At 46.1% G+C, this 284,922-nt stretch overlaps 9 protein-coding genes and 2 non-coding genes across 51 annotated transcripts; 4 read left to right on the top strand and 7 right to left on the bottom strand.

The window, feature by feature from the left end:
* Positions 1-53,509: 53,509 nt before the first annotated feature.
* Positions 53,510-126,858, bottom strand: KTN1 (kinectin 1). 17 transcript variants are annotated; one of them, XM_072339103.1, is made up of 45 exons: positions 126,749-126,858; positions 114,549-114,649; positions 107,138-107,599; positions 105,131-105,268; positions 98,706-98,873; positions 96,260-96,390; positions 94,657-94,773; positions 92,315-92,455; positions 89,966-90,072; positions 88,344-88,476; positions 87,318-87,405; positions 86,852-87,018; positions 86,386-86,454; positions 85,522-85,559; positions 84,865-84,955; positions 84,490-84,558; positions 83,730-83,767; positions 83,536-83,626; positions 81,726-81,812; positions 80,372-80,406; positions 80,145-80,235; positions 79,290-79,358; positions 78,402-78,439; positions 77,660-77,750; positions 77,423-77,491; positions 75,985-76,022; positions 75,217-75,307; positions 75,030-75,107; positions 74,389-74,426; positions 73,196-73,286; positions 73,027-73,095; positions 72,577-72,614; positions 71,547-71,637; positions 69,593-69,679; positions 67,584-67,673; positions 66,603-66,683; positions 65,803-65,892; positions 65,623-65,715; positions 64,521-64,592; positions 63,931-64,014; positions 63,649-63,732; positions 61,119-61,202; positions 59,610-59,702; positions 54,803-54,926; positions 53,510-54,061 (listed from the first exon to the last, which is right to left on the bottom strand). In XM_072339103.1, exons 3-45 carry the CDS (start codon positions 107,553-107,555, stop codon positions 54,057-54,059), a joined length of 4,005 nt encoding a protein of 1,334 aa, XP_072195204.1. In that variant the 5' UTR covers positions 107,556-107,599; positions 114,549-114,649; positions 126,749-126,858; the 3' UTR covers positions 53,510-54,056. The 17 variants fall into 17 exon arrangements, with proteins under 17 accessions (XP_072195204.1, XP_072195198.1, XP_072195202.1 ...); XM_072339097.1 differs by having other exon boundaries at positions 107,039-107,599; positions 126,749-126,857; XM_072339101.1 differs by lacking the exon at positions 114,549-114,649 and having other exon boundaries at positions 126,749-126,831.
* Positions 126,859-132,570: 5,712 nt separating this feature from the next.
* TBPL2 (TATA-box binding protein like 2) lies at positions 132,571-141,351 on the top strand. Of its 2 annotated transcripts, none has more exons than XM_072338377.1 (7): positions 132,571-132,794; positions 135,614-136,020; positions 136,481-136,568; positions 137,117-137,208; positions 138,059-138,226; positions 139,003-139,097; positions 139,868-141,351. In XM_072338377.1, exons 1-7 carry the CDS (start codon positions 132,678-132,680, stop codon positions 139,945-139,947), a joined length of 1,047 nt encoding a protein of 348 aa, XP_072194478.1. In that variant the 5' UTR covers positions 132,571-132,677; the 3' UTR covers positions 139,948-141,351. The 2 variants fall into 2 exon arrangements, with proteins under 2 accessions (XP_072194478.1, XP_072194480.1); XM_072338379.1 differs by having other exon boundaries at positions 132,637-132,802.
* Positions 132,838-132,909, bottom strand: TRNAG-UCC (transfer RNA glycine (anticodon UCC)). The gene has a single exon. It is a non-coding gene; the product is annotated as a tRNA-Gly (tRNA).
* A 224-nt stretch (positions 141,352-141,575) lies between the features above and the next one.
* ATG14 (autophagy related 14) lies at positions 141,576-156,319 on the top strand. Its single transcript, XM_072338634.1, has 10 exons — positions 141,576-141,968; positions 145,482-145,544; positions 145,669-145,711; positions 146,087-146,168; positions 148,901-149,138; positions 149,339-149,568; positions 150,019-150,136; positions 151,186-151,276; positions 151,388-151,473; positions 153,727-156,319. Exons 1-10 carry the CDS (start codon positions 141,694-141,696, stop codon positions 154,031-154,033), a joined length of 1,533 nt encoding a protein of 510 aa, XP_072194735.1. The 5' UTR covers positions 141,576-141,693; the 3' UTR covers positions 154,034-156,319.
* A 1,621-nt stretch (positions 156,320-157,940) lies between these two features.
* Positions 157,941-191,777, bottom strand: FBXO34 (F-box protein 34). 19 transcript variants are annotated; one of them, XM_072338624.1, is made up of 9 exons: positions 190,982-191,095; positions 181,066-181,144; positions 170,813-170,906; positions 168,475-168,674; positions 166,482-166,745; positions 163,709-163,994; positions 163,271-163,342; positions 162,893-163,036; positions 157,941-160,727 (listed from the first exon to the last, which is right to left on the bottom strand). In XM_072338624.1, exon 9 carries the CDS (start codon positions 160,715-160,717, stop codon positions 158,570-158,572), a length of 2,148 nt encoding a protein of 715 aa, XP_072194725.1. In that variant the 5' UTR covers positions 160,718-160,727; positions 162,893-163,036; positions 163,271-163,342; positions 163,709-163,994; positions 166,482-166,745; positions 168,475-168,674; positions 170,813-170,906; positions 181,066-181,144; positions 190,982-191,095; the 3' UTR covers positions 157,941-158,569. The 19 variants fall into 19 exon arrangements, with proteins under 19 accessions (XP_072194725.1, XP_072194723.1, XP_072194722.1 ...); XM_072338622.1 differs by having other exon boundaries at positions 163,278-163,342; XM_072338621.1 differs by having other exon boundaries at positions 163,271-163,994.
* A 5,539-nt stretch (positions 191,778-197,316) lies between these two features.
* DLGAP5 (DLG associated protein 5) lies at positions 197,317-217,710 on the top strand. The gene is made up of 19 exons (XM_072338357.1): positions 197,317-197,433; positions 199,626-199,876; positions 201,093-201,301; positions 201,446-201,538; positions 202,722-202,806; positions 204,920-205,018; positions 206,138-206,208; positions 207,371-207,636; positions 208,111-208,223; positions 208,306-208,435; positions 208,818-208,903; positions 209,333-209,493; positions 210,008-210,097; positions 211,570-211,789; positions 212,780-213,002; positions 213,361-213,418; positions 214,961-215,072; positions 215,506-215,555; positions 216,429-217,710. Exons 2-19 carry the CDS (start codon positions 199,636-199,638, stop codon positions 216,549-216,551), a joined length of 2,430 nt encoding a protein of 809 aa, XP_072194458.1. The 5' UTR covers positions 197,317-197,433; positions 199,626-199,635; the 3' UTR covers positions 216,552-217,710.
* A 1,475-nt stretch (positions 217,711-219,185) lies between these two features.
* Positions 219,186-222,183, bottom strand: LGALS3 (galectin 3). Of its 3 annotated transcripts, none has more exons than XM_072337577.1 (6): positions 222,021-222,111; positions 220,948-220,969; positions 220,395-220,685; positions 220,098-220,186; positions 219,765-219,933; positions 219,186-219,449 (listed from the first exon to the last, which is right to left on the bottom strand). In XM_072337577.1, exons 2-6 carry the CDS (start codon positions 220,963-220,965, stop codon positions 219,294-219,296), a joined length of 723 nt encoding a protein of 240 aa, XP_072193678.1. In that variant the 5' UTR covers positions 220,966-220,969; positions 222,021-222,111; the 3' UTR covers positions 219,186-219,293. The 3 variants fall into 3 exon arrangements, with proteins under 3 accessions (XP_072193678.1, XP_072193679.1, XP_072193677.1); XM_072337578.1 differs by having other exon boundaries at positions 219,187-219,449; positions 220,948-221,225; positions 222,021-222,183; XM_072337576.1 differs by lacking the exons at positions 220,948-220,969; positions 222,021-222,111 and having other exon boundaries at positions 219,191-219,449; positions 220,395-220,858.
* A 2,009-nt stretch (positions 222,184-224,192) lies between these two features.
* On the bottom strand, positions 224,193-234,841 carry MAPK1IP1L (mitogen-activated protein kinase 1 interacting protein 1 like). Its single transcript, XM_072337575.1, has 4 exons — positions 234,718-234,841; positions 228,782-228,809; positions 227,545-228,258; positions 224,193-226,984 (listed from the first exon to the last, which is right to left on the bottom strand). The coding sequence occupies exons 2-4, from the start codon at positions 228,803-228,805 to the stop codon at positions 226,973-226,975; spliced, it is 750 nt and encodes a 249-aa protein (XP_072193676.1). The 5' UTR covers positions 228,806-228,809; positions 234,718-234,841; the 3' UTR covers positions 224,193-226,972.
* A 10,890-nt stretch (positions 234,842-245,731) lies between these two features.
* Positions 245,732-253,838, bottom strand: SOCS4 (suppressor of cytokine signaling 4). 3 transcript variants are annotated; one of them, XM_072338890.1, is made up of 3 exons: positions 253,700-253,804; positions 247,993-248,075; positions 245,732-247,549 (listed from the first exon to the last, which is right to left on the bottom strand). In XM_072338890.1, the coding sequence occupies exon 3, from the start codon at positions 247,449-247,451 to the stop codon at positions 246,147-246,149; it is 1,305 nt and encodes a 434-aa protein (XP_072194991.1). In that variant the 5' UTR covers positions 247,452-247,549; positions 247,993-248,075; positions 253,700-253,804; the 3' UTR covers positions 245,732-246,146. The 3 variants fall into 3 exon arrangements, with proteins under 3 accessions (XP_072194991.1, XP_072194992.1, XP_072194990.1); XM_072338891.1 differs by lacking the exon at positions 253,700-253,804 and adding an exon at positions 250,280-250,309; XM_072338889.1 differs by lacking the exon at positions 247,993-248,075 and having other exon boundaries at positions 253,700-253,838.
* Positions 253,752-282,867, top strand: WDHD1 (WD repeat and HMG-box DNA binding protein 1). 2 transcript variants are annotated; one of them, XM_072338888.1, is made up of 26 exons: positions 253,752-253,944; positions 254,286-254,374; positions 255,174-255,285; positions 257,884-258,035; positions 259,201-259,312; positions 259,642-259,692; positions 261,866-261,961; positions 263,678-263,770; positions 264,625-264,731; positions 267,106-267,241; positions 267,749-267,944; positions 268,151-268,347; positions 268,946-269,130; positions 270,281-270,522; positions 271,005-271,142; positions 271,418-271,574; positions 273,118-273,232; positions 274,080-274,211; positions 274,571-274,788; positions 276,264-276,394; positions 278,050-278,103; positions 278,969-279,012; positions 279,152-279,304; positions 279,746-279,879; positions 280,959-281,094; positions 281,822-282,867. In XM_072338888.1, the coding sequence occupies exons 2-26, from the start codon at positions 254,298-254,300 to the stop codon at positions 282,020-282,022; spliced, it is 3,369 nt and encodes a 1,122-aa protein (XP_072194989.1). In that variant the 5' UTR covers positions 253,752-253,944; positions 254,286-254,297; the 3' UTR covers positions 282,023-282,867. The 2 variants fall into 2 exon arrangements, with proteins under 2 accessions (XP_072194989.1, XP_072194988.1); XM_072338887.1 differs by having other exon boundaries at positions 253,899-253,949.
* Positions 265,905-265,976, bottom strand: TRNAG-UCC (transfer RNA glycine (anticodon UCC)). Its single transcript has one exon. It is a non-coding gene; the product is annotated as a tRNA-Gly (tRNA).
* Positions 282,868-284,922: the final 2,055 nt, after the last annotated feature.

Below are 284,922 nucleotides of genomic sequence, written 5' to 3'. Positions count from 1 at the left end.
ACATCCAGACAGATGCACTTCTTGAGGATCTTCTTCCCCCTCCCAGTTTCACCTCCATGCTAACTACAAGGATGCTTCATCTCCATCCTGGGCTCTGCTAACGAAGCACACAGCTGAGCTTGGATACAGAGCTGTAACAGTGCCTGCAACTCGTTAAAGGTTATCACGGCTGAATTACTCATCCCGGGGGGCAGGCGGGGGGGGGGGAAGCAGCTGACTCACATTGTGAGACCGGAGCCCTGATTTTCCCCCTTGCACGAGGTTGCTATGTGAGCACAGGCTGTGCTTTTCTTCCAAAACTGTTGTGTTTTTTTCAGGACTAGTCTCACCCAGTGAAGTTCTGCTCCTGGGTAAAGGGTTGCGGGGAACTACCAGGATAACAGCAAATTAAAACAAAGCAAAGAGTCCAGATTTCCCCTTCTGACACACTCTGCGTGGCTTTGATCTGCAAGCAGAGCAGCTGAAGACAGCACGATACCTGCACAGTGGGTAAGGAAGCTTGGACCTAGCCCTGAATTTTAAAGGTTTGGTTTGAGTTTTTGCAAGAGGCCCCTTGCAGATATTTGCAAGATGCTCATCCCTCGCTCTTCACAGCGAGGGGCAGAGATGCTCTTGCAGAGATGGCAAGGATGGGAAAAGAGGGGCCTTGCCCAAATGCTAAACCCCCTGAAGCCTAAACTGCTTGGAGAGGACTCCTCTGGTTCCTCCCCATGAGAGTACACAGCACTTCCAGCAGCTCCTTTTGCTTTGTGTACCCTGAGGGTGCCTGTTGCAAACCCCTTCCCAAAATCCCCCTACTCACCACACATTCCATCCTGACCTCTGCTCACATCTTGCTCTGTGCTAAGGGAAACACCAGCTGACACATATGTGCTTCAGTTTAAAAATCCACTAAGGCTTTTAACACAACCATAAACCCGTCAGACCCCTCCATGTGCTTGAGTGGGCTCAACACCCAAACCTCGGGACACAAATGGTGTTTGGGCAGCACAGGAGAGCAGGCTCATAGGGACTGCTTTTACTCAAGCCTGACCTTGCGACCTCAACAGCTTCACAGCAGCCCTTTGGAAACATCCTCCATGGTCATGTAAGCTCCACAGGCAGCATCTCTACGGGATGGCATGGCAATGAGACAGTGCCATCAGCTGCTGAACTCCTCCTGAAGATCAGCTTCTGCAAAACCCATCAACACTGTGCCAGGTCTCTGTTCCTGGGGAGATGGTCATGGCTGGATGTCACCAGTACAAGCAGACAAGAACATAAAAGCCCATCTGATCTACAGTTTGGGGGGAGATCGCATAGATCCCACACATCACAGTTTGGGGATTTGAATGGGTTTTCCTGCAAGTGCATCCCTGGCTGCAGGAAAAAGCAGGGGAAAGCTCATAGTGGACACAGGGAGGAAGCAGCACAGCCCGTGTCCCAAGCATAGAACTATGGAACCATGAAGGCTGGAAAAGAGCACAGAGACAGTGACTCCACCACCTCTCCCTGGGCAGACTGTGCCACTGCATCACCACTCTTTCGAAGAAGAAATTGTCCTTGCCATTGGCACACAAGGAGGGAGACTGTGCCCTGAAAGCACCAAGTCCCCCCGATTCCTGCAAGCAACCAAAACCACTCAGCACTTCAAGAAGGATGGTGCCAAAAATACACCATCTGGAGCCCCACCGACTGACCCCCGCTGTGCAGTGATTCCTCCTTGCTTTTATTTACTACGGGACATTTTAAGACCCAAAAACATTCCTGGGGAAACTGTAACACCCTGTTTGCAGCCACGGCCAGCCCTCATCAATGAATCAGGCCTTTCTTCTCACCCTTTGCAGCATTACTTCTTTTTTTTTGCTTTTTTAACAGGTTAAAGTAATCACATAGTAAAAGTCTGGAATCCGACCACAGGGAGCACAGAAATATTTGAGCAAGCTGTTTCAAATCAGGGCTCTGACTTGCTCGAGCAACGGCCTCCTTGGTGGAGGCTGTGTCTGCTGCTTGCGGGTTGGACCCTCAGTCCTCCAAATTCTTGAATCCTCCTTTTTTCTCCTTATCTTGCACCAACTTGAGGTATTGCACCCAACCATCACTACTGCGTGTCAATGGAAGGAGCCACACTGCCCTGAGGTGACACCAAGTCCTTCCCAACAGCCTCCATTGCCTCCCATTGTGCCCCTGCCTCCATGCAGCCGGAGGGGCCAAGCCAAGCCCTGTGCCCATTGAGAACCTCAGCTCTCTGCTTTCCAAAGTAAATAATGACTTTAATTAGCAACTATGCATAATTAACTATGCCGAGCTGATGACTCAGCTGGCTGCTAAAAGACCCCACAGCCCACTTTTTTTTTGCTCTTTATTTATGTTTCTCAACTCAACTCTCTGCTCCGTGGATGTTGGTACAGCAGGATGACACCGAGTCCTTGGGTCCCTGAGCCATGATGGAGAGACGAGGGCAAAGCACCTCGCACAGAGGACGGCCAGCTCCTGGAAATGAGATTATTGCTGTCCTCATTTGAATTTTAAAAAGCAAACAGGCTCTGTTGGTTCAGACATTACATTTAGGCTGGGGGTTGTAAATAATGCAAGCGTTGCTCTTTTTATCAGCTTGCTCGGCAAATCAATTGGAGGACTCAAAAAAAGGATTGTCATCATAAACGAACGAATTCATTAGCGCCCCTTGTTTGCCTTCGTGTTTTAATCGAATGCAAAGCAAATACAACAGGCAGTGCGCACCGAGACAGGTGGGACACGTAACTCCTATGGGTTTAAATCCTGGGGGAGGAAAAGGGAGCAGGACCTTGGTGCTTGGGGAGCTGCATCTCCTCTCCCATGTGTATTACAAGGGAAGAGAATTCATCTCTTCATGTATTCAAGGCCAGGCTGGAGGCGGCGCAGGGCAGCCTGGGCTGGTGGTTGGCGACCCTGCATATAGCAGGGGTGTTGAAACTGGATGATCATTGTGGTCCTTTTCAACCCAGGCCATTCTATGACTATGATTCTACGATACCTTATTCAATGCCCCAGTTCCTGTAGGGAGGGTCAGCATCTGGCTGCTCCCTTTATCTGTCTGGAGGAAGAGATGTCATTGAAAGCACACACACAAAGCACTGAATGCAAGAACTACATTTCTTTAAGCATTTGTGTGCCCTCCAACAGTCTTTCCTTTCTATGAATCACTCCAGCCCCACCAGGACGGCTGTGCTGGCGCTGACATGAACACAGTAATATGCTATTTGGCAGCCAAATGGGAGGTTCCTTCATAGCACTTAGGATGTGCAGAAGGGGAAAGATGCAGAGCATCACCCCCCTTTTCTGTCACAGAATCATAGAATCACTAAGGTTGGAAAAGACCTCTAAGATCATCCAGTCCAACCGTCTACCTACTGCCAGTAAGGCAGTACTACTCCACTAAGCAACATCCCTCAGTACATCTGCACATTTTTTTAACACCTCCAGACACAGTGACTCAGCCACCTCCCCAGGCAGCCCATTCCAGTCCTCTACCACTATTTCAGATAAGAAAGAATCTTAGAAAGAAATAAGACATTTTTCCAAACATCCATGGTTTTGAGTGGTTTCGTGAGCAATAATCCACGGGGCATCCAGCTGGGACACACCAAGAGCTCTGCATCCCCCCCTCACACAGACCCTGATGCCTCCAGGTCCAACATGAGCTGTGCTTATTGCAAGGGTGCTTCTCACTGGGAGTTCTGACATAAGCCCCAAAACAGCAGCCATAGAATCATGAAAGCATAGAATGGTTTGGGTTGGCAGGGACCTTAGAGCCAACCCAAACCATTCTAACTCCCTGCCAAGGTCTGTTTTCCCCCACCAGCTTGGGACACCCAGAGCTCCATCCATGGCATTGGCACCTCCAGGGAGGGGGCATCCATCATTGCACTTCTTCAGTAGAACTCCTTAGTGTTCACCCTACCATGTCTCTGGTACAGCATCATAATTACACAATTTCACAGCAAGTTATCCAGGTGTCTGCAACCATGGCTGGCTGGGGGGCATTGATGGACTTAACGTGTTAAAAGTGGTGTTTTCACTCCACTTTCTCAGCATCAGAAGTGACCCTTGGGCTCCTTCACTAAGTCCCCCTGGTACAGCTGTTCCATGGGACTAATCCAGCCCCAAATAATGCCTGCCTCAAACCAAGCCAAAACTGAGCTCATTTGCACGTATTTATCACAAGGAAAAAGCAAAACTAGCCTCTCACTGATCCAGAACATTCATCTCTAAATATTTACCAAGCATTATTTATCCGAACGAAAAGAGACATTTTTCCACTCAACAAACCAGGCATATGGTGGCAGCGGGCAATAGGAGATGAATTGTGCAGCGTAATTCTAAACACTTGTAATGCCAGCAATAATTATTTTTAATCAGACAGCAAGTTCCCCGGGTGATAACCGAGCATCTCGCATTCGATGCAAACAATTGCATTGGCCACACATTGTTTGATGCTATTTGTTCCAATGTGCTTGTTGTGCCTTTTGATATTACAGTGCAACTTTGCTCTCCCCCCCCACCCTTCCATTTCCCTTGGGAAACAAACAAAAACAAGAAATTGAAAAGGAAAAAAATAAACCAAGCCCTCCGTCATTTATTTCAAGCATGCCTTTTAATTACAGCTCTGTGTTGAGATAGTGTACAAAATATTCCGGGCTGGATGCCTGTTTTGCAGACTCCCCGGCTGCTGCTGCTTGGAGATGCTGGGCAGAACAGAGTGAATCATTCCCAAATCTCCCACTTCAGCCCATACTGGGGAAAAAAAGAGGACAACATGTACCAACAGCAAGTGTTTAACAAAAGAAAGGCATGGGAAGGGGGATTTCGCCAGGCTTGGGGTTTTGGTGGATGCAACTTGCTGCTCTTACCTGGAATTTGCAGCGCAGGTTGTGCTTTAGTACAAGAGCTTAATGAAATGTTGATTGGGATGTAACCAGCACGAAGACCTCACTGCCTAAACCTGCACCGACACACTGCATGGGACGGTCCTGGAACCTAAGCTAAAGATCAAAACTGCAAGGAGATGAGGAGCAGCAGCGTGGGGAGCTCACAGGGCAGTTCTGGGGCCCAAAAGGAAATAGGTTTGAAGTCCAAAAGGAAAAAGATTTGGAATCCAAAAGGAAAAATGTTTGGGGGTCCAAGAAGCATTGGGACCCAAAAGGAAAATGTTTGGGATGTAAATGTCCACCCAGGACAAACATCTTCACAGAAATCTATTCCCTGCATGAGAGAAATCTCCAACCTGCCTCTAAACGTGACGGACATTCTGGTTGGTTTCATATCCCTTCCAACCACTGGCATTCAGGAAAGATAAATGAGATTTTGCTTACATTCACAGAGCCTTGGTGCTTTGGCTGGACTTGAGCTGCTGGTATGCATGGGCTGAGCTGGAACACAACCTGTTCTGACCAGAAGAAAACTCAAGGACGACCATCTTCTGCCTCTAGAGTGATATCATCAGGCCCAGGGACTGGTGCTTTTTATTGGAGAGATTATTCAGGGCTGGGGTTGGGCTTGGAAAGACCTTTTCCAACCTGAATGATTCTATGACCTCAGACAGCACTCAGCCTCCAGAACCACATGGTGGATTTTACAGCACTAAACGTTGCAATTATGTCCAAATGTACCAGCACTGAGCACAGGGGCTGAACAGTGATTCCTCATGGCTACTATCAAAGCAGTGGTACGCAGAGCGCAGCACTACCAGCAGTTCATTATCCCTCCCCTGCCCTAATAGGACAAGCGGCTGAAGAGAAAGGCCCGTTCTGGGGAAGGCTCTCAGGATCTGTTCATCAGATTTGCCCTTTTCTAATGAGAGCCATCTCATTTACATGCTCATTTAGCACTGCATGCAGCCACGCGTCTTGCAGCACCTTCCAGGTACATTATTCCTGTATCTGAAATCCAACCCATTTACAAAAAATGCTTCCCTTAAACCGTAATTAGGTCACAGTGACCCCACATAATCTTTATCAAAACCCTTTGTGACTGAACAGCACAACCTCAGAAATGCTTTATCCCAGCACCCCCATCACGAGGGTTGGGCGTGTTCCAATCCAATGCATTAACAGATCTGCAAGCTTCGTCTGATTAGCAAAACTGAAAAGCCTGGGGGGGAAAAGAATGGAAAATCATTTCTTGTTCTGTTCCTGCTGCAGAACAAGCTCTCTTTTCACCTGGGAAAGCCTTCCCTTGCATGACCCTTTCCAAAATCCTACACGTAGGCCTTTGGGATAGAATCGGAGAATCATAGAAACATTCAGGTTGGAGAAGACCTCAAAGATCCCCAACCACAGCTCACCCCCACCGTGCCCACATCCCTCAGTGCCACATCTCCATGGTTCTGTAACACCTCCACGGACAGTGATCTCCCCAACTCCCTGCACAGATGTGTCACTGCATCACCACCCTTTCAAAGAATAAGTTTTCCATAATACCCAACCAGAGCCCCCCCTGGGTAGGTCCTGAGGATAAGTCTTACACTAAGACCGATCCCAAAACACAGCAAGAGGGCTCTGTGAACCATCAGTCTGGAGTCCCTCAGCCTACAGGAGATATCCAGTCTGACTAGGAGGGAAAAAGTCATTTCTTCTCATCTCTGAGCTACCCTATAGCCCAGCTCCAGGACCATGAGCTCAGCTCCTCCTGGTTCTGTCCCTGCCCTGGAGCTGTAGGTTTTTCTGCTGGCATCGCCCTTCTCCTTCACTCTATTTGCTCCCCACCCTGATGTTTACATTCCTGCTGTATTTATAGACAGGCATCGCGTCCTCTCCCAGCCTCCTTGGCCAAACACAGTGATTTTTGCTTCCTCTCCTAAAATAGCCCCTTTTCCCCCAGCTGCCCGCAGTGCTGCACCTGCTGAGATGTCAGCCCCTCTCTGGGGATCACAGAGCAGACCTCGGGAACACACTCCCAAAGGGGCTCCTGAGCAGGGAGCACCTCCAGCGCTACCATTTCCCTATGGGACGCTCAGGTCAGGGCTCTAATTCCCCTCTAGCTCATTAAGTCACCCAGCAACCCACACTTTACATCTCCAATTACTCCCTCCTACCCCTTTTCATCCCAGCCTTGTGAGCTCAAGAGGAGAAAAAAACACAAAAAGACATCCTAATGATTAGCTCTTTCCTCCCCCCCCCCCCCCTTTTCAAGCCTTTGCCATTCTCTAGGCAGACGATGCTCCCTCCACCTCCTCTGTCCACAAAGGGCTGCCCTGAGTGTTGGCTGCAAACACCGCGGGGAGGAACGCTCTCTCCGTTCCGGGTTATTATCTCAGCAGAATGCCATACATAATCCAGCAATCTCCAGCTGAGCGGGGGGGGGGGGGGGGGAGGCTGCGGTATCACCGTATCAGCCTGTATGGAGCTCACAGATTGCTCGTCTCGAGTTTCTGCTCTCAAAACCAACAGGAAAGCACCCTCTTGGGCTGCTGAGAGAATCCTGGTAGAAAAAAAAGCCCAAGCGAAGCGAGAGCTGATGGTGCAGGATTTGTCACAAGCACGAGTGGAGGCTCAGAAAGGCTCAAAAAGCACTGGGAGAGGGGTTGTAACCGGGGAGAAAATCCTCGCAGCCCTTAGAGGATGCCACGTGCTGCTCTGCTCTGCATGACCGCAGCGCTTTGTGAGCGGGACTCTATGGGACGTTGTTCGCACGCGCGGCAGCAGAAGCAGAGTTCAATGGGGCATGGTGCCTCTTGGTGTTCTTTGGGAGGCAGAAAGCCCCAGCGTTCCTCCTGGAGCTCCAAAATATTGCATGCCTTTAAAATACATCCTATGAAAACCCCAACACCACGGACTTTTTGCCCCTACTGAAAGTGTTTCCTCGCTGTGAGCAACTCTGGGACACCCTGGGCAGCACAGGGATATCCCAGCTAACCCAGTGTGAGTTGTTTATGGGGTTAAAGAGAGAAGCAATTTGACACGCCTGTGGTAATCAATTCCTCTGCTCGATTAGCCTTGCAGATTAAAGGAAAACATGGAACTTGCCTCTGGAGCAAAAATCATCAGCATCACAGGTGTGGATGCTCATGGAGGGCCATCCTGAAGGTCCCAGCTCTGTCCTCTGCTCTGACTCTTTATCAGACTGAGGGGTCTGCAGGACAAGGGGCACCACGGTGTCCCCAGCTGCCCAGGGCTCAGAGCAACCTGAGACATCAGTCACTGGTGCAATGCTTCTTGCTGGTTGCAAAAATGATGCATCACTGCCACAAAAACAGTGGTTCATGAGCGTCTGCAGGAATGCAGCAACTGCCCTTGCTCCATCCTCTGCGGCCACAGAGCTCCCATCTTTATTGCACAGCTCCGTGTTGAGCTCTTAATGCAAAGCAGCAAACCCCCCTGGACTAAGCTTATTTGACTTTGATTGCTGTGCTCCTTCCACTTGGAGAAGTGGTGGGAACCCCAAATCCCTCCCTAGGAAATTTGCTTCCCCCATGTTCATCGGTGTTACCACAGCCTCAGATTAAATCAGAGTTAGATCTCACGTCCACAGAGGGAGGAGGTGGCTGAAGATGCTGAAGGTTTGAGGTAGAGAATGAGAACTGTGGGGCTGTGTCCTGAAGAAGCCCAAGTGTTCTGCTCCATGGCCAAAGCCAATTTGCAAATCTCTCTTTTTTTTCCCCTCTTAGGAGAGTCTCAGAGGGAAACAATGGTCTGTATGCACACATATACCAACCGTTACCATCTGGGAACAGCACCTTACTACAGGAGATTTATCACACAGAGAAGTAAGCGCAGTTGTCAGCCTCTGTAATACAGATGAGAGCTGCGGTGCAGATCTAAGCACGGAACGCTGCCCCAGATCCCCCTCGTAAGCTGAATACTGTCAGATTTCTCATGTGCATATCTTTCTGTTCTCTTTTCTAAGCCGTAATGAAAAAGAAACTGCAAGGCTGAAGGAAAAGGAGCAGTGCTGCTCCGTCTGGAAAGAAAACAGATTTTTCTTAGCAAGGAAAGTCACGCTGTGAGTTCAGAGACGGTCACAATCAGGGAGCTGCTCATACCAGAGCTCAGCCTACATGGGGCTGTATAAGATCTTCTCCACCACCGGAATTATACAGAATTTGGGGTACAGAAGAGCATTTCCCAGGGCTCCAGATTCACACCTGTACTTCAATTTAATAATTCATTCTCTCTCTTCAAATTAGGATCATAAAATACCCCAAGAGCCCCCATAAGGATCATCAAGTCCAACTCCTGGCTTTTCTGGACTCCCTGATGCTTTTGTTGCACAGTGAGCCGCGTGCTGTCCTGGCGTCTCCAAACACTGCACGGCTCAATGGGAGATGACACATCTCTGCACAGAGCTCCTGCACATGACCAGAGGCCCAGCTATTTAATGTATTTATGTTAAAGACCTTTTCACTGGTCCATTAGTCACAAGCACGTACACCAGACACGTTTCTTGTGGCTGTTGGGCAGCACGGACAGCCAACTATCTGCCCTTGGCTAGAAGCAGCAGCTCTTTCTGCCTAAATTTATGCCAGCTTGGCAAATAATCCCATGATTATTTCATTTGTTGAGTGGCTGTGGCTGAAAACACAAATAATTTTGCAAAATAGAGACTTTGGAGCATGACACAGATCTGCTAGGTGGGCCGGCAGGATTGGCTGCTGTTGGGTTGTGTCTTGGATTCCCTTCGCATCAACCTCGGAGACCACTTCAGAAGCCCCAGAAGAAATCCCAGCACAAGGAACACGGCCACCAACCCCTCTTTGTCCTCAGTAGGGCTGGGATGTCATCCCATACCCCTTAAAAATGCTTCCTGAATGTTAAACCCAGGGATTCCCGTAATAGAACCACAGTATGGCTTGGGTTGAAAGGGATCTTAAAGATCATCCAGTTCCAACCCCCTGCTGTGGACAGGATTGCCAGCCACTAGGATTAGGTACCAGAACAGTCTGCCCAGAGCCCATCCAACCCAGCCTTTATCACCTTCAAAGCTGAACCATACAGCCTGCTATGAAAATACACTGGGAGACTTTCCAAGGATGAAGAATTCTTTTTGGCATGAGTCCTCCAAAGATTTTGGGCACCCATAGAAGTGTCACTTCCCAAGAGGGCTCAGCAGCACTGGAGATGAACCCAGCCCTCAGTTATCTGGGGTGGCTGCAAATCTGAAGCATGGGAGAGACCATCCCAGGCAGAAATCAGTCTGCTGGGTGCATCTAGAGAGCAGCAGAGTGCTGCTGGTGCATGCAGTCAGCTTGCCAGCCGAGCTCATCAGTAGCAGCAAGGTGATGGAGATTTGCAGTAATTGAACAGGATAAAATACTGTGTGCTGATATTAAGTATTTTTTCATTCAGGGATAAATTAGGCCTTAATTAAATGGTGTCATTTAAGGCACTGCCCAATAGATATGATAATTGCTTTCTTTTTTAAGAGGCAGCGTGGTCGTGGTTATAACTACTCATTTGTAAAGTGCTAGCGACTCTAATCCAACCCAGCAGACATACAGGTACAGCCATGCTATACATCATGCCCTGGCAAGGCCAAACTGCTCACAACAACACCCACAGCTCATGCATCCTCTCACCCCCTCCTGCTTCTACCCAGGACTGAGCCCAAATCTCACATGTAGAGATGTGGCTCTTGGCTCCTTCTTTGTACCAAAAGCAGAACATACTGGGGATACCCTCCTCAAGGGATATGCCCTGGAGGATGAAGAGTGGAAAAGGGGATGCGTCACCCCTTAGCTGTGTGAAAACACCAGTTACACCAAGGGCAAGTAGCCCTTTGAGTCTGTGCTTTAAGCACTGCACAGGGTGCACCGTGCTTACCCCAAACTGCTCACGGCCATCTCCCTCTTTGGAAAACCCATAGATAGAAAAGCATTACTCGGAATTTTAAGGGTTGCCCAAAATACCCCTACCCTCCTGATTCTGGATGCCACATCTCCCTCCCTCTGCATCCTGGCTCTGCTCCCTGCTGGGTTAATTCCCCTCACTCCAAGCTGCCCTCCCTTTCATCCCTGATTTAATGAGCTAAGTCGTGGTTAATGATGCTCCTCTTTTAAAGCAACAAAAGAAAGCGGGTTAATATTCAGGGCTGCTCTCTCAGGCTCCCCGCAAACTCCGTCTGGAGCAGATCTGCCACATGATGCAGCAGGTGAAGTGATGTATGGCACAGCCGTGACGTCCACACCACAACCATTCTGATGGTGCAGCCATATAATATATATATATATATATATATATATATATATATTTGTGAACAGAGTAGCTAGACACTTGTGAATACACGGATGCAAACACACATGCTACAGCAGATAATGGGGTGTTTTTAAAGCTAGCAAACCTCCAACATGAGGCTCGGGGCAGCAGTACCAAAGCTTGCATGAGGTGCACCCAAAACAAGCTCCTGCTAGGCAAGGAGCTGTGGAGTGCACTGTACTGGCAGTGGGGGAAGGATGGAGCAGCCCTCATCGTTAGCTTCAACAAAGCACACATTTTTCTGGCTCTCCGATGCACTTGCATATTTTAACTCCTATCTTCTGTTCAGTAGCTAAAAAGAGACTTTCATTCCCATTCTGGCTGCCGTGTTGCCGTTCCCATTCATGGGCTGTCACACAGGCACTGATCCTGCAGCCCCATAATGGGGGAAGTCGGGGTGCAGGGATGCCCTGAGCCCCTCTGCAGGCAGGTGGGATTCTACAGGCTCCAGGTTTTGCAATCCTGTCACCACAATGCTGGCAGCAAGGAGGGAATGTCAATCAGCACCACGGCTAAATTAGCTTTCTGCCCACAGCTCGTCCCAGGAATTCTCACAAACAGAGATATATTTGTATTCGGCAAAAGAAAGACTGTAGGAAACTATAAATGCAACCCGTCACCCACAATTAGAAAGAAGAGAGAGCAGGATCATGAGAAACTTTCTATTTTCATGTCCTTTCGCATAACATGCTTACGTATATGTATGCATATTCCTATATTCAAGGACTGCTTTAAAGCTAGAGTATATATCTACATATTCAGTGTGTATGCATACATATTTATCTATCTTTATCTACACAGAAATAGAGACAGATAAGTGCAGATATAGAGACACAGATGTAGATACAGAGAAGACAGAGGTAAAGATGAGACAGAGATAGAAAGACAGATGTAGATTACGAGATACAGAATGATAGATGAAATCATAGAATCACTAAGGTTGGAAAAGACCACTAGGAACATCTATTCCAACCACCAGCGTATCATAGAAAGGATAGATACACAAAAGTAATGCAAAGAAACAGAGACCCTGCTGGCTCTGCCCAAGCCCCAGCACACTAACACCCAGACATAATTTAATCCCAGTAGTTCACCTGGTTTTGGACTTGTTTTTGTATATTTTTCCTTAAAAACCCAGCTCTGGGAGTCTGATGAGCCTTTCACTATCATGGAATGGTCTGGGTTGAAAAGGACAACAATGATCATGTAGTTCCAACCCACTGCTGTGTGCAGGGTCACCAACCAGCAGCCCAGGCTGCCCAGAGCCACATCCAGCCTGGCCTTGAATGCCTGCAGGGATGTGGCATCCACAGCCTCCTTGGGCAACCTGTTCCAATGAATCACAGCTTTCTTCAACAAGGCTACCAGAAAAGGCCGTCCAAACAAGAAACACACATCCCATCTGCTCTCCACCAAAGCACAAGGCCTTCAGAGCCCCAAACATTGCTCAGGGCACCAACCAGAGCAAAACCAAAAAGAACTCTTAATCAGTGATAGATCCCAGGAACAGGTCCATGCAAAACCCAAAGGGCCAACACATGGCCCCAGGGCCCTTCTTGCTATCTTCTCCCACCCTTTCTGCAGAAGGTAAAATACCAGCACCAAACTTACCAAAAACCCCATTAAAAAACAAAACAAAACAGACCCTTATTTGTTTGGAAAATGTGGGAGGTGAAAGTTTTCTTTAAGTAGATTTAAAGCAAAAACCATTAGCGGTGCATTGTTCATTCAGTTCCTTTACACGTGACAACAGAACAAAATGATCTGATCTAAGCAAAACTTCTGGTTTCATAGCAACTATGAATATATATATATATATATATATATATGTATTTTTTGGTGGGGAAATACAATGCAAATCAGTGCTTATGTGCATAAATTGTGGCTGCCTTATTTCCTGTACTCACATCTGTTGAAACAATATTGAAATATAATTTAACTAAATGGCTTCCTGGAAAATAATAATAATAGTAATAATAAAGCCACTCTAGTTTAAGAGTCCAAAAATATATTATTAAAAAAAAAAAAGCATCTATGATTAAGTTGTTAAAAATAATAACAGTGTTTAGCTCTTATGTAACACTTTGCATGAGAGCTCAGATAACTTCTGAAGACAATCGGGTGCATTTTCCCTCCTCCAGCTCTGAGAAGCAAGAGCTGTTTCCCTTTGGAAATAAAAAATAAGGTTCCAAAGCATCTTCTACACTGAAGAGTAGACATCTGCACTAAGATCTCCATCCCCAGGCTATGATGCCAAAGATGAATGGTGGCAGGTCCCTCTGGCCTCTAAATTTGAGTGAGAGTCACAGAATGGGTTGGGTTGAAAGGGACATTGAAGCCCATCCAGTTACATTCCCTGCTGTGGGTTGGTTGCCCACCACCAGCTCAGGCTGCCCAGGGCTCCATCTATGGTCTTGGGCACCTCCAGGGATGGGATATCCACAAGTTCTTTGGGCAGCCAGAGAAAAGTATCGACACCTCCCATGCTGTGCTGTAGCTTGATGCTCTGGCACCCAGCAGACCCAAGGAACAAATAACAGTTTTAGAAACAAAAATGTAAGTAACAGGTTGCCCAAGGAGGCTGTGGATGCCCCATCCCTGCAGGCATTCAAGGCCAGGCTGGATGTGGCTCTGGGCAGCCTGGTCTGCTGGTTGGTGACCCTGCACATAGCAGTGGGTTGGAACTGGATGAGCACTGTGGGCCTTTGCAACCCAGGCCATTCTATGATCCTCTGATAAATGTATCACACAGAGGCTTTTAGCCTCCATCTTCAGACAGTACCATCAACCAGCTCTGAACATGTGATCTTCAAGCTAGGGAGGTAATGGTTAAAATATAGGTAAGGGGGAGCAAGGTGAGATGGATCATGATTTCTGGGCAGCTACTTAACCAACCCAACATCCCAATCAATGCAGAATTTGGCCAGTCTAGGTTTTGCCTTTAATCTTCTTCATTTTCTTCAGAATATAGGAAACCTTTCCTTTGAGATAATCAACTCTTTGAGTTTCCAGGGCTGTTTTATCAGCAATTCCTCCTGCAATGCTTCTACTTCTGGAGTTTCCTTTGCCCAAGTGGAAAGTTGGAAGAAAAAAGGAGTTTCACTGCTTTTCCCATAAGGAAAACGCTCCTGGAATTTAATTTAAGCTCCCTCGCTGCACCTTAAACCCTTTATTTCTTTTCCTGCCCCTGATGAACAATGACAGAGAAATATTATCACGCAATATAAAATATTAAACGCCTGTTGTAAATATTGAATTACATACAAATAGAGCCTGGCAAAGATAATACTCAATACATTGTTTACATTGCTACTGATTAATATTGGAGATTAAAATTAATACTCACATAATATAAACATCAACATGCTTTTAGTGCGCAATTAAGCTGAACGATTTCATCAGCACAAAATGTTCTCATCCTTGCAAAACAAGGCAAACTAAAACCCAAGTCGGCCTGAAAATATCAACGAAGTCAAATTCCCTGCTGCAAGAGATCTGGATCATGAAAGGCTTGTTTTCCACTTTGGAAAGCCATTTTCCTAACCTGGAAGGAGATTGTTGAGAACATGAGCAAAGTTTCAGCATCCTCTGATCTTCACCACCACAATATCTATGCTCACTGATACAACATGGCCATGAGAGACAGCAAAATGTTCTTTCCCTTTAGATGGGATGAGTTAACACAGAGGTTGGATGTGAAGCACGTTGAGTTGCCCTTTGGCATTGTTCACCCCTGTTGAGATCTCAGCTGGTGTACCATGGGAAGATCCATAGCAGGCAGAACCCCATAGGTTGAAGATAACAAAAACACAACCCAATGAGGAAGAACTGAAGGAAACTGGCAAAAAAGAGAGAGGGGAGTCTTCCCAACAGTCCTCAAGGGCAGAATGTCCCCTTGGAGAAAGGAGCGCATGGTTCTCCTTGTCTATGATGGGTAGGATGTGGCATGATGGATCAAAGTGCAGCACGCTTGGGTGGCACTTCAGGAAACCTCCTTCATGACAAGGTTAATTAAGGACAGGTATGAATTAGCTTGGGAAGCAAAGGAGTGAAGCACTGGAAACATTTAAGAGCAAGCTAGGCCAAATTGTAGGAACAATGTAGAAAAACATCAATCATTTCTAGCCAACAGTAAACATGATGACACATTTAATGACATTGATTTTCCCCAATTACCCTTATCCTTGGCTTTTCCCCTCCCTAGGAGTCAATCCTGATGCATTTTAGCACCTGGGAGCTAAGAGATGCATTGACTCCCCTGCAAGCTCCCAGAGGCCAACCTGCATGAGTGCAGACCAAGGCCAGGAGATCCCATAACACAAGGACAGTATCGCTCCACCCTGAGGACCCACACCCGATGCCTCTGCAGTAAATGAGTGAGGTGTAAAGCTAAGAAGAAGAAATGTGGGCATGTAATCAGGTGGCAACACGCATCCTGGTAGATGACTGCGGTGATAAAGCACACCATATGTCCCAGCTCCAGTGTAAATCATCTTCAGATGACATCGTTATGGAGCATCTGAGAACATACGCCGGTCCCTTATGCTTTCTCCCTCCCTCCTACTCACTGCCAGGCTCTAAATAGCTAAACATGGCTAACCTCTGACACTGCATCCCCAAAGCTCAGAGACTGCTTATCCCACATCTCTTGGTCACCCTCAAGAGCCAGACAATGCAGAAGGTACACGATGCACAGGAGACATCTCATGCTCAGTATGTGGCTTTGGATACTCTCTGCCAGACTGCAAGGGGTCTGGTGCCCAGGCACACAAAATTTGCATTAGCAACCCAGATGATCGACTGAAGAATGCATTACAGTAGCTCTGGGCTGGGAGGGCTGCAAGGCGTCTGGAAGGCAGACGACTAGCAACGATTTGAATAAATTCACAGTGATAATTTGGAAGGAGCTAGACCAAACTTGGAGAAGTAAAGAGCTGCGTTTGGGATGGATAACTGCACCAGCCAAACTGGAGAACAGCTTTTGGGGAGGTGGGTAATCCCAAATAGAGCCCGAGGCTGTGGCAGCCCAGGGTGGATGCTGACGAGCAACCAGATGCAGTCAGCCCACATGGGGAGGATTAAAGACTCTTTCACCATCCACTATTAAGGAAAAAAAATAACAAAGCAAAGGTTTTATCTACATTACCCAGAGACAGCGATAACTGGATACGTCCTGCTACAGGCTTTGCCATAAGCAGCTTCACATCAGTGATCAGACACCAAAAAGGGGCTCCTGGGACTGGTCACAGCTCTGTGACTTCTTGCCCTCAGGTACCTCTGACCTCCTGCATCTTTCCAGAGATGAGATTCTTTTATTTTTATCCATTTCATGGAACTTCTGCTGTAAACACATCTTTTTGCTGCACCTTTCCTGAAACAGCAGCATGGCCTCATTCTTCATTCTATCACTGCTCTCCATGAATTTTTGCAATGTTCTTTTCCAACCCATTCCTCTGGAGCTGACGTTTCCCTTGGGTGGGTCTCTCTATCCCCAGCTGAAGGCTGGGCATGGCACAGGGGATCAATTGTCCCCTGAGCAGACACCGTACCTATTGTTCTCTGCATCCTCTGCTGCCACCAGGGGAGGAAATCAACTTTATCTGAAGCAAAGAAAGACATCAATTGCAAAAGTTATCAGGGAAAATTTCTTGGCAATAGGGTTGCAATGCATGGAAACATGCAGCTGTGGAAACAGCCTTATTTTTAGGAAAATAGATATATGGGAATGTTCTCCATGTGCCATCTCCTCCAATGTTGGCACTTCGTCCAACCAATCCCCCCCCACCCTTCTTACAGAGATCCTCCCCTCTGACTCCAGTGCATCACTGAACCCTCCTGGCCTTACCCTTACCCTGTAAGGTGCAGGAGATTTGGGTGAGGGTGGGCACCTTGCCATCCTTTGGGAGCAGATCTCAGATGGGGAAGGTGCGTAGTGACAACCACTGCAAGTCCACCCCATGGGCCTGCTTCTTTACCACCATGCTCTGGAGCCCACCCAAGCACCATCCACACAGGGAGCCCTTGCTAATGGGAAAACCACCTGCTCCTCCTTTGCAAGGAGAGAAAAAGAAGAAAAGTGTTTTTCTTCTGATAGCCCCAGCAAAGCAAACAAACCGACCACCCAAAAAGTCCCTTGTAACCAAATTACTCCTTTGGAATAGAATGTAGAAGGAGAAGAGAAAGGAGGTTGCCACGTGCTGCAGTTTGGTACAGAGCAGAGCAGCTCCCTTGGTTATCCACATCCATCTCTCTCCACTTCAACTTCATGAATGTACATTGCTGCTTGTTTCCAGCTGGCAAAATAAAAATGCCCAGTGCCAGGCTGAGGCTCCCTGAGGCCTTGCAGGGCTGCTTGGGAGGCTCACGCTAGGGAAAAGCACTGGCAAATAGACATATTTTGGTTACTGTGCTTGTGTTTGAAGTTTCTATAGCTACCAAGAGTGAGGGAAATGCTCCCATGCACCACTTTTGAGTGGAAAGGGGGGGAAACAGCACGCATCAGATAGGGGGTTTTGATTTGCCTTATTTAAGCAGTTCTCACCCTCTTCATGCCCCTTTCCAGGTGGGACATTTGGCAGCGTTAGTGACACTTCACTGAGCTCAGGGATCAGATTGCAGGGGCAGATGCCACACAGATTCCCTGCAGAGCTGTGGGCAATGGTGGCCAAGGAGCCCAAAATCAGCTGGGGAGCAAACAGGCTTGTGGTCCTGGGCACCAACATCCTTGTTTGGATCCTTCAGAAATGCTTGGAAATGCAAGCCCATCATTTTTCCTCCCTTTTCCTTTTTACATCAGTTCTTCTTCATGTACACACACAGCACGCAATGGATATCCATCAAGTCAATTGTATTTTTGCTTTCAGATACCGAGTAATCCAGCCCTGGGAGCAGGAAGAAAAGGACCAGAGGATGGATAAAAGAGAAAAAGCCTTCCAAAAGCCCCAAGCACCCCTCTGAGCCCTGAGACCACCTTTGCATTCAGCTCCCTGCATCCACAGCTCTCTGCAAAATGGTCAAATCTGCTTTCCTTCTCAAAACAACGAGCCAGTCTTTTCCTCACATTAAGGAATAATGCACGCTCTGTTATACGCAGTGCTGAAATTGCTCCAGGGGGACAGAAGGGTACTCAGGCCTGAGATGATGGATTGGGTGTGAGGACAATTTCCTCAATGGGGTTCAGGTATTTGAGTCCTAGCAGTAATAGGACCCATTTTGTCTCAGGATTGAGGTGTTCCTGGAGGTGTTATCTAGATCCAAGGCATTTCTTCTCCTTTTGCCAACAGCTGGGAGATAGCAATCCAGAATGATGAGCTCACATCCTTCTTTCTTTCACATTCTTGAAACAAAGCAGTTGTTTTTCCACCATGCACACACATGCACGCACTGACGGCGTTGTCCCTCAGTACTTATGAATTAAGAAAATGAGAGGCTCAGGAAATCAAAGGTTGGGTTCACACAAACATCCAGAAGTTCAAATATTTTCCCAAAGCTGCTCTGAACTTTGCACGACCTTCCTTGGAGCAGAAATGTTCCCCTGGAGATTACCAACACGTCATGAATCTTGCAACGCCTGCAGCATCACCAGCAGAAAATGCTTTTCCTGCTGCATCCAAGTGACCTTGGCTTCAGCTTCTCACCAAGACCAGGAGGGCTGGGCCTGAGTCAAATGGCAGAACTGCTCTGGTTTCCAGGTGGATGTCATCAGAGAGGTATGGCCAGCAGGGCAAGGGAGGGGATCTGCACCCCTCTGCTCTGTGCTGTGAGACCTCACCTGGGGCACTGCATCCAGATGGGGAGTCCTTAGTATAGGAAAAACATGGAGCTGTTTAGAGAATCCAGAGAAGGGCCACAAAAATGGTCCCAGGGATGGAAAAGCTCCCTATAAGGACAGGCCTTCAGGCTTTTTTCCACCCATCTTCAAGAGCCAGGACATTGAAAGCAAGGAGAAATTGTCAGAGCCACCTGCCCTGAGCACCAATTTGCCAACATGGTTGGCCATCACCAGGACACTGGAGGGAGGCTTGGAGGTGACAAATGCAAGTACAGTAACACTGCTATTCTGCAGTTCCTGCCCTGATTTATGCCCAGCCTGCATAATGCTGTGCACACATCCAGCAATGGCACATCTTTATCTTTGTTACAGAATCGGTCTCTTCCTGCAGGAGAGAGAAGAGTCAGTCCTGCAGATATCCACAGGGTAACAAATCACCCCGAAGCAGTAATGAACACACGTATCCTGGTGGACATTTCCTATCTGCTCATTGAGATCCCCTATGATTCTATGATTACATGATATTCCATGACATAAAGATCACTCTCACCAACCAAACACAGCTACCTCAGGGCCAGTGTTTTAGTCGTAAATTGCTTAACAACATGCAAATATTTCTGCTGTTGCCCCTAACGAGCAGTTCACTACTTTTGCTGTTGCCCGAAATACCAGAAGATTAACAATCTCTCCCCTGGGTCCACAAAATCTCCTTTTACCACTGAAACTAATTATGCTGTTAAACCACTGATGCTGCTGGAGGAGAGCTAATGAGTTGCGAGACGGTGGGTGTTTTTATCACCCATGCACAAAGAGCTACAGCAGCGCAACGTGCAGCACCAACAGCAAACTTCTGCAGTGGTCACAAACTGCTTTGCCAAAGAGAAAACCAAAAGGGAGGGAAAGCCACTGCAATGAAGCACCTTCCCCTGCCCCCATCACCTGCAGCGCTGTGGAAATGGGATTGATGGGATGCCCCATTGCTTTAACAGCCCCAGTGTGCTGCCATCCTTAGTTGTTGTTAAATCCTTCTGAAATCAAGTAGGAAATGGTGTAGGAGAGGCACTTTTGAAGACCTGGAACTGAATAGCATCACCAAGGCACTCAGCATGAGCATTTCCAGTGATGGACATCTAAAACTCTGCAGTTCTCTTTGTGTTCACTGTAGCTGTAGGATGTTAATAGCTATTCTCAGTTATGCCAGAGTTCGTGTTCATTAAATCTTGTGGAAACATCTCCATCCTCAGAGACACCCAAGGTCAGGCTGGACAGGGCTCTGAGCACCTGATGAACCTCATTAGGGTCTCCCTGTTCACTGCAGGCTGTTGGACCAAATGGCCTTTACAGATCCCTTCCAATTCAAATGAGCATGGCACAAGCAGGGAGCAGGACAGACCCCAGAATGAGCCCTAGTAGACACACAGACACAGAGCTTTTCAGCTCCCTGTCCATCATGGTAGAGGATCAGTTTGCATTCCCATCCACATTTCACCAAGCATCTCGCTTCTCCCTCAGCAGGTGATTTCCCTGCACATCAACAGTTTTCAACCTATGAATTCACAGCGTTCATTATGCTCACAGCAAAAGCAGCAGCTTCACCATCACAAAGCAGCCACCACAGCTGCCAGCCTTCCTTTCCGGCTCACATAACTCCCCAAATCCTCTGCAACCAACTTTCTACACCTTTCCCAGCTCCACTACTTGGAACATTTCTACATTGTGTTCTTTGATGGATCATTCAAAGGCTTCGATAACTACATTTCAGGTTTTGTAACCTTTCCCATGTACTGCCCACCATTCTTGTTTTCATCTGGGACTTTCTGTTGCTCAAAAATTCCTGCATAAAAGCATTAGTTCCTGGCACCTGGGTTGAACTCGTGGCTGGAAATCGTATCTTTCTATGCATTTGTAAGCTTTTTCTGCATCTGGCATAGGCAGACAGCAGTTTTCTGCATCCTGGGGAGAAATCGCCTCTTCAAGAACATCCTTTCCATTGTTATGTCGGATTCTGAAGGAAGAGAACAAAGCATACGGTGCAGGCAGGTAGGGAAAAGGAGGTCAGCACACATCAGAGACTCACCCAGCTCTATCAGACTTCTGGATGTGGAGCAAGGAGCATTTGCAAAGGAGATGCTGCTGATGGAAAGCTGTTTTTTCCCTAATTTTCCCTTCTTTATTGCCTTTCTCTTGTCTGCAGCAGAACCGCAGGCCTCTTCTCCTTTTGAAAGCACACCGGTCCCATCCCAGGTCAACTGGGGAATAGGAGGCGAGAGCCCAGAGAAGAGCCCAGCTGTACCTTCAGGTGCTTCCAAGATGGGCTCAGGAATCAGCACCACCTCCACCACCGCAGATACATACTTGGTATTTCACAATGACATTGGTTTGTCATCTACCACTGCAAATGTCTCCTGGGGATCCTCAGCTTCCAAGGATGTGTATGTGATCCAGGCAAAGAACACAGATCTCATGGTGGAGGTTTTAGTCTGGGCCTGAGCCTCGCTCCCTATGGTGATGGGAAGAAGGAGGAGAAGAGGAAGAGCACGAGTTAAACATTCAAACACTTCATCCCCAACATCAAATCCCTTCCAGGATGAGGAGCCAAAAAACTCATCTCAAACCAGCAGCTGTAAAGTTTGCAAGGGAAGTGACAGATGCTCCAAGTGGGACCTGCATCTTGCAAGGCCTTCTTAGGCATAGTGGGCTCCACATTGTGTTCAAGGAATGCAAGCTAGACACAAAAAAAGGACTGTTTCTGGAACAATTCTGGAGCAGTGGAACACAATGAGTCTGTATGCTGTTTATTCTGTTTTACAGCGGCAGCAGATTTACAGCGATGGAGATGCTTGACCACATAGTGAGAGTTTTTAGAGCACATGATGGTGAGCAAACCCTGCAGGCAGCTGGAGCTGAGCAAGCCCTGGATGAACAAAGATGAAGCAAAAAAACAAAAGAATCAAAGCAAAACTGATTAATTTTGCCTGGAGAGGTTTGTTTTTGCTTGTGTCTTCTCTGAAAAGAAAGAAAAAACAACATATTTCAGGGGTGAGGAGGGGAGAAATACTGAAAAGCAATCTTTTCCTCTTTCTGGCTAGAACCAAGACAGCTCAGCCCAGGAGCAATGCTAGTGGGCATCCTCAGACCTGCAGGTGAGACATCCCATCCCTAACCAGCTCGAGCTTTTAAGCCAAAGCTCCCACAAGGCAGTGTCACTTGCTAAAGGGAAGCAGAGCAGAGACCTGTGGGACCACACTGATGCCCACACATCTCAGCCCCTGTGCCCACCTCCACCCAGACCATTTCCCCACCACAACGCAGCCTCTCCTCGTGCCTCTTTTCTTTCTTTCCCAAGCCCTATGGCCCAATTCTGGACCTTGGTCCAGAAAGTTCTTCCTTGTTTTCTTTGCTCTCCCATTGTGCTTCCCCTTCAGCATACATATCCTTCAGCTCAGATGCTTGTTTGCAAGGTGCCACATATCTGATTGCTGTCATAAATCCTTAAATCCTTTGGGCTGTCTGGCCTGGTGTCCTTGCCCATGGCAGTGTTTGGGACTGGATGAGCTTTAATAATAGAATTATGGAATCATTCTGGTTGGAAAAAAAAAAAACACCTTGTCTTCATGGGGGCATTTGTTGGGTACAGTGCATGGGTGGGCTCTGCAGGCAATGGGCCATTTGGCCACCATAGGCACAAGTTGTGCATCCCCTCTGGGAGCAAATAAGACATTGCAAATGTCCCACCTGCAAGGAGAGACTGGTGACACCTCCATGCTGTCTGACACCAGGACTACACAGCTGTTCCATAGATGTTCTTAGAGCAATTGGTTTGTCTATGCACTGGAGAATTGAGATGGGGGAAAGGCAATTACAGAGGAGCTTGGTATCATGTTATGAACTGCTGTTGCTGCTGTTAGTGTTATTGCCCTCTTCTTCCCTTTGAACCTAATTATATGAGAGCCAAACTCTCCTGAAATGTCAGCAGCCATCACACACTTGAAAGTCCAGCCCTGCAGTGCCCTGGAAATCTTGTTGATTGCTGCAAACATTATACAAATACAGGAAACCACAGCGAGCCTGCCCTCAGGCAACTCCCAGCCCTAAACAGCAGCAGACAAGAGGCAGCAAGGGCATACTTCCATGTAACACAGCCTAGTCAGTGTCATAGAATCGTAGTTCTATGGCATCATCAGAGTTGGAAAAGACCATTACGATCATCTGGTCCAACCACCAAATGTCACAGGAACATGCATTGGCTTGGATTTAGAAGTGACCTCAAGGATCATGAAGCTCCAGCCCCCCACCACAGGCAGGGCCACCAACCTCCACATTGAATACCAGCCCAGGCTGCCCAGGGCCCCATCCAACCTGGCCTTGAACACCTCCAGGGATGGACGGGGCATCCACAGCCTCTCTGGGCAGCTGTTCCAGCACCTCACCACTCTCAGAGTAAAGAACTTCCCCTGACATCCAACCTCAATCTTCCCTCTTTCAACTTCAAACCATTTCCCCTTGTCCTGCTGTCATCTGCACTTGTTATCCAAATGGTCCTTCCATTATCCTTGTTCCATGGTCTCTGTGTTCTCTCCCATTTTCCTGTATTCTCAAAGCAAGCTCCCACGTTCTTCATTTGGGACAGAGGAAGGTACCTCCTTGCACTCCCATCCACATCTGGAGCTTGCCACCTACCTTATTAGAGATAAACATTGTCTCTAATAACTCTAGAGAGAGTTATTATCTCTCTCCAAAGAGACCTATGCAGGCTTGAGCAGTGGGCCCAGAAGAACCTTGTGAAATTCAGTCATAGTAGTCTTTCCCCGCTCCTCCCCCTCCATAGGACTACAAGAGGTGAGATTTAAAGTGCATAGAATGAAAAAGTTCTTTACAATAAGGTTGGTGAGGCACTGGCACAGGTTGCCCAGAGAAGCAGTAGGTGCCTCATCCCTGCAGACATCCAAGGTCAGGCTGGATGGGCTCTGAGCTCCTGATAGAACTGTGAGTGACCCTGTTCATTGCAGGGGAGTGGGGCCAGATGGCCTTTAAGGGTCCCTTCAGCTCTAACAATTCTGTAATTCCACCAGATTTCTTCTGTTTTTCCACCAAAACCAACTAGAGGATACTTCAGGGTTTTGCTGGAGGCAACTCACACAGCAGAAATGGCAGATCTAGTTTTCATATCTAATTGCGTGGAGATACATAGAGAGCCAGTGCCAGCCCAGGAGAGCTCTACTTTCAAGTACCCAAACTTCAGGAGGATCAGAAGTGCTGGGCTTCCTCCAAGCCACCCCATGGCCAAGATGGGGCAAGTGGAGCCACATCTGCTGCTTGCCAGCCCATAGACCTGCTCATGGTTAATGCTTCCTCTGAACCTTCCCTCTCTGTCGGCTGCATAGCACAGATAATTGTTGATTTCACCCCTCTGCAGGGCGTGGGAGGTTTGAGTTTTACAGCCTCAGAAGACAGAGCTCTGCTTGCAGCAGCTCTTGCTGCCTCCTAAGGAGTTATATTTGCTCTTCCTTTCCTCACTGTTTTCCTTAAGCTAAAATAAAACATCCCAGACTGGAGGGGAAAAAAAAAAAAAGAGAGAGAGAAAGAAATAGGGGAGCATGTTTTGCTCCCAATGTCTGGACAAACATATCACATCCCAAGCCTTAAATAGAGCTAATGGGATGAGTCAGTGCAAGCTTGCTGGGATGCTGCAGCTGCAGAAGCTAACAAGAGAACGAGGCAAAGGAGCCTCCATGGGGACAGCTGCTGCCTTCAGACTTCTATTTTTTTCCCCACCAAAACACAGCAATCGCGTGCAAAGAAGCCACCCGCTGCACGCTCCTCCTGGGAAGGTGTGCTCTGCATCAGATCAGCAGCAATGGTTTGGCCTTCTGGCCATGAGGAGTTTATGAGGTTTTTCTTAAATGCTTGACTGGGTTTTTTTTTTGCAACCTCAAACCACCTCTCCCCTGATTTAACAAAATGCTCAATTGGTATCAAGTGCAGGAGCTACATCCTCTGTTAGCTGCGCTAAGGGCTGGCTGGTTAACCTGTTGTTTTTTGCATCAGTTTAAGAACTGAGGATGCTGAGAGCATGGGTCCTTCCTCAGGATGGGCACCTCAGCATTCTCAGTGGAGAAAGGAGGATGGGTTGCATCCATGGCAGAAGTCGGGGTAGCTTGTTTCTACAGCAGGTTCTTCACCTTGCTTTCTTCTATACCTCCCCACATCAGTTTGGTTAGATTAAGAGCCAGCCAAAAATATAACTCCATTCAACACCAAAAAGGTGTATTTTCTACTACCAAACTAAGAAAGCAATACCTGGCTGTGCTTAGCACCAACCACAACTTTCAATACAGCTTTACTTCTACAATCAAAGTTACCTGTGCAGCAACCACAGCCTCAGGAGACAGGGAAACAAGCAGGAATCACTTCTCTGTAGTTCATCCCATCATCCACTCTCTAAACCAATCCTGAAACACCTTACCCTGTGACTGTGGTTGCCCTTTTATACTTCTGGGGGGCTTTAATTATCTTCCAAGCTGGCCTTGCAAAAATTACCACTCCCCAGAAGGAAATTGGCTGCTTCTAATTTACTGTTCATCTACCACTGGGATTTAAATCACCTGCTCATGGCTGAGTGTGAAGGATGCCCTAATGGCACTGACTCAGCTCCATCCAGGGGGAAAAGCCTGGAAAGGACAAGCATAGCTTCCATCTATCCCAGGATGAAGCTATTTAAGGTCAAGGACTTACCCAAGGAGAGTCCACGGTGATCCCCAAAGTGTTCTGGCAGTCTGCTGGCTGGGTAATACGTGTCCACTGTGATAGTAAGGAATAGGAGCCTTCAGCCCGTGGTCCACTCCTACTCCTTGTATTTGGTGCAGCCTCACAACGCTGTCTCTAAATAAAGTGATCATTTATCAGACATTTCCTTCGTGCAGCTGTCACTGCACACTTTGAAGGCCAGGCTGTAAACACGGAGCAACACATCCCTGATCACTAATGCATTTCCAAACAGCGTTCTCACTTCTCTGCTTTGCTTTTCACAGCTCAGATGACAAAATGCTGATGTGAGCAAATCTAAAATTAATCATCTGAGTGTCTCACAGGCTGCCAGGTAACGAGGGCAGCTGAGAGTTGTTGTCTCTGCAGGATGCACAGACCCACAAGGACTGCTCATGTTCTTGTTCCTCCTGTCCTTGCTGTGGGTTTGGATTGGAGCAAACCTTGCATCCTCATTCAGCTCTTTGAAAGGGTAGATAGCAGCAGTTGAAGTTGAAGGAGGGAAGATTTAGGTTGGATATCAGGGGAAGTTCTTTACTCTGAGAGTGGTGAGGTGCTGGAACAGCTGCCCAGAGAGGCTGTGGATGCCCCATCCATCCCTGGAGGTGTTGAAGGCCAGGTTGGATGGGGCCCTGGGCAGCCTGGGCTGGTATTCAATGTGGAGGTTGGTGGCCCTGTCTGTGGCAGGGGAGAGAGGGGGGAGTGGATCTTGATGATCTTTGAGATCCCTTCCAACCCAAGCCATTCTATGATGTGATTATATGATCCTTACATGTGGACATAAATGGCAGAAAGTGGGCAGCTTCTCTGCCACACATGGGTGGGGAGAAGCTGGCAGTTTTAACACAATTCTTCCTCTGAAACAGGTTTTGCTCCACCATGCCCCATCCCTATTCCTCCTATTCAAGCAGCCATGATGCTCCAGAGGGATTAAAGGGTTTTGTGTGGGCATGAGCACTGGGGCAGATACAGTTCAAATCTGCAGGAGCTCACTTTACACTGACTCAAAGCAGAACCCAGGCCAGTTACACTCTAGGAATCCTTTCCTTTGCAAAGTCCTTTGGGCTATGGGGAATGTTTGAGCTGATAGGAAAGGTTTTGCAAGCAGGGATTAATTTGCCTGAACTGAGAGCTGGAGCTGTAAGCCAGGGCCCTGGCCCAGCATGGCAGGATTCTTTCATTGCTACAGTTCAATAATTATTTGAACTACGGCTGTGCTTTCCCAGACACTGCTCTGAAAACCCATGGAGAGTTTGATCTACAGCTTGGCAGAGGGTGTGCTGCTGCCTACCTGCAGAATAACTGCATCTGCCTGCCAACAACATGGTCTGAATTCACTGGAGTTTGGGCTGGAATTCACAATATCCTGGCTGCTGAACACACATTCAGCTTAGTGGGCTCTTTGCTAAAAGAAGAAAGAGATGCTATTCCACAGCTGCTGTGTTTTGTTATTCTGAGAGCACCTTTACTGGAGGTTCTTCTCCCATTTCATCCAGCCCTTTTGCTCTGGCAATGTCTTCAATCCAGTCAAATGAGTGCCCCATCCCTGCAGACACCCAAGGTCAGGTTGGATGGGTTCTGAGCACCTGATGGAGCTGTGGGTGTACCTGCTCATTGCAGGGGAGTGGGACCAGATAGCCTTTAAGGGTCCCTTCCAACCCAAACAATTATACAGTTATGTGACTGTATGACAATATAGTTCCATGATACAAATTGGATCCCCAACAATGGAGCTGCTGGTGGGGTTATAAGCAAATGGGGAATGTGATTTGTAACAAACAGTGAACATTTGCCAAAGCCCACCCATCCCCAGCCTCTCAGTCCTGTGTAGCCACTTGTAACCCTGTGTAGGCACCGTGAGAGTCTGAACAAGGGGCCTCTGCAACGTGGTCAACTGCAAACTTGTGATCACACGGTGGGATGTTTCTTCCACTTTTGCCTTTCATGGGATACTGTGCCAAGACAACTCCCCTCCAGCCATGCTACTCATCCACCTGCTGAGAGCACTTCCTCCAGCTATGAGATACATCAACATCCAGCATCCTGCTTTTCTATCACACCTATTCCCAACATCTCCCCTTTTCCCATCTCCATCCCCTTTTATAGGATCTTAAAACCATTCAGGTTGGAAAAGACCTCCAAGATCCCCATGCCCAACCCACCCCCACCACAGCCCTCAGTGCCTCATCTCATGGTCCTTGAACACCTCCAGCAACAGTGACCCCACCACTCCCTGGGCAGCTGGTGCCACTGCATCACCACTCATTCTGAGGAGAAATCGTTCCTAATACTCAACCTGAAATGGATATTAGAAATGGCTGTCGCATCCTTCCTAAGCAAAAGCTGCCGCAGATGGCATCCACCCATGGCATCCATTGCACAGGCAGTGTCCCCTTGCCTTTGGCAACCCCATTTTTCTGGTGCTGAGCTGAGGCTGACTTTCAATCAGTGCCTCAAGTGTCTTCATTAGAGGCTCCTCTTTGGTCAGAAAAAGTACTGCAGATTGGATTTGTTTTGTCTGAAACGATAAATCCAAGAGCAGGGAGATCAGCTTGAAGCCTTCCAGTTTGGAGGCCCATATCTCATAAATTCCTAAAACCCTCTTTTCTTCAGCCCAGCTCCATCCAACACATTTGTTACTAGGCTAAGATCCAGCAAAGAGTTTTATTTTGAGTGCCAACAGCAAATTTTTATAACCACAGAGTAAACCTTGAAATATGATATGTTTAGATAAGCGATGGGAATGCTAAGAGACTCTCAGCAAATTGAATCAAGAGGTGTGAACAGTTCTGCTTAAAGGACATTCAAAAATAATAGCACCAGGGCTGTGCTGCAAGTTCCAGGAGGAAATATGATAGAGGCAACAGTCAGCAGACCATAATAATGCAGGTTGAATTATAGCTCTGCAAAGATGAGCTGCAAAGGAGCAAGAGGAGATGCATAGTGATCAGTCCTGAGGCAAAGGCAAGCTCCTGGGGAGTTCATACCCCAGAGAAATGCCCCAAGCCTTCCTAAGTAGGGCTGCTTCCGCTGTATGAAAGAAGTCTCCTTCCCCTGCACATCCATGTCAAAGTAGCCCTATGTATCTCAGTGCATTTTCTTCTTGCGCTGCACGGGAGCAAGTCCTGTGCTTCCAGATGAAATGCTCAGCCCACGCCAGCACCGAGCTGCTCACAATTCTACAGCTCTGTGCTGAGTGTGCAACCTCCATGCCCAGGCAGACAATGACCTTCTTGCCAGCTCAGGACTGAACCACAGCTGCAGCACAGACCCAAGCCCAAACCCTTGGCAATCTGAGTGCCCCAGGGAGCTGTTGCAGCCCATGTCCTCAATCCCAGCCTGTCCTCTTCTCTCTCCTCTGGGGATTCAGAGTCACCACCTTTATCTTTGAAGCACCCCATGGTCAGGCTTTGGGCCAGATGAGCAAACCTGTAACAAACTCCATTGGCGGCCATTGCTTTGTGCATGGGGCAGAGCTCAGCTGTGCATTAGCAGGGCATTCTCAGGGGGGTCGTTGGCGATGGGGATGAACTCCTCTAGGAGCCATCGCAGACCTCCCTATTGCGTGCAAAGGGCACTTTGCTCACCTCGGGAAGGCGAAATAACACATTCTCAAATTAACAGGGACAAAACAACACAAGCGGCTGCTCAGGCTGCCCCAGAGGAGAGGATAATGTGACAAACCCTGAGCAGATGCCGGCCACCTGGCTCCAGGCACGGCCCGCAGCAAGCAGCTCCGTGCTGTAAAATAAAGGCTGGGCTTTGAGAAAACCCAATGCTTTCCCATTACACTGATGTGACCAAAGGGAATGTGATTCGGTGTCACTTCACCTCAAATTCAGGTGTACCTCTCATCACAGCTAATATTTCAATGGAAGCCCCACATTCCAGTGTCAGTGTGATGATGGAGAGGGCTCCGCTCTTTCTTTTACAACCAATTCCAGCCCCCAAAGCCTAAACTGAGGCTGAAACAGCATTTCTTAATTCTTTCAGTAAGTCCATATCCCGCATTCAGACACAAAGGTGAAGTGAAAACCACCCAAAATCACCCCATGCTTGGCTCCAAGATGTAATGGGGACCCTCTCCTGATACTGAGACCCTGCATCTGTGTCTCAAGCCTTGACTTCCACTGTGAATTTTGCAAAGGAGTGAACCCAAGCCTGGGTCTCCTCTCTATTTTTATCCTGTTCCATCACTCCCAGCAAGAACCAGACAAACAGCCCCAAGAATTGCCTCAGAAAGTCTAGAGGACTAAAATAAATGCCCAGACTGTGGTTAGAGGGGCTGAACTTGGCCGAGCCATCTTGGGCTGGAAAACAAGCAGGCTGTTTTCTTTTAAAATAACTCCAGTGCCCAGAGATGCATAAATGCCATCCCATGGCTCAGAGCTGAGGAGGAGGGAGCAGTGTTGGACAGCCCCAGCTTCAACACACATGAGAGTAAAGCTCCTGTAATCTACATTGAACTTCTTCTCCCTTTCCACATCTTCCCTGCCCTCCTCCTCTCTTTAAGTCTGTATCTGGAAGTGCCAAAAATAAGCTCAGAATTCCTGCTTTCGCTGAACTCCAGCTGCCCACAGAGAGGGCTGGGGAGCAGATGTGGGACGCAGTGGCTTTGTAGTAATGCAGCCCAGAAGAGTTGGCTTTTCCTTATGCTTTACTGCAGACTTTCTTGCTGACCTTATCTCTGCAGCTGATGAAATTTTGGAGGTAGAAATAAATCAAATGGATATGAAAAATAAAAAAGAAAGACAAGACAGCAAACTGTGTGGTTTTTGCAGACCAGTGGAGGCAGAGAATCACCCCACTGATGCCCTCCAAGCCAAAACTGAATTAAAAGACTCGTGGCAGAGCTGGGCTCAACTTAAGAGACACACAGGCCTATGCAGGGTAGATCCTTTGCTGAACCTAGGACCAGTGAGCGTGGAAATCGCCTTGAGCAGCAGCAGGTATAGCTGTACCACTCATGTCCCTGCCTACCTCTAAGCGTGCTCTTGCTTAGTACCCTGGATCTCTGGGATACCCTCATAAGGGATTCAGGATGCTGGCTGTGAGTCCAGGCTGCACGTCTTGCTAGCCTTGCTGGCAAAGCAAACCCCTCCTGCTCTTTGTCTGCTCTAAATGAAGCCACAGCTGTCTAAACTCTTCCGTATTCTTGGCGGCTCTTAAGAAATTCATACAATCCTTAGTAGTCAAAATAATGAGATTGTCTCCTAATGTGAGATTTCCTTTGCGGGATAAAGTACACCTAAGGGCTGCTGATGTAATTCTCTCATACTAAGCTGATTAAGTGCCGAGGAGTTAGAGCCTTTTATAATTTTATTACATTAGATTCCAGAGATGAAATGAATAGAAATGACCAGACACCGAAGGAGGCAGAAATCTGTGTCCGCAGATTGTAGAGACTATCAATTACATTCGGCCAATATAGCTAGGTGTCTGCTAGAACAAATCTAATAATAGAGTGTCCGTCTGTTTGACAACATGGATAAACTCAGGCTGTTGGTATTGTACAGCTCTAAAAGGAGAATTACAAGCAGGAGCACAGAGAACAAGTAAAGGTCGTCAGATCCCAAGGATTCATGCCGTCCATCCAAGGGACATCAGCAGCCATAAGTACTACTCAGCAACTGACTGCAGGCTCTTATTGCCTTTATTAATTATCTGTGGTGAAAGATGAAGGTTTGTCCCGGGTTGGACAGGGGACACACCATAATAAATCCACCATCCCTGCACGAAAGGTCTGAGCTGGATCTGGTTGGACCATAGTTGTATATAAAGGTAGTTATTTGGCTGAGACTGGGGAGAAAGCCCAGATAACTCCCCAAATCAACATGAAAACAGCAATATCCTTCTAGGCTCAGATGTAGATGTGGATTTGACCTTGTGTGATTTGACTCATTGCAGATATCCCAATCATTTCAATGGTTACACAAGTCACCTGAGGATGGCAATTATGACTAAGGCTTCTGCTTCTTAAGCTCCTTCCCATCTTCTTTCCAAAGGCTCAGCTTTGGCCACATTGGCTGCAGGATCTGGTCTGTAGTCACTCGACAGGGTGATTTATGCAACTTCCCAACAAAGCAGACAGTGTGAGTCATGCGACCCAACGTACAATGTGAAATTCAAGGGATATTCATGCACCGATGCTTTACATTTTTCTCTGGGCACCGCTGTCAGCAAAATGCTCCTCTATTCAGATGAGGGTCCTAGGAAAGGTCAAATTGAAATTTGCTTGCAGATCTCAACAAATATTTGTGAACAATTTCCCCCGTTATTCCCCAAGCTTTAAATGGGGCCCATTCAGCAGGGTGGTCCTTCTCAGAATACGAGGAGGGATTGCAGCGACTTAAAAACAGGCTGACATCAATTAAGGAGCTGACTATTCAAACACATTTTCTGCAAACAGAAGTTTATTTGCTATATATAGATAAATGCTACCAGTGGGCTAATTTGGAAGCATTCTTGATTACCCATTGTAATGAGGCCTATTACATAATTAAAAGAGTTTTCTCCTAACTGCATTTTCCTGCTAATTAACATTTTATGCCATCTACAATGGACACTTTGGGCTGCATCAAAGACATTATTATGCAATTTCAGCCTAAGAGCAGTCTATGAATTATTAATTAATATTAAATCTGTTGATTAAAGGGTAATTTGTAAGCAAGCCAGTCATAACTATGAACAAGCTTGGCCCATAAGTATTCCCCTGAAATAAGCTCCAAAATAACATGTACTAAAGAAAAGGTTAAACAAAAAACAAACAGAATCCGAAGGATTTGAGAGTGTGAAACATGGGAGAATGGGGCAATTTGTTTATGAGAACCTGTGATGTTTTTCCAGACGTTCCATTTGTTGGTGTTTCAGTTAAATAGAGTCTTCTAAGATGCTTTGTCATGTCCCAGCAGGATGCACAATGCAGTCCTTGTTCTTTTTGCACTGACCACAACCTGGAAGTCTGGGTCAGAAAGCACCCATGAGAGGAGCATGACTGGAGGCAGTGGATGTTGGCTGAGATCAGAGAGCATCTAAAGACATGACTGTGCTCGTGCATCACCTTGAAACTTGAAACGTGGGGCAAACTGCCTTCCTGATGGTCACAAATACAGGTGCATTTATCTACACGAAGTTTCAGATGACTACTGAATCATAGAATCATTAAGGTTTGGAAAGGTCTCCAATGATCCCCAAGGTCAACCCCAGCCCACCCCACCATGCCCACTGCCCACATCCCTCAGTGCCATATCTCCATGGTTCTGGAGCACCTCCATGGGCAGTGACTCCACAACTCCCTGGGCAGCTGTGCCAATAACTCACTTTCTGGCCTGACCAAGCCACCAAAATGAGATACGGGGAAACTTCTTGTCTTGCTGAGGTCAGGAGCAGACTTTCTTCAACGTCAGCCAATATGTGATCTGAGCTGCCCACCAGGGGTGACAATCACTGCACACCAAGCCCCATAAATGTGTTTCCACACCAGCTGCTCCCCTGCACATCAGCTGTGAGGAAATGGGAGGGCTGGAGGAAAACTTGCATTTGGCCTTATATTATAAGTGAGGAAACAGGCACACGAGGCTGGTAGGACAGGGTTATGGTCCCCCTCAAGAGGCCAAAACAGGACAATGGAGCAAGTCACCCAGAAAAGTCACTCTGAGGGCAGCAATGAAGGCCAGAACCCTGCAACCAGAGCTCATCCATCACCTGCTGTCCCAGGGCTCAAAGACAAATGCACAGCCCTAACCTCAGCATCTGCTCAGTGCTGCTGCAGCCCCTTTGTGCTCTGCACTCAGGCTTGCATCAGCTGCGTCCTATCTCGAGGTTGGGAACACTATAATTACAATAGTAGCAATACTAATAATAATGACAATAATCAAAATAATAATAATCAAAATAATAGTCATCATCAACATCATCATCTAACAGCCTGCTGATGTGTGTGCTGTAGCACAGGGAGAGGCAGCCGGGCTGCTTTTTCTGCAACCTGTCAGCCTTGCTTGCCAACACGAACAGGCTGTGGGAGTACTGGGGGTTACCAGGATGTAATCAAGCCCTTGTGCTTTAATTATAATGGGGGAAGCAAGGAGGGAGCACATGGGGGGGGGGGGGTTGCAGCCCCGACTGTGCAGCAGATTGTGTTGTGTTTCACACGCAATGTGATCAGAGTAGTGAGCAACTCGGGAGAGAAAAGTAGCAAAATAGGTCAAAAAATAGAAAAAACAGGTCAAGCAGATGCTCCAGATCTTGGACCTGCATGGATATCTTGGATGGAAAGGGCATTTTTGGAGACAAAATCAAATCCAGCATAATCCCAGACTCCCCAAAAAAGGCAAAAATGTCCCAGATTTCTGGTTCAGACAAATCCTCAGCCCCAAAGGTTACTGTCCCATCCACCCTCACTGCAAGAGCTGCTCATATGGATCCATCCAACCCCTGTAAGCCTGTGTCTGCACGCAGCCAGGCCGGAGGCGCGTCATTAAGTCCTCACAGGAAAGCTAACGAAGCCCAGCGTCAATTAGTTGCATTCTTCCTCCCAAGAAAAGTACACAGGAAAAAATAACTGTTGGAAGCCCTTGGATACAGAGATATTTAATGAGAGCATCTAACTAGGGAGACGTGTAGCTAGAAACAGCTCTGTTTACATCAGCCTTTCTCATTATGTTTCCCTCATTTTGACTTTTCCCATTATTCTGGGAGACCTGATGCAGAGCTCCTTTTGGTCCTGCCATTTTCTTTCGCTTCTGCCCATCAGAGCAAGCATAGGATCACAGAAGCCTTCAGGTTGGAAAAGGCCTCCAAGATCCCCCAACTCAACCCCATCCCACCCCACCGTGCCCACTGCCCACATCCCCCAGTGCCACATCTCCTTGGCTGTGTAACGCCTCCAGGGATGGTGACATCCACATTAACTGGATGCACTGAAGGCTCAAACCAACCCGTTTGTTTTTAATGCCATGCAAAACACAGAGGGCAAACTCGTCTCCCATCCCAGCAGCTAACGCTGTGCCGTATTTCCTCCTCCTGCCAGACAACGCCGTGCACTTTCTGACCCGGGCTGTTGGCAGAAAGCCACACCACCCTCTGCCTTGTAGCATATATATTTTATTATTATTATTATCATTTTTTAAATGAACATATTGCATGTGAGAGCCTATAAATATCCTGGCGATTTACCGCAGATTTACCGCTCTCCACTTTTCTGATCTCAGCACCAGAGCTTCAAGTTCAGCCCCCAGCCAAATTAATGCACCGGGGTAGCTTTGCATGTCAATTAGAGCGAGAGGGTTATTCTCCGGCCTGACCTCTGATAGCGAGTGCTAATGCACTACAGAAAAACACGGTGATTTATCATCCAAACTCCAGCAAGGAGCACTTTTTCCTATGAGAAGGGCTGGCAATAACTTACATGATGCTATCCGTCATTTCTTGGCCTTCCTCGCGGGGGCATTTGCAGAGTAAAGTCCAAGTGCTGCAGGACCAGCAGTAATCAGCCCCAGATGATGACTGAACTCAGCATGTTATTATTCATTTTATGGTCGTAGTTTCATGCTCTGGTCATGGAGCAAGACCCAGCCATGGAGAATCAAAGAATCATAGAATGGCTTAGGTAGGAAGGGACATTAAACTTGTCAATTTCCAACTCAACTGCTGGAAAGAACATTGGTCAAGGAAAAAAAATGTGAACTGGTGAGTAGATATGGCTGGAAGCATTCAAAACACGGCTTTTAAGCAATCTCACTGCCATGTGTGCACGTGAGAAATCAAAAGGCAAGTACAGCATGGCACAGAGAAGAGATGCTTCCATCAGCAAGTGATGTGGTTTGAGTGACATGGTTTAGTAGGCATGGTGGTTATGGGTTTATGATGTCAGTGGTCTTTTCCAACCTTAATGATTCTATGATACTATGATCAGACTCCCCTGAGCTACAAAACCTCTCCCATTTGGGGCTTTGTCATGCCTTTACATACCAACATCCACCTGGATGAGCTTATGGAAGGGCAGGACAAGCAGGATGGGCTCATGCCCTGTATTTCCCAATCCCTGCTGTACAGCACATCCCCATAGTGAAGCACTCAGCAGAGACGTTCCTCCTGAAACAGCAGTAGGAGAAGACTCACAAGCAGGAAAGGCTCCATGTCCATGCATTGCTTTGTTTTCAGGAGCACAACACCATCCCAGGTGCCCTCCAGAGTGGCTCATTTGCCTTTTTTTCCCCAATTGCATATTCATCTGCTTACCCTGTGAATCCCCAGAGCCTCGTTTGTCCAATTAGTGTTCACTGAGTCTCTCAATACTGGCCAATAATAGGCTCTTCCATGTGCTATTGCATTACCCGAAGGAGAATTACTTGGTGGCTGAGAGCTGAGCATCTCAGTGCCACGAGGGATGGAGAGGCAGCTCCTGCCCTTTCACTGCCCTGACACCAGCCCTTGCGGGGACACGGGGGTTATTTAAGGAGATCCCTGCATGGTTAGTGGGAAAAAATAGATGCAAAAAAAAAAGCTGTATCCAGATAGAGGAACGAGGAGAGCATATCACTAAAGAAATCACCCATGGTGGGACGTAGCAGAATCACAAAGCTCAGGTTTTCTTCCCTTTAGGCTGACATTCAGGCTTGGCTTATATATATTCCTTGACAGAGGTTTGTGAGCAATTTGACCTGTGTTAATTCTTCACTCCAGCTGGGAGTGTGCGGCACGCCAGAAATCAATCTGCTCGCTCGATTCCTTGTCCAGCGCTCTGCAGTTCCTCAGGAAGAAGCAAGCGTGTCCTTCCCTGATTTATCATACAACTGCAGTAAGTGCGTTTTATGGTTTAGGGCATATCCTTTCACGACTCTCATTATTTTAGGCTGGTTTTAAAGCAAAAAAAAAAGCACCATAAAAGTGTCCTTCTCCAGTGGAGTCAATTAGCCCTTCAGTTTAAGCCCCCCTCGTGAGTTGGAAAGAAGGAACTTTGTTTGTCAGTGTAGAGTAAGACACCAAGATGAGAATGTAAGTAAGTGCCTACAAAAGGTGTCTAACATAACTGGGACTCCAGATGGAGTCTGTTGTACATTGGTTGCTCCCCAGGATGGAATGGATGTCCTGCCTTTACCAGATTACCAATTCACATCCCTAGAGAAGACTCCTCCCTTGGCTCTATTTTGGCTTTACATGGGGCTAAGGGAGAGCAGAGTTGGGTCTGCACCTGCTGGAATACCATCCATCCATGAGCTGGCTTGGTATTGAGCAAATACAAAGTTGCACCAAAGATTTCAATGGGCACCAGGCTGAACCCTTTGCTCTTCTATCAAACTGGGATTAGCCAAAAACAGAAATATTCGCCCAAATTTTAGAATAAGCTGACCTAAAACAGGGAGTTTTGTTTAAAGTAGAGATTGATCCAACCATAAACTCCAACATCTCTCCATCCCCATGGGTCCTCTACATGCATGAACCATCCTTGTAAGTACAGTATGCTCTGCTGCCTAACCTCAACTTGGGTGAATCTGGGCTTCCACTTGTGGAGGTTTTCATTAAAAGAGATTTTTATTTAATCATCGTGGGGGATATCAATATCTGGATATGTTCCCCATCACTTTTTTCCCTCCCCAAGGCAGGGGATCAGCCCTGAGTGCTGCCGATCCTGAGGATCATTGCTGTGTTCCAAGTGATGCAGCCAAGGAGAGCGAGGACTGGGAACAAACCCATCCTCTGGCTTTTAAAACCTTATTTCCAATTGGTACAGACAGGGAAGAAACAGCTCTAAACCTAAAAAGACATCTCCAATTAACAAACATGAGACGAGCCAGACTGAGGGATTAAATAAAATAAGACAAAGGCTGCCGGTGCCTGTTAACCTGCTCAGGGCAGGGTAAATGTTTGCACACCAGGTCTATTCTACTCTTCCAGCAAACACCCCTCTGTCAGCTCACGAACCTGGAGATTTCATTGCCCAAATGTGCTCAGAGTTCTGCCTTCACCATGAGTTGGAAGGGACCATTAAAGGCCATCTGGTCCCACTCCCCCACAGCGAACTGGGACACCCGCAGACCCATCAGGTGCTCAGAGCCCATCCAGCCTGACCTTGGTTGTTTCCAGAGATGGGGCATCTGCCAAATGGGCTCAATCTCACTCCTCCAGAGGCAAAAGGAAGAGCAACCAGCATCCATGTGTCTAAAGGCTTATGAAAGAACTGGCTGTTTTAATTCAGGATCCTGCCGTGTTAGCTGGGAGGAACAGCAGGACAACAGCAATCCCCCCACCCCCAGGCAGCCGGAGATACCCCACTGCTGCTTTTGGAGGCAGAAAGGAGCTGCTCTGCTCGATTTCTGCTGTATCATAGCAGGGAAAAAGAGACCATAAAAAATTCCTGTACAACCTAATGGGGCATGCATGCATCCACTCCCAAATACTCTTCCTTCAGCAAAAAGCAAGACATCTGCCTTTGAACTGCACACTCAGCATCAAACAGCAATTATTCCTCATGAGCCCAAATGGGCTCTGAGTGAGTCACGACTCCGTTGTGGAGCCCTTTTTGCTCTATCTTACAAATATTTGCTCTCAAGAAAAAAAAAACACGTTCCGTTTGTCACAGCAGCAGACTGCATCCTTTGTGAAAGGAGTCCCATTGTGCACGGGGAAACATCTGCTAAATGCAGAGACACAAAAGATCTCGACAAGGAAAGGCACGCATATGGAGCGGGGTCCAGGCAACACAAGTTGTGTCCCGACCCACAGATCCCGAGAGTCGACAGTCTCCCTCCAGGCTGCTCCCAGCTAAAGCTGTTAATTAAGTGGGTTAAATGCTGTCATCATTAGTGTCAGCCTCAGTTCTGGCAGTGGAGGAGGAGATGCTGAGTCTGCCTGGGTTGGATCTAATTGTTGGTTGGTGTCATGAGCCCACAATAAATTGTAGACACAGATACTGAGATGCCATGCACTGTTTGTAGGCTGTGTGAAGCAAAATGCTTGGGGAGGTACCAGCTCCGTGATCCCTGTGCTTTCAGGGTACCAGCATGTACCCCACTAATGAAAACTGCTTGAAGGACCAAGTAAACAATGCTGTCCTTGCGATGGGAGCAACACTGAGTCCAACAGGAAAAGCTTTTCAGGCAGCCAAGCCTAGAATTCAACATAATGCCACAGAGGCCTACAGCCAATACTTTTTGTTTCCCAAGCAATTTCAGCATGGACCAAAGCAAGCAGGTTCCCGTTCCCAAAAGCTCCTTATTAATCAGCTCTCCATTAGGACAGCTCTCTCCAGCAGACAGCTGAAGCAGACGGCAGCGGTGCTGGTTGGGATGGGCGGCTCACCAGTGGGAAGCGGGATTGCATTTGCAGGATATTCCCTGTGGGACACATTTGTATTTACATCCCAGAGTGGACAGGAAGAAGGCCAGTTCCTGGAGCAAAGGATTTTCCATTCCAAGATAGACAGAAGTGGGCAGAGCCTGGGGCTGCGTTTTTCCTGTTATGTGACCAAAGCCATAGGTGGGTTTCTTTGTTGTTTTTTTCCATCTCTCTCTGACAATTCAGGCTCATCAGAGAGCAACACACCAATTCAATGGGGTTCTTCACCCTAACTTTGATATGTGCGATGGGCATCCATTTGCTTGTGCACGTGCTTCAGACCAGGAGGAGTTGCACGCTGCTCATAAAGAGCTCACTGGCTGGAAGGGGCTGCACCAAAGAGCCCCAGGAGCAGGAGGAAATGGTACCAAATAGGAAACAGTCAGCTAAAATCCCAGCTCATATACACAAGCACAGAATTCCAGCTTGTACGCACAACCACACACCCACACCTCTTTTTGCTCCATATCATTTTTCTATGCCATTACTCAGGGCTTCATTCGTGGTGCATAAGAAGCAACAAGTAGCTCTTTGAAAACCCATTCACTCGGCGCCTTCATCCATATTTTAAACTGCTGCCCAAGGTGAAAGCTTGGTACAAGCAAGGAGCACTGCTAGTATGGTCCACTCACCCCATCATCAGCTCTAGAGGTGACCAAGGCAGATGGCACCAATCCTGATCACCATGGGGTTGCAGGACATAAGCCAGGAGAGTCCAGGTCCACCACCAGGCCTTCTGCAGGAGGCTGAAGCATTTTAGTCGTATCCCATAATCAGGAGACCGTGCAGGGTGGTATTAAGCTGTGTTCAATAAGGATAGCATGCTCACTAGCAGATGATGGCACTCCCAGGATATTGCAGGGCCACCCTAGGGGACCCAAAGCCCTGCAAAGGTGATTAGCAGCTGCTAAGTATGATGGTTGTGATTTACCTCTTTTGCAGGTAAGGAACTGAGCAAGAGGACACGGGGAGGGAGATATGGGGGAGTGGGCCAGTAGGATTCAGTGTTTGCTGCCTCCATTGGCAGTGCTTGATGTGTTTGGAATGTCTCCTGGTGCAACCAGACACAGTGAGATCTGGGTCAAGCACTGCCTTTCTATTTTTTCTTCTTTTTTTCTTCTTTTAATTGAAAGCAGGAACATTCCATGATGGATTATAGGGCTTTTATGAACGTGTGCCCTGCAGCCAGCAGAAAGGCATGGAGAAATCTCTTTGCTAGAGGATGGTAAAGCTTTGAAGCAGGGCTTAGGGTGGTATCTCCATCCCTGGAGAATGTCAATGGTCAGCCAGACCAGAGGAAGCAGCAAAATCCCATACATCATGTTGGAGACCCCTCAGCATCCCACCTCACCAGCACTGCTGTGGCCCATGGCCAGGTGTGCACAGTTCGCTTTTAAAGGACACAACATTCTATGAATTTCCCCAGGATCTGAGTGCTGCCTCTGTCAAGTCCCTTTCCAAGCCTCACTCCAGCAGGAGCAGGGTTATGGGAACTGGAACAGCACATGTACACCTCATACACAGGGCTATGAACACCAAAATATTCTGTGTCCCAAAAGACACTGCTGCCAGGACAGCCAGCTCCATGGGACAGACAGACACCATGGGTGTGGACACACAGATCGTTGACTTGCTGCCACTAATTACTTTTGATATTGATGCTGTTAAGAGATCATAACCCTGTAATTAGAAGCAAGAGGAGGAGATGGATGGGTGGTGAGGGAAAGACTAGAAAGCACAAGATGCAGTGGATCAGCTGGGCAGGCTGGAAGAACATTTGCAGCAAGAGACCTCTATGAACATCTTTAAACTGGACCCTCTAATTGGGAGCTTGGAAGAAGCCTTTTCCATCTGTTCTCAAGGAGGGAGGCCTGGGGTACCTAAGCTGGCCAGAGCGACATGAGAGGGATGATGGCCAGCCCTGACATCAGATCCTCTGCAAGAATTAAGGACAGTGAGGCACTGGTCCAGGTTGTCCAGAGAGGTGGTGGATGCCCCATCCCTGCAGACACCCAGTGTCAGGCTGGATGGGGCTATGAGCACCTCATGAAGCTGTGGGTGTCCCTGTTCACTGCAGAGGTGCAGGTCCAGAGGGCCTTTAAGGGTCCCTTCCAACTCAGAAGATTCTGTGATTTCCACCATCCTTCACTGCCAGCAGCTCCTGGTATCATGGCACATCCCTGCCCACTCCATCTCCTGTGCTTGCTCAGCCCAGTAGCCCCAGGGGAGGATGGATTTCCATCACCGCTTTCAACTCTTGCTGCTGATTATTGGTTAATGTCGTATCAGCCATCAAAGTTCCCATGAAACCAGTGAATAAGGACACAAATTGCAAATTAGTCTTTAATTAGAAGCTGGCACCTGCTTTCTGACCAAGAAATACAATGAAGATGTCTATATGTTGCTATGGCAGTCCAGCAACATAGATTTCTCTTTCAGGACCCTTTGAAGACAAATTTACTCAGCACTATAAACTTGTATGCCAAAGTGATTAACACTTTAATGCTAATATCAAGCCGGACCAGTTACACACATTTTATTCATTAGAAGGCATCATTTTTCAACTGTGTCTTATCAGTATGTAAATGAGATTTTGACTCGGTCGTTGTCTGCTCCCAAAAGCACAGCCAAAATGAATTCAATTAATGCGATTTACATCCCAATGTGACACACGAGGCTGTGCAGGGCTTGATAAGGCAGCCCAGATGGGAGCCGGGCCCTCAGCCCCGCCACGCCGTCATTTCCATCTCACCAGCTTCACTCCATGGAGCTGAGGGTGTAAGGGAGGAAGAAAGAGGCTCAGCTTGGCCAGCTTGAGCCCAAAGCTGATGTCCACCTTCATGTTCCTATCAGAATCATAGAACTGTATGAGTTGGAAGGGAACTCTGAAGATCACCCTGCCCAACCCCTATCAGCATCCTAATTGTGAACAACTGATGCCTCCTAATATATCAATAATCACGAATAACTGGTTATGAAGCCTCCGGTTCTGAACATTCATGGGCAGAGGGTCCAAAGATGAGCCATGAAGGTGATCAAAAGGAAGGAGAATCCATCCAGTGAAGACAAGCTGAAGGAGTGAGGTCGTTTCACTCTGGAGGGACCTTGTCCCAGCGTTCCAGTGCTTACAGGGCAGCTATAAAGGGGATGGAGGCTCTCTCTTCATGAGCTGCTATATGAAAAAACACAGAGCAATGGGTACAAGGTGGCTACAGGCTGCCCCAGGAGGAGTTCCATCTTGATATAAGACAATTTTTTCTGACATGAGACCTTTTTTTTTCCAACCATTGCAACAATCTCCCCAAGGACATGGTAGGATCGCCATCACTGGAGGCTTTCAAGATGTGATTGGACAGGATGAAGGATAAGCTCATCCAAAGCTCCCTTTTCTCCAAGAAAGTTGGACCTGACACAGTTCTGAGGTCATTCCCAGCCTGGGCTGTTTCATGGTTCTATGACTTCCAACTACATCCCGCCACTCAACCACCACCCTGCTGCCAAAGCCCTGAAACCAGCACAGGATCACACCGGGGTAACTGAGGACAAGTTCAACCTTTCTCCCCAGCTCCTGAAGAGGTGGAATGCGGATGGACAAGCAGTTGGCACAGCAAGGTCTTGGCTTTCCTTGCTCGCCTGTGGCACAGCAGGCAGTTGGCTCCAGCAGGGATGATGGCAAACAATGCTGCTCCACCAGCATCCACCCCGAGACCGCTAAATAGGGTTCAGTGACTCTCCTAATGCAAAATGCAGCAATTTGCCCAAAAGAGCTACTGATGCGTTCAAGAACACGCACCCCTGGGAGAAAGACGGAGCCATTTCATGAAGTGGCTGAGCTTCATCTACAAATTAAATCGTATTCTGTGCCTCTGCCCTCGCTGGGAAACTGCCCAGATGCCATGTGGCAGCAGCCCCTCCACTCAGCAGGGGAACGGGGCTGACTTCTGCACCACACTGAATTTCCTTGTGAGGGAACAAGCCCTTGCTAATATCTCTGAAGCAGGCAGTATTTATAGCTTTGTTTGTTCAGTGCTGCTTGTGGCCAGGTAAATCACCGGCATCTCCCCCGACCTTCGGAATAAATACAAGGGAAAGGTCTGTGTGCCAGCAGAGCCTGATTTACACTGGGCAGTGGCAGGAGCATCTCACACACCAGCAGTGCTTGCAGAGGCACCGTGTGCTGCTTTCCCAAGTGCTGACCCATACCTGGGGGCAAACCAAGGGCACAGCGTGGCCCCAAAGTATTCCCCTGCCCCATCCACACCTTGCCCACCCCATCTGTGGATGCTTGTGTCTGAGCATGCCCCTCTCCGCTTTGTGTTGTGAGGAATGGGAAAGCTTTTCCATGTCCAGTTGCCAACGAGCTGTTTGTTATCATACCTGTGAGCTGGCTCCACATTTTTCCACAAAGAGAAACTTTCCATGATAATGATTGGTCATAACAGTTTGATTGTGGAGAGAAGGGAAGAGCAATACGTGTTCCTGCAGAACAGAAGTGCAGGACGGGCTGGAGCAGCCCCTGGGACCCCAAACCCAACATCAATTCATGCTAAAAATCCTCCTGGGTAGGGTCCAGAGGACAGGCAATAGGCAGACTCGCATTATTGCTGTGCCTTAATGAAGCTGCAGAATTACCTGCTTATTCATGTGAATTCTCTGTGACTGGCTTAAGTGCATTATCGGATGTGGGGATGTGAAAACAAACAAACTGGGTGCCTGGGGGAGATTAGCAGAGGGAACTCAGGACCCTGTATCAGCGCGAGCAGCTGAGGTGCTTCCAAATATCCCGATTAACTGCAGGATTGACCCAGTATTAAGACAATACAATAGGCCCCTATTGTCTGAGCACAGACAATAACAGCCTCGTGCTTGGCTGGGGACAGCCCTGGGGTGGAGGAAAGCCAGTGCTGGGAGGGAGGGACCAGCTGATGGCCAGGAGATGCCAAAGGATGCTTATGTACCACCTTCTCCTTGTAAGCGACCCAGTGGCATCAGCAAAGTGTATGAACACATAGAGCCCAGCTTCATTTGTGCTATCTCTAAAAGCCCCCACTTGCCGCAGCACTCAAGACCACGTTTTACACCAACCAAACAGGCTCCAAGTGTTTGCTTCAGAGAAATCTGGGTACTCAGAACCTACGATCCACAACCAAGTAACTTTCTGAGCATGGTATGGTTCCAGCTCTGCCTTTGGGAAGAAACCTGCAGGGATCTGGGCAGCCCGGTGGCAGTGAGACCAAAGACCCAACTGGACAGACTTAATCCAAGATCCAACAGTGGCCATCAAGGCCATGTCAGCCTTGGAGCAAACAGGCACACAGCTCATCTTGTCCTGCGATAAGTGTGCAAAATGGGTATGTGCACCATCCAGGATCCATCTATCACTGAAGCAATGAGCTGAACAGAGGGATCTGTGTGAGGGCACCCTGGGGTTTCCTCCTCTGGTTGTTGGTGACCTCAAGTCCAAAGAGATGAGCAAGAGGAAAGGGATTTCCAGAGACAAGAGCCATTCAACTGAGCAGAGTGGGCTGTGAATGACATTAAGAGCCCAATAAATCTCATTAAACTTGACATCTTCTACCAAAAAGAAAAAGAAAACAACTATATATATATAAGGAGATGTAGGTGTGCTCGGCTTGAGGCCAGAGTCTGAAGGGCAGGGAGAAATAGGGCAAAGGAAGTTTGGCACAGCACAAGGGGCAGTGCCATCATACAGCATTTGCTCCCCATTCAGAACCGACATTTTAGGGCAGATGGTGTTGGTCTGAAAGCAGAGCTGGGGCACTCCCAGAGAACATGGTGTGGATGGGCTCATGCAAAACAGACGAGCAACCTCAGCTCCTGTGTACAAAGCAATTCTGGTTGTTCAGCTTCAGGGAAGAGGGGCACCGTTGGAAACGTGATTTTTCCATGTGTTATTTTCCTATGTGACGAGGCTGTTGCAGGAACACAAATATGAGCTTCCTTTTCCCTTATCAGCTGGGGGCAAAGAAGCCAGCAGGCCTCTCACCCCAGCTAACCCCTGCCCACAGCAACAGAAATGCTGTTCCCCGTGCAAATAAATACATTAAAACCATCAGATGCCAGGAAGCCAAGAGCAGCTTTGTAGCCCTCATAACCTAGAGCAGGTTCAGGGCTGGGTTGTTCCAAGTCTTGGTGCCATGGTGGATGGAGTCTTTGAGCTCACACAGACTGGGGGGAAGAGAGGGGAGGAGGGGGAAAGGAGGGGACAAACAGACAATGAATTTCAGAATAACTGTAAACCTACCTTATTTTAGGTGACCCCCGTGTCTGTCCCAGAGCTGACTTTGCACACATCAGCAAAATAAGGAGACGATGACAGCAGTTCCTTTTTGCAGTTCCTTCTCCAAATAATCAGAACTTGCCTTAATTACGGGCAGCACTAAACTGGAGAGGGAAGTGCTTTTCCAACAAGGCCAGCCCTGTTCGCTAAGGAAACCCACTGCTGCAGAGCAATCTGCTATTTCAAGCTCATGGTGGTTTTATCGTAGGCAACATATGAAGGCAGATCCAACAGTAAACCCAACGGCAGATCCAATGGCAAATCCAATGGCAGACCCAATGGCAAATCCAATGTCAGACTGAGTGGCAGATCCAATGGTAGATCCAATGGCAGATCCAACAGCAAATTGAGGCAGAGACATGAGGGCTGGGTCACCTCCAAGCCTGTTCCCATGGGCAGCTGCTGGCCCAGTCCCTTGACAGTGCTGGTTCCCTTGCCCACTGTGATGTCATCCGGCACATTGCCACCAGCCTGTCCCCAGCATGGGGCTTACCAAGTGCTCTCCCATCCGAAGCACCTGCTGCAGAGAGGTTCTTCAGGCTTTTTTCTTTTCTTTTTCAATTTCTCCGATTTCTTTCTCTGCTTTCCATTCAAAAATAAAAGCAACAGCAGCTCTCTTTAGGAGCCAGCGAACAAAAGAGCTGTAAAATCAGGCAGTTTCATCTGAAAAGCAGCTGTCTGTGCCATTCGGGATGTCGCTGTGCCCCTGCTTCCCTTTTGAAGCCTGTTTGTAAAACCCCATTATTCTTCACTCAAACACACAAAACAACCGCAGTCAGGCCTCTGCTGGAGGAATAATATCTTTGCCTTCATACCAGCACACTGACGTTAATGTTTTATTGCTCTTAAAGCACTTCACATTCTCCCTTTCCCCTTTCCCCAGCTCAGAGATATGGGATACGCTTACACCAAGCTGTCCTGTAGCCCTTCATTCTCCTTGTCTGAGAGTCAACAGCAATTGGGGATGCTCAGCCCAGCTGAGGGTAAGGATTTAGTGCATTAAAGTCTGGAAGCTCCTAGGACAACAGCCTCCAGACTTCTGTGGTGTCCTGGGCTGAATTCAGCTCTGTCCAGCTGAGTCGTTAATATGAACCTTAATATGGGGAATGTGATAAGGATAAGTATGTCCTGGGATGGGTGAGCACCATCTTCCCTTCTCTTCTTATTAGCAGCAAGAATAAGCACCCAGCAACAATACTGATACAACAGCGCCAGCCAGCTCCATCCTCCCTCTTCCCACCACTCCAGAGGAGGCAGAGCAACTCCACCTTGTATGTATTCCACATCTGTTTCCTGAGCCTTTCCAAAGGTAAGGAAATCCTACACTCTTCTATCCTACCTCCTATCTCTACACTCTTCTATCATATCTACACAATCCTCTACACTCTTCTATCATACCTCCGCATCTCCCACTGCAGCCCTGACCAGCACTGATGCAGTTATGCAACCTGGTGAGCAGTGGCATATGAGAGCAACAGTGGTGTCACCAGCCTGCTGTGGCTTTGGTGAGGGGGATGGCAATGTCCTGTCCAAGCACAACATGATGGTGCTTTTTGAAGCCTGTTTCTCTCTAGAGTTTCATTTCATAGAATTCTAGAATCACAGAATCATCAGTGTTGGAAAAGACCTCCAAGATCATCCAGTCCAATTATCCACCTACCAGGACTCATAGAATTGTTAAGGTTGGAAAAGACCTCCAAGATCCCCCAGCCCAACCCCAGGCCCCACCATGCCCACATCCCTCAGTGCCACATCTCCATGGCTCTGGATCCCACCACTCCCTGGGCAGCACCTCCACTCTGTTGGAGAAGCTTTTCCTCCTACCCAACCTCTCATTGCCCGGTCTCACACCGGTTGGGCACCTTCCATTTTAATGCCCCATTAAATGGCTTTTCTTTCAGGAAGGACATGTGGCAGGCACAGAAATTGCAAATGAGGTTACGGCCCTCAGCTCCCACACAATGCAAATCATTTTAATGCAGGGTGAGGGGGGCACCAGCTGCCGCCCTGCTGTCAGCCTGAGGCAATAGGGCCAGAGCAGCACGGCTCTGATGCTCCAGACAAACGCTGTGCCCAAGACTGATCATGATTCCCCCCTTAGTGCTGGCCCCATAGGATGCAGAGTGCCTGTGACCTCACCTGGGTCAGACACTGGGATATAAGAAAGTCATCAGCAAGAAAACCCCCAACCACCGAGATATATATACCTCAATGGTATCGCTAGCAGCATCATGTCCTGTATCCCTGGACCACGCCGGTCACGTGCAGGGCAGAAAAATGCAAAGCACAGTAATTATCTGTTGCAGAGCCCTGGTAATGATTAAGTTTGGGAGCCACTAACAATCAAGCCTATTGAAAGCACTACAAGGGTTTCAAAGTGTTTCCTCCGAACCATGTGACGGCAAATTGTTCTGAGTAGACGGCTCTTAATTCAAATGCTGGTTGTCATGGGGATGGGATAACACCCCTCCTATTCAAGGATGCCACACAAGAAGCCTACTATTCGCTACAATAGGCTTTTAGTTCAGGCTACACTTCATACACAGCCAAAAATATATATATCCAGAGAGTGATATTGGCACTGACCTTAATGCAGCAGAAGCCAAAGGGCCAGCAACTCCCAGGGCTGGAGGAAGAGAGGTGAGGGCATGGGCAGCTGGATGGGCAGAGGGCTCGTGGTAGGAGAGGGAGGAGGGGCCACAAGTCCATCCCATCCCATCCCTGGCCCCATAAGACACCAGGAGATGCACCAGCACCCACCATACATGAGGTCCCATGGTCCCATACAATGGGGCAATGAGAGCAGCACCACTGCCTTCACACCTGGGGAAACTCCTGCTGAACTTACTTGCTACGTAACTGGGGTTCCACCAAGGAAACACCTGAGGAAAACATGGAGAACAACAGCCAGGAGCATTGCTTACTTTATCCTGAGCAATGACATCTGGCTCACTGGCTCCATCAGAGCCACCTATCAGCCCTCATCCCCTCCGCAGTGCTCCATGTCCCACACCAACACAGCTCTGCTACGGATCACCTGCATCAACACAAAAGAGGAGACTTCATGTAGCTCACCTGCTTCTGGAGAGCACCAATGTGACTCTGCCCTTCCTGGGGCTTTTCCCTGCACTGGCAGCTATAGGAGATGCAGGAACGGCAAGACAAGCTGTATTGTTTCCCCTGACAAGAAAAGAAAACCACCTTCCTGCGTGGGAGCAGCACTGAAGGGTGAGAAGCGACCTGCTAGACAGATGACTCATTCCATCGCCTCCTCCTCCAGAGCCTGGCACTCTCCAAAGAAGAGCACTGGAGGCAATCCCTCCCCTGCTGGATCCTGCTTTGTCTGTAGGAGAAGACGGAGCTGCAGCCCCAAGACTATTTAGTCCCCAAATCTCAGACCCCAGGGCAGCACCCACAGACGATGCCTGCTGCTCCATCACCATGGGGCGAAAGCATTGTGCAGCAGCATCACCTGCACCCAGTGTTCCAGCTGCATGAGGCACTTTGCTGCGTGTCCACACTGCAGCTCTGAGAGGTGGAGGCGTGAGGGGCTGGAAATCATAGAATCATCATAGAATCACAGCATGGCCTGGGTTGCAAAGGCCCACAGTGCTCATCCAGCCCCAACCCCCTACTGTGTGCAGAGTCACCAACCAGCAGCCCAGGCTGCCCAGAGCCACATCCAGCCTGGCCTTGAATGCCTGCAGGGATGGGGCATCCACAGCCTCCTTGGGCAACCTGTTCAGTGCGTCACCACTCTCAGAGTGAAAAACTTCCTCCTAATATGGGGGAAAATGATGAAAAGTGGGAGAAAATAAATGAATGGGAAACACTGCATATCATCGGGAAGCAGAGGTTCAAAGCCTCTGTGGCTGTTGGTTTATGTAAGCTCAGTGCTTTAATCAGACCCATGGCAGCTCCGTGCGATGCCCATTGCCCTACTCACAAGGTACACAGTGTGTTCATTACGCAGCCAGGGAGCGAATGGTGACGGAGGTCAGGTGGGGGAAGCAGCAATTCTTTAGAAAAATAGGAACAAATTCATCATATGAGCACGACAGGAGATGGGCTGGATGGGAGCTGCTGGCTGGGAGCTGCTGGCCATCGTGGCTCCTGGTGGTCACAGCCAGGGTGAGTGATTCCAGCAGTGCCCAGCCCCCTTTCTCCAGCTTTTATCCCCACCTGGTTTGGGAACATGGAGACACGGAGGATGAGCCCCCATTTCTGGTTACAGAAAGGTTCATCATCTCCTAGGTTAGAGCTCTCCGTTATTCCTAATGGACGCAGCACTCCTCCATCCTCCAAACTTGAAGGCTGACGATAATTATCACAGCGAGTCCTTATTGATCCAGACCTCCCTCCCCTTCAGGAGGCACAGATCTAACGCCATAGCAGTGAACACGAAGAGCAGCTCTACAAGGAAGGCGTCGTCGAACCTGCGGTCCTGTAATGAGCAGATTAGCACAGGATGCATATGTGTCCCTTTCAAAGCGAGTATTTATTGAAAACACATCAATAGATCACTGCTGTGGCACACATGTCGCTTATTAGCAAGAGCCCCCCTCCTGAGCCGGCTTTTGTCAGCAGCAAACAAAGCCATAGAGATGAACAGTGGCTCCTGGAACCAGAAGACCTGGCTCCATCAGGTTGCTCGGTGCCCTTACTGCTATAATGGGGACATACTATATAGGAGAAGGCCCCATTTGAACACTGAGACTGGATGATCTATGCGGCCCCTTCCAACCCAAACCCTTCTATCATTCAGCCTTGCTGAACGGCCATTAAAACCCCTGTTTTCCCCAAACTCCTTTATCTGGACACACAAAGCTCCTCTGCAGAACATCCCAGTGAGGCTGCAGGGAAGCATCATCATTTCAACTGTCCTGTAACTTCAGTCAATCTGTAATTGCAGCCATTGAATTAATAATGATGAGCCAGGGCTGACACTGCTGATACGGACCTGCTCACCCTGCTCCTGAAATATTCATTGACTTTAAAGAACAATATCCCCGTGCCTGACGTGGCTCAGGTTGTTCTCAGCACTGTTGGATTAGGACAAGCCAATTGGTTGAAGCAAGAGGCCAGGCTGCCATGGATGTCATAAGCACAGAACCAAAGAATCATTCCGGTTGGAGAAGACTGAGATCACCAAGTCCAACCAATTGCCAATGGCAGCAAAGCAGCTGGTTCTTAGTGCAGGCCTAGAAACCATAGAATGGCTTGGAAGGGACCTTAAAGATCATCCCCTTCCAACATATGGACTTGGCTGTTCCTTCACCAAGCTTTAAGCAGAGCTTTATCCATACGCACCCTACAAGAACACAATGAGAGCTGAGCCCCTGGACGTCCCCAGATGGACCCCATCCATCTCATGGCTTTGGTCCCACAGAGTCATAAATGGACCCGTGGTTGTGTTTGGAGGAGAGGTTGTCAACACAAATAGTCACTGAGGAGCCTGGAAAGCAAAAAGCCTCACGAGCCCTCGGCGTATCTGAGCTGGATGTTAACTCCAGATCACTATAAGTTAGTAGGATGCCGTTTATCATCCAAAACCATTTGACAGAACCACAAAATAATTCAGGTTGGAAAAGATTATGTGGATCTCTGGGTCCAGCCCCAACCCACCCCCCAAATGCCCACCAACCATGCTCCCATTTTTGCCCTGTCCCATCCCACACCCCACTGAGCACTGAAAGCAGCCAATGCTGCTTGTGGGACTGGGGTTGAAGATTCAATGGGAAGAGCTGGGAAGAAAAACTAACAGTAGGGAACAAAAGCCTGCATTTCCCACCAGCTCAATTAGCTCTTTACCAACACAAAGGCAGAATCTGCTTCCCCGAGAGCCCCCAAAAAACATATTTTTAGGTGCAACGGCTCCAAAAATAGCAGCAGGAAGCTGAGCAAAGCCTCCAAGGAGCCACGTGTGGGTCGTGCTGCGGATGCAGGAGCCAACAGCTCATCCGTCAGCATGGGGGGTGGGGGGATGGAGGCACACAGGGAGCATCCCAAACACGGCCAGGGCAAGAGAATGGAAGTAAAGGACGTGTAAGAGAAGCCTTTTGTATGGAATCAGGCAGCACAGGGCTGCAGGACATCTGTCATCCATGGAACGGACAGGGATGGCTCAAGAAAGAGAAATGCGGCAGACGGGCTTGGGGTGTTGGGCAGAACTGGTCCCAGTTTGCTACAGATCACCACCGTGGATGGGAGATGCTCTGAGTTCTTGCCTAGGATGAGCATCGGATGGGAAAGAGGAGAACAAAAACAAAAGAACGATGAGTTTTTTTCATCCTCTTCCAACCAAAACACAGGCATTGCATTCTTTGGAAGGGCTGGGCTGGCTCGGCCCTTCTGGCAGAGCCATTTTCCATTTACTATTGCTCTCAGCTGGCTTCTCCTTTAAAAACAAAGCCCGATGCAGTAAAAAAGCACTGAGCAAAAGGGAGACATGGGACCGGGGTGGCCCAGAGCACCAACAGCCCTGGGGAGAAAACACAGCAGCACCAAGCCCCAAACTGCTTGAACGGCAAAAATCATTTGAGGGCGAATGAAAGCTACATGAAATGTCTTTATTTTTAATCACAGTAACAAATAGCTGAGTGAGTCATGGGCCAAGAAAAGCCAGCAGCAGCTCCAGGAAGATGAGCAGAGGAAGGGGGGGGGGGTCACATTGGGGGACTATGAGGATGCGCGGCTCCCGGAGCTGCATTGGGGACACACTGAGGGCCTTTCCCTGCCTTTCTCCTTCCTGCTTTGCAGAGGTCGATTAAGAAACCCTCCTTGAAGTTGGGAAGCTCACAGCACCGTGATGCACGCGGCTTCTCCGGGAGCAAATTGCAATTAAAAACCCATCGCTGGCATCCCAGCATCCCAGGGCTGGCCCTTCTCCAGCTCAGCATCCATCAGCCATTGTCTCCCTCTAGCGCGGGCTGAGGGCTCGGGGCTGCAGCTGGGAGACTTGGCAGTGATGGCAGAGCTCCCCCCAATTGATTTTTAAGCCCTTGTGTTTTATTATAGCAGATGCCCAGGGCACGGCTTTCCTAGTGACCAAATCACCTCCCAGATTGGAGAGACAGCTGCCAGCAGCTGCAGCACTCAAGGACTGGGGAGGACACCGAGATGAAAGCATCCCCAGGGCTACCCCAGTACTCTGGGAATTGGGGTTTGCTCAGCCAGCCTATTGCAGCTGCCTTTAACACCCTGGAACATCTCCTGAAGCAAAGCAGAAAACCCGAGCTGAAATTTATTACAATAAATAAATGGCACGTCCTTTCCAGGGAGGATTTTGTGCCAAGAGGAAAGGGAATGACGCTGCAGTTCTCACCCCTTTGAAACCGAGCTGTGCAGCTTAACCCAGCAGAGAAGTTCAAGGGCCTGAAGAATGTGCTCCCACATCGCCCTCACTCTTTTGGATGCTGCATCTGGGCAGCCTAGTCTGCTGGGTGGCATCCAGCCCACGGCAGGAGTTGGGATGGGCTGGGCTTTAAGGGCCCTTCCAACCCAAACCATCGTGTGGTTCTGTCATTCAGCTGCTGCCTACCCATAAAACCAGGCCTCCAGCTGCCTGCTGAAGGATCAGCACCTGACCAGAACCTGGAGACCTTCCAGGGCTTGTGTTTCCCTCAGATCCAGGCATAAGGAATGACCCTGGCAATAGAATGGTTCAGTGCTTCAAAGAACCTACAAACAGCCCAAGTCGCACTCGGTGACATAACACATCTAAGCAACGCTGGTTTACTTAACTGCGGTGAAAGGCAACCTTTGCACAGAAGCACAGGTTTAACTTTTCTTGCCTTTCTCTGAGCTATTTCACAGCTCTGTCAGGACTCGTTAGAGACTCCCCTGGTTTCCTGGGTGGTGCAGCAGTGGAGCTTCTTGTTCTCCCATCTGGTCATCTAAGTCCCAAAAAGAACAAAACATTAGAACCAAAACCCATGAAGGTAACAGCGTGGAAAGCTCAAAGGGAACAGTTTAAACCATAATAACTCTACAGTTCTTTGACTTTGCCCCCATTCTGTTTTACTGCCTTGCTTCCAATATCCGACCCACGCAGAGTCCCGTGTGGAAGGAAACAGAGGCAGCAACCTCACCTGAGCCCACTGAATCCAACAGCGAGGACAGAAACAGCACAGATAATAGCATCCCTTTATTCGCTGACACCATTACAAAAACTGATTACATTAGCAACAAAAAAATAATAATAAAGAACAAAAAAAATATATAACCATAATAAAGGAGTGTTTACTTGAGGTTGAAGTCAGAGGCAGCTAATCCCAAAACTGTACTGAAGTAAAACAGTGTACAACATCAGTATTAAAACGTTATATCCCATTGGTGACTTTGCCACAATCGGAGGTTTCTGAACAAGTTTTTACTGAGCGAAAGAAGACGGAAGGTTACGTGTTTATACTGTCTCTCCAGGAATGTAAAGCTCTAATTATCCAAACAGCTTTTCTTGTTATTATAAAACTAAACTCTGGAGGTGTCTACAGAGTCGGGTTGGTTGGTTTTTTTTCTCCTTTAAATCAGTAGTCTAACAAGGATTAGAAAAGACAAAACTCTGTTCAGTGTCTCTGACGAAGTAGAAAGGGTGAAAACATAAATAAGGCTTTAATTTGGCAAAATATAATACAATGCCTTCTGCTATCCTCAGATCAGTGATTCCCCCGTCACTTCATTCTGCAAAGAGAAAGACACGACACTACGTGAGCCCAGCAGTTCCCAACACGTTGGCCTCAGCCCTGTTGGTATGTCTGTAACTGGACCAAGAGTTCATAGCAGGCTGATGCTTTAGGTATTCATATCCCTGTGACAACAGCACACCACTGCTGCTAACTCAGGGAAGGCCAGAGTACATCCCCAAGCCCAAAGCAATCAGAGCTTATAAGTACAGATACTTCAAGTGCAGACACTTGGCTCTCGTAACAGGGAAGAAGGAAATAAGGCACAGTGAGAACAAAACACTGCAAGGGATAAAGAGCTCTGTGACCAAACTGAGAGGGTCATGGATGTGAGCTTAGTCCCAGCTGAGTGAAATCTGGCCCCAGAGAGGGAGAAACCTGGTACCTACCAACAGTTTTTAATGCAGTGCAGAATGTAGAATATCTCAAGTTGGAAGAGATCCATAAGGATCAAGCCCAACTCCCGGCCTCACACAGGGCTACCAAAACTCAGACCATATGTCTGAGAGCACAGGAAGAGAGATCACAGAATGGCCTGTGTTGCAAAGGCCCACAGTGCTCATCCAGTTCCAACCCCCTGCTGTGTGCAGGGTCACCAACCAGCAGCCCAGGCTGCCCAGAGCCACATCCAGCTGTGATGCATCCAGATGGGAAGCTTCAGGTTTTAACAGCTGCCTCATCAGACCCAAACCAAGTCCCACCACCACCACAGGGCAGCACCCCAGCCCTGCACACGCACCTACTAGCTGGTAATGTTCTCGTCCCTTTGACAGCATTTGGCTTACTGACACGAGCAGCTTCTTGAGATGACCTACATCCTGGTTAAGATTCACTGCCACATTTAGCCTTTTATCAGTCAATTCCTGGAAGAAGAAAGAAGGAAAAAAAAAAAAAAGAAAGAAAATCATTAAAAACTCATTTACAATCTAATTACCAAGAAAGTCTAGAATTAGCTCCCCTGTATAAAATTACAGCTCCTCGCACAGATGGGAACAATTTCTGTAAGTCAGAGGGTTACAGCCACATTTAAAGGGAACATTGTTCAAAGTCAAGAAGCCATTTCCCAGTCCAAGGAATCACCTGCACACAGCATCGCTGCCCCCTGGCTCCAGAGGGTTCACATGTGCTTCCAGCTTCCAGGAGCTGTGCTGCTAAGCCAGACCCAGACAGCCCTGCCAAGCTGCTGCCATCACCCTGTAAGCCTCACTATGAACCACAGTCATTCTGTAGGATGGTTTCTGAGCCTGCTGCTGGAGGAACGAGGCTGCAGGACCATCAAGGGTTTGTCTGACGGGGTGGGAGAGGGATGGTGGCTCGTTGGTGATTTCCGTGCACCACGAGCTGAGGTCAGCAGAAGAGAACAGCTGAATGGCACCCTCGGGTTGTGGCCTTTTGTCCTGTGGCTTTTTTCAAGGAACTCAAAGCCTTAAAAGCCACTGAAGCCTTTCATTTTCTGGTCTGCTGCCCTCCATGGGATCATGTCCTCAGCACTATTTAGTAACTGAGCTCCAGCCAGCAGCCCAGAGAAATCTTTTGGGGACATCTGGACGGACATCCAACCCTTCATCCCCTGCACCAGCACTGCTGGGCACACTGTGACACAGCTGCCCTGCAATGAAAACACCCAGTTTGCTCTTTTTTCCCCACTTTTCTTTTTTAAAAGGAGTTCAACAGCTCAATATTAACAGGGAACTACCGCAGCTCCAAAGTGGACTCTTCCCCTCCTGCCTGCCCTCCTCCCCAAGTCAGGTGTGCTGCGCTAACGGCGATATAATCCCTGTTTGATTACCTTTATTGATTGCCTCCTTCAGAGAGGCACAAAGAACTCCGCATCCAAACTGCTCCTTATGCAGCTCCCGACACAGACCTGCAGACAGACCTGCAGGAGAGCTTCCCTTTGCAATTCATCAGCTAAAAATAAGCAAACCTGCCTCGGTGCCAGCGCTACAACGGCACCCAATTCCCAACATGAACACAGGAGCGTCCACGAGCGCTCAGCATCAGCCAACTCAGCTCCAGCTGAAAGCAGCTCCACTAACAGAACGAGACCGATGCATAATGCTGCTGCAAATCTCTCCCTGGGGTTTAAGGGAAATTAGAGCAAGTTCAGAGAGGGCCACTTTCCCAGCTCCCATTTGGCTCGCAACGTGGCTAGACTTGCTGTAAGGCAGAGAGGGCAGTAAATCAAACTCAACCACCTGCACCATTACAGAAACTACTCTGGGCTCAGGCAAGAGAACAAAGCAATATATTGCAGAGCTCTTTGCTTGCGTGCAACCGGTAAACATTTTTCTACACTAAAACCCACTGGCAATCGGTTGTACAGTAGCTTTAACCCATTTTACCCTTACTAAAGTAGAAATGCAGCTCCGTCAAGGCCGAGAATTCACACAGCAATCTCTTAAGGATTGATTAAAGAGGAGAGGCAAGTGCAATTAGCATATCAGCTAATGAATTAACCATGGCACTGACCAGCAGCACTGGGAATGGGAATGCACACACGTCAGCGTAGGAACCACCACAAGCAGAAGCAATGCAGGAGCCTTTTGTTTCCCCCTAGCTCACCTCATTGCTCCTCTCACCTACATTTGCCTTCTCCTCCCTTCTATTCTGTAGCTTTGCTAAGCATAGAATCACAGAATTTTGGGGTCAGAAGAGAAGCTAAAGCACCCTTCCCACCCCCAGCCCTTACCACCATGGGCCATTGTCCCCCATCAAATCAAGCTGCCCAGGGCCCCATCCAGCCCAGCCTTCCTTACCAATGAATTGCAGACATACCCTCACAGCTTTCATGTAGTCAAATCCTGACCAGCTTCCAATGGGTTTGGACTCAACACAGGCACACACAGCACCATGGGGCTGGTGCTGCACCTTGGCCCTATGACTTGGGGTAGAGCACCTTTGGGGATGTGGGGAAGTAGGGAGACAGAGGGATGGCCAGAGGAGCCTTAATGATTCTATGCCCTCTTGGGTACGTCCACAATCAGATGCCCCTTCTGACAGGCACTGAGCTGACAGATTCATGCCTGTTGTGCTCCATGTGTACGGCATTCTCCCTTTTCAAGGATGAAGTGTTTCACACAGATTCAGGGAAGAAAGCCCATTAGATTGCATATAATCCTCAAAATAAGTTTACTGCCTAAGAGAGCTGCTGAATATAAACGACTTCCTTAAAGCATACTGAAAGGCAGCCTTTAGTCATCATCTAGTCCCATAAGTGACAAGGAAGCAAGCTAATTAGAAAACCCAAATGGTCTATTTTTAAATAGAAAGAAAAGGAGTCTAACGAAAACACACAGAATGTGTCTGAGGGTTCGTGCAAGCAGCACTACTCAATTTTGTGGGTTGGTTCCAGTACCCAGAAGGAACAAATATGCTCATTTGTGAGCGTGTGTTTTCAGGTCCTTCCTTACAAAAAAAAGTCCCTGTTGCTAGGTGGAAGTGGCTGGAAGACTTTCCTTTTTAATCTAACAGCTATTTTAAGCTGGGGTTTGAGGCTTCTGGGGAGACAGCTTTGGTTTTTTGTTCTGCAAAAAAGAAAAGGCAGCAGCAAAAATAGGCACAAGGAAGGAGATAATGCTCTAATTTCAGCCTCCACCAATGGCTACCTGTTCACAGCGCTGTTCACACAATTAACTTTTCTTTGTTATATACTAACGAAGGCTTAATTACAGGTTTATTAGGACTGTTTTTTCCACGCTCTTAAGAATAAAGCAACAGATATTCTACAGGAAAACTGGAAAGGGCCCCACAAGGCTCCCACACAGCCACAGTAGAGCAATACATAAAGCAGAGGGGTTCTGCAGGGATGAAGTGATATAAGCCCAAACAAACAGAGCTTGGCCATAGCAGGGAACATCTAAAGACCAGCTAAAGGCCAGCATTACCAGCCATGAAACACCACGGCTGACAGCATCAACACTCTGAGCTCTGCTAGAGGGGGAACAGGCAGGACAAGGGATGGTCCTGGTGGTCAGCTTGTATAGTTAGCCCTGCACCAAGCCCTGCACTTGTCTCTTCAGCAAATTGGGCAACCCTTGGTATTAAGCCCAAAGGAAGGTCAGAATGGCGTAGCAGAAAGCAAGCAGTTTGTCACCGACTTGAGGGCTGCTGTTCTCCATCCTGCTGCAGACAGGGGTATGGAACACCCAGTTGTCACCATCCAGCCTTCTGCTGTCAGCACAGGAGAAAGCTCAGCAGACCTAACATCCCTTCCAGGAAAGCAGCTCATAAGGCTGGGACATCAGTGGTTTCCCAAGCCCAGCTGCAGCTCTGACCCTGAGGTGGGAAGCCCACAACACGTGGGTCGATCGCCATCCATGAACGACCACTCAGAAAAAAGCCATCTCTTTCCTGCTAATGACTGCAAAGGCTTTAATATGGTACTCCCTAGAGGACTCCTAGCTTCCTGTCTCGACTGAGAGACAGTGGCTAAAAGGAGTCGATATAAATTATTTGTCCTACCAGAAAGTGCTCCTCTCCTCCTCAAATGACAGCATTTCCTACCACTCTATGGGTAATGAGCTTCACCCAACACCATTTAGCTGTGTAAAACGTGCTGGGAAGACATCTGCTTTACTCATCCCAGCTGCCTATTGGGAAAGCTCTTCTGAAGCCATTTTGAAGCTGATGGGAAAGCTTTTGTTTCCAGAGATGGGGAAGCCTTGTTATGACAACAGGCACCTGTACTAGTGGTGAGGTCCAGCTCTCTGGAGTACCAGCTGCAGAAACAGTTCAGCAATCTTCCATGCAAACAGTACCTACCCCACAGGCCCAGGCAATTACCCATGAACATAAAGAAAAGCCACTTTAGAGTCTTTCAATTCCAGATCTTGCAACTGCAATCCAATTACCAGAGGACCTAAAGACATCTTCAGTCTGGAGAGTTCCATACTCACAGCACAAAGTAGCACTTGAGTTGGTTGCTTACTGACAAAGACTAGCTCAATCTTGCTGCAGGACCACGCCAAGGTTGGCATGAATTCTCAGGAGCCTGGGCCAGCTGGAGTTGCATTTAGGCACTTACCTGTGGCTAATAGCAGGCTCCTGCCCAGAGCTGCAGAGAACCAAAAGGCTCAAGGTTCTGGCAAGAGATTTTCCCTGGACACTCAAGACCGCCCTCTTCCTTTGGTATTACCTCAAGCCAATCCAACAGCCAATATTTTAAGCTTATTCAGTAATCAGCAGATACACTTATGGTGTCTCTTCCTGAAGGGACAAGTTTGGGGAACTTCTCTTTCCATTTTTGCTCACACCAACAGCCCTTGGAAGCCCAGACCTCATGTCCAGAATCTTTCCCCTTCATCTTTGCAAAGTGAGGTCACAACCCAGACAACAGTGCAACACCCAATGCTTAGAAAGGAAGACATCAGTATCCCTTGCAAACAGCTCTGTGAGGCTACTGTGACAAGCTGCAAGAAAGGAAGTTTCATCAAGCCTTAATTTCCCCATCAAAATCATGCCAAAAGCTGCACCTAACTTCCCAAATCTGACACTGTGCACGAGATTTGTGCTGCTCTGGGCATGGTCTCAAGAGAAACACTCACCGACTCTGTGCGACCGTCGCTGTTCTCAATAACGTTGGCATCCCCAACAACTTTTCCAATTTCTCTCTCAAGAGATGCCAAGGACTCCTGGGCCTGCAGGGTGGGGGGAAACAGAACAGAATAAAGGAGGCAACAATGAGCAAAGGCTGAGAACTAAAACACCACCCCCCCTCCCCTCCAATCTCTCCAGGAGCAGCATTAGAGACACAGGAAATCACTGTTGAGCAGGAAATGTGTTTTATGCCAGATTTGCTCAGGGGACCAACACATTTGCCAAGATTGACATGTCTCCTTACAATCAGTACGTCGCGTGTCAGCTTGCCTGCATTTTAAAGCAATTCTATGGGGGAAACTCTAATAGTCTTACATCAAGTTACTATGTTAAAAAAAAAACCTGCATATATTTTTGTTCATTTCATGCAAGAATAGCTGCACAGGAAGGTCTCCAGAAGCCTGGCTGCTGATCTGTATTTATACTGAGTACACCACAAACCACAGGCATCAGCAGAGCTCCCTTCATGTGCTCACATCCAGCGTAACTGTCCCAAGCAAAATGCTCTAAGCACTTTATCATAGCACATCTCCTTAGTCTTCCCATCTCCTGACAGTGCTTTAGTGACTCTGTCAACCCCATTGGTCCAGCACTAACAGGTCTTGGGGTACCTCAAGAGGCAGGAAAGCTGTAGAAGATGCCTGTAAGCACTGCTGTTATCCCCACAGTACTAAAAACCTTCATTTAAAGCTTGTGCACTCCTTCCCAGTTTCATCTTGTACTTGTGGCTGAGAAGACAGTATCACAGAAGGAACAAAGTGTTGTAGAGCCTAGAGCTTGACCTCAGCTACTGCACAGGCTATTCCTGTCTCTCTCCATTTATCAGTTCTCCCATGAGAGGTTCCTTCCTGGGGTGACAGACAGCACTGAGACCTCACATGCTTAAAGATTTTCCACTCCAATCCATCTTGTAAGAGCAACCAACACAGAAAAGCAGAGGTAACCCACCTGCTTGTCTCATCGAGCTTGTGTTGAACTCACTTGAAAGATTTGCAGTCTCCTGGGCTACAGCCAATCTGTAACCACGTGCAAATGGGCAGATGGCTTGTGAGCCAACTTGTAACCACCACCATTTGAGCCTGGATTTAAGAGCTTCAGGCTGTGATGTGGGTGTAGGGCTGTGAGATGGGGTTTTATTAGGCTGCGTTTCTTAAAGTAAAGAATTACTTGTCAGCCTCAAATCACCTGTTGGCATAAAACTATCATGGACAAGAGACACTTTCAAGTCAGGTAACGAAACAAAGCAGCTTGTTGCACTTTTACCATTTCAAAAGACCCACAGGTATCTTGCACAAGCTCTTATACCCACAGCCTCAGCCATCTGGGAAAGCAGTGAGTGCAGTAACACACCAGCAAACAGGCAGCTGGAAACACCACATTTTCCAGCACTGTAAAACTACAGATTGAGAGGGCTTCAGTAATACCTACATCTGTAACTGTGAAGGGTCTCTGCTTACCTTGGGCAAGTCACCAGCTACCTTCTGCCTCTCATTTTGATCAACTTTGAGTTTTGACAGTGTTTCACTTAACTTCGTTTTCAGCTGCAAAACAGTAACAAAGAAAATCAGTTTCCCTCACATACGAACAGATGCAATCTGTCTTTCCCCTAGCTTGCCCTAGTGCACACTGACTGCAACAGGAGTAAGATTACTAACGATTATTGAGCACGCTGGGTTAGTGAACATGGATGGTGAGGTTTACAAGGACAGTCAAGGAAGAGAGAGTCCATCTGTAAAGATAAGCGTCAAGAATGGAAACTACAGAAGAAAAGACGCGGTTGGAATCAGATTAACTACAAGCGGTCTCAACTATACTGCCAGTAAGACCATTAGTAAGACTGGATGTATGTAAGCCTCTCTAGCACTCCTATCACAAGCCAGTCTCAGCTTCAACTCAATCCACAGCAACCATCCCAAAATGCAGACTGTCATCTTCCTAATTCAGGCTAAACAGTCACTTCACTGCTGAATAAATTAAAAAGCCCTCTGCTTGTCATCTTAATAAAGCACCACTTGTTACAACTCTGCTGACTTAATCAGTCTGCTAATGTCAGATCGGGGAATGAATCACTGGCAAGGATATATTATGTTGTCGATTGTGTTTAGATTCAGTCCAAAAAGTGGAACTATTTCCGTCAAGAGGGATGAATACTTTGCATTGCCTGCCCTTAAAACACAGCCTTCCAGAGGAAGGAAATAAACTCCTTTTTTCCTTTGAAAAGGATATTTCGATTGCTCTTCAAGGCAGCACACACAGAACCAGCCGCAGCACTTAAGGCCGGAGCCTCGAATAGGAAAACTAATAAGAAGCTGGAGTGGCAATTTTGTAGGATTTGTGACTCTGAAGCACACTGTGCTAAACGTCCACTATTCCTGCCGTCAATCTTCTTGGGAGCCAGAAGGGGATTAAAGCACTGAACAATGGGCTACGCAGAGAGCCACATTCTCCTTCCTTCCAAATCTCTGCAACACATTTGTCTCATGCACAGAGGGCTTTCTCTTCCCCCCTTAGGAGCACATGTACCAGCGGATGCTGGTTTCCCCATTTTGGGGAAGCGCTCTGCAATGGTGCCTGCTTCTCTCCACACTCAACCCACGAATAAGTGGGAAACATTACAAAATCCCATCGTTTCCTATTGCTCAGCCTTCTGCCCACTGCCAAAAACAAATTAAAGAGGGGGAGAAAAAGCCCTCCTATGCACTGGATGCCACTCCTGAGCCATTTGCACACAGGTACTTGTTTACTACCTCCTCCAACAAGCACAGCATCATCACACTGCCGAGTCAAGCTGCCCTAGCAGGGAGCTCAGCTTTTTAAGCTTCTGTTGTTACAGAACATAATAGATTGTTGCCTCTTAGATTCAAGAGGTTGGCGTTTACTGATTAACTTGAAGATATGCATTCAATTCCCATTTCCCTTGCTTTCAAAACAGGAGGCGTTGGTTGCTGAGGCGGGATGCTAATGAGTGCTGTACTCGACTTGCCGAGCGTGCGATTAAACTCCAGCAGTTTGTGATTTTATTTGTTGTTTTTTTTTTCAATTGACTATTTTAGCCCCATCTGTGGAGGTGCCCAAGGCCATGGATGGAGCCCTGAGCTGCTGGAAGACACCCAGCCCACGGCAGGGGCTGGGGCTCAGTGATCTTTAGGGTCTCTTCCAACCTCAGCCATTCTACAATATGCTTCTATGACAGGTTATCAACTACTCCAAAACCCACTGAAGACACGGCGGCAGAAACAACCTTTCTCTTGATCCTGGCTCAAAAGCACAAAGAAAGCGCCGTTCAGACAAGCACAGGAAGGAAAAATAGACACTGAAACAGATGAAAAGGACTCCGATTGGAAAACCATGCATCTTTGGGTCTATAGGTCTGGCCTCGGGTAATCCAACTGCTTCTTGAGAAAACCTGCAACAGGAGCATTATTGGCTGGATAGTGCTTCTAGCCAAGCATGCTGCACGTGGTGTAAGCCACAAGCCAGAAGAGTTATTCAGCCACATCAGAACGCCAGCTGCAGAATGGCTGGATACTCAGAGTTAATTCAACATTGCTTTGGATCCATCTGTGTATGTACAGAGAAGGATGGAAAAGCCTCTGCCCAGTCAGAGCATGGATATCACAGGTGCATCCTCAAAAGCTTTGGAGAAAAAAACAACCAGAGAATAATCCTCAAATTGAAGTGATGAGAGCACATCTGTTGCTCCAAGGATGTTATATCTGCATATATCTACACTATAAAGCACTGATTCTCAAGAAGGCCCGGGTATCAAAGTCTTAAAGACTTTGGAAAGTCTTAAGAACCAGACATGCTGTTGTTAGGAGCAGAGAAAGAGACAAATTGTAGAAGTCAGACTACACAAATGACCGCAATGGACAAAAATATCAAGCTGAAGAGGTTAGCAGAACAGACAGGACTTGGAATAAAGTCTCCGCTTCATAAGTAATGCTGGGAGCCTACATCGTGCCCAGCGGAGAACAAGCTTCTTACCAAATTTAACTCTTCATTCTGTCTTACTGCTTCAGAATATGAATCATCAAGTTTTTTCTGCAACTCAGTCAACAGATCTTTGAGCTGAAATGAAGTTTAGAGTTTTAGGATTTGTCTCTTTTAGGACGCCCACTTTTCTTCCGCTCATTATTAGTGTGTCGCTCTACCCTAAAGCCACAAGCATACAAACTCCTCAGCCGCAGGGGCTAAGCATTAGATTAGTCTGCCAGCCAAGTGCTAACCAAACAAAGGAAAAAGGACAGTTTGGTCAATCATGTTTACCTCTCTGACTTCTGAAACATAAGTAGATCGCTCTATTTCTGCCTTTTCTAGTTCACTTTCCAAATGTTCTCTCTCTTTTTTAAGCTAGAAACAGAAAAACAGAGTTAAAACAAATGTTTTCAATGTCTTCCCTGCAGCATCATTTTCTTAATTTATTATTAGCTCCAAATTCATATCAAGCACTCCATGACATTTAGAGAGCATTTCAAACCCAGTGACTGCCTGGCACAGATTTAAACCACTAGACTTCAAAAAGATAAAGGAAAATAAAGTGATCATAAAACAAGAAAAGGAATCAAACCCAAGATTACTTTGGTACAGCTGCTTGTTGGCAAACTGCTTGCTCTCCCAAGGAAAGGGCCCCACTTTCCAGAGACTCAATCCAGCAGATGAGTACTGAAGTAACAACAGAACAGTCTCTAGAACTCTGCACCTCTGCTTCTTAAAAGCATTTGCCAAAAGGTTTGGATTTAACTACAACACGAGATGCTTGCAGGAGAGAAATCCCACGATGTTCAGATTTACAGCACGGGATTAAATTATGTTTGGAGTAACGAAAAGCTTCAAAGAGAAAAAACACCTGCACGTACAGTTTCAACTTCTTTGATCTCTTCTTTTAACCTCTCTACCTCGTGCTCCAAAGAGGCGACTGAAGAGCGCATCTGCAGAGATAAACGCATCGTTTAGTTGTGCTGCCCTAAGACAAACTCTCCATATACACACAAACCTGCTTCTATCATTTAGAAATACTGGGGATGATGAAAATCAGTAGCTGAATCAAAGCAGATGCTCACTCCAGTAACTGAGCCTCCATTATAACGCTTCTGCTTTCTTCCAGCGTGAGAAATTGCAATGCATATTTACAGCCCAGATGCCCAAAAGATTTGGAGTGTAAGGACTAAGCCGGTTGTCCATTAGTCCCAGTAAGGGAAATACCTTTCCCAGTCACCTAACAGGGAGGGCAGTCTCCATTCACAAGTTATATACAGCTAAACCCAGCATATTTAGCCTTGCTAAGGCCTGTATAAGCGCAGCAGATGGTGGCACTTCTACAGCTCAAGATCTGACAGCCTTTTGTAAGCCCCCCAAACAAGAGGTTTATAAATTATCTCTATGTATGCTTCAGGCTCACACTACATTTGCTAAACAGAAATACTTTTAAGAAACACTTTCTTGCAAAGGAAAAAAAAACATAACACAGTTTGACCTACTTTGACTCTAGATAAGGAAAGAAACATAAAGGCTTTCTTCTTGCTACTCGTGCGAGCAACAGAGCTTTCCTAAAATGGCAAGCTTTGCAGGCAATCTCAAGTGTAATTAGTTGACCAGAATGGATTAAGTGCTTCAAAGAAACAAAACAAAAACATCTTGCTTATCATTATATGATACTCAAACCTTAGCACCAAGAATCTGCATCTGTTTGCAAACGGACTTGGAAAACAACAGGCATCTAACAGAAACACAGTTAGAGTTGTCAGGATAAGAAAATGCACATTCCTGGGCACTCTAATGGGACACATACACTTCTATCCTATCATTTTAATGGCAGACTTCACCTTTCTCATCCCTGGTCACACAGAACAAACCATGCAGCCAGGGCTGTGCTACACAGTCTCTGCGGCTCTCAAACACCCTTTGCTGCTTCAAGCAGAAGCTGCCTGACTATAATAAAAAGCAGATCTTCAGACATACCTGTTTGAGTTCCTTCTGTGATTCTTCAACTTTTATCTTCCACTTGCTTTCTTCCTCTTCCACGCTCCTCTGTAGCCTCTGTAAAATCCCCTCCTAGAAAGAGCGTGGTTTGAAAGCTTTCAGCAGAAGAAAGGCAGGTTAACAGCATCACAGGACATAAGGAGCAGGCATCCCGCTTACCGTCTCCGCCAGAACTGATTTGTATTTCTCACACTCCAGTTGCAACAGTATGTGCAACTCCTCAGCCTCCTTCAACTTCTGCTCCATAACCTGTCAAAGGAGGAAAGGCGACCTGAAGTCACATTTCAGCTGATAGTTTGAGTTCTACTAACTACCTTACTTCAAATAGCATTCGATATTGGACAGTCTGACTTTCTACCCCATGCAAGGATGCCAGTAGAATCAGACTGAATCACAGAATGGCCTGTGTTGCAAAGGCCCACAGTGCTCATCCAGTCCCAACCCCCTGCTGTGTGCAGGGTCACCAACCAGCAGCCCAGGCTGCCCAGAGCCACATCCAGCCTGGCCTTGAATGCCTGCAGGGATGGGGCATCCACAGCCTCCTTGGGCAACCTGTTCCAGTGCGTCACCACCCTCTGGGGGAAAAACTTCCTCCTAAGATCCAACCTAAACCTCCCCTGTCTCAGTTTCAAACCATTCCCTCTTGCCCTATCACTGTCCACACTCATAAACAGCTATTTACAACATTCACCAACACAATCTCAACCTTTACAGAAGGCACTGCAGTAACCCTACTTGCCCAAAACCAAACCAGCTCCTTGAAAAAGGAACCAGGAATTTCAACTAGTGCTTTCACAACTCCACAAGGTCCTTTTCAATCACGCACCTGTATTTCCAATATACGCATTGCCAAGAGCTCTAAAAAAAATTCTCTTATCACCTGCTTGAACTTCACAGATCTGCAAGATTTGTACCAGTAAATACACTATGCCATGCACAAGGAAAGTGTCTGTGCTTACCTTGATATCTTCAGATCCTGAAGTCCCTCTCAAATACTCTTTAGCCATCTTTTCAAATCCACATATCCATTCGCTATGGCTCTGTTGGGAAATACATTCAAGTTAGAGCAACCTCAGTAAAGTCACCTAGAGGACATCTGTCCTCCAACTGCAGGATTATGGTACAGCATTGCAGTTCCCCATTTCCCACAGGCTGACCAACAGCCTGACGTTGGTTATTCATCCTGCACAAAGAGGTTTGAGGGGAGATTCAGACTGGATATAAGGAAAAAGTTGTTTTGATGTTGCTGCTTTTGCAGGCACCGAAGCTCAGGCTGGATGGGCTCTGAGCACCTGATGCAGCTGTAGGCACCGTGCTCACTGCAGGGGAGTGGGACCAGATAGCCTTTAAGGGTCCCTTTCAACTCAAGCCATTCTGACTCTACCACAAGTAGCCCATAGTCAACAGACAGCACTTCAGGAGCATAGGGTTATGACAGACACAGCTCACGGGGACTTGCAAGTACTGAAATACAGTGGGGTCACAAAGGTCTCCCTGCAACTGTCAGGGCTCTTTGATAAATATTTCAAGACCTAAGGAATTTGTTGTTGTTGCTGCAGCCATTTGCCGTGTAATTCTGGGGATCTCAGCAGGTAGGATCCTTTATCGATAATCTTAAAGAAAGTCATTTTAAAGACTTAAGTCTTGTTATGAACGACCACCATCAGGACACTAAGAACACTCATATAGGGGTAGCACAGGCAGGCGAAAGAGATGTCAGGGAGATTAAAAGGAAAAAGAAAGGATAAAAAAGATTAATGTTGTTCTTGAGATAGTCGAGCTTTGCCTCTCTGCTGCTACCAAGCACAGATCTCACAAGAAGAAAGCAATTGCTTCCCACTGGAGAACCCTTGGGAGAGAAGACTGCAGGGACACATTGCAAACCACCAAGGCAGTGGAACCCCAGTTCCCAGCGGGGCACTGAGCCCCACTTCTCTTACCACATTGGCAGGAAGCGTAACGTTAGGAAACAGCTTCTGGAGCAGTTCTCGTGTCTCCACCTCGGCAGCTTCCACGTGCTGCTGCTTCTCCTAAACCAAGAAAAGAGCTCACGTGAAATAGGGCAACACACTCCTCTGGGGTGGCGATAGCATTTCCTACACACAAAGTAACTTGTTTAACCCAGAAAGGTGGCTTTCAGTGAGGAAGGCTCTGTAGTCTCTACAATTGGCAGTAAACTGCTTCAAAATTTGGCCTTCACGTTTCTTCGTGCTTTTAAGGTTTTGTTTTCTTAAAGGTCTCCTCCAGCCCAGCCAGTTGGCACCAATTTACACCACCATTCACAACACAACACAGACTACACTGTGCTGAGTGACCGGTTCCATAGATCACACCAACACTTCCACTCACGTTGAGTGATCTCAAAACCAAGAGGTTTGGCCAGTCAAGGTTTACAAACCCCATGTGTTTTTCAAACAATTTTAAGAGGGGGGGGAAAAAAAATCACTGTCAATTAACATCATCTCATAAGAGAGCGTTAAAGTCAGAAGTAAACTTTGTGTTAATGCACATTTGAACCAGGCCAAGAAAGCAAGACTGTTCCCTGTTGATTGCAGGGAGATTGGACCAGATAATCTTTAAAGGTCCCTTCAACTCAGAAGATAGAATCATTGAAGTATTACTTTCAAGCACATCACAAGAGGACCCTATGCCCTCCTTCCCCAATTTGGGTGAAATGGGAAATAATTATTAGAGCTGTGTGAAAACCTTCAGCTTTTTTTGCTTTGCAAACTGAAAACAAACATGCACAGGGTATCACAGATCCATCACTCCTTCACAATGTATCTACCATGAGAAGTGCCCAGCCATGGGATGTTTGCTCACAGTGCCTGCGGCAGATGGGTTTATTTAACCAGACACTGCTCCTCATCGGGCTCCCACTGAAGGTTAAATGCAGAAGCCCATCCCTGCACAAAGGCAGCTTCTAGTAAATGTCTCTGGTTAGCATTTGATTTTTCTTTTCCTTTGACATCACTGTTACTGCTCTGAGTTCTTTTGCTGCAAGAGACCAGCGGCATTAGTAGGTTGGGATCCAGAGACAGAAACAGACAGCAGACACAACAGGTTGTGAAGTTGTGCTGGGTGCATTAGTTCTCTGCAATTTAGAAAACACCCAAAAGTATCACGTGGCTGCTCAATGGAGGCTTCAGACTGCACAAGAAAGCAAGCAGGCATGAGCACACAGCAAAAGCAGGTACGTAAGTTCTTTGAGCAAAGGAGCAAAGGAGGGAGTAGTGACACCTCCAGGATGCAGATGGGCAGCCCTGAACCAGAGCTCAGCTGCTTCTGGCCACCTGACTTTTGTAGCTGTTTCAGGTTATTTGAATGCATTCTTTTGTTGTTGTTTCTCTTTTATATTTTTAGTTCTGCATGGTGACAATTAGCAGCAAGTCAGGCTCATCACAAATGCAAGCTCCTTCTGGGGGCAATTCAGACCCTGTGTTAGGTTAAGGATGGGCTCTGACAGGCTCCGTCAAGCTACAAACAGTTTCAAGGAGGAAATTCACAGCTACAGCAACACAGTTTTCCTGAGTAGTGCCCAAGTTTATAAAGAATCATCTGGTTCTAATTCTACGTGGGGCCAATCGATGTATTGAAGCACAGAGGAAACCCTGTTGATGAAAGCAGGCCACTGCCCAGCCTGGCTTTGTTCTGGAGCTCCTCACCGAGCCATTCACAACAGCTCTAACAATTATGCAAACAAATCACAGGTCAGCATGCCCACAAATTAAGGAGAAAAATAAACAGAAGAAACCTGAAGATGAGAGGAGGAAGAAGCGGAGGTGAGAGCGTATGAATGATCACTCAGAACAGACTATACTTGAATTGCAGTAAAAGTTAAATGCCTCCATTCCACTTTAAAAAACAAAAACAAAACGAAACAAAAAAAACACCAGCTGCAGATCTGCTTCTGGCTTAACGCATCGTTTCTAGCAGTTAACATTACAACCTTGGCAGTCTTGTTCACTTTGTCCTGCAGCAATTTTTCAGTTGATGCCAATGCCTCCATGGCTTCCCAGTTTTTCTCCCGAAGGTCCTAATCATTTTTAGAAAGAATCATTTCAGTTCAGCCAATATTGAAACCGTTTCCACTTTTACTTCAGAGATATATTCTGCATTACATTCCACCACTTGCATTTAAATGCTTGGTTCCTGCATGATTTTGCTGGGTAAGATGACATACGCTAGCAAAAACACGTGTCATTTTCCAAGAGATCGAAGGAAAATGGGGAAAAAAATGCCAATTTCTGCCCAACGTGCCCCATATCCAGAAACTGATCATCCCCAGCCCTACAGGACTGCAGAGGACAGCACTGCAATGCTGGCAACCCCACACTTTGACTGCACTTGTAAGAAGAAAGAGGGAAGCTTCCAAAAGTAGTGAGGAACACAGACACCAAACCACAGATTACACAACAGAGTGTTAGGCATGTTGCAGTGCAGAACCCAGCATGGACCCAAATACACATGGAGGTGTACACACCGACATTCCCAATCGTGCAATCAGATCTAATGGCGTTGATCTCAATGCCTCGGTACAAATCTACTAAGCCAGGCCTGGCAAGGCTCGGGGCCTCAGCTCACAACACGAGCCCAAAGGAAATCTGAGGTGCTCACCAATGCCCTTCTAAAAGCTTTGGGCTTTCGGCAGAGGTGAGCAGGGCTCAGAGTGCTGCATCTTTCTTGGCGAGGTCATCAAACGTGTACTCCACAAGGCACAGACAGGCTGAGAGCTCACACAGAAAGGACATTGGGCCTCATGGGGAGGAGATCGCAGTGCTTGGGACTTGGATTTTTTTAATGTATTTTTTTCACCCCCCCCAATCCTTAGAGCAATCTGCTTCAGCACAGGAATGACTTAGAAAGGCATCCAGATCCTTGTATAAGCCTATATTGGCTTTACTTCCCTACTTCCTCAGTCTGTCTGCCTGTCCTAAGAGCTTTTTCACAGCTCAGGAAACAAAACTGGCTAAAACTGAAGCATGGGAAGCTGGGAATTACACTCATGGTCCACTCTTATCAGTGACCAAGTTTCTGCCTGCACCACAAAGGGTACTTGCAGCTCCCCTGGAGTCAGTAGAAAGCACACACACATTCTACCTCTATCTCATCTGTTTTCTGAGAAGACCCAACCTGCTTTATTTCAGCTTTTAAGCAATCCTACTTGCTCAAAAGCAATACATTCTTAGTGTTTTCCTCGTGTGTGATTCTTATCATGTCTCACTTTTAAGCAATGAGGCATATTGTATAGCATTCTGCAGGTTTTATAGGCTATTAAGTGAGCTAGAAATCCCGTATTTTAACAACTTTCCTCCATATAATTTAAAGACACCATTCTCTTGCTCTTCACAAGTCATTGTATTGAGGGAGATACTTCAGAGAACTACAGTGGAAGACACAATCTTTACTTCCACACGCAAACAACCCTCCACAGTGCTGCCAAGGGCTGATGCAAAGGGAGGCTTTGCTGCCCTCACCATCCCCCAGAGGATCAGGATTAGCAGCTCCCAGGAGTGGGAAGAGGCAGATATGAGAGTCTGAAGGTAACACCTCCTCCCATGTACCCACAGGACGCTCGGTCAGAGCACAGCCCTTTCATCCTCCCATCCCCTTGGGAAAGGCTGCGCTTCTAAACGGGGCTAACAAGACTGAACCCAAGACTGAGAACTTGCTGCAGGATGTCTCCTCCCTCTCATCAATTGAGCAGGTAATCATAAAGCTGGCTAAATGTAAGGGATCCTTACTCACTCCCAAGAAAAACAGAGCATCCAGAGGACACAACATGGGAAACAACTGTCAGAAATATTCTCTGAGCAGAATGCCCTAGGAATTGAGGAATGCCATGCATGCAGGTTTCAGGGAAGGCTGCTGTTTAAATGGAGAGGGGGGAAAAGCTTCCTTACATTATTCTTTTTCCTCTGTTGCTCAAAAGCATTCCTCTGGCAGGCGAGCTCGTTTTGGAGACTGGCAATTTCCTTCTCTTTCCCTGCAACCCTGAATTAGCAAAAAAGAATCATACACAAGTCAGGAGACGTTTATTGAACTTCATTGAAGCAGTGCTGCCCTATTACATATGCTCACTTTCTTCTCTTCTAGCAATGCACCCTCTTTGAAAAACTGCTCTCGCTGCTTGGCAATCCCACTCACTTCCAACAGCTCTATGAACTGTGGGCTGCCAGAGCACAGCCCATTGTAAACCTGCTGTTTGCTTACAACAAGCATCTGCACACATTTATCAAGGCCACAGAAAGGCAACACATTTGTTGAGGATAACTCAGCCAGCCCACACTAGCGCAATACCACAAAACAGGCACTGTCTGCTGGATTAGAGCATTCCTATCTGAGCACCTAGTCCACATTTACATCATTTAAAAGAAAACATTTCAGCCAGCAAGGAATGCATGACAGTGGCAATTTGTGTTGCACGGCATAAGCTGGCACGCCATTAGCTTTCACATAGTTCTTTAGTCATCTCAATGTTACAGCATTCTTCTACCCTCAAGACCTTGCCTGGAAAGCAATTTCTACCCAACAATTTCACAATATGAACAAGAACCTACATATGGCTGAAGGTTTAAGGGAAAAAAAAGCTTGTTATTTCACTCAAAACACCACCATTTAACTTTTCAGACATACGGCCAAGTTGGCACACACCTAGCATTAAATCAGTCATGGCTTGCTTACTTGTGGCCAAATCATATACTGCAAGCACTGCTGCAGAAGACCCAAGCTAAGAATTACTAGCATCAGCTGAATCTCTGCACTAAAGTTTCATGAGATACTAAGTTGTGTGTTATCGATTCTTGTTTTTGAACTGGCCTATTCTCACAAGCAGCTACTGTACATTTGGCATTTACTTCATCTTCTAAAGCCTCCAAGCAGCAAGTGAAATTAAGCACTTATCTATTGCACTCAACCTCTGGCAGTACTCACACTTGCAGGAGCTCCTCACTTTGGACAGCCAGAGACGCCTACAAACAGATCAGAAACTCATTAGGAGCAGATCAGCAGTGAGGAGTGATGCAGCAAGCATGATGTGCCTCATTAATCAGGCTCTACTGTAACACTCATCAAGAGCACTCCTGGCCTTCAAAGGATTCCTGCCCAGCCTACTCAAGCCAGAAGCACCTTAGCTGTGCTACAGCAGGTAAAGATAGGGGTGGAAAGCTAGACAAGAACACAGGAGACATAAGAAAGAGCACAAGGCTGCAAACCCACACAATAAAGGGAAACAGAAACAGACATGCAACAGCTAGAGAAGCTGGCTTAGTGCAATTTAACCCTGAAGTTGTCCCTGGATTTGCATGGTTAATGCAACTCTCGGCTTTCCATACAGCAACCCCCTTGAGCCTTGTGCAGTAACAGTGCAACTGAGAGCTGTACCTGCTTGCAGTTCTCCTGCTTTAATTCTTGAATTTGAACTTTGAAAGATTCATTTTCATTTTGCATAGCCTGTTGAAAGGAAAAAGACAACATTTATATGCACATATATACAGTTACACAATACCCACTCTACCCCTTACAACATAAGACACTTCTATTGAAACTTTACCTGCAGCTGTTTAACTTGGCTTGCAATTTCTCTCTCCTTTTCTTCCAACACAGCTTTCAACTTACTGATTTGTTCTTCTTCCCCTTTCAACCTGTAGAGGAATTTTAGAAAACAAGAGAAAAGGGTTAAGTATAAATTGATACTAAAAAGGGACAAATACAAGCTGGAACAGTTCTGACAGAAGCAGAAAAAACTAATCTTCATATGCTATATAATAAGCAGCCACATGGAGAGCCATTAGAGTATGGCTCTAAACCAAGAAAACTAACAGAAATATGTGCCAGCTGTACTGCAAACACTTGCTAAGAAGCAGCCTGAAGCAAGCTAACCACTTCGTGTGTCAATCAGCAAATGAGTTTGGTCACAATTGATCTCAACAGCATTCAGAGTAGAAGTGGGAGAGAAGCAATTGCCTGGGCCAGTCCTTCAAGCCAGCAGGCTCAGAATGATGTACCAAGCATGGGCTCCTATAGGTGAGCCTAGGCAACACATACAGGCTGTACAGGAGCCCTCCTTGGAGGAGGGTACTTTGCAACAGCTGCAGGGAAGGGAAGTGGTGGAGTCACCATCCCAGAGGGTGTTCAAGAACCATGGAGATGTGGCACTGAGGGATGTGGTCAGTGGGCATCATGGGGGTGGGCTGGGGGATCTTAGTGGTCTTTTCCAACCTTAGTGGTTCTAAGACAGTCACTGGCTCAAGCGCATGCAGCCTGTCTACATCAGAGCAGGCAGACAAAGCAGAGTGAAAACAGAGGGAATTGTACCAGCATCTCTTCATAAAAGAGGAGCTGGAAAACTGGTTATTGCATCTCAGACTGAAAACTGCAAACTACTCATTGCTTTCACTGACTGAACTGCGGGCACTTAAACGCACGCTATTTTAAACATGCTAAACAGAAGGAGAAATTATCACTAGACACAAGCAGCAGCTTCATTACTTAATGCAGCCCTGGGCGATCATTCACTTTCACAAAGCATCTGAAGGCTGCAGCTCAGACACACGAAGCAGGGCCACCAGTCGCTGCTATTACACGAGCAGCAGCCGTGCTGGCTGGTGTGCATCTATCAGCACTAACAGCTTATTTTAGCAAAACCCATAAAGTTTTTGAAACCAAGCGGTACATTCCAATTGAAGCTAAACACCAGCACTGAATGCACGTTATAGCAGAGAAGCCGCTATGAAATGTACTCACCGGCTTTCCAGGTCCTGGACTTGGGATGTAGCAGGTACCTGAAAAACAAGAATTCCCAATCTCATTTTGATAGCACAAGCCATGCCAGAAGTCTTTAAGTTAACAGCAACTCTTCACATCGGCTGCACGATGTTTCCCAATGACACACTGGGAAGCCTGCACCGTGACAAAACATGTTGCTCCAAGGATACCTAAACACATATGAATTTCAGAAGCTGAGCTTTCTCTATGTATCTCGAATCACAGCAAAGCCTCAGCACTTCAAGGGAAGCTGTTACACTCTGTAACAGCAGGAGCTCCTCTGCTACCTCTACCCCTACAGAGACACTGCTTCAGTGTGGCAAGGAGGTACCCAGCGCAAAGCTGTGACTATGCTGATGAGCTCCTAAGTTTCCAGACTGCTCATTAAGGACAGTATCATCCATGTTGAAGGAAAGCTCACCGAGCTTATTAGCTGCATTAACATCTGCTTTGGATAAATACAGGTGAAGTAGGCTTACTGCATAGAATACCCCCACCAGTTTAGTCAAACAGCTCTGTAGGTCGAAGCCAACACAAACATTTTAAGAGGAGTAGAGGCTAAACATCTTCCAGTTCCACCCAGCACCCCCCTGTAATCACAGCCACTCTGCAAGCCATACCTGTTGGAGCTGTTGCAGGTTCTGCTGTTCCAACTCCTGAACTTTACTGGTTAATTGTGCAACTGTATCTTGCTGACCCTTTGCACAAACAGAAAATAAGGGAGCTTAGAAGTATAAAAGTCATCTTTCCACATCCAGAAACACAGCAACAGGGTTTATTTCCCTTCAGAATACTAAGAAAGCTTACCTTCAGCCGTTCTCCTTTCTGAACAATCTCCTTCTCCTTCTCTTCCAGTAAGGCCTCCATGGTTTTCACCTGATTTTCCTTCCCCTTCAGCCTGCACCATCACACACACATACAAGCAGAATAAACCCTCGCTCTTTTATTCATCTCAAAAGAAAAGAAATACTGTGCTCTGCAGCATGTAACAAACAGAAGCAGCCTATGTGATCAAAGGCATAACCATAATTCACCTGCTGAAAAATCAATGCAAGAACATTTCCACATCAGACTTGGTTAGCAGGAGAAGCCCTTGATCGTGGTACTGATCATTAAGTGAAAGCAGACAAATTCTGCATCAACATTGCAGGGATTTCAAATAAGTGCTCTCCTTGCCTAAAAGTAATTCCTCCTCTTCTCCCACTGGGGTAGGGAGTCCCAAGGGGGTCATGAGGGACAGATGACCACAGTGATTCGATTCTTATTCACCAACCCACCTACTACAGTATAGACTTTATTAAAGCAAGTTTACCACAGCACCTAGCCTACGTGCTTTCAACCTGACTTGGGTTACATCCCACCTAAGTTAACTTAGGCCCACAAAGCCGAGCAGTGCTTCCCCTTGTTTGCAGGTAAAAATAAAAGGTTGCACATCTACTAAGTCTGGTGTTGCTCGCTTGGATCCCTTGATGAGAACCAGAGATATTCTTGGGCAAGAATACTTTAAATTGAAGATCAGAGCAGGGAAATGAGGAGCGCCCAGGGCAGATGAAACATGTTAACAGGTGTACTTACAGAGTCTGAAGTTCTTTGACTTGGGATGTAATTGACACCTGGAGAGAACAATCAGTACTTCAGTCCAATATCCATTGAGAAGACACATAAAAGCTATGAAGTGCTTTAGAGAGAACTTTAAACATCATTAAAAATAGGCAGGATTTGTTGCAGTGATCTAAGCACGCATTCTTTGTGAGAAAATAAATGTCAAGAAGCAAAACATCTCCATAATTTAATTTCACCACTTTCAAAACAGGACTTTCACAGCAGAAAGGAAAAGGGTGCAAGTGGGAACACATGCAGGCCAACCAGAGCAGCCTTCCACTGAAGGCAACAGAGGAAAAAGCAGCCACTGATGACAACCACCCCACTGGGAACTGCAGCTCAGGTCAGAGATCACCTCTGGTCATTTATGTCTTTGCACAATAGGACTAGACACGTACTGAATAACTAAGATGGAGTGGGAATATTTGCTTTGAATTGTGTATAGAAGACTGACAAAGCACAGACTTGCTACCTGTGTAGATACCAGCTGTCCAAACAGCTCCACAAGTTTAGTCCTCCCAAACCCAATTCAGACATTCCCAAGAACCTCTGTTTCTATTTGCAGGAGACCAAGAGGTGCATCTGTACAGCCTCTGGAGGAGGTGGGGAACCTGCTTTAGTGGGGCCTTGAACTGAATGATCTCCAGAAGTCCCTTCCAACCCCTGTGATTCTGCAGGGCCCGTGACAGCAAAATGCATTTTGTCCTGGACTCTGTCACCTCCATGGATGGAACAACACAAAGAATTCCTCCAGTTCCTGGGAAACTGCACTAGAGGAAAGTTCCAAACGTGTCCTATGAAGTTTTGCCTAAAAAGGACAAAACTTTAACACTAAGGAAAGAAGAAAGTAGGTGACATGCTGGAATGTCACTAAAAAGTCTGAAAAGTTACAGACTAAAAAAGCCAGGCATCGCTCCTCCATTTCTGCATTCCTGATAGCTGGAGTAAAAACTCCCTCTGCCAAGGCAAGTTTTCTTTGGAAACAGAACGGCCTCAGCTTTATCCAGAAACCAAATAAAATGTGGGTCAGTCGTATTGTTCTAGTAACAAAGAACAGAAGGGGAGATGTCAAGAAGTCACAATGCCAGCAGACATCCTGGGGTTCTGCTGCACTGCAGGGATGGCACATCCCAGTACACAATGTGCCCAGTCAGACCCAATGCTACATGTTTAAAGCAATGACAATTCTTGCCAAAAAGCTTTGGCATCCAGAGAAAGGTGGTTTCCACAGAGCATTAGCAGTTACACTGACATATTTACAGCTGTATATCAGAGAAAAGCGTAGCTCTACCATCACGAAGTTTCCTTATCTAATGACACACACCAGTGAAAGAAAACAGTCAAACAGAAATGAGTGAGCAGTGCATCCAAGGCAAGTCTGGTTCACACTTCTGGCACTAAGGTGTTTTACCTGTTTCTCCATCTCAAGCTGGGAATTTCCTACTTCTTCTTTCAGAGCCTCTATTTGCTGTGTCAAAGCCTTTTCAATGACAAAACAAGACAGGATTGGACAATGGAAACAAAAACACCACAAAAATGGAAGCTACAAATTCATCTCTACAGAACGCCATGCAGTAACGAATAAATGGTGTCAATGGCATAGACACGGGAAGGAGCCAAGGTGTTGGAAGGTATCAACATGGGGTACCTGAACAGTCTTCTCCTTGCTTGCTACTTTAAGGATTTCTGCTTGTAGGAGTTCTTCCACTGATTTTATTTTGCCATCCTTCTCATGGATCCTTAGTGAGAGCAGAAGGATAGCATTAGTTGGCCAAACAAACAGGCTACACAAGCAAATACAGCCCACATCCCACCAGTAGCCTCTGGGAACCACAGTGGGACCTTCCACTCTTAAAGGTGCCACCTTTCACTGCAGTCCCAAAACCAGAAGCAACCAGCAGGAGGAGTGTCTGAGAGTAGTGCAGAACGTACCAGCTTTACATAATATGTAGCTCATCATGCTAAACAGACAGCTTAATTTGCATTTTTAAGCAAAAAAAAATACACTGATATCTCAGGAATGACACACACTTCAGCCTTCACTCAACGTTTCAACAAAGCATTCATTAACTTCAAATGCACACACACAGCTTGAACAAGCTCAGTCCTTTCAGAGTACCCACTGCAGAAAAACAATTATCTGACAATTCAGTGCAAACCCTCACCTAGTCAAACTTAGACTTATGAAGTTAATTGCTTAGCAGAAAAACAACTGGATTTTCAAAGCTATTGATCTGACTTGACACGCTTCCAAAGCAACGATGCTTCCCGCTGCACATGCACACTTCACCCAGTTAAAAGCAAATCGTTTCAGGGAAGCAAAACAAGCAATCATGGAATAAAGACAGACAGAAGTAACAATAAGAAATAGAACTGGTGCAGGCACTTACACTTTCTGGAGTTCTTCCACCAGTGACTGGAAGGAAACCTGTTCAAAACAGATCTTCGACTTAGAAAAACAAGAGAGCAAAATGATCTGTAAGTGGTAAGGGGTGAGGAGTAAAGAGCTTGGGCCCTTTGGTGCTGGGTAAAAGAAAACACAGCAGTCTAGAGATGTTATCTATCTGGCTGTTCCTGCCAAAATTAGCTGGTCTGCAACAAATTACAGCAAAGCAAGACAAACCCCACACTCCAGCTTATTAGGAGAAACTGAGCTTCACTGTACACCTCCCCACAGTAATTCAAAGAATAAATATGCAGAGGTTTTTTTCCCCCCTCTCACTCTCAAATGAGAGAGATGGCCCTCCTGAGCCATCCATGCAGAACTGGATACCAATAAGGAAAGGTACTTTGTGATAGGCATTGAGTGCACGTCAAAAGCAATAATACAATAACGAGCGTCATGCTGTGATAGTGTCACTGAGCAGAGATACAAAGAGAAGGGGGCCAAGTCACATCTGCACAAGTGTGGGTTAACATTAGAAATCTCAAACATACAGACTCAGGATGATGAATCAGGAGCTCCCTACCAGCCATGTTTATTGTAGAAGGCTGCTGGAAAAACACAGCCCACAGCCATTCCAGTACATGGCAAGATAAAACCAACCCAGAACCACTGCTGAATTGGAACTCAGAGATCCAATGTGTTTCTGACACTTATGCAAAGGAAGCATTTGACAGAAATATCAGCTTCCAGACCAGCGCTAGAAGAAAACAGGATGCTTTGCCAACAGGCTTCAAAGACATCCTCACCTTTTTCCCCTGACTTTTGCAACCACAGCAAGATCCTTTTAGATTTAAGTTTAGGTGTAATGAAAGTTTTAGATGAGAAGTACTACCTGCTCTGATAGCTGAATTTGCAGACTTTGAAGTTCTTTTCTCAAGGATGAATTTTCTGTTCGCAGTACCTTTGAAAGCACAGAAACAGATAATGAAAGACTCATTTATTGGGGGAAAAGGTGTTAAGCTTGACAGAAAAATAATTTATTTTAGAACAAGAGAAAGACTATTTGAAAGCCTGAAAGAGACCCCCCTCTGCAGCAGTTAGAGCCAAATTATTCAGTGCAATAATTATTCAGTTATTCTCCAGTCTATAGGAACTCTTCAAACTTAAGCCCAGGGAAACATTAAGATGATGTGCTCACTAACATCTTTGGCTGTTTGGTACCCTGACAGGTTGCTAGCATGAAATTTCTCCCCATGGGCCTCAGTAATTCACCTAGAACTTAGGGACATGTAGTGAGCATTGTTTAAGATATGTCCAGACAGACAGGACAGAACATTCCAGTATAACTCAGCTAGAATAAGATTCTGGTACTGCCCTTCAGATTACCAGTAAGTAAAACAGGTGCAATAGTCCCATGCTGCCAAGCTACTACAAAAATCACTTCTCTAAAGACAGATTTGTTTCAGATTACACCACACATACAGCTCTGGAGATGTATTACCCTTACTCCAAAGGACACCAAGATGCTAGTAAAGTCTACTCTAAACTAAGCAGAGAGAAGCACAGTATATACCATTAACGCCTATGATTACTCTGTGTTACCAGAAGGGTTTTAATCCTGTCTCCAGAAGCCTCTCCTACTCAAAGGGAACAATCTTAGACTGCACTATAAGCATTCCAGCATGCACTTTGCACAAGACCACTTAATCTCTATTTCCCCGCAAGAAGATAATACAGGAGACTTTACCTTCAGCTCCTCCTCTTTATTAGCCATCTGTATGAGTCCTGCCTCAAGCAGCTCCTCAACCGTCTTGATTTTATCATCCCTCTCTCTCATGCTGAGAAACCAGAAGTGAGCATTAGGAAAGCAGCATTAACCTCTGGCAGCAGGTTAGCTATCAAGAGCAACCCTGCTGTCAACAGAGCTGGATCTCTACACGATCCACTGATGCAAAGGAAAAAGTGGTTTCTTACCCTCTTTCCATCTCCTCCAACAAATCCTTGTTTGCCTATTAAAAAGAAAAAGCAATAGGGTGATGAGCAGTGGGATCAATAACAATTTGGGCTATTACCAATAGCTCCCACTAAACCACATCTCTCAATACAACACCCAATCATTCCTTGAACACCCCCAGGGTCGGTGGACCCTACCACCTCCCTGGGCAGTGCATTCCAGTGCCTGACCACCCTTTGTGAATAGTAATATTTCCTAATGTTCAGCCTGAATCTCCCCTGCTGCAGCTTGAAACCATTCCCTATACTCCTATCACTAACAGCATGAGAAAAGAGGCCGACCCCCAGCCCACTACAACCTCCCTTCAGGAAGTTATTGAACAGCACCAATCCAGCAGGTGACAGAATAGGGAAGAATGTCCTCACAGCACATGGGTCTAATGCTAGACAGATGTCAGACTTTCCAGAGAGGTACAGATCCAGCCCGAACACCTGAAAACTCTGTGTCCTTTGAGTAACTACCAAAATCACAAGCTCCACTTGAGGATCACCTAACAGAGCATTTATGACTTCTCAAAGGCCAACAGTAATGCACTGCAGGAGACCCCATGAGAAATGTAAACCAGATCCCAAGGACAATCAGCTATAGTTGAGGCAGGACAACAAACCAGCCCTCCCAGGGGAGTAAGGGCTGCAAACCCGGTTATCTGCCAGAAGACAGGAAGCTGCTGACTGGCAGATATCAGCATGGGACTGGAAAGGAAACAGTTTCCTGTCCTGCAAGTCTTTCTCCAGCTTTTCAGAAAGTTTTCTGATTCCACAGGAGGATGAAGTTGGGTATTCAAAGCTGTCTCAGGCAAAGGAGACCGGGCAGAATAGCTTTGAACCCACAGTGTCCTGCATGAGCACCCACCAGACTAATGCCATCACAAAAGAACGTGCAAGAGGGAGAAGAAAAAGAATAGTAATAGGAAAAGGCCACCATAATGTGAGTCTGTTCTTTGATTACTATTGGCTTGAGAACTCACTCTCAGACAGAAGGAAAACAAGCAGCATGAAGATCTTACTCTGGTCTCTCCCCAGACCAATAAGAGATCTTCTTCCTAGGAGGGTTGGTTGCTCATGGGATTTTTCTATACCAGAAATTATCATTAAAACTGGGAGAGGCTGCAGGAAAGTTCTTGTTTGCATTAAGTTAACATTCCCCAGGGAAGGAAAAAAAATAAATACATATTTTGTATGGATACTCTTGGCCAGAAGCTGCCTGACTTGGACTTTCCACGCCTAAAAAGCAACAGATTTTGCTCACCCCATAGCCTGCTTAAAAGAAAATACCTAAGAACTTAAAAAAGAATTAGAGGACATTTGATACAACCTCAAACGTTGGCTGGACTGGCTCAGATAGGAGAGTCTGCAGCTTCTGCACTTCAGCTTGCAAAGTTTTGTTTTGATCCTTGAGAACCTGAAAGGAAATTCAAAGGTAGCAGCTCAGAACTGCACACCCAAACTACAGCATTTTCACAGTGGCAACAAGGTAATGAAATAACACAGAAGCTGTTACAGTCAGTTCTTTGGAAGCTACAAGACTACAAAGAGTCTCTAGCCATCTTTCTTGCTTTCCCCTACTAATACTTCCGTCCTTATGTTCCCATGAGAAATTCAGCTGTTACCATCTTCATTCCCTGGCAGGGGATCAGACAGTGCCAAGTATACAGGCGAGATAAACCACATTCTCCTCCTCAAGGAGCATCAGCATCATCTTAAGATTTGACTGCAGGAAGGGACTGCAAAGGTGAGGATTGAAGAACGGCTGTTTTGAGCCTGGTTTTTCCCTCTGCCATGTGAGTGGGAAGAAGCACTTGCTCAGGCAGAAGCATTCAGGGCAGGTTTATGTTTGGGAATCAAAGAAGGAATTCAAAGTGCACAAAACATTCATGCTGAGAGCACACCATGGGTTTCCACACTACATAAGAATGACCATTTGCACTCAGGTCCCCATTTACTTCCTAAGAACTGCTGAATTGCCTCCAGGTGATTTTTGGACACAAAGCACCGAGTTGATTTCAGCCCATAACCACTCCATAACACACCCAAAGTCTTTCTCCATTCCAAATTCACATTATTCCTTATCACATTCACTTTCACCACTATACCTGCAACCTTATAACACTGCACTACCTTGAAACCCCTCTGTGATTCTTCAGAGTCATCAGATCACATAAAGTAATCAGGCCTGTAATAAAGCTGTCACTTCTTCCCACCCCCCTTCTAGATCATTTACACTCCCATCACCCAGCGCACACACCTCGCTGAAGGTTCAGCTGATAACTTATTGTGAGGAACAGCCACCTAAAGTCTTGCTTTATTAGCTATTCTCTAACCAGCTATTAACTGAGGGAACCACCAGCTCTTGTTCTTTGACACCTTTGAGAAACTTTGGGAGTTCTGCCACCAAAACCTTTTCAAAAATGTAATTTTAATACATGAACCAAATTCATTACTTGATAACAGCCTCAAAGAGCTCTAGGAGATCCACAGGGCATTGCCTCTCTTATAGAAGCTATGCTGCCTTGGGCATTACCCACCTGCTCTGCTGATCACCAGCAAGCCTACCAACATGGTATTGCAAGGCTCAGACTGAGCTATTGTTGATCCTTATGAACACCACTTAAAAACAAGCACCAACTCTGCACTGCAAACCCCAGACCATGGAACTAAAAGCTCTGGAAATTCAGCTGCTCCTTATGAGAAACAATCTGAAAGCAGGCAGGAGGAAAATAAGCATTTTTGCATCTAATTTGGCAGAAAAAAATAGCAAAGGACAAAAGGAAAAAAAAAAACAAGCAAAGGCTCCCACCAAGACCTTGGAAGTTGCATTTGAAGGTAGAATGCAACAGAACTGCAATAGTCTTTATTGAACTGCCTCCTCCTCCAGGTTTCAAAGTCCTCAGTCTTTGCAGCTATAGACACTGCACTTGACTTGAGTTACCCCACATCTCTCACCATCTGTTGTTACGATTCTGATTTTACTTGCCTTGAAAAAGAACAAAAGCTGTAACAGTTTAACACCTGAAAGTCAGCTCGGTTTCACAAATCAACATTCAATTGTCTGAACTACTCCCCAACCTCAGAAGCCTGGAAAACCTGCTGTCATTAAGCACAAGGGTAGTTGTTCTGCATCTTACCTTAAATTCCTCTTTTGTGTTCGCAGTCTGAGCAAGTTCCTCTCGAAGCTGCTCCTCAAGAGTTCTTATTTTGTCATCTTTGATGTGAATGCTGAGACACAATAGAAGAGTTACATGCATCTTACAAAATCAATTCAAAAGAACATAAAAGACTGATAAAAAACGTTTATCGAATGCCAGAGCTATTTATTTACCTTTTCTGCATCCTTTCCAGCTCATGTGCAGCAGCAGCCTAGATAGAAAGAGGATTAACACAGACTTAGGATACATCACATGATTCAATCAACCTTTCATTCCACAATATTAAAAAGCTAGAAGTCATTTGGCCTCTGAACACTTGACTCACCAGCAAGAAAGAAAGGGGTAAGCCTGTCATTACGCACTTGTAAAACACCGGTACACACCAGGCAAGTATGCAATTACAAGAAAGAAGATCTCAAAAGGATTCGTTTAACAACCAGGATTTTCAGTAATTAATCAGAGCATTTCCACCTCTGTAACGCACTGGCCGCACAGTAATAGCAGAAGGGAAAGCATTTGTTTGGTTTTAAAAACACATCTGTCGTGAGGTAAGCTTTCTTGGTTTTTACTTTTTTAGATGTATGCTTATGAGCCTCATACACAATTGCCAGGGCTGCATATTCAACAGCAGTTGTGTTTACTCCTGTGCAATGGCCTTAACACATCAGCAAATCTAGATAAACCTAACTAGTAAATGCTTCAGTCAGTTGGCTATCTAAGTGAAAACAGATTCAGCTGGTGAAGAAGGGAGGTTAAAAGCAGATCTCAGACCAAAAACAAAACCTCCAGGGAATCACATATTAACCCGATTCTGTAACCTCACATTGTTAGTGGTGTACAGCTCATTTAAACCAACAGATGCCCTTGAGCTTATGACAATACAGACAATGAGGAGACAATAAAATGAAGCCTGAAATGAATCAGTTATTTTACCTGTTCATTTGTCAGAGCCTGTAACTTCTGTATTTCTGATTTCAGGGACAGGTTCATATTCTGTAAAACCTAAAAGAAGAAGAAATACGTACGCATTTTGCACACAGATGGTCTTTCAGCTAAGTCCACTTTTCAGTGTAAAAAAATCCCTACTCATTTTTTGTCATAGTCAAGAGGTGACTGCCAGAGAAACCCCTAACATTTGTCATCAGTGGCTTTCATTGTGCACCAATCCTGGCTAGATCAGCTGCCTTGTAGTCAAAGGACCTGGTTCTAGATCTAAAGACAGCAACCACCTCACAGACTTCATTTCATATGCATACCCAATGAGCCCAGCCCTCTACCAGCTGGCATTTACACGTGCTTTTATTATACCTTGAGCTCTTCTTCCTTGCTTGCTAAATTGGCGTGTTCATTGCCTAATGAGTCCTCCATCTGCTTTAGCTGTTTGTCCTTTTCTGCAATGCTGTATAAATGAGAGTGATGACATATCAGTACTGGAAGGCCTAGAATGAAAGTTGCCCATGAAAAAGGAAGGTAAACACAAAATACATACTGGCCCTTCAGTCAAGGTCCTACCCTCATTTCTGCTGACATCATGCTTTGGGACCAAAAGCTCCCTCCATTTCAAATGCTGTCTGCATTTATGGGATATTGTCTATCTCCAAAACAAAACTACCCTATCTCCTAAGGGGAGAAATCTCCTGTTCCAGCAATATAGCCCGAATATTACCATTCTCATGGTCACACACATCTCTGCTTGCTGAAACGATCCCCATAAACAAGGCAAACACTGCTTTCCACGTAGCACTGACCCCCATACAACAGGCTGCAAATCCGAGACCAGACACAGAAAGAAAATCCTCAGGAAGTGTTTTCCCAGCTCTAAAGTGAATCTCACAGTTAGAAAGCATGGACAACAACATTTCCTTCACCCTTCCCTCCTATTCACACTGTGCATGCACTGAGGAAAGGTGGTGCGCATTAGCAGCCAGTGACATCTCCCAAACGCCAGGGGAAATGAATGCTCACACTTTGTGCAGTTCTTCTGCCAGGACTGAAGCTGAGGTCTGCAGAAGAAGGAGAAAAACAAACATAGCTGAGAATAAAGCAAGGCAAAGAATCAACTTCTGCAGCAAACCAGGAATAGCACTTGTAAGATTTGCCTCATTATTTCAAACTGGCACACGCAGATTTCAAGTATTTCCTAGCTACAGAACATGAGATGGATCTGAGAACATACTAATATCCCTTCCCTTTCTGCTCAAGGCAACACAAGCAGAAGATGAGCCATTTTGCTCTTTGTCAGATTCCAGAGAAGCAGTGGGGATCACCAGCACTTGTCTGCTACTCTTAGCTGCACTATGGGACATTCCACTATCTAAGCACTTCATCAGCCCTGCTGTCCACAGAAGTACCCATCCATTCCAACCCTACTTCCTCAAAGGGGGGGGGTTTGTCAGGGGTTCTGTCCCCACTGGACTGAAGAGAGCTTTATACAGCAGCCACCTAAGTCACTATTCCTCAATCTGATTCACTAGGGGAAAGACATTATCAAGTGGTTCATAGGAAGACAGCAAAAAGACTAAAGAACCACATAAGAATACCCATACATGCACAGCTATAGAAAAAACTAAAATTAAATGGCATTCCTCTCCTGGTTGTAAATGAAAGGCAGTACAGGAGGAGATAAGTGGACATCTCCCCTCCAAAGAAAGGAGAGCAGAAGCTTAAGTTTTAAATCAGGTTGAGAACACTACAAAAGAAGATGCTAACAAGTCTTCACTTTCATTATTGCACATCTCACATCCAGCTTAAAAAAAAAAACCAACCTGCCTTTTATAAGAGATTCACAATTGAAGACTACAAAGGAAAGGGAAGAGTGAGAACACGTACCTGGGCTGCCATTTGTGAATGAAGCTTCTGAAGCTGAGCATTCAAAGCATCATTCTGTTCTACCAGCTCCTAGTAAGAGAGAAGAAAAAGGAAAGCAGGCTGAGATCTGTAGATGGTCAACTTCTGCTAGTATCAGCTCCTACCTGTGCTAGTATCACTAAGAACAGTTTAGCATTTACTTTACACGTATTTTGGAGGTGCCATCTTTCTCCCACCAGAACAGGCTGCTATGAGGGGGAGTGTAACATCCCACTCTGTCTGAAAGGAAATACTCCCTACTCCACCACTCACCTGCTGGTTTCCCTGAAGCCAGAAAGGATTACATCCTTGCTTCTAAACGGCCCCAGTCTTCCTCCCAACACTGCATGAAAGCTCTCAGTGGGAAAGCTTAGTTGAAGCAGCATTTCAAGGTAATTACCGTTTCCACAGTCACAAAGAGGGAAAAAATAAGATACTTGAGCAATACCTGCACCCGCAATTGCATAGAGTCCTCCTTAGAAGCTCTCTTTTGCTCATTCTCAATCAGCTGCAACATCCTCTGCTCCAGCTGCTGTTTCGACACCACCATGTCAGTAAGTTTACTGTGCAAGCTCTGGATTTCGTTGTCTTTGGCGACAAGCTTATTCTGCACATCTGTAGCAGAAACGCCAGGATTTAAATTCAGAAGTACATACTTGAACTCTAGGGGGAAGTAACTTGCACTGCAAACAGGGAAGCTGATGAGAAGCCTTGATCCAGCAAGCCAAGGTTCTGCTAATCAGCATTTAAGGTCGTATCACAGCACATTGTTTCCCCAGGGTACGCAAGCACTACTGACACCAACTTCAGCTCTATCTCACACTTAAGCCAATTACTCAATACTTTATTTCTTTTTAAATACATCAAGATCGCTGCTGTTAGCATTACGTGGGATTTTCTTGTTTGATACATGCCTTGTTGTGCTGCTTCGTGCTCTGCTGTTCTTTTCCTGAGATAAACCTGGATTTCTTCCCATCGTCTCTCTGCTTCCTGCTGCTGAACCTTCACATTGAAGACAGAATTGACAAAAACAAGTCTAATCTTTAATTTAGTTTTGAAACTAAAACTTCAGTGCTATTCCCAAAACATATGGTAAGGAAGAAAAGTTGTTCCTTGTTTTCATTAGGGCGCATCTGAGAGACAGAGTGCCCTGTAATCCTCCTCCCAGAACACTTTATCCCATTAATTTGAAAGGCAAATTGTGAACAGAATTTAATCACTGGCTCTTAACAGGATGATTTCCGTAGCATGGAAGTGCAGCATTTTTACTCTGCGAGTTCAGAATTAACAGCATGCTGGTGTAGCCACTTAAAACACAAAAGCACACCTGTAAATTAAACCACATGCCAGCCCTAGATATCAATTCTCTACCTGCAAGGACTGGAGGCAGACAGAACATCTGAATTGACAAACCCATCAGAAAATGAAAAAGATGCATCAAAATATCAGTACAGTTCTCAAAAAACAATTAAACGTGCTTTGAAACAAAAGCATGTAGCTTCCAAACAAAGAATAATAATCAAAACAACCAACCAGTGATTAAAAGAATCATTAAAAAACCCTGTCTGGATGAACTGTTCCAAAGTATCATGGAAAGCAGGCCAAACCATGACACAAATCTTGCTTGAATCGTAGAAAACAAAGTTCAACACCATTAATTAAGGCTTTTAAAGGATATTCATCTGGGAGAACAAGTTTGACCTAATAGTTTGTAATCACTGAAAATAGAGGTACTGAATAAAAGCATTAAACAAGCCCATAGGCTGGCTCAGAGATTATCCACCAATTGATATTTGTGTATCTAAAGAAAACAGACAGAGATGAGCAGACAGGGAAACAGCAGAAGCGATTCTCATACTCCTTCCATCCTGCCCAGCTCAGGACTTGGCTCATATAAAGCCCCAAGTGCAACTCAGTGGGGCAGAGAAAAGCAAAGTCACCTTTAGCTGAGCCACTGCCTGCTCTGCATTCTTCTTCTGAAGCTCCTCTTGCTGCAGCTTGCTGTTCTTCTCTCCCAGTTCATTCACCAGCCTGGCGCAGTCCTGACGCAGTTTGTTCAGTTCAGCTGCCTGCCTAGAAATAAACATTTTTTTACAGCTTCTTGTTCAGTTCCTTCCCCCCTCCAAGAAGCACAAGCAATACCAACAGCTAGTCAAGCATCAAGTGTTAATATTTGCAGCCAGAGGGCTGAGTTTCACTCGCACTGCTTTCACCCCAGGAAAGGGATGAGGTTTGGAACACTGGCTGTCAGCACAACAGCTATAACCCAAAGCCAGAAACAATAGGGAAGTCAATAAGCTCCTTCAAAATGTTTGAAAGCTGACGGGTATCATTTGGACAGCTTTATACAAAAAGGTCCAGCACAAGGAAAAGTCTCACAAATTCACATTCTGTTCCTCCTCCCACGAAGGATCTTTGATCTGTAACTCACTGAAGGCTTAACTGTGGGCATCTCTCTGGACTACACATTGCCTCATGGACCTGACTCTCTCTCAACTTGTAAAGGTATATGATGCACTCTCCCCACTTAGGGAGTAAAGATGCCTTTGTATCACCCAAGGCAGGAATTCTGAAAGGCTCCTCTTTGTGTATAAGCAAACAAGAAGCATTATGCTTTTTATATTTGCCCAAAAGAAGCATTTTTTTCCAAGATTTAGTAATTACGACGCTTCATTTCTACAAACGGGGCATTTCTACACCTCTACAGTCAGAGGACTTAATATATGGCACTGCAGAAAGTGGACAAGGAGCAGAAGGTGCATCCACTGCATTATGCTCAGCAGTTCAGCAGATGCTGGCAGAAAGGTCCATAAAGAAGTAGTGCCTTGGTATGAACAGCCCAGCCAGAAAACGAAGATACAGCAACATTTCCAAGCCATGACAGAGTTTTGACATTCTAGTCTCCAATAGTAACAAATCAGCTCTCTGAGAGTATGTGAAATGTGGTTGAAGAGTATGTGAAGTTGGCTATCTGAAGGCAGAAAGCCACTAGCAGCAATTCACCCATCTGCCTACATCCCTTATCAGGCACTCAGGTTGTCCCTGAGCTGACAGAGGACTGTATGTATGGTGGTAAAGTTAAGTCATAGCTCACAAAAAGATGACACCTTGAGGTGCTTTTTGATTCTCCAACCTCTGGCGGATAAATCCAGCTGTCACCCAGTGGTATCATCACTGCAGCATATTGACATTTTCTTCTTCTTGCAAGACCAATTTATAAGCTCAGAGCTGCCGTCCTCCCAGGAGACCTGCAAGAGTCCTTCTCCTAAAGCCAGGTGGACAAATGCACCCTAACAAATACACTGGCTTTGGCTGAATTCTTCCTGTCAGACCCCAGACCGTTAGCAGCCCAGGCTTCCAAGTGATGAAAGACACCAATCAGTTTTGACATCACTGGCTCAGAGCAAATACAAACAGGTACCTCCGTGCTCCAAAATCACTATTGCCTAGTTTAAACACAAATGCAGAGACAGCCAAGGAGATGGAAATGAAAGGAGCAGAAGCCAGAGCTCTTCAGGGAAAGCTTAAAACCATGCAGAGCTCCAAGTAGCTGCTAACATACTTGCTCTCCATTTGATTGGTAGAAGTGCTGACAGCATCTCTCAGGATACCATTCTCCTGCTTCAGGTGGCTTATTTCTGCCTCCATCTGCTCACAGCGTTGCTGGAACTGAGGGGGAAGGAAAAAAGAAAGATTACACTAAAGGAGAAATCAGAAGCCACCAACATATCGCAGCTGGTGCAACTACGCAATAGTTAAAAGTAACAAAATTTAGTGTTTTTCCTGGGAAAAGGGGACACCTTTACTTCCTTCCTCAACATACAGCACTCCTCAATTAAATTGATGCAGCTCAGCTCTACTTGCTTGAATAAAACATCAGTTTCCTTTTATACCACTGTATCAAGGCCACGTTTTAAACAGTACACAAATATTACTCAAGATATCGATAACTCAACTGTGCAACCACAGGTAGTTATCAATAACTGGGTATTAATCTCTATTTTCCAGGGAGAAATAAATACAGCGAATTAATGACAGAGGTTTACAAAGCCTGTAAATAAGGCAGAAAAGTTGGAAATAACCAAAGATGCACAGACTGTAGTGTGTAAACTGCAAAAGGGTTGTCTGGATTTAACATCCTGAAGTTGAGACTACAAAGTAGATCCTTTTTTAGGCAAAAATATGCTTCAAGTACATTTCAATGTGCTTTCTGGAGGAGAGATGCCCCAAAACCCAAAGCTGCTTCAGAATAGTTTAAACATAACCAAAAGACAGGATTAAAACGGGGGGGGGGGGGAGAGAAGAAGCAGACTTTGCATATCCAGACACCAGCACAGCTGGTCCTACAGCCTGCTCTGACAATTCTCAAGCACATACAGCACGTAACACGTTCTTCCTCTTCCAGCACCAGTTGCAGATGCAGCTGACACCATTTCCCAGACCTAGTTTCATCATGAGTGACTCATCGGTGAGGATCTTGTAAGCACAAGTCCATAAAAACACATGTGAATAACAACAACAGCAACAGAGTGACCCATTGTGGAGCAGCCACAACCAGCTGAACAACAACACATCCAAGGAGTTTTCTCTGGGCTTTTGCTGAGCTTGGGGTTTGTTTTTTTTACAGTATTTATTTAGTGCTAGTTTTTCGTGTTGTTTGTTTAGTATTATTCTTATTTTAAACACCACACAGATAAAGAGGATCTGGAATCTTTGATGGCTGCAGTTCAGCTGCTCTGCAACACTGTGAAACAGCAGCAGGGGGAGCAGGACCAGAGCACCTCTGCATGCCCATCCTGCAGCTGACTGCTGCAGACACATAGGCAGAAGTCATCCTTTGGTGCCCAGCCCCTCCAACCCCCCCCAGGAAGATCCTCTCACTTTGCAGTTTCCTGTGTAGGTTCATGTGAAACAGTGTCTGCTCCAGAACTGCAGAGATGACACTCTCCAGAGTGCCGAGATACAACAGAAACATTACTGAAACTGGATGTTCACAAACCAGGCTTGATGCTGTGACATCGTTGAAGGAAAACGCATCAGAATATGAAATCTAAGCCCATGTCAGTTGGTACAGACAGGGCCGTTCTGCTTAAAAACACCTGGTGAAAACCCCTTCTGAGGTCACTACGTTGTAACAAATTCAGGAGAGGAGCCTAAAAATCTAAGTGCTGCCCTTCAAATATTCTCAGCAAAGCTCTTCCCCAATCAATGATACTTCTTGTGTATTAAGTTGTCTAGTCTCTCCACACTGAGATTTAAGAGCAAGATTTATCAGCTTCTAAACGATCCTCAGCATCAGTGTCTATCTGAAGTTGAGCATTTCAGTTAGATTTCATGCTTAAATGGTTAGCATCTCAGCAGAACACCATAAAGTAGGAGTAACTAAGACAAACCAGGCTGCCTAGCACTGGCCTTCAGCAGACTGTGAAACACCACCATTGATAAGACCCTGTCTTACCTTCAGGGTTGGAATCAGTCATGAATTTTCCTACCCTCATGCAGATGGGACACACTCACAGCTATCAGCACACTGCACTCAAGGTTCCAGGTAACAACTGCTGTCACAGAAGCTGACTTGAAATAACAAACACTCTTTGCTAAAATAAAGGTTTCTTAGCATTGATCTGCTTGTATATAAACTTCAACTCGAATAGTAAAGGATGAGAGGTGATGGCCTCAAGTTGCCAGGGAAGGTTTAGGTTGGATATTAGGAAACACCTCCTTACAGAAAGAATAGTAATGCAGTGGCACAGCTGCCCAGGGACTGGTGGGGTCACCATCCCTTGAGGTGTCCAAGAGCCATGGAGATGTGGCACTGAGGGACGTGGCCATATGGGCATGGTGCAGTGCAGTTGGGCTTGGGCACCTCTGAGATCTTTTCCAACCTTAATGACTCTATGAAAGCTTTTACCTTTATCTTCATCTGCTGAGATTCCTGGTAGCTAACATGGATTTTACTCTGAAAAGTGCCATGCTCCTTCTCCAGCGCGTTGATGCGTTCCCTCATTTTCGCTGTAAGCAAACCGCTCCTCTCTTTTTCTGCAACCAGCTCCTTGGGTGGGAGACAAAAGGAAAAAGGGAAAAATCACTTACTGCTCTCTTCTAGAGCCCAACAGACACAATGTTTCATGATTACAAGGAACATATCGAGCATACATCAAACTACAGTAAGCACGTCCATTAGAAAAGAGGTTTGCCACTCTAAACAACCGCCTCCTGTTGTCTTATTTCTATGGAGTTTGGCCAGATTATACAGAGTCCTAATGATTAAAGCCGCAGATACTGCACAGAACGTACCTTGGATTTTCCTCCCAGGTACAGCAAAATGAAAGAAACTGGATAAAGAATTGCAGCAAAACTACAAAGCATTTCAGAGCACATAACTGCTTTGTAGCAGGTTGCAAAGCCAACACTGAAAACAGTTTTCCCTGAGGAGATGGGCTATTAGCACCCAGCAATAAGGCCCAAATCCCACGATCATGCCACATTATAGCTTTCAAAAGAAAATACACATTTCAATTTGGATTATTTATTAGCCAGTAACTCAATCTGGACACCTGAGAAGTGCACAGAGCTGCTGATCTGCAATGTAAGTGCATTTGCTGCAGTAAGCAAAACCATTGAGTGCAGGGCTCCAGCAGCTCTGATCACAGGAGACTCCAGGTGCCTCCAGCTATGCCACACACTGTGGCTCTACGCAGTGTCAGAGGGTTCCCCACAGATCCAAAGTGCCCACCATTAGCATTCTGCCTCTCCAACAGCACAGAGAGCCTTGCCACAAGATTTCAGTGCTCCAAATAACCAGCCTGAATACCTTCCACCTCTTCAGATTAATGATAAGCTCTGTCCACATTTCAGTTTCAATAAAAGCTGTTCGCTCTTTTTAGAGCCAACTAGCTTCAGGAAGCTGGCTTCCCAAGCATATGTTCCCAGAGTAACCAAAGTCACACCAGAAGTTCTGAGTCACTCCTGAAAACACAGTGGAGATAGTATGACACAAAGCCTTCTCAAACACGAGTGTCATTGGTCTTCCATCTGCTAGGATGCAACAGGAGGGAAGCACCATGACATTTTCTGGCTTCCTTCTACCCCTCCACCAACTTCTACTATTCACCAGCCCATCCACCCCACCAAGGCAGTGCCAGAGATGCTGGCAAGGCCAGCTCTCATACACCCAACACCACAGAGATCAGGCACTCCTTGCTCTCATTCATCCTCTCCAGATATCACCTGCACTGACAGCCCCAGGGACATCTCTGCAGCTCACCTTCCAAGTCCCTCCATAGCTTTTGACAGTGTCTTCAAAGGAACACATTAATTAGAAGATAAGAGCTTGTTGAGCTTTTTCCCTTGCTTACCCTGATGATTTAGCACTGCAGCAGCTCTGCTTTCACTCGCTTCCTCTCCGCTTTCAGGAATGCCCATTCATTTTTCTTCTTCCTTTTCCTCCCCCTAACAAAACTGGGAAGACTATCAACCACCCTTCTTCTCCACAGACCCTACCTTGTCTTCCAACCACCACTTTGTAGATGGTTTTTCCCCCTTCACTACATCAGTTTCCCTCCACACTCAGACTCTGACGCTTCTCCTTCTCAGCTCCTGTCCCACAGCATTCCTGATTCTAACATCATTCTACTTCCAAATTACCCAAAAAACATAAGAATCTTACCCCCTGCCAAGTCTCTGATTTATTGCAACACTGCCATAATTCATTTTTCTACAGTAACTGTTCTCCCTTGAAACATTCAATAGAAAAAGAAAATCAAGTTTCATGAACTTGCCTTGACGGTGGTACAACTGTGAGTCTAGAACTATCAGTGCTGCAACTCAAGGGGCCAAGCAGCGTTCAAACTTGCTGCAGCTTTCTCAAAGAAAGCTGATCATTACCATGCCTAGAAGCACGCGAGCATCCAAACGCTGGAATATGAACTCAATTAAAGCTGCAATGGCAAAGAGGTGTTTTCTATTCGTATTCATGTAATGCTCTGAATAGCCTTTTGAAAAGAAAAATGGCCTCAGCTTAAAGATGCCAGTAAGTGAACTACCTGGAAAAACTATTGGAAAACAGCTCTGCACAAACACACTAATGGCATCATAAAAACTAACACGGAGTCTTGAACGCCTTCCCAATATAAGAGATTCCACCTTTTAACTTAGACTAACCTCAACAGGCCAGAATTTGTTGCTGCTCATTCTCCAAGCCCCCACAATTATCCAAAAGCTATCTATACATACAAACTCCTTTGCATTTACCTGGGTTAGCTGCTTGCACTGCTCCTTTGCAACAGCTGCCTCCTCTTTCATTGCAGCGAGCATTTTCTCCTTGTCTTGCAGCTGATGTAGAACTGCAGCTGACTCTGCCTTGCTGGCCTGCAGCAAAAGCACACACAGGCAGTCAGTACATGCCAGAAGTACACCAGCAGAGCGAGGCTGAAAGGAAGCAACACCCCCCTTGAGCCCCCACAGAGTTTGTGTGCACAGTGTACACGGCACCAGGAGTACCCAGCCCTGCTGCTAATGGATCCTGCAGCACAGGTTTTATCGGACCAGGAAATGCATTTTCAAATGCTCTGAAACCAATTAAGAGAATAAATGGGCTCTTAAGGTACTCCCACATTGGAAGATGGCTGCTCCGGTGGCACTGGGAAAAACAAAGAGCGGTCATTAAAGAAATAAAGGAAAAGAGCACAGCCATGCTGAATCATTCGATAAATGAGCAAGGAAGAGATCACCAACATCACCTGGTCCCAACCATGCTCAAAGCAGGCATAATCCAACCTGCATTAGAACCACCACCTGATCTCCTGAAAGCTCACTACAAAGGGAAGAGGGAACGTTGGTCTGGCCTCTCCTTCCACTCAGGAGAGCCTTCAGCTACAATAGTAACATCTCTGCAGGTGAGAATGACAAGATTTAGAGATGCTGCAGGACACAGAAGTAGGGGCAATGATCCCCCTGCTGTCCCACCACTTGTACACCAGTCTGAAAAAATAACTGCCATGAAGGGCAAACTGTCTGCACATTTACACTCAGACTGTATTAAACAAAGTCTGCCAGTGGAAGAAGCAGAGGGGAGTTGCAGTCCCACAAGCCCATTCTCAATTTGGTTGGAAAATCTCCCTTGATGGCATTGCAAGATACAGGTAGTCACCACCCTGTTGTATTAATAAAGAATTGTAGAAATTAGAGAGTAAAGAAGCACCGAGCATCAGAACAGGTTGTCCAAATAAGTTACTCAGCCTCAGTCCTTCACGGTTTAAAGCCTGACTCAATAAAGCCCTGAGCAACACAGGCTGACGCGGAAGCCATCCCTGCTTTGAGCAAAAGACTGGACTGCAGACCTCCCTTCCAGGCTGAAGCATCCTAAGGTCCTATGAAACATCTCCAAAGCAGCCAGAGCACTTCAATGTATAAAGCATATAAGAGGGAGTCCTGCAAAGCGCAGAATGGCACACAGCCACACAACTTGTGGTGTTGGGTTTGGGGTTTTTTCCTTAATTTCTATTACAATTTTTCCTACATACTTGTGAGAGATGTCACCAGATAGCCTTCCCCCATGCCAACACACTGTGTCAGCTGCAGCAGCCTTACATTACATACCTTCTACTGATGGTTATGGCTGCCCTTTATGAGCAGTTAGGAGCCATCAGCCTGTCTAGCCAGCTCTGGCAGATGGCAGATATCAGACAACTGCCTTCTGCATGTAAAAGCATGCACAGACCAGCTGGAAAAAAAGAAATCTTCCAAAGCCATAACACAGAAATAGTGGCAAAACACCCATTAGCACTTGACAGCGTCTCCTCCACTTTCTACCCATTTAAAAGCCACCTCTCCTCCCATACCCACAAACATTCACCTTTTGTAAGACGTCGCGAATTGCACCAGACTTTTCCTTCAACACCTCCACTACACAACGGGCCTCATCTTCAGTGAAGATCATATTCTTCATGGCCATTACAAAGTCTTTAAATTTTACTTCAGCATTCTCTGCAACACAGAAGGGAGGATATATTTACTTTGGACTCGGTACAGAATTATTTATTTTGCCTTGAAACAGCATGAGATGGGATATCATCATGCATTATATTTAATTTCGGTCTGAAATGCCAAGAAGCAAAAGGTCACGAGCATTCAGCTAAAACAACATAACTCAGATTTAAATCTGATAACAATCTGCCAGCTGAGTTTGGGGGGAGAGGGGAGAAAAAATCCCATGTCTTTATTTGTACAGTTGGTAACACTTCTAGTGTTGCAAGCAAGAAGACAAAGCACAACATAGATTTGGGGGGGGGGGGAAATAGCACCAATGTGAAAACTTGAAGAGTTCTTCCCAGCATATTACGACAGTAATTCAAACTGAGCTCCCAATTTAGAGGACAACCTCGCTCCAAAAGCAACATACAGATGACAGAGCAATGAATTTACATGGCAGATTTCTGATTACAATACATGGATCCAGAAAGATATTCTATCGGTCTAAGTTTGGAAATGAACTGCTGCAGGAATTCAGCAGCAGGCAGATAAATCAGTGAGGCCCATCTTAATCATCGATTCTGTAAGTGTTTCAAAAGACACAAACAAAGCAAGTGTGCTCCAAATCTACCATGCCCTTACTGAAACAATAGCATTTTTCATTAGAAAAACAGGCTGCACACACGTAAGTCATTAGGTGGCCCCCTAACTTAAGGAAATGGAAGCACAAGTCTGAGGCAGCCAATATCTCTGTCAAAGAGAAGTATGCCAAGAGACTGGAAGGGAATGAAGCACAAGGCAAACCCAAACCCCTGAAGAGAACAAAATATAAATGAAAAATAGGAAACTAAATACTGGCAATATTAAGGCTGTAGGAGGAATTATTGGGTATGAAATCAGATTGTTGAACACCAGTCCGGGGAGTTGTGAGGGAAGCCCCAACCAATTCTAGCACATCCCATCTTTGTACTAAACCCAACTTGGTCTTTGCCACAGACATCAAATCATGTCATCGCTGCACTGACATCATCAGCAATGCTTTTACCAGGAATATACCAACATCCTGAGACCAGAGTCTGGTTTGCTGAGAGTCTACAGAAACTAGGCTTGGACCAGCCTGAGCCCTGAGCTCCTTGAACACAGGAAGAACCTTGCCCTTGCAAGAAGCTTACAGTTAGAATACAAGAAGATTTCTATATTGGGAGGGCAAATCCCAGCTGACACAGAAGAATTAGAAGCTCACATAGAAGGGTTACAGTTTGCAAAGGAAATGAGAAGGGACCAGTGCACAGGGGAGGCTCTGATGCCCCACAGCAATAATAGGCAGCCATTGAGTTGGAAGCACAAGAGCCTCAGGCAAGTGGGAGTCCAACTCAGGTACCAGAGAGTTGCCAAGACTTCAAGTGTGCGTTTCTGAATACAAGTCTAAAACCAGAAACAGCGGTGAGTCACCAGGCAGGCAATGCAGAGTCAGTCCTCTGAACAAGCCTGAACAGGGAACCACTGCCCAGCTATTTGGGTCACAACCACTAGCCCACAGATGTAAGGGTCTCAGCAAGCCTGCCATGCTTTGTGCACATCCACGACCTACATGAAGTCTCAGCAGGACATGATGCTCAGGAGTCCCATCAGTCTTCTACAGCAGAGTACGAAGGAAGCCCCCCCTGCTCCTCTGCCAATTCCAAGCACAGCAGAATGAAAATTCTGCACCTTGGTGGAAACCAAGAGACTCACACGCAGTTTGCTTCAGGTAACTCTATGCTGCACACCGTTATCTGCTGGCTGGTTGGCCCAAAGCAGATTTAGAATAGCATGAAAGCATACAGCCTGCACTCAGGCAGACCCCAAGAGACCACACAGAAGCCTCTTGCTTTGGATTCCAACACTGTTAAAGATGCCTAAACTACGCTGTACAACTAGGAAGAGGACACAAAACGCTGGTGATATTGAGCCCCTAGCAGAAATTATCAAGCATGAAAAACAAATTGTTTAATAACAGCTCAGAAGGTGGAGGGAAGCACTGAGAAATTCTAGCACGCTCTCTCATGTGCATCTGTGTGGTCTGTGATCATCCATCCGCTCACTGTGCGGACACAAAAGCCTACAGTCAGCGTTAAAAGGATTCAGATGGAGCAAAGCCCTTTCAGCAGTGCCAAAAACAGTAGAGAAGTGAACACAGACAAGAACAAACAGCGTCCTGCAGCAACAAATGTTCTCCCCGGATCCTTTCTGATTTGCTGGGAAGAACGGATTTCTCTCCCCACACTTGCTCCCTGTTCACACTTCCAGGCAGTCAATGCCCAAAGCAAACCACATTATCAGCTTCTTACCTTTATCAGTTTCATTCTTCATTTTCTTGCCACCGCTCTTCTGGATCCCCTCGTTCATGTTTTGCTTTGTTACTTCCACCACTTCTCTCTTTTCCAAAGCACCAGCATCAGAGTTATCCATCAAAGGAATGTAAGTCGTGGGCTGAATAAGAGGTTCATCCACCAAAACTGCAAGGAGAAGCCCACAGAACAGGTTAAAGCTTTTTAATAATAATTAACCTCAACATACAGAAAAGGAGCACAACGCCTCAGCGAGTTGGATTACCACATCTCTAACCTCAGTAGTTAGTTAGTTATGTGTTATTATCCGTCACAGCTTAACTCATTAAAGCTCTTTAGGTAAGTTCATTAAATAAAGGTCTCTAATTTATAGTTACTAAATAACTCCAATTAAACTCACATTTTCAAAGGTGTTTTTAGCATTGTAAGAAATAGAAGAACCTCGACATTTTGACTTTCACTTCACTTTCTCATTAGAGCTGCATATAGCATCCATGAGACTGGTTTGCCTGGGGCAGCACCCTGAAACATGAGCACAGTGATGTCTTCTGCTCCTATTCTGTTCAATGCTGGTACCTTACTGCCAACATTTGCACCCACATTACATCACCAGCGACCTCAGCCATTTAGGAAGAATGCGTGTTAGGGGCAGCAATCAGGCTTATTTCCCATGCAGACTCAGCTGTAACTAATGAGGATATCTCATCTGTCAGAGAAGGCTCCAGGCACCATTAGTATTCAGACACCCAGAGGTACTGACTGACCTCAGTCCCAGTGCACACAGCACTGTATGAATGCAGTGAGAAAGCCTCTGCCCAAAGAGCTGCTCAGTCTGCTCAGCTGAGACAAAAAGCAGAGGAGGGGAGAGGAAGAGCAACAGACGTGGAATGATGGATACAGCCAGTGACAGAGCTGGACTTGGGGTTTGCCCAGGGCACGCTCCCTGCTGCACACAAGACATTCTGCACACAGCCACGCTGTGGTGAGGAAGTTCGTGGATCTCCTCAGCCCACCCAAAGGGCTGATGGAGATCAGAGGCCATGCAGCGAGCTGGAGAGAGGAGGAAACAGATAGGATACAAGTTCTCAGGCATCGGCACATCACCGATGTGCTTTCCTTGCTGCTAGAGAGATGGTTATAAATGCTTCCACATTCCATCTGCCTTATTTTCCTCCTTAAAAAACAGCCAAACCTTCTATGCAACCTGTATGTATCTCCCCCTTTAAGCAGCAAGCAAACCCCTGCAACAAGCACAGGAGTGAGGAGAGGCCCCCTCCAGCAGAAATACCCACCTCCCATCCTGTTAGCATCCTCGACTTTTTAAGGTTTCTCTTTATTATCTTTCCCTCCTTGTCTCAACCCCTTCCTTTTATAAAGCCCACCTAATAGAATCATAGAATCATAGAATCATAGAATTACTCAGGTTGGAAAAGACCTTGAAGATCATCAAGTCCAACCGCAGCCTAACCAGTAGCCTATCTCTTAAAAAACAACCACAAAACAATACCACAACAACAAACCTCTGCTAAATCATATCCCTGAGTACCACATCCAAGCGACTCTTAAACACATCCAGGGATGGCGATTCAACCACCTCCTTGGGGAGCCCATTCCAGTACCTAACCACCCTTTCTGTAAAGAAGTTCTTTCTAATATCCAACCTAAACTTGCCTTGGCGCAACTTGAGGCCATTTCCCCTCGTCCTGTCACAAGTCAGTAGTGAGAAGAGACCTGCCCCACTCTCACTGTAAGAACCTTTCAGGTACTGGAAGACAGCAATAAGGTCTCCCCTCAGCCTCCTCTTCCTCAGACTGAACAGCCCCAGCTTCCTTAGTCTCTCCTCATAGGGCTGATTCTCCAAGCCCTTAACAAGCCTCGTTGCCCTTCTCTGGACCTGCTCCAGTACCTCCATGTCCTTCTTGTGCTGAGGTGCCCAAAACTGGACACAGTACTCGAGGTGAGGCCTCACCAATGCTGAGTACAGGGGCAGGATGACTTCCTTAGTCCTGCTCACCACACCATTCCTGATACAAGCCAGGATGCCATTGGCCTTCTTGGCCACCTGGGCACACTGCTGGCTCATATTCAGCCGACTGTCCATCAGCACACCAAGGTCCCTTTCTGTCTGGGAGCTTTCCAGCCACACCTCCCCAAGCCTGTAGGGTTGCCTGGGGTTGTTATGACCAAAATGCAGGACCTGACACTTGGCCCTGTTGAAACTCATTCCATTAACCTTGGCCCATCGATCAAGTCTATCCAGGTCTCTCTGTAGTGCCCTTCTCCCCTCAGGCAGATCAACACTCCCTCCCAGCTTAGTGTCGTCTGCGAACTTACTGAGGGTGCACTCAATTCCCTCATCCAAATCATCAATGAAGATGTTAAACAGAAGCGGCCCAAGCACCGAGCCCTGGGGGACGCCACTTGTGACCGGCCGCCAACTGGATTCCACTCCATTGACCACAACTCTCTGGGCCCGGCCATCCAACCAGTTCTTCACCCAGCGGAGCGTGCACCCATCCAAACCACGAGCAGCCAGCTTCTCTACCAGAATGTTATGGGGGACAGTGTCAAAGGCCTTACTGAAGTCCAGGTAGACTACGTCGACAGCCTTTCCCTCATCTACTAAGCGGGTCACCTTGTCATAGAATGAAATCAGGTTAGTCAGGCAGGATCTACCATTCATAAACCCATGCTGACTAGGCCCGATCCCATGGCTGACCTTTAGTTCGTCCATGATGATACCTGAGATTATCCTTTCCATAACCTTCCCAGGCACCGAGGTGAGACTAATGGGCCTGTAGCTGCCAGGATCATCTTTCCGGCCCTTTTTGAAGATAGGCGTCACATTTGCCAGTCTCCAATCCACCGGGACATCCCCAGTCAGCCAAGACTGCTGAAAAATTATGGACAGTGGTTTGGCGACCACATCCGCCAACTCCCTCAGAACTCTAGGGTGCAACCCATCCGGCCCCATGGACTTATAAACATTCAGCTTTCTAAGTAGGTCCAGAACCATCTCATCACGGATCACGCAAGGCTCTTTTGGTTCCCCCTTCCCGTCTACCAGTGTAGGGGGCTGCGTTCCCAGGGAGTTACAAGCATAACTATTGAAGACCGAGGCAAAGAAGGTATTAAGTACCTCAGCCTTGTCCCGATCCTCAGTGACCAAGTTGCCCTCAGAATCCAACAAGGGATGGGGATTTTCCTTAGCCTTCCTCTTGGTATTGATGTGTTTATAAAAACATTTACTATTCTCCTTAACCTTAGAAGCCAAGCTCAATTCTAGCTGCGCCTTGGCCTTCCTAATTTTCTCCCTGCACAGCCTCACTACAGACCTGTAATCCTCATAAGTAGCTCCCCCATTCTTCCAGAGACCGTAAACTCTCTTTTTGTTCTTTAGATCAAGCCAAAGGTCTCTGGTCAGCCAGCCCGGCCTCCTCACCCGTCGGCTCATCTTTCGCGATTTTGGGACAGTCAGCTCCTGCGCCTTTAGGACAATTTCCTTAAAGTATTCCCAACCTTCCTGGGCTCCCACACTCTCCAAAGATACTCCCCAGGGGGCCCTCTCAACCATAGTCCTGAGGAGGTTGAAGTCCGCCCTCCGGAAGTCCAAGGTGGCAGTTCTGCTGACTCCCCTCCGCGGTTCGACAAGGATCGAGAAATCTAGCATTTCATGATCACTTTGTCCCAGACGGCCTCCAACCTTTACATCCCTCACCAGACCGTCTCTGTTAACAAACAGCAGGTCCAGAGTTTTGTTTCCCCTCGTCGGCTCCTTCACCAACTGTGTCAGGAAGTTATCTCCCACACACTCTAGGAACCTCCGAGACTGTTCCCTGTCTGCTGTATTGTAATCCCAGCAGATGTCTGGGAAGTTGAAATCCCCCACCAGAATGAGGGGGAGTGACCTTGAGACCTCCCCCAATTGCCTATAAAGCATCTCATCTACCTCATCATCCTGGGTAGGTGGCCTGTAGCAAACTCCCACAATAACATCGGTATTGTTGGCCTTGGTTTTTATTCTGATCCATAAGCTTTCAACCCTGTCATCATCATTATTGATTTCCACACATTCACAATCTTTTTTAACATAGAGAGCTACACCACCACCTTTCCTACCTAGCCTATTTTTTTTAAAAAGTTGGTAGCCCTCAATCACTGCACTCCATGTGTGGGAGTCATTCCACCATGTTTCAGTGACGGCAACTATATCAAAATTTTCTGAACAAACAATGGCCTCCAGCTCCTCTTGTTTATTACCCATGCTGCGTGCATTAGCATAAAGGCACCTGAGCTTGGCCTCCTTGCGATCAGCAGCAGCCCTAATAGCCTTGTGACTACTATTAGGCGTTTCCACAGCCACCAGCTTAACACCAGCCCTCGTGTTTTTCCTACAAGGAGGCAAGTCATCCTCCTCCTTCACCAAGGGCCATGACCTTAGGGGTTTAGAAGCATACCCCTCTCCTGCAAGAACAGGGACATTGCATGCAGTTTCCATTTTGGTGACCCCAGCTACTGCCCCACCCCCCTTCATAACTAGTTTAAAGCCCTCTGGATGAACCTACCCAATTCTCTCCTTAAGATCCCTTTTGACCTGTGGAACCCAAGGTCAAAAAACCCAAACCCCTGCCGGGCACACCAAGCTCGGAGCCAGGTATTGATCTGTTGGCCCATTATATTGAATCCCTCATTCTTCCCTGAAGCAGGTTGGATAGAGTTGAACACAACTTGTGCTCCCGAACCCTTTACCTGTCGCCCCAAGGCTCTGAAATCCTTTTTCAGAGTCCTCATGGAAGTTCTGCCTACCTCATCACTACCAACTTGGAACATTAATAGGGGATAGTAGTCAGAGGGGTGGACTAGGGAAGGAAGCTTCATCCTTACATCCTTAACCCGGGCACCCGGGAGGCAGCAGACCTCTCTATGTAGAGGGTCTGGCCGACATATTGGCCCTTCTGCTCCCTTCAGCGCAGAGTCACCAATAACGATGACCCGTCGTTTTTTCTTTGTTGGTGATGTTCTAATGGTGGGTGAGGAACGGATGGACTTGGGGGGCACCACCAACTGAGGAGTACTACCATCATCACCATCCGAGGACCTACTCAGCTTAGGGGGTTCCCTTTTAGGTAGTTCCTCTACCCTCTCTCCACTCACCTTCTGATTGATTTCCAGTGCCTGAAACCTATTGCTCAGGGAGAGTGGTGGACACGGGGCAGGTAGGCAGGGGGGACAGCCACGACGGCGAGTTGGAATTCTCTGCCAGCCCTCCTCAGTGGTAGGGATTGTCCTCCTGTGGTAGGGCAGGGGGTCCACCACCTTCCCGGTGTTTTTTCCATGCTCCTCACCCTGCTTCTTACTCCCACGTTCTCTGGTGGTCCTTAGCCGCTGCACTTCCTCCCTGAGTTCCACCACCAGGCTTAGCAGCTCGTCTACCTGCTCACATCTCACGCAGGTGGGGGCCCTGCCACCCTCCCCAGGCAGCAACAACTCCAGGCACTCCATACAGCCAGAAACCTGAACTGCGGCATTCCTGGCCTGGCCCTCTGTCTGAGTTGCCACAGTTTTGGAAGAGTAGGATCTCTTCCTGGTGGAGACCATGATTATACTGTAGTCCCAAGAACAGCAAGAAGAGCGTAGGAAAAACTAAAGGCTAATACTTACAGCCCCTGCTACTTCAGCCACTACCTATAAGCACAGCTTACTATGAGCAGAGATAGTGACTACCACGCTGGTGTAAGCTGTGGGCGGAAGCTGAATAGCTGCAAGACACTCAGTGGTGTCAGTCTGACTGGAGTCCACCTCTAAGGGACATGGCTTAATGGATGTGTTGGAGATGAGTTGATGGTTGGACTGATGATCTCAGTGGTCTTGTCAGACCTTAAGGATTCTATGGCCTAGGCCCTGCTGACACCCCGACCAAAACACAGGTAGCACAGCGAGTGACACCGTTCACACCAGGGGCTGTCCACCAGCTGCCAGCTTCTTCAGAGCTGTCCCAGTGAAGAACAGTTTTGAGAAGCTAACAAGGTGGCCTCAGAGAACTTCACGGTCACGCTCTTCCCAAATGCCAAAGACACAACAGCACTCATTGTAAAAGGCTGAAATACAGAGGCAGACTGAGCCAAGAGGAGACGAGAAACAGCATCTTGGCAGGGAGCGAGAGATGACGAACAGTAAAGGCCTTGACAGCAATGATGAGCAGTTTATGTTGGAGCAACAGCTCGCTAACAAAAGGACTGTAAGAGAGGAACGTGGTCGAAGCAACTGACTAAAATAACTGCTGTCTTGTTTGGGGCAAATGACTGCAGCCATGCAGACGTGCCTTGCTCAGAGCAACTTAGAGCCTGGTCAGCTTATTCTGCATCAGTGCGTTACTCCTCAAATCAAGTGTGTCTGAACCGATAAGAAACCCTCAGCATTCTCACCATTATCAACTTTCTGCTTCTTTGCAGAGACTTTCTTCTTTCCCGATACATTTTCTTGTTTTATCTCCTGGTGGAGCAGCACAGGTTCTTGCTTTTTGGCAGGAGATGCAACAGAATCAGTCTTAGTATCTTGATCATCTGTAACAGACAAATGAGACGATATGTTCTTCCTTACACTCTTTACGATTACTTTTATATCAGTGGATCTAAATCGCTCCCAGAATAAAAGAAACTCGTGTATTTTAAGTGAGAACACAAAGTTACACACGGATACCTGCTAACACACACCCAAGCACATTCACTTCCCATACCAGATGAGACCCCAAAGCAAAAGAAAGGTTTTAGCAGAGTCAAGGGCCACAGCACTGAGTAGTTTGATAGACAGGAGTGTTCTCTGCAGGCAGAACACAGGTAATGAAAAGCAGTAATTTAACAAATGCAGGTTATGCTGCAGCAGAGCATACAGCACACGTTACCCATGTTAGTGCCTTATCTGCAGGAAGCATCCCCCACCCACCCCATTCCATGAACACACTTGTGCATGTTACACACACACACACACACACACACTCCAACAGCAACCAGGACTGTGAGAAGCAGAAAATAAGTGTTTCATGTTAAGGAACTGTTCTTTGTAAGAGTTATTTCAAGAGTGAGGGTTTGGTTTCGGTTGGATCTGGGTTGTTTTTTTGTTGTTGTTGTTTCATTTATCATGTTTTTTGGACAGCAGGTACTGCGTGATACACTTGGAAGAGCTGACACAGCACAGGGCTATGGTGTTAGATCATATCATCAGGGGGAACGTTGTGGCTGCCCTCAGAGCAGTGGTTGCAGACCACATTTTAACCACGGCACAGAGATTTTTGGAAAGCACCCACTAACAAGATTGGAAACTTCTTTATGTTTGGTTTTGCTAATCGTGGGTGGGTCTTGGTCAGAAAAAAAAGGAAAAAAATAAATAAATCACCACATCAAGCAGCAATGTCACTTTTTTCTTCACTCCCTGTAGCACGCCTCTCATGTTACTAGTTACACTGTCTGCAAATACTTTGTTTTTCACTTATTTTATCATCCGTCTACATCTGTGTATGGATGTCTACATGGAGACATGTTGACTTCCACTCAGCATTGATCAAAATGGTCACAAACAGTTCAGACTACACCTCTCAGCCTAAATCCAATGCGCCCACTGTTCAATGGCTAACCTGGGCGGGGAGCTTAACATCCATCCCATTTAGTTATAAGGGTGTAAGAAGTAGGAAGCAACCTGCATCCCAGGCTGGATGTGGCTCTGGGCAGCCTGGTCTGCTGATTGGTGACCCTGCCCATAGCAGGGGGGGTTAAAACTGGGTGATCATTGTGGTCCTTTTCAACCCAGGCCATCCTACGATTCTATGATTTTAAGTGCTTCTTTCCACAAATCAACCACCAAATATCTTTTTGTACATTAAGCCTGCACTTAAACAGTGATTTATTTTGCATACTCTGCTATGGGGTTGCCCTAGAGGTCCTTGCATATCAGAGCAAATGCTCTTAGGACTCCACTTTTTTTCCATAGCTTGACATAAGAATGCATAGAGCACTTAATGACTTTTGAATTAATCAGAATTTCAGCAGCTTGAGAGCAAAGTATTCAAGCCATTGAGGAAAAGAGAAAGACTGTTTCCCTCAACAGCCTGTACTGGAAGGAAGCAAGGATGGAAGAAGGAAACCTGGAGCATTGCTGCCAGATGAAAAACAGGGGGAAAAAAAGCAACAGCTCGTAAAAAGGTAAAAGTTAGAAGTGAGCTTTGCCCCACAGAGATCAGGCAGAACAGTTCTGAGAGAGACACTCTGTGGCCTTGCAAGAAGCAGAGCACAGTTGTGGCGTTCTGTGCAAGAAGCGTATGCAACGTAAGGTACACATGCCATTTTTCTGCTTCTTCTGCCCGGGCTTCTTCTTAGATGCTGCTGATTCGGATGGTGGAGTGGGCTGTTTTGTAACAGGGACTGGTTCTACTTTCTTGCCTGAAGACTTGGATCCTTCCGACTCCTTAGTTACATGATCATCTTGAGCTGCCTTCTGCTTCTTCTCCTTCTTCTTCCGTTCTCTAATGCCAGCAGATGCCTCAGTCGTGCTCAGGGGAACAGGAGTAACGTGCTCTTCATCTGTACTCAGGGCATCAGAGAGCTTGAAGTCCCGAGGTGTGCTTTCAGAGTCAGATTCGTGGATGTTCCCATTCTGAGCTTCTTTCTTCTTGTTCTTCTTCTTCTCTGTTTTCTTTTTATCGCTCTTGGTAGGCGGAAGCTTTAGGTCCCTTTTCTGCTTCGCAAGGACTTCATCATATAATGTTTCTTTCATGAAGAGCCAGAAGAAGAGAAAGATGACTGTAATAACCACAGAAGGAATGAGGATGATGAAGTAGGTAGACTCATAAAACTCCATTGTGCTTTTTCTTAGCTGTATTTAAAAAAAAAAAGAAAGAAAATCTGAAAGACAAAATGAAACAAGAATTAGTTTTGGCAATGTATTCCTCAGGACTATTTCCCCCCTCCAATTAGAACAACAAAAGACACTTTGATATTGTTTCAGAAAAATCTTAAACGTAGCTTTTAATGACGTTGTTAAACTAAATCGATGCTGGATAACTTCTGTAATCATGTACCACTTCCTATAAAGCTGGTGGCCTGTACAGGAAGGCACTGCAGGTTGTAAGGCTGACGATCTCAAAGCTCTTTCCCCACATTCACTCATCTTCCTCACCTCCTTTCCCAACTGCATTGTATTACCTTATAGTTTTTGATATCAGAAGCACAGGAGACCACAGTTTCAGAGGCTGTGAAACAAGGACTCGCAGATGCAGAACAACACTGACTCTTTTTAAATACATTTCTCTTCACCTAAGTCAAACATCCTGAATTAAGACTGGCACAGCAAGTGGGAGCTAAGTTCCAGTTTTTGCTTTCAGATTTATGAAAGCTTCAGCAGCGGGATGAGGAGAAAGGAGACAGGTCTAATCTGTAGTCAAACATGATCAGGTTTCTTTTTCTTCCCCCAAACTGCTTTTCATAGTCTACAACCCAGCTTTAAGCCCACGAAAATTCCACGCATTCATGGGAAAACAGGAAGACCTGCTACTTATTTTGCACATGTAAAAGAATACAGCATCTATGGTAGGAGGAGACACAGGAGAAGACTTTTAGCTTGGAGGAGAGAAGACTCCAGGGAGACCTCACTGTGGCCTTCCAATACTTTTTCCCCCAGAGGGTGGTGACGCACTGGAACAGGTTGCCCAAGCAGGCTGTGGATGCCCCATCCCTGCAGGCATTCAAGGCCAGGCTGGATGTGGCTCTGGGCAGCCTGGGCTGCTGGTTGGTGACCCTGCACATAGCAGGGGGTTGGAGCTGGATGAGCACTGTGGGCCTTTGCAATCCAGACCATTCTATGATTCTAAGACAACTCTTCAACTCCAACTGGGAAAGCTGCTGGGGTGTGAGGGAATCTAATCCAAGCTGTGTGCCCACAACCTTTGTCACCCAACCACAACATCTAAGACCGTCAGTATGTGCAAAGGTGCCCAACAAAAGCTCCTTCTAGGGCTAAAAAGATGGGGAAGGGTCTAGAGGGGAAGAAGTACGAGGAGCACCTGGGGTCCCCTTGGTTTGTTGTCCCATAGCAGTGGTTAAGAGGAGGCTTCATGGCAGCTTCCCACAGGGAGCAGATGGGCCACACTGAGCCCTGCTCTCTGGTGACAGCAGTAGTTATTGGACAGAGTGGCTGTGATAATATATTTGTACAGTGCATTGAACAGCACAGAAAGCGAGGAGCGGGAGCTCTAATTTGGCTATTAAGTTATCAAAATAAACAGCTAACATTTCAATGCTCTAATTGTTCACCAGTTGTCTTAAGGCTAAGTCTCCTCCCAGTCTGTATACTTAGCTTCCTGAGCAAGCACAGCTCGATGAAAAGGTTTGCATCTGGAACTGCATCCAGGACAGGGTTTCAAAAGGGCTGCAAAAGTGGGAGAAAGAGACCAGATGCATGAAACTAATTCGAAACAATTCGCTGCATCTGTTTGATAGAACCAGCTTCCTGCACCGAGTGATACAACGTTAGTTATCACTTGAAGGAAACAGTGAAATTTTGCTTCCACCAAAGTCAATATTGAATGTGTATGGGAGAAACTAATCCCTAAAGTAAATATGTGATTAAGCAGATTTTTCACGAGTGTAATTAAGTTGATCATTACCATACATTACTGCCGCAGTTACAGTACCTAACCATGAAGAGCCCAGAACACACCAGCTCTGCCTCATCGATACACAGGCACATGGCTGCCCATGGAAATGGTGGTCATCAAGGCAGGCCCAAAGATGAGAGAACCATGGGATGGTTTAGGTGGGAAAAGACCTTACAGCTCATGCAGCCCCAAGCCCTGCCATGGGCAGGGACACCTCCCACCAGCTCAGGCTGCTCATGGCCCCATCCATGGCCTTGGGATGGGCACCCACAGCTCCCAGGGCAGCAGTGCCTCACCACTCTCCAAGGAAAAAGGGGTAAGTAGGTGATGGTTGTCATTTAGAGACCAGAGAAGCCAGTTTAACACAGGCTCAGCTGCAACACACCAGCACGCATCAGGCACAGCTACAGCCCAGACACTCAGCTAACTCAGGTCTCCAGCTGCACCAACCCTAAAAGATGCCACAACACACTGTTAAGGAAACAAAGGCAAGTATGATGGTCCCTATATGCTTTACCCAGACCCCAAAAATGCTTTGGAAACTGTAATAAGAACTTGTTTGTTCCCAGAAAGGTGATGTTTTATTAGCCAAAGAGGTGTGTATGTGGCTGGGAAAGCCCCAGATCTTCCTGATTAGCTAAACACAGTCACATTAAAATCTCCTCTGTATTTTTTCTGTGTCCAAAGCGAACACCAGGTAATGGTGTGACCTCCTGGAACAAACACACTAATTCCCCCTCCCAGCCCAGAATAAGCAAGGTAACTGCCACGCTATCCCTGGAGGTGCCTGGGCCAAGGGGATGGGGCCCTGGGCAGCCTGATCCAGTGGGAGGCATCAAGCTCATGGCAGGGGATGGGACTAGGAGGGCTTTATGGTCCTTTCCAACCCAACCAGCATCACCTCCTGGAGCACACCAAGACTGACTTGCAGGCCAGCTGCCAAAGCCACATCCTTTACCACCTGCTCCTCGCCAAGAGGTCTTTGCAAGGTGACACCCTCACTGCTGAGTAAATGGGAAGGGGTTTGCCTTGCAAAGCTGCCAGCTGTCCTCCAGCAATCTCCAATCACTAAATCAACTTCTCCATTCCCATTTATACTTCCATATTTCTCAACAAGCCACCAAGGAAGAAACAGAAGCAATCAGGAAGGAAAAAAAAAAGAATCCCATAATGCAATAAGAGAAACAGGACAGAAGCTCATCCTGTTAAACCTGAAAAAAAGTGAATGCTGCACAACCTGAAAACCTCCACACATGAGCTCCAAAGCTGTCAAGCCACGGCTTGCACACACCCTCAATGGAGCTGAGAAGTAGCACAGAAACCTCAAGTTGGTTTAAATCTTAAGGCTATTCAGTTTAACACTCATCTGGGTATAAAACCATACCTGGAAAAGTATAGGGCACAAATGATGGAGCAGGTCAGCCTGTGCCCACACAGCACTCAGTCTGGGACAGGAGAACAAACTGCATCTGTCCCAGTCTGCACACAGACCCGGTTAATGTTCCCATCCAGCATTTAACAAAAGAATTGCTCTTCTGCTCCCCTGAACAAAGGCCACGCTGCAGAAACTACTTCTGAGCTCCAGCACAGTGTTATAGTTTGCACCTGACTTCTTCTGCTAGTTAACACTGGTCTGGATTTCATAACACACCCTCTGCTTTCTGCATTTAACTCTAAGGTTTCACTCAGCACCGACACCGCATTTCACGGGGATATTCATTCAGTTTAGGTCCAGGGGATTAACTTACTTGGGAAGACAGAAATAAATTATAGCTCCATCTGGCTAATGAGTCACCCGTAGTTTAGCCCCAGCATGTTACAGGCACTGCTCCTACCAATGCCTGGGTGTCGAGATGCATGTCATCTCCAGAGATTTGTGCTTCTAAAAAGGTAACACTAAACACAGGGGAGAAACACAGGATCATATCACAGAATCATAGAATGGCCTGGGTTGAAAAGAACCACAATGACCATCTCGCTTCAACCCCCTGCCGTGTGCAGGGTCACCAACCAGCAGCCCAGGCTGCCCAGAGCCACATCCAGCCTGGCCTTGAATGCCTGCAGGGATGGGGCATCCACAGCCTCTTTGGGCAACCTGCTCCAGTGCATCACCACCTTCTGGGTGAGAAAACTTCCTCCTAAGACGAACCTAAACCTCCCCTGTCCCAGTTTGAATACTAAGCTATTTAAGATACACGCACGTCTTAGCTAAGGCAGCAGCTCCTTTAATTGGGGTTTCTCCCCAGGCATTCTCTCAGCAGCAGCTTCATGAGACCTGCAACAGAGATTTAAGGCATGATGCACAGAGGACAGCCAGCTCCATCACTATAAGGAGCTTTCCTGTCCTCACTCTCCAGCAGACAAGACTCAACTCAGTCACCTGCCTGGCAAGAGGACACAATAAAACCCCTCGCATTCAACAGTCACCAGGAGCACAGCAAGAAACCTCTGAGGAGCAGCTGCACTGTATAAATTGCTCAGAGATAACGCTCTAACACTTCTTCCCTTTAATCCACACACGGTTAGCAGCACACTTCACATTAGCCAGCTGCAAAGAGGATCATCCCAAAAACAGCTTCACTCCCGAACTCATCCTCCCACCAGCTCATGCAGCAACACAGGCACGGAAAGAAGGAACTTAAGCCTGATTTGACATGGCAAACAAAATGCAACAGGTTCAGCTCATCTACACAGCACGGGCAAACAGCTCAGGTAATACCTGAGCATCATCTAACCCAGGGCTCAAGACCACGGGGGGAAAAAGCTCCCTGAAGCTCCCTGAAACCCCAGAGATGATTCATTTCACATCAGCATTGCTACTGAATTGCAGAGTTGGAACATAAGGGTTTCTTTTGGCGGGGTGGGTGTTTTTATTTATTTACAGCAGTCATGTAACATCACAGAAAAACCAACTTGTTCCGTGCACCAAGACGTGACATTGAAGCCAGCAGAGCTCCTGAAACGTGACACTACAGCAGGCAGCAGTGAAAGCCAGGCCATCACAGCAGGCAGGGATTTCAGTCCATCAAACTTGCCCCAAGCTCGTTAACACCCGACTCATTTCAGCAGGTAATGAGCCCTTGCAGTGCCATGTCCTCCACCTTCCTACTGCAGGGTTATACGCTCCCAAAACCATTCTGCTCTGCAAAGGAGCAGACTGAGGAACGGAGCATAGGAATAGAGCGAGGAATAGACCATACCTGAACACCATTTTAAAGGCAGAAAAATAAGGTGCTACATACATATCTCACCTGCCACCTGTGTGAAAGGCACAGCTCCCGGTAAGCTCACACACCACCTTCTTCCAGGTTGCCTTTTAAGCTGCACAGTTGAAAGGCATGCATAAAAAAAGCAGCCATAACCCAGAGAACTCATAGATCTAAACTGACCTGCAGCTTTGATCCAGATGGCAAAGTCCAATCCACTTTTTTCATATTAAACCCTGCATCCAGAGCTACACTTGACAGCCTGTTGGCAGAAGTCCTCTCAAAACCCAGAGCTGGGGCAAAGCACAAGAAACAGCAGTGCAAATTCAGAGGGTTTCATTTAAATTACAGCCCTGACAGCTTGACTCCTACAGCGAGAGGAAAGCTTTAGCCACCAATATTTACACACCAAGCCATTTGAGTATTAAAGTAACTCCTACCTGGGAAGGAGATCTATCTGAGTGCAGCTCAACAATGCTCAAAACCCCCTCCCAACTGTTCACAGCGAGAGCAGAAGACTTGTCAATAAATCTTTCCCTTCTTCGCTTGATTACACTGATACAATTAAGCCATTTGCAGAGCACGATCTCAGCGCTTCAAATACCCTCTAGGTAAATATTTTCCATTCCAAACGTGCCGCTGTTTGTACCATCTGTTGGGCTCTGCCTGCTCTCAGCTGCTTGATGTTAGTTAACAGAAACACGCGATTTATTAAATTCCAGAAACGAGTCATTTTGCTTCAACTGAAGCCTTTTTCATTTTCTTCCCACCCTTTTTAAATATAGCTTTAGAATCAACACCTTGGGGGGGAAAAAATGCTGCAGCAGCCCTGCAGCTGATGGGATCTATCCCAAGCTTGGAACTAACTTCAGCTGAAGCAAAGAGAGCAACCTCACATTGACACAGACCTGTCCCAGCACTACCACAGAGGCTCCAAGGAGCCAAAACATCCCCAGCTGTATCTCCCAATTGCTGTCACTTGCATTGCCTCAGACTGTGCAGTTTAACAGCACCAAGGGCTACGAATTCAGCGACACTAACACCAAAGATAACAGAAGCAGCCCTGCTGCCACTGACCTGCCAGCAAGCACACTGAGCCAGCTGCACCTCACAGCTACATAGAATGGCTCAGGTAGGAAGGGACCCTACAGCCCCATCCCCTGCCATTGGCTGCTTGCCCCACTCCGGCTACCCAGGGCACTCACAGCTTTCTGGGCAGCCTGTTTTAGCACAATAAACCCAACCTCAAGTTAAGCCTTAGCTTTGGCTCTACAAGCAACACAAACCTGAGTTTATATTCTCTCTCATGCCATATTACCTTCTCTTTTCTCAGCCATATCAGAGTAGGATTACCTACTAAAAATAAGAGACAGCTACCAGACTAAAGGCCAAAGCCAAGTTTACTTTATCAGCCTGAAGAGCAGTTCCTGAGCATTGTGGGGTCTCTAGCAAGATGAGCCAGGCACAGATTTAAGGCAAGATTCCTAGGTCAGCACCTGAAGGCTGCGTGCCCTGCACCTGGATGGGAAGAAGCAGGCCCTGTCTGTCCTGCTATTTTCATCAGCTGTTGGAGAAGTTAGCAGAGGTTTGTACAAGCCAAGCTGATGCAACAGTCCAGAACAGCTCAGGTTTACTACACACAAAAGCCATTTACACAAATTTTAAGCTATTATGCACCTCAACAAAGGCCTTCTGACATCTGCCCAGTCTGTTGTATAAACACCCATCGCCTCGCTCAGCCCCGCTGCTCACAGCCCTGCAGCTGCAGGTTGGTACCCGGCTGTGCTCTCATTGCACCCTCCTCATCCCCTCCTCCATCTGCTGACACAATGCAAACATCATCATGCCCAGCTCGCTCCTGCCAAAACCATGCAGCTCTCAGCTGGGAGGCTATCAGGCAATCTAACACCCATGCACTTTAATCCTCTTCTGACACAGCACTAAGCTGTACTGGCAAGAGCGTATTTCTTCTTCTGAGCCACCCACACCTACCTGGCTGGGCTCTGGGAGCTCCACTTGGATCAAACAAGCTCTGCAGCACTTGTAGCCATGACTCTGCTCACCCTGGTCACAAAGAAGGCTCAAATTCCAAGCTAAAAACAAAAAAAAAACAACACAAACCCTCACATCCTCTCTTGAGCAATCTGTGGCTGCTATGTTCATTTTACTTCCACATCCAATTCAGCCTCTGCAGGCACAGGGGGACAGGGGAAAGCAGGTACAAGCAGCAGCTCCACGGTACCCAAACTCCTCTTTTGCTTTCACTGCAACCTGCAGAAAAGAACAGCTCTTCCCTTTTGCAGCACATACAGTGAATTTACCTAAATATACATTGGTGTGTTATATACCTCGCTTGTATTTAGAAAAAATCAGTTTGAAATAAGACAGAAACAGAATGGAAAAGGTCTGCAGCTCAACTTCTTTCTCTTCTTTTTTTCCCCCTTTTAAAATGTCTCTGCAGATCGCTGTGAAAATATGAATGGAATCCAGGAACTGGGAGGCTCACTTAGAAAAGTGGAGAAAAAAAAAACACAACAGGTTTTTATATAGGAGAGTGCAACTAGTGAAGGAAAAGCCCCAGGTGTGTTATCTGCCCACAGCCCCTCAGCCTCAGGCACCTCCAGGGATGGGGCACCCACAGCTCTGAGCAGCAGGGCCAGGCCCTCACTGCCCTCTGGGTAAAGAGCTTCCTCTTCACACCTACCTTCAATCTCCCCTCTTCAGTTAAAGTCACACCACCTTGTCCTAGCACTATCAGACCATAGTGAAGGTCACTCTCTCCTGTTTGCAGGCTCCCTTTAGGTACTGGAAGGCTACAATGAGCTCACCCTGCAGCCTTCTCTTCTCCAGGTTGAACTCCCCCAGCCTGCCCTCATAGGAGAGGTGCTGCAGCCCTCTGAGCATCTCCATGCCCTCTGCTGGACCCTCTCCAGCAGCTCCACATCCCTCCCATGCAGGGGCCCAGTGCAACTCCAGGAGATCCTCAAGAACCCAAGGAGCTCCTGGGATATACATGCCTGGGATTGCCCCAACCCAAGCACAGCAAGAACAGTCTTCGTTTATTGCTTGATTCCCATAATTACAACCTAACTCAACCCTCAGCCGCTGCAGTCAGACATGTCAGCACGCTCACTGGCATTTCTCTCTACACACAAGAAGCGCTGTTCCCAACCTCCCACTCACCCCACAGGTCCCACAAGCAGCGGTGCTGATGGAGCCACAGAGAGGCTCTGACCCTGCAGGGCTGCTGAGCGCTGCGGTCCCTCCAGCAGAACCAATTAACCTTCAACCCCCCCTTTCCCCCCCCCCCCAACACACACACACACACCCAACCAAGCAGTCCCACAGCCAGGCTGTGCACACCCCAGCAATGTCAAGCTACTGCCCTGCAAAACTCCACCCACAGTCAAGGTCTTGCATGGAACTGGGGTGCAGAGGTAATGGGGTAAAGGGCAGACAGAGCCTCAGCATAAATGAGAAAGCATGCGAGTTTTCCTATAATATGTGACCAATGCTTTTCCTGCAAGGGTATGTTATACCCATAGTAAGAGCACTAACTTCATTCCTATTAGAATTTCTTTCCCCTACAAAGAAAATTAATCAGGCAAAGATATTTTTAGTACGAATACCATAAAAGCAACTTCACTAAGACATAAATGCATATTTAGTGGATGAGAGCAGAAGTCATCTTCTGCCAAGGCAGGTATGAGCCCAGGAGAATCGTTTGAGCATTCATTCCATTTCTGAAGTGAAGCATGTGCCTGCAGCCCCCTACCCTGCTGCAAGAGGAACAAAGGAAAAGGAAATGACTAATCAAAGCAACAGCGCATTCATATATTTTGGTATGTGGAAAGGGAAAATTGTAGTGCTTATTTTTAACATTCCCAACAGGGGAATGCACTTCCATACGTATGCCAGCCACCACGTAGCCTCAGCAGCTCAAAGGAGGGGGGGGGGGGGGGAAGAGACTGTCTAGGCAAGGAGTTACGTGTTTTCTTCCATCTCCCTCCTGGCAGCCCGAGGCTCTGTGCGTATATATGCCCAGAGCATATAATTTCCATCCTGTGCTCTCTGCACTCTGTGCTCCCACTGGAGGCTCTTAGGGGCAAACATGGGAATAGATCTGCTCAGCACAACAGGGCAGGAGCCCAAAGGACCCTGATGAGAACCCAAAATGAGAGCTTTCTATGCCCTCCCTAAAAGGGACCAAAGCCAATCGGTGCAGTAACAGCCTGCCCTGGTCATTTGTGCACAGCACAAACACTGCTGGTCTACTGCCTGTCTGTCCAATTGTTCCTCCACCTTGTAATTAAGGACTACAATTCCCCCTCTTGCCAAGCCCCAGAAGGCTCATTGTAATAAAACCATTTTAAATGATAAACCACTGCTGAACTGTAACAGCTCAGGTCCCCACAGCTCTGACACCATCAAATGCAAAAGCAGCAGAGAAACTAACACTGACCATTCTTACACCAGGCTTCGCAATCACCACCCCGCAGGCTGCTGGAAGCCCAAAGCTTACGCAGGTCTTTATCCTGGTGCTGCAAAATGACAACCTCGGTCATTCCACCAGCAAGATTTTCCCATTCTTTCTGTTCAGTCTGTTATACAAAGAGACTGGAAGGCTGACAAAAAAAAAGTGCAACTCAATGATCCATATTTTGAACAGGGGAGGACAAAAGGAGAAGCCACAGCAGGGGGATTCCTAGAGGGAAATGCAACTGCCCTACCTTGGAAACAGGCAACAGGTTCAAGGCGAGCTGTTAATTCACATAGGGAAATCGTAACCTTTAAGTGATCGCAAGTCATATCTGATTGAGATGCTTTCATGTGGGTTCTTCTCACTACCTGAAGTTTTGAGATAAGGCACAGGTTAACGACAGCAGCTGAGCTATTTCGGTTGTCTCCAAAGAGAAACTAAGTGTGATTGCTGCATCAAAGTTACGGTAAACGTGGCACGGATCTAGCCACACTGGAGCATCACAAGGCAGCAATGAAACACGAATGCAGTTAGTTCTCAACCCTACAGCTTCAGAAGAGCAGCTTCAGCTTAAGCTGGGTGATAGGAGGAATGCAGGCTCAACATACAGAAGTCAGAGTTTGTCCATCATAAATAGAGGCATCATCAACACGCACAGCACAGCTTCCAAACTAGGGCCTGTGAGTCCCCCAGCTTCACGCTGCTGCACGCAGCTGGGGAAGCACTCCATCAGCACAGCTAGTTTTGCCTTCACTACTACATCCCACAGCTGTGGTTGAGGAAGAAACAACACAGAGATAGGATTGAAACAACCTGAGCTGGCACCGCTTGCTCTCCTCACTTCCCACTGCTCTGGACTATCCCAGTGCCATACCCAGCCCACCAGCTTCCTCCAGCCTTACCTCGCAGGGTGGGGTTGAAGCCAGAGGACAATGCTGGCATGGGAACAAATGCACCCGCGGCCTGTTCATACCCGTTTTGAACTGCAAGTTGGAAATATGCTTTCAGTTATCAAGGCAATGAGCTGCTCGGTGTGGCAGCAGCATTGCCTGCAGCCTTCATGTCCCAAGTCCCCCAGCAGCCAGAGGCAAAGCAGAGCTCAGGATTGCAGGGAATGTGCTGTGACGGATACAAGAGGCCTCCAGCAGTCCTTTGCTAGCAGCCATCGGTGAGTTTTAATTCCCGGTTACGTTGTTAAGAACAACACCTGCATGGGAGGGCTGGATTTTATTACAAATTGCGCATTACACTGAAACTAAATTGCAAGATTAAAACCCTGAGCTGTATTTATCCAACCCTTCAAATACAGAGGATGGGTCAAAGTACACTGAGGGTCTGTATCACAGAAGCTGATGATGGGTTTGCCACAACGCTGCTGCTTTGACTTTCTGTACCAGCAGCCATCTGCACCAAAGGACGAGCAGCATCACCAAAAGTCACTTCTCAGCCAGGTTAGTTGCTCCCCAGCACAGCTCTCCTTCCACACGTACCCCGAAGCATGGCAATACCCAGCACAGCATAGCACTGGCACAGCTAAGCTGCTGAGAACTCTTAGAAAATATTAGTTAAAGGCTTGGAAATGGTTGGGGAACATAAAGCTTTAGAAGCAATCCTTCCACGCAGCATTAGCAGCATACAAATTACTCCAGCGTACTTCAAAGCGTAAATTGCATTATAAGGTGGAACTTTCAACTCTATATCAAAGCACAGTGTGAAGTTTAAGGAACTGCTGCTAAACTGGGGTGATTTCTCCACTGAGACAGCGAAGCACTGAGGTTCCTCTCCACCCTCCTTCAAGAGAGGAGGCAACCCATTTATCAAGGGTGGCACTGCAGGCTCACATCACCACCCACCCCCAAACACCAACCATGTTACTGCAGGCACCTCACTGCTGCAGCTGCACCAAGACACCACTCTTTTACTTTGTGGACCACTTATGCACATGCAGGAAGCAGCACAGTATTCCAGCACACTGTCTTAAAGATCCCCCTCCAGCACCAGGGGAAAGGCTCCTCCACAGCTTCTTCATGCCGTTTAATTATGCCCAAGCCATGCTGTGAAACTCCCTTTGACCACCTTCCCCCTGTGGGTGCTGATTCCATAGAAGAGCAATGCTGAGGCTCGCTGGCATTGCTCTGAGCATTAGCAAACTGTTGCCAGTTCCACACGCCAGTTCACTGCATAATCCCATATGCAGCCTAGCACTGGGAGCTCACCAACAGACAAGAACCACACTAAAGATGCATTCAGAGTGCATCCCTACAGGTTTGCTGATTTCCTCCACTTGTGACCATAAGGACTAAGCTCGTAAGAGTGACCTCAAAGCTGCATTTCATCATCAGAGCTCCAAGTTCAAATCAACACCCTGGAAATGTCCCATTCAAACAGCCTCAGAAGCCTCCAAAGCAATCAGCTGAGCTGATCAGCGTGCTCAGATGTGAAGTACAGCTTTCAGGAACACGTAGGCTTAAGAACATGCGAGGTTGCTTTAAATAATGGAAGAAAAAACCACCCTAAAAACGCTCAGCAAAAGAAATGCAGAGTGATTTAGGTCATTTCCTTCATGCTTCTCTGGGTTCTCGCTCTCCTTGCTTTCCTGCCCCCCAGTCTGCTCCTCCTTTGGCATGCAAGGATTTCATCAATATTTCACAGCAATCACACAGATGCAAACTTAATTGCCTCCAACTTTGGTTACACCTCTACCGCTCCCGCAGCCTGTAATGGAGAGGGGGGATTAAGAAATCAATTAAAGAAATAGGCACGCCAGACACACAGCTATGGAATTCTTCCTTTGGAAGAATGGGGGGGGGGGGGGGGGGGAAGAGGAGGAAAGCAGGGGGCTGAGGTATGAAAACACCTCATCCAGGATTTCCATTGGCTTTCACAACTTTGGAAGCAGAACCCACCAGCTGGCACTCGGTGCACGGCTCAGCCCGCAGCCCACAGGAGGCACAAGCTGTAACCATACCTCAGCAACCCTCCCACCAATCCACGTGTAAAAGTGCATCAAGGAGGAGATGAGAGCCAACCTATCACCCCATAAACACCCTGTGAGCTCCCACCCTTGTAGGGAAAGCCTCACGCCGTTGTGCATTTTGTACCAGGCTCCAACCCATTAAAAGCTACTTTAAACAAAAATAAATGTGTTTTTACAGACACACACATGCACACTAAGCTGTAAAGAGGTTTACTAAACTTAGCACGCAACCCAATCCTAGCAGCACCGTAGCAAGGGCTGTGGATATGGAAGTGACCTTACAGGAAGGTAACAAGTGAGGTAGTGCCTAGCAAGCAGAAAACATAACGTGCCCCACAAATCCTCCCTGAAGCCTGGCAGTTTGCAAGGCTTTGAGATATGGCCTCTGTCCCTCTTTTGGGCAATGCCTGTCATTGGCAAGGATGCTTTCCCAGCAAACGTTAGGCCAAGAACTCATCTCCGGTCAGTCTGAATATGGAGAAGTGAAGCTCTGGTGGATCTTTGCCACTGCTGTGAATACAAAATGAGGCAGCATTGGTAATGTGAGAAAGCAGCAGTTTTTAATCACTTCATCTCAGAGTAAGTTGCACACACTCCCGACAGGTATTTACACAAGCAAAGGTCAGTAGGCGTGAGCTAGGATACAACGTTCATTCACATGCTCCACTTGCTAGCAGCTTCCCAACAACACCCCCACTGAGAAGCACAGACACCTCCTGGTCAGTGAGGAAGATGTGCTGAGCCCTCCTCCCTGGGTTAAAGGAGGCAGAGAAGTTCCCTCCCAGCACCAGGAGGAAGAGCCTTTCTGCAACAGCACTGCTCAGCTCAGAACTGAAAATGCCCTTTGGAAGGCTGTGAGTAATCTGCTGTAGTCCTTGTGCCTGCTGCTCTCAGATGAGACCGAGAAGAGCAGAAGTGATACTGCAACATGGTCCACATCCCTGTTCGTAGAGCTTCCTTCCAAAAATGGGACTCCACTGCATATAAAACCACGGGCACTGGCCTTACTTTCCCTTCTGCTACACAGGAAGGCAGGAACCTCCAACCTCCCTTTGTGCCAGGGTGCTCAGACAGAGCTGCAGTGGGCAGGTTTGGGTTCCCAGCAGGAAGAAATCCACCTGACCCAAAGCGAGGAGCACAGCTGAGTCACAGCCCTGAAATACTTCTGCCACCGGGCACTCGCCTTGAGAGCTTGGGAACTGCTCACTTCCTCCCACAAACCGGGCTGCGCCAGTTTTGGCCTCACTCAATGAAGATTTTCAACTCAGAACTCCCCAGAGGACAGGCTGAGGGGGAAAAAAATATACAGTTATAGGCAGTGGTCAGATTAAACCAGGAACAACACAGTTATCAGCTGCCTGACATTATAGGCTCTCTTATCAGTCAGTCATGATTTGGTCCAATCCTGGCACTCTCCCCAAAGAGCTGAACCTTGTGCAATAGCTTAGTCATCATCTGCCTCGACAGCTCCGCGCTTGCAAATGGATCACAAGTCCTCCCCAGTGCCCCTGCCGGCAGCAGTCTCCTTGCAACACCCCTCAGGGAGGGATAGCAGTGGATCGTGCATGGCATGGCCTCCACAGCCAGACAGCTCAAGGCGGGGATGCTTTCATCTCCCAGGCTCGGCAGCTTCCTTCACACAGGGTGCAGGCACAACTCAGACACCTCTGCACGCAATGGCAGAAGCAGGGTGTGCTAGAATTTGCCTCTGCCCTAGAATATCCCAGCTGCCATTTTAAGTCCACACAAGAGAACGTAACCAGGAGCAATGCAGAACGAAGCCAACGTTCCTGCTGTAAGAAATGCTCATGGTTGGGATCGGATTCTGGATGTAAGAGAATGAGGAGCCCAAAATAACCAGGCTGGGTTGCTATTGCTGTAGCTGTGACACAGCTCAGTGAAAGGTTACAGACGCTGGATCGAGGGACTTCCCCTCTGCAGGGTAGGAGCTGGATCACATTTGGAAGCATCGTGAATCATGGGCATAAATATACCATCCTTAAAAGCCTTCAACACCCACGTAATCCCAAAGCTTCGTTCTCCCTGGGTCATTCACAAACGCTGCATGAGCTGGACGCCAGTCAACCCGTGCTTAGCCATTCCATTAATACGTGTAGTCCAAAAATGAGGAGTCACGCTTTGCTGAGCGACACCAAAACACCTCTTCTGACACAGCAAAACAAGCTTTCCCTGATGCTCAGCTCACCCTTCAACCTGAAGAAAACCAGCAGCTCTGTTCCAGATCCTCAGTTCTACAGCACAGACCTGTTTCCCTGTGAAGGGCAGCAGGTAGCAACGTGCCTGAGCTCCAGAGCAATCTGCAGCATCACCCAGCCCTGAGCAGCTCCAGCCAGCCCAGCACGGAGCAGACAGCAGGGTCAGCAGTCTGGCATAGGAAGGTGCCAGCCTGCACACTGCATCCAGCACCGAGGTACGCACAGCTCCAGGGGACCTTGCCTGGTGATAAGATCGGACTTTGCAGCAGCACTTTGCCTCCATGCTGAGAGAACCCTTTGATAAATGTCACTTTGCAGAGTTTACTGTTCTGCTTGCATGGGATGTGGAAGTCCTGTGCAGCTGACAGTGACAGCAGCAGTTTGCTGGTACCGCTGCTGGAGAACAACGCTATTTGTAATAGGGATCATTAAGGCAGGAAAATGAGTAGCTTGCCAACGCTGCTAATTTACAGACACTTTCTCTGAGTTATTATGCAGCCTCAGAGCAAGCTGAGATGAAGTTCAACTCGCAAAGTGAGGAAGCTGCTCCTCTTATACATAAGTCTTTGAAAGACAAGGGGAACAAACTGCAGCTGCTTCTGCTCAGCAAGAGGAATTTAAAGCTGTGAACGTTGATAAGCGAGGTAGGACACAAAGCACTAAGAAAAACAAAGCATGGTACAGAAAACAAGGGGGAGAACGGCAAGAAAATAGCTCTTTTGCTTGTGATTAACCCAAAATCTCAGCCTTCCTGCCCCTCCTCTCCCTCCCATCTCCCAGACGCTGCACAGGCTCAACATTCCTGAGCTACTTCTTTGCATCACATAGAAACAATATTCTTCATATTTGTGTTAGGAAGAGGCAGAAGGAGCCTCCCAGAGCTCTCACCTACATACTTAAACCAGAAACTATTTCTCTTTTTCCCCCCTGTTTCAGCAGCATCTAAAAGCCTTACTAAAAAAAATCACCTTTTCGGTTAGATGGGAAGCATTAAAAAGGATCATGAGATTTACATTCTTTAGCACCTCGGATTAGTGCAGTTTCCACAGCCGTTATTTCCCCTTCCAGCATCCCACCAAGCTGCCATTAAAGAACACCCACATTTGAGCACATTCTGGTATTTCTGATACCAATGAGGTGCCGGAGCATCCTGGCCAATAAAACAAGGCAGCAGAATTTATGCATTCACAAGCAATTTCCATTCAATGTCGTTGCACTGACAGACACTGCACCAAGCCTGTCCTGTGCCTGGCACCTATTTTTAGGGCCTAAGCTGACCCGACAGTGCCCCCCATAAGCTCATTTATTCAGATTCACTTATTCATTCTAATATAATCTAATTAAAGTGCGGCTCTCCTGCACACAGGCAGCAGTGTGGCAACCAAGGGAGGACAAAGCTCAGACACAGGCACCTGGCCCAGGAGCTGCTCCTGTTCCTGCGTGGGAAACCTTGCAGAGGAATTGCAGATGCTGTCTGCATGGGTCCCCCTCAGTACTGCAAACTGCTGCAGCAGCACAGGCACGTATCATTGCAACCATCGCTGCTCCCACTCCAAACTAACTGGAAATAAAAGAGACAATTAAGCACTGAGGATGAAACATCCCATGCTCTCAGGCAATGCTCACAGCAGGAGGCACGACATTCCCAAAGCAGAGAGCAGAGGCAACCTTCAAGGAGTGTCAACAAGTCCACGTTCTATAAAACATTACTTCGAAGGCTTCACCCTGGCAAGAACTAAGTTTCCAATGCTCAGAAGCAGCAGCCATCTCTCCACAACCAGCTGGAGTTCAGACACGCGAGCAGGAAGAGAATTTTCAGCTTCTACGATATAAATACGTATATATTTAAAGGCATCACGCGTTCTGTTTGGCCACCTCATATAATGACGAGAGGAGAAACGAGAGGAGAGGAGAGGAGAGGTAGATCAGCTCTCTGATCTACCAGCTCTGGTGCACAGTCACTGACAAGAAGTGATTCGCCTGGCACAGATTTAGCCCCTGTGTCATCAGCCTGAAATCATCACCCAAGGAACACCAGAATGTTTGGGAGCTTATGACAGAAAGCAAGCCCCCAAACCACTCATTTTGTTAAGAACAGTCCAATCGTGCTTGATTTGCCAACAGAGCTGAGCAGGATGCTTAAGAACTAAATACAAATGTATAAAACTCCCTTTCGAGTAAGAAGGTTTTGATGGGTAAAAGATTTTTTATCAGGAAGGAAACAAGAAGAATATCGATGTGAGGATAGGAAGGAACATAAAGACTTTGACTCATTTACCCTGTCAGAACAAGCAGCTATGAGGGGATACAACTGCTCCTTCTAATTGCCTCAGGGAGGGAAAACAACTGCTTAAACCAAAGGGCAGCTCTAGAACAAACACAAATGATACAAACCAGCCATAAGCTGCATTAGGCTGGCAGCACAGCAATTGTTCTGAGACCTACAGGAGGCTCTGGAGCAGCTCTCCTGATGGTGTAGACTAAACTGAGCAAGTTTACCCCCAAAAGCAGCGACATTACAAGCAGTGCTCACAACATGGATGTTTCCTGTACACTGAGAAACTAAACTTGACCTTTATGAGGGTTTTCTCCCACCCCCAGCCTCTCACCAGACCACATGCTGGCTCCAGGTTTGGAGCAAGCAGCAGGAAGGGCCCGCCTGCTACAATATAATCTGGGACGGCTCTTGCCCTGCTCACCCAGGGGGTGGAACTCAGGAGCTGGAGTTCTCAGCAATCAGTGGTGAGAGATGGGTGTCCTGGCAGCAAAGGAGCAGGGATTAGGAGCAACCAAGCTCGATGCTTAAAATAAAACAAGTGTCCTCTCCGGCCACATCCATAGGGTAAGGGTCTCAGCCAACAATATCTTCGAGCTACACCCACAGCCTCTGGAATCCACGCAGGATTTCAGTTCTGGAAGGATTCTGTCAAACCCAGGTTTACGGTGCCAGTGCTCAAGCAATGATTAGACAGTTTTGTGCCAGAATCCCAGACAGACAGAACAGATGATGCAAGGGCAGGCTGTTCTGTGGTTAACACAGCAGTTTGACACAGACCTGATCATGCCTTTCCCTCCTCTTTAAGGTGTTTCAGCAGCAGTGATTAATTTACCCAGAGCAAGATTTTGGATGGCAGTGGGGTATAAAGAACCAAATTAACAACTGTTATACTGGTATACTTCATACCCTCCTACTACTGCTATTTCTGACAGCAGAAAGCATCTTCTTGAAACCGGTTAGATAAGAAAAGGGGAAAAAATATGTAACAAAAAAGGTATGTATGTAGTAACTCTAACAGAGCGCTGCCATTTGTATCCAAACCCCAACCCTTCCCCACCGCAGCTACACACAAGTTATTTTAATCACACCATACAGAAAGCAGCATCAGCATATGAGGCAAGAGAAAAAATATGTGGTAAAGCAAGTTACATAGCCTGCTGGTGGATAGGAATCACAGCGCAGTTATGGGACGGAGAGCAGTGGCACTGCTAGCCTGAACCTCACTGTGCAGCTGGGAATGGGAGAACTGAGGATTCCCTCTTACTTCCACAGTGCTCTGAGCTCCTACCAGGGATTTCTGCCTTGTCATATGCGAGGAGATGTTAAATAGGACTTGTCAGCTACACCTGCTAAATGCCATATGGGCATTGTTGGGCAGAGGCTGTGATGGAGGTACTGGAAAGAAAAGGGGAAAGAGGATTTTAAGTAAAGAATGACTACAGTGAAGTATCAGCTCAGGTCCCCTTTGTAGAAGTGAACAGTGGGAGAGACCCTCTTCTTTAAGTTCTTCCATTCGTGACTGTACGCAGCACAGCCTTTCATAAAGGCTGTCAATTGATAAGATACCTTGCTAGAAAGTAGCATTAGGCACTGCTTAACACAGAAGAGACGCTACAGCGTGTTATTCTTAACAATGTATATTTGATTAAAATAAGGAGCGGGCTGGAACTAGCTGGGCCAAAACACAAGGCCTAGATGGAGCCTCACCCATGGGAAATCGGCCCCTGGGACCCCAGTGAGGGCCGGGGAGGTTCAGCATCCTACAGCCACTGCCCAGCAAACACCAGCAAAGCCAAGCAAATAAAACACCCTCAATAAACGCCATGCTGCCCCAGGGCTGCCTCCATCCCGGCAGACGGGGCTGGGCGCACATTGTGAGGAGGGGAAAAACCTTCCTCTCCTCGCAGCGATGAACGCTCCATGTCGCCCTCCGCACCCCGTTTTTACTTCCACAGTACGGCCACTTTAAGGTTACTACAGGCAGGCAGGCAGGCAGGCAGACAGACAGACAGACAGACAGACAGCCGACCGGCCCCCCGCCCTCGCTCCCTCCCCTCCCAGCCCCGCTGCCCCACGAGGCCGCTGCTGGGAAGCCGCCGGCCGAGGCCTGGGCCCGGCCTCCCCGCCCGCACCTGCCCGAGCCACGCCGGGCCTAGGCCAAGCGCCCCGCAGGCCGCACCGGGGCCTTAGCGCTCCCCGCACGGCCGGGCCGGGCCTACCCTACCACCGGGCGGGACTCACCGCGCTGCGGGGCCGGAGTGGAGAAGCCGGGCTGGTGCCTGCGCGGCGCTGGCTGGCAGGAAGGGAGCGGGCGGGGAAGGAGGAGGAGGAGGAGGAGGAGGCGGTGCCGCACGTCCCCGGCGCTCCCAGCCCCCCCCCCGTCCCTACTCCCGTTAAAGGACTGGAGCTGCCTTCCTGCTGCCCGCCCTGTGCGTGGAAATGGTGCGGGCCTGCGGGGCTCCCCACGGGCCCCGAGCAGAGAACGCCCCGGGAAGGCCGAGACACAAAGCTGCACTGCCCTTTTACAACGGCGAAACTGAGGCACGGAGCTGCGGAGGCACAGGAGGAACCCTAATGCCCTCAGACCTTGCTGTGTGGATGGCGCATTGCTGTACAACCCAGCTGTGCTTCTTGCTCTGGTTTGTTCATTGGAATAAGCCCACTGTCCCTAAATTTCCCTTGTTTGATTCAAAACTCTCATATCTGAAGACTAAATCTCCTGAGAAGCAGCCCAACATGCAAAGTTATGTGCTCAAAGGATGGGATGCTATTCAACTTTATAGCAACCCACTGTCAGTCCGAGTTGGGGGTATAAGGATGGAGCACAGCCCTTGGGAGCATTGGTGGATGGCAGCTGGACATGAGCAAGCACTTTGCCCTCACAGCCCAAAGCCAACTGGAAGAGATTTAGAATAGATACAAGGGGGAAAGGTTGTATGATTTTATGATACCAGCATGTGTTGGTGCTTCAGTCTGAAAGAGCTTAAAGCCACTTTGGGTTTGGCCAGTGAAAACCACGGCTTTTCCCTCACTCTATCACGTGCCACTCCTGGACTTCTTTCACTTCCAACCCCACAACCTCAAACATTAACAGGGAAACAGCAGCCTTGGGAGGTGAAGGTTGAAAGCAAGGCCGCACTGCTCAGCATGGTGCAGGCAGCTGCGGTGGTAGCAGAGTGCAGAACCAGGTCCTTCAGTTGTAGGAGGTTGTCTTTTATTTCCCTCTGTTTTCAGCAACTTGAAGGCAACAGCAATGCCAGCATGAGAATGCTGTGTACCATTGCCCAATACATAAGGCAGTCACCAATCAGATTATTGCAAAACCCGCTGCAGAGCGACCACAGTGCAGATCAGCAGCAATGCCGCATGGCCCGGCTGCAGGAAGAAGATAATGCAAACAGTGCTGAAATCCCAGCACCATTGGGCAGAAAGGAAAGTGTTTGAAGTGCCCCCAAACCTTCGTTTTTGTTGGGATTTTTGCATTCTTAGATGGCAGACCTGTGGGTTTGGGGATGGCGCAGGAGGAAGACAACTGCAAGGCTAAGGCAGGGAAGCTGATTGTTGCTAATGTGGGATAATGCAAAGTATTGCATACTTCGTAGGAGAGAAGGAGAGATCCTTATCAATGCCAGGAACAAGTCTCAACACTGATTCAGCCTCACTTTCCTGGCTGGGGAAAAAAAAACTGTGATGACCAAATGTTCTTTTTACCTCCGCTTATTTGCATTCAAATTCAGGGTTGAGGGCCCTTCCAATCCAAGCCATTCTGTGGTTCTGTGGCAATTAGCTTTTCCTCCAGAAGGATTCTCAATCTTAAGTCAAAAGCAACAGCATTAGCTCAGAGTTCACTGCAAAGGAAAGAGTCTTCTATGCGACTCCTCGGGTCATCAGGGCTGGGCCACAGAGGTGGAATTTAATTTCTAATCTGGAGTTTTCAAGCCTTGGTTATCAGATATAGCTAAAGGGATCACAGGGAGGCTGGGCAGAAAAGCAGCTTTCCAAACAACACAAGATTAACCTTTGAATTAACATGGGGAATACTGCTTCAATGTGAACTTCAGATATTCCTCCTGACTCTTTCTCGGTAGCACTGTAGCAGAAGATGAACTTTTCAGAGCTGGTTATCATTAAGCAAAGCAAGTGAAGAAATGTTCCATAGGACACCTCTATTGCTGTAAAACACCTCGTGTGCTCTATTCCAGAAATGACTCACATATTTCATTGATCCTTCAGATTTTCCATTTATTTTGCATGCTGTTCCACATTGATCTAACATGGCTCTGCCCGCAGATATTCGGTCAGGCTGGATGGGACCAGATGGTCTTTAAAGATCCCTTCCAACTCAAATGATTCTATGATCATAGATAGCAAGTGGGAGAGTGGAGGACCCAAAGGGGAGTGAGGCTGCACCCTGCATGATTCCAGCTGGGTTCCTGCTTAGGTGGAACAGAGATGGAGATGCAATGCTCTGCAGCACTGCAGAACCACACATGTATGGCTTTATTACAGCTGAGCTAACGATGTTTCTGGGCAGGCTGCAGCAGAAGGGGCAGAGCAATGGAAACACGTCTGTGTTAACAGCTAATTATGAGCACCGAGGCCCAAAAAGGTCAAGACAGGAGGGTCAGAGCGTCTGCTGACATCTGGCAGTGGTTTGGGGAAGTCTGGTTCCTCCCCAGGTCCTTGTTGACTCAAGCACGCTGATTTGCTTGCTGCTAATCAGAGGAAGTGGTAACAAGGACTGACTAATCACTGAGCTGCACGCCCCGAGGACTCTTTCCATGTCAGCCTCTGCATCTTGCTGAGCAGCCAAACACTGCTTTACTGGGATTCCAGCAACCCCTCTGCATTCTTCGTGGTGTTTTGCATACCGTGAAAGCATCACAGGATGCGTTCTCATTCCTGCAGAGCTTACACCAAAGATCCTATGGATCCCAGCTCCATCGTTCAAGTCCTCAGTGCTGCTGTGGCCCCTGCAAACTAAATTCATAGAGCTCTATTAGCACCTGCTGCATGCACGCCTCTGCTTTTCTGTGCAAACACGCATGACTGCTGTTACTACGCTGTTTCTCCAGGTAGGGCTTAAAGGATCAGTATTTAATTGGCACAGTAAGTTCAGGGTTTGAGACACGGTGCTTGCATTAGAGCCATTTATCACAAAACTTGGAGGGAAGCATCAGCAGTCAGATGATCCATTGCACGCTCACCTCATTTAAATGCAATTCAATCTAGACAGAGCATTTGGCACAACATATAGGGAGATGACTTAACAAAAAGCTCTTCTGCAACCAGGTGTCTGATATATCCGTGTGTGTGCTGCCCAAGAAAGCCTGTAGCCATTAATTGCTAGGTGGCAATTAAGGTGTCAGCCAATGTTTAAAGCTCCCATTTGCCTTTTCTAGCCATTTTCAAGGCAGCACAGAAAATAAAAATAGAGCAAAGTGTGCTCTGCCTTCACTCTGCAGTCCAAGAGTGAATCCTTCAAAGCATGGCTGGGCATAGAGAAGTGGATTTCTATGCAAACAACGTACAGAATGCCCTCGTTTAATCACTTGCTTTAGGCAAATAGGACCATTAAGTGAAGTTAACTGTATGGTTTTAAAGTCACCATTCAGTCCCTCAGCTGAGACAGATGGCTTTTTCTGATGTTGCTTCCTCTGTGGAAGGTTTGGCAATCCTTTCTGGGTTCAGTTCTCAGCAACTCTCTGACGTGGGAGCAGGCAGGGCTTTCATTGCAGACAGTGTTCTGCAGAAGGAAGAAGAATGGCTCTTTTCCAGCCAGTTCGCCCCTCTTCCCTTTGGCAGAAGGGGTTTTCTTCCCTGGGCCCAGAAGCCAACTCATACCCAGCGCTGACCTCATGTCAGTCCCTACCAGAGGATATGTCAGATCTGCAGAAATGCTGAAAGCAAACCTGTGCTTGCAGAGAGCCCAATTCCCTGTCGCTGGCATTGGCAGAGAATAATGGATTTAAGTACAAAGTTTTTCATGATAAGGTTATTAAGGCACTGGCACAGGTTGCCTAGAGAGGTGGTGGATGCCACATCTGTGGAGACATTCAAGATGAGGCTGGATGGGCCTCTGAGCACCTGATGAAGGTGTGTTCCTGTTCATTGCAGGGGATTTGGACTAGATGGCCTTGAAGGGCCCCCCTTCCAACCCAAACAGCTCCACAGTTCTATGAAGGAGAGAACCCCAGGCTGCCTGGGACAAGGCAGAGGCCTCACCACTGAGCTGATGCAGGGATGGACAGAGCACTGGGTGATACATTTACAGCCATTCTTCCCATCATCCAGTGATCCCATAAAATTAAACCAGACTCTGCCCCAACTTTCAGCCCTCATGACTGCACTCCTATAAGAGGGTCACTCCCAAGTGACACAGAGCAAGCCACTAAACGTCAAATCCAGCGGATCCGATTCTGTTCCTCTTTACACCGTCACAGCCCAACGATGACACACTTTAATTACTCACAATTAAATGTCAAATTACTCACCATTACTCATGGTGCTTTCTCTCCTTCCCTGAAATAAATCTGACATCTACTCTCCCCTTCACAACAAGTCTGGTCCTGCTGCTGGTACCAACATGGAGGGCAGTGGGGCAATTGGAAGATGTTGCAGTGGGAGATAACTTGTGCTTAGGCTTTTCTTGCTGCAGGTAGTGAGGACACCAGCAGATACAAGCTGCACCTGAGACACTCTGTTCTTCAGAGACAACTACAGCTACAAAAGCTTAGCGGGAAGCTCAGGTGAGCAGGAAGCAGAATGCTGCCAGCCATGAGCTTTTCATTGCCAAAGTGGCTCCTGAAAAAGATAAGATAAAGCCCAACCAGGTTAACTACCTTCAGAGCAAGCAGTAAGGCATTTAAGGGGTGCTAGAATAGGTGACTGATGAGAGAATTAAGGAGTAAAACAGGCAGAGCCTCCTTACTGACTTGCTCTATGCCCCTTCCAGCTTTTTGGAAGTCTCCTGTGAATAATACCAGCCCATAACCAGATCGTGGCATCCAGATAACGCAGGGAATGTGTGCAATGGAAACATTTAAGAGACAAATAGAATGCTGTTAGCAGCAGCTCTGCAGAGCTGTCTTCTCCAGCTTTTTACCCAAGGAGGAATTGGGCTGATTTGGGGTGGTGCTGTATGGAGCCAGGAGCTTGACTCCATGTTTCTAATGGGTGGCCCTTTCCCATTTGGAATATTCCATGACTTTACAAAGAACAATACTGAATTACTCTTCAAAAGATGCACCCCTCTCATCTCCAAGGGCTTCCGCTTATCACTGCTGGTGTTAGCCAAGCATCACGGCATTAGACTGATGAGAGAACTGGTAGCACAGCTGTGTTACCACATGAGGAGCACCACAGCCACCACAGTGCTTCCAGTTCCCAGTTTGAGCACAACAATAAGAGCATTCACATGCTGGGAGGACAACACAGTCCTGCAGTGCAACCACCAGGGAGTCCTAAGGGGACACTGCAGTTTTAGCCATCATGAGCTGGTGCAAACCAGTTTTACCATCCCCTGTAATCCAAGTGCAACCTTAGAGTCCCCTCCTTGTGTCCTGCATAATGCACATCAACTCATTCAAGGCTGAATTTCATAGTACCATTGGAGCTGGGGTGAAAGGAACTCGGCATCTGCAAACAGTCAGGGAAAGACAAGTCCCAGAAATGCCATAGAACCAGCCCAGCAGGCTGCACCAAGGAGGAGAGGATGCTCATCACTCTGCTCTGCAGCCATAGGATGCAAACATCATCCCTCATTGCCTTGGAGCAGTGAGAAGAACTTAACAGCACCACCCGAAGCCCTTCCACGTGGGCTGAGGCTGCCCTGACAGTGAGGTGCTCCAAGACCAGCTGCATCCTATTACACCTGATGAAACAGGTGGGAGAAGCCAAGGACCTGCTGCACTTGCTCACTAAAAAGTTGCAGCAAAAGGTGAGGCTTTATGTTTGCATGCTCTGCCTTCTCAGCTCTGCTTCCCTGCTCATCCACAGCACCATGGAGGGGCTCAGACTGTACCTGTATCCTGATGGGGAGCACCAGGCAGACCCTCAATTCCTTCATCACATTCCCAGAGTGAAAGTTACCCACTGGGCTGCTTGCAAAGAGTAAAAAGAACAATGGAGATCACAGTTCCCCTTGCTGTTCATCACCAGCTGTGTCCTGATGAGCTGCACCTGCTCCGGGGCTGCCCCACGCTATAAAGCTGTGCTCTCTGGACAGCAGCGGGTTTTGCACACATGGAGGACGTCTCGCCGCTGGAGCAGTACCTGGAGCGCTGCGGTACGCAGGTACTTGTGGGGGGAGGGAAAAAAAAAATAGGAGCTGCGTTGGCCGGGAATCGAACCCGGGTCAACTGCTTGGAAGGCAGCTATGCTCACCACTATACCACCAACGCTGTGCTGATTGGAGCTCACCGCACGTATTCAAATTACAGAGCAGCAATTCCTGCCTTCCCTGCAATCCTTAAGTGTTTTTCTTGGGGTTTTTTGATGCTTCTTACCTTCTGCATGATTTATCCGTATGGGGGACATGGAAGATTTCTTTGGCAAAGAGCTACAGGGAGCACTGAGGAGCCCACACCCTTCTTGCACGAGGTTGCTCTCATCTGCCTTGGAATAAATGCTGCTATGCTTACACCTTTATTATGGACCAGCCTATGTGCAAGGAAGCTGAATCTCCTTGTGCTGGCTGGTAAATGTGTGTAAAAGCCTTTCCCTCCCTGTTTAAAACAACTCTCCTGGCTCAGTAGCTGCAGCAATAACAGGGGAGGGGGCTGGACTTCTCGCTGAGTTAGAAACTAAGTTTTACCCATACTGCTTAGATTCAGAGACCTCCTGGTGGCAGTCAGCAAAGCCCTCTGCATATAGCCCTGTAAGGTGTATAACATGGGGGTGTATAACTTAGGTTTTACAGATGAAATGGGGTTTTCTATTTCAGCCTCAGTGAGATACTTGATAGTAGCAGATATTTAGGATACTATTAACAAAAGAGAAAAATGTCAGGTCTGATGCTAAAAGCAGCTGGGTTTGATTTACACAGGAGTAAAAGGGCTCTTTCCCCTTCACATGAGCTCAAACATGATGATATCACACAGGGTCACTGTGCAGTCTCCTGTCTGGAGCTGCTAGGAAATGTCCAAAGCTACACAGCTGACGGGGCCTTCAGTGAAGCTAATTAACCTGGAGTCTATAGCAATAACCCTTGGCAGCCAGCCCAAGGTAAACATGGATTTGTGCCCCTTCCACAGCCCCTGAGCATCTGTCTAACACGAAGACCATCTTCCCCAGCATTTAACCCTATATAGTTGCATGGAAGATTAGCTTTCTTTTTCTACCTGCTTTAAGCAGTTTACTTTATTGCTTTTAGATTGTATATTTTCCAGCTGATGCTTCCAATCCCATCAACCACGCATTAGCTTCTTTCTTTACGCTATGCCGTGAACTGTTTGCTTTACATCTGTTTTTTGGCCATTATTTCTCATATCCTCTGATATCCTTTGCTGTGTGTGAATAGCCCTGTAGGCTTGCAGTGACAAGGCTTTTATTTGTACCACCTTCTGCACATTATGGCTCGTTATGACTTACATGCATTGTGACTTTCTCAGCCAAGTCCTATAGAGCCTCAGCCTGTAGTCAATTGCTGTAGAGCAGCTGCTTGGTCTGGTGGAGGTCTTGCAGAGACGTTCCTTCCCTTGTTCCTAGGAAACAAATATATTAAAATACATATTCCAGAATACATTGTTATTTCTAAGTAACTGTTTACTGCTCTAAAATACTTGTATTTGACTTGGGTACCTTACAATGTGCATCTGCTGTGTGAGTTCTGAGTGCTCTCAGGTCCTGCTGGGCAATGAGGGGGCTGAGGTTTCCTTCAGCTGCGCTCCTCCCTGATGATCTCAGCTGGGGTTCTGCATCTAGAAGCCAGGACTGCTTTTGAACCTGCTTAAGAGCTAGACCTCCTCGTATCTATTTACACTAAGAGCCCTCTGTGATGATGGCTCACTCAGTAAGTTTCACAAGCTGTGAATGTTTTCTCCAGGCAGGCATCCTGCAGAGCAACCGGGTGCAGAGCACGCAGCTGCTAAGTGAGCTGCTGAGCGCAGAGCAGCACTGGCTCAGGGCTGCACACATCAATCTGGAAACGCTTTTCCCTGCAGAGCTCGGGCAGTCACTGCCAACTGAAGGGCCTCCGCCTTGCATGCAGTTTCCTGTTCTGATTTGTGCTTGGGTTTTCAAGCCCTTCAGGCTCAGTGCTTGAAATGCCTAAATGAACACAAAACCCCTTGTAGAGACAACCCGAGCTGCCACCTGCTGTGGCAGGTGAAGTCACCTTTTCGAAAGCAGCTTTCCTCTACCTTCAGGCTTGTGCCCCAATGAATAAGGAAATGGATTCTTCCCTGAACTCTTTGCCTTCTCGATAACACAATGCCTTTTAAATACTTTTAATTCCCTTTTTTACGTGATGCTGATGAAGGAGGGCATTAGTATGCAAGCATTTGCCTGCAGATACGTGGTGTGCCCTAATCGCTTGATCTGGGGAAGGAAGCTGGCTTTGCCTGCGTCTGACTTGAATTAGTCCGGTAACCTCCAGCAGCCGAATGCTTCATTTGCTCACGAGTCTGCGAACTGCTGCCCTCTATTGCACAAATCCAACACAGCGCTGACACCCTCCCCTGGTAGCAGCAAAAGGAAAGAAGGGGGTGTGCAGTGAGAGGGAAAGCAGGGCAGAAAGTGCTAGCGGTCCTCCTTGGAGAAACTCATGAGCTACTATGTCAGATCTGAGCTATGGCAAAGTGTCGGCATTGCTCTTCCAGTCGCTGCTGAAGGAATTCAGTATTTGAGGCATCAGCAGAGTGCCCTGCACTGCCTTTGGGGTGTGGTGGGAAATGTGCATCCTCACCAGCAAAAGTTATTTAGGTTCTGTATGCTAACAGCCAAGCCATCGATGATTTCATATCTTAAGGCTCCTCTTTGCTATGATACTTGAGGGGGAAATGATGGAAAGCTCCTTACTGAACAAAGAGAGAACTTAATGTAGTCTGCCAATTGAAGTCAGTGTTTTAATACAAGATCCTTGTTGATGCTTTTTCTCAATTCAAGGATGACCTCTCAGCCAGTCCCCAGCTGTTTAACCCTATGAGCCCCTACGATGTGGACCTTCCAATTCAAGCAGCTGAAGATGTATCATTTGGTTCTCAATTTAATCAGCCCAAAGAGCTTCCTGAAGACTTCTCCTCTGTGGACCTCAGCTTTCTTCCAGATGTTACCCAAGATAACAGAGAACAAAATCCATCTGAAGATGGTCGTGAAATGCAAGGAGGGCCCAATGGATCTGTACCGAGAAATGAGGACAGTGGAATCTTCATGGAGGAAAGCAGCTCATCGTACCCAGATGCGATCCAGCCAAGCCCAGGAGGACCTGGTGCGTGTCCTCCCATGACACCAATGACTCCAATGACCCCAGTGACACCTGCATCAGAGAGCTCTGGCATAGTTCCTCAGTTACAGTAAGTTGGTTTATGGTACAAGAAGAGCAGTACCATCTTCATAGGACCACCATCACTGAGTAATCTCTGTTAAAGGCTAGAGAGAGTATAGAGGAGCTCATACCTGTAAAGACAAATGTACTCTTCCCTTTGGAGAGCTCTGGGAAGTGTGTAAACACTCAGTAATGGTGCAATTAAAAGCTGTAAGAATACTTCAGTGATTTATTTACTGGAAGACAAATAGATGTAGTATGCTGGGACTAATCATTTTGTATCTGGTTATATTTCCTCTTCTGGGAAACTAATTTTGGCATCGAATGGCCAAAGTATGGGGGGGGAAATAGCTTAGTGTTGAGATGGGCAGTAAATTAAATGATGGCAGCTGTTAATGAGGCTTTGACTTTGTGTTAACTAATAATGTTGGGGTTTTGTTCTGTAACAGCTTCTTTCTGCAATATGACGAGTCTTTCTCATTCTTCAGGAACATCGTGTCAACTGTGAACTTGGCTTGTAAGCTAGATCTGAAGAACATAGCTCTGCATGCCAGAAATGCGGAGTATAACCCAAAGGTAAACCCTGAGGGCTGAGCTTTCTTCCTATTCCCTTCTCTCAGCACTGCTAGACTCCAACATACAGATGCACCTTGAGCTTCATCCCTTTGCTAACAGCACTGCCTTGACCCACAGCCCTCGCTGGGGAAAAGAAAGATGTGTCCACAAACTCTTTGCTAAAAAGAAAGAATTACTTGGGTCAGAGTGGTGGTGTGCATCTCTATGGTGTAGAAATGGACTGGGAATAGGTAGGAGTTCCTGTAAGTAACCCCAGACTCAACAAAATGTCCTAAATGCCCAACTCGTGGGTGGAAGGAAAGAAGTATAATAATGTCAGAGTGGTAAATAAATACTTCTGCAGTGTAACTGCGTACAGTGTTGAGCTCTGTGGTAGTGATAACTGAAAGAATGAACAGGCACGGTACTAAGAAAGGGTAGGTGAGGCACTGAGGGACATGGTGGGGTGGGCTGGGGTTGGACTTGGTGATCTTAGTGGTCTTTTTTCCAACCTTTGTGGTTCTGTGATTCTATCAGCTCGACTCTGAGGCTTTCCTTTGAATTTCTAGAGGTTTGCTGCTGTGATCATGAGGATCAGGGAACCACGAACAACGGCCCTTATCTTCAGCTCAGGAAAAATGGTCTGCACAGGAGCAAAAAGGTACCTTTGGTCTCCTCTAAGGTCTTCCAGCTGCACTTGTACTTCCTCAACACAGCCTTGTTTAAATTACATAGCAAAGGGTTTGCAATCAACTGCGAGGAAAATGAAGCACAAGTCTTGAAGGTGTATAGTTTTCTTTATGACAGGAGTTCTGTAATTACTGAACCGCGTGCTTTCTGCCCCTGAATATAGACTGAGCTGAGTAGGTATTAGCAGAAAAGCTGCTAAAATGCCCAGGAGTTGTTAAGGGGTTATTTGCATTTCTCACTGACTTTAAAGTGAGTTGAGACGTAAGTTGTGTCTGTCAAGTTTCTTTGGTGTCTGCTCGCTAGTCAGCACATATGCCTGTGGAGGAAATGGGAGCTGGAGAAAAAGCAAGGATGATTTCTGTACTCTAAAGGTCCTGCTTTCAGGTTCAGCAGCTGCCTTAATATATTATTCTTTCTTTAAGACTCTAAAGTGCCAATGAATGAGATGATGCATTGACTCATAGTTCAGGAAACCTCTCCTCCAACCCCCACCTAGCTGGATGACCACATTGATATCTGCGGTCTCCCTCCTGGATCGGCCCTAATTGAAGGGATGAGTTAATGCTGCAAGGCATCACTTTAACAGTGGAAATCCTCGGTGATGTAATGTGCTCATATTAAACCATAGGAAAATGAGCTCCAAAGCACGCTGTTCTTTATAGCTCACTGTTCTTTATAGCTCAATGGGGTGGTTCTGGGGATGAGAGCTTACTATTTCGAGCAGCAGTGCAGAGTAGTGTGGTGGTGGCTCTACACTGAATTCCAGCTTCAGAGCAGACGAAAGCCCTCAAGGCTGCTTCCCCCTTCTGCTCTTCCCTCAGTGAAGAGCAGTCACGGCTTGCGGCAAGGAAGTATGCACGTGTGGTACAGAAGTTGGGTTTCCCTGCCAAGTTCCTGGACTTCAAGATCCAGAACATGGTGGGGAGCTGTGACGTGAGGTTCCCCATCCGACTGGAAGGGCTGGTTCTCACCCACCAGCAGTTCAGCAGGTATGTGGGAGAGAGGAGGGTTATGGCCCCATGGAGCTTGGAACATTCTTTGTAAGCTGTAAAGAGGCTCAAATTCTGAAGCCTGGCAATTTGACGTAATAATTAACAGAGTACTGAATATCAAGCATACCTTTGGCTCACCAGGGCTGGTTCAGCAGGCGAGAATTGGCTGTAGATGCCATGTGTTACAGTATGGATAACAAGGCACAATGTCTGCGCTGACTCCAGTTCTGAGTGGGGCTCAGGCCAAATTGAAAGAATAAACAGGCCTTGGCTTAATTACAGCAGTGACTCAGTTGCTGGCAGTAAAGCCTACAGCAGTGCAATAGCAATGGGCCCATCTTGAATTTCTCTCCCTGTGCCGTTTGCTGCTTTCTCCTTGTAGGATGCTCTAAGAGCAACTAATGACCAGAATTTTGTCTCCTATTATTGCCAAGTTCAATGCTAAAGCTTAGTAGGAGACTGCAGGCCATGTACCACAAGAGAAAATAAACTTGATCAAGTAATTCAGGTTTAATCAAGGCAAATCTCAAGCTACTTGAACCTATGGAAAATGGGATTCGGAAGTCTTTAACAGTAAGCACAGGGCACTCCAGCAGCTCCACTGGGTTTTACCATGTCTCTGTTCAAGATATCTAGACTTTGACTTGCCTTTTTCTGGGTAGCTAGCTATAATCTGTGGGCTTAGCTTCCTGCAATATAGTTATAGAGCATTTCATCATGTGACACTGAAACAGCACTTGCATTTCACTAACTGCTTGTTTGCTTTCAAACAGCTACGAACCTGAACTGTTTCCTGGCCTTATTTATAGGATGGTCAAACCAAGGATAGTGTTGCTTATCTTTGTGTCCGGGAAAGTTGTTCTGACCGGTAAGTGGTCTCCTCTCACATTATCTCTTATTGAGAGCTACTGCATCTTCCGAGGAAGTGTTTAAATTGGGCGTACTGAAGTCGTATCTTGCTGCAGTAAAGCCACTTAGTGATCTTTTTCATGCCTACTGCTGCTTATCTGTGTTTTCTGCAGATAACAATACTGGTGTTATTGCACTAGAACCTCATATTGCTTCGTGTAGTGTCTCAAATTTCCATGTCATTAAGCTTGAGCATCTCTATTCAAAGCACAATGCCTTGTGTCAGTGCATTGAATCCCACCAGGAGCCTGACGTGCCACTACTACTCACAGTTGTTTAAATATGAGCACTGCAAGAAGCAATTTAGAATTGGACAGGAAGCGAACTTCTTAAAACCCTTTGCTGACAGCGTGTACTAAGGATTACTAGAGGAAAGGGTGGAGGAGAAAGAGCCTGTTCCAGAGGGTTTGGCAAACTCACAGCCTAACAAAGTGTATAGAACAAAAAGAGCTGGAGGAGCAGAGCTCTCCAACAGCAGATGAATTTCCACTGTGGGGTTAAATTGCTCCATTTCTCATTTGTTTTGCCTCTTATCAAGAGGCAGAGCTGTTATGGTTAAGCAGGTAAAACCACGCTTCTTTACAATTGCATTACTTCAAAGCCAATGTGTGACAACTCTTGCTTCTTCATGGTTTGCATCTCATCATTAGGTTTGAAGTACATTCAGTTATTCTCAATGCTCTGATTCTTACCTATTTCTTTTTCCCATCCCTTCATGTGTCTTTACAGGAGCAAAAGAACGTTCTGAAATCTATGAGGCATTTGAGAACATCTACCCCATCCTCAGAGGCTTCAAGAAAGCATCCTAACACCGCCTGTAAAGTAGGTTGGAATAATGTATGGGTTTGTATTGCTAGGCATGGAAGAGAAGCCAAGGCTATTCCTGGACTCAAATGTATAGATGTGGACAATGAAAACGATGTTACTGTGAATGCTATAAGTCCTGCCTACAGCTTGTGAAATGTTTTTCTGCTTGCAGATTTGCTGTCCAGAATTCACTTCAGTTCTGACAGCTTCTATCAGGCAGAGAAACTTAACCAAACTAATGTGCTTTTAAAAGTATGCATCATAAGGCTGCATTTAGTTTGTAATGGAAACCTTCTGGCTTTTCCCTGTTGAAGCGTGGTGTCAATTCACCTGTTCAAATTAGCTTCCTCAAGATCCTCAGCTTGAAGTACCAGCAGCTCAGCTCCTGCAATGTTGTATTTTCACATTCACTCATTCCAACTCAATATATATATATTGTTTTCCTACCTACAGCTTACAAAGTTCAGCGTGACTTTATTTCAGTGTCTTGAAGGCAGTGACTGCAGACGATGCCTGACTCCCTCTGATCACACAGGTCGGATCAACTGTTGCATAATGGTGCTGGTGTTACCTTAGCAGAGAAGGTATTTGAGGGCAGTGCTGGAACACGTCCATAAAGGGGCTAGCTGAGCAAATTAAGCTGTCATGGAAGCGAGAGGGCTTTTTCTTTCCCCGAAGCAGAGCTTTGGTGCTGCTGGCCTCCCCTCCTTTCCTTGTTTCCTGCTGAAGATGGGACAGGTCTGTCAGGAAGCTCCCTGTACCGCTAGAGGTTGCTGTTTGACGAGTTAAGCGTAACCCAAGCTAGAAGCCGCCTGTCCTCAGTAGAAACAGGACACTGGTGGCAGTGGTTTAACGCTGTACAGGGTAATGGTCCCGTCTTGCTGCCACCAGTTTATTTCTGACTCGGAGAGGCAGCGACTTCAGTGTGTCTGCAGCCTCTCCCAAGTACTTTTATATCGTTGCTCCTCTGGAACAAAAAGCTTGGAAAAACCTCATGCACTTCCTTATGATAAACTGGTCTTTAACTGCCTTATCAGCTCCTTTGTCACAAGCAAACTCCGGGTTTCCACACTCCAATCTATTCTAAACAGAGACTGATTTCTCTGTTTGTTTTCCAACACTGCAGCCTTCCCAGTGCTGTGGGCTGAGCTCCTATTTGTGCTGTGGCTGTCAAAGCTGATAAGCTTGATTGACCAGAATCATTGCAAGTGAAAAGCAACGACCTGTTCTTGTTGGTGTTTGGCTTATCTGAGATGAGCCTCCTTGGAGAGAGCAAGCTGCTTTCCCACTAAGGGCTGCATGATTTCAGCAGTAAAATCAATGCTCTTTTAGCAAGTGTGGAAAGAGCTTAGAGATAAGGAACGGGCTCCATGTCTTCTCACAGCTGCCGATAAGCTCGTGTTTGCTACGGGAAGTTGTCTTAAAAACAAGTGTGGTGGTTCCCTTCCACTTTGAGATGGTTTCAGACCGAAATAGGGGCGATGAAGGCTGGCTGTGAGGGCGGTGAGGCACAGGGAGCCCGGAGAGGCCTTGCAGACACCACGGGACGGGCTCTGGGCGCTGATGGAGCTGCGGGTGTCCCTGTTCACTGCAGGGCGGTGTTCCCGGCTGACTACGAAGGTCCGTTCTCTCTCCATCTCCGTGCTGTGGTGCCGCCGTTCTTTAAGCGGCCGCTCGCCCTGTGGAGCTGCAGCACAAAGGCCGGACTCGCGCCCTTCCCGCTGACGTCTCCCCGCCCGCTCCCCACAATGCCCCGGGCCGACAACAAAGTCCCACGTGACCGGCGGCGCGCCGAGCCCATCATGGCGTCTCCCAGCGGCTGCCGGCCGCAGCCCGGCGGGCAGGGCGGGGGCAGCATCGGAGCCGGGCCCGGAGCTCTGCGAGGCGCCGAGGAAGACGCGGAGGGGCTGTACGTGGCGGTGGAGCGCTGCCCGCTTTGCAACACGACCCGCCGCCGCCTCACCTGCGCCAAGTGCGTGCAGGGCGGGGACTTCGTCTTCTTCGACGGCCGCGACTCCGAGAGGTAGCGGAGATGGGGGGGGAGGGACGCGGCTCCGGGGCTGTGGCGGCCTGCTGCCCCGTGAGAGCGGGGAGGTCCCGCTCTGCTGCCCGGAGCCGGGAGTTCGGCGTCCCTCGGAGCTGCCCTGTGGATGGGGCCCTGTTTACAAGCGCTGCTGTGCATCGTTAGCGGCTGCTGCGAGTGATTCCTTCGGCTATTTTGGGAAGGAAACAAAGCGGGGCGATGCGGTGGAAGCTCCTCGCACCCAGCGCCCTTCACATCTGTCTGCCCGACGGCAGCGCCGTGCTGCCTCCCTCGGCTCAATGCGGCTGACCCGAGCGGCTCTTTGGGGCAGTTTTCCTGCCGTGAACTTGTCCCGTGGCTGTTTGCTGGCAGTCCGTACGATTGGGCTTCTCTTCTTTGCAGGAATAACCTCCTATGGGGTTTTATCCCCATTGCCCCCCTCCCCCCCCTTGGTCTTCTGTCCTATTATAGCCCCTGGGTTTGGTTTCTTGCTGCTCAGAGCTTTCCAGTGTGAAACACAGCCCTGCAGAGCGGCTTTGTGCTCACAAGTAAAAGGAACAGTGTAAGGAGAGTTGATTGCCGTAGAGAAGTTCGGTGTGGGGACAGTGCTTCCTAAAGCTTGGATTTCTTGTTCTTTCAAAGCTGTTGGAGTTGGTGATGGCTTAAAACTGTGCTTGAAATGCGTTATCTGTTCTGGGTCATTAACGTTTGAATGACTGATAGTAAAGTAAGGGAATCACAGCATGGCCTGGGTTGCAAAGGCCCACAGTGCTCATCCATTCCAACCCCCTGCTGTGTGCAGGGTCACCAACCAGCAGCCCAGGCTGCCCAGAGCCACATCCAGCCTGGCCTTGAATGCCTGCAGGGATGGGGCATCCACAGCCTCCTTGGGCAACCTGTTCCAGTGCGTCACCACCCTCTGGGGGGAAAACTTCCTCCTAAAGTGGGAGGAGAGAGGGAGAAGCAGCCCTCACCTCAGCAGTCAGCCTGTATTGCAGCGAGGGGTTTCCGTGTGTCCCTTGGGCAGTGAGCATGGGGTGGGAGCGACCTTTGCAGCCCTGCAGGGACAGCTGCAGGCACAGGCTGAGCACAGGCTGTGTTTGCTGGCAGCGTGCTGTGTTTGGTCACTTTATGCCTTCAAGTGGGACATGGGTTAATTTTAGCTGTGAGTTATGACCTGGATGGGGTCACAAGGGCTGTTCCAAGGAAGCTGCTTTGGGATGCACAGGGACACCCGTGCCTCCCACACTGGAGTCCTCCAGGCTGAAGGGAAGTGTTGTTGCCTCTCTCTTCTGAGAGTTAAGGAGTGTTCTGTCGTATCCAGCGACGTGGCTCTATTAGGATTTTCTTGTGTATATTTTCCCAGATGAAGATAAATATGTTAATGCTCTAACAGCAAGGATTGCTTCAGATTGCTTTTCACTGGGCTATTCGATGTGCTAAAAGCTACAGTAAGGTTGAAAATCACACCCTTTGTCTGTGAGGAGGAGCAATGGAGGAGCTGTTAAGATTAATTATTGAAACAGGACTATAATTAAAGATGAGCAGTCCGGAAATCCTGCAGTAAAATAATCGCTGACATTCTTCTTTTCATTAGCAACGTGCTGCACATTACAAAAGCATCTTGATGCTAATTTCAGCCTGGAGACTCTTTCCTTGCAGGAACTTATTCCCTCTGCCATAGGCAGAAATCCTCAGAGTCTTATCTTCCAAGCATTTGGAATTGCTTTGCTTTGTATTTCTGCATGTAATGAAAACCAAAGGCAGCAGACTTGTGGTGTCTGAACCTGCCTGATTTCTCTGGGCAAAAAGCAGTGGCTTTTTGCAGCAAAGGGGTTTTATTGGAGATACACCATGCAATGCAATTAAAAGTGGGGCAATATAAAGAAACTGAGATGTTTGCTTTAGGAGGAAGTTTTTCCCCCAGAGGGTGGTGACGCACTGGAACAGGTTGCCCAAGGAGGCTGTGGATGCCCCATCCCTGCAGGCATTCAAGGCCAGGCTGGATGTGGCTCTGGGCAGCCTGGGCTGCTGGTTGGTGACCCTGCACACAGCAGGGGGTTGGAATGGATGAGCACTGTGGGCCTTTGCAACCCAGGCCATTCTGTGATTCTATGAGAAACCTGCTGGGGGAGTTTGCAGGAGCTGCTTGGCACAGCTGCTGAAGTGCTTGGTGAGCTGGGATCTGTGTAGCCATCCACAATTGTTCCCATCTTTCATCCAAGAACTTCCTTTAGTCCCAAATTCTTGACAGATCATTCAGCTTTTTGCTAACGTGATGGACGTGATTCAGGTAATGGTGTTGAGTCAGACCCTGAGCCCATAGGAAAACAAGAACTGACAAATTTCCTTGGCTCTCCCGGTGCTGAGTGCTGTGTTTCTGGGCTGAGCTATTTCTGCCTTTAGCCCAAGGTTGGAGCTGCTGGTGGTTTGTGTTGCTGCGTGCAAACACGCACTGGTGCAACTCGTAGTGAGGAAGCACAGAAGGACACAAGGAAGGATGGACTGATGGATGCTGAGCCACCAGGCTTTGGTTGCACTGCATTCCTTGGGTGCACACATGGCCTCAGGCATCCGTACCAGCACCTGCCATTGGGTTGGTGTTGGTTTGGAAGGAGAATGGATCCTTCTGGCCTGCAGGCTGTGAAGGCAGCCCCCAGAAGTTCTGTTGTTTTAATGTTTTTAATGTGATTGCATACATTGTAAAGCCATGCTTGGGGGTCCAGGCTTTCAAATTTTGGCACTTGGAAGAGAGAAATGAAGCATTTTGAGGTTTAATGTTAAATCCAATCCATGGGGTTGAGCAGGGAGAGGTCCCAGATGCCGCCCAGCCAAACTCACTCACTGTGTAATTCTTTCTAAATGAAGCTGAGGTGTCCCTGCAATAGAGGACTGGGTGGGTTGTGTGTGAAACGTTTGACTTTTGATTAGGATGAAATTGTGAATGCTTCACGTTCCAGAGCAAAGTGTCATAGGACCGTAAAATGGTTTGGGTTGGATGGGATCTCAGAGATCATCTGGTTCCAAGTCCCTGCTGTGGGCTGGGTGCCCCGCAGGCACACATTTGAGGTGCAGGTTGGGATGGTGTTGTAGCATGGCAAGCAAAATAAGGCCTTGATGATTCTATGGAGGTGAGCAGAATGCAGCCATTGCGTATCCAAAGGAAGGAAGTGTAGGAACCCTAAAAAAAAATAGTGCTTGTTAGGAATACATAGAAAACAGCACAACTTATTACTGCTGCAGGTATGTGAGGGACTTGGATGTCATTTAGCAGCCTTGAGAGAGTACTCTCCTACATGGGACCATTACTGAGTGTAGCAAGAGGGACTGTTGCTATCCCTGGGAGGCAGATGCTGTTGAATTCCACAGGAGTTCCATACATTTAGCTGATACTTCCAAGGGTGGAAGGAATTCAGGTTTAGAGCTACCCACAAGCTCCATTCTTTGTACTGTTTCAGGCTGCTTACGATACCGTTGTGCACGATTGAAATAAAAGCATTTAATCTCTTCTAGGTTTTCAGACAAGAAAGAAAGGCTGATGCATCTTAAGACCAAACAGAGAGAATTCCAAAACCAGTAAGTAGCTGCCATGAAGTGAAAGTGAGTGAATTCCTTTCAGAAGGTCTCTCCCATTCACTGTTGCTGGAGACGGATGTGGGTCCAGATAGTCAAATAACTTTCACTCATGTTTTTCTTCCAGTGTTTTGAAGGCCATGGAAGGCAAAGAGGTAACTGATCAGCTGGTGAGTTATTCAAAGCTTCCCGTGGTTTTTAAGCTCTCTGAATTGCTGGATCACATTCTTTAGTTACATTTTACCTCGAGGGCGTTGCGTTGCTTTCCTAAAAAGCCCGTTGTAAGCAAAAGCAAAATCAGCTCTGCAGAGCATCAGTGTGCTTCATTCCTTACTGGGTATTCCTTCAACAACTTGTTGCGCTGATTGCCTTTAAGCTAAGGATTCTATCTGTGGCATTCTTCTATGCCGAAAGCAGGACGTGAAATGTTTGTGTGTTGGTCTGAGCCAACCCAGAACGTCCTGCTCCTTTTGCACCGTTGTTAATCATTAGTCAATGTGTCTGAAACGGTTTGTGCCCTATTGCTGCTGAACGTTCTTTTTCAGAGATGGAAAATAATGTCTTGCAAGATGAGGATCGAGCAGCTGAAACAGACCATTTGCAAGGAGAACGATGAGATAACAAGAAGTGAGTAGGGCCTGTGCTTTTCTAATGGGTAAAACTGCATTTCGAGGAGTGAAAGATCAATTGGTGTGGATATGAAGGCTGGCTTTTAAAAGCAGTGAATATCCAAGGCAAATCAGCGAGTGGATTGCAGCCTTTTAATGCTTGGGTGTTAATTAGCAGGCGGTAGGCATTATTCAGCTGGATGGAGATCGTTTTGCAACAGCTTAAAAAGTAAATGCTTAGCAGCCTATGCATTTGGCTTTCTCCCTAGAGATGGCTTTATTCACTGCGGCGTTCCTGATCACTTCCTCTTGATAAAGAGGAGCAAACAGCTCTGCAGCTGTTCCGGATTTCATGTAACCAGTGAGTTTTAACCCACACCTGTCTAGGAACCCCAGATTCCTGTTTGAGCGAGACCCTCATTGAAATACAGCACAAGCTGTTGAGTTGCTGACATTCAGCAGCTTCGGTCTCGAACCTGGTTAATTATTTTACACATGAGAGATTTGTGTGTCAATGTGCAGCACTCCCTGCAACCTCCATGCAAAGGTAGGGATGTGCCAAAGCACACACTGGCTGAATGACCCATAACATCCATAACAGTGAGGTGCAGGATGGTTTTGGTGTAGTAGGGAGGATGGGTAGTCACTGTAAGAAACGTATAGTAAGAAGATGAAGGAGAGGGGAGTCTATTAAGAGGAAAGTGAATTCAGCACCTTCTTGCTTCTTCTAACAAGGAAAACATGATCAGGTGTTGAATCAGATTAAATTGTACATAGTGAGAGGGCTGCAGGGCAAGGAAAGAAATCAGGCAGTTAAATATTGTTTTGGTTACGTCTGTGAGGCCTTATCAGATTCGCTGTAGGGAGCTTGAGGAACGGGCAGTGGAGAGCTAGAAAACACTTGAGGTGGAGAGGATGTCCTGGGGAATAGAATGCAAACAGCGTCTGTTGTCAGAGGGTGGATGGGGGGGGAACCTTAAACTGATGACACAGCCACCCTCTTGTAATCTTTTTACTGCTTTGTAGGGACATAGAAAATAGCAATAAGCGATGCTTGCTTTTAATAATAGGTCAGGCTGAATCGACCCCTTGTCTGGGGTCAGGTGGTGTAGTAGAGGAAGCAGGAGATGCAGTGTACCTTGTCTTTGGGCTCTGCCCCAGACATCTCACAAGCAAGCAAATAAGTATGGTCTGGATAAATATGGTCACAGAAAAACTGCATTCAGAGAGTGGTGATAATTGTCAGACCAAGGAGGTGAGACAGGCAGGGCTCCACAGGGCCTTGCTTTGCTTTGCTTCTTAAAGAAAAAGATGAAGAGGAGCAGTTTCCAGGGACCAGTTATGGAGTGAAGCTCCTCCACCTTTCTGTTCTTCTCGGAAATTAATACTCGTGTCTTCTTAATCTGCAGTTTTTACTATTTAATTGATCAGATTAATCCATGAAGTGACCTGACTCTAACCCAGCCGGCCTGCCATTGGCTCAGTAGATCCACAAGGAACTCTTGCAGTGAGCAGCCAGCATATCAGGAGCTCAACCCGGTCCTTTTTAAGGACCATATTACAAAACACAAATAGGTTCTTTCTCTTCTCTCAGATATGGCACAGCATGAATCTGAAAACTGAACAAATGGACGCGGGTGGGAGTCAGGGTGAGCACTGACATAAGGATGGGAACCGGTCTTGTGTACGTTGATGCAGGCAGAACTGCTTGGATGTTTTCTTGATTGTCTTTTCAATGGAGTATAATGTAGTTTCTTGTTTGAGCAGCAGATGCCACAAAACGTCCTTATTGTACCTCTGATCTCCTCTGCGCCTCGCAATCAAAATATATCAGAGGAACAGTGTCAGGGCTCACTGCCTGCCTTCTGTGCAAGGGGCAGTTATCCCATATCTCCATTACAGGAAAGCGAGTGCTCTGCTGCGTGCTGTAAGAGAGCGTGACTAATGCTGCTTCCTTTCAGCCATAAAAACCAACACCGAGCCGCTGGAAGGGGGCTCTTATTCAAACTAGGGTACGTTAACGTTTCTCCATGTGTATTTGGAGACATTTTCCTCTGCTTTCAAAAGACAGAGGCAGTGAAGTCACCCTCTGCAGCGCCATATGTTTGTGGAAGCATCGCTGCAGTGAATTATTTTACAGGGGAATCAGCAGATGCTCTTGCAGGAATTATTCCCAGCTCTTTGTCTGCATGGAGTAAATTTGGGCAGTCGCAGCATTTCATAAGCGTTCAAGCACATTTGCCATTTTGTGGTAATGAGAAGCCTGTGCCACTGGGATCCAAGGGCTTTACGAGGACATACGTGAGCACAAAGCCCAAAGAACATGCGTTAATAGGAGCAGTGGTGCCAGAAGTTGTGAATGGAGATGCTATCTGCTCTTGATTTTGGCTGCAAGCAGCTCATGCCTGTTTGGCCAACACCACGCAAGCATGTAGAGTCAAGCAATTTCTGTCATGATGATTACCGTAGAAGCTTAATTAAGCTGTGAAATCTTGGCTTTTCTGCTCCAAATCCAAAAATAGCTGGGTGAAAGATAGGGAGAGATTAATCCCAATGTCAGTCTCTTTGGAGCTCTTTAGGAAAGATTAAAAAGTTGTACCACTTAGCAGCTGGAGAGCGTTAATAGCGAGGCAGAGTTTTCTGCTTTAAGCCTCTGCGGATCTCGTTTGCTATAAATATTAATAAAGCTTTTCCCAGGCTGACTGCAAGTCCCTCGCAGCTCCTTTTCCAAGCTAACATCTGCCTTCACAGATGCAGAGGGGCTTCTGAGAATTAAGGAGGAGAACCAGAAGCATTACCGCAGGGCTCAGCGGCACCAGGAGAAGAAGGAGAAGATCCAGAGGCACAACCGCAAACTGGGGGACTTGGTTGAGAAAAAAACCTACGACTTGAAAACCCAGCATGAACACCTGGCGAACCTCCGCCGGACGCATATCCTGGAGCTAACGTCGGTCATATTTCCCATTGAAGAAGTAAAGACGAGCATGAGGTACAGAAGGCTTGTCCCTTTTGGGCTTGCTTTCCTTAGCTTTGAACACCCCGGTGTGAGTCGTGTGAGGCTGAGCTTAATGTTATGTCTCTCTACTATGGCTCCCTGTGAAGTCTGGTTGTGTGTCCGCCAAGTACGTTGCTGACCGTATTATTTTAAAGTAACTTAAAAACCATTCTGTTCTTCCTCGGGTGCTACAGAGATCCTGCAGATGTGTCTTCTGAGAGCGATAATGCGATGACCTCCAGCACTGTGAGCAAGCTTGCAGAAGCCAGGAGAACCACGTATCTCTCTGGGAGATGGGTGTGTGATGACCACAATGGGGACACCAGCATCAGCATCACGGGGCCTTGGATAACCCTTCCTAATAATGGAGACTACTCAGCGTATTACAACTGGGTTGAAGAGAAGAAGACTACACAAGGACCAGGTAAGGGGAGAGGTCTAGTGAGGTAGCTGGGATGCTCCAGAAGTCGTAGCTGCAAGCCTTGAGTGCCAGCAGAAGGCAGAGGGGATCAGGAGCCCGGCCCTTTGGTTCTTTCCTGGGCAAACCTGAGATAGAAGTAAAGAAACACCAGCATAGGAAGTAGCTCACTGCACTCTTGTGCAGGAAATACTCATTGGGACACAGTGCAAAGTGATAGAGAGATGAAGTGAATTATTCACAGTTTTGACATGGTTCTCATGCTGTGGATTTACCAGGAATTCCAAGAATTACTATTTTGTGCCTGTTTCTGACAGATCTCACTGTAACTGACTGGATTCAGGCAGCTCTCAGTACTGACAAATGTCATTTCCAGAGGAGACTTCAGAAATGCATTAACACACCCACCGTGTGTCATGTAAAACGAGGCTTTCCTGCTGTCTTTATTTCTTTTAGATATGGAACATAATAACCCTGCTCACACCATCAGTGCTGCATTGTGCTATGCAACTCAGCTCGTTAACACTTTGTCTCTCATACTTGATGTAAATCTTCCCAAGAAGCTCTGCAACAGGCAAGTAAATGCAAGCCTTTAAGAAGGTGAATCAATGACCGGTGCTGAATAACCTTCATTCAGTTTGGTTTTGTGAATGAAGTCATTGCTTGGAACAGCCTTTATGGTACTGGCTGACAGCTCACAGATTTTTCTTGTGCCATTTAATTTCACAGGGAGGTCCAGTAGGAATTTAGACCACAGTTAATCCTCCCTCCCTCCTTTTCTACCTCCTGAGAGCACAGACCAGCCATTCAGAAGGACAACCTTCTAACCAACTTAGTCAGCATCCTCAAATCGGAGTGAAATATGACAGTGTGTGAATAGGACTTTTCATTTTATCAGACCCTACTGTGCTTCACAAAGTGCCAGCTCAATTCAGCAGCTCTTAGTCATCCTGAGCAGCTCCGCTGCATTAAGAGATGTAAAACGAGACCTTATAATATGGTATGACAGCAGTGTAATTCTCTCCGGATTAAAACACTGGTGGGGAGCGTAACTGGCTGCCAGATATCTGGGAGTGTGTAAACCCAGCTGTGATGAAAGGCACCATTAGGTTTGTAATGCCGACACAGGGCAGATGGGACTTGTACAAAAGTAATTCAGATGAATCTATGGACTCGGTTTGTGTTCCAGGGGTTTCAGCTCTACTGCTGAGATTAAAACATCACAGAATTACAATCACAGAATCGTTAAGGTTGGAAAATACCACTGAGATCATCTCCAACCATCAGCCCATCACCACCGCACCCACTGAAGCAGCAATTGCCAGTGAGGGCAGAGTTGGTGGTGTGGGATCTCCACAGGTTTTTCTTATGCTATTATTTGGCATAAGGACAAAAAGGTTGGGAACAGGAAACGAGGCAAGATTTAAAAGGAGAACCCAAATAGTTTGTGTTGGAGCTCTGTGTGTTTGCATATGGTTCACATCGCCTGTCCTGGTGAAAGCACTGGGGCTTGGGCATGCCTTGTTTGTTGATAGAATGCTAACAGAGAATGGTGATGTGCTATTAGCTGTATTGCCACAGCGTTTTGTTGTGTGTATATATGTGTATGTGGTCCTTCAACAGTGAGTTCTGCGGGGAGAATCTCAGCAGGCACAGGTTCACGCGAGCAGTGAAGAAGCTGAATGCTAATATCCTTCACCTCTGCTTCTCTCAGGTAGGGGGAATGCAATGTGTGGATCCTTTAAATGGCTTTTAAGATATCAGCTGTGCCTGCAGGTTTCCTCCAATAACCTGTTGTCTCTTTTTCTCACCCTCTCCGTGGTAGCATGTCAATTTAGATCTGCTGCACCCACTGCATACGCTCAGGAACCTTATGTACCTGGTCAGCCCAGACACTGAGAACTTGGGCAGGTAAGAAAAGGAGCATGTCAACACAGCTGTTCCTGAATCCCCTCAGGAGTTATGATGCATTTGCAGTGCAGAACCTGCAGTGTTGCAGATGTGTCTTCAGATTTATGCTCTTTGGGTATATCCCTACTTAGTCAGCCCAAATATACAGGGAGCCAATGTAGCTTACTGTGGAAAAACGGATGTGCTTTACTGCTGCTTGTCTGCTAACAGGGAGAGGGCAAGGAACACCCAGTGAGCGAAGGGCTGTGTGCTGGAAGGGAGGTGAGAGCTACAGTGAACAGAAAGCTAAACCTGATGGGTCCCCATGATGGGAAGTAGGAAGGCAGAGCAGAGAGATGGGTCTCGTTTCTCTGTGCAGCTTACAAGAAATAGAGGCCATGCATGGCTTCGTGGTCCTGCAGAGAAGACCACAAGCAACACTGGATGCAAAGAGTCAGATCTGGGTTGAAATGAGGTGCATGCTTTTAACACAGAGATTAACTACCAGCAAGAATGGAGCGGAGAAGTTTGTTCTTTCATGGTGTCTTCCTCTCAAGGCTGGATGAGTTTCTGGAATGGCTGCGTTCATCAGGCAGGATTTGATGGGGGATGTGGGATGCAGTGGCCTTTGTTGTAGAGGAGGTCACAGCAGATGATCTAATGGTCCCTCCTGGCCTTAAACCTGATGACTCCCTTCTTCTGTTGCCTTGTTAAGCAAAATGCTGTGCCGGAGGGCAGTGCTCCCATTCCTTTCTGTATGATGAAAGAGTTTACCCCCAGTTTCTCAGCTGTCTGCAAGGTCTGCAGCAACCAGCTGTCTTCATTTTCCTTCTGACTTCTAGGCCTCCAGCTGCCTCACAGCCTCCTTCATAAGCTAATATTCTCACATATGTATCATTTTACCAGGCTTTAATTGTTTGGGTTAACATGTGCTAAATGGCTGCTTCAGGCTGCTTCTCCATGTAAGGCTGGTGAACTGCCTGCAGTTGGAGAACCACCATTAACTGTGCTAAATTCTTGCTCCTGTTTCATTGAGAGCCTGAAAGAGCTTTGTGCTTTGGAATTACATTTGTTTAACAGAGACTCTGCTTGTGGGGAACCAGCTTTCTCCTGCCTTTGTTTGCACCTGGCTTTGTCTTACAGCATCTCAAAGGCCTCTGAAACTCTGCAGGTGCTCTGGATTATCATAGAATACTTTGAGTTGGAAGGGACCCTTCAAGGCCATCTGGTCTCAGCCCCGCTGCAGTGAGCAGGGACACCCACAGCTCCATCAGGTGCTCAGAGCTCCATCCAGCCTGACCTTTGGGGGTCTGCAGGGATGGGGTACCCACCACCTGTGGGCAACCTGTGCCACTGCCTCACCACCTTTATCATAACCATTTTTTCCTCATATCTCATCTAAATCTCCCGTATTTCAGTTTGAAACCGTTTTCCCTCGTCACAACAGACTCTGCTAGAGACTCTGTCCTTTCTTATAGCCCCCCTTTAGATTTTGACTCGCCATGGGTGCAAGGCTGTGGGGACTGGGCAGTGTGCAGTTGTTTCTACTACCAGGCAGTGGCAGCAGGGAACTCAGGAGTCACTCGTAGCAGAGCTGGGTTTGGTCAGGACATCTGGAGATCTTATCCAAAGCCCCACTCAGAGCAGAATGAACTAGAACAAGCAACTGAGGACCAGCTCCCATTGGGCTCTGAGTATCTCCAGTGGTGGAGACTCCACGACCTGTCTGGGAGAACGGTGTTTCATTGCTCTCATGTCAAAAAGAACTGCAGCTCTTGCTTGAGGTGAAGTCCTGCTATGGACGGTCTCTGTTAGGGAGTTGTGCCAACCGTGCTCTGCAAGCTGTAAAGTACACCCTTCCCCTTGCTGACCTACACCCTTCCCTGCAGCAGTCTTGGCCCAGCCAAAGCTAGTGTTAAAAATCAAAGCTGTCCCGCATCAAGCTGAGATTTCCACCAGTGGAGCTGTGAGTTATCATCAATAGCTGTGTGTGTGTTTCACTATCTGCTGCCAAAGCCAAACAGCTCTTCTGCCGTTCCTGCTTTGTGGACTGGAACCCACTATCGCTTCCTTGGCCAACTGTTTTCCTTTTGCCGCTGTCACAATGCAGTTATCTCTGTATCCAGGGAGCCTCTCTGTGCCAGCTGATAAAGACAGAGGTGTTCTAACATCTGTTCAGTGCATATGACAGAGCAGGCTCCTTAGGCACACCTAGGGCTGCCCCTCTTCTATGCTGTAGCGGAAGGGCTGACAGCGTTGTGTCCATATCCACAGGTCTGGCCCTTTTGAAATCAGCGCTGACCTGGAAGACTCCATGGAGTTTGTGGACCCCAGCGCCACCGGAGAGACAGACGAGAGCGGAGACGAGCGCGTCAGCGACGAAGAGACGGACCTGGGGACAGACTGGGAGAACCTGCCGAGCCCCAGGTTCTGCGACATCCCTTCCCAGCAGGTGGAGATGCTGCAGAGCCAGAGCACGCAGGTGTCACAGCCCATTGCCAGCAGCAGTGCTGGCGGGATGATCTCCTCCGCCGCTGCCTCAGTGACCTCATGGTTTAAGGCGTACACTGGCCATCGCTAACGAGCATGGGAAAAAAGGATGACAGGATGTTGGAAGGAATCCCTCCCCAGCAATGCTGTAGTAAACCTTACATATTCAGTTAAAGTAGTGCCTGGAACAAAGAGAAGGTCAGACTTCAGTTTTGTAAACCAGAAGAACCTTTTTATCGACCCGCGATGACTGTGACGGTACCGTTCTGTAGACGAGCTGTGTTAGTTCTGACAGGTTCTGTGACGGCACTTTGTGTCTTGGTTCGGTCTGCATTGTTGGATATGAAAGGAGGAGGACCCGGCGGCCTCCAGCTCTGTTTCCTAAAGAAGAAACAGATTGTGGAGTGTTTGGATCCAAAGGAGAACAGAGGGAAGGCTGCTCAGTATTCAGTCTGGACGGTGGTGCAAATGCAATTCACGTGTTCTTAACTCCTTACAGGGTTTACGTTTGTGCGTTTTAAATCTGTCTTGCATAATGCAAAAAATGCATATTTCTGATGATTCCTTTTCTTTCTCATTCAGGATGTGACAGATATGCATTTTTAACATGTTTTCTAATCTCTGTTGCCATATTTTTTTTAGTACGGAGTATCAGCGTGGACAGGAATTCACACAGCAAGTTGCTCTTCAGGTTTGAGTGTGGATCTTGACCTGGTTTTGCTGTATGAAACTGGTTTGTTCCGTGCTGTTTCCACCCATCAGTAGTCTGCAAGTTCCGTGCTGTGCTCTCCAGGCACGATGCTCTTTATACTCTTGATACCACACACCAAAGAAACACTGGATCTTCTCTTAGCTAGACCCACATCTGCCGCCGTTGTTGCAATAACACTCATCAGTTACACCGTGTTGCCACTTCTAATATCAGAAAAACCCTCATTTCAAGCTAGCTTTGTGAAGTCCTTTGTTCTACACAGTACGTGCATTTTAAACCCTATTCTGTTTTGTGTTGCTGGTGGGTTTTTCTTTCTGTTCTTCTTTGCTGATTGCCAAGGAGCTGATTTCATCTCACTGCTGCAGCGCTGCTCCCAGGGCAGCAGGGTGTGCTCACAGAACCATAGGAGGTGTGATATTGACAGGGGTTTGCTAAGGACTGCTCCTCCACTTCCTCTGCCTTGCGGGATGCATCGCTTAAAGATGGTTTTGCTCAGTGAGGCTTCCACTGTCTGGTTTATATTTTACACCGCTGGGATGTTGCACGTCTCTGCGGGCATTTGTGTGAAATCATCCTCACATCCCCCCCAGGTGGAAGATTTCAGTCTTCCCTGTTGAAGCAGCTGGGAATTCAAGCGAAGCACATAGAGGCAGTATCCTTATGTGTGGTGGAAGGGCAGCAGCAGCAACCCCAGTGAGCTCTGTGCCCAGTGTACATCCCAGCTCTGTCCTACACAGCAGCTCTTGGTCTTTGGGATGGGAATCCATTGGGGGTTTCTTGAAACCAAAGACCCTTAACTCTGCACTAACAGCCTGTGTGCTGTTCTACAAGGACACCCAAATTAGGTTCTTTATGGGAAGCAGTTAAGCAAACAGAACGAACCCACCTTGATTACTGCAGTCTTGGCCCCACTGCCTACTTTCCCCTTAGAAGCTGTTGGTGTCTGAGCAGCCAGCACCCACCAGTGCCCTATTGCTTTTAACATTGCACACCCCATCCTGCTTCCCTATTTATTTTGCATCGGACTCCACCTACAGATATATTTTTACTACACATTTCAATCAGTCTCTCATTGCTGCCTTTGTGTATGTAGAGCCCTAACGGCCGGGCCATGGTTCTGTTTGTATGCTGTCATTTATGTATTCCGGGGGGGAAAAAGCCACCACCACCACCACACCTTCTGAAGCCATATCTGTATTTTAACCATGGTGTTTTCCAAGTAATTTATTTGCAGCCATGTCACAGAGTGCGCAGTGTGACACTGCAAGGGTGCGAATGCATCCAGACAGATCCTTTCAAGGGACGTTTTTGTAACAGAATAGAGTGTTGTTTTTGAAGTGTTTTGCACGTGTGTAGCTAAGGGAGAGTTACATGTGTCCAAACCTTGAGTGCAATCAATGGGATTCGTTTTCTAGGTTGTTTGGGAGGGGTGGGGGGAGGGAGGGAAGCACTGTCTGCTCATTGGAGGTGCCTGAAGGCAGCCAGCAGAGCAGTTGGTGCAGGGTGAGGGCAGCAGTTCCAGCTCAAGCCCAGCCCCTGCAGCTGGGTTTGGCCATGACAACTTCCCCATGAGATGGAACTAAATACGATTTTGTTTTTGTTTTCTTTTCTAAGTTTTATTGTATCATTGCAATAAATCTTTAACAGTAATTTTTTTTTAAGTGGTAGAATTGTCACTTCTTTGTGGTTTGAAATGCAATGGGGCTACACAACAATTCCCAGCCTCCAAAGCATCTCACAGGCAGCAGCCCTGCTACAGTGCAATTGGAGAGTAGTAACATGCATGTAAACTGATGTACCATGTGAGCTCAGAGCTGCTGCCCAAGCTCAGTGCTGGTTTTCCCTTGCCAAGTGCAAGTGGTGAACATCAGATTTGTGCTCTGGGCTGTGCCAGCTAGTTGGGAAAGCTATGAGAAGGAAACCACTGTGTATCCTGCCCAGAGGGCTGAATGATGGAGAATCACAGAATCATTCAGGTTGCAAAAGACCTCTGAGATCCCAGAGTCCAACCATCTTTCCATCACCACTCTGCCCACAGCCCACATACTCAAAGCAAAGCTGTGTTCAGCACAGAGCGCTGCAGGTGCTCATTCTGTGAGCTCACATTTAAGAGCAGTGCTATGCAGCAGGGCTCATTCCAGGAACTGATGGATAAAGCAGCTTGGGAGGGCACGGAGCGAACCGCTCTGCCTTTAACTGCTGCAAGGAACAAACAGATCCCACTGTTGTTATTGTCTTCTCACTTCCCCCCCCAGTGGCCTTGGCCAGTGAAGGGGACCAGAATCTCACAGGCCGTTCTAAGCAAAATGACCTCACTGGTCCCTTATCTAGTTACAAAATATTTCCCTCTGCTGCTTCTATTTCAGCCCAGCAGTGACTTTCCACACCACCATCAGTGCCGCCCATTTATCTCCACTTTTCCAGAGTCCTGGGTGGGGGGCAGGAAAGTCCTTTCTTTTCCCTCTTCCTTAATTGAAATGAATGTGTGGCCTTTGATCCCAACAGCTGCTTTGACAAGATTTCAACCCGAGGGCAGCACTGCTCATCCCAGCCCTGCACCCCCCCATTATGAACCCAACTCACAACTGCCCAGGAGATGCTGCTTCTCCTCCCTCACAACTGCCCCTCCATGCAGCTTTCTGATCTCCTTCCCCATGGCTGGCACCACAAGGGACTTAAAAGCACCCAGGTGTAGCTACAGCAAGAACAGCAGCATCCCTTACAAAGCTGGGCACAGGCTGCCAGGGCTCTGCATTTTCTTGCACAGAAATGCATCATAAATAGCAAACCAAAGCCTCCTGCCCATCCCTTCGTGGGCACTGCTGATCCCAGGGATGGCCATATCAGCTCTGAGGTGGGGCTGGTCCACCTGCAGTGCTGCCTTCCAGGTGCCCATCCTTGTTCCAGGACAGGTGGAGGGATCAACGCAGAAGGCACCACTGCTGCTCTTCCTTGGGCTCCTGTCTGAGAACTGCTGTGGGTTCTGCCCCAGATTTCAGCCCTCCTGTGCGCAGGGACAGCACTGCAGGAGAGGAAAGCAAATGCTCCAATTGATGCCATCCTCGGCTCCTGTGAAGAGCTGAAGGAGCCACACAGTTCAGTTGTGCTTCTGACTCAGCCCTCAGAGCACTGATGCAGCAGAAAGAAGCAGGCAGAGGCTGGAGCAGGGCAATACAAGAAAGGATTTGGGTTCTATAGGGTTACACTGCAAGTCTGAGCTCCACCGCGGCACCGAGCGCTCACCTCCTGTCATACAGCATTTTCACAAGACCAAGGCAGGTAAGGCAGATCTGGAATGCACGTTTTATTTAAGTAAAAAAAAAAAAAACAAAAACAAAAACCCCAAAAAAAAGAAAAAAAAAAGAAAAACCAAACCAAAAAAACCCAACCAGACAACATGGATAAGGTAGGCAAGAACTTTTTTATACTCTGACTATACAATAATATTCTTCTCTTTTTTTTTCCCCCTCCAATGCCAACACTACTGTCATGTTCCGTTCTAGTCTAGTTTTAAGGTTGTCCAGTTAATTTGTTTGAAGATCCTTTAACCAAGTTGGCCTTTACCTATTTAGAGTTTCTTCTCAGAAACATTCATATATTATACAGGATATACAGATTTTGAAACAAGACACTTAAAAACACACACAACTATAGCTGCAACACTATGGTAGCTGCATTGTAGTGATTACGTTGTTCAGCCAGCTGTAGACTCTGTATGTACAATTAGTTTTTATAGTGTTATTTACATAGATGGACTAAAAGCTTTCTTTATCCTAAAAGGTAAAGGCTCTTGTGTTGAAGTATGTGCAGTTTCATAGCCCTGTGAAAAACACGACAATTATATACACTGTAAACAGCACAAGGCATGAGAATCTCCTCCTACCTCAAACCATCTCACAGGAAAGTGTATGTGCACTAATATTCCTCTTCTCCTTCGGCTCCCGCTCCTCTGGTCTTCTTATGGAGAGCACGGTTAAAGCTGTGGCAGGCAGGAACCCAATGATTGTCATGGAGACCCAACTTACAGCCCGGGATGCCCTTCTGGGACCTGTGACAGCACATCCAGTACCCAGGCCCATAGGGTAAAGCTTGGCAGTAAGGTTTGGGGTGCCAGCGGCACAGCGACACGTCCCCCTTCACGTACTTCTTCTTGCATTGCTTGCAGGGGTCTTCTCGGTAACGGGGATCGCGGACCCAACGTGAGTCTGCCGGCCTGATGTTGTAGTACTCGATGATGAACTTGAAGTAGTAGCAAGTACATTTTAGGGCCACCAGGCTCCTTGTAGGGAGCAAGCCGAAGATCTTCACTATGATGTGGTGAGGCAGGAAAGCCATATACTGCTGAGGCTCCAGAAGCTGCTGGATTTTAAACCTGGTCTCCAAAAAGTCATGCGAGACCTGCCGTTTCAAGCAGGAAGCATCGAGGACTTGCAAAGCACCTTCTGGAGGGGGAACAGAAAGGGCTGATGGCTCAGGAGTGACGTTGGTCCTGACACATGATTTGTCAGATTCCAAAGCATCCTCATCCTCGTTCTGCACTCCTTCTCCTGGCTTCTCTTGGGTACGCTCCCGCAGTGGCTGTGGTGTGTGGGTGGCATTCTGCTCAGCCTGGAGAAAAAACAACCTCCCCGGGAGGGGGTCTTCACTCAAACTGGAGGGAGGGAGCTTCTCTTTCTGGCACCCCTTCTCGGTCTTGGTGACCGATATACTGATGCACAAGGGCTCCTTCCTAGCAGGATGCAGGCTCTGCTTCGAGAGGATCACAGCTTCTTTCGACGTACAATCAACAGTCGCGCTCTTGCTCGGTAAGGAATCCACCGGCATCCCAGCTACAGCCGGACACAGGGCTGGCAGAGCTCTGGGAGGCTCAACCCGCCTTTCAGCATCTCCCCTTCCAGCCGCAATGGCCAACACAGCGTGAGCAAGTCCTGAACCCGCGTTCCCCACGTGAGCCTCCAACCCGGGAGGGAACGGCTGCGGAGCAGAGGCAGCGCCATCCCACAGCCCGGCATCCCCACACCTCACTCCACAGCCAGCCCCCGCTGCCCCCAGCTCCTCACCCCGGCCCACGCTGCCCACAGAGGCTCTGCCAGGCTCAGCACCATGCTGCGTGCTGCTGGCCAGGAGCACCCGCCCCACGTTCCTGCGGAAGCTGTTGTTACGTGAGAGGCTGCCGCCGTCCCGCTCGCTCTGCCGCCGCAGGCACTCTGACTCCAGCTTGGCCACCATGTCCAGGACACGCACCGGCTCGCTCTGCTGCTCGCTGCTGCCACAGCCTCCCCTCTCATGCACTTCACATGGCCCAGCAGCGGAGAAAGGGTCAGAGCTGGGAAGAGCACCTTTAGGTGGAGCGCTCAGCCTCGCGGTGGAGGCGGATGTGCAAGTTTTAGCACAGTCTACCAGTAAAGCACTTGCTCTCTGCTCTAGAAATGCAACCATCTCTATCACGGAGAGGGACCGGCCCGGGAACACACCCTCCCCACTGTCATTCACATAATGCACGGAGCAATGCTCGATGCCGCACGCGAAAGGCTCCGGCTGGGAGCACCTAGCATTCGCCTCCCTCATTCTTTCCAATTGGATCTTGGCTTTTTTCAGATCCACTGTTTTTTTCCGTCGTTTCACTGTTCTCCCATCGATATCCCACGTGCTTTTCAGCTTCATGGAGCCCAGCCGGTTGCTGCCACTGCACTGCTGGGCTGCGAAGAAGGCGATCTTCTCCTTGGTATTGCCAGGCTTCACCACAGCCCACACATCCAAAGGCCCTTCCCCTTCTTCTCCCTGATGAATCGTTGCCGACAGGACGTTCTTCTTCTCCCTGGCACTCAGACCATCTGCCGGACCTTTCCCACTCATATTGCACATAGTATTTGGATAAATAATTCCTAGAAGCTTTCGAGATGGAGTCACAAGGGGGGGTTTGGGGAAAACGCTCAGTTTGGTGCAGTTGTTGGCGTATTTGTCTTGTGTTGACCTCTGGCTCATAGGTGGGCCTCTCAGAGAGTCCTGGCTTATTTCTGATCGCTCTTTCCTCTGTAATTTGAGATATGGCTTTAAGTGCATACCAGAAACCCTAGAAAAACAGAAAGGGAAGAAATTATAGTTGCAAAATAGGCCTGTCTGGAACTAGAGAAGAAGGCTCAAGGAAGGCACCAGCGTGCCTCCTACTCGCCATCAAGCAGCCCACATCTCAAAAGGAACCACGTGAAAAAGGAAAAGCAGCAGTCAGGCAGCTACAGTCATCCCTGGGAGAACTACTTGCATCTCGCAATGATTATAATCTTAAGGATAGCAGAGATCTTCCCACTACAGTAATTTGTGTCCAGGGAGTGCCAAGGTGAAATCCTAATGCTAAAGTCATGTCCATTGTGCAAACGCAGGGGTTCATGACAGAGTCGGATAAATCCTTCTATTCATTCAGCCCTGATCCTGCTGTAAGGCACTCCTGGGTCAGAGGAGCTATAAGAAATGGTTTAGTGGATTGTGGTTGGCCGTTAGTTGGCAATGGTAATGAGAAAATGGTTGGACTAGATGATCTTGTAGGTCCTTCGTAGTTCCAATCCAACCTTGTGATTCTATGATAGGGCATGCCTTGACCTTACCTACCAGCTATATGGACACTTTTCAGAAGATAAAAAGGTGAAGTGAGCAAGTGTGGGTACATTGATCAGACACCCAATCTCATAATACCACCTGAAACCACCACAGAATCACAGGATGGTTTGAGTCTGAAGGGACCTTTAGGACCATCTAGTTTCAATCTCCTGCTCTAGGCAATGACACCTCCCTCTCCACCTGATTGCTCACAGCCCCATCCAGCCTGGCCTTGAATGCCTCCAAGAAGGAGCATCCACAACCTCACTGGGCAACCTTTTCCAGTGCTCCACCATCCTCACCGTAAAGAATTTCTTCCTAATATCTAGTCTAGATCTACCCAATGATGCCTATTATCCTTGAGTATATCAACAATGGCAGATTAGATGCACTCTCCCTTATGCTACACATCAGATGCCAAACCAAGAAGTGACAGAAGCACCAACTATGGCTAGAGAAAACCACGTCCAAGTAAGCATCTTTAGGGTTAAGAGTCTAAGAGCTGTGAAGGAGACACTTGGATACTACTCCCCTAACAGAGGCAGCACCACTCATCTAATGGCCCTACGCACTCAATTCATCCCTTCCGTTGCACCTTCACCATAATCTCCAATGCAGTGCTCAAAAACACAGAAGCCCAGGGCACTGCCACAAAGGATTCAATCATCACGAGACTTCAGGCTCTTCCTCCAGGGTGAACGTATAAGCACATTGCTGAACTAACTACAGATTATGTTTCCATGGCAATCTCTGAATTGTTACATTTAATGCGGAACTTTCTGAAATGGAGATAATCCATGAGTGTTAGTTGAAAAACAGCATGTTCAATGTCAACTAGTGCAGACACCAAACCGATTTCCCCTTGCAGCCACCACCAAAAGACTTTCTAGTCCTAAAAACAACTTTTATTTCATAACTCCCACACAGCCCCACACTTCACTTAGTAACTGCTGAATCACTAACTTGAATGGTTATTCAGGTTGGAAAAGCCCTCCAAGATCCCCAACCCTAATCAACCCCCCCATGCCCACTGCCCACATCCCTCAGTGCCACATCTCCATGGCTCTGGAACACCTCTGGATGGTGACCCCACCACTCCTGGGCAGCTGTGCCACTGCAGCACCAATCTTTGTCAGAAGAAATGTATTCTAATATCCAATCCGGACCTGTCCTGGCACAACATGAGGTTACTCGCTCTAATCCTAACACCAGGAACCCAAGAGCCTAATGTGCTCAGGAAAGAGGATCTCTTCCCTTCCAATTTTACAGGCAGAACATCACGTCACCCTTGCAACCAGTGCTAATGTCATCTTCCCTTCAGCAACAGACTGTGGGGATAAGAGAGCTCCCACTTCTGCACATACACCCACCCATTCTCAGGGTTAATTCTCTCCCCATGCCTTCTGTGCTAATTCCAGCTCTTGCTGGAATTGGGTCACCTCCCAGTTCACTTTCCTCTGCAGAATGCAACTGAGCTATTTTGTTTCCCTTCTCAGTTGGATGCTAACAACTAAAATAATCTCATAAAAATAGTGCCTCAGGGTGATGAAATAGAGGAGTAATGCAAAACCAAGGCTGCTGCAAGTTCGCTCGAGCCTAGTTTTCCACAGTTCACAGTTGCTCAGAGTCAGGCCACCAACACACCTGGGTCAGTGTACAGGCCAGAATCAAGAAGCAGGTGAATGGCAGCAGAGAAGCATGCCTGCAGTCCTCCCTTTTCCCCACTCAGAAGGGCATTTTGGAGGTGCTTTCAGGAGAAAAGCTGTGGTAGCTGCTCACAGCATTACCCTGGGGGAAGAAAAGGTGAATGCAATGCAATACACAGCTTTCCACATTGAAATCCCAGGAGCTAAGAACAAAAGATCATGCCGGGGGTGATTGAAAGATGAGCTGAAATATGTGCTAAAAAGGCTTTCTTCAAGCCATTTTCCAGCAGGACAAATCACTTCAACACCCTTCATTAAGGGGAAACTGTAAATGAAGGTGAGCTCAGGTATTACATGAATGAGAACAGGACTAAACTGGTTACCCAGCAGGCTCGGAGGACACGTTTAGCCAGCAAAGTTGGTTCAGCTGCTCACTGCTATTTCAGGTCTATGGAGAAAGACAAAGGGTAAAGTTACGCCTCACCTACTGCAGATTTCTCATTTAAGGTTATATTTCCTCCTGTGTTTCAGTTGGTCTCTGGCTAGGCCAACAATACCATTTAAGGTTGAGAAGTTACAATTTACATAACAAAATTATGCCTTAGTCAGAAGTTTTACTGCCAGAATAATTGCCTCATTTGAATTCAGCATTCAGTTCATTGCACTGTTTTAATGGATCCAGACTTAAAGAAAACCTTCCTTTAATAGCTTCAGACAGCTACAAAAGGAAGGCTGCTAACTCCATCTGAATGGCACTGCTACTTCCCTTCAAGTTTTCAGGCAACGAAGAAGAGCTTTTAGTAGCAGACCTTACCTGAAAGCGTCGCTAGGAGAGAAGCGAATCCTCACCCCCACCACTTACACACTTGGCCACGAACATTCACAATTCATCCTTCTTAAACAAGAACATCTTCCCCATGCGTCAGTCAGCAGCACGTTTCATTCCTAGCTCCAAGAATCGGAGCAAGGATTTTCAGCAGAAAATGCTCTGAACGCAAAGCAGAGCTCAATCCTCTCCCCGCGCCGTCCACCCTATTTCTGCAACATTCCAGTGCTGGCAAGCAGAGAACTGTGGCAGCTGCAGGTTAAGTTTCTAAATACTAGAAAACACCAAAAATAATCATTACGAGGTGAAGCCACTGACAATTCCCTGTCGAACTTCAGACTAATTCTGTTTGCTTTCCCCTACTCTGTAAGCCACCGTGCTTTCTCATTCTACCTTTAGAGACAATGACTCTTCAGAACTTCATGGAATAAGCATAAAAGGTTTTCAATCCCAAATGTGTGGTTTTGAATCGCTGATAAGAGATAATTCTGCCAAGAACCATCAGCAGTGAAACAAACGGCAGTGCTGCCTTTACGCTGTTATTCCATCCTTAAGCCAATGGAGTGAGAGGACCAGGTTGTTTTTTGTTTTAATTTCTTATCAGCCATGTCTTAGGCGCACAAAAACAGGATACTTACAGCTCTGGAATGACACTGCTGTTTTTACAAGTTTCAGTACAGCCTGTCGCTACAGTTGGCTCCTATGCTGGACTGATGCATAAATGCAAGCCTTCATACATCCACACACCTCCCACTCTCTATGTGGAAGACCCATTAGCTACTGCACCAAGCTGACCAGAACCTTCCTGCATTTATACATCATCTAAATCACAGCTGCCTAAAAAACAAAGTAATTCCTTCGATAGAAGCTGGAGGAAAAACTGGTACAATAAGCTCCGCTTTCACAACTCAGAATCACAGGGGTTGGAAGAGATCAGGTCCAACCCTCCTGCTAAATGAAGCACCCTACAACAGGCCGCACAGGTCAGTGTCCAACCAGCTCCTGACCATTTCCATCTCAGGAGACTCCACCACCTCTCTGGGCAGACTGCTCCAGCCCTCCACTCCTCTCACCATACAGAAGTTCTAGATGCTTTTAAAGGTCCCTTTCAACCCAAACCATTCTATGATTTTATGTTCAACAAGACCAGACCCAGCACCAACCCCAAGTCCTTCCCAGGGTCCACAGAGAGCCTAAACATCCCATCCTGCACCTTGGTCAGGACTCCCAAAATGCCCTGTTGCGTTTTGCACCAAGATTTCCTCTAGCCATCAACAACAAAACCAACAATGCTCTCAAACAGCACATTCACACTGGATGTTTTCTGGGCAAAGCACCGGAAGGTTTTTATTAAGGTGAATATTTCAGTCAAAACTCCCAGGTTTCCTGTGGATTTCTTTTTGTAAGCACTCACTTTGGTAGGCAAGAGATCCCAGCGCTGCTGACTGCATGTGCAGCACCAACTGCACCTCTGAAAAACCCCTCAGGGAACACTAACACAAGGCACTAGCCAGAAAAAAAGGCAGCAGGAATGAAAAGCCAGACCAAGCACAACCTCTGGCAGAGCACATCTCTTCCCTGGCATCCCATCTCTCTTATGTAAAACTTAGCTCCGCTGCAAAGAACACTGACAATTACAAAGGACTGAGTGCTGCATGCGAGTTCAACCATGGTCAACCACTTGTTATTTCTGGAAGTGCTTGGTGGGTCCTTCGGGCACAACCTCTGGTACCACTTCCATCCCCTTCACACTGCTGGGGCAGGCAGAGCAGACAGAGCTGCTTCAAAGGCATTATGCAGATCCTGCCGGGGTGGGAAAGTCCCAGCTAACAGCCAGGGTGGATGATACTTTGCTACTCACTGGAGCTTGTCCTGGTGCATGGCAAGCATCCAGGCCTGGAGAGACGTGGGTTGGGAAGCACGGTGCTCCAGAGCAGGGGCTGGTGGGACTGCAGCAGCTGTGGAGGCATCTGGTTTCTAGAAAAAACACTCCCTTGCAGCACTACCTTCTGCTCCCAACCCCTTCGTGCCTGCCTAATTGCCTCCTGCAACACAGAATGGCCTGGGTTGAAAAGGACCACGATCATCACTGAGTTTCAACCCCCCTGCTATGTGCAGGGTCACCAACCACCAAGACCAGGCTGCCCAGAGCCACATCCAGCCTGGCCTTGATTGCTTCCAGGGATGGAGACAGAGAGCAAGCAAGGAGCATCACAGACCACAGCTAAACAGGTCTTTTATCACAAGACTTGCCAGTGTTTCGGATGTAGGTCAGTTTTGCCAATGATGAACAAGATCCTGCACCAGCAGAGGCGATCCACTGTCACTGCTGCCATATCCACCATTTGGTCTCCAAACAATTTGGTTGTGGGTGCCCCATCCCTGCAGGCATTCAAGGCCAGGCTGGATGTGGCTCTGGGCAGCCTGGGCTGCTGGTTGGTGACCCTGCACAGAGCAGGGGGTTGGAACTGGATGAGCACTGTGGGCCTTTTCAACCCAGGCCATTCTATGATTCCATAAACATTCACTGCTGACTGTCAGAGTGCCATTTTTTCTGCATGGAAGAACTCAATGACACACCTTCACTTCACACGCACTTCTGTGTCAGGCTGCCCCTCCGCCAACAAAATCTAACAGAATATTAGTGGAAAGGTTCAACCTCTACTACCACACCATCAATATCCACCTGTAATGGCATGGGCCAACATAAGAAAAATAGGACACGTTACTCTGGGAGCAGCCTTTGTATAAAAGCACTTACCAAATGACGCACAATCAATTATTCATTGAAGCCTCAGGAAGCTCAGATCTCCATTCCCTACTTTCCAATCACGCCACAGATGACACACGGATGACAAAAAGAGGAAAAACAACTGAAAGACCTGGTATTCAGAGTCATCAGCTGCTCCAAAAGCATTCAGCACAAAGATGATGGCAGAGCAAACATCCCAGATAGACAGTGCTGCATTGGAGAAAGGCTGTGGCATCCCCAGGCCTGCTGGTATCACTTTGATGTAAAACAGTGCTTTGAAAGAAAAGAGGATTACAAAGATGTGGGGAAACGGGGAAAAAGAAATAATACAATATACCAGATAATGTGAAGGTTTTCAAAAGAAGAGCTTTCTTGAAGAAACACCCTGAAGTGTGGTTTACTCATATGGTCTTCAGGAGGCACAAGGAATCTACTGGGTAAGACAGACTGACAAAGAATTGTTCAAAGGCACAAAGAAGCTGTCTTAAGAGCAGAGAGCCCCAGGTGATGAACAATAAAACACCAGCCTCAAAACTACAGACACTCCTCAAAAATCAGCCTGGAGAACAATCTGCTTTTGTTACAAGTGACCTCAACAACAAAGCTACAGAAGCGAAAGGCAATGCCAGTATGGATGAGGCACAAAGCACCTGGTAACAGAAACAGAGCAGAATTTTGAAGTACAGATGTGAACACAGAAGGCTGAATACCAAGAAGCACAGTTTCAGTTAACCAAAAAAAGGTGCTACAAATAGACACATCCATGACATGGAGGCAAATGAAGGCAGACCTCTGATAGTGAAAAGCCCTCCTATAAGGTCTCCCTTAGGAGCCAGCACAGTCATGGCTCAGAGGAGATTCACCCAGACTAAGAACAGTCACTATTAAAGAAGCTACTAGGAAACACAGGGGCCATTGGACACAGCAAAACATAAGTGAAGGCATATAGCTGCAGTTTACAGAACACAGTACAAGCATTAAAACTCAAAACAAGACGTGGTCCTTAGGCAAAATACATAACATCACCAGCTCAAATTAACATATATAAGCTGGCATGAACATTCGTTCTGGGGATCGAAATTGCTCCTAATTGCACAGTTAGAGCTGTCACCTTCAATAACGGTTTGATCTATGGGAGAAGACAGAATTCCAGCCTAAAAACAATTACAGGTTTACCAAAAGGATTATGAGATTCTCCTTGGGAAAGCAAGGGGCTGGGTAACCAGAGTCCCTTTCCAGCCCTAAATTACTATGAGACTAACATAGCAAGTATGTGTTGCCTACATAACCACAAGGAACAAAGGTTAAAGTTTACTTTAAACCCACGTGAATTTTGGGAATGAGAAAGCTGCCTCTCTTCCTCCAGATAGAGGAAGTTTAAGAGTCTTGGTTTCAAAAGAGATATGTATTGTATTGTATTTTATTTTTTCAAACTGGCGTGTTCTTTCATTTGCATAAGGACAAATTGTTCTGTACGGCGTTCCTATAACAAGACACAGTGAGAGGCGTTCACTTAATTGTCGCATAAGCGCAAGTGTTTGAAATCAGTCATGCATTTCTTCTTAGGAAGAGACACAGGAGAAGGTGGCAATACAGAAACTTAAGATTAAGCCAATCCAGTTACTTACTCCATAGTAAGACAAACCACAACAATGATGCCAGCATTTCCACTTGCTGTAAGCTGACCGCATGTTTTAAAGCCTACTACGATGAGCCACTCTCCAATATACTTCAAAGCCATATTCCCAAATTAATTTACAGCTGTTACTCAAAAAAAGTTATAATAATCAAAGGCTTCTCCAAGTACCATCTGTAGTTGTCATTATCAAATAGCAGCGTCAAAGAACATTTCTGCCCTTAAGCCATTACATTTCAGTTAAAGACTATTGGAAAGTAAGGGTTGAGACCAACTAAGTGACACACAAGACAATAAGAAAGCAAGGAGAAGGCCAAACAGGTGCTAAATATCTAGCTGCATGCAGGCCAGCTGGTCTGTTCATACCGTTTGACTTGATGGAAAGTAGAAGATGCAGAATTCAGTGGTTCCCTGTGGAGGCCAGCTCTGCAGGAACTCTTCATCATATCTCCCCCTCCAGCTAAGGCACACTGTCACAGCCAGTCCATCCTGGTTCACATGCAAGGCTGCTTCCTCAGCTCTCCTTGCCCTGCACAGAGCTTCACAGTGTCTCTCCCACCTAGAAACTGAACAAACATGAGAAAAGTAGAATCGTGTCAGAGTACAGCAGGGAACAGATTATCAGGACAAGGATCCCTTCCCAAAAGAGGCTGAAGAGAAAAAAAATATACATACACATAAATACACTACTATATAGAGTACAGTTATGTATACACAGACACACACACACATCCACACACGTAAAATAACTTAATATCACGCCACTGCTACAGCTGGAGTCTCTGAACACCATTAAAACAGAAATGAACACCCCCAACATCACGTATGCTGCTGTGCTTATATGTAGCTGCAGCCCTACCTGGGTATCTCCCATGGGACATGTTGTCCTCCAAGCTCCATGCAAACCAGACACTCAAGACCTTTCTTTCTTGTTAGCACAGCATCAAGCCAGCAGTAATGCTGCCAGAGGAGTTACGTTAGCTTTCTAATCAAAGTAACACGTCCTGTTTCATAGAGAACAAAATAACCATGCCACCACAAAGCTCCAGACCTTCTGAAAACTGCCCTGTCTTTACATCACACACAGATAAGGCGGCAGATTTCACCAAAACAAAGCTGTTCTGCGGTATCTCACTTGCCTTCTACACCCTGTCCTTGGAGCTGACACCAGCAGCGGTGCTGCAGCACACTGACAGTGGAAGAACCACCACCATCAAACTGGAGCATGAAGTATGTGATGCCACTTAAGGTGCCCTGGAAAAGCTCAAATACTGAAGCCTGAGTTGCTACTTAATCAGCATCCAAGCAACATGGTTTACAACCCAATGCTGCCACTGAACACTCCTGGCCTGGGAAGCCCTGTCCAGCTTCAAAGCCACACTCTGAGAAAGTGGTTAAGGATGACTTTCTCAGTAGAGAGAGATGTTGGTTTACATCCAGCTGGACTTACATGTTAAAGGAACTTCCCTATTCCTCCAGTGATGGGGAATGAGAGGTTAATCATTCGCCCATGTTTGAGTAAGCGGGAGCCTAAAATAATACATAAAATATTATACAAACACATTCCAGCCCTTCATGAAGAAGTCTCTGCTGAGCTCTACACAATGCAACGAAACACACTGAACTGAGAACACTGAGACATTGCATGGGCAGAGCTGAAGGGTGAGAGTGTGCCCTCTGCTCCATGAGACCAGGAAGACCAGCAGGTAGAAGACATGGTTACCAGCTGCACAACTCACAGCTCTGTACTTAAACACCACCCTCATTAAAATACCCAGAGCCTGTAGCAAGGACCTACCTGCACGAGTGACATCTGAGCACCAAAGAAAAAACAAATGGGATATCTTTAGAAAATCTATTTCTAAACATATGAACACTGCTTTATGAAAATCAGCAGTTAAACAGCATCATTCCTTTCCCAGGAACCACCAGTAAGAGGCATTGAAATTCTGACTTCTATCCAAGCTTTTGTCTGGCTTCGCCTTCTGGCTTTACTGACACCAGCATTTCAGTCTCAGCAGGAACTGTATCACAGAAACATTATTATATCCACACCCAAATAAATGCAAACATACAGTTTTAAGAATGCCAGTCACTTTTTCACTAGCTTAAACTGTCTTGATGTCCTCCTGGTTGAGAGCACCGCATGTTCTGTCCCAGCCCTACTGCTTTGTAGATCGAAATGAGAAAAGAGAAACTGGGAAGTGATTAAAAAAAGACAGTTTTATATATATATATATATACATAAGGAACGTGTGTGTATGTATATACATGTATATATATTGCATGTATATATATACACACAAGGAAAAAAATCTCATTCACAGCAGAGCCTGAAAAGCAAAACCATCGTGCAAATCTACTCTGGTTGGGGTAGCCACAACCCCAATCCAAGCACAGGTTATCGTATCATGGGATGCCATGCATTTAAAGAAAGGCCTGGCACCTTCTAGAGGAAGGCAACAGCTGACAAAATCCACACAGACAAGTTCACAGTGCAGCACAGATGAAAACACAGCTCCATACAAAGCATGCCTTTTACCCCTTCTTTAGCTGCTGGTCTATAGAAATGAGCTGAAATAGGCTCTTAATGGCAGCAATCTACTAACAAATTCCTACTGGGTAAGTACTAAAAAGCTGTGCTTGTGAATTAAAAGAAAGAAGGAAAAATAATCAGCATCCAAGCCAGCACAGAGATACTTACTGCCTCTTAGCTACCACAGCATTGCTTAACAGAGGCTGATCCTTATCAGGAGGTGCTTCCCTTCTTTGCTTAGTTTTGCAGAGTTGAGTACAGCCTGAAAACCGAAATACAGATGCACAGAGAAACAGAACAGAAAGAGGAAAATAAGAAACTAATCTGGTTGCTCTCCTTTCCTGAAACCGCCCCCAAACATATGCCTGGATGCATCAGATGTGGGAAGGACTCCCATTTTGGCAGCAGGAAGTATCACACTCTCAGCAGCGGACAGCAGATTGTTGAATGGTCCCACCAAACTCCCTATCTTACCACCATTTCTGAACTGCTCCTGCAGTATTAAATAGCTCGGAATAAGGGGGAAATCTTCCACACAGCAACGTGCCACAGCTTTTGCTATTTACAGGCGTTGCAGCAGTTAAAGCTTTACTGCAGGAGCAGTGTGTTTTAAGGAGCAGCAATGGTAGCTGATGAAATATTTCAAAGGATGGGCTCACTCCTTGAGAAAAGTTGCTTTCTAGGAAGCAGGCAGTGGCTTAGGGACTGGCTCTGAGCAGAACCCCTGCTGTTGCTAAGAGCAGAACAGTCTCTGCCAGCCTGAGCAGCCCACCTCCAGACAGGGACTGGCTCTGGGATGCTCTCCAACCACACAGCACCATGGCACCGGCTCAGCTGGGCAGCGACCAGCACGCTCAGGATGCAGAAGGAAGCAAAGGCAAGTCTTTCAAAAGAAACTCTGAAGAGTTAACATAGATATAGTCATTAGAAAGGACTTAACCATTGCTGAGGCCTTATAATACAGAGCTTTGTTTGGTCTATACCAAACAACCAGCAACAGCCTCTGCATCCCAATGTTTCTGCTTTTTCATCCAGCGCAGCAAGGATCTGGGATTCTGCACTGTGGATTCAATGGGTATGTACTTGAAACTCTTCTTTAGTCATAGCTTCTTTCTAAAGTAGCCTCCACGTTAGCTCACAGCAACACATTTCGGTCCCCATCACACCACACATTCACACCTAGCAAAAAGGGCAGCAACCAGCTCCATGATCAGATAATCTCTAGAGGTCCCTTCCAACCTGAACAATTCTATGGTTCTGTGAGTCCATAAAACGAGTATGTTTTAACTAAAACTGAGTTTCAGAGAGTGAACTCATGTTTTTGGCTCCATCCACAAGCAGCTGGTAACAAACCCTCATATGAAACTGGGTGTTTAATGAGGACACCGCATCCATCTTTGAGCCATTATGAGATTCAAAGATTAACACCTACAGTCGTATCAGGTTCTTTACACCTTGTCAGACTCTACAATTCAGCCTTTTTATTTAACTGTTCTGTTATTTAACTGGAATTTGAAGATTCTCGTGTAAATTTGGACTTGGACACACATCAGCAGGGTGTTCTGAAATAGAGTCCAGCTTCATGATTGCACCTACCACACTAGGGTCTCATTCCTCGTTGTCCTCCCAACACCTCGTGTCCTTCTATGTATCAGCACTGGTCCCTGTCCCACTTCCATCTGAATCACCTCAAGGAGCTGAACTAGGAGAAAATTAACCCAGGAAAGTAGGCATCACCAACCCACCCTTATCCAGACCCAAAGCACAACAGGACAAGGTTTTCAACAACTGGATTCAGCCCCCTGAAGCCACACCTTGAAGCATACTGTGAGAGCTGCCTGCCCTCAAAGGGGCTTTTATATTCCTTCCAGTCAATGGAAATAAACTTTTAAACACACATAATATGTAGAGTGTCTTGTAAGAGGGGAACAAGCACATGGGCTCCAAAGCTCTGAAGCTGGATTGCTCACTACTGTCAAACATCAAAACTTGGAGGAGTCACCGTCCCTAGAGATGAAACACAGATGTGGCACTGAGCAGCAGGGCACAGAGGTGAGAGGTTGGCAGCTGGACTAACTGATGGTGCTCTTTTCCAATGCTAATGATTCTATCCCTGCTGCACCATTGAGTACTCATTCTAATGAAGCACTACAGGGAGAGCCTATCCCCTTTCGTCAATAAAGAATGAAAAGGTTTTTAGTTATAGCTCCGGTGTTTTCCCCTCTTCAGGTGTGGTTAGTGTTGGAATGATCTAGCAATCCACTCTACCCTCAAAAGGGAAAATCTCAAAAGGGAAGAAGAAAACAAGCTCTACTGCACCTTGTGGTCCTCTGTTGTTGTACTGGAAACGATCACAAAGTGTTTCACATGTTCAACTATTCCTGAAAGGCTTCAGCTGTCTTGCACAATTTGGTTAAGGACATTATCTGTTGCTCAACTGGAAGGAAGAACTGGCTCTCTGGATTTGTTCTGCTCGACCCAAGAGAAAAACAAAACCAGTATAAATCCGTGAGTTGCCAATTCTGCTGCAGTGCCAATGACAAACACACAGATCATGCATTACTTCACTCTCTAGAAAACGACCACCTCCTTTGGCACTCGCTGGCACCGCATAATCCATGCTGTGTCCCGAATGATAAGCAGAGGGTAGCTGAACGCTGTTGCTACAGCTGCTGTGCTCTTGGATTACTAGGTATGGGTAAAGACACTGCAATGCATTTAGGGCCACGTGATCCATGAGCCACAGCTGAATTATTTAGCATATAAAACTAGATTTGTTTTGCCATGCAGATTGTGAATTAATGAAAGCTCAGCTGAATGGCTACTTTCTTGGGGCAAGGGAAGGAGAAAGCTTCCAGAAGCCTTCCTATTATAGAAGCAATAGAGCTGGTTCCAAAAATAGTAGGCAAGCACTCCAAGAGCTCTGGAGACGTCGTGCCCTGGTTTTATGAGGCTGAAGCCTCACTCAATTGCTCCTCGACATGCAGAAGATGCTGGAAATGTCTGAAAGATGCAGAAATGACGTTAAATTGGGAGTTTTAGGACAAGCATCAGAGCGAAATCTAGACAGCCTAGATGAAAGAGATCAACTTGAATACCAATAGGGAGCAACCTGTCCCACTTTAGAGACAGATAAAAACCAGAAAGCAGAATCCTATCTTTCCTCAAGAACATCCTGTTAGTTTGCTAAAGAAGATCATGATTATTACAACAATGACGTTGCAGATTAAGACTGTCAACAGCAATTTCATCACCCTGTTTTGCTTTTCAGATATTAGGGACCCTGGCTGGAGAGGTCCACTTGACTCATTTTGGCATGCATTTGGTAGATGTGTTTTTGCTGCAACAGCTAATAAATAGCTTATCATGTGGCCTGGCTGACAGTAATTATGCACTAGTTAGCCAGTAATGCCTTGTTACTGATCCAGCAGAACAGCATAACCCACTCCAAGTCCTAATTTTCAGTCTCCTTTGCCTGTTCGACAGCAGCACTTGTAATACAGTGAGAATAAACTACTTCACAGTACCCCTCTAACTACAAATGTAACTTTGAATCTTCATACACCGTCATAGGACTGGCTTTTTTATTGGCATATACTGAAACGGCATCAGGAAGCATCCTACACTTGACACTCTAAGATAAAGTCTCCCCGCAACATAGCACACAATGCACAGTACTAAATGGGGTATTAAATTGCTTCTAAAGCCACCAGATAGGCAAATCCAGTTCCTTCCTTCAAGCTTTGTTAATAAGGAGAACACCACAGTAGGTGAGCTGGTATTAATCACTATATTTATCAGCTTTGATGTTTGCTGAATATGGCTCTTCCTGGCTTGGACAAGCCTTTGGGATGACAGCTGTGCTTTGATGCAGACTGCCCTCCCCCAAATGCTCTGAGCACAGCTCCAGCCCCAACAGTTCAGCAGGGCGAGCTGCAACTGATGTTTGTTACTTTCTGCAGAATCTCTCCCTTTAACCAAAGGGCTACGCTGCAGATTTCTCTGTCCTGTATCTTCCCCAGCAAAATCCAGTCATTACAAAAAAAAACAAGTGGATTCATCCAGCCAACTCATTGGAGGGCTGGCAACTTACAGCATTCACTGTGCATCCCGAAAGCATCCCCATTTTTCTCAGTGGGTTCCAAAACTACACTCAGCAACTGGAAGCCCTGCTAGAGCAAGGGAAACAGTAGGTTAAAGATGACAGTGCTCAGAGAAAACTGCTTTATAAGTAACTGTGACATTTCTTTGCAGTATTTCTGTACATGAAAATGCCCATTTTTTGTAACACGTTCCTGAATCCACCCTGTTTTCATATATGGGTATCCCAGGCTGGATGTGGCTCTGGGCAGCTCGGTCTGGTGGCTGGTGACCCTGCACATGGCAGGGGGTTGGAACTGGATGAGCACTGTGAGCCTTTGCAACCCAGGCCATTCCATGATTGTATAATTCAACAGTTTTGCACCTATGTGCCACATGACTTGTCAGGAAATCTTAAAATCCTTCCAAACTTTCATTTGTTGCTGTGTAAGCCAAACTTCAGGCACTTATAGAAAACCATCTTTCATCTTGCCAGGATAACATAAAATGCTGAACTACGAAACATGAAGTTTCTATGTCAGCAGCTTTCCAGACTTAGGAAAACAGTTAAACTAAGTACACCCAACTTCAGGGCAGATGACACTCGATAGGAAGCTCAAACTCTTTTTGCACCTAACATTTCATAGCTCAAGGCACCATTAGTTCTATTGAGGACAGCAAACTTTCAACAGAACAGATTTGTTAAGAGTATTTAGAAACAACCCACCCACAAAAAGCACATCACCACCTACACCCTTCTCAACAAGCACTGGATTCACTCCTTTCCAGCGGTATCTTGCTTAATAAAAAGAAGTTCAGGAAGAACAGGTTGCAATTTTAGACCAAAAAAATAAATTGCTCATTAACATGAGGTTTTAATGTGGTCTACAGATGCATTAATGAAAAGAAAACGCTGTTCTGATTTGTAACTTGTTTCGGGCATATAGCTAGCCATATGCTACAAAACATACCCTAAAACTCAGAACAGTTTCAGAGCATTAACTCCACCAAAGCTACCTGGTCTTATACACATCCCAGTTATTCAATGTGGGCAGCAACAAGGCACAACGCATCCAACTCTGAACTGATTCATCTGTCTACATCCAAGTAACAGCTCTCAAAGAGAAGACAGCCTGGATTTTGAACAGAGGTGAAGCCCTGTTTTTATCAGTTAATCTCATGCTACTACTGCCCAAAACTCTTCACTGTGCTCTCCTCAAAGGGCCTCAAATCTACCCTGGCTGGCCAGCAACCTGAGAACACACCAACCTGTAGTGAAAAGAGCTCCACACTGTTATGGTTTCCTTAATTGCTTCTATCAGATGAAGGTGGCAAGGTGGGAGGGACAGCTGGGGTGGTCTCTGTGGGACACAACCAGCTCCACAGTGGCTCCATACAGGGCACTGCCAACAAGTGACACCTCTAGGAGAATATACTGAAGAACAGGCAAAAATACCAAAAGGAAGGGGGCGAAAAAACAGCAAGACCAGAGAAGGAATAGGCTTTGCCCACAAGAGGAGTTGTGAAGCAATACCCTCAGGTTATCCAGACCCACCAGCACAGAAACACAAATGAATGACCCGAAGAGCAGCATCTGGATGCAGGGCACATTTCTCACTGCTCAGCTGCTTTGGGAGTGCAAAACAGAGCCTGGTCAAGCAGATCAGAAAAGCTTTGGAGAACCCAAAAGCACAGGCACGCAACCAATGACACATTAAGGCTACAGATGAAGACACAATACCAACAGCATGTGCTGAAACTCAAAGTATATGATTGTTGGGTTTTATAATGAACTCTTAAAAGAAGAATATACATGGAACATCTTCTGCTGAAAGAACTCAGCTATGGATAAGCCTGTTTGTTTGGCAATTAAGTGGCAGCACAGACCAGCTTTAAATACAGTGTTCCTGTACAACTGCTTCTAAGGGCTGCTTAAATATCCAAGCTAATTTTGAAACCTACCAATCCTGGGGATCTTTACATATTCTTTGTTAAAGACTTTTTTCCATTAATAACTTGCTGCAAAAATAGTTTCCCATTCTTCAGAGCTTTGCAGTTGATATGCCTAGCAACACAATGAGATTCTTAGCAATTCTAAGCATAGCACAAATTCTGCCATAATTTTTATTTTTTTTCAAAGAAAACAAGGAAGAAAAAATAGCATTTGCATTTTGGGATAGTTTGTGCATGCTCAAATACCTTGTTAACCTTGAGGACCTGTGCTGCACATCTCTCACCTTTTATCTTCAACATCCAGCAACCTGTACCGGTACTTTAAGGCTTGTTAATGTGAAAATAACCCCACCAGCAAGACAAACAGGGTTAAGCAAGGTCTTATATAGCTCAGTGCTCCCCCCAGTACAAAAAATACTGTCTTTTGAAGGTTTTCACCTCTAGGACAGAACACTACAAGTGCAAATGAAAATAACAAATCAGCAGGAAATCAAGCTGAAAATAAAGTACCCCAAACTGTTTTTTTTGTCTGCAGAAGGGTGGTTTAACTGCACCAGATTTCAGGTTGGGGACTGTTACTTTGCTGTGAAACCACTCAGCACATTTTTAGGCTTCCCAGCAGAGCAGCCGTTGGGAGCGTGCTGTACTACACAAGAACATAACCTTGCAAATGAAACACACCAGCTCCAGAGGTCCTGCTCATCACACTGCCTTTCGTCAACAAGCTGCTACCAAAACCCTTCCCTGCAAGCCAGCTGCAATCTGCTAGCCTGAGAACCAAATTACCAAAGCAATAATCAGCTGCATCTCTCAGCATTTAACATCACGGACTAATTTTCTGCGAGCCGGCAGGAAATAGTTTCTAACAGCTCCCTCAAGAAAATAAGCCACAAGCTGGAGTTAGTATGGGTTCTTTCCCCCTTTTACCCCCCCCCCCCATTCTGAGCCATCTCTGCACTATTTCATAGCTCTGATAATTGTACCACTGACTAACCTCCAACTGGGAATAACTGTTTTTATCATCACTATTAAAAACAGTCCCTCACACTGTTAGGAATCTGGAAAGTCACTGTAGCTGCATCCCACCCTTCAGCCTCTCAAAACACTACAGAGCAATGAAAATATGTGCTGAAACCAGAGGATCCCTGTGCTGAGCACCTCCTGTAATTTGGGGGTAATTACAACTGCTTCTCAGAGAAGGCAGCCGTGGAAATTTGGTTATTGATTTTAGAGGGGGAAACGATGTGAGATCTCATAAAGAAATAGCGAGCTTTAAATGTTCCGTATTGGACTGGGGAAGCTGAATGACTTTCAGAAGCAATACCAGGAAGGTGGGTGCTATCAAACCTCACACATTCACCTATAACCTCATCGCTGATGGTTGGTTTTGGTTTCAAAGCACAAGATCCATCTGCAGGATCCATCTCCCGATCCCACACTTCCTTGGTTTCTATAGATAAGGCAGAGGAGTGACTGATGGCTCTCAGAGAAGCTGCAAGATGCAAATATATATATATATATACACACACAACAGCTTCAAGGGCAGTGGATTTCAAAACCAGCTTTTAATTATCTGAAGGTGCAGCTGCCAAGCAGACAGCAGAGGCTGCACATCACGTACAGACAGGGAAGTTCCCCTGGGTTTATTCCACGACCAATTACAGTGGATTAACCTATTAGTAAGAGTAAAATATTCTTGTTTGGACTCAAGTTTCAGTGACCCGAAAAAAACAAATCACTGCCACTCACATTCTGCCATGCAGGATCAGCAGTCTGTTTTATCACACTTCCAGTCATCGCTGCCCATAAACACACCCTACAAGGGACCTCTCCCTCTTGTTTAATGCATCTTCTGTCATCGGTTCCCTCACAGAGATCAACGTCCTGCTCCAACTATCATTTACATACCCATTAAAATCACTGTCGATATTAAAGAGCAGCAGGAAACACCCCCCAACCTTTACACATCCCCTCACGCAACCCCCAAGTGCTTCATATTACACACTTCTCTGCAAGATGTCCCTGTCCAACATCTGTCAAACAGCAAAGCATCGCCGCAGAGCAGAGCAGCCTTCCAGGATCCCTGTGCTCAACACTGGGTGTGCCTACTTTTGTTTGGTATCAAGTTCATTCTGCTGGCTCCCTTACACGGATAGTTAAGCTTTTCCCCCACCTCTAAAAACATCTGTTCTTTTTCTAAGTTCTCCAGACTTCCTTCCCCTCGACCATATCAAAAAGCCTCTCTTTTTAGCAGGGCTGCCTTCTTGATAGCCCATCACCATTATCTTGTTGTTCACTGCCAAGCGATGCGGAACACTAAATCTTGCTGAGCTTCCAGCCCTTTCAGCTCCGAGGCCAGGCACCAAAATTCAAGCAGATTTAGAGAGAGGGTTGCTAAACTCCTTCCCTGCCTCTTTCTTAAACACTCCACAGTTCCTGTCCTGGGAGGCAACCAAACTGCTGTCAGAAATGCCAGGTTTTGTTCAACATCCTCGAACCCTGGGACACTGAACACTGAAAACAATTAAGTTCCTTCCAAATCTTGCCCTGTAACAGCTTTTATTCCAGGAAGCGTAGAGATAGAGTATAAATTACTTCAGCACGAAGGAGTTTGAGCCGGTCACTTGCTAAATCCCACAGCAATTCAAGTGAATGTTCAAGCTTGGCACAAGCAGCCATCCGTTCGAGCACACAGCACAATGTCACCCCTCAAATCTTCACTCTTCAACCTCAAGGCACTTCCCTCCCTTCCCCCACCCTTAATTTAAGGGTGCATCAACTGATGACTGAAAGTGGAAATGCTTCATTTAGCACATACACTTGTTAAACTGCTCGCAGCATGCAAATAAAACACCACATTGTGCAAAAGTCATTCGGCCTCCCCATCCGTAGATATGAGCAATGGAACTGCGTCCAGGAAAGAGAAACTTGGAACAGCATGCAAATATTTCACTCCTTCACTCCCAATATTCACATACCACGCTGAAGCCCACATCGGTGTCACGCAGAGGGGTGACCATGTTGAGAAGCTGTTGCATAGAATGGGTGGGAAAACGACCATTATCTGTCTTTGCCCCAGTACTGCACCCTTTTATTTGTAGTTATTACTGCAAACTGCTTTTTTTTTTCTTTTCCTAGACAATGGTTGTGTTATTATAGGTACCTTCATGCCGTGCCAAAGCACATACACACAGCAATTCAGAACAATCAGCCTTGTTTTCATGGGAGCAAAGGTTGCGGCCAAATGAAATGGGTGGAGATCACATTAAACAATCTTGGAATCTGCTAATAGGATATAGGAAAATGTGACCGTAATGCAGATGCAGAGTTCCCCTTCCACCTTCCAATATCACGGATCAAATAAAAGCTTTGGAAAACCAATTAAACTATTTGTACGCTATGCAAGAAAAAGCGGTCTCAGTACACTAACAAGAAAGCATGCTAATGAGAAGCTCCCTAATATAACAACACAAAACATTGACCTCTCAAAGGTCTGAAACCAACAAGCAAGTTCCCCCAGCCCAGAACAGCACCTGCTGAAAAGAAACAGGATACCTGCTGGATGGCTGCTTATCCCCTGTAAACAGAAGCTCATTGCAACGGATGTTCCTGCCTTAAAGACATCATCACATCCTCCTCTGCCTGATAGGGGAATTTTCATACTGAAACACCTTGCTTGGTCAGCCGTAACCCACGCTCCCCTTGCTGGCTTTTGAGATGCGCATTAGTCAGCTTTCTCCTTCGCAAATCTGATCGTGCCTCCGCATGATCGTACACTGAAGTCATGTCCTTGAGCCTGTGACATCAGTCTGTTGCCATGGAAACGTACAGGGCAGTCCAAAATTCAGTATTATGGCATCACTGCAGGATCAGGCAGCAGATCAAGCCAACGCCCGAGAGCTGGTTAATGCAGCATAAACAGCTGAGACATTGCAATCTCAGTGCTACAGTCCAACTGCACTTTATCTTAATATTCTTCCCAAATAGGGCTTGAAGCCTCTTGTCAAGAAAGATGACCCAGGCTGTCATTAACGTCATGACAAACAGGCCAGCCATGACGCATCACTGAAGAAGGGCAATATGTTTCCAGGGATGGCCAAGAAGGACGAAGGAAGTTCAGCTCTCTGAATAGAAGCTGCCATCTGTTCCTACAGCAACACCAGACCTGCCTGGAGAGATCTTTGAGAAAGAAACAGGGGTGGGCCCTTCGGCACACAAAGCTTCGCTGGAAATAAGAGTGCAGTGTCACACCACCGTCACCCATTTGGAAAAGAAGGCATTACATAAGACATGGATCTTCACATTGAACTTTGGCTGCGAACCAAAGATCAGTCCGTCATTAACCCAACCTACAACAGAGCAGTTTATTAGTTAAAAAAGGGTGGTACCTTCAAACAGTTGTTATTCCGTGTAGTGTTAGACATTACAGTTCTGTAGGTTCCTTGCACACTCACGAGAATCACATTTCTGAAGAGCAAAAGGGAAGGAAAAAGGAAATTAGTTACAAGTTAATGACTAGCCAGCCCTTGAAACCAAAAAGATCCGCCAGTTTAACACAAAAAGCCAGCCAAGGAACACTGCTCATTCACCCCACTGCAAAGGGTACACGGGAACCATCAGTACAACACTGCCAGTCAGAAAACCACCAATGAGAGAAAGTCCTCAGTGTCAGCTGGGCCAATACACCCCAAACAGAGTCCAACTGCCATCAAAGGCAGCTGCCTTGCCACCAGGGTAAGTCCCACTGGGAAAAAGCTGCTTTAGAACCACGATTCCCAGGCTGCAGGGACAGCAAGGACTACAAAGAGGAACTACGAAGCCTGAAGCAGCAACTCCAGTCCCCTTCCTTTAGCTGCCCCTCCACGCACATCAAGAACAGGCACTCAGGGCTCCAGCTGCTGATCTCCTCAACACCCAAAGCCATGACCTCGCAGCCCAATTCCTGCTGCATACTCGGCCTCCGTGTAAACACAGCCACTCCCTGCGCACTCAACTCATTTCAGTTCACCTCCTTCCGCTTTTTCTTATTAATCCACACGACTTCTGTAACTCACTCAACGCTTCCTCCTGCAGAGCTGACCTCCATCCTTCCCATAACCTCAGACGCACCCATACGTTCTTCACAGTGCCATTAGAGAGCTGTAGGCACAACAAGGAACACTCAGTGTTCTCGGCACCGACGTAACCCTCACCTGCTCCTAACCCCCTCCGCCCAGGTCCCTGGCTATAATTACCCCATGCTATGTTATCTAACACTAAACATGAGCCTCAGGGCTGAGAGCCATCGTTTATTTGTCTCTGCGATGCCACACACCCCAGTGGTGTTGTATAAATAAATTCCACAACCTGTTTGAGCGTGAGTCTGAACTTGATTCAGACCTGAATTATACCAGTTTCTGAAGGTACAAACACCTCCGCTCAACTCCCTGCTCTCTTTAGCAATGTCTACTTACACAATTAGCCACCAGCGCCAAACAGCTAATTGCTGCTGTGGACCACAACTGCAAGGAAGAAAAAAAAACACAACAACATTTAAATCCCTTCGCTTTTAAATGCAAACTGCAAATTATGAAGGGATGAGCAGGCTGCTGTCATTCAGGAGTACGCACCCTGACAAGTGCCACGTGCCAATGCCACCTCAGCCACCAAAGCACTCAGACCTGCCCCAGCTTCAGCCCTCAGACACTCAATGCAACCCAGTTACAAGGCTGCAGCACTGCAGAAGCAGAGATTCTCGTGGTGACCCCAGTGATGGATGCTGAAGCTTACTAGTAGGCCCATGCATCCATCTCAATTGGCAAGACCTGCAGACACTCAGCACCCCCTTCCCACTCTGCACACTGACAGCAGCAATCCGACATGGCTTCAGGTTGCACAAGATGAGCAACCACACCTCCAAGGCAAACACACAAAAGGAAGGAAATGCTGAGGGCACAGTTCAACCATCAACAGGTAAATAAAGGCCTGGGAAGATCCGAGGCTAGACAGCTGCTAGGAGGAGGTTGGATAACAAGATTCAAGAAACTGAGCATGGGGAAGGACAACTTCCCCACCCCAAATGGCCACAGGAGCTTTATCAGCTTGCCCAGAGCAATTCCCAAACATCAAGTGCAGCGCTGGCAAGTCAGACAGACCATTTGGGGAAGCAGGACTTGCACAAGGATCACGTGGCCAACAGCTTTTTGAAGCAGCCGTAGCCAAGAACAAGCTGGGTCAGGTAGCCCTGCCTTCCAGGGTACGTATCAGGCTTCAGTCTTGTTTTTCTTTAGATAATGCTCAACCCAACACACCAGCCTCACGTCCCTGCAATACCCATGGACAAAAGCAAAGGCAGAGCAGCATTCAGCTATGGATTTCCAAAGGAGTATGTCATTTTTTTTTCCACAGAAAGAAATAAACGCCTCCTTATAAAAGGTGATGCAGTTCATCTCATTAAAAGACCCATATTGTTCTTATCAAAGCATGGATCCGCTCCAGAGCGCTTTGTACACAGCAGTTTGCAAAGCATGTGTGGGTCTCCTTCTGAAAAGCCACACAGCCAATGCAAGACCTGAGCAGGGGGCCTCACACTCTTTGATTATTTGAAACCCACCATCCCCTCACCTTAAGCTATTCCAAGAGCTTAATGCTGCAGCTGGATTCATACGGTGTTATTCTACACGATCAACCCAGCAGCCAAGTTACAACCAACACAACCCAGCCCAAACTTAAGGAAAAAAATATATATATAATCTATCAACATTAAAAAAAAAAAAGCACATTACTTTTTCTTTCCCAAGACACTTCACTCGTCATCAAATATCTGTCTTAGTGCGTTACCATCCTCCCATCACCCTGACTTGAGTTACCATGCTTACAGCAAGAAGCAGCCAGAGCCAAGAGCACTGCCTCGAGTCCAAGCACAGCTTGCAAGAACAGACCCCCTTAGGGGCAGTGACAGTTGAGTTCAATTTAATTAAAAAACAAACTACATTTCCATTTGAGTCAGAGACAAAGAACTGCACACAGCTCAGACTGCACAGTCAGCTGTCTCTATAGGAATAGATCAGATTTAACAGTTGTATGGCGGTCCAAAAAAAAAAACGTTACTCGGACAGGAGTTTAAGCACTGACCAGCCCTATGCTATCCAAGATCCAGGCATTTCTCTGCAGCTTCTCATTTCAAAACCATCATCTTTCTGAATCATCAGTTCCAAGAAGCTATTTCATCAGGATTCAAACTGATGCACAAATGCACTTGTACCCCATTTGAAAGGAAGACAAGGAGTCCTCTCTGAAGCTCTGCTCACTGATTCTCTTTTGCATCACACGGGCTGCATTGAGGGCACTTCTACCTCTGCTGGGTACTCTGCATTGGTTCTGTTCGAACCAATGTGGTTCAGGTACAGACTGTTCTCCAAGCCCACTCGCACCACAGGGCTCCTGTTCTATGGCAGCAGAATGGTGGCAGAGGCTGGCTCCAGCTGTTCAATTCAGCTATTCGGGACCTAATGCAGACAGAAACTCACTAACGCATCTCTATAGACAGCAAATATAAACCAGTTAGCATTCAGTTCCTGTCTAAACCATTTGGGACAAATACAATGAGTGTTATGTATCTTTACCTGGCAAAGCTCTAGGAGAAACCTCACCTGAAGCTGCCAGGCAAGGAACACAGTATTTTAGGGCACCTTTGCTCCATACCACTGCAGACACACCTGCAGCACACACAAAGCCCACAGAAGATTCACAACAGCTGAAGAAAACTTTGCCCTGGCTAACATTCATGTAATTAAATTACAGTTTCACTCCAGGGAAAAAGGAAAGAGCACTTAAGTTTTGTTTAGATTGAAGTGCTGCAAGCCACACCACTTATCTGCTGCTATCAGAACAGACTGCAGGGCTGCTCCGGTGATAATTCAGTAATGAAGTAACTGCAATTGGAAGGTATGCAATTAGGCCCATCTCCTCCCCTCCTCTCTTCTCCATAAAGAAAAAGCAGCACAGTCGTTATCACATCTCCCTCTAGTTCTGCTACCCTCACACCACTTAAAATACCTACAAAGCAAAGCAGAGCTGTCACAAGCTGCTAACAAGCCTGGTTTGGCCTGGCTGGCAGACCAAAGAAGGCATTCTAAGCATCTCCCCAGAAACAAGTCACCGCTTTACTTAATGGGACGCCGTTCTCAGGCACCCACACACATTCACATATTAAGGTTAACCTGCTGGTGTTGGGCTGCTCCAGGAAAAGCACCAGGAAAAGGATAAAGCATGGCTGCTCCTGCTAATTTTAACTGAAAGCATCACTCACCAACCCCTCTGGGAGCCAAACATGACACATTTGGCACACCATGGCTTTGCTGACTCCAACCTGGACATGGTGCTGATGGGTTCACAGCTGGACTAGAAGATCTCGGTGGTCTCATCCAACCTTGATTCCATGGTTCTACGATATGTTGGCTTATTTTACCCAAACAACCTGCACCCCATATTCCCTTATAGAGCTGCACGTTGCTGGCTAGGTGTTTTATCTTACCATTTACCCTGAAGCCTGTAGCTGCCGTATCACTGGTCATTTTAGCAATCATGTAAGCTGTTAAAGCATAACCAACCAATCATTAGGAGAACTGGTTTAGTCTCATGTCTCTGACATCTGATGCACCATCAGCACAGGGAGCGTCTCACCATTTGAACAACTCCAAGCTCTCATTCAAAAGACTGCAGTGCTGTGTTAAAAATGAACTCCTTTAAGTTCGAATCACAGACTCATTAAGGTTGAAAAGACCTCTGAGCTTATCGAGTTCATTGCTGTTATTAATCCTTCAAAAGTAAGCATTTCTAGAGTGGTGGCAGAGGATCATTGAGGACTGCTGCTCAGGGCACGAACTCAGAAAGGCCAATAATAGAATGGTTTGGATTGGAAGGGACCTTTAAGACCACCCAGTTCCAACCCCCTGCAATAGGCAGGGACACCTCCTCCTTAACCAGGTTGCTTAAAGTCCCATCCAGCCTGGCCTTCAGTGCTTCCAGGGAGGGGGCATCCACAGCCTCACTGGGCAATGCTGAACATCCCAGGCAGTGCAATGAGAGCGAGAGTAGATCAACACCGGCACACTGGGAAAGGGCTGCTACATGGGACAAAGAGCAGCCCTGCACACATTTAGCAACACACGCTAAGAGTGCAGTCCCTGTGCCAGAGCAGACGTTTCACCAAGGAGAGCCCTTTTCCATTTTGCAATAAAGGCTTAGATGAGGCAAAGTTCAGAACAAAGACCTCAATTAAGAGCTTTATAAATCAAAAAAAAGAAGCTAGGCTGTCTTGTAAAGCAGCACACCAGGCAGGGAATGAACCTCCAGCTCAGCACTAGGAACTGTCACTTCAGTCATCCCAAGTCTTCTTCCAACCCAGTATCTGTCATGGTTTTGCTCTCCCCAGTTCTCCATCCCATCCAAGAGGACATTAACCACTCCAGAACAGTCCAATAAAGCCATTTCCATTTTCCTTTATAAATTCCTTACTAGAAAAAATCCTATTTTTTTCCATATTTCACAGATTATAGGCCTCCCCTGCCTGGCACCTTGCAAAACTACCTTGAGATGTTGAAAACTGAAGTGAAAAAAGCAGCCTCTTACTAACAGAGGGCGTTCAGTAACTACATGCAAGGATGACTTCATACTCTTCAGAGCTTAAGAATTCACACAATGAGAACAGCTATCACAGAATTAGGACCAGACTTGATGTGCCCTACTTTCCTCAGGTTTACTTTTAGAAAACCCACCTACACCTAAAACATATCAGCTGCTCCTCATGCTGTGCAACAGAATGACTGAAACCTCGTTTTCAATCCTATTGTTTCAGCATTCCCTTTAAGAGAAGGTAATTTCAACACTTTATGGGGTCTTTTCACACTCAAATGACAGAAAGAACTGTGTCAGATCCCATGCTGAAGAACACTGAAATGGCAGCAAGCTGCTCTTATGTGTGCAAATTATTGGGAAGAGGAAAAAGATGCTACTGAAGCTCACTAAACCCAAGCTGGTAAAAGACCAAAAGCATGAAGTGAGCTAGAAGTGGCTTGCAGTTGCTAGGATGCTTAAAATTAATGAAATCTTAAGTTATTTCCAAAGTTCACACTAGGTAATTAACACAGCAATAAGGAGGCCTCAAATAAGTGAAGTTAACCTCTCTCTGGTTGTTCTGCCAGATGGAATTAGCTGTGTGCAAAGTTATTTCTGCAATTGGCAATTAGATGCATCCTAAATATCAATTCTGCAAGTACAGCATGCAATAACACATACATGGTAGCAGAAATATTAAAGGAACACCATCTGAATACTTGTTTTCCATCGTTCTAGACATAAAGCTGCAGAGATTGAGGTGAGATTTCTATTTAAGACCTCAGTTTTTCAAGTCTATTGACTATCTGCCCATAATTCCACTGAAACAAGTTCTCTCCATGAAGTACATTTGCAAGTACAGTCCAAATACTTTTGTCCAAAGAAAAATGTCTGCTTTGTCTAAAAAATACATCCTCCTGATGTACTAATTGATAGAACAAGAACGAAAAGGTATCTGAAGCTCACGTTCAAACAACGTGCTTACCCTGGAAAGCCTCCACATTCTGCCCATCACTTCTTCAAAACCCAGCTTATAGGCATATCTATCCTATGTTGTGCATCATATGCTGTAATGGAAAATCTGGATTCGTGCATTCTTAGTGATTTCTCACTTACCTCATGCTAAAAAGATACAGCCCGGAGGTACTTGAGCTCCCTGCAGCAGTGAGATGGAGGAGGGCTGAACCCCAAGTGCCCTTGACCAAGATACTCAACCTGCGTTCTACATTTTGAATCAGTTTCTCCGTGCACAAAATCCTACAGCTGCCCCAGTATAGCAAGTCCCTCTCAAAGACACTCAAAAACCCAGCAACTTCCCTCAGTGGTTTGCCTTGACCTTGGTGGTTATGCAGAAAGATGTCCTGCAAGCACATCCAGCCCAATGGGCATCTGCTGAGGGATGCCCAGCTTCACAACACCAGCATGAGCAGATATAGACAAAAGGCACCGGAAGGTCAACCAAAACCAACCCTGTGCTCACCATGATGCAATGGGAAGCTTCTCACTCTGCAGAAGAGGCACCAGGATTCTGAAGAAAGTGAGAACAAACCATAACCTTGATGCATTAATGCTGCTTTGTAGCTCCAGAAAAGGCATCCAGAACCCCTGTGTGCTGCTAGAAGAATGCTAAAGCTCTCCATGTTTAAAGGAATATAGGGAAGGGAAAGGGTAATCCAAACTGATGTCATTTGCAAGGCAAATATGCGACACACAGGACTGCATGCTATTAACCAACACTGAGTGACACCAAAAGTAGAGGTTCTGAAAGCAGCAGGAAGCTCTGCCTGAAACAAAGCGAAAATGCTTTCACAAAAATACTTCTGTGGCCAAATGAAATACTGAGTTCAACGAAGCAAACAAGCACTTACACCTATCGTGGTGGGTTTTTTTCCCCCTTCCTCTTCTTCTCAAGCAGGGAGTCACGTCTCTCAAAGCTATCAAAAGAAAACACTTTCAAAATTGAGAAAAGCTGCAGAAAATAAAAGCCTGCCTGGCACAACCAGATCATATTTGAGAAATAAAGAGATCCTTCAAGTTAGAGGAAGGAAGAAAACAGTTCTGAATAATTTACTTCGTGCAGCCTAGTTCCTGCCAAAACAGCTCGAGAAATCCCATGGTGGTTCCGATAATCTCCACTCTTAGAACAAAAAAAAAAGCTAAGAGTGAACATTAGCAACATTAATTGTGCGATATGACCTGAATGATGCAAGAACAAGCAGCTAAACGAACCACAACATCTGCTGAATTTTTAATCACTACTTGTTTTGCTGCGAGGCAGAAGAACGCTGCATATCGCCTTCCAAGCGCTGTAAAGAACAGCACGTTAGGACAGCAAGATTTCAACTGGCAGAAATTCAGCCTCTGTCCTACCTACATGCCATTACTCTGCTGTGAACTGCAGACATAGCAGCTTCTAAAGCAGGGATTTTGTTAAGGAAAAGCCCATGCTTTCTGCACCCCAAGGTAAGTCAGCCATTTCTGAATAATTAAAGCTAATTTCCTTAACGGCCATTTGCACATCCCTCTGTAGAGTATTTTTACTCTCAAAACATTATCAGGCAGTCGTGCAGCCTCTCAGCAACAGCTCTTTATGAAAGCAGCAGCGGAACCTCAGATGTGTAGGAAGGTGACCCATGTAAACACGCACTGCAAGAAGAGGTGCAATTGCAACATATCCAGGCATCCCTGAGCTATATTTAATCCATCTGCCCCCGATACCCATTGCACTGACACTGCAGAAACCTGCATCTCACTATGGCCACCCAAATGAATCATAATATAATATCATAGAATCACAGAATAGCCTGGGTTGAAAAGGACCACAACGCTCATCCAGTTTCAACCCCCTGCTCTGTGCAGGGTCGCCAAGCAGCAGACCAGGCTGCCACCAATGCAAACTGCACAAGACTCCCCAATGGCAAAGCCAGCTACTCTTTCACTGCTTTTAAAGCCTAAAACAGCTTGATTAAAGCTAACCACCATGCCTACAGTGGCACATACGCCTCTAGTGACAATACAGGCATGAGACTGCAACAGCAGGTTAGCAAGTGATACAGCAAACAGTCAGAAGGGAGAAAAATAAGTTATTTGGGGAATAAATACATACTAATTCCACAGCTACGGCCAGGATTTGCATGATAAGCAGTTATTCTGATCCTTATTCTGATTCATTATGGGGAGAGCGACGTTCCTTTTAAAAAGGACTATATTTACACCCCAAAAATAAAGAAAAAATATTGCCTTTAGTACGTCTGTCATGCTGACTTGAATAGATTCTAACTTTGGTAAGTTATTAGAGTCAAAACGGCTTAGAAAACAAGACCAGAAAACGCGGTACAAATAAGAACTGAGCAGCCACACACACCAAAGCAACACTCCTGTGCCCCCCCCCCACTGCAGAGCTCTCCGATCTGAGAAGCTGGGGTCTGATCAGCAGCTTTCACTGAGACCTCCTTCCAAAGCTTAATACTACTTAGATGGTCCTGTCTGTACGTTTGAGTCCAAAGAATTACAAGAGGAAAGGAAAAAAAAGCAATAGATTGTGCCAGGAGATAGGGCAAGCTTCCAGAATGGCATGATCTTGAACAGCAACCTTCAGACCAGCACTATATTTTCCTTACAGGCTCAGCTATAACGGGGGCAAGAAAAGCTGCCACTTTCATTGCACTGCACTGATGGGAGAAGAGATTAAAATCAGCAACAGAAATAGTGAAATACACGATATCTGAGGTGAATGAAGTAACTGGCATTGAAAGACTGTACTGAAACACCTGTGCTGTTAAGGTACGGGGGGGCAAGAAGCTAAACTAACACGTCATGCTGGATGTGTCAATTCCTGGAACCTCAGGGCCAGTCAGCAGCCAGGTGGTATCTTGTATATACTACACCATGTTCAGCTTCACAGCACATCAATCAACACAGCACCTCTGTACCCCAAACCGCAGCCCTTCCTGGCATGGAAACTGCAGGCAGGTCTCTGTGCACAGCTTGCTGTTATGGAGCTGGCTGCCCAGCGCCATGGCACACACCTGCAGCACGAGCTTCCAGCTCTAAGGAACACATAGAGGTGTTTTATACACCTGTAAGAAAATCACTTGCAGCTTAGAGCTTGACAAGTCACTCCCGCATGCTCACGATCCTTATCTGAGCAGAGCAAAGATTTTAATGAGCACTGAGCACATAAAGCTGCTTCTTCAACCTCTGCTTGTCCTCCAATTAAATATGAAAGAAACAACTTAGTCATCCAGAGCCTGCGAGATGATTTTAAGGCAGCGGCATCAAATCCCACAACTTTTCACACCTACCAAAAATGGAACTTTGTCATTTGAAGGGAGAAGATTTTGATAAGCGCGATGCAATTAACAGATGCTGCCTTTGTTAGCAGACTGCTCGCCATGAAGCACGGGCTCCTTGACATTCCATCTCCTTCCCTCAAAGGCGCTTGTGCTGCAGCAAATTTATGGCTTTACCACGTAAAAGGAGAATTTGGGCAGGTTACCTTCAGACCCACTCAATAAGGCTCTTTCACTCCAGGAAGGCGGGTGGCTGCTGGAAAGCCATAGAGGCACTCCCTTCCCCCCCCCCTCCACCCTCAGGACCAAAAAGGCTGCATGGAAAACACTCCCACCCCCTGCAGCAAGGGATTAGGCATTTATTATAAAGGAATCGAAACAGTGTTTTAAAAAACATAAAAAATAAAAGGCTTGCAGTTATGATTTCAAAGGTAAAAAGCAGCTCTGGTGCAACTCGAGCAGAGCTGCATTAGGAATTCTTCAGCTCACCGAAGAAGTTGCTCCTGTGTAGGCAGGATGTCATTTGTGCGCCGCTCACAACTGAGAGCAGAAATAGATGTGTTGAATTTTCTTCCCTCCGAGTGAGTCATTTCGCTACCGCCGCGTTAAGCAGTAACAACATGAACAACCTACAGGCACCTATAGGGTTTAGACTTTGGTCTCCCAAAAACGACTGCCTACCTCCACCAGCGGGGGTTTTTCGGCTCTTCTCCGGGGGTGACAGACAATTACAGAGGCCAATTATGTAAAACCTTTCATCCGAGAAAACGCGGAGCGCTACACAAACATTCATTAAGCCTCGCAACTCCTCGAGCTCACCAGTTCAAAGCCAGCTCTCTCCTATCTCAAGCCACCAAAACTGGATCCCGAGAGCAGCATAACCGAGATAGCATGCAGCGCAGCAGGGCCAACCACTCGGCTATTTATGCAGCTCCACGGGCGGGTTTTACAGCCGGTTCTTTGGGAGCAGGCAGGCACGGTGCTGCAGGAGCAGCGCTATCCCCACGGCTCATGCTGACGGTAGGGATTTTTTTTCCTCCCCCGATTGAAAAGCACACGGTCACCTTGGTTTGCTGCAGGAACTGAAAGCTGCGCTCGTTGCTCCAAACGAGGCCTCGGAGGAAGTAATGTTGAGAAGAAATCGATTCCACTGTGCTCGGACTTTTAAGCTTTCCCTCAGTCCTTACACAACTCCCACGTGAACGCGCTATTACAAATAATACCCGCTCGACCCAGCCGTATTTTCGCTAGATTTATGGACATACAGAATCCCTGCTCCAGCAGGCTGCGGAAAAGCCCGCTCAGGAAGCGGCAGGAGGCAGAGCCGCGGGCCGGCCGGCCAAGAGGCCCCGCGAGCCCCTCACGGGCGGCCGGGAGGTGTCCGGCCCCGGCCCCGCAGCACGGCCCGGCCTCCCACCCGCCTCGCTGTCACAGCCGGGAAGGCCCGGAGCGAGCAGACCCGCGGCCGGGACACAGCCAACCGCCCCTCCACGGGCCCCGCAGCCGCCATGGCCGGCCGGGAGCGCGGGCGCTGCGCGCGGGGCCTGCTCGCTGCTCGCCGCTCGTCCGCCCACCTGCCCGCCCCCCTCCCGCCGCGAGACCCCGCCGCGCCGTCCGAGGCCTACCGGAGCGCGGCCCACAAGCGAAGGAATCCCGGCGGCACGCAGCACGGAGCCGCCAGGCTGAGCGCGGCGCGGCCGGATCCCCCCCTGAGCCGAGCGGCGGCGGCGGCGGGAGGAGCCGCGGAGGCCGCGCCAATCCGCGCCCGGGGCGGGGCGGGACGGGCCTGGGCCCGCCGGGGAGGTACGCGGAACGCCGCCCCCGCGCCGTGCCAGGCACCGCGCCGCCCGAGCGCTGACCGCCTCCCAGCTCGTAGGAGGGCCGGGGCCGCCTCGGGGCGCACAGCCGTTGCTGGGCCGCGTGCTCTTCGTAGCACCTCGGTGCCCCCCACGGCGCTCGCAGCTCTCCGCTGGTCCCGAGAGTCCATAGTATCCGGAATTCTCCTCAGTACAGCGGTGCGCTTCTCAGAGCACAGCCAGGCACTGACAGACTATGGAATCCTAGAATGGCCTGGGTTGAAAAGGACCACAGTGCTCATCCAGTTCCAACCCCCTGCTGTGTGCAGGGTCACCAACCAGCAGGCTGCACAGGGCCACATCCAGCCTGGCCTTGAATGTCCTCCTTGGACAACCTGTTCAGTGCATCACAAAGGATCCTGGCAGGTTTTTCCCCAGCAGTGCCCATAGGCTCCAGGCCTGGGATGTCTGAAGGCAAACCCCAGGGTTTGGGGCCGCTTGTTCACCCTGATGTCTCAAGGCTCATTCCTTCATGCCAGTGTGCTGGGTGCTGTAAGGTTGAGCGACCATCATGATGACACCAAAAGCAATGGGACCACAAGCTTAGAATCGTAGAACTGGAACAGACCACAAAGATCCCCAAGTCCAGAACACCCCCACCACACCCACTGACCATGTCTCCCACTGAATGCCACATCTCCAGTGTTCTTAACACCTCCAGGGACGGTGATCCCACCACTCCTTGGGCAGCCTGTGCCAAACTTCCACCGTGCTGCTTTAATGCACCGATAGGCTAAAAACGAAACAGTTCTCCATAAGGAGCCAAAGTGATTCATTTGGCTTTAAAAACTACCTAACTCCTGCCTGCTGAGCAGAAGGGGTTCAGTGTCTGGGCCATGGAGGATGTTAGGACCATCATCAGCGCAGTGCCAGCCGTTTCAGCTGGCTTGTTCCACTGTTTCCTCCTGAGCACAGTAACTAAATACACTCTGTCATAGTTTGTGTGGTTGCTATCCTCAGCTGACAAAAACACGAGCCTTTTTCTCCTGCTGTGGATGTATCCAGGAGGCATTGCAGGCTGTGGGCCGCAGCTGGTCGCACCAGCATCACCCCAGGCATCGTCGCTGTGCTGTCCTGCACAGGGAAACCTCACCCTGCTGGGTGGCGACCAGAGAAATCCTCTGAACCAAAGGCACCGAGAACAAGAGTGAAATGCAAAGGGGATGCACTGGGAGAAGGGGAATTAAGCGGTGTCACCAGATGGTAGCGTGAGCCTCAGCATTCCCTGTAAGGAGCCTGCGGGGGACCACGGATGATCAGGGTGAGATCAGGACTGGGGCTATCTATAAGCGAACCAAAAAGGGCTGATTCCTGCGGCCTGCTGGCAGCCTGCAATGGAGAGACTACTGCTGCATAATGCAATACTGCAAAAAGATCCCTCAGACTGTTCTGGAGCTAAGAGCAGCGTGCTGCGTCAGCACAGCACCGTGCCTCAATAGTCCTGTGGAGCAGCAGAACTAATTAACCAAGGCACAGGATCGCATTAACATGGCATCTCAGATGGCTGAGGTGAATCTCCCAAAGCTTCTGGGGGCTCTTGGCTCCAGGCACTGCTGATAGAGATGGAGAGAGGACAAGAGGGAAAACGCTGGTAAAATGTGCTCAAGGTCAAATACCGCATTGGTGAGAGGACTGAAAACAGAATCTGCAGTTCCTCATCTCTCCAGTACTTCCTCCACTGGATCATAACAACCACAGAAGAACGATGGGCTGCTACTGGCGGCACAGTATCTTCATTTGTTCCACAGGACTGTGATGTATTTTGATATAGGATTGAAGACACCACCAGATGTCTTAAAGGGAACAAGAGGTGTCATAATAGACCCCGTGACTGTACAGAACCAATCTTCTGCTGCAAGTTGATAAAAGACAGCAAAATGCCATTTGCTGCTAAGTGACTTCTAACGATTAAATAAGGTTTCTCCTCCCATCATCTCCCCCCTTCCCACCCAGGGCATTTAAGTGATAATATAAGACAGATTTTGCATGTTGTTTAGCTCACGTGGCCATCTGGCACTTTTGCATTGCAGTAGCCTTGAACACTGAAAAAACAACAGATAAAGAAAACCAGTCCTATCTTATCAGAGACCTGGAGAAGTTTAACTCTCTCAGAGTCCACAGGATTAACCAGGTCACCGTAGCTCTTTATTTATAGTTTCCATCTTAATTAGCAGTCATATTTTGCAAAGCTTTCCCACTCTAAAACCAGCTGTTCCTTATCTCCTTTGTCGTTGTTTTAGTGGTGAAACCCTTTACTTCAGCAGCTGCACCCAGCTTCTAAATCAGACATTGTGCTCCTGGGCGATGGAGCTGCATGCTAAGAAATAACCACAGGTTTTTAACCCTGAATAAAAAACCACTGGTGTCTTGTCAGTGCTTGGGGGGAGGATGCTCTTTGCAAATGAAAACATAGTGGTCTTGACCTAACTCAATTAGAAACCTACCTAATGCTGCTGAAACATCGACTAATACCACTGCACTAAGCACTTTCTTCATCTGCTTTTGCTAAAGGGGGTAGCTGTGCAGTTCACCCACAGCAACCTCACTCCAAACAGTGCCTGGAAAGAACTCAAAGTGTGCACTCCGCTCAGTGGTGGCTTAGGGTTGATCCTGCATTTGTTCTTGGGTTAATTCCTGCTCCCAAACCAAAACCAAGAAGGTCTGAATCTCTTTGGAAGTGAATGTAATGTCCTTAAGAATATAGCTTTTAGCCTTGGAGCATGAGACCAGCTGCAGGATGCTTCCACCTGTGGTGCTGAGTGAGAAGAGCTTCGGACTGGAATCTGTAACAGCAGGGAATGCTCATTGTAAACACAATGTAAATAACACAGGATGTAAAGATACGCAGAGATAAAAAGTACCCAGACTTTGTTTTTAACCACACCTCACATTTTAAGGTTGCTAGTTTGCATTTTAGACGTGACGCCGTGAAAGCTGGGAGCTTATAAATGTGCTACAACATCTGACTGTTAGGTATCAGGCTGCCAGAGTGCAACTTAACACCTCAAGTCGGGTACCTGGCCTTGCTATTTATAACCCAGAGAGTGTGAGACGGCTCCCAAGGGTGAGTGGCAACTCCCACCTCCCTCACAGAGACCTGGCTACAGGAAACATCCCAAAGAGGGTTTGCCCAATGGAGAGACGTTACCATTTTTAAATAGAAATAGGAAGAATTACCCTCACAAAACACAGTATCTCACACGAAAGAATGAAAAGTGGAGTAGAAAGGACATGCTGACACTCTCATTGTCAAGGAACAGGGAAATTCAAATTGGTTCTCAAAGCTTCAGTGGCTTAAATGCAAGCATATTATCACCAAATCATCAGGACGGTATGAGAATGACACATTTAATCTTTCAGGCATGTATAATATCTGTACAAGATAATGAGTTTATGTATTCGCACTGCTTTATCTCTATTACAGGGTAATATGTTTATTCCTCTTAACACAGTAAAATCAGTAGCAATCAGGAATTTGGCAGGGGAAAAAAAAAAATTACCATGCTTTATCGTAAATGACATTGAAATACTTTGAAATGGTGGCGTTATTCAAATACAAAAAAGACCACAGCAGTGTCCTAGATATCATCAGTGGAAAGTGTAATTGCAGTGTGTGTTAAGGAAACTCATTCTGCCTATAGCCTAGCCAGCTCAGGTAACAACCAGTGAAGCTGCAGGCACAGTGTGAGCTTGCCAAGGACCTGAGTTGTGTTCTCGCATTACCAGTTTGCATGGAGTGTGCCCTGCTAGGCTATCACTGGTGTTACCTGAGCTGGTGAGGTTAAAGCCCGGGCTGTAGTGTAGCCACACTGCCTGAACTCGGTACCTACAGACACTCGAGAAGGTGGCATTTCTCTGACAGCTGCATTCTGTGATGCACAGAGCCGGCAGCAAATGGTGCAAAACAGATCACTGCTGCAAGAAGCAGCTGTGCACTTAGACTGAGCACTCTTTAACCCACTTCTTGCTGCCTCCATTCACTGCAACCGTGTTTAAATAAGAATTTACCGATGTTTTACCATAGTGCCGTTAGGAGATGCTGCTTGCAAGGCATGGCTGCCGCCCAATGCTGACCACTGCACTCAACAGTTTTGCTGCCTGGCCATACTCCTACAGAGTCCACATTTTTGCAGTGCCACCAAGTGGCTGATTTCCTCATCAACATTTCTGCATTCTTATGATGATAGACGCAGAACAAATCATCTCACACGTGAGTGGCACCAAGCAGTGTTACACAAGCAAGCCGGGACACTACTCTTGGATTCATACTCTTGCATATGAGAGAATGAACGTGACAGATACACAGCAGGTGAGGAATGCATTTAAAAAGCAAGGTTAACCTTGACACAGCTGAAAAATCCTATAGTGTGCTTATAGTGTCAGGCAATATTCATGCCCTTACAGGACAAAGTTACCTCAGGAATTCCTCCTGCTGCTATGGTGGCAGTGCTCCAGTGTCACCTTCTTCTCTCTCACAGCACCCTGAGAACATCAGCGCTTTGCTGTCACTACATACAACCACAACAACCCCACCAACAGCGCTCCCTGAGGCAGCAAGCAGGCCCGAAGCACAACAAGCCGTGTAGATAGGCGTGTGCTGGCAGTACGAGCTTGGCATGGCCCCTCAATGCTTCACCGAGCTCCTGAGGGCACAGGCCCCCAACCCGGACTGCTGAAATAATGACAGAACGTACAAAACCCCTCGGCCCGCCGCCATCTTAGATCGCCTCCACTCCCAGAGATCGCCACCCCGCGCAGCTCGCCAGCCAATGAGCGGCAAGCAGAGGGTGGGGCAATGCTCAGCGCAGCCAGTGAGCATAAAGCACGGCGATGACGCTGACCAATAAACAGCTCACCTCGCGAGTTAGGCTCTGCCCATCAACCGTCCGTTAGGAGCGAGCCAATGAGAGCCCGCTGATTGGCCGGGGTTGGCCAATCAGAGGCGCCAGGTGAGATTTGAAAGCGAGTGGAGGCGGCAGCGCTGAGGGAAGCGGAGCGTCTGGCTAACAAGGTATGGCGGGGCTGGCAGTGCGGGAATGGGGTCGGGAGGGAGAACATGAGGCGGCCCTCAGGTTTCTTTGTATTAAAATCGAGTGGGGAGCTCTGTCTCTATTTACATTGCATTTGCCTTCTTCAAAGGATTACTTACTCGATAGCAGGTAGCTCGCTGTTGATGCTTATCCATGGCAGGAAGGACTTAAGGTAGGCCTATTGTACAATAGCTGGAGAAATATTTCCTTAAAATGGAAAATAGAATATCACAGTCCTTGTAATGTGTTAAAATGTTTGCCACAAGGCAAACACGGGTTTTTATAAGCTTGCCTGGATACCTCACAGCTATTCTATGGGTATGGTACCTTCCACAAGTTAAAAAGGCACGCATGCAGTCTGGATAGGCTGTTGTGTATATAGAGAACATATGAGGAGACTCAGACATTGGCAATTGGTCCTGCAGGTTGTCAGAGGCCTGAGGGTTCCCCGTGTGTAATAGCATGTGCTGTTTCAGGCAGCTCAGGCTGAAGCTTCGTGATCTCTGATCATAGTTTGGATCATTTGGTTGGCATCTCCCCACTCTGCCCCTCTATCCTTTGCCTGGTGGTTGCAGAGCCCCAAGCCTACGTTCTGCTACAGAGTAATTAAAGTGATAAGGAGAGAATCATGCAGATGTTCACAAAGCCTGGTACCTATCCTTGGGGCACTGGAACCCTTGAGTATCTTGCTAGCTGTCCCAATTCTGAGGAGGAATCAAATAAGGTGAGAGTCTGGAGGGATGGCTCTTGGAACCTGCAGGAGAGATTCACCTAATATTAGCTCGGAAGTGAGCAGCTGGGATCATACACAGACACTTATCTTTTAGTTGGAAGCTTTTAGCATTTAGTTAGGATAAACTTCTTGGCTGGGCCTCTCAAGTCTTATCGTCTTTACCACCACAACGTCCACAGAGGTTGGTTGTAGAGTCTTGATGGTAGCTGATGCTTTTAGGAATGGCTATCTTTTCGTGGACACAAAAATCCTGCTTGTTCTAGGAGGTGGGTAGTAGAGGTGGAGTTCTGCTGTTTTCTGAAGGACTTTCCATAACACCATAGGAGCTACTGACAAGATCAGCCCAAAGATGATTATTGGAGAAGCTCGTGGATTAACCTTCCTTAATTGCTTACCTGTAAATGGCCTCAAGTTGTGCCAAGGGGGGGGTTTAGATTGGATATCAGGAAAAACTTATTTACAGAAGGGTTGTTAAGCACTGGAATGGGCTCCTCAAGGAGGTGGTTGAGTCACCATCCCTGGATGTGTTTAAAAACCATTTGGATGTGGTGCTCAGGGACATGATATAGCAGAGGATTGTTAGTTAGGATGGTATGGTTGGGTCATGGTTGGACTCGATGATCTTTAAGGTCTTTTCCAACCTGAGTGATTCTGTGATTCTCAGTCGGGATAAGCATGACCTGTCAACTATGGTAGATTCCATCTGATCATTTGCAATCATTAGCTGGCATCTTTAATGAATTTCTGAAAGTTGGAACATAAAATGAAAGATGTTAACCATTGAAAGATATTAACACTGCCACGCTGCCAGCCCCAGAGCACAAACTCACCTTATATTCCTCTCCCCAGGAGGCCTGGAAACTCTCAAAAAAGGCATCAGTAGGAATCAGGGAATCGTGTTTTTTGCATTGCTGCAAGCACAGCATGTACAGACCAACTATTGCTTTCATCAGGTCTTCCTCAAGTTAACAAAGTAGGGAGAAATCCTGCTTGAAATAAATGCTATTGTGTTGCAGTTGCATCCTGGAAACTCAGTTAGGAAACACAGCCAAGTAAGCACTCTGATGCGTGACAGAAATGCCTTGACATCTGATAGGGTACAATCTAAATGCTTAGTGGCAATGTTGCTTCCAAGTATTGTCCTACAACCTTGTCGTTTACTTGCTTGTCTCCTTAACAAGAAAAACATCTGTGTTGAAAACAGGCTATCAGTCCCTGGCAATGACAAAGCCTGCCCTGCTAATTCTGTCTCAGAACTGTTGATTACTTGGCAAGCAAACTAGCCCCCTAAATACATAAAACAAATAATGAGGAGTCATTGCTGAAACTGTCATTTGTACACGTACCAGAGAAATCTGGATCTCGTGACATACAAACTGTAATAAAAAGGGCAGAACAAACCATGTCTCCTTCTTTCCTATCGTTACAATTTCTGTTCAGGATAATCAAGATGGCTGCGACCTCCCAGTTTGCCAGTCGGTACAAGAAGGATTTGAGTTCAGAAACCATCAGAGCCAAAGTTGCTCGCAGAAAATCCATGCTCCAAAAGGAGAACAGGCACAAGTTGTTTGAGAAGGGCAGACAGTTTGGATTGACAGATGTCAACGTTCAGGTGTCAAAAGCGAGGGGAATTTCTCAAGTAAGTGGGGCAAGTGAAACGTGCTCGCAAGAAAACAGCAATTTGATACAGAGTAAGTAAAGTATTGCTATACAACTTCTTAAACTGTTAAATGTAGTCCATGTTTTAAATTGAAGAGATGGTTTAAGGTTTAAAAACGAATGACTATCACTCGTTATAACTATCAAGAAAACAGACTTAATGCCATCCTTTATGACTCCAGAAGTATTTTTCAGTCTTTGCTTGATTTTGTCCACAGCAGCATCCAAAGGAGGGAATGCATTTTGCTATTAATATTCAGTAGGATGGCTTTGTTGTTCAATAGTGAATGACCTTGAACTATAATCTCATCTTCATGCTACTGCATCTGTCATATGCTTAAAGAATGGTTAGAAATTGGTGATACATCTTACAGTTTTATTTTGCATTTGCTCCTTTTGGCAATTTCTCCTTTCTCTGGGTAAATAAATCTTGCATGTACTGGATTCTGCCTGTATGGCTCTTCTGTGTGCTGATGGCTAAAGAATTAAGTAACTCTTTAAAGGTATTTACAGAGTTCTTTAGAAATGTCTCCACCTTCAGTATTTTGATGAGAAAAAATAATGGGTGCAGAAACTCAAATCGCCACAGAATCACATCAAACGCATAACTTGAGAAATTACTTTGATAAACTTTAACATTCAGTAGGCTTGTTTTGTTTTGTGCAGACACGTTGCTCAAGGTTTTGTTCTTTCATGGTTTATGTCACTTACTCTGAGCTTCCAGCAGACTTCAGTGTTTGGTGTCTACAGCTGCCCTAAGCTTCAGCTTTCAGTGGTAATTACACAACTGTAGAGTTGACTGTAACTCATCGGCCGCAGCCACACAGTCCATACAAGTATTTCAGTAGAGAAGCTGGTACAAAACAACTAATTAATAAACCAATGCCAAAGTGTTTACTTTAGTACCAGTAGCCTTGCTGGAATGGCCTGTACATTGTAAAATGGTATGAACTTGCAGCACTTTTAGGATGCAGATTTGAGGATGTGTATTTGCAAGCTGGAATTTACTACTGAATACACTGCCGAGAATTTAAGCTTTTAGCAAGCTGATAGATCTCATGTTTGTGTTATAAAGCTAAAATTGAGAAGTGTAGGCACACACTGCAGTCATTTTCTTGCTGACCTCGTGCTTTCATCCTGGATCTTGGAACACTGTTGTGCACTTTTCCAACTTTCTCAGTTTCTGACTTTTACTTGAATGAAAAATATCTTTGAAATGTATTGTGTCTACCTACATCTTTGCTTCAGAACAATCTACAGATGCAGCCACCAAGAGGATGAATGAGCGCAGGGAAATGCTTCAACGCTATAAGGAAGAGAAGGAACTCCGAAAACTAAAAGAGCAAAGAGAAAAAGCAAAAAAGGGTGTGTTTAAAGTTGGGTTATATAGACCTACTGCGTGTGGATTCCTTTCACTTGCACCTGAAGTTCCCACAACAGTAAAGCCAAAAGAAAAGGTAATAAGGGTAATGCTATATATCTAAATGAAGCTTATGTAGTATGTGACATTAAAATGTATGATTATGTAACCAATTTTATGCAAGTTATGTAAATATAGTATAAGTAATTCATAATTCTTGTTTCCTTGGGAATGTTTCCAGGCTGCTCCTGCTTTCTCTGAGAGGATTACTCGATCAAAGGCCAAGAACCAAACAGAAAAGGCTGCGATATCAACTGCATCTAAGTCCTCTACGGTTTGTTTCTTAGATGAACTTAAGTTGAATAAATTGGGAGAAAAAGATAGAAATCAGTTCTTTTTCTGCATTACATTGCAGCTTCAGAATGTTGAAGCCAGCAAATGGATTACTTGTTACACGCTGTATGTTTTTGCTCTCACAATGGGGAAGAACACTTGTTCTTAAAACTCAACCTAAAAATATTATTGTATGTTATGCCATCGTATTTAGCTTCCTATTTAAATATGTGTAATTGAGATACCCATCAGACCCCATAAGTTTGATTTCAGGAAGCCTGTAGTGATAGATTTGATGCACCAAACTGTTGAAATCCTATCTATTTTCCAGCTTGGCATCTTAATTTCATACAGATGAAATATTTAGCTTGGAGAATATCTCATCCCATGTTAACGTATGTAAGACCACCACTGCCAAATTTATTGTTTTCAGCAAGCTGGATATGAAGCTGTTTTATTTTGAGAGAGGATTTCCTATGCAAGAAGATCTTTGCCTTGTGTTTTTCACTTATTCTGGGTAATAAGCAAGTAGAACCAATGACTAGAAGTCCAAGATGTAGCAGTTGTGCAAATTTCCATTTAATGCTGCAGCCTTCAAGCCTTATAAATGAAGATGTATGTTGTTGAAAAGCAATTGCCGTAGCTATCATTCATGATTAATCTTTACTGCTCAAAGTTGGAAGCAATTCACTGTTGGCATGTTTTACTAGGAATCTCAGTGGGCTCGTGGTTTTATTTGTATTGAAAAGTAGGTTTTCTGAGGAATTTTCATCTGCAGTAATCTGTAAAAGAAGCTGTCATTTACATCTAGCAATCTTATGTAATTTGAATGCATTTGGAAGGTTTCCAATCATGGCTGTGTGAAGGAAGAACTGAGTTTAAAATGATATTTTTATTGTTTTTCTGAGAAGTGGCTTTTAGATCATATAACACATACCAAGATGCGATGGTAATTCCCATCTACTTTCCAAGTGAACTGGATAATTTTCTTCATTCTGTTAGATAAAATCTTAATTAGTTGGTATTTTAAAGTCTGAAATGAGCTTTTTTTAGTCATCCTTAACATCACTAATTTTTAAAGACCGTTTGTACTGAATTACCTGCCATTTGTTTTACTGGAGCCCAGGAGAAAAAGATGAGGAAAGAAGTGTTGTTGCTTCATTAAATGTGATATTCCTTTGTAGGTCTGTGCCAATGGGCATAATGTGCGCCCCACACAAGCAGGACATAAACAGATGAGTAAGGACAAAGTGGCTGAAAAGGGGAAAGGTAAGAGACTAGAATGATCCCATGTCTGGGTCTGAGAAGACTCTGCTGGTTATTCTTTTGAGCCAGTAGTTGTATCACTGGGGGAGTGAGGCAAGGAATGTGCTTAGGAAAGATCCCCAGTACGTACTGGGGTTTGGGGAGCAACAGAGTTTTTAGGATGACCATTGCTTGCAATTAGAACAAAGGCAACTGCTGGAAGACTATGGATCGTGTGACTCTAGATATTGTATATACTTGTACGTTCTGTAGATTGGGGGAGATGGAACATAGGATACTTAATGCACTTGTGGTTACTGATGATCACTGCAGGAAAGGGAGAAGAAGGTCAACAGGCAGAAGTGCATGGCTGCTAGTGATCTCACAGCTGGAGTGATATGGAGCTTCTTCTTTACCTCTAAGGGAAATAAGTTGCTGTGTTATAGATTAAATGACTTCATCTGGAGGAGACAACAGATAGCTGATATAAGTAAAATATGAATTTTGGTATTATAGGTATCCCAAGAAATAGCAAATTATATAAGCAGTATTTTGAGTGGAGTCTGAATCTGTGCAGCAGTTATGCTGTTACTGTTACATGAAACTTGTTACATAATGTAACATTGAAATAGGTTTGGAAAGATTAGTTTTCTGGTAGAGCATGTGAGCATGTAGCACAGGAAACAAGAGCCCGAACTTCTGATACACAGTGATGTAACCGAGGAAATGTGTGATTGTCTGCTTCAATAGATGACAAGTACAATCTGTTGTTTTCATATTTTAACACAGCTCCTTCTGTATCTGTCTAGCTGTTGCACTTCCAAAGTGAAGATTCCATACATTTCTTAAGAAAACAAAACAAAATTAAACAAAACCAACCCAAGCATGTCTGTTTAAGCTAGTAGAGAATGCATTTAATCATAATTTCTTCCCGGTAGCTCAATGATGTCAAGGCTTCAAGTTGTGAATGCTAAGTCATGTAGCATAGTTAACACGTGATATTCTGTAATTCAGAGTGAAGTTATTTTCACATCACCACATAATTAAGTCAGCAAGCAGCAGATGTCTATTGAAGTGAATTTCATTCATGCTTTCAGCGAATGCTGAACAGATTTCTCATCAGTGTTTGAATAACAATTAAAACATTAATTGAGATTAATCGCTAGACTTGGTAATGCTTTTGGGGAATGAAGAATCAGCATTATATGTACTTACACTTCCCTAACATTTTCATACTAGTGTTTATGTTTGGGTAAATCAAATGTTATGGTTATTTAACAAGCAATTTTTCCCTAACTTGTCAAACAGCAACTCTGTGGAAAGTCAAGCAGCATTTTAAAAGACAAATATTAACAATAACCAAGTGGGGCTACAGATATAGAAAGACAGAGCATGAAATAAAGAGCTGTTACATTTTTTTTGTGCATGTTAAATGCTATTGGTGGGAACAAAAAATGGCACTAAAAGACATGGATGAAAATGATTAAGATGGCAACACAGTGCATGAACTTGAGTCGTGTTTTATAAAAAAGTATTTCAGGTATCATTAAAATTAAAGGATACTTTAATGCAATTTAGTAAATTCACATTTTAGAATGCTATAAGATGATGACCAAGGCATCACTGGCTGTTACAGCGATGGTTGCTTAAGTTTCCAGCTAGCAGTTATTCCTCCAGAAAGCTTCATCTGAAAGACAGGATGATGTTGTCACTGTGATTGCAGGAACACTGAGGAGGGTTCCTTAAGCCTTGTACTTAGCATCTGTCACACTGATATGTTGGTCTTATCATGGTACTGGAAGCATTACTGTGCAATGAAGATGTTTTCTGTTAAGGTTCTGCAGAGTGTTGCCTTGATGCCAATGCTGAGCTGTGCTGTCTTAGTTCAGCATTCCTTGCACAGAAGCAATAAAACCACTCCTCCTCTTGATTCTGGTTGGTGGCCCTGCTTGTGGCAGGGGGTTGGAACTTGATCCTTCAGGTCCCTTCCAACCCCAACCTTTCTACGATTCTAACTAATGCAACTGATAGTTACTTGTGCAGTTTTCCCATTACTGTAAAACCAAAGCTTTTAATTGTACTACTTAAATGCATTTCCTGAGCAAGCTGTGAAATCTCTGAAATTAATGTTTTTTAGTGTTGCAGACTTCAGCCCAGACAGCCTCAAATGTAAGAATCACCAGAGCAGCTGCCTCTGCAGCTAGGCAAATGCCAAAAACAACTGCTGCTACTACTGGTAAGTGAGGCAGTAAGTATAGTCCTTGGGTAGCTGATATCTAAGAGTTTGATATGGTGTGCTGTAAAGAGGTGTCCTGGCTGATACCGTGTGTGTGTGTGAGTACTGGAAACAACTTGTCAGTTTGTACTGCTGTTAAGTTCATTGTCAATTGATGTATAGGGCAGCTTTGTCTTCAGAGATCTTGTTTATCTCAGACACTGGGTTCTAGAGATAAATATCAGCCTGTTTTGAACTGTCTTAGCATACTACATTCTGCTGTGTAGCTCTCTTTGGAATAGGTAGACTAGAGCAATCATGCTGAACTGTCATGTGAGAAAATGACCAAATACCTGTGGCTTAAAGTTTCACCTGAAACTCTGGAATATTTAAATAACAGTGTTGAAGCCAATATTGGACAGTTTGCTGTAAAATCCATCCATGTGAACTATCAATATCAATATAATAACTATAGATTGAAAGAACAAAACCTGGACTAGTGAAGATTTGCCAGTTTGGTGTACTTACTGCTTAAAGATTAATAAGACTCATTAAGAACAGGTATGTCTGAACAAGATGGGAGCCCATGTTCTCCAACTCAGGAATTTTTTTCTTCATGTTTGTTTACTCAAATAGGGGGATTAAATGGTTAATGAAAGGGGTATTTTTAGCAGTATGATCTTGGGTGTTCTCCAGAATGTTTTGCAATAACTCTTATGTATGACACTGGTTAACCCCTAGTTTGAAAGCACAGACTGTGATAGTATTGGTTTTGATCTACCTATAGAAGTCCTGTGCCATGCATAAAGTCACAATCTAAACTCATTTGACTTCAGTCTCTTCAGCCTTTAAGGAAACCAAGTGACTTTTTTAAGCACCTGACAATATGTAAAGGCTAATGGCTTAATGAATCTCTTTTTCCAGTGGTATATCTCCAAATAGACTATTAAATCCTAGGCTAGGTTTGCTTTTGAATAAACACTTGCAGTTAGGTATCTGCCTTTAGCTCCTTTCCATGCAAGCAGCAAAGCCATTTCTCCGTTTTCAACCACCAGGCTTTTACAGCAATCTTTTGAAAACATGGGTGAATGTTTTTTTAATCAGATGTGTTTTGACCTCCTAGAATATGTTTCTCTCTAGGTAACCTGTCACAGAGAAAGCCAGCAAATGCAGCAAAGCAGAAGAAAGCAGTCAAACCTGATGCCATAAAGGTAATCACTTTTGTTATCCCACTGAAAATGCAAACCAAACTTTACTGCTGCAGTGTAGAGCACTGTATTTGAATTCACTGCATCCTCCAATTCAGGTCCTAAATGATTCATGTATGCCTTTGTGCCCTGATAGTCCTGTGCAAGAAGCATCTGTTTACTTTCCTCTTCCCTACACTCCACTATTCCTTCTCACTTAGTGTTTCCCCCACGCCTTCCTTCTACAGTCCTATTTCAGCAACTGCAGCTGTGAACAAATACTGTCTCAAAGCTGGTTTATTTGTGTACAAACATTGGCAGGAGGTAAAAAGCACTTGTATCTTAGTTTAGGTAAGGACCTCTTCACAAGCAGGAGTTGCTTGATGCTGCCAGGTAGTAAGCCCATGCTGTAACCTTAGTCATATTGCCACAAGAAATCTGTTGAAATTTAAATTCAAAGCTTACATTCCAAGCAAGGGTAGCTAAAGTATAACAAGATATAACAAGATTTCCAGTGTCTTGAAGACACATCTTTTCTGAAGAAACAGTCTGAGATCTTTTGGCTGGTTTGAGCTAACAATATCTTGATGCAGGTATCTCAGAAATGTTCTGTATGATTGTCTAGTCACTCATCTCATAGGAATGTGAACTTTCTGCTCTTTCAACAGCATTTTGTGGTTCAAACTACACTTGTATTCTCCTTGACTTGGGCTGCATTCCTCAACTATCAGCTTATGTTAGTTTGTTCTTTAGCCTTTAAGTCAGGTTATGTGTATAAACTGTGATTATTCAACAAGCCTAGTAGGATTTGGAGCCAGTACGCTACTCAGCTCTTGGAGGAGCTTATCACCTTCAAGCATTTTCTTCTAAAAGTGAGAGAAGCATTTGCTGGTTTTTATTACTGCTGCACCAGGCCACATGTTTTGCTGCTCTAGCCCCTTCAGTGGGTTGTTACATTGCTCATAGTAAGTGCTACCCCCACTGTGAGAATGATTTGCAAGTGTCAAAAGCTAGTAGGACCTATGGGAAATCAAGACTTCTGTATATGTACGCTATTGCAGAAAGCAGATTGCCTGAAATTGTTCCCTTTTTTTTTGGCTTTCAAGCTGTCATCTTATAATTCCGCTAACGTCTATTAGGAAACACTTTCTGATTTGATAATATAATGCTTGCTTTGTTTGTGCAGATAGTTCCTCTTAAACATGAAGCGAATGAAAATGCTCCACTGGACCCAGTGATAAGTTCAGCATCACAACTTAAACAGGAACAGACGTCTGTGGAAAAGAACAGTTCTGCTCCAGGAAGACCCAGAACGCGCTCCTTTGCACCCCAGAATTTTGTGTTTCAGCCCTTAGAAGGACTAACAACCTACAAAGTTACACCCATGACTCCTTCTAGGGCAGATGCATTTTTGTCACCTGATGTCTTCTGGGATTTTTCCAAATCTCCATTGTAAGATTCTTAACTCTGATAACCAAAAATGCAAGTGAGCTTTTGTGATGCTACAGAAAAATGGGAGATTCCATGTGTAACGAGTTGTTGAAACACCTGATCACAGTTGCTGTTGTTGCTTGATCAAAAGTGGGCTTAATATAGTAAGGCAGACTATATAATCCATAATCCTGCCCCTGCTTTATCTATTTATCTATTTATCTATTTATCTATTTATCTATTTATCTATTTATCTATTTATCTATTTATCTATTTATCTATTTATCTATTTATCTATTTATCTATTTATCTATTTATCTATTTATCTATTTATCTATTTATCTATTTTAATAAGAATAGCTTATGTTGTCTGTCACTGAATCAAAGATAGTCTTCAGAATTTTGAAGTCTTGTATGTTTGGTCATATTTGAGGTCAGTTTCTCAACATTTCTTAATTCTTAAGCATTTCTTTTTTTCTATTTTTTTTCCCTCAGTAATACAGTTGAAAAATCCAGTGAAACTAAGGAGCCTAATTTAAAAAGTCAGATTTCGCCTTCTGATCAGGCCATTCAGGAACAGCAAATGACTACAGGTTTAAAGGGAGAAGGTATGAAGTTCACATATGGTTTGTCATTGTACCTTTTTTAGTTTTTCCAGATTCTGAGCAAATGCCTTTCATAATTTTTCAGCAAGTGAATCAGGTAAGGAGACTTCCATTCAGAGATCCAATGAAACAATTCCTGTATCTACAGAGATGGCGGTGACTGAAACAAAGTCAGATGATGTAAGAGAGCAAGAGCATGATGTGCCCTATTTCAGGTTTGTGTCTATTTGTTTCCCTTCATGGCTGTCTGTTCTGAGTCCTGATCATGAGTAACAGCTTGTAAACAGTAGCTTATAATGGTTGGTATCTGTCAATAGCAATTTTAGTGGTCATTCATTGCTGTCTTTCCTTTTGTATTGTTAGTGCAAGTAAAGAATATAAAATTCTGAAGGCTAATGCTACATCCTATGAACATAAAGCTTGAAAGTAATAGAAATAAATTTCATCACAGCTAAGCTTAACTGAAGCAATCTAATGGGTTCTGCTCGAAGACTGTGTAGCTTGTCTGAAAGCAAAAGGGTAATAATAATCAGCAGTTACAAATAGCGACAACAGTTGGAACATTCTCAAATTGTTTTTTTCATTATTTATTTTAAGAAACATTCTTCAGTCTGAGACAGACAGGCTGATGTCTCAGTGCCTGCAGTGGGATGGAAAATTTGAGCTGGACATTCCAGAGGATGGTAAGACTTGGGCTGTAATAGGCATATTTAATAACAGTGTGCTCTGTCTCCTAATATTGTATCTTAGTATAGTGTTTGAAGTGACAAGTGGACACTGAGCTGATAGTAGTTGACACTGAAGTGCCTATTACAATAGCTTTTTGTAAACATTAAGTGTGTTTAAATGCATTATCTTTAACAAATATATATTAAAGTGCTTTTTTATCTTAAAGATGCAATTGGTAGCAATTTTTTGTTTTATTTTTTTAAAGCAATGTTAGAAGATTTAAATGGAGAGATGGGCTGCAGGTAAACTGCATTGCAGGTCTGAACTTAGTTTCAACAGCAAGCAGATTCCAAACTCTTCAATTACTTATTTGCATCAGTTGTAGAATGATGGATTATTCCAATATGTTCTAATTTCTTCCCTGGTTTTCCTGTTACCATCAGCTAAAGATCTCATTCGCACAACAATTGGTCAGACAAGACTGCTCATAGCAGAAAGGTTTAAACAGTTTGAGGGTCTGGTGGATAACTGTGAATTTAAACGGGGTGAAAAGGAAACCACATGTACAGACTTGGATGGATTTTGGGATATGATTAATTTTCAGGTATGTATTTGCATGTTTGCCTACTATAATAAATACACGTGATGGAGGTATTTACAAGCAATGGGTTGAAATGTTCAGACTCAGATATTCTTTTCTCTGTTAAAAATATACATCCTTGTTTAACATGTTGTAACAGTGAGTAGTACCAGATGATATACTGTGGTTTTACAGTCCATGGACCAGTTAAGCCATCTTTTGTAGAACCAGTTAGTGGAAAAAGATGCTCTACTTCTGCTTACTCTAACTCTGAGGGCATTTCAGGTTTCTTCTGACTATCTGCTAGTTTACACAGAATCACAAAATTGTAGAGGTTGGAAGGGGGCCTCTAGGGATCATGGAGTCCAACCCCATTGCAAAGCAGGCTTTAGTTTGCTTTGGTGCTTAAAGCAAAAGTACTTAACAAATTCAAGTGTAGCTGTGTGTTTTATCTAACTTCCTGGAACAGTTTTTTTTAATGTGTGAATGCAGTAAATCTTGCAAATTAAAAGTTGGACTTTTCTGGAATTTCCAATAGATTGAAGATGTGAATAAGAAATTTGATAATCTGCAGAAGCTTCAAGATAACAAATGGCAACCTGTTGCTGTACCCGGCAAAGTTGTCAAGGTATGTATGTCTCCTAAAGCATTAAGGTACAACAGTGTATTGAGATCTTTAAAATGTGTAGGCTATTGGAGTAATGAATACTCTTCTTAAGTGCAAGTTCCTTCTAATGCCCTGCTGCTTATGTTGATGATGATGGAAAATTCCTCTCAAACCTCACCTTCTGTCCTTGCATCTTGCACACGTACTTAGAGTTGGTGCTTGTGATACTAGTAGGTCCCTTTTGTTGGGAAGATTAGAGCTAAGAATTAGCAATGGCTCATGGCGAGTGAGTTAAATTTGGAACATAAATTTACCCTTTGATTGTAAAACACTTTCTCAGAGCTACTAATTTTTAGTGTTGGTACTGATGTGTCACAGGAATTTAGAAGTGACTGATAGTTTTAAGCAGTGAGTGCTAAGTGATAGTGGTGACTTATTAAGGTAGGAGCATGGGTGGCACTAGGCTACTAATCCTCTAAGTATAAATAGATCTGACACTACCCCAAATGTGCTATCAATTATTGCACGGGCTTTAATGCCAAGTTATTTTATTGACATTTTGGCTTGGAATATAGAATCACAGAAGAGCCTGGGTTGAAAAGGACCACAATGATCATCTCGTTTCAGCCCCCTTGCTATGTACAGGGTTGCCAACCACCAGACCAGGCTGCCCAGAGCCGCACCTAGCGTGGCCTTGAATGCTTCCAGGGATGGGGCATCCACAGCCTCCTTGGGCAACCTGTTCCAGTGATAAACTTCCTCCTAATATCCAACCTAAGCCTCCCTGTCTCAGTTTAAATCCATTCCCCCTTGTCCTATCACTGTCCACCCTCACAAACAGTGATTCCCCCTCCTGTTTATACATTCCCTTCAAGTATTGAAAGGCCACAGTGAGGTCTCCCCAGAGCCTTCTCTTCTCCAAGCAATATGTTCCTAATCACTCAGCATTAAGAATCATATTCACATTGCCTAAACTCTATGCCATTCCTCAAGACTGCTCAGCAGATCATAAAAATGATCTGAAGATTGATGAGAAACACCAAATGTGGAACTGGAGGCAGTGTAGTCTTGCATCAACTGACCATAAACGTCTCAACTGTAGATATGGTACATGGCTCAAACCTTCCTAAAGGAAATAATGAATGCCAGGAGAGGCTTCACTGATTAACAAGTGTCTGCCCTTGAGTTACTTTATCTCCACGCCACTAGGAGTCCCTGCATCCCACTGTTTAAAAAAAATGTTAACTACAACAGTTAGAAAAAGTTCTAAGGAGAATTTATACCAAGTATTTCTGAGCTGCAAACTTGGTATGAGAAACTGACTTAAAACTGTCATTGCAAACGGACCGTAACAACTAAATGGCAGTCCAAGTCTGCCTGGAGATAAGCAGAGATCTTGTCTCTAGCAGACCTGCTGCTGTCTGTATCCAGCAGCCTCCTGGATGTCCATGTGCAGCTGTTAGTCTGAAGCTTTCATTTTCTTTCCATTTCAGAAAAAGACTGTTCCAAATGCAGTATGTAAACCAAAGCTGGGAGCAGCTGCAAAGACTGCTGCCCAAAACCGACTTGCTGCTGTAAAAGCAGCTATGAGGGATAAAATGAAGCGTGATGGAGCTGCTGATAGTGCATATCAGGTTGAGCAACCAGAAGTGGAAAAAGTGGTTTTTGAAGCAGGATTTTTCAGAATTGAAAGCCCTGTAAAAAGCTTTCCAGGTGGGTGAAGTTTAATCATTATCTCTCTGACCTGAAAATGCTGAAGAGATTTAAACCAAGCTCAGTGGAGACAGATTACTGTGTTTATACTGGATATAAGTCCAGTGCTAGGCACAATTAATGTTTCATCTAATGGTTTGTTATGTCAGGGAACCAAAGTAAATTGTTCTGCATGATTGCCATAATTGCTCAAATCAGTGTGATATGAAATCCCTACTTAGATACAGAGTTAAAAGCAGTTGGATCTTTTTTTTTCTTAGTGTACCCTTAGCAATGAGATTTTATTCTGGGCATTCCTAGGCTTAGCTGCCAACATGTTCAGAGTCAATGCAGGCTGATGGCCTTTATTTGTCAGATAGGAATTAGAATTACGGTGAACCGAATCTTGCACTACTGTCTTTGAGCTTGCAAATACAGCACATCTGTAATCAGAATTCCTGTTCAATGAGATTGTAGTGTATTCCAGTTTGCTTGGAAAGCTGCTGGAAGCTTTTCTTGAGCAGAAGCTCCAAATAAGGCTGTAATTTGGGCATTTATTGAATTGCAATCTGTGAAACTGGTGTTTTCAGTGATCCTTGTTTGAGAGCTGCTCTGCTTCTCCCCCTATTTCAAGTGCATAAGATGACTTGGAATTTCTAAAGATTTTCTCAACAAACGTTATAAAAATCAGTTAGGAATTTATCTTTCTTAATTCTATCAAAATTATCTGAGATACAGAATTTAATGACAACAGCTTCCATGATGTGGACGTAATGAGAACAGCAAGTCTCACTGTTTCAGGTTCTTTGTGAGGGAGTAGCAGTGCTAAATTACTTAGCTGGTGTTAAGGTAGCTTTGTAACTTATTCCAGTTTCTGCTTGTGGTGGATATAACAAATATTATATTTATATAAACCATGCAAGGAAAAGGAGAATATTATTAGCTAGAATCCTAACAATTTCATCTTCTGGAAACTGCTGCTGTGATCAAACATTAAATGCTCTTTTTCAGGTTCGCTTTCAAAGACGCCTCGCAGATCATCCCAGCAGACTTCTGGAAGTCTGACAACTCCAAGATCATCCAGAAGAGCTTTGCTGCAGAGCAGTTCTGTTCTTTATAACCCGGATACAAGTGCAAAAGAAACGGCACCGCTGCTCAAAGGCTGCCACCCAGCACAACCTTTGGAAATGCGCCCTTTTCCCACTGAAACGACTCTCCCTGGTGGTTTTCAAAGGTAACCACGTGAAGGCAGCATTTAATTTAACACTGTGCAAACATTTGTCGGGTTTTAATTGGAAGAATTAATATTGATGTCCATTAAGTGTTAGCCTTCTCTCAGTGTGGCAGGAATAAAAGTTGTGAAGTTATTCTGTCTTGTCTGTTCTTAAGGGAACTCAAGCAAATATTAAGAGCTTTGCCCAAATGTAGTTTCATTGCAGGGATAGGAGTTCTGGTTTTTTTGGTCCAGAAAATTTTATATAGCTGACTTGTGCCAAACCAGCAAACATAATTGGAGAGCTAATTTAAAGTCAGTTGTGCGTGTCACAGACTGTTAATTGAGAAGAATGAAAAGATTGCTGTTCCTCTTTCAGCATTTCCGCAGTAGCAGAAGGACACAGTCCTGTTGTTGGCACAGCAGAAGGGACTAGGGTAAGTCATGCTTAGTTCATGTGTGTCCTTTAAACATCTTTCTACTATAAGCTGAAAACAGTGACAGATATTCACGTCTTAAGTGGGTAGATATCTTGATTGATTATTTTTGTGCCCAGAAGTGTAATTGGATACTTCAAATCCACCTATTGCAGCAGCTCTCATTGCCTGAGGAAACCCAGTGCTGAGCTCAAAGCTTGTCCACTCACTCCCTTCTTACCCTGTCCCACTCAAGATAAGGGTGCCCAAACCTGATTTGCTGGTTTAGCAGTTGTTTTTATTAGCCCTGGATACTTGGATATCTGATCAAACATTCAAAATATCTTTAGTGTTCCTCAGAATGAGGCTTTTTCCTGTTCTGTAGGACACAGGTTGGGACTGCTGCAGTTTTCTTGCATTCTCTCTATTTTTGGAGCTACCTTTTGGAGCTCCTGTTGGCTCTGTTGTATGATGATGATCAATTGGCCAAGCACTGTTTCTTCAAGCCCATTTCTGGTGTGAATTTTAAAATGGATTTTGCATGTGGAGACCATGCCTGAAAGGAACAATATTATTTGGCTCTCTGGGTCTCTGTGTTGCCACATCAAACCATGAGGCTGTTAAACTGTTCAAAGGTACAGCAAGAGCATTGTTAGCAAAACAAGTATCAGAGTTCAGAACTGTGTCCTGATATGTCTGTGGGCTTGGTGACATACTAAAGCCATTAAAATCTAGAATATAACCTCCATAGTTCTGATGCTGCTGTGCTACTCAGTGAAGGCCAGTTCTTTGGAGCTAATCATCCTGTAGTTCCTGTCATTAAAAATGTAGGGTCTTAATTTTTTGTTACTTCTTGGATCCATATATTGCTTCAACAGTATTTATACACACATGTGCACACATACACACATTTGTATTTTAAAGCATGTTACTATTTGCTCTTATTCTTTTTACTGCTGTTTTTACAAGTCGCATGAGAAGTTACTTGGTGATGCTGCTATCTGGGGAATCTGGCAATCTTTAACATTTAGAATTGCTGGTAGTATTTTTCTGAGGTAGTCTCATAGGAGAACAACTTCAAAGTGCTTTTTGGCACTTTAAGTTCAAAATCCATTTGTGGAAGAATTTCTTTATATACTCTTTAAACGATAATCTCATTTATGAGGGTGCTTGGGAAACAGTTCACGAGAAATAAATCACGGTGTTAAGCTCACAGCTTTGCTTTTCCTGACCTTTGTACAAGCTGGAATTCAAAATCTCTCTCTTGAATTGCCAGTGAGACCTATAGGTGACATAAATGAATTGTGTTCAATGCAATACAAAAGTGCTGGTTTTCCCTTGGATGTCCTGGCCACCTTTTCTCCTTTGTGCTTGCTGCATCAAAGCTACCAAACTGCCTTTTACAACAGACAAAAGAGAAAAGGAAGCTTCCTGGTGTCGTACAAACTGCTTTATGTCCTTCTGATTGCACTGATGTTTTGCTTTTGGCTCTCTGGGAAGCAAACATAGCTGACATCTGAGCTCTATAGAGGGTTAGGAAGAGTTAAAATTCCTGTTTTTCAGGTGCTGGAAAATTGTAGCAGTGAATTAAAAGTAGCAGATGGCATGGAAGAGATGGAACTATCTGCTGCAGAGCAACAAGGACAAGATATCACCATGTGCAGTCCAGAGAAGGGTATGTACACTGGGTTCAGCTTAACTCAGTCTAGAGAACCAAAAATGCATCAGTTGGGTACGTATCTTCAAGCTGCTGCAGTTTGTGGTGTTGTTAGGTTCTTATGTTTATTCTACAGACATTATAGTCTTAGTACTATTCTTTGAAATCACTGCTATAGTAGCTTTGTTAGTCTATGCATGCTTGTAGCAAAACCTGTATTTGTTAGTATGACCTCCATGCTCTGCATGCAAGCAAACAGTTCCCCTCACTTTTCTATGTAGTTTCCCCGTGGTACATGAGGTAGGAAGCTGATAGAAGAGGCTTGCAGTAGAAATAGTTGCAGACTGTTCTGTTTTACTTCAGTAAATGCAGAAAACAATACTGGTTTTTCAGCCTTAGCAATATCAGATTGACCCTAAGAAGAAAATAATGAAACGTTCTTATTTTTCAGATGTTTTGTCTAGCGATTTGGCTTCCATTGACAAAAATCCTTTAGATACAGTAAGTTGACCCTTACATTTGTTTGGCTACAGTCTGCTTGTTACAATACCATTAACTTTGTCTGCAGAATCAATGTCTATGTGAAGTAAATTAAGCTCTGGAGGGTGATGTTATCAAACCAAAGCATACAACATTCTCTACTCAATGCAGGCCACGATTCCTATCTCCTTGTGGCTCACACTCATTCCTTGTTTCACACATCAGACAAATTGAGACTTGTAACAGAAGAATGACTGATCTCTTTAGGCTGATCATTGAAGTTACGTTTCTTGTGGTTTTCCTTGTAAAAATATTTACTAATGTGCTGAACCACCTGCCCTTTTGCTTCCACTTACTTGGACTTTTCCAGGTCTGTTCCATCCCATTTCTATAGTTGTATCTTCTGCAGGCAGAAGCAAGATCCAACAAGGAAAAACAGACACATAAAACTTCCAAATAGTTAAAAGAATTTGGTTGTACAGCTTGCATGGTCTCAAATATCCTCTTTAGGTTGTAGATTTCTTTAAGTAATGAGTGCCTTCAAAAAGGACCAGCTACTGGTTCCTTATTTCCTACCTGGAAATAAGTGTCCAGGGTTCCTTAGGGAAGTCCTGGAACTTGAAGTGGTAAATGACTTTTTCAAAGCAACACACACAGTTCCAAGTGCCGCCTAAAGACAAGTGACATTAGTATTTTTGCACCCACTAAACTGCTGTACATTTCAGGAAGGGTTTCAGATCTTCCTGGCAGATCTTTGCCTTGCATGTTCTGAAGCTGCAATGTGTCCATGGGGGGGGTTGCCATTAGCTTGTCTTGTGTGCCCATGCAGTGCTGTTTTGTAGAGCAGATAACTGCTGCCTTTGAGTGCTTAATTCCCACTGATTTCTCCCATAGCCCATGTTGGATGGTGAGCTTCCTTTCACTCCAGTCAAGAACAGCGTCCAGAAGTTTGCAGCAGCTGAAACATTCAGTGACCTGATCGTATTTTCTCCTCTTTCTCCCTCTGGGAAAAAGTGAATGAGTGGAAATGTAAAATGAGTAAATTATATTTAGTAAAAAAACAGAGGCTGTCTGGAATACCCCTGAACTGTGTTTTTCATGAGACCTGCAGTATTTTATAGTGGAACGTGTTAGAAAGCTTGGTAACATTCCTGTCCTGATCAGTAGTGCAGTCACTGTGCACTGTATATATTGCTGTGCAGTAGTAGTTCTGTTTGCTGGCTTTACCTCCTGTCAGGTATATCCAATATATCCAAGGTTTATATTCTGACTCCAACCTGAAATATTCTTATTTTTGTATGATTTCATGTATTTCTTGTCTCCTTTGAGTTGTAAAACTGTCCATCTTGAATCTTTTCTCTCTTGACCTTAAATACCTCATGACTTGTTTTTGTAAGTGATGGGGTAAGGTTTGTGTAACAGACGTGTTCCATTAGCTGTGCCTATCTCCAGGAGGGCCCCTCCAGGGGTGCCTGTTATCTGCCCCAAAGCACTGTTTTGTATTCAGTCAGTGCTGTGTGTGTGCTGTTGCTTCAGCTCCTGTACTCCGTGCATTAACTGCACCTAATCAGCAGATGGGATGAGGTTTGACTCTTTTCTTTCCTGTGGGGTTTTTCCTATTGCCTAACAACCACTTGCTTTGTAACAGAAGAAATTCAAGCAAGCATTTCAAAGTCTGATAACATCTGTTCCTTACGGTGTATTAAATAGGGATGGATTTTGGAAGATGCTCAGTGGTGAGCTGTGTCATTAAGTACCTTCAAGCTAAATCCCATTTTCTTTCCTTTTTCATCTGGAAGTCTCTTTAACCACTCTCCCTGAACATTTGGTTGTTAACCTCAGCCTCTTCTTGCATATTGCTCCTTATGCATTCTCTCCTCTGGACTAATATATTTATGTACAAAGAATGTGCCAGTTCGTGCTACTCAGACACGGAGTGTATTTGTAGTAGAGTACCTCCAGTTCTTAGAAATATAAGAAGTACCTGGTCAGGCTGCTTCTTGCAATGCTGGTCTTGGTGTGGTGTGTGTTCTTCCACTGGCCTTTAGTGTAAACTAAGGAAATGCAACACAAACCCTTCAGCAGAAGGGCATTGTCATTACATCCGAGGCTTCTTGTTAGAACTGCAGTCCAACTTGGAAGTTGTGCACTGATTACACTGAAATAAATAGAGGAAGCTGACCTGACCAATGTTACTGTGCTGGAATGAACTTCTGGTTTTACAGATAACTTCAGAAAGATAAAAGGCAACTCAGTAAAAGCTCTTCACAGAATCATAGACTGGCTTGGGTTGGAAGGGACCTCAAGGATCACGAAGCTCCAACCCCCCACCACAGGCAGGGCCACCAACCTCCACATTAATACCAGCCCAGGCTGCCCAGGGCCCCATCCAACCTGGCCTTGAACACCTGCAGGGATGGACGGGGCATCCACAGCCTCTCTGGGCAGCTGTTCCAGCACCTCACTGCTCTCACAGTAAAGAACTTCCCCCTGACATCCAACCTCAATCTTCCCTCCTTCAACTTCAATCCATTTCCCTTGTCCTGCTGTTATCAACCCTTTTGAAGAGTTGATTCCCCTCCTGTTTATAGGCTCCCTTTAGGTACTGAAAGGCTGTACCTCTTCTCAGTGCTCAACACTGTGCAATGAACAGTGTTAAGGGGGGATCTGGTGTATGCACTGAAGGCACTGCTAGTGGCTTGCTGGTCCTGGGCTAGAACTCTGAACACTGTTGTTACTTGGTATCTCTATGGGTAAATGGAGTGACTGTTACAAAAGGGGATGGGATGTGTCAAAGAGATCCTTAACTAAAGTTAACTAAATCCTTAACTTCAATAGTGGCTCTTACGTTGTTGTTCTTCAGACAAGACTGGAAGAACGTTCCCTCTGCTGTGAGTCACACTTTATTTACCAGCCTGACTCATAGGATGAACTTGCCAGTAAACCTCCACCCCACCCCTGAAACTGCTCTTGGCTGACAGGGATGTGATGAGGTGGGAGGAGCACTGGGGGGGTTTGTGGTCTGTGCTGGGGTGTGCAGTGTATGTATGGAGTCGATCTCCCTCGGGTTGGAAGTGTGACAAGGAGATGCAGATTTGGGCCACCCCATGAAACTGTGGAGGCAAAACAAGGCTTTGAAGTGGAGGAGGGGGGAAGTTTTGCTCCCTCCAGCCTTATTTCTGAGCCTCCTCCTGATTGTTCTGCTCAGGGTCAGATTCTCCTGCGTTGTCAGTGTTCTCCAGTGTTGCCTAATGGATATAGATCATTGAACTGGCACATTTTGTCACTTAGCACAAGCCTTCCCAGCCCGGCCATGCGATTCCTACTCTTGTGTTTCCCCTGTAGAGAGAACCAAAGCACCACTTGGCAGCGCTACTTCGCTATAGAAAGGAATAACTGCTCTACTAGCGGAGGGACTGAGGCTGAAACATTGACCTGTTATCTGGGGCTTCCAGCAGCAACCTTAAACCCTCTTGTAACTCATTCATAGGGCCACAGCCTGTAGGTCACGCACAGCTTTCCCTCATTCTTCTTGCACATCAGAGATGACTCAGAGTCATCATCCTGAGGCACAGAGGTTCCATTTCTAAAGCAAGAACTCAGCTTCTACCACATCCAAATACGGCTTGTATCTCAACCACAAACAAATTTGACTTGGGGAAATTGCTTTTTATTGCTTCAAAATCATCAGCCAGGAAGGCGCTCCTGTTACAGCCCTGTGGGGAGTGCTGGGCTTGTGTTCAAGGCACAGCTCAGTGCTCAAACCATGGAGGTCAGAACGCTGGTGAGGGTGATGTCCCCAGCAATGCAGAGCTTGGTCACCTCGTTCAGCCTCTTCTCACGGAAGTTGAACTGCAGCAGGTGAGCGTCGTTGGCTGCTACCTTGAAGTGATCCCCCTCGCAGAGCACCTGGAGCTGAAAGAGAAATGCCAAGTGAGCCAAAATGGAGCCATCAGCTGCAGGAGCACCGCTGAGCTTCCCCAGAGCCCTGCTGTGCTCTTCTTCCTCAGTGATTCAGCTGCACTGTCTGCCCCATGACTGCGCCTTTCAGCAGCCGTACACTGCATTTCCTGCAGGGAGAGCTGAGTGCACCCGCTCTGCAGGAGAAACAGCTCGGGGAGAGAACCTGACAGCAACCTGCCCCACAGCTGCTGCATCGTGACAGCGTAAAGGATGCGATGAGAAATGGGAAGAACAGCTTTTTTTGTTCCTTCTTTTCTTCGTTGTTACCTTGAAGGCGGCTCCAGGTTCAAATGGGAATCTAGGAGCTGTTCTCTCCTCCTTCCCCCAGTTGTTGTTGATCATTGAGTTACAGACGATGACCCTTTTGTGGTCTTCCTTGAAGCGGGGGTTAAAGTGGAAGGCGATGTCTTGCCCCCTCTTGAAATCCAGTGAGAACCTGCCAAGGCAACAATCAAAGAGCTGCTTTTTCTGCAGAGGGCCCGAGCTCAGCAGCCCTGGGAGACAGAAGCAACAGACCCCACCAGGTAACAACAGAGCAGAGCTGGGGGCTTTTATGGGACCATTTTGTGTCACCTTAACGCTGCCACAGCCCATCCGTACCTGTTGGGATTTGAGTTGACGGTCCCCGTGATGGTTATGAGCAGCCGAGGCACGAGTCCTGCTGGCAGGGGCAGATCGTAGGGGACTTTCTGGAGAGGACGGGGATGTGGTGTTAGCAGAACAGCGGGTTAGCAAGCAGCACAGGCTGTCAGACAAGGGCTGGGTGTTGGCGTGACAGCAACGTGACTGTTCATGCAACCAACTGAGCACAATCAGCTCCAGGTCCCTCCCACAGCCAAACTCAATGAGGAACTAACTGGTGAACCAGAAACCCTTGAAATATGACAGAGCTGTTACCAGTGGAGCGGATGGAGTTTCGGAGTATGGTCCTGCTGGGCCTCCAGGGTATGGGCCTGCTGGGCCTCCAGGGTATGGGCCCGGTGGTCCATGATGTGGTCCATGATGTGGTCCATGATGCGGTCCTGGATGTCCATGATGTGGTCCCGGTGCCCCCGGGTACGGTCCTGGTGCTCCAGGATAGGCACCCGGGTACCCAGGGTACGGTGGGAAGGCCCCAGGTCCTGGAGGCTGGTTCCAGCCCTGGGGTGGGGGGGCATCAGGGTTGTGAGCAGGTAAAGCGTCGGAGAGCTGGGGATGGAGGGGAGAGGAGGAGGGGGAAGAGAAGCAGCACATCCTTGATTGGCATTACATGGATTGGCAGCAACGTGGAATCATAGAATCACAAACTCATTACGGTTGGAAAAGACCTTCACAATCACATCCCCACAGCCCTCAGTGCCACATCCCCACCTTCCCAAACGCTGCAGTGATGATTTCCCCACCGCAGCTCCCCTCCTTCATGCAGTGCCCCCCGCTCAGCCCCCGTGTGTCAGAAGGAGCCGATACTCACAGAGAAACCGTCCGACATTGTCCTGGAACAACAAAGAAGAAGCACAGCAGGTCATTTTGTTGCCCTCCCAGCTTAAACGGCTGGTTGTGCTTCACCACCTCCACCATAACCAGGCTGAGAGGTGCCATACGGCCCCAGACCCAAAGAGCCCGGCCTGCAGCTGGGATGGGATGGGAGAGGAGGGTCCTATAGCGTCCCCATGGGAGGGCTGCGGTGGGATCTGCAGCCACCCCAAAAGGCAAAGCTGTGCAGAAATGCTGCGGCCTGAGGCTGAATTCCTGCTATCAAAGAGTGCATTCATAAGGGAAGAGAGAAGGGGGGGAAATAAACAGGGAGAGGCAGAAATGGGAGGGAAAAAGGAAAATTCCAAATGGAAAGTGGCGAAGTTTAGTTCTCTTCCAAAGCAACAATGAGCAACACCAGGGGCTGAGCAAACCTGGCCGGGCTGCTCCAGCAATACAGAAATCAAGCCGAGTTCTCCCAGCACCAAACCCTTCCCCCAGCAAAACTCAACGCAGAGCCTGCGGGGCTTCCAAGCAGGGACTTCCAAGCAGTGACTTCCAAGCAGTGACTTCCAAGCAGGGACTTCCAAGCAGTGACTTCCAAGCAGTGACTCCCAAGCAGCCCTTCAGGCACCGGCAGCGATGACTTTCAGCTGCCCCCACCTCGCTGTGCAGCAATTTGCCCTCTGCTTTTTCCACCCCTCTGCTTCCCAGGCTGCAGGACGGGCCTCTCCCAGGCGGGCTGTCCCAGCACGGCCAGGCAGGTGCCAACAAACCCCCCCAAGTCCTGAAAGTCCCACTTTATAATTCACAGAGTGGTTAAGGTTGGAGAAGACACCGAAGGGCACCGAGTTCAAACGTTGTGTTGACACCCGGCTCCTCCCGGGCTCAGCCTTTGGGAGAACCCTTCATTGGGAAACCAGCTGGGAAAAGGGTTTAGTAGCAAAGCAACCCTCCATTAATGCAGCATGGCGGGCAAAGCCGTACAACCCAACTGCCCAAGGATGGGAGCTCTGTGCAACCCACGGCCCCTCATTGCCGGCGCTCAGCCCCTTCCCAGGGCTCCCTTACCTGCAGGTGTCCGGCCGCGCACCAAGGCGGGGTGTCGGGCTGTGTTGGGGCCGGGCAATATCCTCACCCAGAGCTGCCCGGCCCCGGGGCGGAGCACGGAGCGGAGCCCGGCCCCGCGGGCAGCACCGCGCTACGGCACCCGCGGCGTCCCCTCCCAGCTGTTAGAAACGTCACCCCATAGAGCTGGACGGGTTGGACGCAGTGATGGTTCCGGCTCATTGCTGGGTCATCACCGAGCCCGGCAGCGCCCGACGTGAGTCATGGGATCATAGAGCCATAAAACCAACCAAGGTTGGAAAAGATCTCTAAGAGCGAGCGGCAGCCGATGCCTCACGGCAGGAGCCCAGCACAGCGCGCTGGATCCACTGCTGTTTGCTCAGTGGAGCGATGGCAGCAAAGATGTGTGTTGGTGCTGGAACACCCCGCCGTGCCGTGCCGTGTTGTGCCGTGCCGTGCCGTGCCGTGCCGTGCTGTGCCTGTTGCAGTTACACAACCGCCACAATGTTACGAAAGCAGAACTGAAAACAGGAAACGGAATCTGAGCGTGGCTCCGTTCCTTCATTCACCTGAACGGGCTCGGGAAGCCTTGAAGCGCACGGCGCCGTCGGGCAGCTGCAGCATTAAGGAACGGAGCTGGAGGGCTGATGGGTCACACCGCGAGGGCACAGCCTGCTTCAACCCCCCCGAGTTTATCCCATAGCTTCGTTTGATGGCGATCCAGAAACAAACAGAGGTGAGCCGTGCAGCTCAGCCCCATTTGCTCACCCCACCCCCGGCGCTGCTTTCCCAGGACATCCCGGCACCGCCGCGCCTTAAAGCAGCGCCGAGCACTCAGCATTTCCCTCCAGGAACGGCCTTTGATAGGCTGCTCTGCAATCACACACCGCTCTTCGGTCTATTAAACTCCGTTTATGGAGGGGATTTCGTGTGATTGCCTCGCAGCGATGTTTGCTGTGTTGCTGCCATCTGGGTCAATTGGCTGCATTGCTCAGGTTGGAAAGGGAGGAGAGGGCAAAGGGGTCGTTGAAGCTGAAGAACGGCACAAAACCAAGTGGAGGATGCGGCTCTGGGCAGCCTGTGCTGCTGGTTGGTGACCCTGCACACAGCGGGGGATGGAGCCGGATGAGCATCGTGGGTATTTGCAGCCCATCCTGTGATTCTATGGCCCTTGGCAGCCCCCAGTGATCACAAATGGCAATGAACAGCCCCTTACCGTCAGCCCCAGGACGCTTCAACATGAAGCTGTGCTCCTTCCTGCCATCCCTGCGGACACTGAATTCCCCGAGGGGGAAAAGTCCCCACCCGAATGGGAGCGTTATCGACATGGGCTTCAATCGCTTCCAACCAAGAAACTGCTGACTGGAAATGAATTACAGCTGCCTGCTTTATAGGGCTGTTTGGTTTGTAGTGAGCCACAGTCAGCCCATAAAACTGCAAACCATCCAGGCTGGCAAAAACCTTCGAGGTCACCCAGTCCAACCATCAGCCCTACCAGTAAACCCCGCCTCTGCAGCACCTCCAGGCCAAAAAAACCCCAAGCAATTGGTGTCAGTGAAGGTCTGCCGAAGCCCCCAACCCCTCCAGATCCAATGCAGTTTGATACAGCTCTGTGCAGAGATGCAGAGTTACAGTGCCATCTCCCGAGCCACCCAAAGGCACTGCGTGATGAACCCAGGGCCCAGCACAGCAGCTCTCCTCACCCCCAACCAGCACCGCGGTTTTCTCCTTTCTATTCCCTTTTAAATCCATTGGGGACACTGATGGGGATGCATCAAGCTGGGCTCCCCCCAGGAGGGCTCTCAAACAGCAGCACTGCCCTCTGCTGACTCCAGCAGGGCTCAGTACGTGCAGCCAGCAGCTAATTACTCAGTATCTGTAATTAGTATCTGAGCCTTTTAGGGCACATAGTTGACTGCTCGGTGTCACCCCTTAGATGCTCTTTAGTATCACTGGAGAGCAGCAGGAGAGCAGCATTCAGTGACGGTGCAGAGACTGGATGAGAGCATCCCAAACCACAGACCCAACTGATGGCCAATGGCTCATAGCGTTACATGTGGAGGTTGGCGACCCCTGGCTGTGGGATTGGAGCCCGCTGATCTTCGAGATCCCTTCCAACCCAAACCATCCTGGGATTCACGCACAGCCCTCACCACGAAAGGAAGAAACACAGCAGTCAAATAATTCTGAGTTTATATTCAGTCGTTGCAAACCAAGGATGTCCTGTTTCTTTACTGTTTAATTCAAGGCAAGAGAGAGAAAGAGAGAGAAAGAGAGAGCTACACAAGCATGTCCAAGGCTGTGAGTGAAGAACAGTGAACACAACGGTGTTGAAAATACGTTTAATGTCTAATCTGATACAAAAGTGACAGCGTCTCCAAAAAAATATCAAATCCGGTATTTATCGGACAGCGAGATTCCGGCTAAAGGAAATACAGCAGCAGGTGAGAAATCTCTACTCCGAAGATGTGATTGGTTGATTGACTGATTGCTTCTATTCCATGGCGGAAACCAAGGCGGGATGTCAAACCTCAAAGCACAGAACGAACTTGTCGGCGATCGAACTCAAACGATGCATAGAAATGGTAGGAACTCCATTGCAAAAAGCGCCAGGCCAGAAGTTGCTCACACTCACTCGACAGAACATGGGATAGAGTTACTACACGGCATATAGTGACAGCTCGAGTTTTTACACCATAGATTGAACAGGAATACCCTTTTTTTATCACTGCTAGGCAAAGAACTTGGCTCACAAAAACAAAGGGCTTATGAAACAGTTCTCGTGATCTCAAGAAATACGAATATACATTGGAGGGGGGGAAATAAAAACGAACCTAAAACATCCCATATATACTGAATTTTAGCCTAAATGTTCCGGTAATAAACCCTGCCTACTTCAGGAAGAACCTCCTGGTTACCAGCACAGATCCCCATCCGTCAGTCGCTCCTTGTTTGCTGCTCTCTCCTTTCCTACCTTCCCACTCCTCCACAAGGACACAACGGGTGCAGTGTGAAAGCAGAGCGTGCTGCGCCGCCTGCTCCCGTGGGACAGCTGTTGTTCATCACATTGGTTTCTAACCTAAGGCTGCAGGTACTGAAATTAAAAGCACTTGAGCGGACGTAGGCAGTGTTCTACTGTGTTTATCTGCAATTGGTCTTGCCAAGATCGAAGCGACGTGTGCTGCCTGGGAGGCCGAGGGGTTTGTTTAAGGTAATACTGACACTTTGGGTTCTGATTCCTCGGGTTACAGAGCTGGGTTTGATACCCAAGCATTTCTCTTCACATCCAGAACTGTCTTCCCGTCCTTAGGAGATAAACGATGCTCGTACCTTCGGCTTTCGTGGCAGATTAAAAGGAGCCACAGCTCCCCTTCTGCAAAGCCAACACAGGGCTTTGCCATGAGGGCTGGCACAGCTAACGGGCACCACCAGCAGGTCACCCCACTTGTTCTGAGGAAGTTCATTGTATGCATGCAGGAAGCCATGGGAAGGTATGGGAAGCAAATTAACTTGCTTTCACAGTTCCACGATACAAAGACTCCCTAACGAGCTACCATGTTAAGCAACATCGGTTCCTAATTCTACCTACAGAGGCTAAGTGAGGATACCCCCATCTGGGGACAAACAAAATGTCCATGGTGAAATCCAGGCTATGAAGCACCACCAGAGCTCCTCACCAACACGTGGCCGTGCCTCAGCAACGTTACACCAACAGACACCCCAGCACAGATATGGCAAGAATAGAACATTGCAGCTCCCCTCCCAGAGCAGGGACAGCCGCACAGCAGCACACAGGCTTCTAAACATTGGGTTCCTCCCGAACTTTGCTTTCTCAGTGAGGTATGCAGGCAGCCGGCTGGGAACACAGCGCTGCTCCCCATTCCCACGTTCAGTGGAGCCTCAATGAGATTTGCTCACCCCAGCTGTGGCAGTAAGGATGGCACAAGGGATCTCTGAGGCCCCACCAAAACCTGCTGGGAATGGAATGGGCCAGCCTGCTTTTGTTCATCTTTGAAGCTCGAGTTCAATTTTGAGGGACCCTGACAACACCTGCTGAGTTTTACACAACCCGGCAAGACCAGTCAGATTTTAAACCACCAAAGTCAGGTTAGAATACAGGGAAGTACTTTACCTACGTGGGAATGAATTCTTTACACGGACCAAGTCAAACCTCCAACCAGCACAGAACGAGAACCAGGCAAAACGAAAGTCCTGATTGGCATGCACGAAACTCACACCGCTTGATTCAAAGGGAGCTGCACATCCAGGTCGCTCCGCGTGCGCAGAAACGCCCGTCTGCAAAAGCCAGCAGGGTGCTGACAAGTCAGAGCAAGCATTTCCAAGCACGTCTTCTCCTCCTCAGTCCCGGAATGAGCAATCCTGTTGGGTATATACACAATGCTGAGGAAGCCTTCCGAGTTCACGCGCTCCGTCTCTTCCGTCGCCCATGAGTGCAGCACGTTCCAAAATGACATTTCTTGACAAAAATCTCGCAATATTTCTTTTATTGGACAATTTTTATAGAATAACCTGAAAACAGACAAGGTGTGACCAGCCATCCGTTCAGCAGCCAGCGTCAGTCCGGCAACAAGACTTTAAAAGCATTCGTGGAAATTTCAGCTGCTTTTTGACTCAAGTCCTCGTGCCCGACTCTTTGGAATCCTTACTTGGCAGCTCTCCTTTCCCCCAAGGGATGTTTGCCAGAGTAAGAACCACAGATTTCAGCTTCGCTTCGGCTCTTCGTAGCTCGTTTTTATTAAACCAAACAATTACGCCAGCATACGAGCAAGTTAATGTTATGCAAATTGCTAAACTGCTCCTTCATACCTCAAATGCACATACAAGAGGCAAGTATTCTTCATAGCCCCAAACATTACTGAAACAAAAACTGTAAAAATCTCTGTAAGTAGTGGATGAAGGTGGAAAGCTACAGTACTTTGTTGCCCAGAACGTATTCAACGGTAAGGCTGCAAGAGACAATGAGAATTCATGGTCATTACAGGGCCTTCGCTAAGCGGTTCGTTCACAGTTACAAAGCTCCTTAGCTCGACAACATTCAAGTTGACAGTGTGTTATTCCCTTCCGTGTCCTGGGAGCCATCTCTCCAGACTGCACAGACCAGGACAGCTTTCATTTCTCAACATTACACTGCAAGGCTTTTCCCCCCCTTTATTTTAATCTGTCTTTTAAAGGCTTCCCAAGAAGTGGAAAGACCACAACGGTGCAACACCAGCTTGACAGAATGTGGCCATTCTGACACATGCAGTTAAATGTTTAAGCAGAAAACTGGCTTGTTAATCTGCTGACTACGTGGATAAGCCCTTAGAGTTCTTACCTGCATCAATAGGTCTGACACTATTGAATTTCCATGCTTAAAAGCGTCAAATTTAAGTCGTTGACGACAAAAACTAAACCCTAGAACTTCCTGGCTTGAAAAGGACCACAACCATCATCCAGTTCCAACCCCCCTGCTACATACAGGGTCGCCAACCAACAGACCAGAGCCACATCCAGCATATATACTCACATGGGGACCACCTGGCATTGATGGAGCACCAGCAGGACCAGACGGCACTTGAAAAGGATTAGGGGGCGTAGGATACAGTCCTGGAGCCGGGTATGATCCTGTGGGTGGAGGAAACGGACCTGGCGGTGAAGGTCCCCACGTTCCAGGTGGGACTGTACCCCATGGTACTGTTGGCGCTGCCCCTGGAGTCTGGGTGGGAGCAGAGTATGGCCCCGGGGGTGGATATGGCATGCTGGGTGCAGGATACTGCCCTCCCATTGTCGGTCCCCATGCTCCAGAGGGCATGGATCCCCACGGCCCAACGGGAGCAGGAGGCGCAGCTGGCTCCGTCGGACCGCCATAAGGTCTTGGAAGCTCTGGAAAGGGCATGTTTGGCGGAGGATACTGCCCCGGTGGGACGGGACCTGGCACGGCTGGGGGTGGATATGGACCTCCGGGAGGAGGGCAAGAGGGTCCGGTAGGAGGAGGAGGAAATGGAGCAGGCGGTCCAGGGGGCATTGAAGGATACATTCCTGTAGGCGGGGGTCCGAAGGGCACGCTGGAAGCCGACGTGTTTGGCGGCAGCGCTGTGGGCCCAGCAGGGGGAGCGCTCGGGTTGTTCCAAGGATTCGATGGCGGCCAACCCTGCGGCGGCTGGGAGGGCTGCTGGCCGGGTTTGGCACTGCTCACTTTGGAGGTTTTAGCAGGAGACTGATCGGGTAAAGCATCTGCCAACTGAGAGAGAGAGCTTCCGTGAGGATGGGAGACACCTTCTGGAGGGGCTGGTTGCCCACAGTCACCCACTGCACGTATGCATTTCAGTGGCCAAAACGGGAGGAGAAAGAGCTGCGTGCTGCCGCACAGAGAGCACTACATTCACTTTGTGCAGCTTCTGTCTTTAAGGGAGAAGAGGCATCCTGACGTGCCACAGTTCTAAAGCCAAAGATAAAAGGCAACCCTCAGCAATCAGCAATTCCAGCACAAACCCAGGAAGAAGAGACTGCTGTAAGTTTCCATTGTAGCTACTCTGATGCTATTGGGACAGAACCCCCCTGTGAGCACCACGGCAGAAATGAACCTACGAGGCACCTGAATTCACACCCGGAGGCCACAGTCTGTTACCTCTGCCCAGAGCAAAGAGCTGCTACTGCAATGCCAAGGCACTCAGCTGCGCGCTGCCCTTCTTCTCATAGAAGCGTCTGAACAGAACGAAGCAATGCAAGTGGCAGACCTTCAGGAACAAAAAGCCATTACTTACCGAAAAATCATCAGTTCCAGACATTTTGCTGAAAAGCAAGGTAAAATAAAGTGAAATTCCTTGAAAAGAACGTACATCGAGGATGAGTTCAGCAAGGATTCAATATCGGTCTCATTCAAACCCAAAGGGACGTCTAGCTGGCAGAGCCTCAAACAAGGTTCCATCCCATTGACTGGGGTCCATACAGACAGCAGCCACCCAAATGCTCTCCCTCAATATGGCCTCCACCTCAGCTCAGATGGGACCCATGCAAGTGTCAATGGCTCACAGTGTCAATGGCTCAGGACACAAAGAATAACTATTTCAGGTATTTGTGCCCAACAAGCAGCCTCTGCAGCAATGCCAGCAGGTATCCAGGCTCTTTTCTAAACCGGGACTCAGAGAAGTTGCTTTAGTCAATGCCCCTAAAATTAAACACGATCACACCCCCATTCGGATCTTATTTTCAGAAGTACTAAATGTGGGTTTTAAATACACTACAAGTCAGTGGATGCTCCTATTTGCTTCCAGTGACTTCAGCTAAACTGTTCTGAATGCAGACAGAACGAAGGCCTCCAATGAGTGCCTCAGTTCTGACCTCTCAGCACCAAATGAGAAGTGTTACAAGCCAGCCCCAGCAGAGCTTTATGAGCCTCCCACTGAATTCCAGTCTATGTCATGCAAAGATTTCACACGGAACTAAACCTGTATTAGTAAGATTGGTTTGTTTTCAAGTCTACACAACTTGCTACTAGCAGAAGAGCAAAGCTCTGGGCAGTGGGACATTAAGCCTCCGGGCAGTGGGACATTGAGCCCCCATTCCATCGTCAGCAACATCTGCTGGGGAAGAACAAAAGAATAACAGCTCCAACCATCCCGAGAGGCACCTCCTTTTGTTCTCCTACTTTCAGGTGATGCTCCTTCATCCTGCAGATCTGTTCTCACCCACACCCCCGTGCTGCTCTGCTCCTTATTCTGCGTGCTCTTCCCATTCCCTTTCAGCCATTCCTTCTCCATGCTGATATGGAGCTGATGCCACTGACCCTTGCACAGCACCTACTCCATCCCCTCGAGTATTCCCACTGCTTCTCTTTGAGGTTTCTCCAGTGCTTTTGTATCTCTCAAGATGAATGACAAGAAAGAGGCAGAAAGAATCCAAAATGTGGGAGAGCCACTGATTTATACAGTTCTTTAATGACGTTCTGGTTCGCCCTCTGTTTCCTGCCCAATACTTCTTTCATGTTTGATCTTCTTTTTGCTCACTGCTGAAACTGACTCCTGCAGCAGTATTTTATTCGTCAGTGTTAAGGGTCAGCCCGTCGTTTTATATACGAAGCGATGTGTGTCGTTTCACATTCAAGCGCTCTGAATCACATCACATTTATCTACACTGAATTACGTTTGCCATTTTATTAGCTAAGCCTTACTTTCCTGACAGCACGACACCGCTCATTTCCCAGCAACGATCCCACCAGGCAACCAAAGCCCTGCAGAAACTGAGTGAACTCCTCATCTGTAGATGAAGTTATGGGATGGCAGAGACCATCTGAAAAACAGATCTACAAGGGACTGGAAAAACACTATGGAGAAAGTTAGAGCATACGTTGCAAAGGGGAGAGGAAAGAGAGGAGTCAGACCCAAAGGGTAACATGGGAGGAAATCCCATCCTCTGTCCCAGGAGGGAGAAGTGGTAGTGAATGCAAGCTGAAGGAATGGATGACTACAGCAGGAAGAGGCCTGCCTGCAAAATGCCAGCAAAAATCCCCCATGTTTATCAGCTGATGGTTTCCAAAGACTTCTGTGCTGTGAAAATTAAGGAAACGATTCTGCTGTATGGCTATTAGGAGAGAGCCTGCAGCAAAGCACAGCTTCTGATAAGATTTAGTGGCTCTTTCACTTTGGCAAGCAGACTGGAGCAACATTTGCTGGCAACATTTGGCATAACTGAGACAGAGCCAAGCATGTCAAGGATCCTCTTGCAGACAGGATGGCCTACTTTGGGGACGTCTTTCAAACACCCATTTCATCTGCACGCTGCCACCGTCGTTTAATAAGGGAGTAATTCTGCTCCTGTTAGGCACACACACCATACAAACAGATCTGGAATCCATAACCCATCCCAGCTGCACAGCACTGAACTCCAGTCAAGACCTCACCGGAGCTATCAGTTCTATCTATCTGCAGGAGCGCTGCCCGAGGCATCCACGTGCTCAGAAATAAAGAGACTCTGACATTGCTGGACTGGAGAATTCAGGGTCCCCACTGCCAACACACGGGCTCACCAGCTCAGAAAACACACTGCTGCTTTGATGAGGCTTTTAGTGACTGCAGGGTTAACAAATGGGCTCGGAGTTTCTGCACAAGCACTGATGTGTGGAGAAAAGCCGGTCCATGGATCAGACATTTCTTACTGCCACATTTAAACTCTGCTTCAGATTGCGTTTCCTTGGGGCAGAGGGGAAAAGCAGAGTGAATGGAAGGAGGAAGATTCAAGGAGTTTAAGTAATTTGGCAGGCAGGAGAAAGACTACTGAACTGGCAGCATTAAATCCGAAGTCCTGCTTGCATCTACACTGCTGCAAGACAACATTTCCTTTGTGCTGTGCTGGCCAACGCCCCTGGCAGCACCCTTTGCTTTGCAAAAGTGCTCAGCCTGCAGCTCCAGACACAACCCAGGGCCAGAAGCATCAAACTGAAGTGAGGCAAAAGAGCACCGGGTCTGAGATAAACAAAAGGACAGCTCTGAGGAGCAGAAATCCCCCACCCTTTGCCCTGAGCTGAAACTTGACTTCCAGCACATCCACCCTGAAACTACAGACAAAGCAACCTGCAGACAAGAGTCCAAGGCCCCCTGGGCAGTCATCAACTTGCCACTAATCACTAGGAATTAACATCATGCAGGTAAGAATGGCAAGTTATCAGGCAGGACAAAGGCTGAGATGTGCTCCTCCAGCACCGCCAGGCCAATCCTACCTGCAGTACTGAACGCCATCTGAATACATGGCCAGCTTCAGAGAGCTCTGTGGAAGCCCCATTGCTGGGGCTGATGCTCCATGTAGCAAACTAAATCCTTCAGCCTCCACCCTAAAACAGCCCAAAGTGTATTTTCAACTATGAGTCCTTTGCTCCCATCAGAGCCACATGGAAATGAGCGATGCAGGAGCATTTTTCCCATGCTCTTGCCCTCCCTGGCTTTTCTCCATCACCGGTCCCTGGTGACTGCCATTAGAAAGAGCTGCCTCAAACCCTTCTTCCTTCTTTTGCTAAAGCTATTCAAACTGCTTTCATAACTTCATCGGCTGCACGGCATTTTGCGCACTCTTGATGTGACAGATTCAGTTCCTATCTCCAAGATCACAGAATATCCCTGGTTGGAAGGGACCTCAAGGATCATGAAGCTCCAACCCCCACCACAGGCAGGGCCACCAACCTCCACATTGAATACCAGCCCAGGCTGCCCAGGGCCCCATCCAACCTGGCCTTGAACACCTGCAGGGATGGATGGGGCATCCACAGCCTCTCTGTGCAGCTGTTCCAGCACCTCACCGCTCTCACAGTAAAGAACTTTCCCCTGACATCCAACTTCAATCTTCCCTCCTTCAACTTCAATCCATTTCCCCTTGTCCTGCTGCTATCTACCCTTTCAGAGAGTTGACTCCCCTGAGATCATCTTCCCAACAACAGCAGAAAGCCTTCTCAGTGTTCAACAGGCACAGCTGCATTTCCACTGGGTGGCACAGCTCTATCAGCGAAGAGGTTCTTCTGTCACTGTGACATGACTAATGCCTACCAGCAAAACCTCATCTACAACAGGAGTCCTGCCCACATAACTGTAACTATCCAACACAGCTACGCAGATCAAATGGAAAAGAGACCAATGACAGCTTCTACCGCAGCTGCTCCCTTTAGGCATCAAGCATCAGCAGTTTATAGCTGTTTCTTCTCCATGTTTAGGGTCTTTTAGATGCCACACTCCAGCACTGTGCAACCATTTAGTCTGACCTGCTGCCTTTATCCATTAGGAGAATAAATGGCAGTCAGACTGTAGATGAAAAGCAACAGTTACATAGTTAGCAGCTGCTTTAGATGCGGTGATCTTTCTGTTCTTTCCTACGCCTGCTTTGACGGAAAAGAAGGCAGAAGGAGGGTTTTTAGTCTTCAGATTGTCAGCACTGATCTCATCCAGAATGACAACCACAATGATGCTCGTTAGCACGTTTGCTATAAATTACCGACTACCAGAAAAAACAATTCAAAACAGAAGTCTTAGCAGTTTCCAAGACCTGGGAAATATACAGCCGTAAGGAATTGTAATCTGTTCCATCCCTCCACACAAGACAAGCCGCTCCGTTTCACAGCTGCCTCCCCTCCTAAGGTGAGGCCTGCTCACTTCAGGTTGGTTACAGATGCTCCCCAAACCAGCAATAAATCACTGCTGAGGTGGTTTATCTGTGTGCCAGATGTGGTGCAAACCAGCTGAGAACTGCAATTCTCTGCTGCCAAAGATCACTCCTGGCCACAACTTAGGAGGGAGTTTTTCCCCCCAGAGGGTGGTGACGCACTGGAACAGGTTGCCCAAGGAGGCTGTGGATGCCCCATCCCTGCAGGCATTCAAGGCCAGGCTGGATGTGGCTCTGGGCAGCCTGGGCTGCTGGTTGGTGACCCTGCACACAGCAGGGGGTTGGAGCTGGATGAGCACTGTGGGCCTTTGCAACCCAGGCCATTCTGTGCTGATTCTATGAAGATCCCACCCTGCCCCCGGCAGCTTCTGAACATCCCTCAGAGCCGTGCAGTCCATTTTCACCACATTATCCTCATTTTGAGAGTTGTGCTCATTTACTTCCACCTTTAGCTTTGCTATCAGTTCCTTGGAAGCCTTCCTGAACGAGCTGTAAATGCTCACAAACATCTCCATCCTCCTCCTATCAACGCTATATACTCATGAATTGTCAGCTAAACACGAGCACTTAGCAAAGGTCCTTCTGTATCAGGTTGTTTTTAAAGCAACACCAAAACTCTGTGTCATCTGCCAGTATCAGCCTCACCAGATGACCAACAAAACTCCACACCCTTCTGCTCCTCTGCACAGATTCCTTCCCAGGATAACTGCTCTGCAGGATACAGCCTCACTAAATGGACACGGTTGGTGCCTTTTCATGCTTGAATTCACACTGTTCAAGTATGCTCGAATGAACTCCAGCTTCAAAAGGACCTACAGGAGCAGCTTTGATGTTTGACACACGTTTCTATACCTGCCATTGGTCCCACCGGCCTAAGGAAGGGAAGCTTCAGGATGTGCCTTTTTAAAGAGCTGTTAGTTCAGAAATGAAGCCCCTTTTGTTCCCTGCATCCCCCGACTAAAAGGCTGAACAAACAGCACGAGCTCATTGATCGCTGCCCGCCCCGGGATGCGCCTCAAAACACGCTCCCCTGGTAGATAAGCAGGAAACGCGCTCTTCAATACAGCGCTGTGCTCCCTTTGTCAGTGAGTCACCCAATGCAGGAGAGCAACACTCGAGAAAACGAAACGGCTTCTCACAAGCCACGGGAAACTGATCTGGGATTTCCCTTCGCGAAAATCGTTTCCCAGTTATTGACACACCACGTTCGTTTCTATACTCACGTACGGGCCGAGCCCAGATCCCAACATATCACATCCCCTCCCCCCGAGGCCTAAAACCGCGCTGTAACAAACCAGCCAGCTCCGCTCCCAGCCCCACCTCACCCCGGGCAGCCCCTCCCCCTCCCCTGGCAGCCCCCCGCCCCGCCCCGCCCCCACTCCCCTCAGGGCAGCGAACCCTCCGGCGCCGCCCCCGCGCCGCTCCACGGGGCCTGGAGGGGCACGGCCGGCCGCAGCTCGGCAGTCCCCGGGGGCGGCCCCGAGGCTGTAGGGCCCCGCCGGGTTCTCCATCCCCCCCCTCCGTCCCTGTGTGAGGCTGCCCGGGGCCGGGCGGGTACCTGCGGGAGGAGCGCGGCGCGGCGCAGGCCGGAGGAGAAGCAGGCAGCAGGCGGCGGCCCGCAGCACCACCGCCACCCCTACGCCCAGACGGAAGCGGAAGTGCGTCACGCGCCCCGCCCTCACGCCGACCGGAAGGGCGGGCACGCTAAGCCACACCCACTCCGCGAAGGACCGCGAGTCACGTGACAACCCCCCTTTCTACCCCCCCCCCCCCCCCCCCCTCCGCCATTCCGCCCTTCCCTCCTCCAGCCGGCACTGTCCGCCGCTGGGTGTTATATCAACAACACACATTGCACAACGTGCTGCGTATTCAGTGCTGCCCTTAAATAGCGCACGAGTAGCATGAATTCCGCCATGATGCCCTGTGACTAACCCACTAACCACACATTCCCTCGCTGGGACTCGAGGAGGCATCCCCTCTTGGATCTAACAGGAAAACACCAGCCTTTGAGCATGGAATCCTACAGCGGCCTGGGCTGCAAAGGCCCACAGTGCTCATCCAGCCCCAACCCCTGCTGTGTGCAGGTCACCAACCAGCAGCCCAGGCTGCCCAGAGCCACATCCAGCCTGGCCTTGAATGCCTGCAGGGATGGAGACGGGCTGGAGCAGCCAGATCTGAGATAGAAAGCTCCCGTTGCAGTGCAGGTTCTGTGTGCACCGTGAACATGATGCACTCTGAAGAATTATCTGAGCCACCCTGCAGCTGGATTGGATACCAGATGGTATGTTCAACACAAGCTTTATGTGCTTTCCCCTATGGCCGATCAGCGACTAATGATTTATTTCAAAGCCCTCATAAAATAGATCACTTTGAAAACGACGCTGTCTCGAGTTAATAAACGCTCTTTCTCAAGGCAGAAGCTTGTTGCCATGAAGATAATATCATAAAACTGGTTCAAAGTGCACGGGGACGGCAAATGCGCCCTATTGAGGAGATGAGATGAACTGGATGGAGCTGGAAGGGAAGCACTGCTGCTTGCTGGTTGTGAGGCTATGAGCAGCTGAGCTGTCGTCGCCCTCTGACAGTCACTTGGGTTCCAGTCTGGGAGCTCTGTGACAAGGAGTGGATTTCTTGGGGTACATTTTCTTTGCACACTGGTGGGTGTGAAGAGCCTCGATCACACATCGAGCCATTGCCTGAGCTTGCTCTCAGAGCTCAGAGCTGCTGGTTGTGGCTGGCGGCAGCAGGGAGAGCTCTCTTCACTTGCTCTTCAGTGAATAGGAATGAGAAGATTCCTCTCTGTGTGACAGGAGTGAAACCCACCTGACTGTCTCTTCTTCCCAACCCTCTCCCTTCCTCATGGCTCCAGGCCTTTCACAATCCTCTTCCTGTTCTCCCCTCCCCCCTTTCTTCCCCCTGCCCAATTGCTTTGTTTTCTGGTCTGGTGTTGCATCTTCAGTCTCTCAATGAGTTTTGTGCCATTTGCTGCTCGGTTTCCAGCCACGGATCCCACTGGCAGGTGATAATATGAAATGATGGCCCTCCGTTCTCTGGAGGATCACATTTTCAAGTGCTTGCTGCAGCAGAAACAAGCTGGAAAACTTTTTCTTAGGCCAGCACTAAATTGCAGGTCTTGCTCCTGCTATGGGATGTCTGCTGATCATCTCTGCAACCACGTGAGCAGCTCCAAGCAGGAAAAACGTGCCTGGATTGCTAAAGCTCCATCACTCCAGTCTTTCACTGCCGCCCTGCCGTGCCATCTGTGGCCATCTATTCATGCCTGGTTTGCTCTCTCTGTGCAAAGCACTTGGGACATGCGTGTTCATCAAGAGATGCTTCTGTGCTCAGGCACTTCTTCTCCGTCTGGCTGCACTTCCCCTGCAAACCCTCCGGGGGACCTTTGAGATCCTTAGTTTTGCACAACCACTTACACAGGCATTTCCATATGTGAAATTAATTGTTCAATACCAAGTCACTCACGTCTGTACTTCGGATGCATACTGATGGCATCGCCATACTGCTAAGGTCAATGTTCCGCTGATTGGTGCCAAAGAACCCATTTACAGTCAAATGGCTTGTAGTAATTCAGGGAATGATGCACATAAGGATCATTTGGGCTTTCGAGGGATCAGTAAGTTACCAATAGGACCAAGGTGCTACTGAAGGGCGTGTGATGAATTATTACCACGAGTATTCAGTGTGAAATACCATGTAGGAAGGGCTACGTCCAGATCTGACCCAGGGCTGTGTGTCAGTGTGGGCTGAGCTTCCTTTTCTCTTATATCAGGTGGAGTTAGGAGGCAAAATAAAAGCGGCATCAAAGAAGACTGAGGTTTGCAATCTTACCTTCCCCCTCCCTTGCTGAAGAGAGAGACCTGATGGCTGACTTTGCCTTGTTAGTTTCAGGTTGCCCCATCGAAAGAGCACAGATCTCACCCACTGCAACTGTAATAGGGTAAATTCTTGTCCCATCAGCTAACAGTCATTTAATGCTCTGAGAAAATCGGTGGGAATAACACCCGTGTCATTCCCCCTCCTCCTCCTCTTGAGCTTTCAGCCCCTGATTCAGCAAATAGCTTAAGTGCTGTGCTGAACCGATGCCTTTTAGTTGCTAATGCCGTGCAAAAATGCCGCGAGAATAAAACAGTTTGCACGACCGCTGCTAAGAATCCGCTTCCTTCTTTGGCTCTTATTTTTTTCCACCGGTCTGCTGGAAGGGTACTGCTGGAAAACTGCTTGGCCTGGGAAAGACTCCTTAACTGAGAGAGACACCACAGAGCAATATTTCTGCAGTGATATTTCAGGTCAAGTGGATCTGTCGAGTCGATAGTCGCCAAAGGACGAAGGATTCCTATAAATAAAAGCGACTTAAAGTGTTTTTATTGTCTGTCTGACAGAGCTCCTTTAAAGTGCAAAGAAGGCTGGAATGAATTGAAGGCCAGAAAAGGAACGGCAGCTTCTGAACTTTGTAACCTCGGAGTTCTTTCCAGTCACATCCTCAGCTGATAAGAAGTGGAAAATTGAAGGGGGAATCTCTGTTCTTTGGGCTCTTGGGGCATTGAGCGTAATTTCACAGTTCCTCTGTTTCTCTTCTGAAAACAGGAAGAAATTATGCAGGGTAGTAGCTGTTTAAATACTAGAAAGTGTCCCTGGGGAGAATTACAGACACGTGAGTGATAAATTGAAAGTCAGATAACGAAAGGCTTGGGATGAGCCCCAAGTTCTTTTGAGTCAAAGTTTCCTCACTGATTTGGGGGCTTTTTCCTATGAGTCTTGTTACAAGCAGTGTGTTGGGTGATGGTTTATCATGGCGCAGCTTTCCCCATGCAGTTCCCACTGAAGCAGGGCAAAAGAGATGAAAAAAGAGGGGGTGGGGGGAGGGAGCCAGTTCATCCAGCACTGGATTTTGTCCATGGAAGTCGTGCATCCAAACTGCAGTCTGCCAGACCTGTCCTTATAGCTCTGGGCAGTATGAGATGGTGTTATGATTCTGTGTTATTCCAGAATCAACTCTTCCCAGCGAGCTGAATGTATCCCCATTCATTAGCACAAACACTCGGTGTACGCAGCCATTTCGAAGCAAAGGCACAGACTGCTGGGATAAAGTGCATCACAGAACATGCTGGGCTGCTTGAGCAGCATCATGGCACCCAAGGAAGAGGATGCGATGGCTGAGCTATTTGGTGCTCCCTGGGCAGTGCTGGAGGCAGCTGAGCAGAACGGGTGCTTGCAGGCTGCCTGCAGCACAGCCCATTGCCACAGCTGCCTGCCTCCCCAGCTCAGCCTGCCTTCACCCAGCTTGGCAGCAGCTCCTTCTCCTCCTCCGGGAAATTCCTGTCCTTTAATTCCACACCCTGTGACTGCTGCCCCACACTTGGTTAATGCCAGTACTGCAGAACCCCCTCCCTTGGCCACCACTGCTGTATTCACGGGGTTTCCTATTTTAGGTTCAGGCCTGATGCTCTTTGGCACGTGGAGCATCTCCTTGCTTTAGTTTCCAGCATCCCAAATAACGAGGTAATAGCATCGAGCCAATGTTGTGACACAAATAATGAAGACAAATGACTCTTTCTCAGTAGTATTTCAGCTCAGTGACCTAAGGTCCAGGCTGGTTGGCAACCTGAGAAAACCAGTCTCATCCCGGCCTGCTTCACACCCCTCCCTCAGCCCTACTTCAAGCTAAACACATCCTGAACAAACAACAGAATGTGCTGCCAAAATAGCAGAAAGAAGCAACTCCCTAAACAGGAGTTTCCCCCTCCGGCCCCGTGGTGTGAACCGCAGGTTTATCGAAGAGACAGGCAGCAAAAACAAGGAGCGCGTTGCTGTTATAACCTGCAAACACAAAATGAATCACATCAACAGTTTCAAAGGAACAAGTAGGTGGTGAGGACTGCAGGATCAGACTCCGAAGGAAAAATGAATGCACGCTTCCTCTCCGCAAAGATTTAACAGGCTGCATTGTAGTTAGGTCTGGGGCTGCTACAAACTGCTCCTCTTTTAGATGAAATACATATGGTATGCCTGCTAAAATGTGTTTCCGTGCTTAAAAATAAACTGCAATTGGCAAATGAATTAAGTACACATCTGCGGTGGTGCGCGCTCATTCACCCACCCAGTTGCAGTCGGTTCTTTGCAATGAATGTCCCCACTGTTGGAAATTCAGAACTACGGCCACATTTAGATAGTAAAACCAGTAAAACTATTTAGTGCCTCTCAAGATAGTTTAATAACACTGTTACTTCCGGGGCTGATTTTGATATAGAGACGAGGCAATTCCATTCTGCTGGCCACTGTCTGTGCAACTGTCCCTCAGGCATTTACAGGTGGCCACCGGTACTTGGCTGGATGGATGCTTGGCCTATGTCCTGCTTTTAAATCAAAATAGAGATGACATTATTAAGGTATTATATAAGAATATGGATATGATGAAGCTGAAAGATCAGTTTTCTGGCACCTACCACGAAATGAAACGCAAGAACTTTGACTCTGGATGTGTGTGGTGGTACTGCAGCCAATATGAAGTGGAAAGAGGCGTAGGCCTTTTAGCTTGACTTTGTATGACTGTGCTTTTCAGGTTGAGGGGGCTAAAATACACTCGGCTGTGTTTTCAGTGTGTTATAACACTGTGCATTATTCGCTAATGCCATATGTTGTCTGTGTGATAACAAATGTCCCTTTCCCTTCCCTGCCTGGAATCACAATAAAGGAATGTATCCAACAAACAGAGGAATTATTTACTCGTGCTTTTGCTACTAAAGGAACAACAACACCCACCTTTGAGACTATCTTCTCCAATACAATATTCTCCTGTTTTCCCTTCACATTTACCCTCTATATGGGCAGAAATGAAGATCTGGGGGCTGTCTTATTACAACCAGACAAATATCCACAAACCCAAAATTCTCTCTTTGATTTTGCAGCTGTGTCAGTGGAGAGAAACTCCACATCAAACACAGTAGGTCCGTTCCCTTTCCCCAACCCTCCAGCACTGTCAGGAGACCTTTCTTCCTTCCCTAAGAGAGAAGAGATGAAGGTTTGGGAGGCTCTGGCCAGGCTGTACGGCCACACAGCTCAGACTGGTTTTTCTTGACTGAATTTGCTTGATTCAGGCTTTGGATATCAATGAAAAGAACACTACTCTTTTGTCTCGTGTGTTGCCCCCCTAAAAAAATAATGAAGTGTTTAATACACTAGAGGCAGCTTCAAATTATCTCGCTTAATGAGGAAGGTTGTGACAGAAGATTTATTACCCTTTCAGATCCGCTAATGCATTTCCCTAGCCGTTGCAGCAGAACCAATCATCGTGTTTGTATGATACGCTCTATTCTGTATTGGGGGGGGGTTCATTAGTTGTAGGCTAAAAATAACACCAAAGGGCTCAGTCTGAGAGCTAATCCAATTCTTTTAATTGGAAATAAAATTTGATAAGACAACACTCTAATCACAACAGCATCAAACATTAAGACCCTCGCTGGGCGTTTTTGTCCAAATTGGAACTTCATGTGACTGCACAGAAAGACCTGACCTAGAAACACAATTGCATCGCTGCTAAAAAGGACAAAACCCAGCCTCCTCATTAAAACAACAACAAAACAACACGCTTTAGCACAAGCAGTGCATGGCAGTCTACTCCAATTGATGTACTTAGGAGAACAGGTTTGGCAGCGGGTCTGTTCAACTGAAACGAACCCAGGGATGCTCTTAGTGGTTGGTAATGAGAACGGGGAATTTCTTTTTCCACAGAAAGAAATAAGCAGAAAAGAAGGAAATTAAGATGGAGCGGCTCCCAGCGGGGCGTCCTATCTCTGTGCTGGAATCAAACCTTGCTGAGGCTGCTCCAGCCCAGCGATGGCGTTGTGCCGGCCATGACGGTGCGTAACACGAGCCCAGGGCTTTTCCTGCTGCATCATTCCAACAGCCACAAGCCTAATAGGGAGACAAATGCTTTGGGTTCTACAGGGCGTGCTCCTTGCAGAAAGGCAGAAAGCCTTGTTTCATAGTTCCCAGGGAATTCACGTTCCCTGCAGGAAGGTTTCATGGCAGCCAGAGGGATGTGGGGCTGAGGAAGCCTTTGGGGGCAGCTAATGCATCACAGGTTTCCAGGGGGTTGTTAAAATGGATGTAGGGAATAGGGAAGTCGTTGCGACTCACTTCAGCCTCACCCTATAGATTTTATGTGCATCAATTATATATTTACGTCTCAAACTCTATTATTCATAGAGTTGAGTAAACAGGTATTGATTTTTACACCGTAGCATAGACGGGTATTTCTGAGGGGGGTATTCTCTGTAAGCCTGACCTCATCCGTGCTTCCTGAGAGCAGGATTTCACATGGCTGATCGAGCTGACAAAATCTGCAAGCTGTCGCAGTCTGAATGGCAATCAATGGGCTTATCTGTTCTGAACAGACTCCTCCACCCACCCCACGTCACGCACGGCTCGGCCCCAGCTGCAAAACCACCTCTTGGATGCAGAAGCAGCCAGAACTAGATGGAACTAGATGCACGACGTGATCTTAGTTTGTCAGGTAACAGCAGCTCTCCCACCTCAGGGGAAGAGAAATGTGGTGGCTGTGTGAATGTAGCACAAAGAGCTCACACGGCGCAGCTGAGAAGGTCCCTGCAGTCAGTATGTATGTGAACTCGTGACGAGGTTTCTCCCTACCAAACCTTCTGATGCTTACAGATGCATGTAAAGGTGGCAGAGGGAAACCCCGAACTGCATTTTGGAGCCCTGCCTTATTTCAGAGGTGAAGAAAAACGACCGACTTCATAGCTAGCTTCGCCATATTGAATCAATGTACAAGTTCCTTATTGGGTTTTTATTGCAGATAAAATTGACAGAGAAAATCACTGGGATTATACTTAAAAATGGGAAGGAAATGTGCGTTTCCAATAAAAAGGTCTCTGAAGGTCTCTTGTTTCATAGGAAGGAAGCTGTCTTTATATTACATGAACTATAAAAAATGATTAAAACTGAAGAGAGACAGGAAGCTGATAATTTGATTTATCATCTTAATGGCTATGATTCATGAATAAATAACATAATGGTTTATGTCTCTCTTGTAAAAGAAGTAGAGAAGAGCCATTTGTCTAATAAATGACTTCAAAAATTACAGCTGAGCCTTGTTTGCCACATTTGTTCTATTTAAAAAGAATGAGCGAGTATCTTATTTCTTATTACTTACCAGGACATTTGTTGTATTATTTATAAGAGTCAAAAACCTTAACTAAAAGCCACTCATCTCTGACCACAGTCTGCCATTAGCTTTAAATCCAGGAAAGAGAAAGGGATTGATCACTGGATCAATAAATCCAGCCTTAGAGCTGACTAAAAGCTTCCTTTAACCTCCTTCCTACAGCATCCTTTTTCAAAATTAAAGCATCCCCCTTCTTAATTATTGAAGATATTACAGTAAGGCCACGTGCGTCTGCATCACACCAGGATTTCTTTTCCACGTTGGAAACAAAGATTGTTGGAAAGAAAGACTGTATACTCCATATCACTGGACAACCTGCCCCCAACCCATCAATGACTCCAGGAACAAACTGAACATGGCGTTCCATGTTTTTAAGCTACCCTGTAGATGCTGTTTGCTCAGCGTGAATCAAGAACCTGAGTCCTTTTATCAAAATCACATATCAAAACTATCAAAACCAGGCCCCTCTTTCTTACCAGAGGTGGTTACCTTCCTACAGAACCACAAAGCAACATGGGTGAGCCTTCAAAGCAACAGAAACCACTTGAGGGACAGAATTCCTGCATAGAGCTGGTTGGGTGCCTCCAAGCAGGGGATTGAAGCCAGGGCTGCTACTGAGGCACATCTCCATCAGCTGCTGACACCTCGAGCACTTCTATTTCCCCAAGCCTTTCTTTGTTCCATGTTCAATCTTTGTCCCAAAGAAGCCAGCATCTTTATCCAACAAGAACTCAGGATGACAAACTGGAAGTTCTTACCCTGTTTCTGAGGCTTTCTGAGAGATCAGGAGGGCTTCACTGTTGATCTTCATGGCTTGGTTATCTTCGGAACATCCTTCAGATAGATAACGTGAGGCGCTATAAGGGATTATTTGAGCAAACAGCACCAGTGAGACTGTAAGTCATAGAATGATAGAATGGCCTGGGTTGCAAAGGCCCACAGTGCTCATCCAGTCCCAACCCCCTGCTGTGTGCAGGGTCACCAACCAGCAGCCCAGGCTGCCCAGAGCCACATCCAGCCTGGCCTTGAATGCCTGCAGGGATGGGGCATCCACAGCCTCCTTGGGCAACCTGTTCCAGTGCGTCACCACCCTCTGGGGGAAAAACTGCCTCCTCAGATCCAACCTAAACCTCCCCTGTCTCAGTTTCAAACCATTCCCCCTTGTCCTGTCACTGCCCACCCTCACAAACAGCCGTTCCCTCTCCTGTTTATACACTCCCTTCAAATATTGGAAGGCCACAACAAGGTCTCCCCACAGCCTTCTCTTCTCCAATCTAAACCAGCCCAATTAATAAGAACAGCAGGAAGAAACTTCTGGATGACCATGCTTGGCACATTGTAATATCAGTTAATTTCTACAAAGCTTATTGAAAAGGAAAAAAAAAACGTGGACATAGATTTTAGCAAAATAGAGTTTTTGATTTCTCACGTTTCATGAAGAACTCTGTACTTCACGAAATACATCTCTCAGTCTGCACACACGCACAAAATTCAGGCTGTACCAAGGTCACAGTCATGGTACGATCTGGACAATTGTAACAGGAAAAAAAAAACTAGGGCGAGCTTCCACAGCCTGTTCATTAGGACCCTCTGTGTGCGATTTCACATCATAGAATCACAGAATGGCCTGGGTTGAAAAGGACCACAATGATCATCCAGTTTCAACCCCCTGCTATGTGCAGGGTTGTCAACCACCAGACTAGGCTGCCCAGAGCCACATCCAGCCTTGAAAGGCACTATTTTTATGTGCAGCACACCTTCATCCCTCAACCGCTATATTATATAGGCCTCCTAAAAATGGAGAGCTCAAGACATTTTTGGGGTAAGCGATGCATCAACACCAGGCGGCTGCCAAAGCAGTGTAGGCTGCAGAAGGAATGGCACTGAAACGACAGCAAGTTGCAAACCTATACCCTAAAAAGCTCTTTTGTGGCCTTTCATTCTGAAGGGACATTTCTTAGATGGCTTTGAAAGAGCTGGTGGCCTTGATAAGTTCCAAAGTAGATGAGACTCTTGGCTGAAATCTGCATTATGTGGACGTGTAAAAGAAACTATAATAACAGGAATTCCCATCTAAAATTGAGCTGAAGTAACAGTTTCTGAAAGACTGCATGTAGCTCTAAAATCGAATCAGATTTCAAGGCAGTTACTACTATCTTTGATTGCAGCAGCCTTTTGTATTGACAGGCACAGAATAAAAAACAGCAAATTTGTCCCCTGCTATTCATTCATTTTGTGTAAGGAAAATGGCAGGGGTAGATAAAGAAGAATTAGATTGACTAATATGATGCTGTTCTCGACAAAACACAGCTTATGCAAAAATTAGTATCAGTTGAATGGAAGCAGCGCAAGGAAAACACTGCCCTCCCTCCCCCCCACAAAAAAAAGAGTAATTTTTCTGTCATCAGTCATACAATTATCATTTGCATATGGAGGAGGGAGACTCTCAGCTGGTATAAACTGTTCTAAGTGCATCAATAAAGCCATGCTGATTTATAGCAGCTGAGAGTTCGTCCTGCAGCGCATTCATCCATGTGCAATGTGATAGATTGATGTGTTTGCATTTTCTCCCTGGAGACTTTGGTTCGAAACCTGTTTAAAACACAGTGAAAACAAACTGGCTGGTCTCTAAGCAGATGTCCCTGGAAATCTATTTACATCACAGTGGCAGCAGTTCAGGGGAAAAGGTATTCTTGCGCAGGGGCAGCATGGGCAGGAAAGCAGGTCCCCAATGGTGCTGTACTGCAAAGCTTCCTTGGTAACTCAGCAGCCAGCTTCCAGGGTGGATCTGATGCTTGTAAATTTGGCGTGCTGCACGAGGTGAAATGGAGATATTCAAAGAGAAATATTGCTTATGCTCCTGTAGCCCTTAGTCTGCAAGCCAGGAGTAGGACTGCACTGTGCTGCGTGCTCCCACTTATATCCTGCATATATATTTTATGAGTAATTGCCCATTTTAGATAAGATCTTTTCCACACATTAAACCAATCATGCAGCAGCAGGTCTGACTGTCCATCACCACCTCAGGACCAACTACTCAAGATCAAATAGTTTAATACCCATAAACACCACAAGGTCCTCAAGGAAATATCTTCTTTCTCCCCCTCCAACCCTGTGCTTTATCATTTCAGAAGCAGCAGCTCCTATAGCAAAGGAGTTTGTTCCTGTACCGAGTGTTGACCTCAGCTTGAATTGTTTCTCCCCCTCCCTGATGGGTGTTCAGTCCCTGATGTATTTATAGCAAGATCATATCCTCTTTCAAACCTCATTTTGCTAGGAATAGTAATGTTAGAAATAGATTGATGAAATTACTGTATTAAATACGGGCATACATACAAGACTAGAGACTTGGTTCAAAAGAAATGCAGAAAATACAGATGAGTCAGTCTTTAGGTAACAGTGCATTATTTCAAACATGTCAGCAACAGATGGAAATACAATATAAAAGACGGATCAAGTTCAAAACCAATTTTTAAGGTTTTTCGATCTAAAGACTACCCATCTATAGAAATACCAGAAAGCCTACCTGGAATTCCATAAAACTAGTTTAGGAGCAGTACCAAAAGCCCACAATGAATATCGTTTCTAAAAGAGAGCTGGGAAGACTCAAAGTACATTTGGATAAGAAAGCCTTAGGCAAAGGCTAGTTTGGGTTGTAAATGATCTGCAGAAAAAAAAGGAAGAAAAACATCAAACTGCCATTAAAAAGAAACTCAAAGGGAGGAAAGACCGGACACACAATTCATCTGTTTAGAGACAATCTCATTCTGTCACAAAAATATCTTCTAGCTTTGCTGCTCTGGCACATCGATCCTGAGTACTCTAACTTTCGATTTATAGTGATATTCCTTCAGATACAGCTTCACTGACGGAGGAATAGGAAGTGCATCAATACCATCGTAAGTTGTACAGTTACAAATAACTGTTCTACATATATGCTGAAGAGAGAAAGGGAAAGTCCTGTTCAGCGGAGTGGACAAGAGCGGTTCAAAGAACATACAGGAGCTCGGATCCTTATAGTGCTCTAAGAGTCCTGTGATGTCAGGAGAGTGGAAGACACAAGGATCGTGGGCATCAAAGCTGAAGTTATGATTCCATTGCTCTATCCGTGCGTGGAGAGAACGGCTGTAGCGCCTGAAGCTCACAGAAAACAAATAGTCTTCTTGGGCAGAATCTCGTAACAAAAACGTTCCCTCTGGCTTTCCTTCCAGCAGTGCTTCGGCTGCATACTTATCCATGACCCCCCAGTAACAGGGGTTGTTGTTGATCTGAAGGAGGTCTGGGACTAGGCAGTGCACATAATCAATCTGTGTATGGTATTTTGGAGGCGTTTCCATCCGCAGCAGCTCATCATCAGTTTCCCATTTGGGCTTGTTTCTTTTTCTAGAGCTTGTGCACAGTGTTATAACTTCATCGTCAGAGTCCATATCGCTGTCATCTTTACTGCTCCTTACCACCTTCCCTGCCACTGGCTCTGAGTCCCTCCTGGAGGGAGTGCCATCAGTAAGGTCAGAGGATGGGGAGGGAGCTGACGAGGGATCAGACTCTATCTCACTGTCTCGTAGGCCCTCCTCCTTTTCCTCATTCTGGGATAAGTCAGCAATTATCCAGTCTTCTGCTTTTTGGTTTATAGGGGCTGTATGCCTTTTAATCAAGTGCCACCGAAAAGCAAGCTCTGAACGTGGAGGAAAAGGACACTTATCCAACATTAATTCACTGATATGAATTTTTCTCTTCGATTGAAGTCCCGACGCGTGCCGGCTGGTACAATTCTTTATGGGGAAGCATTGACCCACAGCATCTTGCAATTTTTGTTTGAGAGACCGGCCTAAAAACCTGTGTCCACACGAACGATCTAGATCCAGCTCGATAGAGGAGCAGCTATACTTTCTCTCCTGGCTCCTTAAATTAGGCCCTGACCTTCCTGCGGCGTTTGCTGTCTCAGGGTCAGAACAGCGCTCAGTCTTTTTTGACCAGGAAAGCTTCTTTCCACTCCAGACATAACCATCCTTCCTGTCTGCACTTCTGCTCCGGCTGCTCTTAGGTCTCACATCTGCATTTTTAGTATTATTGTCCTTATTTTCTGCCATTTCAATAGCTCTGCTCCCCAAGTTTCCAGAAAGCGTAGATTTTTTCTTGCAGGGTTTTCTACCCAAGGAAGCTTCTCTGTGGTACTTTCTGAAAGTATCTGAGGACAAAGAGAAGACAGCTAAGTTAACAGCTTTGCACGCACACAACACAAGATGAATGCCTGTGTATGCATGACAACAGCGACAATTAATTGTTAGCCACCTACAAGTAATGATCAAGCTGAATTCTTGAGAGCCCTCCACAAATCCTGGCCTGATCCCAGTCAAGGATCTTAATCCTCCCTTGTAAAAAGCATCCTCCAGAATAAACAATTCCATGTATTTTCAGAGCCCCTATTCTGACTATGCAGCAGAGCAGAAGGTTGGAGGTGCTGGCGATCCTCTTCTGCGAGGGTCTGTTTTAAGATGAAGCACTTCACACGGCAGGTGACACTGCTTTAGCTGTTTCTCAAGCAAATTCTGCATCTCTTCCAAATAACCTTTCAGGAAGAAATAAGGCAGAGCAGAAACAAGTAGGTCAGAGTACAAAGAGCTACTGTACCTAGATGATATGCCTGTTTGCTGCTAATCCACAGAGCGGGATGCCAGAGATCTTTTTCTTAACTGACACTTTTGGGTCACTTTCTGGATAAAAAAAATAAATAAATTACATCAGTCACAGATTCTGTCAATTTCTGAAAGCTGTTTTCCTTTGCCTTTTAAAACGGAGCTGGAAAATACTGAGCCCCCAAGGGATTGAAATATCTGGGGCTTTACATACTGAACAGGATTAAAACAAATCCAGTCCCTTACTAAAAGCAATTTTAAAAGGCCATGAAAGATGGAACTGCTTATTACTCATTAGAGAAGAAAGTTTACATTATTAAAATCACTGTTGCTTTGAGACCCACGGTCGCTGATTTCATTCCCTTTTGTTTTCAAAAGTGCAATGAATTCTCAACTAGATAACAGATCTTTTGAATGTTGCGCTTTGAAGAACCAAAATTCCTCTTTTGATTGCTCAGTTGAAAGTAGAGCAGAGATCTTTTCTTAAGGAACACAGACAGCAATATGCTGCGTATGACATACCCTCCTGAGACATGGCAGGATGCAGAACTGCTTTCCATCACATACCACGATGCCTTTGCACCAAAAGGAGATTCGGAGCCTGCTGTCCACTGTTGGTTTTTTAAACTAATTGACGTGGTAAATATTAAGCAGGAAAAGAAAAGGGCATCCACTTCCTCTCTCCATTCAATTCGTTCTCATCATTAGGATTAGCCAGCATGACACAATCTCCCTGCAGTCCCCCAGGGGCTGAGCAGGCTGAGGTCTTGCCTCTGCTTTCAGTAAAGAGAAAGCCTGCTGTGCCAGAGGCTTACATGCAATCTGCAGAGCAAATGCAACCCAGATGGAACTTTCGCTGAGAATTTTTGACATTGTGTTCATTGTTTACAATCCACAAACCTGGGGGGGGGGGGGTGGAGAGGAAAAGGGAGGGAAAGGTGGAGCAATGAGAGGAGATGAAGAAATGTGGAATGAGGGTAAGAGTGAGAAATCATTGCAAATACGTGGGACAGAAAAATAACACCCTGGTGTTAGAGCCAGCTAGATGAACGATCCCTCAGTGGTTGTGAAAGCAGAGGATGTGTCCACATTTCAGCAATTACAAATCATCAAATATTAAAGCCTGTTTTCTTCTCTCAACGTTTTACACACCGCTTTTCAGTGAAAACTCTGCAGATGTAATACTGATGGAAGAATGGCTGCATATGAATGAGATTTAAACTGCCTTTATTTAGACCAAAGCTCAGTGACTGCCTCTGTAATATCTCTATTTTTCATCCAGAGTAGAGCACTGAGTTTTCTACACAACTGAAAAAAAACACTCCTCAAACCTATTCTAGATTCAGCCTGTAATAATCTGTACTAACTATATATATGGGTTTTTAATTGGAAAGGGAGATCTCATTTCATAGGATCACAGAATGGCTTGGGTTGGAAGGGACCTCAAGGATCATGAAGCTCCAACCCCCCACCACAGGCAGGGCCACCAACCTCCACATTGAATACCAGCCCAGGCTGCCCAGGGCCCCATCCAACCTGGCCTTGAACACCTCCAGGGATGGACGGGGCATCCACAGCCTCTCTGGGCAGCTGTTCCAGCACCTCACCACTCTCACAGTAAAGAACTTCCCCTGACATCCAACGTAAAGCTTCTCTGCATTTAAGGTACAAAGTCAAGTACTTAATAATTAGGATATGATGGTATGTAATTGAGTTTAAAACCTTTACCTCATCCCACACATTCCGACCGTACAAGGAATAAAAAGATGCAGAATGTGGGATTTTAATTAAAAACTTTTAGATGTACAAAACCCCAAAAGTGCTGAAAAAGCCTGATATCCCCCAGTGTGACAGCACAGCCTTACCACTGAAATTAATTTGGTGTTTTGTGTCATCTCTGCCTAAGCTGCTGTGTTTAATTGCAAAGCCCCATTCTACTTCCTACTTTTCCTCCGTCACATCCCAGTGGTATCCGAACCCTGCAACCCAAAGTGGAGCGATAGCACATGATGCTGTAAGACATGCACCATTAGCCAGCAGCACAGAAAGCTGCTCCCAGGGCTCCGATGGCTGCTGGGAGCAAGGCACAATCCCACCACGTCACAGAAGTAATCATTCATCAGACACCCATGGAAAGAGTGCAGAGTGGGTGAAGAAAACAGGACATCATCCCACTAAAGCCAAGTTTGAATCTGACCTCGTGGAAGAAGAGTAAAGGGTAACTCAGCACACACCCCAGCACCCACATGGAATACCCAAATCCCTCTGCCTCGCGTTCCAACCTTCATACTTTTCCCAATCTCTGACTCAAAGCCCTGCCTGTAAAATGGGGACCAAAAATATTCTGGGTAAACAGACACAAAGGACAGTGATGCATTCAGTGCTATATTACTGCTTAAGGCCATCTACCTAAACCAACCACCCCCTGCACTGCACACTTGTGAGGAAACACAACGTTGTACCTATATCCATTAATGGCCGAATGCAACTGAAAAAGCAGAAGGGGAAAGGGAGAATAAAAACCAGGGAACACAGAGTGTACTTTTCCCTACAGGCAATGCTAAATGGAGAAGTCGTGCACCGCGCAGCTTACGTACGTCAGATCTTTCCTTCTGCAAAAAGTGAAGAGACAAGCAATGGTAGGGAATGACACAGATACCATTAGTCCTCTGCCTACAAAAGCTTTCTTTGAAGCTGGGATACCTCAGGCATCTCAGCAGCAGATGCATTTGACAAAAAAACCTGATGCTCGAGTCTCTAAGCAAACAGCAGAGCAAAAGCAACATGCAGGGATAAACAGAGTTCACATCGGGCCATGGGATCCGGCTTGCAGTTCAAGGTTATCCAACACTGCTGTGGCTTGCAGTCCCTGAGGACAGGCAGCGGGGTGGGTTCTGTTGTTGTTTTCACCAGGGCACAGCTCCCTGAACATGAAGAGCCAATTTGGCTCTGTCTGCAGGCTCTGGAGCGGATGGGGCAGCAGCCTCCTCCAGGTGCTCTTTCCTTCCAGCGCCGATGCCCAGACACTAAACTTCAGGCCTCCCAGCCAGCTGTAAAATGTATTCTCAGTGCTTATCTGTTATAAAGCATTTTCAGCTTCAACACAAGCCTATTTATATCTGCTGCAAAACACCCAATAACTCCAACAGCAGAATCAAAACTCTTAAGTGTAGGCAAATTCTCCCTCCCCCCGCTTCCAATGAATACTGACTTGCTTTAACTAGATATTTATGCCCTGCACCACTGGACCCTTGCCTTAAACTCAGAGCCTCCAAGTCCTTTCTGTGAAGCTGCTTCAGTCACTGTACAAAGAAGAAAGAGAATGTCATAATGTCTCCTGGGTGCTGGTTGAAAAGCTGCCTGCAGCCCAACCTCCAGCCCTCCAGTGCTGAGGGAGCCTGTCCTGGACACCACCAGGATGGAGGTGTGACCTTCATGCAGAAAGCACTGAGCAGGTTTGCTGTTCCTGTATAGAACAGCCAAGGGGTCTCTGAATGGTGACTCTAATAAAAGAAAAGATTCCTAGATTAAATTCAATGAATCCTGATATATATATATATATTTCTTCTCATTTTCCTCTCTGACAAACGCCTGACAAAGAAGTCAAAAGGGAAAAACAGCTCCCATTTATTACAACGTGCATAGAAGTCATTTCAGAGGATCTCTCACTGGTCACATGCTGTTTTCATTACTTTCACCCAATTACATTTTGGCTGCGAGACCGCATTTTAAAACCTGACCTTCCACTGAAGTTGAGCTGTTATTGACTTCGTATGGAAAAAAGCCCAACCTATTAAGAGTAACGGCGAGTTTCAATTCCTCTTTACTTATTTGTCTCCGTTTTGAATGCGTTTATTTCGATCTACAATACGGCATCCAAAATACCTGACTGTGGGATGGAGCTCAACTCCAGCTTTCAACAGATTCAAGAAATTATCACACGTACAAAACAGAAATTACTGTTTAAAGACACAGCTGGTAATGCAGAATGACAGAAGTGATTGCCTGGAAATATACCCAGTCCCCACAGAGTCTGTATATACCCAGAACTACAGGGCATACAGCCACACCTCCCTCAACCCCAAAGCAGGGCTCTTTTATTCATACCTGAGATGAGGAAGAGGCTTGGAAGGTTCAGACCTGCTGCTTTCAAGGCACCTTGTGTATGGGCTGCAGGAGAGCCGGGCACAGCGCTCAGCAGCCTCTCGAGCACTAAATCAGGAACAGCTTTATGGCCCATGACCAACACCTTGCTCGTGCTCCACCCAGAAACCCTGCAGGTGAGCAGCACGCTCCCACCCTGCCACTGCCTGCCCTCCCAGCCGCCTACACCTCCCCATAAAGCCAGCTGCTTTAATTTCCAACCGGATTTAAAGGCTAACCTTGATGCCTCGCCACTTCCGATGGGACAGAGCCAGGGTGCCCCATTCCCTTGGCCAAGCAACCTTCAAACCTACAGGCCCCAAAAGCTTTCCCAGGAATGACAGAGAATGGCAGCACCTCTGGACTGTGAATTGGGACCTCTGCATGAAGCTGAGCTCACAGCATAAAATGTTTCAGGTGGAGTCTGCACGAGGCATTCTGCAAACTCAAGTAAATAATTAGAGGCATAATAATACAGCTGGCACACGCTTCTCTCAGCCCCAGGAGCTTGCTGTAAGAATAGCTTGGTCTTCCCACTCATCCGGTAAGTGGTTCAGTGAGAATCACGGTGCTAGCACACATTATCCTCTCCAGAAATCACGCTTTACTGCAATATGTCAGGGTACACCCATGGAAAACATGTCTTCACACAGCTGCCACGGGGTTTAAATAATGAAATCCGGGCATATTCATTAAAAAAATAAATAAATAAAGGCAAAAAAGAAGCATGCCCACTTGGCAGTGCTGCCTTACTCATTCATGAAAGTAGCGACACGGTGCTATGAAGAGCCCGATCGCATTTCCAGCACAAATAAATCCCTCTGCTCACCCAGCACTGATCACTCCCCTACAGAGTAAAACTGAAGATAAAAGGGCTCTGCCTGGAAGCAATTTGCCTTAGAAGCATGAATAAATTGGGCCAGAAACATTAAAATTACATCAAGGAAAAGCAGAGAACTGCTTTTCGGGTTTTATTTTCCCTTTATTTCAGGTATGCCAAGCTTCTCACACCTCCCGTCCTTTAAGAAATACAGGAAAGATGCTTAGCTCTTATTATCCAGCCTACAAACACACTGAATGCCATATCGCTACCTGCTTCCAGCACAGTGACAGCTGTAATTACAGGAGCTCGGCACACCGACCCGGACACGGCTCTGACCCACGGCGATGCCAGCAGCCCCCTGTCACGCTTCGCCTCCGCAGGGATCGAGCTCGCTGGGACCCAAGAGCCCCGTCCTACAGCTGGAGGGGCGAGGACTGGGCGCACGCCCCCCGTACAGACAGGTCTGATGGATGAAGATGCCCCTACTCGGCACACGTTCACCGAGGCAAACCAGGCAGGACGCGGTTTGTAGCCGTAGCCTCAAGCTGAGGCTTTCACCCACAGCCCCCACATCACCTCACGTTGGGAAGATGGACCCCAGCCCAGCCCGCCTGCCCTGACTCCGGACAGGGCTTTTTGTGGTAGAAGTCTTCCCACAAGGAAGAGGCGAAGGGAGAAGAGGAGGAAGGCCGGTCGCGCTCGGCTCCGCACCCCGCGTACCCCTCTCAGCGCTCACCTGCCGCTGCCGCCCGGCAGCAGTGAGGAGTCAGCCCCGGCCCGGCCCCGTCACCTGCCGGAGCTCAACCACCGCCGAGCGGCCCCAGCCGCACCCGCCGCCGCCATCCCGCTGTCTGCCGGCCGGGCCCGGCCCCCGCCGCTCTCAGCTCCGCCCCGGGCCCTGACGGAGCTCTGACGGAGCGGGGCCGGCCCTGGAGCGGGCGGGGAGCGCGGGAAGGCTCGAACGGGGCGGCGGGCCGTGAGGTGAGGTGAGCGCGGCCTGGGCCCAGCGCCCGGCCTGGGGCGGGGGGAGCGCCTTGCCCACCCCCTGAGGGGCCGCACGGGCTCTGGGGTCGCCGCTGTGGTGGCGGAGAGGGCGGGGAGGAACAGCCCGCATGGGCCTGTTTTCCTCCTTTTTCCACCGTGGCTTGTTTTCCTCCCCGTTTTGGGGTGTTGAGTGTCTGCTGGGTTACGGCCCTATTGGGATACGTGGGAGGCAGTGGGAATCTGAGTGCTTCCAGTCTTCATGAGTGGGATTCTGCACCTGGGGTTCTTTCTAAAATCTTTCTTAAAAATTGATGTTATTTCCTGCTCTTGTTTAACAGGGAAGAACAGAAATGCCGTCAGAACAAAAGCCGATGCGGTACGGACACACGGAGGGACACACGGATGTGTGCTTCGATGACAGTGGCAGGTAAGTGCCCCGATCCTAGAGAGAAGGGGAAAATATCATCAAGAAGTGACTTAAGCGATGGGACACCTCCCTGCAGGGATGGGTTGAGAGCTGGGGCTGTGCAGCCTGGAGAAGGGAAGGCCCTGGGGAGACCTGAGAGTGGCCTTTGGGTATCTAAAGGGGGACTGTAAGGCTGTAAGAAAGGGAATGATTCCTAATATCCAACCTGACTCTTCCCTGGTGCAACTTAAGGCCATTACTTCTCATCCTATCACTGGCTACCTGGGAAAAGAGGCCGACCCCTAAAGACACGTGTATAAGATCCTCTATGTATTCACTTCTACAAAAGTGATTTCATAGACTCTAAATGTAGCTTGGAAGAAAATATGTTTGCATATGCTGTAAGAAATCAAAACTATAGCTAGCTCCAGCAAACTTGACAGTGGAACACCATGTTAATATTTTTGTGGGTACTGTAGGTCTGAAACATGTTAAGCTCGTTAAACTTCGGTCAAGTGTGTGGTAACACCACTCTTAGTTTTGCCCTAAGCTGTAAGGTAAGTTTTCAAAGGCTTAAGAAGCAATGAAGCGCTCAGCTGGCAGTGAAATCAGTCCTCTGAAAGATTCCATCTAGATCCTGGTAAGAATGGATTGAATAAAGCTTATGAGTGCCAGGCCTAGCGGGTTATTAGTGACACCAGCAATGTGTTGTGCTACCAGATTTGTGTTCAATGAATGATATGTATTGTGTTTCAATCAAAAAAAATACAAAAGCAACCCCCAAATATTCGTTTGGTTCAAATCCTGTGTCTTTGAACAGCTGCATCGTAACTTGCGGCAGTGATGGAGATGTTCGGATTTGGGAAAACCTGGATGATGATGATCCGAAGTCCATTAATGTTGGAGAGAAGGCTTATTCCTGCGCTCTGAAGGTATGGTAATTTACAGAGCTGTTAAATTGTGGCAGGCTGATTGTTGATACATAACGTGTCTGTTGAGATACTGCTGGGGTCTTAAGTAACATTAACACATACATTCAGATAATATATGGAGAAAGGCAAGAGTAATGTTGTGTGTGTGCAGCACATTTCAGTCTATTTGCCTTCACATCAATACATGGAAGACAGCACTGTATGGGGCTTAATCAGTGGCAGGTTTTGTTTCAATCTGAGCTTACAACCACACGGTATCTTTGTGTAAATGGAAACATTTAAGCAACATTGAAAACAAACACTTTTCAGAAAGCCTCTGGAATTGTTGAGTATTTTAGCCAAATGAAGTACTGTATGTGAACAAGAGTGCTTCTACCAAATCATTTTTCGCCGTGTAGGCTTGTAGAGGGATTATTTATTATACTGAATTTCTGTAGTGTTATTTTTCCCCCTCACAGTCAGGTATAATTATTTCTAACTTTGATCTCCTTTTTCAAAAACAACCCAAGCAGATTAAACCAATTATTCAGTGAACTTTGTGGACTGTTTCAGTATTTTCTCACAGTGTCAGTCACAAAAGGTTTTCCCAGCAATAAATGGTGCAGCTGATTCCTGCTCTTCTGCCCATCCCATCTCAGAGGCTCCACACTCGTGTTGAAGGGTATATGAAAATAGAAAGCCAGGGGGTTCTTTTGTGTGTCTCTGTTTTAAGGTCCAAGGAATAATAATATATTTTAATTAAAACATTACTTTCTTGAGTCAGTGTCTGTTAATGCTTTGATAATACTATTTTTCTTTTAATAATTAGTTGATATTTAGCTCTCAAAATTGATACTAGACCAGAATGTGCTTCAGACATATTGTTCCTCTCTGTCCCTTCCCCTCCCTTCCAGGTCGGAGGAGAACAAGGTTTGTCTTTAATAGTCATTAAGAAAATACAGATTGTAAGCATTTCTGTCACGTGACTGCCTTGTTCTGCTGTTTGAAGCATGGCCTGCTCTGTTTGTTTCAGTGTTAAGGCAGTTCCTTGTAGTGTATCTAGAAACTGATAGTGAATAAGAAGGTAAATAAATTACCTTTGTAAATTTGTGTAATAGCGTATAATTCTTCCTAATATCCTTGTTCATGTATTTAGCTTGAGAATTCTCACAGGAATTCCTTTGTGTGCAATTATATTACATTGGTAACAGAAGGTCTGAAATGTTGTCTTTATGACAGAGAGGAACTCTATAAGTCTCCAACTGTTCTTCAGGTGTCGTAAAATAAACTTTGCAGGGATAAAGGAGGATTGAGAATTGGTTTTCAACTCTTTGTGATTTTGAAGGGGAGTCTAACATGAAATAAATGGGGATTCATACAAACATGATTTCAAAGCTAATGAGTTGAGAACATATTCAGAATCACTGCCTTAAAACAGCTCTGTTTTTTGTATTCCTTGTATCTTCCTTTTAACACAACTTGTGTGTATTCCCCAATACTCATTGCTTTTTAGTGTGCTCTCCTGTTGGTTTCCATCAAATTACTTCCAGTTTCACACACAAAGGGAGGGGATTTTGAGTGCGTTCACTGAGCAAAGCAGTGCCAGCAGTTGTGCAAATGAGGAATGAATACAGTAGGGAAACGTCTTGCTTGTAATTTTTGGATGTGAATGGGAACAGTCGTGTTCTTAGTTTACTGGAAAGGACTTTTAGCCCCGATCTCTTGTTTTTCTTATTTCCTCGGGTTATTTAGCACTGGCTGCTGCTTTCTTTTTCTTCAGAATTTTTACTATAACTTCAAGCTACTTTAAAAATAAGAAAGAAATAGAGCATTTCTCAGTGCACTGCACAAACTTATGGCTGCATGCAAGGGAGGAATAATATTGTCACTTCGTGAAGACGTGCTACTGTTCCAAGCATAGGATAATTATTTCTTTGTTTTGCAATCAATTTTAATCTGAAATGATTTTTCAGCAGACGTCTGCCTTCTGTTTCTGAAAAGGACAAAGCTCATGAACTTCTCATCTTTCCTTAGTGGCATTTAACTGTCAAGTTTGGTCCAAGGGTGCCCTCTCCTGACGATGGAGCATATTGATCTGAGCAGGGTGCAAGATCCTTCCTGTTCTAGGAGCTCTTTTGCCTATTTAAAAGGACGTATATTTTTCTATCCAACTGAAGAAGAGCGGACAGTTCTTTAAAATTCATTAGTGACTTTTCAGAGTATCTGTTATTATAGTGAATGCAGAAGTTGGGAAGGTTGTGATGGAGTAAATTGCCATATAGGTGACATCATGGATTTTAAGCCTACTGAAACAACTGGAGTGTATCTCTACAGTACTGAAACAAAAAGAATCATTGTATTAGTTTTTAAGTAGTCGGGTTAATGTGATAAAGTATTAAAGTTATTGTGCTACATTGTTTTTTTATGGAAGAAATACAAGGTGAAAGAGTATTTCCCCCACTAGTCTTGCTGTCATGTGTCTTTTGGAACTACTAAAGTTAATCTGCCCAAATACTGGGAACATCAGCTCAATTCTTTGGCTCCTTGGGCATCAATATGTTTTAACCAGTACGTTTTATGTTGTTTGTTTGTTTGTTTTTTCCTCTTTCTTTTTTTTAGAATGGCAGATTGATCACAGCAGTATCAAACAACACTGTTCAGATACACACGTTTCCTGATGGAGCTCCAGATGGCATCCTTACACGTTTTACCATGAACGCAAACCACGTTGTCTTTAATAGTGATGGTACCAAAATTGCTGCTGGATCTAGGTAATGTGTGCATCATGAGGAAAGGCATTGCTGTCATTCATAGTGTGGCAACTTCCTCACATGGTGATTTTTATCAATGGGATTATTAATCCACATACCTCAGAGGGTTTTAAAGGTGTGCATAATGTGTTCCAGGGCCGGTAGCAGTGGGGGAAGGAATGAAAAGAACTGTTAAGCAGCAATTCTCTGGGAGGTATTTGATCCACTAAAGAGTTTTAAGAGGAAGCGTGGTGTTGTGAAATAATTCCTTCTCTCGAGGAGCTTTGAATGTTTTCAGCTTTCAGTCCTATAATGCGAAAGCACAAGTGTTCGCCCATATGGATCTCACTGCAGCATCAAGGATTTTGTTACTGTGTGCTAAAGATAACGTCCTGTCTCTTCAGCACTGTAATGTGGCAAATGTATGCACATATGCAGAAGCTGGCTGAGTTCTGATCTGATGAGCTTTTTAGATACTGTAGCTAACCCAGACTGCCTGCTTGCTTCTCTGTTGGAATTTGTCCTCCATCCATGCAGCAGAGGGGGCTGAATGTCACATCTGCTGCCTGCCTCCTGTAAGTGTGATCTAGATAGCAGTTTGGATCAATATGCTGGGCTGTAAAGTCTGGCAGCTGCAGAGCAGACATGCCAGTTCCCCCAAAAGTGGTTGACTGGACAGCTGGGGACAGTAACTGCTCTAATCTCCAAATCTGACATGATCATGAACTTGGGCTCTTTGCCAGTGCTCATTTGTGAGGGAACAGCTCTGCCCCAGGATATGACTTTGATTAGAGAGATAAAGCAGACAGCAAATTCCTTCCGCTTCTAAAAACTTTCACTCCAAAATCAGTACTTTGACAGCCTGGTCAGGGCCCTCGCATGAGAGACAAGATGCTGTAAAACTGAGCTCACCCCTTGATGAGGTCGTCTGTAACACAATGCAGGAGGTTGACAGCTGTGGCATAGGGGAGTACAGCTAAGAATAACTGCTTAACAAAAATCGTCTTTTGATGAAGATAATCTGTCTTTGCTCTTATTATAACAAACCTTGAGATTCGTCTCCTTTGGGTCGTACTTCCCAGCAGATAACTAGTGTCCAATTTAATGTTGATTACTGTAAACAAATACTCTGTCACCAGTGATACCGACGTTAATGCTTTTATCTCTGTGCCATTGTAATCTACAGCGACTTCATGGTCAAAGTTGTGGAGGTGGCTGATAGCAGCAAGCAGCAAACGTTCCGAGGACATGATGCTCCTGTTTTAAGCCTGTCTTTTGACCCCATGGATATTTATCTGGTAAAAATACTTGTTTACTTTCTACCTTGAATTTCCTTTTCCCCATGAGGAGAAAAAAGAAAACATAAGTATTTTTGAGTAAAACAAATAAATAAAATCAACAGTGAGTGGACACATAAATCTTCATTTCAGTTAACTACTGAAACTACTTGGAATTACCAAGATGATTTGACAGAAAGTTTTAAGTCTCAAGACAGTTTAAACAAGGAAACTTCCATTTTAAAAGTGCTTATGCATTTTATATCTCTATTGTTGGTTATAAGATTTTTTAATTTCATTGCATTCGTTTCTCAGTGTCTTTAGTTCATTTGCAAAACTGTCTTCCATAGGCATCAGCGAGCTGCGATGGTTCTGTCCGAGTATGGAAAGTGGAAGATCAGGTAAAAGGCATTCCTTTCTGAGTTGAGTGTTTCATAGGAAAGCAGGGATTTCACAGACAGCAAAAAGAACTGGACTGAAATAACCCTGCTGGAATAAATGCTTCCTATCTTTCTATATGTTATCAGTAACAGCTGACAGTATTTACAAGAACTGTTTATGTAGGGAAGTTTGTATGCATATAAAAGAGTTGCTATACTCTAAAACACCTGAAAGGAGACTTGTAGGGTTTTTTTAGTAAGAAATTTGACTGTACTTTTTAGAATGCTTTTATCTATTTCTGGGACAAATTCCAAGCCGGAGCATGAAATGCTGCCTGGACTCTGGTCTGTTATCCTGTGGAATCCCTGATTTGTTTTTGTTTCTGTCCATCTTTCTTAATTGGTCAACATTGTGTATTTTGTCCTCAGCATGTTCAAAAATAACCCCCTGTGCAAAGGTAACAACACCAGATTCCTATTTTTCTTAGAATTAAAGAGTCATGGAATTGTTTGGGTTGGAAAGGGCCTTAAATATCATCTAGTCCCTACTCCCCTGCCGTGGGCAGGGATACTAATGTTTCAGAATATCACCTGTTGCTTTCAGGGTTAAGGAGTAAACTTAATGTTAATGAACTGTTGTCTAGGTGTGTTTTGTTTTCATTTACCTTTCATGAGCTTTCTGTGAATTACTGATCAATTTTCAGACTGACTAGTGACTTCTTTAACTTGGGTTTAGGAAGGGGTTTGAATTTCACATGCCTTTGTCTCTTCTCACTGCTGACAGGTGACAGGATGAGAGGAAATGGCCTCAAGTTGCACCAGGGGAGGTTTAGGTTTGATATCAGGACAAACTTCTTTACGGAAAGGGTTGTTAAGCACTGGAATAGGCTCCACAGGGAGGTGGTTGAGTCAGCATCCCTGGATGTGTTTAAAAACTGTTTGGATGGTGGTGCTCAGGGACATGATTTAGCAGGGGGTTGTTAGCAGGTAGTATAGTTATGTTGTGGTTGGACTCAATGATCTTTAAGGTCTTTTCCCACCTGAGCAATTCTATGATTCTGTGATTCTGTGTTCAGTGGGATGATGCCCATTTTTCTTTGGTAGGGGTCTTTGTGCGCAGTGGTGCTTTCATCTCTCTTGCTCTCTGCTTATGGCACACAAACTTAGTTTGCCAAGGACTCAAGGTACAACTTACTGTGTTTCAGTCTTTTCTATTTGTGGAGATGAGGCCACGTTAGAGTGAATACAAGGCTATGGAGAGGGAGCTCGGTATGCCATTCTTTAGAAACAAAAAACAGCAGCAAAAAAAAAACCAAACCACTGCAAACTTCACAGCAATTTCTCACAAAAGAGAGATGTAAATCACAGATTGGAGAACATATTTTTTAAGAAATACAGTCTTTGGGCTTAGCTTAGCAATATTTGTGCCAAATAGTTTGGGGCACATAAGAAATAAGATTTATGAGCCAACTGCCTCTGCTGGCCTTGTACTCTAGGGAGCTTGAGAAGAAGGTTTCAAGTGAGCACTGTAACAAAGCAGTTCTGCAGATACACGTGGGATTATTTTTGCTGAATGCCATTATTGACTGGACTAAGTATCCATGCTGAATTATTCCTGTAAGTATACTTGGGAATGTGCTTTGCTCATGCAATTGCTGCTTTTTCAAACAAAGACATACTTCTAATGTGAATTTCAGACTGACAGTGGGTGCCTTGTGGGGCACTTAGGCTAACTGTGTCCTGGGGCTGTGGCAGTAATGTATGTCATCTGTGCTGTAATAGGAGAACTTAGCAATTCATTCATCTTTACATTGCTTTTGTAAGATTCAGGCTGCACCTTGCTACAGTCAGTCTGGATTTGACAAGAGCAGTTTGGCCAGATTTCTCTCTTTGTAACCTAAATGCATGAGCTCTTTTGTGCTGTACTTCATTAAAACTACTTTTGCTGTAATCTTAACTTGTAAGTAGTTGCATTGTAGTTAAATATTTTCAGGCCTACATTGGCAAAGTATTTTTCAGTGTTTTTGGATATATAGATTAAGGAGTAGGTACTTGTATGAAAGAGCTTATTTCAGTTGTAAAAATTATGGTTTTTTTCCTTCTAGCTTTTTCCACACTTTTCCTTTAAGGGCTTTTAAAATACAGTAGATTTTCACAGAACTGCAGAACTCACTTTTGAATATTTTGTTTTCAGACATGTGTGACAAACTGGCTACTGCTGCAGAAATGTAATGATGTGATAAATGCTAAATCGATATGCAGGCTTGCCTGGCAACCTGGCAGTGGCAAGGTAAGCGGCAGATTGTTGTAGCCACATCTTAATCCTTTGTTTCTCTTTGTACAGCAGAACTCAATCCAGGCAAGTCCAAATTCCAGCTCCAGAGAGTAAGGAAAATATTTGGGGTGAGGTTCACTTATAGGAAAAACAAAAACTTGGAAGTGTTTGCTTGCTGAAGTGCCAGACTGTGTTTGGCAGTAGTCCATCTGTCAGCCCAAAACAATGTTAAACATGTTGTGCTGAGTAGGAAGGAACATTGTGCATGAGGGAAATGACCTAATCGTTCACAACTGAGCGTCAAAGGAATTCAGTCTTTCTCTTGGTAAATTTTGTCAGTTAGTAACCTTGCTCTGCAAATGTCACCTCAGTAGTCAACTGTTCTGTCAGCTGACTCAGTGGAAGGTATCCCTGCCTATGGTAGGAAGGTTGGAACTGGGTGATCTTTATGGTCCCTTCCAACCCAAATTGTTCTATGATTCTTTTCAACTGAAGAACAGAGTTAGTGCTGCTGTGGGTAAAGGTAGTGCTGACAATAATACATACTATATATCCAGTGCATTGTACCTGTACTGATGCAAGAGCACCGTGTACAGATCACTTACCACAGAGTGCTGGAGGAGGGAAGTTTGCATAGCTGTGTAGATGTCTCATCATATAACCTAGAGCACATCTGCCCCAGCTGGTAACACAAAGGAGAGAAGAGCAGATAGATTTAAACCTGTATGAAATGAGACATGCCACACTGTACTTCAAGTAAAGGACAGAGAATTGAGCAAAAGGTGGTAATTTGGGAAAAATTGCTTGGTGGATTCTGTTTTTGCCTGATGTCTGGAAGGGTGAATAATAGGTTCTGCCAAACTATTGGCATTCTAGTCATTCTAGCGTGTAGGGTCTGAAGAGTATTTTCCAGTGGTTTCTCACAGTTCTGGCTTGAATAATCCTCTGTTTCTCCAACGTAGCCTTTTGTGAGCTTTGTCTGTGCTTGTCCACTCTCTGAAATACCAAGCATTATGGATAACTCTTCTGTGGGAGACAGCATGTCACTTAAAGCACAGGTTACTTTGTACACGTATTGCATAAAAACACACACTTTAATGTTTACATGAATTCTTCACACAGACACACCAAATGTAGTCAGCTACTTCACTCCTATTATAAAGCAGATCACTAGAAATCTCTTTAAGACAAAAGCAAACTAAACAACTAACACACAAATCCTATGAAGTAAGCAGGCAGTAACTGCTGTGCAGGTTTGCAAAATACCAAATGAACTATTTCAGGAATTAGCTGTTCAAAATGAGATTTATAGAGAAATTAATCTGATAAAAAGAGGTATGGGGAGGAAAGAAAAAGGGAGAACATAAGACTTGCGCTCAGAGCACTGAAATTTATTTATGCCTGTTTCTTAGCTGTTACATAAATAAGAACTTAGAAGCTTATGTTGCAGCTGTCATCTGTTTTCTGCCAGAAATAAATGAAGATTAAAATAAAAACAAACATTCTTTGCTGTATTGCATATGGAAACCATTAAAGAACCTTGTAATTCAAGATTATTTCAGCATTCTTTACTTTCTCAGTTGGCATTACTAGGATGCTAAAGGAACTGCTGGATATGTAGGCAGACCCTACTGTAATACTTTTGAATGAAGAAGCTCTGCTTTTTGGAAGAATGTTTTTCTTGGAAGATAACTTGTTCTAAGCTGCCTAATTCTTGTTTCCTTTCAACAGCTGCTGGCAATTCCTGTAGATAAAGTTGTTAAACTATACAAAAGAGAAACCTGGGATAATCAAGTTGATCTATCAGATACTTCCATCACACAGGTAGGCACATAAAACAGCTGCTTGCTAAATCTTCCATACTCTTAAGTGTCTTGCTAGAAATTTACCTTCTGCATAGTATTTTTTTCCCTTCCCTCTTTTGTTTCTGATCCTGTTAACTTGATGTTGGAAATGAAGGCAAGAGATATTAGATGAGTGTCAAACTTGTCTATGTGGCTCTGGTTCTATTTCCCTTAGAGTAGCCCTCAAGATTTCTAATGTCAACTGATGAGTCACTGAGTGAACCTGAAGAATATCTGTTCTCTAAAGTTCTTCTAAACATAACATTTTGGGGAAAAGGCTGAGTATTTCTTAACAAATTATATCTCTGTGATGTAGATTAACTTCAACTTAATGATTAAATTTAACTGCGGCATCTGACTTTTGACTTCATTATTTATTTGGGTGAAAGAGAATTACTTTTGTAGTGTAGGTGTATGGAGGCTATGTGTTAATTCTTTTCACTGACTTGAAAACATACTCCAGCTGGCCTGTTATTAAGATACGCAATGCAGAAGTTGATTTTAATTTATGAAAATGTGTTTATTAAAGTATGTATAAAGTATGTATTGAGTATGTATTAAGTATGTTCAACATTGAGTTTGCAAAACCTACTCTGTTTCTGTCTAAATGTCTAAGCTGTGGTTTGTTTGATGTGGTTTGTTGTGACAGAAGTTAAGAAAAGGATGGTTTTGCTGGGAACTTTCTGAAGGCAGTTCTAGTTTGGGAAGCTGGATGTCGTTTGCTAGAGATATATATTTTTTTTCTTCTAGAATGTCCATTTTATGCTTCAGAATATGAATGCTTCGTGTGCATTGGTAATACTTTTCCTCCCTATATTTTTCCCTTTTTCCTAGCCCTTGAATGTTGTGGTGTGGTCTCCCTGTGGGCAGTACCTGGCAGCTGGAAGTGTGAATGGGAGTATAGTGGTGTGGAAGGTGGAAACCCGAGAGTGCATAGAGAGGTATGTAGTGCTGTTCCACAATCCCCTAAATTCATACTTGTTGTTAAAATAGAACTGTTATATCTCTTCCATAAAACTTATTTGTGCAAATTGAGAACTCTATTGAAAAGTCTAATTGAGATTTACAGGGTAAAACAGTAAGCTTTCTGCTAAAGTTCCATTGCAAACTGTACAATCACAGGGTATCACTTGTTGGAAGGGACCCACAGGGATCATTAAGTCCCAGCTCTCTGCCTCCACACGGCACCATCCAAAATCACCCTATGTCTGAGTGCATTGTCCAAATGCTCCTTGAGCTCCAGCAGCTTGGGGCCATTCCCACTGTCCTGGGCAGCCTGTTCCATGTCCACCACTCGCTGGTGGAGAACCTTTCCCTAACCTCTACCTGACCCTCCCCTGATGCAGCTCCATGCTGTTCCCTTAGGTCTCATTGCCGTCACCAGAAAGCAGAGATCCCAGTCCACAGCTCCTCCTAATTTAGTATCATGCACAAACTTAGCTGCTCTGCATTTGAGTGTGTCCAGATCATTTGTAAAAAACAATGAAGAGAGGTACTATAACCCTTTGAGTCTGAGCCATTGTTCACCCTTTGTGTGTTGTACTTGTCTAGCTGTATGTTGGGCATTTCTTCAGGATACTGTGAGAAACAGTATCAAAAACTTTGCTTAAATCCATAAAGATCACATCTATTGGCTTCCATTTGTCAACTAGGTAAACAACCTTTTCATGAAGGGAAATTAATTATATTAAGCAGTACTTTCCCCTTTAAGTCCATGTTGGCTGTGACCGATGACTACATTGTCTTTCAAGTGTTTTTCAATAACTCCCAGAATAATCTCCATTATTTAACCAGGCACTGGAGTGAGACTGACAGTCCTGTCATTACCAGGGTCTCCTTTTTTTGTGCTTCTTTAAAACTGGGACATCTGCCAGCTTCTGGGACCTCTCCAGATTTTCAACACCATTGAAAAGTAATTGAGAGAGGTCTCAGGCTGACATCAGCCAGCTCTCTGAGTACCCCTGGGATGAATCCCATTGAGTCCCATAGTCTTATATGCATTAGGTAGAGCAGCGAATCCAGACAAATTTGGGATTGGCTGGGATTTTATTGTTACTACAGGTCACAGTCATCCAACTCAGGGTTCTGAGGGTTCCAAAACCCAAAATGCAACTTGCGTTGGCCGGGAATCGAACCCGGGTCAACTGCTTGGAAGGCAGCTATGCTCACCACTATACCACCAACGCTGTGCTGTGCTACCCAGAACTCCAGGAGGCAGCAAAATAAAGGCTTAAACTAAAAAAATCCCATCAATCTGATCTTATAGAGGTTCTCTGCAAGCACATCAGGGGAGAGCGAGAGCACAAGCAAGTACAGGTCAGAAGAGTAGTGTCAGCTCTGGCTGGTCCCTGCTGTGATACAGGGTCGCTGTTCAGGCTAGGCTTGAACAAGGGAGCAAGAGGAGGGCTCTTTCCTTATGCAATATGGGTGAGGCATGCTAATACCTAATTTCATGTGCTGATGGGTATTCAAGGGCTGCCACGTCATTCCTATGTTCTGCCAGGAAGCAGCTTCCACTGATGTCTGTCAGGTAGGAAAGTGGCATTGCTTTGCCTTCCCCTACCGTGCATACTGTGCATAGCTAAAAGAATCTGGAAGCATTTCAAAGGCAGTATTTTTTTCTTATTATGTTTTAATCTCATTGATTAAAGAATAGTTTTGATGGAAACAGATCGTCACGTTACAAAGTTCAAGATTGATGGCAGTAAGATGCAACTAAAGGAGAAATACTGACATGTCAGTAAGTCAGCCATCCTCAATCTGTAGGCGGAAAATGGACAAATAGAACTTTATCTTGGTTAGTTACAGTGAGGAACAGAAGGGAGGCTTTATCTGTCTGAATATCTTGAGTCAGAAACATGATTGTTACTCTAGCACATATGTAAGGCTTTAAAGACATCATGTAAATAATTCATGGCTGGATTGTTTTGTGAGAATAAAGGGAGGAGAAGATAAAGGACTAAATCATCAATTCGGTACAAGAGAGACAGCTGAATGTTCTTTTTATAACTGGATGGTTCTGGAACATGTTGTCTGCTGGGGAATTACTTTGTATTCTGCAAGCATCAGGAAGCTGTTGTTTTATGAATGTGATTCTGATTGATTTTAAAGCTTAAATAATTTCCTCCACAGAACAGGAAGATCTGCTGTAATTTTTAGGGTAGCTATTTATTCCAAAGGTAACTTATTAGTATATTACCTGTGTCTATATATATTTATGTTATTTTCACCAGTATTACCAGTGCTTACAATAACCTGAAGGTGTTTTTCTCTGAGAGTCTTAATAAAAATAGGAAATTTTCATGTTCTTTTTAGAATGAAGCATGAGAAAAGTTATTCAGTTTGCGGACTGGCATGGCATCCCAAATATGAGCAAATAGCTTATACAGATACTGAAGGAAATCTGGGATTGTGGGAAGATATCGGTGTTGGAAAGAAACCAAACAACAAGGTAATCAGCACCGATTATTTCTTACATTCAAGTGATAGTTTAAGTCATCAAACTGCATGAAACGTTCTCCACTGAGTGTTGAAAGCTCCCTCTCGTGCACGAATTCATTGCTTGAATTCTGTATTCAAAAGATTTAATCATAGAATCACAGAATGGTTTGGTTTGAAAAGGACCAGACTGTCTTGTTCCTGGGCTCAGTTTGCCCGGGACCCCATCCAGCATGGCCTTGAGCACCTCCAGGAATGGGGCACCCACAGCTCTGGCAGCAGTGCCAGGGCCTTGTCGGCCTCGTAATTAAGCATTTATTCCTACTATCTAATCTATATCTACCTTCTGTTAGTTTGAAACCATTACCCCTTGTCATATCACTACACTCTGATAGAGTCCATCTCCAGATTTTCCATAGGCCTCCTTTATATACTGGAAGGAATTAGAATTGCTAATAATAATAAAAATAGTTAATAGTTATCAACTGATAATTAATTATAATTGATTACATGGTTTTAGGCTGCCAATACTGTTACAAAAGACTATGAAGATCTCTTTGACGGAGATGATGATGACTATTTAAATGGAGATATGATTGAACCACAATCTTCCCCAAACACTGGAGCTAATGAAGATCATGGTGATGATGATGACCTTAAGCCAACGTCAGGCCATCCAAGACAGGCAATCGTTGATGATGATGATAACTCATTAGGTACAGAATAAACCGATTTTCCAAAGCTCTGTAGCGCTGTTATTGAAACAGTTTCTTAGCATCCTTTCTTGGCATCATCTATTAACATACATTCTGTCCTATTTTTCCAGACAAATTTTCACTGTTTTAATATTTTTACCTATTTTCTTCTGCACGAATAATACTTGGAAGATATCAACATATATGTATGTGTTTTAAACTTTTAGATATTGGAATGATAAAAGCTAATTCCAATCTACTTGAAAAGGAGGAGGAGGATGATGATGATGATCAGATTGGTGGCTTTAAAGCTTTGCCAATGTCATCTACGCAACAACCTTTCTATGATGGGCCAAGGCCAACCCCCAGGCAAAAGCCCTTCCAGCCTGGTTCCACTCCTGTACATCTCATGCATCGGTTCATGGTAAATCTCACTTCTGTGTGGTTATGTAGATGTAGTTGCTTTCTTAATATTGTCCTGGTTTAGCTCAAGCTTAATCTGATCTTTCCCAAATATACATTTGTATGTTGTGGTTTTGTTCTTTTCTTTCCTGTAATGCTTCACAGTGTGAAGCTAATGAGAAAAAACAGGCTTTCTGTTAATGCAGACTGCGGAGTTTTATGCCTTATGTTTTGGTTGCTTTTGATGTAGAAGTAAATATTTGGCTCCAAGACAGCAATGCATTTTGTAGCTCTGCTGCGGAAATCAAATGAGTCTGTTTTGAACTTCCTTTTTAGTCAGAATTTGTGGATATTTTTGTGCTTTTAAGACTTGTACATTTGTCGTTCATTATTTCTTTATAACTGCAAGTTGCTGATGTTTTATTTTGTAAGGAGAAATATGCCTAAGTGATGAGAACAAAACTGTTTTTTGACATAATTGAGCTGTTTTAGAAACTACAGGACCTGTCTATGTAGCTTTTTAGCCTTCCTCCCCTTTCCCACCTAGCAGTGGTTATCTTACAGTAGGCTGTTTGAAGGCAGTCAATATGATAGATGATTTTATTATTTCTTTTTAATAGGTTTGGAATTCCGTTGGTATCATTCGCTGTTACAACGATGAACAAGACAACGCTATTGATGTAGAATTTCATGATACCTCCATACATCATGCCATGCACCTGCCTAACTCCCTGAATCACACAATGGCTGCCCTCTCTACTGAAGCTATTTTGCTAGCCTGTGAGAGTACAGAGGAACTCGCAAGGTAAGACATGGCTTTGCTCTGTCAAACTCATAGTATGGAATGACACTTACTATGTTTCATATAACTCAGCTTTGATCACTTTATTTGAGGTTTTTAGCTTGTGATCTTGCTCTTTTATCTATAGGGCCACTTTTGGGGAGGATTTTTCACCTCCACTCATGTGCAATCTTCAAGATACTTAAGGATGCATTTTGTTTCCTGTGGATTCTCTCCAAATCCTTTTTTTTTCCTTTTTCCCAAATACATATTTACTAGAAAGCGCATGCATTGCTAGCTCAAAGGAAATTGTAAACCTGAACAATAGTCTTTCAGTCTGCTCAGATCAATGATAAATTGTGAGGTCTGTGCTATTTCTTTTCATAGCGTAGCTAAGGGGAGATGTTTGGAGATACCCGCAGTCTTATGAGAAGAATTATAATGTGAAGTGTTTGAGAACATTTAAGAGCAGCAATACTATTGCTGTTTTTGGGGGTTTTTTTTGGTAGAAAAATCTTGAAGGAAGAACTTTTTTCTTATTCTGGCACGTACAGCACTGGGAAAGGCTGAAAAGCAATGTTTGCCTTTGAGAATATTATTTGTATGTATTGATTATCTGACTTTGAAAATTTCATCTTTTTTCTTTTCCCCAAAGTGAGGTGAACATGTGAGTTATCTGTCAGAAGTAGGGCTGTCTGTGAATCGGTTACAGACAGTTTTCAATTATTAAGATGCCAGAACCAAAGGTCTTATTGTTTTTTTCTCCTGAGAGATAGTGTACTTTGACAGATGTGTAATAAGGGTTTATAGTCAGGAGTACTGAACACCTTCAATTCTTGTTAGTGCTAATTAAGCACAGGACTTGTCTATTTCCATCTAAAAATCTCCTTTCAGACCTCTGAAGTGTCTCCACTTTGTGTTTCAGAGGCTCTGAATCTACAGTGCTGGAGTTCAAGTTGGTTCTTTGGTTTTTGAGTAGTAAGAGCAGGGCTTTGCAAATGACCCCTTGTAATCTGTAAGGTGACATTGTTCCTTTCCATGAGAGTCACACATTCCAGGTCTCTGATGGAAACATGTTATGTTGGTGTAGTTGAAGCGCATGGTATGTTTCCAGATATTTTATTTATTTTTTCTTGTTGAATTACTTACCTGTTGTTCTTTTACTCTCTTTCAGCAAGCTCCACTGTATTTATTTTAGCTCCTGGGATGCAAACAAGGAGTGGACAGTAGACATGCCAAAGGATGAAGATATTGAAGCTATCTGTCTAGGTCAGGGCTGGGCTGCTTGTGCCACTAGTGCCTTGCTGGTTCGACTGTTTACAGTTGGAGGAGTTCAGAAAGAGATATTCTGTCTCCCAGGTCCAGTGGTGTCTATGGCAGGACATGGAGAGCAGCTGATGATTATTTATCACAGAGGTATTTCTCCCTTCTGACCTTTTATTTTTTGAACTGAGTTTATGCTTTCATTCCTTGTCTGTTACTGGCTTCAAATGCTGTATTTGTGTGTAGTCATCAGAAGTATTTTACTTTTCCCTCTTGTCTTCTTGATGACAATTATACTGTCACAACCTGTAAGCCTTTGGCATCTGACAGTAAAGCATATGTTTTATATTGGGATGCCTAGATTAACTTGTGGAGAATGGGAGAATTTTATAACAGCAGCACAGATAGATTAAACGTAGGTTTCAGTCATGCCATGATTAATTACTCGAGGAAATTAAGGAACTAGTTGTTAAGCATACTTTGTATGTCCAAAGTGACAAGTAGTCTCTTGTCTGGTAGTTTATTTGTGAATAACACTGCCCTAGACTTAGGTTTTGATTCAGAAGTTACCTAAATTTAGCCAAGAGACAAAACCGTTCACTTTTTAACATAGTCTTTGAACAACTTCTTCCTAGGTACTGGATTTGATGGAGACCAGTGCCTTGGAGTACAGCTGGTGGAGCTAGGAAAGAAAAAGAGACAAATTTTGCATGGAGACCCTCTTTCTCTTACAAAGAAATCCTATTTGGTGTGGGTTGGATTCTCAGCAGAAGGTATGAAATTAAATTAAATGCAAATAAAATTAATGAAATAAAATTAATTAAAGTCCTGAACTGGAATCAGTTCCCTGGCAGTAGCACTGGCTTTCAGAAGGTGGCGCTTCTTTCTAAGGAAAGCAGTTTCCCAGCAAGGTTGCGCTTTTCGGATGAGAGGATATTGAATTTGAGTTATGTAAAACGTCATTTCCCAGCAGTATCCACCAGTTCAAACTCAGCCACGTCATAATTAGTTGCCTGTCAGATTAATGGTCTGCATTTGTATCCAACAGGTACTCCATGTTACGTGGATTCTGAGGGAATTGTGAGGATGTTGAACCGAGGAGTTGGGAACACTTGGATTCCAGTGTGTAACACACGAGAGCATTGCAAAGGAAAATCTGATCATTACTGGGTCGTTGGCATCCATGAAAACCCCCAGCAGCTCAGGTCAGATATGCCCCAAAGGGAACGCTCTGTTTGTTACCTCCTACTAAAAGAAACTGGAGATAAGTTTTACTAAAACAGATAACTGTACACAGTAATAAATTTAGTTCATGAATGTAATCCGGCATGGATGTTTCGTCACTCAGTTTGTTTTGAGTTCACTCTTAGTTTTATGATGTGTAACAAACTAATATTAGCTTCTTCCCTTGGCTGACAGGCATGTGTGCTTTGTTATGAAATGATGTCTCTGATGCAGGCATATTTGTCAGACTGCACTTTGCTTATGGTTGCTCTTAGGATTCTCCTGCTGTTGATATATATATTTTTTAATTTCTGAGTTTTTAACTATATTTTTCCCTTTTGTCCCTTTGAGAAGACTCAAATCCTGTAACTAACCTACGTTGTTAGGCACAGATAAACAAGAACAATCTGGTATTATGTTAATATTTAAACTGTGGTCATGAAGAAAGATTTTGGGTAAGTGCTGATGTGATCAAGTAGTTCTTCAGCTATGAGTGAGCCATTAGTTTAAAATGTGAGTATTCCTCTTAGTTTTAACAAGCATCAGAGACGCTTAGTTGCCAAGCTTTGTGTTTAGCCTTATTCAGAACTACATGTCTTTTTCCCACTGGATCAGAATCTATCAACTTACATCTTACTGAAATTTAGGCTGTCTCACTTTGCTGGTCATGCGGTTCACCGAGGAGGTGCAGGATGCATTGTATTGGTGGGATGGTCAGCTGCAAGTCAGTCGTCTTGTCCTTCTGCTCCAAGAAGGATGGTGCTGACCTCTGAATTGCAAAGGGCATTTTATTCAAAGCCACCGGCATATTGAAGATAAGGAGGGGGGAGGGTTATTGTAGGAACAACATGTGCCGTAATCAACATGGATAGCCAGAGCACTAATGCTTCCTGTTCTTTTTCCCCTAGTGTTTGAAACATTAGCTTAGAGCTATGAAACCAGACATTTTTGTCAATGCTTGTTGGTGCTGCTGGAAACACAGCTCTTCTCCAATCAATGTTTTGCTTAAGTGATAGTTACCAGAGCACTAGTTTAATGAAGCGTTAAGACCGTGTTGTTAGTATATGTGCATCTGCATGTCCTCCCTTTTTTTTTCACCCTCTATGTGCCTAAATACATCACTGTTAAATCCAAAACCTCCATCAGAATAAGCAATTGATGTGCCTACTCTTTTTCCAGTGGCTTTTTGTTGTTTGGTAGATTCTGCATTTAATAAACTGCACTTACATTTTGTAATTGCTGTCAAATTGCGTGTTGTGTGAGATAGAGATCTGCGTCTGTTCTGTGCCATACTGGGAGTTTCTGATGTGAACAAGAGCAGCATGCACCTTGCTGCTTTCAAAATCTTTTATTGGTTGCAATGTAAAAATAACCCTTTAGAATGCAATCTTACATCTTGCTATATTTAAGTCAGTAATTTAATTACTACTTTTTAAAGACCAAATCCTCTTAAAGTATCTTGCTTCTTAGGAGACATGGTTTAGATGATGAGGATTGCATCTGCTTTTTGTTTCCCACGTCCAGGTGTATTCCTTGCAAAGGAGCCCGATTCCCTCCGACGCTTCCACGTCCTGCAGTAGCAATATTATCCTTTACGCTTCCTTACTGCCAAGTTACAACAGAAAAAGGGCAGATGGAGGTATGGAATGATGTTGAGACCACAGCTGATAGTCTTAGACATCCGCATTGTAGGGATTATACAAGATTTCTATTAATCATCTCTGCAAAGAAGAGAGTGGTACAGACTCTGCATAAGGCACCTGGCTAAGGAGGTTATCTGAGTTCAGGCTTTTGTGTGGCTTTTTCTGTTTGTTTTGCTTTACAGCTGGTTCTAGAAGAATACCTAATGAAGCTGTTAGAGTTGACACCAGGTTTATATTTACAAGTAATCACATTCTGACCAATAAAGGAGAACATCTAGAAAAGTAAATTAATTATCCAGTTTGTAATTAATTTAAGTATTAAGATGTTGTGGGGTTCGGCTGTAGTACACGAACTAGAGATGAACGTGAAATGCTGGCCTCAAATGTAGAGACTGTCTAGTGCTGTTGGAAGTTTATTCTCATTGATAGAAGTGTAAAGAGTTTCAATAAGTACTTTGCTTTTATGAACTCATTTTAATTCATGTCAGAGCTTTATTATTAGTTTATTCTTTATTCTTCCAGTTTGCTGTGGGACAGAAGTTACAAGATAAAATGATCAATTTGTTCTAGAACTGCCTATGCCAGTAGCAAAGTCTGAGAATCATCCTACTGAAAGCCATGTTAGAATACATGGAGTCTGTTCAGATCAGATTGCAGATGGATGTTAGTGTGGGCTGTTTATCCTCACTAGGCATTGGCATTTCAGGAGAGTTGTCTACCATCGTTATAAAATGAAAAGATTTGAGAGTGAATGATAAAATCCTTTGCAAGTTGTTAGGCATTGAGCTAAGAGCTTCCTTGTTTACCCCCACCTGACCTTCAGGATGTCTCTCTCTTCCTTAGGAGCAATACTGGCGTTCAGTTCTATTTCACAACTATGTGGATTACTTATCAAAGAATGGCTATGAGCTTGATGAAAATGCCAAAAGTCAGCCAGTGAAGGAGCAGCAGGAACTTTTGATGAAGTTGTTTGCTGTAAGTACAAGGAAATCAAAAACACAAATAATCCCTGAAACTTTATTTTGAGTGGATGCCATTTGATTTTAATTCTGACGTGGTTCTCTGAGTGGAAGTTTGGCTCATCCAGTGAACTCCCCAAATGCAATAAGAGGTGGATGGCAGTTCATGCTGTTCATGCTTATCACAGGGTAGAAAGAAGGAAGGCTTCTTAACCAGAAATTAAAGAAAAAACAACCTTCTAAAAGAAGGCTGATAATTTTTGGCAGTTTGTCCTTATTCAGTAAGTACATGAAGCCTCATCATGTTCTGGCCCTGTAGTTTTCAGAGAGCTTTGTCACTGCAGTATGGAGCTCTCAAGGCTTTTTTCCTTTCAGCTTTCTTGTAAACTGGAGCGTGAATTCCGCTGTGTGGAACTTGCTGACCTCATGACACAAAATGTGGTGAATTTAGCCATCAAGTATGCATCCCGCTCTCGAAGACTAAATTTAGCTCAGCGACTCAGCGAGATGGCTGTGGAGAAAGCAAGCGAGTTGGCAACAGCACTGGAAGATGAAGAGGAGGAGGAGGATTTCCAAGCTCACATGAATGCTGGGTAATGCAGATTCCTGGGATTAAAAACCTGGGAATGTATTTACTGATTTCTTAGCAGTGGCTTCAGAGGCAAAGTGGACCTGATTCAAAGTTACTCTGGTTATTGCTTTGATTGACTCCAACCTATCTTTTTTCTCTTTACATTTTTACCTCTCTTTCATCCACACCCATCTTAAAGCCCTTTTACTTCCCTGCAGCCCCCTCTTCTTTCAGCTACCTCAGGGTATCTCACTTTGTCTTATTCCCTCACCCTATAATCCCAGCTCTTCAAAACAAGTGAAATATTACAGGTTTGCCGTGCATTCATTTCTTTGTATCTGTGCTGCCTGCCTTTCCTCCTGTACCTACATCTGTTTTATCTGGAGGCAAAAGAAGTTTATTTTCTTCTCTCTGTTTGTTGTTGTTTTGAATTTGTTTTAAACTGTAGAACATACGGAGGAGCTGCGTGTTCTTGCTTGGCATCTGGACGGTGCGGTTGGAAGGAAGCAAGTAGCTAACCACCAGTCTGATAACACAGAAAAATGTCATAATGTTTTATCAGAAACAATGTCCTCCCATAGCAATTTTCTGTATGCAATTTGTAGCTTTTTTTAAGCAAGAGGAAGCGATAAGCAGAGGGACTTATCTATAGCCTTTCCCTTTTCTCCTGTGTGAAACTGCATATTTAAAACTCCTTGCCAAATGGTCTGCCCCCCTCTGGAGCACGAATGGGAGTTGCTATCCCATGTCTGCAACTTCAACCATTCTGAGGGCTGAAATACATCACAGACACTGGGTTGTTCTTAGCACCCAATCAATTTAATCCGGGCATTCTAAGTAAGAGAAATGAACCTTTTGTTTACATGTACATGCATTTTAGTAATCAGTAAAGAGGGAAATAAAAGAAACGTACTATAATTTAGGAATTTAGAAAATAACCAGATTAAACATGAAAACCTGCTGCCTAAACTTCAGACTGAACATATGAGTCCCTGTTGTCACCTGCACATTTGTTTATGCAGAGAAGTATCCCGGTATTACTCCTGATAGTAGAGGCATTTATATTTAAATGGAGATTACAGAATGTATCTTCTGTTTGTGTTTACCTTCCTGGCAAAGTGTCCTTAGAAGCTTGTTGTGAGCTCTGAAGAAGGTGGCAAAAGCTTGCTCTTTCTGTATGAGTGTTTGCTCTTGTGTGCAGAGCTGTTTGTAGTAGGATGCAAGCACTTGTAGTGGGTGTGAGAGTCAGGCGGTTTCATAGCTGTGTGGTCTGTCTTAGAGCTACATGAGTACCACTGCAAGTGCTTTGTGCTGAACAGAAGTGGTTAATGAAACTTTGTTTTTAGTAATCCTTGCGTTGTGTAACAAGTGTCAAATGTTACTCATCTTATTTCCTGAATTAGTTAAGTAAGTTAGCCTTCCTTCATTTCAGCTTACTGTCTGAATGTGGTGAAGTTCCAGGCACCTCTTCCTTTCTGATGCATACTTTCTGTTTAGTTACAGCACCTCTGCCGCAGAGTGGGGCCGGCAGCCAGGCAGAAGTGCTCAGCAGGACCAAGAGATGGGAGAGGCTGAGGAAACCGATGGGTATGAGGAAGCAGAAGGAACGCCTGAAGTACCTAAACAGAGTAAGAAAAATCTGTTCTCTGAGTGGGATGGAAGTTACAGAATCATTGGAGTTGGAAGGGACCCTTAAAGACCATCTAGTCCAGCACTGCTGCTATGAGCAGGAACACCATGATCAGACCCCCATCCAGCCTGAGATTGGATGTCTATGGGGCATCAACCACCCGTCTGGGAAACCTGTGCCCATACTTCACTACTCTTATCATAACAAACTTCTTTCTGATATGCACTCTAAATCTCCCCTCTTTTAACTGGAAACCGTTTCCCTTTGTCCTATCAAGACATCTTATCTAGATATGTTTTTCACAGACTTGATAAGGAATTCTGGATGACTTTTTGTTTGGATAACTCACAGTATATAGCACCAAACAAGCAGTGGACTTTTCTCTCTGTTTTTGATTTTTCTTTCTTTTTTTAACATAAAATTTAGGAAAGACAGGCACACACCACCTGACAAAGAAATGAGTTTCAATTTAGAAGCCATTTACTTCAGTAGAAGTTAATTACATTTTTTCCACTGAGTTCTGAAAGTTTGCAACTGTAGCAATCACCCTGATTGGGAGCTCTGTTTTCTGCTGGCTTCTTAGAACAGGCCTGGTGGTTTCTAATCTATCTAGACTTTGGCACATGAAAAAAACATGCAGCAGGTCTAACAGGGTGACACACAGAAACAGCTGCTTATGAGCTTCCTGTTACCAGGCCTCCCTGCATGATGGAGCCCACCAGATCAGGGTCTGTAGCCCAGTGTGTGCCTGCAGTCACTGCAGAATAACAAAATGAATGTGTATCTCCTGCTCTGTCACAACTCACTTGTGTGTTGTCTGTAAGTGTTTTAAGGGATCCCTGGTGAGGTTTTTTGTTGTCTAACACTGTTTCTAATGTACTAGGTTACTCTGTGATGCTATTATTTGATTTCAGTTCAAGTCTTGCAGGAGATGAATTGATGGACAAACGTTTCACTGAGTATTCCCTCTTCAGCATCTGAGCTTTTACTTGTGAAAGAGTTGTCAGGCAGACTGCAGCATTCTGATGTTCCTGTCATTACCACTGGCAGATGTTGGTTATTTTTCCCTTTTACTTTGTCTCCATTCAGCTCCTCATCTTTCCCATCCTGCTGTATGTTCCTATGTACTGAAAGTGTTCATCTGGGGGCTTTTGAGTGGTGATATAGAGGAGAAAAGCAAAACGAGTTTAGTGATTATTCTCATTTTACTTGGTCTGTAGGGCATGTTAGCTTCTTCCCTCCAAAAGAGGAGACAAAAGATGGAGGGATGGAAAGATAGCTTTACCTAGAAAGCAGAACTATTGCTTTCTGCTTTACTGTATTTATTTATATTTACTTTTTACAGTATTGGCATATTTTATAGTTGTCTATCTCTTATTGTTGGGTATTTAGTTAAAAACTCTGCTTCTCTCATTCAGACATGACTAGTTATTCTAATTAAAAGCAAATAGGTTTAAGACATAAGTATACAACTCTTAACATAAATCCAGGCAAAGAAGATGGATGGCTTTGTAAAAGTGTGTGCACAATTTGGAAAGAAATAGATATACTTTAAGATTTAGATTGGTTTCCTATGACTTCCTTATGTGTTTAGGGTTTTGTTTTTAACTGGTTATATTATTACATTTTAACTGTGCCTTTTTTATTCCAAAGGGCCAAATCCTTTCTCCAAAGCAGCCTCTTCAGAGGTGATTACTCCTAAGTCTGGTGAGTAAATCTCCATTTATTCCAGTATAAGAACTTTGCTATGCTTCACCACATCTGCTCCTGTTTATATTTTATGTCCTCCCATTGCTACTAAAATGCAGTGCCTAACGGTGCTGTCAAGGAGTAACTTATGCTGATTGTTATTTTCACATTTTTAAGAGGTTCCTTATTCCTGTTGATGTCATCTTTACCTAATGATGCTCTTCAACACTATGCTGATAACCTTGCTTTTGCCCAGTGCTGAATCAGTTATCTGCCTGGCTGTGTCCTGAAGGTGTTCTTTCAGACAGGCAAAAAGTAGAGCAATACTCATTTGATTTGTCTTCATAATTGCAGATCTGTTCATTGATTGCACTTACAGAACACGGTTAGTAACACTGCCATAGGACTGTGAGTCTGGTTTAGCAGGCAGGGCAGAATACAATCTCTTATTCTTTCTTGCTTCTTCTCTCCTGCCATCCTCCAGCAAGATAAATAGGAATGGAAATTGAGGAAATAATGGGTGTTCCTATGGATTTGTAATTGTAGATCCAGTGTGGTTTTTCTGGTGACTAATAATAGCTGAGGATGTATAGTATAACCTTCACGCAGTTAACAAAGTGCTTTTCTTTTTATCCAAATGCTTTCAAGCCTAAGGGGAGCTTCTTTGCTTTGGTGTGGGATAGTGGATGCCTCTGATCTATTCATCATCTTTAATTTTCAACTAACAGAGGCTGAAACATGAAAAATGAGTGTTAGCCACGTTTTTTGCAGATGAGGCTAGTGATCTTTCATCTACTTATCGATCTTTCATCTACTTATCTACAGTGTGTGTACTGGGTACACACACATTTTTACATTCTTTTTTTTCTTTCCTATTTAATAGCTGTAATTGCATCAAGCAGCCAAGGACGGGTGAATCCCTTCAAGGTAAGGATCTTGAAGCTGGTTTGATTGTGACGTTCTGAAAATCACAGCAGATGATTATATCTGAATTTATGGTACAACAACCACAGAAATCTTGGAAGGACAGAGGATAAAGAAAGTGTCTGTTTATTTGTTTTGCCAGGTGTCATCCAACAAAAAGGATCCACTGGTCCTTTCAGCCAATGTTCTAGACACTATGAGCAGACACTCAAAGAAAATTTCTAGCAGTCGAGCTGTAAACAAGCAGAGCCCTCCAGTTATAAAGCCTCTCATTCCCAAGCCAAAATCCAAGCAGGTAACGCTTCTGGTCTTTTCACATTGCTTCAATGAGCAAAAAACAGTCAGTTGAGTTTCACCAGCTTTCACCATACTTTATCAAGTGTGAAACCTGTTGATGTAGTAAATCATGGTAGATGGCAGTGTTCTTTTAAGATAATGTAGAAGTTTATGCAAACACAGGGCAGGAATAAACAAATGTTGTTTCGTTTGTAGAAATTACATTCTATAGTGAATCTCCTGCTTTTATTCTAAATAATGTTAAGTTAATGTCTGCCGTGCTGAAGTCAAGCGGTTGATGTTACATTTTTGGATTAGTTGTTCCATTCATGGAACTGATGACTACGTCTTTAGGAAAAGCTTTGTGTTTTGTTAGGCTCTATGATGTGTGTTGTTTGGGGGTGGCACTGCTGCATTTTTTCATTCACTTCATTTTCTTTTAATACACCAACTTCTCCAGGCTTCAGCAGCGTCCTTCTTCCAGGTACGTACACCAGGCTCCAGTGAAAAAAAACTGGGAGAAAGAGAAGAAAAAGCAGGGAATGAGTCCCCTGAGGTCCAAGTCACTGCACAGGACAACACTGAAAACAAAAGGTGAGCGAATTGAGGCTGCTTAATTCCATAGTCTGATACTGATAGAACAGCAAGTCCAAAAAACACTGGGCTAGCCAAGGTGGTTTAATATCAAGATTGAAGTTGTCGTGTTTGTGAGTTTTCTTCAGAAGAACAGAGAACTGGTGCTGTTATTGTGGCAATTTGACAACATGCTTATTACACTCATAGTGATGGAGCAGATAAAGTTTCTGTTGCAGGACAAGGGAAAACGGTTTTAAGTTGAAAGAGGGAAGGATGTCGGGGGAAGTTCTTTACTAGGAGAGTGGTGAGGTCCTGGAACAGCTGCCCAGGCAGGTTCTGGATGTCCCATCCCTGGAGGTGTTCAAGGCCAGGTTGGATGGGGCCCTGGGCAACCTGATCTAGTAAACATGGAAGTTTGGTGGCCCTGCCAGGCAGGAGGGTTGGAGCTTCATGATCCTTGAGGTCCCTTCCAACCCGGGTCAAAGTATTTATACACTTTTTAAGGAAAAAAAGAAAGCAAGACGCTGACATCACTTAAGCAATATATCTCTTTCTAGCTATCACTCTTAATCCGTGTTATTCCTCTGGAGCAGATGTATTTTCTACAGTCCCAGTCCTCACGAAACTTGCATTATTATAACGACTTTTCATTTAGACTTCATTTAACTGAGGAAGTTGAATGAAATTATTATTCATTTGAACTAGTACTCTTTTCATTAGCCTTAACAGATAAGGTTCTAAAGCACGTGACAAAGAGAACTGTGAAAAGGATTAGCTGAAACCTGCTAATATATGCTCTATTTTTGGGTTGGGGAGACCTTGTCAGAGAGGAAGAGAATCATTATCCTTTATCATTCTGAACCTGAAATGTTCATCTCTACATATATCACAGAATTAATAAAAACGCTTGGATTAGTCTTGCCTTGTCAGCATGTTCTGTTAGCATACTGCAGGAGGAGAAAGGGAACTTCTGACTATATATGCTTTTTCTTTTGAGAACAGAAAACCCTCTCCAGTGCTGTTTAGAAATGTTATTTTGTGCTGTGTGCTTTTCTTGTAGCCTTCGTTAACTGACATTTTTTCTGCGCTTGTTTTAGACCAAAGACCGGTTTCCAGATGTGGCTAGAAGAGAACAGAGCAAACATTTTAACAGATAATCCTGGTCTGAATGAAGCAGAAGTAATAAAAGAAGGCATGAGTCGGTTTAGGGTTCTGTCATCAGAAGAAAGAATGGTAAGAAATGTTCTCCTCCACCAAATGATTTGATTATTTCCAGTTAGCACCTTTTTTTCCTTTAAATTCCACTGTTGTCCATCCTCAGGAATCTAAGTTTTAAATCGGACCATGATCTAAAACATAGACATATTTACTGCCCAGGGAGGTGGGGAGTTGCTGTCACTGGCAGTGTTCAAGAGGCATCTGGCTGAGGAGCTACACGAGATGGTTTAGTGGTTTGTTGTAGCTACAGTAATGGGAGGATGGTTGGACTAGATGATCTTGTAGGTCCTTTCCAACCTTGTGATTCTGTGATGATTCTATGTTACTGCGTTGATGTCTAAATAATAAAGAAAAGCAGAAATCTGCTTTCCCAGAATGGGGCATCTGGGAGAAATGTAATCAATTGAAATAACAAATGAGAAGGGAGGGAGTTAAAAGTGATATGGTGAGACTTAACTCACTGGGGCTTGGTTCTAAAGCCTTTTGGTTTTCTTATTTGTCCAGACCATTAAAGCCTTCAGTTTCATATGCAGGCTCAAAGGAATGATAGTTTTGATGGTGAATTCTGCTAGGAAAAAAATAAGTGAGGACATTTTACTCAACTTGATTAGCAGTCTCTCTTAGTTCTTAACAGGAATTACTCCAGTGCTTCCTTACAATCAGAGAAAGAGGGCATGTAAAATAATGCAGTGTATTCTGCAGCCTATGCCATTTTCTATTTAACACTGTACTTTCTTCACAGGTGTGGACTGAGAAAGCAAAAGGTGGAGCAGTGAATGATTTCACAGAAGATAAAAAAAGAAAGCGTCCCACAGCTGCTGAAGATGAGGCGAAAAAGAACGAGGAGCAAAAATCAGAGGACTCAAATGCATCCAAAAAGAAGAAGCCTTTGGATCAGTCCACCAACGTCAGGTTGTCATCTTTTGCATTCAAACAGAGCTAAGAAATGTGGTGCCTTCTCAGCATCTGCTTTCTCAGTGCTATTGTCCAGTGTTTTCAGAAATTTGCCACTGCACTCAAAGAGAGCTCGCAAAAAGAGAGTGCCTTGCTCCAAATGGTTTTAGAACGTATTTTATGATCAGCTCTTTAGAGAAATGTTGAATCCATTCGTCAGGTCTCTTTGCAATTTGCTAGTGTAAAGACTGACAGGAAAACTAATACTAATGGACCTGTTATCTAGAAGTGCAGTTCCACAGTTTGGTGTAGCCATGAGTCTGCACGCTTGTAATATTTGGTGCTAAATGTAGGTGAGTCATTTTGGGGAGCGTATGCTAGGTACTGTCCTATGGTTTTAGAGTCATGGCTTCTGTACCATTCCTTCTGCCTGCTGTAAACACTTGTAAGAGAAGGACAGTCCAAGGGATGAGAAGGAAGGGAAGATGACGACTTAATATCTTCCTGATGGTCAGCTGCGCTTTCAGCATGTGAGGCAGTCACTGAGAAGCCTGACCCAGATTGGGACAGAAAACTGGAGCAGGTAGGACCGAAGCTGAATTAGGAATATCAGGTGTGCAAAAACGAGCCATGGCAGACTATACAGATGTGCCTTCCCAGTCTGTGCTTCGGTGCTCAGAACTTGAAATCGTGTGCATCGTTTTGTGTGTTTGTCTTTAAAATGAAACGGGATCGTTCTTTTCCTTGGCGGTTTTTGTAATTAAACAGACATTAAGGCAGTCTTATTTACCCTCCTCTGGGGAAGAGGCAGTGTGTCTAATGGATGCATTTGAAACAAGTTCAAGTTTCAGAACTCCTTTTTTTTTTTTTAGATAAATTAAAGCAATTTAACATAACAGCCCCCTGCTTTTGTTTTTTCCTCTGGCTTTACAAATCTTTTCTGTTTGTTTTCACTCTTCATTTCTCTTCATTTTATTACTGAAAAGGCAAATGATTCTCCATTGGGAAGACGTTTTTAGCATTGAAATCTGTAGGTTGAAGATTCATAGAGATTTTTGTACATTGCAAAAAACCACAACCACTCCTATTTTCCCTGTACATAGAAAATGGCAGGTCACGATGTCAGCTGGGATGGACAGCACAAGTAGAGAATAATCTGAAGACCCGTTAATTTAAATGCCTTTTTTAGATCCACTGTTCTTATGATTCTCATGTTATTGTTCAATGCTGACAGTAGGCTGCAAGTAATAATTAGTGTATGTGTACACAGAGGGACTGTATTGACACAGAGCAGAAGAGTAGAGGAATATTCCAACAGTTGTCTGCATGCTTTGGGAAGAAATGATGGTATCGGTGACTGCACGGGATGAATCTTTTAGGCAGTGAGGCATATTTCAGCATTTGGGTTTACTGAAGAAAAACAGGATTGCGGTGGTAAGAAAAACATCCTGATAGAAAATCACTGTGGGTTTGGTGAACTGTGTAATGTTGTTTTTCTGCTGGACTAGGCCATTGTGATGACAGCTTAGAGTCCTCATCATGGTCCTGGGAGATGGGGTGAGTGGGAATGGATGACATCTCAGTATTCAAGCTGAGCTACCTGCCCAGTGTCCTTTTGTACAGGCCGAAATACAAGAAGAAATTAAGTCCCCATTTGGAGTGATTGAGCTGAGTGGCTCCTCAGGGCTCCCACCCCCACCCTGGGATGCTGGGTCATGTACTTGAGCAAAGCATTTATACCTCATTTAAGTCCTTTGCAGGCTTAAAAGGTGAACTGAAAAATCAGGTAGATAAGAGTCTGGAATTGGCTTAGAAATGTACTCTGAGTGTCCCACATGATGATGGGGGGGAAAATAAAAGCCATTTTAATAACTTAGATGGAAATCCCTCGTTGAAAAGCAGGATGTTCAGATTGAATGACTTTGGGCATGTATCATGAAGTGAAATATTTAGTCCTTACTCCTCCTGAGCAGGATGCGGACTGGTAACTTCGGATGCAGTGGCATTGTTGTGGGGGAAAAGGAGTGCTGCTAGGGAAAGAGAAACAGAACTGAGCTGGTCTGTAGATCCAGCTGTTGGGACTGTGCCTGTTTGCTACCTCACATCTCCAAATTGCACAGATCCAGCACAGTTCCTGCTCTGCAACGGAAGCGGGTAGATACAGCTGGTCCCACAAAGCATCCAAAGTTCTTTTGGCTCCTGTAGGAGGGAGGAAACATCCAAAGTAAACTTGCAGAAGAGTTTTCTGGCTGGTTTCAGAGAGCTGGATCTTTGCAATCGCGTTTGTCTGAACAAACACACCAAAGGTCTGTTCTGAGGGAGAATCCTGGATTTAGTGGATGAATTCATGGAAATAACTGAGAGGACATCGGATTCCATTTGCAAGTCCCCAATTCCTGTTTGCTTTTCTCCTGGCTTAATTTTTGCTTTATATTGTTTGTGGGTTTCATCAGATCCAATGTCCACAGCCTGGAAGCCAAAGTCTGAGTCTCACTGCTGTGCACGGGGCTGGAAAGCAGCAGCAGAAGTGCTTCGTACATCACAGCTGGGATCTCGGAGGTAGGGGGCTGGAGGTGCTGGTGTGCCCTTCTTACAGTCCTCCACTTTGCAAAATAGTGGAGAGGTGTAAATAGGAGCAGCACTTTAACCCTGACATTTAATTCCTAAGCACCAAAATCAGCAGCAGCACCTGCCTTGCTTCCAGGCCCCAGCTCTTCCATCAGAGCTGCACTCCGCTCCGTTGCCCAGCTGCAGGCAGAGCTGCAAATAACCTCCCAGTGGCAGGAGCCTTCCACCTGGCTGGGCAGTGCCAAGCAGAGCCGGGTGTTCACAGAACAATGAACCCAAACCCACCAGAAAACACGGGATGGATCTCTAAGGAAAACTTAACACCCGACTGTTTTTCTTTCAAAACTGGACTTAATTCCCAGCTGTGGGGCTCCGTGCAGA

Source organism: Excalfactoria chinensis, chromosome 5, assembly GCF_039878825.1.
Source record: "Excalfactoria chinensis isolate bCotChi1 chromosome 5, bCotChi1.hap2, whole genome shotgun sequence".
Classification (NCBI taxonomy): Eukaryota; Metazoa; Chordata; class Aves; order Galliformes; family Phasianidae; genus Excalfactoria; species Excalfactoria chinensis.
Note: the sequence above shows the minus strand (reverse complement) of the source record. Positions and strands in the feature narration are given on the sequence as shown.

Bases quoted from the DNA above. Each gene is read 5' to 3' on its own strand.
- TBPL2 (XM_072338377.1), top strand. From the start codon at position 132,678: ATGAGCTGCACCTGCTCCGGGGCTGCCCCACGCTATAAAGCTGTGCTC. The intron at 132,795-135,613 runs GTACGCAGGTAC...TCTCAATTCAAG, and splicing joins GCAGTACCTGGAGCGCTGCG to GATGACCTCTCAGCCAGTCC. The intron at 137,209-138,058 runs GTACCTTTGGTC...CTCTTCCCTCAG, and splicing joins GTCTGCACAGGAGCAAAAAG to TGAAGAGCAGTCACGGCTTG.
- MAPK1IP1L (XM_072337575.1), bottom strand. From the start codon at position 228,805: ATGTCTGGAACTGATGATTTTTCG. The intron at 228,259-228,781 runs GTAAGTAATGGC...TCTCTCTCTCAG, and splicing joins CTGGAACTGATGATTTTTCG to TTGGCAGATGCTTTACCCGA.
- SOCS4 (XM_072338889.1), bottom strand. From the start codon at position 247,451: ATGGCAGAAAATAAGGACAATAATACTAAAAATGCAGATGTGAGACCT.
- DLGAP5 (XM_072338357.1), top strand. From the start codon at position 199,636: ATGGCTGCGACCTCCCAGTTTGCCAGTCGGTACAAGAAGGATTTGAGT. The intron at 208,436-208,817 runs GTTTGTGTCTAT...ATTTATTTTAAG, and splicing joins CATGATGTGCCCTATTTCAG to AAACATTCTTCAGTCTGAGA. The intron at 210,098-211,569 runs GTATGTATGTCT...TTTCCATTTCAG, and splicing joins TACCCGGCAAAGTTGTCAAG to AAAAAGACTGTTCCAAATGC.
- KTN1 (XM_072339097.1), bottom strand. From the start codon at position 107,555: ATGGAGTTTTATGAGTCTACCTACTTCATCATCCTCATTCCTTCTGTG. The intron at 84,559-84,864 runs GTATAATAAAAG...TTCTTCTTTTAG, and splicing joins GCAAGGAAGAAGAGCTCAAG to GTTTTACAGAATATGAACCT. The intron at 69,680-71,546 runs GTAAGGAAGCTT...AAAAATGATTAG, and splicing joins AACAGAGGAAAAAGAATAAT to GACCTTCGGGAGAAAAACTG.
- ATG14 (XM_072338634.1), top strand. From the start codon at position 141,694: ATGCCCCGGGCCGACAACAAAGTCCCACGTGACCGGCGGCGCGCCGAG. The intron at 146,169-148,900 runs GTGAGTAGGGCC...CTGCCTTCACAG, and splicing joins GAACGATGAGATAACAAGAA to ATGCAGAGGGGCTTCTGAGA. The intron at 151,474-153,726 runs GTAAGAAAAGGA...CCATATCCACAG, and splicing joins GACACTGAGAACTTGGGCAG to GTCTGGCCCTTTTGAAATCA.
- FBXO34 (XM_072338614.1), bottom strand. From the start codon at position 168,554: ATGATGAAGAGTTCCTGCAGAGCTGGCCTCCACAGGGAACCACTGAAT. The intron at 160,728-168,474 runs GTATGAACAGAC...CTGTTTTTCTAG, and splicing joins ACTTTCCATCAAGTCAAACG to GGTTTCTGGTATGCACTTAA.
- LGALS3 (XM_072337576.1), bottom strand. From the start codon at position 220,730: ATGTGCTGCTTCTCTTCCCCCTCCTCCTCTCCCCTCCATCCCCAGCTC. The intron at 220,187-220,394 runs GTAACAGCTCTG...CGTCCTCTCCAG, and splicing joins AAACTCCATCCGCTCCACTG to AAAGTCCCCTACGATCTGCC. The intron at 219,934-220,097 runs GTACGGATGGGC...TTGCCTTGGCAG, and splicing joins GTCAACTCAAATCCCAACAG to GTTCTCACTGGATTTCAAGA.
- WDHD1 (XM_072338888.1), top strand. From the start codon at position 254,298: ATGCCGTCAGAACAAAAGCCGATGCGGTACGGACACACGGAGGGACAC. The intron at 258,036-259,200 runs GTAATGTGTGCA...TGTAATCTACAG, and splicing joins AAAATTGCTGCTGGATCTAG to CGACTTCATGGTCAAAGTTG. The intron at 263,771-264,624 runs GTAGGCACATAA...CCTTTTTCCTAG, and splicing joins CAGATACTTCCATCACACAG to CCCTTGAATGTTGTGGTGTG.